This window comes from Leuciscus leuciscus (assembly GCF_965113295.1).
Source record: "Leuciscus leuciscus genome assembly, chromosome: 5".
Lineage (NCBI taxonomy): Eukaryota > Metazoa > Chordata > Actinopteri > Cypriniformes > Leuciscidae > Leuciscus > Leuciscus leuciscus.
This window is the reverse complement of record NC_138729.1, coordinates 29,154,638-29,442,995: the sequence shown is the minus strand read 5'-3', so window position 1 is coordinate 29,442,995 and position 288,358 is coordinate 29,154,638. Positions and strand designations below refer to the sequence as shown.

The 288,358-nt window shown below is 38.7% G+C and overlaps 10 protein-coding genes across 18 annotated transcripts; 6 read left to right on the top strand and 4 right to left on the bottom strand.

Moving 5' to 3' along the window:
* Positions 1 to 58,953: 58,953 nt before the first annotated feature.
* On the bottom strand, positions 58,954 to 93,711 carry efnb1 (ephrin-B1). Its single transcript, XM_082170762.1, has 5 exons — positions 92,655 to 93,711; positions 77,382 to 77,659; positions 64,769 to 64,861; positions 64,300 to 64,449; positions 58,954 to 62,731 (listed from the first exon to the last, which is right to left on the bottom strand). The coding sequence occupies exons 1-5, from the start codon at positions 92,771 to 92,773 to the stop codon at positions 62,346 to 62,348; spliced, it is 1,026 nt and encodes a 341-aa protein (XP_082026888.1). The 5' UTR covers positions 92,774 to 93,711; the 3' UTR covers positions 58,954 to 62,345.
* Positions 93,712 to 112,003: 18,292 nt separating this feature from the next.
* On the bottom strand, positions 112,004 to 231,506 carry taf1 (TAF1 RNA polymerase II, TATA box binding protein (TBP)-associated factor). Of its 6 annotated transcripts, XM_082170760.1 has the most exons (41): positions 231,211 to 231,505; positions 230,676 to 230,790; positions 230,010 to 230,133; positions 229,766 to 229,882; positions 229,562 to 229,684; positions 229,209 to 229,450; positions 228,100 to 228,321; positions 227,707 to 227,988; positions 226,909 to 227,095; positions 226,680 to 226,787; positions 226,433 to 226,600; positions 225,711 to 225,838; positions 225,500 to 225,607; positions 225,056 to 225,229; positions 224,742 to 224,915; positions 224,455 to 224,559; positions 224,092 to 224,292; positions 223,750 to 223,891; positions 222,165 to 222,295; positions 222,001 to 222,081; positions 221,754 to 221,903; positions 221,523 to 221,642; positions 221,138 to 221,313; positions 220,058 to 220,284; positions 215,994 to 216,201; positions 215,661 to 215,826; positions 215,304 to 215,515; positions 214,651 to 214,759; positions 214,412 to 214,510; positions 214,152 to 214,329; positions 213,991 to 214,058; positions 213,790 to 213,912; positions 213,102 to 213,194; positions 212,925 to 213,009; positions 212,747 to 212,814; positions 212,541 to 212,657; positions 211,876 to 211,980; positions 211,187 to 211,285; positions 210,500 to 210,713; positions 210,144 to 210,294; positions 204,597 to 205,041 (listed from the first exon to the last, which is right to left on the bottom strand). In XM_082170760.1, the coding sequence occupies exons 2-41, from the start codon at positions 230,787 to 230,789 to the stop codon at positions 204,804 to 204,806; spliced, it is 5,937 nt and encodes a 1,978-aa protein (XP_082026886.1). In that variant the 5' UTR covers position 230,790; positions 231,211 to 231,505; the 3' UTR covers positions 204,597 to 204,803. The 6 variants fall into 6 exon arrangements, with proteins under 6 accessions (XP_082026885.1, XP_082026886.1, XP_082026881.1 ...); XM_082170755.1 differs by lacking the exon at positions 211,876 to 211,980 and having other exon boundaries at positions 214,645 to 214,759; positions 226,909 to 227,098; XM_082170756.1 differs by lacking the exon at positions 211,876 to 211,980 and having other exon boundaries at positions 214,645 to 214,759.
* On the top strand, positions 130,790 to 137,865 carry nalf2 (NALCN channel auxiliary factor 2). Its single transcript, XM_082170761.1, has 3 exons — positions 130,790 to 133,300; positions 133,465 to 133,636; positions 137,143 to 137,865. The coding sequence occupies exons 1-3, from the start codon at positions 132,575 to 132,577 to the stop codon at positions 137,448 to 137,450; spliced, it is 1,206 nt and encodes a 401-aa protein (XP_082026887.1). The 5' UTR covers positions 130,790 to 132,574; the 3' UTR covers positions 137,451 to 137,865.
* eda (ectodysplasin A) lies at positions 143,203 to 185,031 on the top strand. Its single transcript, XM_082171618.1, is given in 10 exon segments — positions 143,203 to 143,271; positions 143,274 to 143,294; positions 143,300 to 143,623; positions 168,498 to 168,561; positions 174,642 to 174,677; positions 174,830 to 175,015; positions 175,424 to 175,458; positions 175,626 to 175,677; positions 182,358 to 182,488; positions 182,657 to 185,031. Coding segments are annotated over 10 exon segments (1,164 nt in total). The 5' UTR covers positions 143,203 to 143,217; the 3' UTR covers positions 182,918 to 185,031.
* On the top strand, positions 187,865 to 190,701 carry wnt11f2 (wnt 11, family member 2). Its single transcript, XM_082169661.1, has 5 exons — positions 187,865 to 188,037; positions 188,464 to 188,699; positions 188,862 to 189,139; positions 189,231 to 189,523; positions 189,822 to 190,701. The coding sequence occupies exons 1-5, from the start codon at positions 187,958 to 187,960 to the stop codon at positions 189,994 to 189,996; spliced, it is 1,062 nt and encodes a 353-aa protein (XP_082025787.1). The 5' UTR covers positions 187,865 to 187,957; the 3' UTR covers positions 189,997 to 190,701.
* igbp1 (immunoglobulin (CD79A) binding protein 1) lies at positions 194,801 to 198,136 on the top strand. 2 transcript variants are annotated; one of them, XM_082169948.1, is made up of 6 exons: positions 194,801 to 195,057; positions 195,590 to 195,904; positions 196,377 to 196,572; positions 196,696 to 196,772; positions 196,851 to 196,960; positions 197,217 to 198,136. In XM_082169948.1, exons 1-6 carry the CDS (start codon positions 194,843 to 194,845, stop codon positions 197,360 to 197,362), a joined length of 1,059 nt encoding a protein of 352 aa, XP_082026074.1. In that variant the 5' UTR covers positions 194,801 to 194,842; the 3' UTR covers positions 197,363 to 198,136. The 2 variants fall into 2 exon arrangements, with proteins under 2 accessions (XP_082026074.1, XP_082026073.1); XM_082169947.1 differs by having other exon boundaries at positions 194,802 to 195,057; positions 197,214 to 198,136.
* Positions 197,560 to 202,159, bottom strand: LOC309498960 (uncharacterized protein). 2 transcript variants are annotated; one of them, XM_082169950.1, is made up of 9 exons: positions 202,020 to 202,159; positions 201,787 to 201,895; positions 201,540 to 201,707; positions 201,214 to 201,292; positions 200,898 to 200,974; positions 200,342 to 200,407; positions 200,031 to 200,084; positions 199,730 to 199,871; positions 197,560 to 199,506 (listed from the first exon to the last, which is right to left on the bottom strand). In XM_082169950.1, exons 1-9 carry the CDS (start codon positions 202,087 to 202,089, stop codon positions 199,405 to 199,407), a joined length of 867 nt encoding a protein of 288 aa, XP_082026076.1. In that variant the 5' UTR covers positions 202,090 to 202,159; the 3' UTR covers positions 197,560 to 199,404. The 2 variants fall into 2 exon arrangements, with proteins under 2 accessions (XP_082026076.1, XP_082026075.1); XM_082169949.1 differs by having other exon boundaries at positions 202,014 to 202,146.
* A 3,787-nt stretch (positions 231,507 to 235,293) lies between the features above and the next one.
* rhogc (ras homolog gene family, member Gc) lies at positions 235,294 to 237,823 on the bottom strand. The gene is made up of 2 exons (XM_082170763.1): positions 237,511 to 237,823; positions 235,294 to 237,186 (listed from the first exon to the last, which is right to left on the bottom strand). The coding sequence occupies exon 2, from the start codon at positions 237,161 to 237,163 to the stop codon at positions 236,588 to 236,590; it is 576 nt and encodes a 191-aa protein (XP_082026889.1). The 5' UTR covers positions 237,164 to 237,186; positions 237,511 to 237,823; the 3' UTR covers positions 235,294 to 236,587.
* Positions 237,824 to 239,400: 1,577 nt separating this feature from the next.
* On the top strand, positions 239,401 to 251,250 carry micu2 (mitochondrial calcium uptake 2). Its single transcript, XM_082169842.1, has 12 exons — positions 239,401 to 239,644; positions 242,705 to 242,840; positions 243,356 to 243,387; positions 243,541 to 243,616; positions 243,761 to 243,808; positions 246,698 to 246,780; positions 247,323 to 247,376; positions 247,565 to 247,656; positions 249,095 to 249,266; positions 250,170 to 250,278; positions 250,422 to 250,579; positions 250,887 to 251,250. Exons 1-12 carry the CDS (start codon positions 239,447 to 239,449, stop codon positions 250,986 to 250,988), a joined length of 1,260 nt encoding a protein of 419 aa, XP_082025968.1. The 5' UTR covers positions 239,401 to 239,446; the 3' UTR covers positions 250,989 to 251,250.
* An 839-nt stretch (positions 251,251 to 252,089) lies between these two features.
* nova1 (NOVA alternative splicing regulator 1) lies at positions 252,090 to 275,883 on the top strand. Of its 2 annotated transcripts, none has more exons than XM_082169840.1 (4): positions 252,090 to 253,029; positions 261,069 to 261,212; positions 268,331 to 268,497; positions 269,364 to 275,883. In XM_082169840.1, exons 1-4 carry the CDS (start codon positions 252,873 to 252,875, stop codon positions 270,381 to 270,383), a joined length of 1,488 nt encoding a protein of 495 aa, XP_082025966.1. In that variant the 5' UTR covers positions 252,090 to 252,872; the 3' UTR covers positions 270,384 to 275,883. The 2 variants fall into 2 exon arrangements, with proteins under 2 accessions (XP_082025966.1, XP_082025967.1); XM_082169841.1 differs by lacking the exon at positions 252,090 to 253,029 and adding an exon at positions 253,050 to 256,429.
* The last annotated feature ends 12,475 nt before the right edge of the window (positions 275,884 to 288,358 follow it).

Sequence of the window (288,358 nt, the reverse complement as noted above, 5' to 3'; positions counted from 1 at the left end):
ACACACACACACACACACACACACACACACACACACATTAGACTCCATTATTCAAGCTGAGTGTCTGGACAAAAAGATCAATCAGGTTCAATGGATCAACATGATGAACCTCATCACTCCATACTTTCATCTCTCTCCTCCTTTTATCCTCCAACTCTGCATTTTCTCATGCTGTTCATCTTTATTTTGTTCTCTCTTAATGCTCTTTATTGTCTACATCCTCCTCTATTCTTTCCAGCCATCTCTCCTTCTAGCTTGACCTTTTCTCTTATGTTTTGATGGCGGCACAGAATATGGCTGGAGAACACACACACACACACACACACCGATATAATCTTTGCTCATGATTACTCCTGAAGAGACTTTTGTTGTGACAGATAAACTAATCCAGATTGAATCACAAAAGAGCATGTATTATGATTCCTGAGCTTTCACTGGATTATTTTCAGGCATTTTAGTCCAGCTCATAGATGATAATTGTATGTGTGTGAATGTGTGTAATGGTGTGATTCTTTACCCCTACCCTGGCCCTTTCTCAGCATGAGTGTTTCAATATGGCTGGCCCTCAGTGGTGTGTGTGTGTGTGTGTGTGTGTGTGTGTGTGTGTGTGTGTGTGTGTGTGTGTGTGTGTGTGTGTGTGTGTGTGTGTGTGTGTGTGTGTGTGTGTGTGTGTGTGTGTGTGTGTGTGTGTGTGTGTGAGAGAGAGAGAGAGAGAGAGAGAGAATGTGTGTTTGTCAGTGTTTGTGTGTATAATTGGGGTAATTTCTTTATTACACTAATAAATCACTCAGTAAACTGCATGTCCAAAATGTCACTGTTTAGTGTCTGTTTGTCCAGCACTTCCCCCCTCTCTTTCACTCTGTCTTTCTTCACTCCTCCTCTCTCCACCTGTGAACAGCACTGACATCTATTCCTCAAATACTAAACTTAAAGTCAGTGGTTCTCAAACAGGGGTAGGTGTTCCACCAGGGACATTTTGGAAAGATTTTTCTTTTTCTTTGTTAAACATATACAACAGAAACTTCCTTTTTATTTCAAGGTCAGTAAAGTTAGTAATATTTGTTGTAACTTTTGATTTATACAAATTATGTGGTTGACACTCCTAAAGTAAATGTGCATATATAATTTCAATATAATTTTCAGTTAAATATTGTAGCTGTTTCAAATCACTTATAAATGCATTTATGAGATAAAGATTAGCAATAATGGGGGGAAAATACATTAACTTAACTCAATTATTATTGACTTTATCTTATATATGGTATGTACAGTAAAAGGTGTTTTTGGCACCGACCTGATAAAGCAGTCCTCATTTAACCATATACAAAATATATTATCCATATTTTATCTGTATGTCATATTTCATACTTGTTGAGCTTATTAGATTCCGCCAAAGAAATACTGCAAATGTCTTTGTTAAACATTCATCTGTGTCTGATTTATAAACAAACTTACTTTTTTCTCTGAGAAAGTTTTGAACGGTTAAAAACTTGCAAAGACAAACAAGCTTAGGTGTCTCATTAAAGAGAAAAGCCACATATCAAGTCTATTTTTTTACTGACAGTAATAATTATTTTTAGTATAAAAGTTTGGTGTGTCTCATCATTATAAGTTTAATAATTACTAATGATAAAGCTAAATGATATTAAGTATAATATGAGTTAAAAGGAACACATTTCTGGTTTGATTTTATGAAAGTGTACGTGAGCCCTACTGATGGGCCTAGAAAAAGAGGGTTAAATCATTAGTAAGCCTCAGATAAACAATGAATGGATTTTGCAAATATGTGTCTTATGTGTCTGTTCTCGTTCTTGATTAAAGATAAGAGGTCAAAGATAAAAAGTTTGAATACTTCACTCACTTTCTTGGGCAGCTGCTCTTGAGGTAATCATCTACATCAGCTCCTTCACTGAGATAAAGTTTGTGAGATTAACCCGTCAAGGGCTGAAGGAGGAGATAAACTGGAGTATCTGTATTTGGCCACTTTCTGCTATATCTTGGAACTGATTTATCTGATTTACAGCTCAAAATAACTCATTGTTGAACATACTTCGCTGTCACCTAGTGTTCTGGATGTTTTGGGAATTATACTCTGAAATCTTCCTGCAATAGAGGCATCTCAAATATCCAAATCTCAATTCTAAAAATATCTAAAAAGAAGATGTACAGAGTTTTATTATTATTATTATTATTTCTCTTCATAGTGTCTGTGTAGGAATGGCAGTGTAAAGAGAAAACAAGACAGAACAAGACAAAGACCGTTTGCACATGTGTGACTGAATGGCAACACGAACTGTGTGACCAAACTGAATTTCATGTTGTATTCTGCCTGCAAGAAAAGAACATTCCTAAGATACTCTCTGTCTCTCTCTTTCAAGCAGTGTCTATTTTATGAGGTGAGACCTCATAGATGGGGTGAGCAGGCAAATGCCAAATCAGAAGAAGAGAATATGGAGGGGGGAAAAACTCCTTCATTTATATTCAAGGAGGAAGAGAGAAGCAGATAATTCTAGGCAGACATCCTTGGCAAAGGAAACAGACAGAAACAGAAAGAAGAGCATCATATCTTGATGTCTTCTCTCCTGTTATAGAAGGTGGAACATAATGATGAAGACTTTTAGCTTTTTTCATCCGCTGCATGTGGAGCTGTTCTGTGCCTCAGTAACTGAACTTTGTTGCAGTAGATATTCTACTGAACTTTTAGCATTCAGCACTGCAAAAAAAGTTTAGAAGATCAGAACAATTCTGCAAATGAAACAAAGTACACTAACAACTTGTTATATTTTATATGCATATCAATATTACAATATAAATATTGTGTACACTGTTTTGTTTTTAAAAATGTTAATCATTTACTAGAAAAAAACAAAAAAGTAGACATACTAGGAAAATACTCTTGTGCTCACCAAGGCTGCATTTGGTTGATCAAAAATACAGTAAAAACAGTAATATTGTGAATATTATTACAATTTAAAATAAATGTTTTCTATTTTAATGTATTTTAAAATGTGATTTATTCCTGTGATGGCAAAGCTGGATTTCCAGCATCATTACTCCAGTCTTCAGTGTCACATGATCCTTCAGAAATCATTCTAATGTGATGATTTGGTGATCAAGAAATATTTGCTATTATTATCATCAATGTTGAAAACATTTGTGCTGCTTTTGTGGAATCCATGATACTTTTTCTCGGGATTCTCTGATGAATAGAAAAGCTCAAAAGAACAGTTTTTATTTTAAATAGAAGTATGTTGTAACATAAATGTCTTTACTGTCAATTTAATGTGTCCTTGCTGAATAACACGTAGCCTATTCATTTATCAAAAAATAAATAAAAATCTTAGTTACCCACAACTTTTGAAGGATAGTGTATGTAGGCTATATAATTTTTTTATAATAATAATATGTTGTATTTTATATAATACTTTTATGTAACATGAATATTTATATGTAATGTTTTATGTATTTTAAGTAACATAGTAATGATAATAATATTTTATAAAATTATTTTGTCACAATATTTGACTATTTTTGCAGTGTGCTGATTCAAGACTTATTCTTCTAGAATCTAGTCGATTATTTTTTTGCATTTGCAAAGAAATGTGAGACTAAAATGTGCTCTCACAAATGCATTCAAGCAACTTTAGTGCTTTACATTACATTGAGTTTCAAGAATGTCCCATTGCTCCTGTGACCAGTGATGTGAATGCTCAGCCCACCCTCTCTGTAAAATCTCTAAAAAGGGCAAAGCTGTGTGCATATGTGTGTGTTGTGGTGATAATAGCGCTCAAATAATAAGTGTTTTGCTTGTGATTTGAGTCTATCTTGTTGTCAGGAAGGGCTGATTAAAAGCCCTATTACATTCATTTAGCCATTACCTCACTCTGACCTGTAGATCAACACACACACACACACACACACACACACACACACACACACACACACACACACACACACACACACACACACACACACACACACACACACACACACACACACACAGCTAAATGGTTAGCTAAATATTTCATGGTGAACACTACACAGGAACATTTAATTGACCTAATTGGTCCTTTCCCTTCATGTTTAAAAATTGTCAGCCATGAGACAAATGACAAGGCCTCTCTCTTTCTTTCGTTCCACTCTCCGCCTCGCTCTCTCTCTCTTCTTTTTTTTTTCCAATCTACCTCCGTGTCTCACCTCTCCATATTTCCATCTGTATCTTTCATTGTTTTCTTTTCTTTCATTATTTTCTGCTTTTTTGCCCTCTGTTTTAATTTGTTTTATTGAATATTTCTGGCATACATTATTTTTGCACAAACTACTGAGAGCACAAATGCTCACACACACACACACACACACACACACACACACACACACACACACACACACACACACACACACACACACACACACACACACACACACACACACACACACACACACACACACACACACACACACACACACACACACACACACACACACACACACACACACACACAAAAAAACGGGTCACTTGGAATTAACACAACTTAGATCATTTCAGATCTACTCAGCATCTCCTTGCAGCAAAACACAAATGTTGCCTCCTGCACTCTTGTGTTCCATTTTTGGAAGATGGCTTAAAAACATTTGGTCAACACACACAGACACACATGCACACACACAAGCACTCTCTCTCTCTCTCTCACACACACACACATAGTCTCTCTCCCTGGGGCACTGGAATACCAGGTTGCCCTGGTTACTGATTCTATTGGATGCCAGCCTGATCTGATGGAACAGAATTAAAGTGGCTTTTGTCTGAACCATCAGCAGAGGCCAACACACACATATACAAAGAACACAAAAGCACACATATACATAAAACACGAGCACACAAACACACTTGAAATATAATTATAAAGGCCACATGTCATCCACATGACTCACGCATGAGGTTAAAGAAAGATTGTGTGTGGACTGAAATAGAAAAGTGAATCAAATTGGCCTGTGTGAGTCAGTATTATGTCCTGTCCCTTCACACTGGATAATATTCTCACACTCAAAGTCAGAAGAAGCTTTTATAGTTGCTTTGGTTTTTAGACCCATAGACTCTCCATTTCCAAAACAGCTGACATATCTGCCTGCAAAGAAACTTAAAACCTCCACAATTCAGATCCTGTCAGAAACATTTGATCTGCAAGCGCAGTTATTGTATATTCATACTGCTAATAGTGCAGTGTGCAGCTGCTGGCTAGCTGATGACAAGCTCTCCAGTTAAACCTCCAGAGTTCTATCTAGTTAAGCATAGCCATTAATATCCTGTTTCATATGGCATAATGGGATATCTGCATTACAGGATTCAAGGAACTCTACTCCTCAAATCGTACACAGTGCTTTTCATCATCGTACCGTCTAAAAAATATGCATTTCTCTTCCTCTCGAGATGTGAGAAAGCAGGTTCATTTGTTTAAAAAAAATAAAAAAATTCCATCCATTTGCAATATAACATGTTTTACTTCAGGTCATTGTGAGATAAAGTACAAATTTGAATAGAAAGTCATGAGATATGAGATAGATGCAAAATTACCTTTAAACATTTATATATACCTTTATAATACCTTTATTGTGTGTGTATATATATGTGTGTGTGTGTGTGTGTGTGTGTGTGTGTGTGTGTGTGTGTGTGTGTGTGTGTGTGTGTATATATATATATATATATATATATATATATATATATATATATATATATATATATATATATATATATATATATATATGATATGTGATAAGATGTCAATATCCGAAATCCTTGTCCTTGTGTGGATATTTTTTTGGTCCCCATCAGGGAAACAGCTTATAAATCTTACAGATATTTTTTTTTAAATGTAAAAATGCAGAAAGTTTTCTGTGATGGGAAGGTTTAGGGGTAGGGTTAGTGTAAGGGGATAGAATATAGTTTGTACAGTATAAAATCATTATGTCTTTGGAAAGTCCCCATAAAACATGAAAACACAACATGTGTATAAGTCTTAAAGTCTTGGATATTAATTAGCCAAGTAAGCTTTAAACCAGAGAGGCAGTTTAAAGATGTCTATTGTGAATCCATGGAGAAAATTACTAAAAAGAAAATGGCAAGAGAAAGAATCGATTTGTCTGACTGCAGGAAATCTGTCTAAACAAACAGGTGGAAATAGTAAATTACCAGAGGACCTCAGACAACCAGACAAGCAGACAATAGGGCCATCTTGGGTAAACGAAGAGCCAGCCAGTGCCATGGTAATATCTGAGCATGTGTGAGTGGAGGAGTGTGAATGCTAGTGTGAGTGATATTCAGGCCTCGCAAACAAATTCTCTTTTATCTTTATATGTTCCAGCCTCATCAGTGATCAATCTGTGTGTAAGAGAGGGTTTTAATGACATCTTCCAGATGAGGAATGGTGTGAGTGTGTGAATGCATCTGTGTGCTTCTGTTTGATTGTGTGTGTGTAATGGAGAGAGAGAAATGTGATTATGATGCTGGATGAGGATCAGGCTTAATATGGCTGCATCAACAAGAGACAATAAAGAGCTACAGAGGTTGGAGAGGAAGGGACGGGGGGGTGTCTGAATAAACTGCAATACTCGGCGAGAAGATGATTAACTTGCCTTTGGAAATGCCCTAGTAAACAAGTGTTCTTTGAGATGCTTTTTAAAAGTTTGGAATAACTGCTCGTAGGTCTCTCGTGTCTACAACTTGGAATCGTGGTAAATAAAGGCTCATTAGCCACTTTTTACTTGTGTTGGAGTGATCTACAGCAGTGGTTCTCAAACTTTTTACACCAAGTACCACATCAGAAAATATTTGGCACTCCAAGTGCCACTATTCAGCTATAGCTGCACAGCTCAAAAACGAGGTAGTTTTATTTCTAATAAGAATATTTATTATTGTCAGCCCCTTTTTATACAGTGTAAATTTATACAGTCTGTATTTTTTTACAGTCTATGGTAAAAACCCAGTTTGAACATTAACACTGCACTGTGCTGCTTACATAGGCTACAGGTAAATAAAAAACTTAAATTATGAATCAATGAAAATGTATTGCACCTAAAAGTAAAAAAAATAAAAATAATTTAATGAAAAATGTTTTGTAGGCTACTTAAAAGTTCAATAAAAACTGTACTGTACCTAATGGCGCGTTTCCACTGAGCAGTACAGTACGGTACGGTACAGTACGGTACGGTTCGGGTCTGTTAACCATGATCTGGCTAGCGTTTCCACTGCCAACAGTACCCTTACTTGATGGGCGTGGTGTTTCGATCGACGTCATTTTCGCGCGAAGAAGAACATAGTAAACTACAATGGATGACATATACAGCAGATCTTGTTCTTGCTCCTCGACATGTTTGTCACAAGAAGACAAGCGCCGACATTAGGCTTTTCTCAATATTAAGTACGCAAAGTTTGTACTTGCCATGTGCGACTCCTACATGCAAATGGTACAGCGCGTTCTTAAAAGGTCACTCGATCAGCTCGCTCTGCTACTCCGGTTATCTCTGTTACTCTGTATGTACATTTTAAGCAACAATAAAACGAAATATGTTATAAAACACTACTCTGCCTCTTTTCGTTTTCATTTAAATAAATTAAACATTATAGGGACACAAATGTGGTTCATGCACAACGCATATTGATTATTCACTGCACGTTATACGTTATTCTATTTAACGTTATAACAAAACGAAATTTAAAACACAACCCTAACGTTACCTCTTTTCGTTTAAATAATACAAATAATTACACATATTACAGGCAATATATGCATTTGTACAAATGTTGCAATAAACATCAGTGTTAATCTTGTAATAAGAAAATGACAAGAAACCATATTTCTTTTTGTAAAATTTCAGTTTTATCAATAATAGCCAATATAAAAGTTTAAGTAAAAGGTACAAGAAGCTATACAATAAGAAATAAAGCAAACAATTCAGTCAAATGTCCAAATGCTGCGCTCTAATCTAACATTACAACAGTAAAGTTAAATACAAATAGCCTATAATATGAAACTAAACTTAGCCCTCGGCCAAAACGATTGACAGGGAACGAATTATATATTCACGAGACCAAAGATCGCCCGTTAGGTCTGCACAAGACGAATTATTATATCTCATGTTTAACCACTACCGTCGGAGTCATCGGCGAACGTCAGAAGAACTTAGCCGAGGAAAGGCTCATCCAGCCGGGAAACATGAGCGCCGAGCGCCCGCTGATCGCATGGATCTCACAACCGGGGAAAAACAAATAATCTTTATAAATAAACCACAGATTTGAGCTTTAAACAACTACATTCTCGCCTGAAAAACTCTTAAAATTACATTTCGTGACACAGTAACAGTAGTATTATATTAAACTGTATATTAAAAAATGGCGCTTCTTATGTTGTCATTCCCCTCGTCGTAGCACGCGCAAGTGACGATTCTCTGTCAACCAATCAACGTCCTGCAGTGAGTCTAGCTCCACCTTTTAGTACCGTACCACTGTGCTAGGTACCCCAACGGAAGGGTACCCAAAAAGTGGTACGGTACGGTTCGGCTTTTTGGTACCATTCTCAACTTTTGGCAGTGGAAACGCAAATAAAAGGGTACCGACCCGTACCGTACCGTACTGTACCGCTCGGTGGAAACGCGCCATAAATGTTAAGTAAAAAAAAAAAACAAAAAAAAAAAAACACAGGCTGTGCAGCTGCAAGAGAAAACCAAGACAGACAGTAGAAAATATGATCGCGTTAAGGCCTCATTATACTCATTATATATTATACTCATTATACTTCTGCGTCGGACCTACGCCGGAGCCTATACGCCGTAGGCAACGTGTTGGTTTTAATTTATACTTCTGCGTTGTTGTCCGCGTTGACGCGCACCTAGGGAGCATGTGAAACCCCGAGGGAGGGGTTCTGGCAGACCAATCACAGCGCTTGCGTCCGCTTAGAATTGACGCGTTGTTACATTTTTGGAGAGGTGCACGTCAGGGTACAGGCCAATTTATACTTCTGCGTCGGGTGCGCGTAGAAGGTACGGCGTAGCATACGCATTGACGTGTACCATACGTCGTACCCTTCGCCGTACCCTGACGCGCACCTCCTCAAAAATGTAACTACGCGTCGCGGCAACGCGGACCGCAAGATCTGTGATTGGTCGGCTGGATAGCATCGCGTTTCCTCCTACGCATTTCCGGAATGATCCATGAGCCAACTAGCGTTTCGGCGGTGTAACTGCAGAGCAACACAGACATTCACAGAAGTATAAATCCTCACGACGGCGTCGCCTACGTGCGTAGCCTACGACGTACACTACGGCGTACACTCGACGCAGAAGTATAAATTGGCCTTACGCCGAAGGGTACGCGCGCTACACACAGCCTACGACGTAGCTACGGCGGCAGTTCGACGCAGGAGTATAAATAGGCCGTGAGCTGTATGCGCGATGGGTGCCGCCTTGTTAGTTTGTGCCGCTGTTCAGAGAATCGGATCTGTTGGATTTACAACACATGAATTCATCCACTTCTCCCGAAATATATGACAGTAAGTGGCTGGTGAACTGTGAGAAGAATAGAGTAGCCTAAACTTTAAAGTTACTTACACAATGTGTATCTGATATGAATAAAACATGTCGTCATTATAATGGAAAGGATTATTATTGCCGCTTCCATAGACATCAGTGTGTAACTCTAAATGTATTGTTTTTTTATTATTATTACTTATGTGAATTTAAATGTCTGAAACCTAAAATAAACATTATGTGGTTAAAAACACTGAATAGCCTATTTAATATAAATATTATGATGACAAGCGCTGAGCGCTTCTCTGGCTCAGCGCTTGCCAACATGCGAAAGCACATTTAGCAGTTGATCACGTGATGCACTGACCGTTGTAATCACACCGGTGTGATCGTGCGAAATTCAGTGATTCATCTGCGTACCACTAGAGGGAGCCTGCGTACCACACTTTGAGAATCAGTGATCTACTACAGGATCTACTTATAAGGTGTCTTCATTACCTTGAAGACATTCAAAAATGAAGGAAGATTAGGCTTTTAGTTGGATTCAGAACAGTGCTTGGGTTATGGGCAGAGATAAGTTTGGCTTTGGGATAAATCACAACCTTAACATTTTTAAGATTTTCTGAAGAATATCTTGGCCAATCTTTCCAGTATAAAGAAAGTGAATGCATGACAAAGTGCACCATAAAAGTATTATAAATGTGATCCATATGTGCTATATGCAAAGTCTTCTGAAGTCATACTGTACAGTCCTTTGGTCATGACAGATGTTTGATTCATGAACAAATTGTATTTGGGGTCAAATCTTTTCAATGAATCAGTTGATTCCAGTTCACAAAATTGGTCTAAATGATTCAGTCCCCAATCAAACGGATTCAGTTCTCATCTTGAACACACTGAATCAGTGATTCAGGTTCAGTGGGAAGGGCGGATTAACATTATAATAACTTAGCCTAAATTTCAGTTTCTCACACAAAGCTTACTCTATAACTTTACAAGACTTGAAACATAAAGTACTATGTGTGTCGTATGGACTAATTTAATTATATTTTTATGTTGCTTCTGTGATTTTTTTTAAAACTAACTAAACTGCCCAATTCTCGTCCGTCCACTTTAAATATTTTCAAAGAGAACTAACCTTTTAGATTACAGTGAACAAAGAAAGTGACAGAACAGACTTGGAACAACATGAGGGGATGCGTAAATGTTGATAAAAGTTTCATTCATGAATGAACTATTCCTTTAGGTTAGGGTTAGGATGAATTGTACAAGGCCTTTCCTTATGATAATCCTTGGAACTTTATGCATTGTACATTTATATTTTATAAGAGTCTAATGTATTCGGTAGCAGACTGACTCTTGTAACTCTACATCATTTTTTTCAGTGGTATGTATAATTCACACACATGCATGTATATGAGTTCCTGTCAGCGAACTTTCTCAGGTGTGAAATGACTTTCTCAACATCAAATGAGAGGAAAATATGGAGAGAAACACCTTTCACTCAGTGGATAAGCACCAGTGCACCTCATTACGAATGTGTGTGTGTGCGTGCGTGCGTGCGCGCGCGCGCGTGTGTGTGTGTGTGTGTGTGTGTGTGTGTGTGTGTGTGTGTGTGTGTGTAAAAGTGGGTCAGTAGTCAGTTAAAGAGGAAGCGGGTCAGGAGCATACGTCAGCTCTGGATGAGATTATATGAAATCTGTTGGACAACTGTAAGCCTTTTACACAGAGAGCTGGAACATGAGGAACTCTGGGTAAATTTGAGTTGATCCATAATTAATTTGGTAATGTTGCATTTACCGGATAAAAAAAGAAGTGGTTTTTCACTTTGATGTGAATTAATATTCATATCTCACCTCTCCGTAGCCACCAATGAGATGAAAACACATAAAAGAGTTCTGTTTGGTTCACTTTTTCAGAGAGAAACGTCCTTTCATTTGGCCTGTTTCATCTGCCTCTAGTGTTCTGTGTGCGTGACACATGAATTAGAAAAAATGTGATGACTTCATAGTTGAATATTTTTGCATATTTGCTTGTGATTCGCACTGAGTCATTTAATGACATGATTTAAAAAACGCATTAAATTCTCTTTAAACGCTTCTTCATTCCTTCTCTCAAGCACTGAATTTAAAATGTAAAACAAGATCACACATTCTCTGAACATGGAACATGAGAATCTAGCCGTTCATAATTAATTGAGGTAAAAACAAAACCAATTGGCAAGACATTTGAATTGTTTTTGCCAGGCCCTGAGTGGTTCGACAGGAACAGTCGCTGTATTAGATTAGACAGGCCGAAAGCATAAACGCATCAAACGTAATTGCATTATTTGTATTGTTTTCAAGGGCCAGAGTGAAGTACTGAAGATGTGCTGAACACTTGCCAGCGGGTGTGGAAAAAAAATGCTCTGCCTACTACTTGTTCGTTTATTTGGGGTATTAATCATTCATCTCATCTGGAGAGATATTATCAGCCGCGGAGTTGTAATACTGCTGTGCTGCTGTGTGTTTGTCAGCCTCTGGCCAGTAAAAAGCAATATCAAAGCATCTGTGAATTAAAGTACATTTATCATTGCTTATAATTTTACTGTAGGTGAATGGAACGGCGAGAGAGAGAGAGAGAGAGATGAGCTAAGAGACATTAAAGGTACACAAAGGTGCTCTGCTTACGCGGAGGGAACATAGAGGCAGATGTGTTTATGTGGTGATGAATGTTATGTGAGCCTGTTTTTATTTGCCTTCATCAGTGCACTAGTTTGTGTGTGACATACTTTCCTCTATGAGTTCCTATAATGACTCGCAGACTTTATTCCATCGCATAGAACACGGCTATAAAAATCAATGTGCACTTATTTAGAATAAATTAATCTTTCCCTCTGAGTCCGAGAGATGATTTTTGGCAAATGCCAACCATAACCACAGTTCTGGGCCCCGTTCCTTCTCTCCCAGTGCAGAACAGGAGCGACAGTGAACGAGGGAGTGCGGTGGTCTGGCAATACTCATTTATCTTCATTATATGCTCAGAATCATTGAGATACACAGAGAGAGAACAGAGCCTAACTCTACAGTAGCCACACGGTATGTGTGTTTGTGTGATGGATATTGGGTGCCTGAAACAGAGGCATATCTGGGTTACATAAAGACCTTGATTAGGCTGAATGTGCTTTTAGGCCTACAGTACAGGGATTGTGTGTGTGTGTGTGTGTGTGTGTGTGTGTGTGTGTGTGTGTGTGTGTGTGTGTGTGTGTGTGTGTGTGTGTGTGTGTGTGTGTGTGTGTGTGTGTGTGTTCAAGGGCTTTGATTAGCTGATTACAGTGTTTTTATAGTTACCCACAATGCCCACCATTATAACTTCCTGTAGCTCTAACACATGTACCTCTGTACATGTGTGTTCATGCTTAACTTGTTCTTGCTGACACTCTTAAGTCAATCAGCCATCTGCTTTCCTCCCTTCTCGTATAACAAATATTCATATTTCTCTCGGTTGCTCTGCGGTGCTAGTGGTGCTCCAGGATGCCAGGATTTTGCAAACACCAGAAAGAAATGGAGCATAGTGGGAGGCTTTGTGTGTTTGTAAGTGTGTATTTTTTATTTGGGACAGCATAGATGAAATATATTCCCAGCAGTAAGCTAAATGACAAATAAAGAAATGTTCGCATTATGTATAACATACAATTGTGAGATATAAAATTTTAATTATGAGATATAAAGTGACTATTGTGAGTATTGTTATACAGTATAATGTTGCAGTTATGAGAAATAAAGTAACAATTGTGAGATATTTTCTGAATAAAAATTAATGAAAAGTATTTTATTTTAAATTAATTAAAAAAGCTGCAAATTTGAAAAGGCACAATTACAATAAATAAGCAATTACCTTTTTAACCCTGTGGCAGTTAAAATATAGAAAAGAACTCTTAATTATTTCGTTCGTTTTCTTCTTTTCACACATTTATTCCTATTAATTTATAAATATGTTAACAGAGTAAATAAACAGGAAAAATAGAATGAGAATAGAGAATGTTTTAGGGGTATCTTCAAAAAAATTAAATAAATTAAATATAGTGGGAGTCTTTAAGTGTTTGTAAGTGTATATTTATGGTAATTAAAAAAAAATACTTTTTTTATAGGGTTAGGTTTAGGGTTTAATTAGTTCAATTTAATTCGCTTTATTTAAACGGTTATTTATTTTCATTTTAACAGTTGAAATCTGAGGAATGTCCTCATTTATTGTACATAGCTCGGTTAGCATATGTGTGTGGGAGTCACGTTCGCCTACAATGTGTGGACCAGCCAACAAGGAAAACAGATTAATAAACATACTAAAAATGTAAAAAAGAAAAATGTTTTTTTGTTAGGGGTATGTGGAAGGTATACAAACATTAGAAGTCAATGGAAAGTCTGTCTCATGATAGACTCACTGGAATGCTGATATCAAATAAAACATTTATATATGTACATTTCTATGGCAAACAGAAAGAGTATGTTCTCTCTCTCTCTCTCTCTCTCTCTCTCTCTCTCTCTCTCTCTCTCTCTCTCTCTCTCTCTCTCCTCTCTCTCTCCTCTCTCTCTCTCTCTCTCTCTCTCTCTCTCTGTGTGTGTGTGTATTGGTAATTTGATTCTGTCTGTCTCATTAATTATCAAATATTAGTCAGAAAAGAAAATGACAATACCATATGCTGATTTCCTGGAGATAAACACAGCGAGAAGTAGAGAAGAGTTGTGTTGTGCGTATGGTTTAGAAGCATATCTCCTCTTGGCTGGCATTAGCAGCTCAGAGAGCCATAAAATATTCACACTGAGAATTAAGTCTCCGTCCAGCTTTGCTGAAAGCGGAAAACATTGCTTGAGTGTGTTGTATCTGTGTTTGGGCCTGTTCCATGCAGGGTCACTGTCTCTAATGCTAAAAGGACATATCTGATATTTATGCAGAGTGAGAGAGAAAGACGTAAGGAGCTCAGAGGATTTTAGAGATGCTGCTCTGATGTAACTTTGCACTCACAGTTGTTATCAAAATGGCTTTCATGGGAAAACGACTGAGGAGGAATATCTGAGCAGCTCTCGTGGAGTTTTATACATTAACTCAGCACAAATGTTGCAATGACAAAGTGCTTCCAAACTAAATGGACTATACACTGTATGATCCCGACACTACATAGAGACATAATCGCATCCTCCCTTGTGTTTATAGTGCCACAAACCCCTGATATATGTCTCTTATAACTATATAGTACTGAATTTGATTGGCTGATCAAAGTTTCAAGCATGCTGATGTAACAGGCCAACAGCACTGGTAGGTTTCACTCTTTGAATCACTGCGAATTGTGCGTTCCCGACAGACTGTCATCTAGGAGCCTCATTCAGTGTTATTTTAGTATTATATATACTATATACTAATATAGTGTTTATTCATATTTTAAATATAGCTTATATTTTTATAATTTCATTTTTTATTTTTCTATTTTCTATTTAGCTATATTTTGGTTTTAGTTTTGGTTTGAGATAAAAAATAAATAATTTGGCAGTTTTTGTGCAAATGTATGTTTTTGAAAAAAAGAAAATCAACTTTTAATTTAATTTCTAAAAAGAAATGAGTATTGTGGTAATTAAATATGTGCGTAGTAATCACCAAACTGCACTGTAAAAAAAAATTACATCCCCAAGTCAAAAATTTCAAGTGACACACTTTTTACAGTGTGTCTATTTTGTTGTAGATTATTAAACGGTTGTGCTGCCTCAGAATTAGGGCTGTAAAAGCAATTAATTGCATCTAACATAAAAGTCTGTGTTTACATAATATGTGTGTATGTATATTATTATATTTATATATATTGTTTATATTTCTCTGTGTGTGTGTGTGCGTGTGTGTGTGTGTGTGTGTGTGTGTGTGTGTGTGTGTGTGTGTGTGTGTGTGTGTGTGTGTGTGTGTGTGTGTGTGTGTGTGTGTGTGTGTGTGTTTACTGTGTATACTGTAATAGTTTTAGTAGAATTCATGGCTTCTCAGCCCATAGTTCCACAGAATCACAATAACATGGCAGATGCTCTTTTCTTCATTCCATTATACATATACAGTGCCAATCTCCATGCATACTGTGAATCACAAACATGTGACACATCAATACAAAAATCTCCAACAAGAGTGAGATCGCACAAATATTTCTTACGCAGATCCACATACAAAGAACATTCATACAAGAAATGCTTCTCATCTTCTATCACAGAAGTATTCAAAGTTATCTTACAATGGTTACAGATTAACTCTGCCACTGGTGTACTGTTATACTGTATATACGCACATATATACTGTATATATATATAAATATATATACTGTATGTGTGTGTGTATATGCCTGTTCGAAATTAGTTTTGAGTGGTAGCAAGAGTTTTGAGATTGGGTAGCAAGGCAACAAGCTTAAACTTTCGGACACAGCTTGTATTTTTGAGCAAGTCAATAAATAATTTACTCTGTCGATTTATTCAATAACACAGATTCATTCAGGAACAAAACATCCCTGCTGCGTGTTGCTGGTGATGCGCAACGGCTGATTCTGCTTTGACTTTAAAACTATTTTCTTTTGATTAATATAAACAGACAAGTCATCTGGACACATTGTGTCTTAAATGTAAGTTAATCAGTGTAAACTTCTTGTTTTCTGAACTGTTGTATGAATATTACACAGTTGTGCTGTTGGCCTGAATGTCAACACATCTGATACAGGACCATGCTACTGATTTTCCTAACAACAGTTCTCTGGTTCGTGTAATAATATTGCTTCGATATATGCGTGTCATTGCAATGTGTCTGTGTGAAAAAAACGCAACTCGTTCTTCCCAGCATAATCAATGTATAATGCATGATTGTGTTCTCAGCCAGATTTGTATACAGTGAGGAAAACAAACATCCCTCAAAAAAACATCCTCCAATTTTTATGTCAAAAACAAACCCTGCATCAACTAATCCACTATGATGAATCAGTTCATGTTTGTATACGTAACAGCCAGATGACCTTGACAAGCCAGTGCTGCCTCTTTCTAGAGCACAGTTCACTTTCAGGAATGCAGCTGACATGATGCCTAATCCAGATCAAAATTCAGATTGGCATGCCTCTAGGTTACAGCTCCGTAGTGGGACAGAGCCAAGCCGATTACCAAGGGTATGAAATATATGCTGGGAATGAAGGCTTTTAGATACCACACAGGCACCTTTACAGTTCAGTGCACTTGTTGTAGAGGTTGTCATGACGCATAACAATTCTGTAGCCAAATTCTGTTGGATTCTGTTCATATCACCCATGAAGGAGTCCATAAAGACGCAGTCAAATGAAATGAAATCCTTCACGTTCATAATGCTGATACTTTAAAGCAGGTAGTGATTATTTTAATCAGTCTACAAACAGCAGTTACTGGCCTTATTTGATAAGTGCGAAGAGCTGATTTGTTTCACTCGCTGTGTGTGTTTGTGTCACAACAAGGTTCACCTTGTAGAGGAATACAGCAGAAGACATGAGATTAGGGGCTTGACTGTCGGTAGGAGGGTTTTGGAGAATGCGCTTGTTTCTCTGCGAGAGCATTAAGGAATGTTTTAGCGGGTAAACACGCTGTCAGTATCCGTTTGAGTGTTTAGAGCTGACATCCCTCTCTAGGGCACTTAGGAACAGTGATTATGCACCCTCACACACACCGACCTTGAGACAAAGCCCAGAATGCTTAAGCTCGACAAAACATCTGATGACTCCGGAGATGTTTTGATGGACAATATTCTGAGCGGTGCGAGATTAATGATATTTCTCATTGAAGATGATGCCTAAAATAATGTGCCGTCAAAGCTAGATCGCATGACGAGTTACAGGATTCTGTCGTTAATGGATGTGTCTGGATTTGAAACATTTTGAAAGCTTTTCGGAAGAAATGCCCCCATCTCCGCCTCTCTACGCAGCTGGGCTTTCATAAGGGTTCATTCACAGATGGGCATGCTGGGTGTTTGTATACACACATTTGCTCTGTGTAATGATGATTAGGATGATGAATATGCAGCATCTGTATAGAAATATCTGTGTAGAGTTGATTAGATATTAAAACAATGAAATTCAATCAGCTGTGTGTGTGGTTTGGGATTTTCGAAGTGCCCTGCAGTGGATCCTCAGCTGTTTATGCGCTGTGACAAGCGAAACCAATTTAACCTTCATTTAGCATAACCTCTACAGATGTGAGCTCTTTTTCAATCACCCTTTCTCTCTTTCTGTCTTTTATGGATGTTTTGTTCTAACATTCATCTCATCAAAACTGATGCAAATGAGAAGCGAAACCATTTTCTTGGAAAAAGTCAAAGCGGGTGAGGGCAGGGTGGGGAGTTTTCTGATCTCTGTAGACATTTTCCCTGCAAGCCACTACAGATCTCTGACCTTCTCATCCTAGTAGAAGTCTTCAGCACCATTTCTGTCTGTCAGATGGTTTAAGCAGAAACACCCGAGGCGGTGTAGAGTGCACATAATTCTAACATAAAAATATTATATTTATTTACTAAATAAAGGCCTCATTAGAGAATGAGGACACTGATACAGTGGATCAAAAGTGAGTGTTATGGTTATACATAAGCAAATATGAGGGTTTAATAATTGATCACTTTATTGCAGTCACATCAGTGTGTGTGTGTCTATGTGTGTGAGTTTGTGTCTCTGAGCAGGTTATTGCTGATTCAACAGAGCATGCTTTTGGCAACATTAAAATTGCAGTCTGTTCATGTTCGTTTGAGCAGGACTCTGCTTGTTGTTCCTTTTGGCAAAGAACTGTAATATTTCCAAGAGTTGTTTAGTATATTTAGTTAATATTTAGTGTTTTGTTTAGTTGTGCCACAACTTTTACCCTCAATATTTTCAGCACACACAAAAAAAGAAAATCCAGTTAAACCAGACTTTAAATCCTTGTAGTTATTTTCAATTTCATTATTTTCAATTACTATTATGCTATTAAGAAAAGCGGTTTAGCAGAATGACAATGAAAGCAGCCTGCAAATAATAGATATTTATATAAACTTTATTACAAAAAAAATATGTATCAACTTTTACATTGTTACAAAAATTTATATTTCAAATAAGTGCTGTTCTTTTGAACTTTCTATTCATCAAAGCTGAAAACAATACATAACTCTTATCACAAAAAAAGTGCTAAATTAAGCTGCTATTAACTATTAAACTGTTTTCAACATTGATAAATGTTTCTTGATCACCAAATCAGCATATTGTAATGATTTCTGAAAGATCATGTGACACTAAAGACTAGAGTAATGATGCTGAAAATTATTTTGTGCCATCACAGTAATAAATTACATTTTAAAATATATTCACATTAAAAAAGTCATTTGAAATTGTAATAATACTCACAGTATTATTTTCACTGTATTTTTAACCTTTGTGAGCATAAGAGACTTCTTTCAAAAACATAAAAAAATCCTACCAACCCTAAATATTATAACAGTCGAATACGCTCCAAACAGTCGTAGCGTATCCTCATTTAAGTGTTCAGAGAGTCTGTGTGAGTGTGTGTGATCATGGCAGTTTGGCCTGGAGGCATTAATGAACTGAAAGTGAGCACTGAAGGGTTAATATTAGAGAGGATGGGGTCTGATAAGGGTTAATGCAATATGGCTCTGGCATGTGTGTCTATGTGTCCTTGTGTCCGGAGGCTGTACTGGTATAATTGAGTAGGGATTTCATTGCTCGTGTCCAACAGCAGGACAGTCCCAGTGGCTCTGCATGAACACACACGCACACACACACACACACACACACACACACAGGCCCTTCACACAATGTTCCTTAAGAGCACACCAAGCATACCCTCTCAATGTCAGGCTTTTAGCCAGCAGCATTAAGCTTGAAAGAATTCATATCAGATTTGGGAATAGACCCACCTAGAATGCAGAAGGGAATGTAGGAAGTTCACAAAACCAATTGAAAGCCTTTATATGTGATATGTCACTGGTAAACAATAGATTTGTGTGTTCAATGGCACAGGAACAAAAAACAAGTTCATCATCAAGTATTAAGGTGACAGGCTCCCGTGAAAATCAATAGGAGACACTTGTGCTTCAAGACAAGTGAAGAAAGGGAATGTAATGACCGTGATTAGCACTGACTATAGATCATGCAGTGATGCTGTATTCACTAGCCAATGAAAATGCACCTTCCAGAGACTCAAACATGGCTGAGAAAGGAACATGCAGGATCATTGTACAGATGTCTTTCTCCAAATCTCCCGTTTCTTTATTTCTGCCATTCTCTGTTCTCTCTCTCTCTCTCTCTTGAGGTTAATTATGGTAATTACACTGTCATTAGTTCTCAAAATAGATTAATTGATTGACAGGTGAAGTGTTTAAATGCTGGCAGGAAGTGAGGGGTTAGGGGGCCAATCAGCACCGAGATTAAACACGCATAATTACCCAGCTAATGAGCAACTACATTAAACAAATTCCATCTTGATGGCTTAAAATAACAATAATGAAAATAGACAAAGAAATGAGTCCATACTACACAGAACTAATCAAAAACATCCAAAAGTCTAGTCATGCCATCTACCAACGGGAACGAGGATGATCCGGCCTTTGCGGTTAATCTGAAAGATTTGGTTTATCAAAAATGTGAGTGCTCTCAGATTAATTTCTCTCATCTTGTTTTAGCTTCTTTATGTCAATTTTACTCTTTTCATTTCTTGCTTGCTTTTCTCCCTCCTTTGCTCTTCATCTGATAGAAAAAAAAACAAGATTAAAAACATGAAATACAAAACAAGAACAAGGGGGAAAGGTCAGTTTCCACAAGGCAGAAAGTAATCACAACATATTAGAGACTGAATCATCTCTGTCGACTCGATTCTTAAGAAGGTGTGTGTTTGTCTGTGTGTGTGTGTGTCTGTGTGTGTGTGAGAGAGAGCAGGGTAAGGGTGTCGCTGAGTTGGTGTCAGAAAGCATTTCTAAAGCTTTCATAGTAAATAAAATTAAAAAATGATGTTTGTGTAGGGCATCATCTGGGTTTGTTTCTGTTTTGGGTGGGTTTTGTCATGTGTTTTAGTTCTGTGTTCTAGTTTTCAGTTCATTGCTATGGTTTTTCATTGTTTGATTAATTTTCACACGTTGCTCATTTTGTTAATTAGTTTGGTCAGTGTATTTAAGCTCTGTTTCTTTCAGTTCATTGTCCGTTATCTTTGCGTTTATGTTTTTATGTTGTTCCGTTGTTGTTTTCTGTATCCTGAGTTCTTAGTTAAATCTAAACTGCTGCCTGCGATTAGATCCTGCACTCATCTTTATTTGCAACCAACTGTTACAGTTTCAGTGCTGGCTAGTCTCCTGTTAAAGTTAAAATAAAGGTAATTTGTCTGTGTCACAAAAATGTTTCTAAATTATGTTTTCTGGATTTCTAAATGTACATCTAATTTAAGTATTAGAGAAGTGTTTATTGAGATCTGAATACATATTTGATTGTTAATTATATATGATAGGCTTGTTATCAATAAACTTTGCCTTGTAACAAACAGGAAGGATGATGATCAATGTGCACATAACACAGAGAGATTACTGTAAGTCTAAGGTACTGGAATACTTAACTGGAATAGTTCAATTAAGAATGAACATTTTTGGACCCCACTGACTTTAATTGTATGGGCAAAAACAGCTGAAGCATTCAAACATCATCTTTTGTGTTCTGCTTAAGGGGCAGGGGGATTATACAAGTCTGGAACGACTTGAAGGTGAATAAATGATGACTACATTTTTAGGTTTTGGGTGAAAAATGAACCCTGAAATCAAAGAAATAGCGAGCTCAAAAAAGAATAATAACATCTGGCCTAATTTTATGATGTACTGCACTTTTTGGGGAGTTTATCAGAATCTTGTATGGAAAAGAGCTGCATAAAGATTCGTTGAATCCTCTCTGAATGTGTACTTCACTGAGAAAATAACAGCATAAAGGTTTGGAACAACATGAAGTTGAGAAAAAAATGTGACAGAATTTTGGGATTTAAATCAAAATCAAACTTCCTACAACCAGAAAAGGTGCTAAACCAAAATCACTGGGAAAATATGGTGACAATGGGCATCAGCATGACCGACAATCCAAAACCCTTCATGTAATATATGCCAGTCATGAAGTTTCCACTGTGCAAAAGCACATGTAAGGCTAGTTTGATGGCTGGAGTCTGGGGACTTAATCAATACTGAGCGATCGTAGATGTAGTTATGATAGCACAATGTTCTCTATAAAATCCAATGTTCTTTCCTCATGGGGACGAGGATGCAATCCTGAATCTAATTAGGGTTCAGAGAGTGCATAAAATACCTAAGAATGGCTTACTGAATAAGCCTGCACATGTGCTTGAGCATGGAGAGCATTCCTGAACAACAGGTAATAAATGTTTTCCATCAGCTTAGGAAGTGCATGAGAGGGAGCGAGAGAACAAAGTACCATAGCAGTGCCTCCACAGCACACCTCCTAGCCAATTGAAGACCATCATTTTCACACCAATAACGCTGCAATCAGCAAGGAACAAAGAGGATAACATCTCACAAGCACGCACACACACTCAGGGTTGTTACTTGGGCAGTTAATCAGCATTCTCGCACACCCTGGTATTAAAGCTCATGGGGGGAGTAATTATCTGCTGCTTTGCTTTAATTGGCTTCAGAGAACGATACAGCAGCAGAAGCAGCGCAAGCCTAAGTGTTAAAACTCTCCGATCATCATTTAATCAGCCCGAACACAGAGCCAAGAGCCCACGGCATGACTCTTGGAAGAGTTACACAGACATTCTCTCGGCATATGCAAGTTTTGGGGATCACATCAAAGTAAGCGAACTCAGTCTGGACTACCCCAGCCTGACAGAACGCTCGTTGTTTTGCCAGAATCCCGACTGGGATGTTTGAAGTTCAGGAATTGGTCCAGGACCAACGAATCAAACAGCGAGATATTTTCTTGTTCGTGTCACCTCCATGACTCAAACTGGCTGGCGAGAGTCTTAAATGAATAACATCCCTCTTTTAATATTTTACAGAAATCTGTCACTTTAATTAAACACCCTCGTGAGTGATTACTCAAAAGAATCTGTCTCTGTCTTGTTCTCTGTCACCATGGCAACTCCAGTATGTCAATCTGCCAGTCACATTTCAAACCGTCATTTCAAGCTCTAATAAGAGTTTGATATTCCATTGACTCACGCAGTCCCTTTCACTCTCGCTCTCGCTCTCTCATCTCGTCCTTTTGGTTTGTACTGTTCGGGCAGATCAACTCATTGACAGAAATTGGAGAATTTATCTCAGTGGCCTGAATTAAGAGATAAACATCTCAGTGGCATCTGTTGGCTTCCAAATCCTTGTGCTTTGGAATGACATACTCATGAATATGCAAAAACTCCAATTAATTATTAAATGGGTGATGCCATATTGGGTCCCACTCAGGCACGCAAATGAGTGTATTAATATTAATAGAATATGCATTCACCTAGAACTGAGTGAACAGAAATACTCCTGATGAAAGCGAGTTAACGTTCACACTCGCACCTGTATACATTATTTGCCAGGATGCCCAGTTATCAAGGTCTAATGAGATCTTCCCCACTCACACAGGCAAACAGACCGGGGGAAAAAGAGGTCTGTGTGTGTGCGAGATGTCCCAGTGTCCCTCTAGAGAAAACCATCAGACTTCGCAAAAGTGTGTCAACTATTCTTACCTCCTCATCATTGCTGCAGGCACAGTATAACATTCCTGCAACACTTTCCTAATAATGGGGGAGAAACGTTTCAGTGCTGTCAGATATTTCCAGAGTTTTCAAAAAACCATAGTAAGTTCAGATTTTTCATTTAATGGGCATTACAATGTGATTTAAAAAAAAATAATTGAGTGGTAGCATATATCCCTAAATTAATCATTTTTGCTGATTTCATAGATCATGGTATTGACAGAGTTAACACAGTATTGTACATGTTAGACAGCTTTTTAGAGAGCTTACACAGCATGGGGAATAGCATGACAGCGGGTCTTTTGTAACAGTCTCCTTGTCCTTCTGTTCTTTTCTTGGCTTGTTTGTCTTGTGCGCATTTTATATTTTTGGACTAGCTGGTTTGAAGTCAATTGAAGCAAACAGTGGCTGTGAGGGAGCAGACAGAAGTCTGACACACTCTGCTGACAACCCAGTAAGGAATATCAAAGCAAACTGCTCCCAGATCAGTAAGAGCGGCCCTTATGAGTTCACTTCAGCCCTGACAGGTTCACATAAAAGAGAACATGGTTTAATGTTCTGATGATTTCATTGGGTGGCACTGGCAAAGCAAGTTAAGGAAGTAAAACTCAAATAAAATATTCACACGACTTCACGAGGATAATCACCTGGGCACATGGTCACACCTACAGTGTGAGATATTATAATGTGTTTCATCATGCTTACATGGCTAAACTCAACAAATCACTAAATATATGGAGATTACATTTTTGAGTGGTAACACTTTACAATAAGGTTCATTAGTTAACATTAGTAATTAACTAACATGAACTAACCATAAGCAATCCATTGGGTTTCACTTTATTTTAAGGTGTCATTGTTACAGTGTAATTATATATTTAAGTTCTGAGTAATAATAATTAACAACATGTACTTGCTATAGGGTTAGGGTAGGATTAGGTTTTGGTTTAGGGTTAATTGCATGTCATTATGCATAATTTACTGTTAATACTATGGTAAGTACATGTAACATATCAAGGACACTGTCAAATAAAGTGTATACCTACATTTGTTCCTGTATTTGTTCATCTTTGTTAATGTTAGTTAATAAAAATCCAGCTGTTCATTGTTTGTTCATGTTAGTTCACAGTGCATTAACTAATGTTAACAAAATTTCAATAAAGTATTAGTAAATGTTGAAATTACCATGCTAACTAATGTAGTTAACTAATGAACCTTATTGTAAATTGTTACCTTTTGAGTTTATATTTTAGAATCTATATATTATCTTAAAAATATGTGGACATGATATGTTTGAGTTTACTATTTTATAATCTTACCTATATTATCTTAAAGATTCTGGTAAGATAGAATCTTTACATTGTACTAGGGCTGTCACAATATATAGATTTTCACTACACAATTATCGTGGCCTAAAGATTTCACAATAACAACATTATCAGGGCATCTATAGAAAAACATAATGTTATAAGTCAAATTCATCTTTAACTTTGTTTATTTGAATCACACTCAAAATAGTAGGGAAGCGGAAAAGAGTTCGTACACATAACTGTACAAAAGTGTTCAAAAATAACTTAATGCTAATCTGCACTTCCTACAGAGTGGGGTGTCTAACCAAAATCCAAAAAACTCCCACACTGGCGAGCTAACTTTTTTTCCCCGTTGCGGAAAGTCTCACTTTTCCAATTATTCCTCCAATTATTGGCAGCAACATTAGCTACACACTAGTTACTATTTTACTGTTTTGTGATGGGTGGCAACCAGCGTTAAGCTTCAATATCACTGCCTACTATTTTGGAGTACCAACCAGATAGTAACTGGTGCTGGATTATTGATGATCGCTCTTCTATGTTTGCTATCTTCTATTTTTGAACAACGTAATATTACAGCGACCAAAGACTTATGTTCGACAATTTTAACCAAACCACTGTCGACAGAGGCATCATGTTTTGTATTTGCTGCTTCGCAGAGCATTCTCTTGCAGTGTTGTCATGTCCATATATTATAAGCGTCTTTGGGTAATCGATAACTGAGATGGTGACAGTTGCTTTTGTATGAAACAATAGAGCAAGTACGAAAAGTAATACAAGAGACAAGAAAGAAGCACTGTCTGATATTTCAGTGTATAATATGAAATATCTGACCACGGAATACAGCAATTAACCAATCAGAATCGATCATTACAGAGAGCAATGCAGTAATATAAAACTATCACACCGCCAAAGATTGACAGAAAGCCAGTGAGTCTGTTAACACAACAGCGTGTTTAGGAATGTCCGTACATGTGTTGGTCCTCTCTGCTTCTGATTAGGAGATGATTTTTCAGAAGCGCTCTGTTCATAAACACCTCTCTGGGCACAGACTCTGATTAGCTCAGTTGGTGACGTGCTAAAACTGAGCAATTGCAGGCTGAACTGAAGCAGGTGTTTCAAAAGGCTTTGAATTCTTTATCTCTCTCAGTGGGATATGATGTTTTTGAGCCATCTGCTTGCAGGATACTGTGGTTCTCATTACCTACCGTGGCCTTTCATGTGAATTTATTACTTTAATGGCTGTCTGTGTAAAGTCGCTGTGTCACACAGAATCTACTTTTTATTTTAGCCCATTTTGAGAGAATTAAGACAGGAAATAATCGGGGGAAAGAGGGGAAATGGAAACAATACATTCTGAAAACCCGTCCTCTAGCTCATAAATGCCAGAGGAGAACTGGCCCCCGACTGAGCCTGGGTTCTCCCAAGGTTTTTTTTCTCCATTAGGTCACCTGATGGAGTTTTAGGACACCATTAGGTCACTTGATGGAGTTTTTCGGTTCCTTGCCACTGTTGCCTTTGGCTTGCTCAGTTGGGGATATTTTGGGGATATTTAATCTAATTTTATCAATCAATAAATTCCTCTTGAAACAAACTTTGTAATATTATTTTAATTTAATACTGTGAAGCTGCTTTGATACAATCTGTATTGTGAAAAGCGCTATACAAATAAACTTGACTTGACTTGACTTGACTTGAAAACCAGATTCAAACCAATGCTGCTTGAATGCGCACCACAGCTTAAAAACATGGGTGATGTCGGTAACACTCTATTTTGATGGTCCCTTTTGAACATTCTGTTGACATTAAGTACCTTTGTAACTGCATATCAACTAACTCTCATTAGAGTATTAGTAGACTGTCTTCTCAATATCTGCTAACTCTTTATTGTGATGCTCCTCCAACTACTGAACATAAGTAACTTTGCAACTACATGTCAGCTTATTCTAACCCTAACCCTACCAGTCTACTAATACTCTACTAACACTCTAATGAAAGTTAGTAGACATGTATGTGCAACATTACTTATAGTCAACGGAATGTGTTAAAGGTGAACTAAGTAACTTTTTTTACCTTAACTGAACAGCTTCAGAGTCATTGGAATGGTTATATTACTTATTTCGGGTTGAATGGTGGTCGTTTCGCACCCCCCTGGTGCCCGTGAGCGGAAAATACGCACTTGCAACTTTGAGCCGGCGGGTCACCGGCCGCTGCATCAGGAAGTCTCGCGTGATATCAGGTCTCGCGATGTAAACAATTGCTTTACGGCCAAAAGAAATCTGCTAAAATGCTGTCATTATTGCGCTCCCTCACGCTGTCCGAACCCGAATGAAGAAGACGTTTTAAAGAATGTCCCATCTGCTTTGATGTCGTTGATCTATAGCCTCTGGTGTCTGAGAATCACCAACGAGTTTTTACAACAGTGTTGTCAAATATCTATTCCGAAGCTGTGGGGGGAGATCTAGAGAGAAACCTGCGAGCAAAAAGCGAGAATACAGCGAAGAAATCCCGAAGCTACTGAGTGCTGCTTTAAAGGGACCATCAAAATAAAGTGAAACCATGATGTCCAGAAGGATATATACAAAAACCTTAGTTTTCGACATTGGTATGTGTTATGTTGATACTCTAAAACTGTGTTCTAGAATTACAAACTTCTTCTCTTTATAGCAGGAAGATGATGTTCATTCATCACACCACGCATCAAAACACGTTTCTACAGTGATGTAAGCAAAGTGAAATTTGCAGCGGGCTGAAGCGATGTAAACAAAGTTTCGATGAAATCAAAACTTTTGATGAAATCCGTAGCAGGCCGTACTATAAACAAAGTTTACATCACTGCAGCCTGCTACATATTTCATCAAAAGATCATCAGAAAGTAGATATTGGTATCTGTTGTGAGTATGCAAGTGCCACTGTTTCATTGACATGAAGGAAGTTGTGCTGGTTAGATCTTCATGCCACAGATGTTTCTAACTTAGCCGCTCTGATTTACACAGACAATTCATCAAGACAGACTCCTGAGTGTGCCGTAAAGTGAGAACCCTCCCGTGCAATGGGCATATCACATACAGGCACACCACAGGTGTTCCACAGCCATCACTGCAGTTCTTTTATTTGGCTCACAACTGTAACTAAAAGGAAACAGACAATTTGGATAGGATTCATGTTCCGCTTTCACAGAATTTAAATGTGCATAAACAAAAAGGGACCCTGTTTCAGTTTTATTTATGTATCTGTTTGTTTGTTTGTTTGTTTGTTTGTTTGTTCATTTATTTATTTGTAAAATTCAAGCAAAGAGCTTTCAGAAGTTGTTTCTGAAGTTTGGTGATACATTTGAGCATATTTTATATAACAGTTATTTCTGATTTTCAAATTTGGTTGGTTTTGCAGACCTTCCGGACACATCATTACATTGGTAAGTGGCAATGAGTGACTTTCTAAAAGAGACATTGAATCATAAATTCAACCGATTTGGTCAAAAACACTGATTCATTCAGGAACAAAGCAAGTGACTGGCTTTATGAGTGAGTCATTGAATCATGCACTCAAGTGATTCAATCAAATTACTGTTTCGTTCAGGAATGGAAAGCCTGTGTGTTGCCAAAAGACGCTCAATGGTTATTTTGGCTGTGGATAGGTTTAGAAATACTTTCATTGGCAGAGCAAAACATTTTCAAAGTAACTCCCATATTAAGCATCAAATGTAAGTTACTTGGTATTAACTTCTTGTTTATTATACTGTTGTGTCAAGACAATATCAAACTCGCAATCATGTCCAATTTTGTTCTCTATTGCAAACTAATTACAAAATTGCAGGTTCAGCACTCTTGCTTGCTTGTAATATTGCTTAAATAAGTTTCCTTAGTTTTTAATAAATAGATAAATTCCTTAGTTTTTGTTTTGTGTGTGAAATATTAACTTTTACTTTTTTTGCCATGAGGGTGGGTAGATAATGACAAAAATTTCGTTTAATGCAAATGACCTGGATGAGCAGATTTAGACTTGTGAATGCTGATTTCCACAGTTTTTTGGGGTTTTTTTTACTTTAAAGCTGCAGTCCGCAGTTTTTCCTCTTTGTCGCCATCTCTGTTCAAAATCTGCAATTGCAGTTATTCGCGGAATTATCAACTTCACATCGGTTGTGCCTCGGCACGGCACAGTGCGGATTAATCCAATGTTTTGAGGAGAATGTGCGGCTGTCAGTCACCGCGCCGGTGTGGATACTGTCATTCGGAATCACAGATTCTACTTTTTGGAAGTATGACCAACATAAGAATTTTCACCAGAAAATGTCGTCTGAACAAATAACATCCACTTTTGTTCTGACCAACTAAGGGGAAAAAAGCATTGCAGTAAATCACGCCGATTTAATCTATGATTGCTTATCATATCACGTCACCGTGCAAATTATACTTTGTTCTCAAATTGTTCATGTTAACAACATCAGCATTGATTGACTACATTTAATGCCCTTTCGATATTATCCTTGTTTTCGCATGGGCCGGTTGCAGTCTCTTTTTTTCTCCGAAGTCTTTTGCGTTTTACAACGGGTGAATCTCCATTTGTCACTGGTGATTGTCGTTTGAACCTTTCTGGATCCGCCATCAAATTGATCAATTTAATTATATCAAGTGCTGTGAGAAAAGGCTATAAATCTCCACCTCCAACATCCTAACACGCAATATAGCCTACTAGCCGAGACACCTTCTTTATGTGTACAGATGTGACGTAATGATGCAAAGACATGCTCGAATTTCCCGCGGATATCCACCAGTACCACTGGAATTAAAAACATTATTACAAGCTTACCGTTTTGAATCGAGCTAAGGCAAGCAGATAGTTTTGAACTCTGGCTGGTTATGTACTTTCTAAACAAATTATTTTGGATCATTTTTAACCCCAAAAAGCTACGGACTGCAGCTTTAAGTTAATTTTCCATATGTTTTGTCAAGTTGCATTGAAAATCCACTTGGCTGAAAAATCATAGGAGGTATGTGAATAGGCATGACACATCTAAATGTTGTTGACAGGTGTTTAGTCCTTGGCAGCCATACACAGTTTATGATATTGATGTTTCTCTATAGACATCATTAACTAAAACAACAAAGCAAATGTGTTGTGCAGGTTCTGAATTTTAAACAAGTTATTACAAAGCAGAGTGTAACCTTTACTTTTTTAGTTCTCAATTGCAAACTAATTACAAATTGCAGGTTCAGTTAAGACATGTCTGATTTACAGTGACGAGCAGCAGAGGAATGAGCAGAACATGAGTAATCCGGTCATGTTCTCACACACACACACACACACACACACACACACCACAGACGTCCAGTAATTTCACTTAAAAAATGCAGAAGTGCTGACTCAACATGCATACACATACTGTAGTCTCTCTCTCTCTCTGTCGCTCTGTTTAAATAACCTCTCCCACTCTCCCTCCTCTCTCTCTTTGATATCTCAGAAGATGCAAACTGTTGAAGATAAAACACAAGCACACACTCTGAGCCCACCAGGCGGGTCACGGCTGATTGATGTAGTCCTAAGAGAGAGCATAACATCCCTGAACTCCCATCACACTCAGAGGAAGAGAGAGAGAGAGCTGATATATTTGATGATGGAGAATGATGAGGGGCATTTATTTTCATTTAGTCTTAAGTTATTTCTGCTGTGGGTTCTGTGTAATGTCTGGCAAGCAGATGGGTTAAAGTGTGTTACGCTTGCTCGTACACACACACGCACACACACACACACACCTATGTGACAGTGAAAAGAGCTTCCAGACTTTTTATATGCGTTTAGAAGCGAAGACTGATACTTCTCACTGCTGTTGAAGTCTCTGTCGACTGCAGCCAAGGCCTTGGCTATTTTCTCTGTGTGTGTTTCTGTGTATGTGTGTGAGAGGGACTTTCAAACTAGGTAAGAGCTCATTATTCTGCCATTTCTGCTGCTTTCGACTTGGAAGAGATTAAGATCGAAAGGGAAGGAGGGAAAGAAAGAATCATGATGATTTTGTGCAATGGAACTCATTTTCCCTTTTATTACCTCTGAGAGTTTCCTCAAATATCATCACTCTGTCATACTTGTCGCTTTGTGTGTGTGTGTGTGTGTGTGTGTGTGGGTGGGGTGGGGAACCAAATGTACCAACAAGCATATTAAAACCTGAAATCACAAATGTTGTGAGGACCAAAAGAAAACAACTTAAACATATTGATAATATTTTAATGAGGATGTAAAATGCAAAATGATGTCTGTGCTGGTCAGGTTTATGATAGACAATATTATTAGCTTAGTATATAACAGAAGGCAATGGAAAGGCGCAACTTGACAGAAAATCAATAATATGTCTGACTGTGACAGTTGTTCCAGTAAATATATTTATCCATTTCTAGTGAAACACCTTTCTATGTATCGTTACATAAGCATATGTTAGTAATCTTATCCGTTTTTAGTTGTATTTTTTAGTTAATTTTATAATAGTTCATAGTTTTAGTTACTTTTATAATAACTTTCATTAAGTCATTAATAAACTTATATAATGCAAACATTATATAATAATGGCAGTTATATAACTGTATTTATCTAATGAGCTGTTAAAGCATTACATAATGTAGAGCTGTTTGCTAATGTCATCAATTCACTTTTTTATGAAGTGCTATGCTAATCAACATTTACAAATAAAAATAATAGGCTAAACAGACAAACAGATGGATTCTTTTTTTAATTGTACTGAGCCCATACTTTTGAACGGTAGTGTGTATACTGTATATACATTTTAACTGTAAACATCCATTACCACAAGATGATAAGCATTTGAAAAATGCGTAGTTTATATAGTAAAAGCTCCAGTAATCCAGCAGGCAGCACAGTCATACAGTCATTTGTGGTGATCTGAGCGTTTAAGGGCAATCATGAACTTTTCTTTTATTGATTCTTGCTGTTTTACCATAGCAGCTCAGTTAGCAGTTTCGGATGGCTGACATATGCTCTAATTGGCACGTTGGCTTTAATGACAGGATTTCTGCATGTTGATGGCCTGCTTCGTATAATTAGAGTGTTTTTGAATGAAACATCCTTAAGATTTTATGTATGGTCTTTGCTTGGCCCATAAACGTTGCATACAGTAATATTATTGCCTTTTGAATGCATATCGTGAACTCGTTTTTCATCCTCCCCCCTTTTTCTAAAATGAACAATGGCTCACTTGAGAGATGAATGATGAGTCACTCGAGACATCTTTGTCTTCTTTCCACTTAGCACAGGTTTGTAGAAGCGTTTTTATTCTGATATCGGAGCACACACTCATGCACATCACAAACAGTTCAGAGATATTTTGCAATGCTCGCCAGGACTCTTTGTCATTGTAGGTGGAGGCCACTGAAGAGCACTGGTGTGGCTGATGGATGGCGCTCAGCGTGGGGTAAACACAACGTTTGGCATCCGTGTCAGACACACAATCACTGGGTGCAACCCGGAGTTCTGCCAATCCTCTGTTGGTTATCCGCTCCTTTGATATCAGCCGAGGGCTTCTTTTCCACGTGGGCGTAGTCTCATTATGTCAGCCTTTTGTTTTCCCAATGAATCCATTAAACAAACCAATCACAAGCTGTTGTATTTTTACACTGCCGGTTGCGTCAAGCAACAGGCTCACATCAGCCTCTTCGATCTTCATATAATCCCCCACAGCTGCATATTTTGAAGGGAGGGTGTGAAATCTTTGGAAGATTTAACGGCAGAGGTCTTATAATATCAAGGCTCTGAATCACTGACCCATCTGGAGAAATCGTACAACATAAATAAGCAGTATGCGCATTACAACACCAAATCAACTGGTGACTGTAAAACAACTAAAGACGCCCCACATGAAAATCTCTGTTAGTGCTGGACAGAGTAGATCATAAGACTGAAACCACAGTGGAATAATAACTAATAATTCCCCAGACTGTGAGTTGTGATTCATGGGCTGAGGGATTATGTTCATTGTCTGTTGCTTTAAGGTGTTACGACACCTAAGGGCTGGATCACATGATTGAACATGTTTTATGAGCATCTCCTTTTACATTAAAATTATTAAGCCTGAACTCGCAGGCACGGTTGTGTCTTGCCAAGCTAGTTGAAGTAACAGATGTCTACCTGATTCTCCTGTTTCATTACATTTATATTTTGCTGATGTAACATAATGCATTTACATTGATTGGTTGAGTGGTGTTAAATGATTTTGTTTTGAATTCAATCAATTAATTTAGATGTTACCTCTGTCAGGGTTGGCGGTTGTAGAAATCACACAACGAAGGAGAATTCAACAAGAACTATATTTAATAGCAAATACTCAGGAATATATAGAAATGAGAAAATCACAACCACGTCAACATAAACGCAAACGAGAGAACTGAGGAAACTAAGGACTTAAATTCACAGAGAGACGTAATGATTGACTGGTGAACATAATTAGTAATCAAGGGAACAAAGTAGGGACTAATCAGGGCTAAACTGAGCCTCAAGAAATAAACATAACTCTGACAGCCACATAAAGCACATTATTTTCCAGTGAGTGCAGTAATTGATTTTTGTTTAAACTTTAATACTTTACACTGTTAAATGATAAATATATAAAATAAATATATACATTAGAATATGACCAGATAGATAGATCAGGGCTTGTATTCATCAAGCCTCTGAGAATTACTCACAAGAACACTGCTAAGAATGGACTTGAGAGTAAAAAAAAAATATTTACAATTTAGTTATCAAGCATCTCAGTCGTAATTTAAGTGAAGTGTGGGACTAAACCTTAAGTGTCAGTCTTAGAGATGATTCACGACACTTTGCTGTGCCACAAACGAGATTTTGGATGACGACATAGGCATGGACCAATCACTGAATAGATTTCCTTATTTAAGAATATTCTCAGATAAATTCACATTGAGTTTATATTCAACACACATTTGACAATAAATAATTTTCAAGAGAATACATTATGATTTACACACTGGAAATTAAAGATAAACACATTTCCCACTATGTCTTAATTACACATTTTAAACAGGTGTGCTGTTAACGGACCTATAGTTATATTTATATATATATATAGCCTTGATTTTATGATATGATCAGCCACCATGGATTCCAAAAGAAAACCAAACTGGCGGGAGGAAGAAGTGCTAGGCTACTGCTTGCTGAATTACTTGAACAGGAAACATATTATTAAAGGCAAGTTCAGCCCAACATTAACAAGCACTGACAAAGATGATGCTCTGCTCTGTCCAAATGATACCGTTTGATTAACTGCTCGTCGTCAAACATTTCAAAAACATTCTTCCTCTCCTGAAAGATTTGCGCACGTCTCTGTCTCCTCAGTGCCATCACAAGCCCCTACTGGCAACTCCTAACCACTTGAGAGACCTCTCGAGCTGTCTTACAGTGTTTTTTCTAATTGCTAACACACTAAAATGACATGCACAGCACAATTATTTAAACTGACACACAGAGAGCAAAACCTCTTCTCAAGTCTCCAAAAGTCTAACACATTTTCTGCTTTACACACATTTTGCAATTTAAAATGGCACTTTAAATGCACTGAACACGGTTCTCTGCAGACACAACAATCTGACAAAGTCACATGTTTGCCATTTCAAAACACTGCCATTCAAAATGATAAAACCAGCCTAGTTTGCAAAATTGTGTGGTAGCAATTGGAAAAAACTGTAAATAACTGGGAGAGTAAGAGTGATTCTTAGCTTTCAGAAATTTGATAACTTGCTTTTATACTTAAGTTTGAAAGTAGGAGTAAATTTCATGAATTCTCAGCACTTAAGACTAAAATGGCACTTTGAGAAGCTTGATAAATACCGGCCCTGATTAAATTTCTAAAATTTCTAAAATTAAGCTTATACAGTTTAAAAACAGTTTTTCAAGTAACTAAAAAAAATCGCTTTACATGCATGTTTTGTTCAATATTAAAGATTTGATATATAGTATTAAATAATATTTAATACATTTGAATTAAATATTAAATTCTACCAACATTAGTCATTTTGAGCTTCACCTTTTCTCAACATTAAAAACCCTCTTTAAAAGGTTTTAGTATATTTGTAATGACATTTCCATAAATCTGGCATTTTTTGTAGCGAAACACTCTCTTTCACGCACACACACAAAAAAACATATCCTGTGGATCCACTCAGATTCAAATTCCATCTTTATCTTTATGACTGCACCTCATCACACTGACACAGGTCAGCATGAGGCACTGTACCTCCTAGCTCTCCTCCTGCTCTGTGTGTGTGTGTGTGTGTGTGTGTGTGTGTGTGTGTGTGTGTGTGTGTGTGTGTGTGTGTGTGTGTGTGTGTGTGTGTGTGTGTGTGTGTGTGTGTGTGTGTGTGTGTGTGTGTGTGTGTGTGTGTGTGTGTGTGTGTGTGTGTGTGTGTGTGTGTGTGTGTGTAAATGTGTTTTGTGTCAGCATACGTGTGTTGGTGGCCATTATTTCCATTACCCTGTTGAAATAACCTCTCTGCTTTCAGTAACAGGCTACAGATGTGAGTGCGTCTGTGTCCAGCATTAAACTCGCACCGAATTCCTGTAGTTTCATGACCGTGTGAGTCCGGATTAGAATTGCGTCGGTCTGCAGTCGAGCATGAAAGAGGGGAAAAATGGCTGTGTTTGTTTTTTCATTGGTATGACACACACACAGACACACAGATGTGAACACTATTAAATGCACTTCTACTACTTAGTTTGGTCAGAATTGATGTAAAAGAGTTTCTAAATGATTTCTAGAGGCCAGCAATTGTTCCGCTTGCCTGGGCTTTGGCCCTGAGTGTGTGTTTGCCCGTGTGTGTGTGTGTGTGTGTGTGTGTGTGTGTATGTGTGTGTGTGTGTGTGTGTGTGTGTGTGTGTGTGTGTGTGTGTGTGTGTGTGTGTGTGTGTGTGTGTGTGTGTGTGTGTGTGTGTGTGTGTGTGTGTGTGTGTGTGTGTGTGTGTGTGTGTGTGTGTGTGTGTGTGTGTGTGTGTGTGTGTGTGTGTGTGTGCGTGTGTGTGTGTGTATCCCTGGGTTTGACCAGCAGGGGTTGGTCATGCCTCTGCGTTTGATTTAGGACTGACACATACAAATATAGTCACATATGAATATAGGAAGGCAGAAGAGACATGTTCTTGGAAGACATCTTAATCTTTAAAAGAAAGTGTTCAGAATTGCTCCAACTTAAACCGTATAATGAAAAATGGGCAAAGAGTGCAAAACCGAGAAAGGGAGAGGATATAAGAAAAAGACAGAAAAATATCCTTAATTGTTCTTCAATATAACTGAATAAACTGTTAAGTTATAACAATTAAATTAATGTCTTATCTAAAGTGTTAGATAAAGTATAAAACACTCCAGTAACACTTTACTTAAATCCTTTATGTATAATGCCTTATAATGCATTGCATGGCCTCATGAATAGTTGTAACCATAATTATAATACATAATACACCTTTAGAAAGTAAAATGCATTAAAACACAATCAATTTCAGATGTAATAAGGAATCTGTGAATATTATATTACATTTTAACTTTGGTTACAGTTATTTATGAAAAGATATAATGCATTATAACATACATTATGAACACCTTTATAATACATTATACATAAAGGCTTTAAGTAAAGTGTTACCAAAACTCCTTAAAGGGGTAGTTCACCCAAAAATGCACCCTTTACAAATATGTTTTTGCATTTTTTTAGTTTTTGATAAAAAAAAAAATTTAATAAAAAAAAAAAAAAAATCATCCTTACAAGTTGTTGTTTTTTTAGGTTTTAGAATATTTGTGTTGACATTTTCAGAAAGTTGCCCTTCTCAAGCGTAGCGAAAAAGAGAGCGAGGGAGAGAGATGGTGCTTTGGATGACTAGGGAATTCATAAAAGGTTTGTCCTCTAGAAGAGATGAGACTGACTGTATCAGAGTATCTGTATTGACGTGACTGGCTACGGATCCTCCAAGCCACTTTAACAACAGGTGCAAAGACTCAGTCAATTACCTTCTCCATGTGTGTGTGATGGTAATCTTTGGATTTGGAAGCAGGATTTCTGTCATTTTTCCGTACAGCTGAAATCATTAAATCTGTCTCTGTCCTTTTTCATTTGGCAAAAAAAGTTTTTAGATTTAAAACAAATCTGATCCGAACATTTTCTTCATTATTTATTTAGTTGGCGAAATTGATTCAGAATTCGTACAAACAGATCCGCAGACAGAATGACAGCACAGCTACACTTGTTCCTCTGAACAGAGAGAACAAAAGATGAATAAAAATAAATAAAAATTGGGCAAAGTTAAAAGAAAAATATGAAAAAGAAAGATTCTTTCAGAGAACAAAGTTCCTGTTATAAAAGCCTGCAACACATATTCCGAAAGAGAGAGAGTGTGTGTGTGTGTGTGTGTGTGTGTGTGTGTGTGTGTGTGTGTGTGTGTGTGTGTGTGTGTGTGTGTGTGTGTGTGTGTGTGTGTGTGTGTGTGTGTGTGTGTGTGTGTGTGTGTGTGTGTGTGTATTTGACTGCCACATTCGCTAATGCAATGGTTCGTGAATAGCTCTCTGCACACAGGTTTTCCATTCGGGAGGTGTCTCCATGTCATTAATGCTGCTTAAACATGAAACCCCATTAGCAAAATAAAGCATTAAAATAAAAGGTAAAATTACAGCTGAACCATAATCTTTGAGAGCTAAATTTCATCCACCTACGTGCACACACACACACACACACACACACACACACACACACACACACACACACACACACACACACCTCTATTCACTTCCAGCAGTTTATGAGGTGCCAACCTGACCTGGCACTATGCCACTCTAACAGTTTAAACTTGCCTCGCCACAGACCTGAAAGGCGTTCTGCGATCCTGATCTGCGTTCACCGAATCCTGTGTAAAAAACAAATAGAGATAAACAGCATGTGTGTGTTCTCTTATCTAAGTGCAGGATGTGTTTTTGTATATAAATAGGGTAACAATACTCTTAGTGATGTGCTGCCCTCTGGATCCATTTAACTGTTAATCAGACCAATCATCCCACACTTCCCCCTTCGGTCTCCTGTAGCCGAGCCCAGAATTTACCCTGCAGAGGTGTATGTGTGAGTGTTCATTTTTTTAAGTTGGATTACGGCCCGTGAGAAAGACACGGTGACTGCGTGTTCCCTTTAGATATGATCCAGATTTTCTCCCCCAAAGCACAGCGAACTAAAGCAGTTCAACAGTTTTAACAGTAGAGTAACAATAACCTCAACACACAGTGCACGACCCAAAGCAATATTGCCTGTACATCTGCATATTTGTCGGAAATTGCAAACGTCTGTGAGATGACATATGTTATCACCTTTTTTCATTCTGCTTTGAGAAAGTGTGTAATGAGATTTTTGCAAGTTGTGTGTGTGTGTGTGTGTGTGTGTGTGTGTGTGAGGCAAGGGGAAGCCAAAGGAGGGCCGTTGTGGTGTTGCGGCAGGAGGTCAGTGTAATGGGAATGATCTGTTTCTGAGCTTAAAGTATTTTCCGAGCGGAATGTCCTCTACCGTCTATATGCTGTGAACGCGTATGGCAGAGCGATCTACCATAAAGCACGCACACCATCTCTGCTTCTGCTGCCGCTGAGACGTTGTGCTGTCTCAAGCGTTTTTCCCTCCCTCGCCTCGTCCCCATGCAGGCCGTAGATAGAGATGTACGAGAACAAACTCCAGTAGGCTCCTCTCCATCATAAAGCCCCACTTCCGTCTAACCATCACATCTCTGTGATCATTTCCATATGCACTCTTTCTTTCTCTTGCTCTGTTGTGAATTGCTTTTTTTGTGATAACTATACAAGAGAAAACCTAAATCCATGACATTCAGCATATAGTTAGCGTGATTGATTAATAAAAAACTGATAGCGTTAAAAAAGCATTAAACTGATAGCATTTAAACATAAAACTACTTATTTGACTCAAGTAAAGTGGACTAGGAATTGCATGACTTTCTCCATGGAAGTATATATTTTTTTTTTTCAATCTATTTCAGCTTGTTTAGCCTTCTTAAAGAGTTAACTTAAACATTTAAGTAAAGTTAACTAGTTTCTAGACTGGAAACTGTGATTAAATATCATTGTTTTAACATAATTATTAAATTAAATGGGATAATTATTAAAATCAAAATTATAATGTAATATCATATTGTTATACTGTATATGGTATATAAGGAAAATGTATTATTCTCAGTAAAAAAAAAAAAAAGTAAACTATTTGGTGCACATAAAACGGCACTTTTGTAAAATATTTTAATTCATATGGAAAGAACATATTTTGACCAAACACATAATTTAATAATTTGACCACAAGGACATTTGTATTTGATCATTTTGAGTTATTAATATTTAAAATTAGGGAGGCACCAATATTATAATTATGTTCAATACGAATATATGCCGGTATTTATTTTTATGTTATGGTCAATAACTAAATGACCAACATTAAAATTTTTGGTACTATTTTGTTTAAAAATAAAAAAAATTATTGAATCAGGGCCACCTAATGTCATTATTTTCATTAATGACAATTGTGTAGTTACAGTATCACTGAAAAAAAAAGGGTAGGAAAAGGAAAAAAGAAAGTTTAAATAAAAAAATGTGTGAGCTGTTAATTTATAGTTCACACTTAATGACTGTATTACGTCGCTTGATGTGGCTTCACAGTTATAGTTGCTCAAAATTTTGAAATAAATATTTACATATCTGACTTAAAACTCGTTTGTAAATTGTGGTCACAAAGCAGACAGTTTTTTCATTTTTTTGTTGATGATTTATCATCCATGTTGGCAGCTGTTCTACTCAGTTTAAAGGATTGTGAAAGATACACTCCTCAGATTACAGGTTAGAACAGGAACAACCAGAGAAATGTTTCACACACGCACAAAGTTCTTCAGTTTTAAGTTAAAGGTGTTTGCCGTTTTTAATTACTGAGACTAGACTTTGCTCCGGGGCTTTATGTGTGTGTGTGGGGGGGGGGGGGGGGGGGGGGGGGGGGGGGGGGTGGTATGTGTGTGTTAGTTACAGAAGTAAGATAAAATGTCCTCTGGGCTGAAATACTGATGAGAACTTAAGATTTTTTTGTAAGCGCACAGAAGCAAAACTTTAAAGCACACTTTGGTTATGATCAGCTAAGCATTTGACTCTTTAGAGGTTTCGAAAATCACCCTTGAATGTCCTACTGTAAACTGAGCTCAGGACTGATGCTCTCAGCTGCTCTGAGTTCTGAGTTTTTCCATTTGTATACAAGATGGTGACCTAAAACTGTACGTTTGAATTAATGTAATATCTGGGTGGCTCACATGAGTGTCTTTGTCATGCACAGTCGATCTGGTCCAACTGGAAAACTCTTTTCACAAGTGTGTCAGCTTAAAAATAACATTAATTCTGACACTGGACTGCTTTAAAAATGAATTGAAAATGGCCAGTTAACAAATTGTTTTCAATTATTTAGATCTTCATGAAATTGTTCTGTTTTTGTTTGTTTGATTGTTTGTTTGTTTTTCAGAGAAAATCATTTGTGCAGATCCTTCAGGCTCTAATCTTTTTTGATGTTTATTTTTTTCATGTTTTGTCTTTGTGTCTTTTTTCTGTGAACCATGTCGATGACCTGCTCTTATTTACATGGTCTCTCTTTAGTGGTGTTTAGTCGAGCGTTAACAAGGTTTCTGACATATTGTTTGTGAGTGTGTGTGGGGGTGGCACGCACATGGGCAGGTTTTGCTTTTCTTGTGGGGATGAAATTTCTGCAAATGTCCCCAGAAGAATAGAAAAACCTGTGTGTGTGTGCGTGCGTGCGTGTGTGTGCAGCAGTTGTTTATGTGTGCACACGCATAGGCAGTTTTTTTTTTTGTTTTGTCCATGTGGGGACAAAATATCGGAAAACAGACCCTGAAGAATAGCTCAACCTGACCAAACCACCTCGTGGGGCCAGTCCCAAGAGGGAAAAGAGTAAATATTGTCTTAATTAAGAATTAAAAATGCAAAAAAATAAATAAAAATAGTGCTAGGGTTAGTTTGTAATGACTATAATTAGGTTATAATTAACGACAGTAGATGCCACACATGGATTTACAGATGAGGGATGTGTTTGCTTTTTGTGTGTGTACGTGCGTGCGTGCGTGCGTGCGTGCGTGTGTGTGTGTGTGTGTGTGTGTACAAAAAAATATGTTATGTGTTATGTTAGCCATGTGTACTGTAGCTGTTGCATGTGTTGCAAATATACATAGACCTTCAATTAAACATACGTATGTACGCAGGCATTCATACACACAGAAACAGACGCACTTCTCCACACATAATTACAAACATTTTTTGAAGTTAATTAAATTGAAAAATGGATAGCATGAGTATCTTTCTACATTGATTGGCTGGGAAAATCCCTGTTCTGTGTTCCAGTGTGTGTGTATGTGATATCTGTAGTGTCATGCCTGCTACTAATATGAGTTCTGGTAAAGTCATCACTGCTGATACATGATATCACTTAATCTCAGCCACATGTGTGTGTGTCACCCTCCATAAACTCGAGTCTAACGTGTGTACGTGTGTGTGTGTTTGAATGGACCGCAGAGATTTATTAAAGTGTTCTTCCTTCTGTCTGAGTCTTAAATGCTCTTCTCTGGCGTTTGTGCTTTAGATTCTCCTGCAGAGAGAAACTTTGTCTAATGAGGACACTGTGCCAGTGGGAGCCAAATATGGGATGGATCTGTTGTGCACATCCAAGACTATTCAAGGTCAAGGTTATATAAGAAAGAAAAAAAATAAATATATATATATATATATATATATATATATATATATATATACATACACATACATTTTAACAAAGTAATTTGAACAACTACCAAAAATAATGAGTGCTGACTGAACATAAAATGTCATGTTGGGATGACTTAATGTCACATGCTGTCACCATGTAAAGTCACCATGAAAGCAAAATTGACAATTCTATTAAATGATTTATCTGTGTTTATCATTATTATTTTTTTCTATATTATATTATATATTTATATTTGTGTGCTCGTAATCTTTAATCAAAATAACTTAACCCCAATCTTGCAGTGACATCTCTTCTCTGATGATGTGTTTACTGGCGCAAGGGCGGGACAACCTGTCACTCACATCAGATCACAGCAAATAGCAAACCACAACGGTCCAACAAAATCAAGTCCCGGCCTACATTTTTTTTCTTGTTCGAGAAGCCGTTTGGCATTAATATACGTCACAATAGGGGAGAAAAGACTCTCCGTTTTTTCATGAATATGTCACAGTAGGTAGAAAAGACTTCTGTTTCATGCTGACTTTTAAGTTATATTTAAGTTATATATTTAAGTTATATAAAAGAGTTGAAATTTGTATGGTTTTAAATGGTTCAACTCGTATATTATAAGAGAGATTTATTTTTCATGGAGAGCCACACTCTTATTGTCTTGAACTATTGCAACACCACATGAATCATCACATGAACTCATGAGACAAACAAGCACGAGTACATTATAATGTAACAACCTCAGCGCTTGATGTGACCTATTGGGGTGACCTATTCACCCCAATGACTTTCAGTGAATTGACAAAAACAGTTGAAAACATAATACTTCAAAATATAATTTTTGTGTGTTCTGTAGTAGAAAGTCAGTCATGCAGGTTTGGAACAATATGAGCCTGAGTAAATGATGACAAATAAGAAGTAAATGTTTCCACTATTTAGAAATATTCTATATTCTATTTTTTTTTTTTTTTTTGTCCAAAATTTAAATTAATTAATGAATCTAAATAAATAGATTTTATTTGATTTAAAATATTACTAAATCTGTCAGAGCAACAGCCTTGTGTTCAGTGCTCCAATTTATAGCACAGCTGTGCCTCCGGCGACCTGAGTTTGAGTCCCACCTTGAGATATATATATATGTATATAATAGCTCCATGAACTGAGTATAACATAAGGGATTCATACAAAATGTGTAGAGTGGTGGGTCCCCTGGACTGGAGTTGAGAACCTTTGGGTTACTCTAACAAAACTCAATTAAAGGGATTGATCAGGTAGACATATCTCCTTGAGGTAACAATTACAGGTTATCACTTTTTTTCAGTGCAGAAATAGATTGTGTTTGTACAGCTATTTTTGTAGTATTAAGTCAATTCTAAACGAGTGATAAAGTCCGTAAAAATGAATATGTGGATGGAAAAATAGGAAAAAGTTAAGTGGGTTAAGCTATAAAGCAAACCTTATACTTTTCATATATCCACGTCTCTCTGTCTTCCTTTCCATTCACAAACTTAATCTTGTTCTTTCTCTTTTGAAGCCTGTGAAGTCTGGACATCATCCATGCACCCATTCCCTCACGCTGCCTACACATGTTCCCTTTTGGTTCTGATCTCTCGTATGTGTGGGTGTTTGTGTGTGCATGTGTTTGTAATTCATAAGGTCAGAGGGTAGCCCATAAATTCGCAGTGTGACTTTGAAAGTGGATTAAGGCAGACTAGTTAAACCACTGTGAACTTTAAAACAGGACGACTGATTCATTTTAAAATTCCACACATTCGGCTGCTGCAGATAAAGTCATAATGATCAACTTCTGACAATCTGAACACTTATAAAACTATTGCTGTGTATAAATAACACCTGTTCATTACTGTACTTAGTTCTGTTGATGGATTCGTCTGCTGCGATGATTGTATATATAAAATATTCATCAGCTTTTATATGTCATTGCATGTTCCCAGACATTTTATATTCTTTAATTAAAGTTTAACATCAAGCTTTGAGTTGAAGTGTTCACAGGTTTCTAGCTCGTTTGGAATAAAAAAATTGATCCAGTGAGTTAACTCAAGAACCGCTCTGACTGATTCAGTCTGATTCACACTACACTCAAAAAAATAACTCTTTGAATGAACATAAAAAAATCATGGAAAGGATTTCCACATGATTAACTTGCTTTATTTCAGCATTATGCAATTATGTTATTCCAATTGAATGTACTTACGTTGGCTCAACTTAATTTATTAAGGTTGACTCAACTTATTTACTATGGTTGGGCACAGCTTAATTTAATAGTGTCAGCACAACTATTTTGCAAATATTTTGGATCAACTCATTTACATCCAACTTATTTAATATTCCATTCATTTTAGTGACACATAATTAAATTGATAGACTATAAATAGCTATCAGCTAGCAGAAACACATATTTGCATCTTAAATGGTAAGATTTACATGTTCCTTCAACCAAAGCATTTGAGAGTAATTGAATCAGTCCACAGCCAAACAAAATGCTCTCTTCTCCACAATGGTAACCCAGTGTAATTTAAATGGTTCTAATTATTCCAATGTAATTGATCATTAAACACAATTACACACAATCAAGTCTTCCCCTTTTCTAATTTTCTCAAAAAAACATAAAATAACACTTAATTTTAACATTTGTTCTCTCTTAATTCAACCATATGCAAAGCATGCTGGGAACTAACAAGCACCGCCAAGTTTCAGTTAATGCAACACAAATCATTCAAGTAATCCAACACAAACGGATTAAGTAAACTTAAATTTTACATATAAGCAGATTGAACACAATCAAATTAAGTTAGGGCAAAATGGCAGTTGGCGTCGCACTATACTGCCACCATCTGAATGTAAGAATTTTTTACTTAACATAAACGGTTTGTGTTTAGACAACGCGTTAGGATTTTGTACTGTTAAGTTGAGACATAATTACGTGGACCTTAATAGAAAAAAACATTTCAAGTCAACAAACACAATAATTATAAGGAAACTAAATCTAAATATATTATGTAAGTGCACAACCTTCCTCGTTCATTTTTTTGAGTGTAGTTTAAAAGAACAGACTCAAAAAGACTCAATTAACTTGAACTAATTGTCATCAAATTTACAAAATGGAGCCACATGGATGCTTTGATTTGATAGACCTTAATATGAACATTTGATAGATGCTTAAATGGAAAGTTTAAAGGAAAGTACTTGTCTTAAGTGCGTGTAGCAGTGATACTCAACTTTAGCCAGTTCAGTAACTGGTTAATTGACAAACATCTTATGTTTGCAATTTTCAAAACGCCTTCTGAAAATGCACGAGTTTTGGGTTCTTGGTTTAATGGTGTTGCTATAGAATTTGATATGTTCAGTTGTGACAGAGCAGAAAGCAGACAGAGATATCTTCCCACACAAGTTACTAATCCTGTCTGAATGTTCGGTATTCATACTCAAATCTTCGCTTCATTTCATCTCCTGCATGTTGACAACCATTACCTAAGTTATGTAAAGTTAGTGGATTGGTATGTAAAAGCGACATGATTTGCACTGAAAGTTGATATTAAAGATAAGAAAAAACAAACAATTGTAGTGAAGAAGTGAAACTCTGAGCCACATATTGACTACTTCTGACAGTTTCATATTTTACACAGAAATAAATAACTGAATTACTGAATCAAACTAATTAATCATAATATCCACAAGAGATGTGCAAACACCTCAAGGTTTGAGAGATAATATCAAAGCTCATGAACGGTTTGTACAGTCATTTTAAATCAGTTGAAATACAATTATTTTTAGGAACATAAAATGTTCAGGCAAACACGCACACAAACACACTCTGAGGCAGCAGTGGTTTTCTCTCCCATGGACATTTTTAATTAAAGATGTCATTGTGATAAAATGCTCTGATGTCACATTTTCATGCCTTTATGTCAACAAAATATTTACGCCACTCTGCTCTCAGCAGTATTTTAGTTCCTCAAAGACTCTTTAAACTGTTTATCTTACTAGTCTTCCAGACTTTATAATCTGCAATATTCTTGCTCACTGACTCGTTTTTTAAGTTAGCCATTTCCAGATTTTGTTGTTGGTGTAGTTGTTGATGTTGAAGAAAAAAAGGGAAAAAAAAGAAAAAAAAACCTTAGATGAGACCGACCAGAAAGATGTTTATTTACACAAGCAGTAGTTTAGGGTCAGTGATTTTAGGACATGTATAAACCTCGACTGTCTCAGCTACACAGAAAATAAACCCTGCTCTTTAGACAGCAGCTGCCTATAGGAAAGGACAGATGGAGGGGAAATAGAAGGTGTTTGTGATTGATGCAAAAGGATGAGACACAAGTGACATTTCAGTCTCACAGCCATTCGTGTGTGTGTGTGTGTAGCCTGGTAAACCCTTCATTATGGGGACGAAATGTCCCAACAAAGATGGCAATATCTGAAATCCTTGTCCTTGAGGAGAATTTTTTTTGTCCCCATTAGGAAAACAGCTTATAAATCATACTATATGATGTTTTTTGAAAGTTTTAGGTGTAGGGTTAAGTGATTGAATTTCAGGTCTACCGTATAATAATCATTATGTCTATGGAATGTCCCCATAAAACATGAAACCCAACATTGAAGGTCCACACTGAAAATGTGTGATTCAAAATCGAATTAAAACTGTAAAACAAATACGAATTTGAAACAATTATAAAACATGAAAACATTATCATGTATGCATAAAAAACATTTTGCTATTCTATTCTATTCCTAGATCACAAATCAAATGCAAACATTTGTGACATGAACCATGTGACTAGAGAGCACTGATGCACAATATGTTTTTGGATCATTCTCAAGTCATGCTGGAGATTGTGATCATCAGGTTTGAGTTTATGCCTTAAAGCAAAAGAAGAACAGATAAATTCAGAAATGTTCATTTTTAAATTAAATTAAACCTGCAACAATAAAATAAAAAGCATTTTCATGAGTGGACGTTTTTATAAACCTCACTGTAGAAAAGTCTGCTTTCATCTGTCTTGCTCTTTTTGTATTTTTCTGTGTTTGTTTTGAGGGCAAATGTGTCCTTTGTCGAGGCTATTTGGTTCTTATCAACAGCTTTAGTAGCACCAGAACTGACAATTCTAAATTTAACACAATATTCATGAACAGTTATGTATATTTGTAAGTGTGAGGGGTGAGAAAGAGATGTCTGTAGCTGTCATTGATATTATGTGACTGAGAGTGCTAGAAAAAAGGCTTTATCAGAGGACAGACCTCTCTGTGACCGCTTTAGCTTAATAAAAGGCACAGCATCCGTTCCAGTTCATGTCATGTGTCTTGGAAAGAAAAGAGGCAGAATCAAGTAACTGTAAATCATATAAGCACAATATTTCCTATTAGCTATCATCTTTCCACTAAACTAGGGAGATCTATAATACAAGCTATCAGTTAGCATTCCCATTCATCATTGATGAAATCTGTCATCTTTGCTCATAGACACTGGACACAATTGTTGAGCTAATCACCTCAGCCATAATAAATGCCATGTGACTGATCACTCTGAAAACACAGGGAAATTACATAAGCAAAAAGTCCACCTCAGTGCAACTACTTTAACTCTCTCTTTCTCCTTCTGTTCCCAGCAATCTCTCTCTCAGGCGCTGTTTACACCTGGTATCAAAACGAGTTTTGGTCGATCCGATCACGAGTGGACGACACACAATTATGGAATGTTGTTTCCACCACAGAATGAACAAAAGGTAATTGCGACTTTTTATCTCAGAATTCTGACTTAATTTTTATCAGAATTGCGGGGTTACATCTCTCAATTCTGACTTTATAACATGCAATTGTGAGTTATAATGTCAGAATTGTGTGATATAAACGAACAATCTCGAGAAAAAAAGTCAGAATTGACTTTTGACCGGATTGCTTTCGTAGTGTAAATGCTCATGTGGTCGAATGCATTCGTATTTAGCGTCGTTCACATGTGATCCGATTGACCAAAATCCATCTTAATTCCAGGTGCAAACAAGGCCTTAGATCTGAAAAACCCAACGGTAAAATCCCGTATTTACCCGGCCATAAACCCATAAACAGTATGTTTACAGTATGTTTGTTAAAAAAAATGGATGTTTGTTAAAAGTATCAGTAGGCCTATTTCCATCTTCTTTTTACTTCTAAGCAAAGAACGAAAAAGTAAATGAGTAAATCCCGGTCTTGAAATACGTTCAGTCTCTTGCAATTGCGAGAAAAAAGTCAGAATTGCTATATATTTATAACACGCAATTGTGAGTTTATATCTCGCAATTCTGACGTTTAGATGAATATGTAAATATGTGCTGCCAGCTTCAAAAACAAGCTATAATAACAGTGTAATTTTAATTCACCTCATCTGTCGACATTATGAATCGCAGAGCTGGTTAAAGTTGTGTTTATGTTGTTTATTTGGTTAAAGAAATATCCACATCGCTATGATCAATCTAAAAACAGTTGTTGATCATTTTATGATCAGTGCTTTCTGAACTGCTGATTTCTCACCGCACACATTTTTGTTGTTTATAGATGATATAAAGTCAGAATTGCTATAATTCTGTATGTTTACCCGCCCATAAACCCTTCCCTCAAAGAAATCAGGACAGAAGTGGTTTAAGCGGACAAAAGAGACCGATTAAAACACCAGGTGTAAACGGAAATGTGCCTCTCTCGTGTACTTGTAATCCAAAACAAATTTTAATACCAGGTGTAAACAGGGCCTAATTGGATGAAAATATGCTCATGCAATTTACATACGAACGCGAAAGGAGACAATGGAAAAACACATGGAGAGCGTAAGGCTTATGGCTGTTTCTAGATGCAGCTTCATAATTAAAACGTCTGTGTTCCTCACAGACACATTTATGGCTTTAAAGGCTTTATTTGTGATGCTCAGATTATACCATGACATATAACAGACTTATTCTACGCCCTCTCTCTCGCAGTCTTGTGTGATTTTAGCTCCGCGGGTCATCAGGTCGCTGTTGGTTGCTAGAAGGCGTCATTAGTGAGCTGCACAACTGGCCACAATGTAAAAAAAAAACTGATCATTAATAAGAAGTGCTTCTAGTAAAAAATAATATGTCCTACTAATTAGACAAGAAATCAGTTTCTCTTGCTTCTAAAATATAAATTACTGCAGTGGATAATATATCATGAACAACATGAATCAAATATTCAAATATTTAAGACGTAAATGTTATCTCAAAAGTCAGTTCTCTAATGTTTGTGATGTTTAAATGTTATCATCAGATTATGTAAGTGTTATTTTAGTATAATTGATATACTATTATAGTTTTTGTATTTTCCTTTTTCATTTTAATGAATTTTGTTGTGTTTTGTCATTTTTGTTGTTGTTGTTGTTGTTTAGTTTAATTAGATTTTAGTTGTAGTTATTTTAGTATTTCAATTTAAATGTTGCTTTGGCTGAAATAAAATAATCTTAAGTTATTTATATATTTTTTATATATTTGTTTATTTTAGTTCAAGTAATTAAAGTTATTTGATTGTTTTAATGCTAATAATGCTTTAATAAAATAACCCTGGATTATGTTAAGAAAATTCCTTATAGTATTGCGTGTTGGGTTGAAATGCCATGTGTTTCCTGTAGCGTAACCGTAGGGTTGAGCAGCGTGAGTACTCTGTGCTGTCTGAGGACATGGTAAAGATTAAATGTTAACAGTCAGATCAAAGAGGGCAAGCTGTGGTGGAACATGTACCGAGTCTAAATTACATGAAACAAAAGGATAAAAGGCTCATTTCAGGATTTCTAAATAGATTCTCATAACATGATGTGAGCAGCATTACAAGACAGACGGCGTCATCACCTTTCCCATGAGCAGGGGTTGTTTTGGAATGTAGTTCATCAGAGCTCATGCATGAGAGCTGCCAAACAGAGACCATTGTGAGCCCGAATTTCCATCAAACCCATCAGGGAGAGTCTCATCACGTTCAATTATTATTATTATTATTATTATTATTATTATTTTCAGTCTTTGGTTAGATATCTCAATTATTGTTGGGGGTAATGTTTTTAAAATATGTTGACTTTTTCAATCAACAAGTAAACTAATACTGTACTTGTTAAATTTACAATATAATATCAGAGTTTGAAGTTGGTTACTTTTTTCTTTATACATTTCTTTATTGGTTTTTACAAATGTTTTTTTTAAAGTATTATTAGTGCACCCTGAGATTTGTTTTGATTTTATTGTTATTATATTATAAATTATTATATTATATGGTTAGTATATTATTGCATTATGTCGTTAAAGCTACAATATGTACGATTTTTGTAATAAAATATCCAAAAATCACTTGCACAGTGTGATATATTTCCTGCAGTTTTGTATTTACAATATCCCAAAAGTTCCCAAAGATTTTTCATTTCAGAGAAATTCCAATTTTAAATAATGGCTTGTCCCTGTTCACTTGTCGCCTGTCAATGACGTAATATCCGCGTTAACCCTGGTTTCCGCTTGTACTGCCATAGTAACCATGGCGACAGGTGTGGACAACTGCGTTACGCCTAGCGGCACGCTATTGTTGTTTCATTCAAACATTATGGACCATGGCAAGCAGACTTTGGGGCAAAAGGGAGAACTAAAACGAGGATCAATATCGGCGTGGCGTTTTCGAGACGCCGAGAGCTCCACGTCCGTGACAAACTTCAACTTGACAAAGACACCTCTCTTGCATGTACTTTAATAGACAGGTGAGCAAATGTACATCAAACTAATCAATGTTATACAGCTCAACATGATGAAATGTTAGAAAATGATCAGTATGTTATTCTAATGTTGATCTAGCTCACTGCTAGTCTCATACAGACAAACTAATACATAGAATAACATTATAACTTTCAACTCACTCAAATGCAGTTTAGTGTGATAGTGTAGACCAAGTGAAACAGTGCTGCGTTACCTCACAAGTTGCATTCGTCTAATAAACTGACCTGTGTGAGTATTAATTCAGAACTTGCGGGTAGTTCGGTAGAATGAAATGTCGTTATTCCTTTATATCCGCGGGACTTGCGTGTGGTGCTGATATCTGTCTCTCATTAGCAATCGCGACCTGCTTCATACCACAGTCATGTTAAAAACATCAATGTATTCACTCATTTATAAACGTTATTAAATCCTTCGGCATGACGACAAGTTCCATAATTTCACTTATACGTCATCAACCGACGCCTTTGTTATTGTAAGAGGTTAGAGACCCCTAGTGGTGAAAAAAAATTACATATTGTAGCTTTGATACATTATGCTGCATTCAAAAGATTTGAACATTAAAAATGCCCAAAATAGCAGTTTTAATAAAACAATTTTTTTTTAAAGGGTCAAGCATGGGTTATTTAATTTTTTACCTTGAAATTTATTCAGAACATCAAAATGTAATCTTCTGGTGTAGCCAAGTATGGTGTCCCATACTTGAGATTTGTGCTCGGCATTTCAGCCATCCAAGTGCACACACACACACACACACACACACAGCAGTGAGTCTTGAGCACAAACCAATGAACACGCACTCGGAGCAGTGGGCAACCATTTATTCGTATTTTTTTGCTGCGGTGCCCGGGGAGCGATTGGGGGTTAGGTGCCTTGCTCAAGAGCACCTCAGTTGTGGGTAATGAGTAACCCGCACTCTTCGGGTTACAAGTCCGACTCTCTAACCATTAGGCCACAACTGCCCCATCATGACTTTAATATAATAACAAACATAACTCTTACTTTGCTTGTTTGTTAACGCTAGGGATTTTAACATATTTGATCATATTTTCAGCTCAATGTCCTTTTTGTATAATGGCTTCAGGCACTGAGTCATAACCCAAAACGCAATATTCTGTTGATTGGAGTTTTTTTTTTAAATGATGTATGCTCAAAAAAAGTATCGGAACAGAAAAATTGTCAGAACATTTGTAATTTCATCTCATTTGCTCCAGCAGTTTCCGTGGTTGTAAAGCATGTGTTAACAGCTGCCTTATATGAGGAACATAACATGCACCTCCTCACCCAATATATTCTGTTGGTGATACCTAAAAGTTACAGGCCAAAAAGCCGGTGGAGTTAATGTTCCTAGCGCCTTGACCTCTTATTACTGTTTTAAAGTTTATTGGCCGCCACTCCACCGCTACAACCTCGTACGACCTCCCATAACGTTCATGAATGTTGTGGATTGATCTCAAACATCATCTGCAGGACAGATGATTTGTACCTGAGTCGGACACTACAGCAACACATCAGCCAAGTTAACATTAGCAGCTCTCTGGCTAATTTGCCTTATCCTGAAACACAACTTTAATATGCTTGCCACATGCTTAATGCTATTTATCTCCACAGATAGGGCTAGCACACATGTACCATTCATCATCTTAATTGTGATTAATATTCAAATATCCTGGAGTGGTAAATGAGCTCCTTGGTGCAGAGTTTTCTCTTTAAATAAATTTCACTAGTTTGCCAATTAATATAATGCATATGAGGAGAATAGGGATAGAGGAAATGAATGAGGTTCATAGTCCGCAAGGGACTAAAGTAGAACCTAGTTTGACACAGAAGCAAAAGTAGAATTCATATCACATACAGCAAAAAATATCCAAAGCCAAGAGAGTTTGACTTTTTGTTGTTGTTGTTGTTGTTTTTTTGCTTTGTTTTGTGTTGTTCGATTTTGTTTCATTCCATTCCGTTGAATTCATATCACATACAGCAAACTTCACCACAGCCAAGAGAGTTTGACATTATTTTATGCAATTTAATTTAATTTTATGCATATTCTTATGTATTAAACAGATGTGTGATGGTTAAAACATGTAACTTTCAATTATGTCTTGTATTTATAGGGGAAAATTTATTGACGGTGGTTGTTTTGGCAGAGTTACCAACAAATTGAATTTCATACATCATCATTACTTGTGCATATTCTTGGCAGATGCTTTCTAGGCAAAACAACATCAAGAATTTCATCAGCTGGTAGGAACAGATGAAAATGGAAAGACTAAACCATGATGTGCTGATGAAAACCAATATGATTATTGTGCTGCCTGTGCATTAAGTGTGTGTTTTTTGTTTTTTTGAGTATTTTCCATCCCTAAGTGACTTTTATCTGCATTCATGTGCTAAAGAGCCTTTGCTGTTTTTCGAGTTCAACAATGAAGGAATGACGTACTTAACTGTATATTTCTTGTTGTATATATCAAGTAAATAGTCAAAAATGTGTTACTTTGGCTGATGAGTTGTGTTCTGACATCAGTTTGTTGTTTTCGCTTTCCTTTTATCTTTTGATGGGTGAATGGAAAGAGAGAACACAAGAGTTTGTTTTAGTCAGAGCAGATCTGTGTGACAGTCTTAAGCTATTCCAGGAAAACAAGAAATGCGATCATCTCGTACACAAACGCACAGAAATCAGGCAATGGCAAGCGATGCATATTTTAAGAATATAATATCAGGTTTTTATAAACAAGATTAGCCATTGTCCAAATGAAATCTGCTGAAACAGTGATTTCACTTTGCTGGGTTCACTTTGACACGCCTAGCCTGGCAGTCTGATTGTATCCAAAGAGATCTGTTGTGTGTGTGTGTGTGTGTGTGTGTGTGTGTGTGTGTGTGTGTGTGTGTGTGTGTGTGTAACACATTGACATAACGGCGAGTTGGTTTATACAGTCATATAAATAACCTTATCTAACTTCATACACACACCTCATCAAAACTCTAAACACTCATGGTCTCCCAAGATGATACCACGATGAGCTTATAAGTCTGGCTGTCAGCAATGCCGCCTGGGTCTCATATACAGCGAATAACAGCATTAACATAAATGGACTGATGATTGGTGAATTTCAGGGTGTTCTGCTGAGAATTTGGTCCTTTGGTGCAGATTTGTCAGAAGGTTTCCACAGAAAACAGGATGCAGTGGCGGTTCATGAACTCATCTGTTTAAGGGCACTATTTCAGAAATGAAATCTAAATGACTGCAGTTCATCGGCCTTTAAAAATGTGTAGAAGTCCACTTCACAACATGGCAATCATAATAAAAGGCCTGACCCGTAGAGCACCTCTCTTAGAGAGAGGGAGAGAGAGAGAGAGAGAGAGATGATTCATATGGGATAAGATTAATTTGGAACAGGGTTTGGTCGTGTTTCACATCCAGAATAAATCGTTGGTTTTTCCCTATAAGTTGCACAAATCTTGTTGATTTATAAGAACCGTTTTTTCCTTGCTTGTTTTCAGGCCTCTCGGAATCTTTCCATTTGCCTAAAACCTAGAAATAAAAAAAAAGACAACAACTGAATATTTAGAGCACATAAAACCTTAATTTATATATGCTTGATGTTTTGTGTAATCCTGCTGCAGTGCATTTGGAAAGTCATTCCTGAATTAGAGTTTCAAGTTTGTTCACCACCATTATGAAATGCAGTGAGCAGAACGTCAGAGTCCGGCCAAGACTTCAGTCAGCCAGACTCCAAGAAAATTATAAGTCATTCTGTTTCAGTCTTTTATTTTTGGATTATAAATGATCATATTTATGTATATTTATGCATTTGTGCTTTTTAATTTCGTAACAAGTATAAATGCTCTAATTATCAGGCACACCTTATTTTAACCTCAACAAATCCTTTTTGGAAGACACTCAAAATATGAATGCAGTGCAGTCGGTTGCTGTTTAACTCATAAACTCTCTCATTAGAGAGATGCTCTGGACAGTTCATGATCTCTCATCTGTTGTATATGCTGTTGGATATGCTGTATGTGCCGGTTTAGGGGCGAGCAGGCAGTGTGTGTGTGTGAGAGAGAGAGAGAGAGAGAGAGAGAGAGTGAGCATGTGGTGTGGTATTTAGGTCACATTTCCAGCAGGCTGGTTTTCCAGCGTCAGACAGAATTTAAGAGTGAGGTTCTGCAAGTTCTGGACGAGTGTTTCAGCCTCAGAGTGAGGAAGTAAAGCAGGTTCCTCATTTTTGCTATCATGTCCGTGCGGCTTCATCATAAATACATTAAGATTTAATAGGCAGTGGAGCAAGCTACTCCCAGATGAACCTCTGCGACTACGGCCTCACTTTTCATACAGTCACCCTCCTTTAAAACTAAGGAAAGATGTTTCACACAGACACACACAAAAATATAACAGCCTTCTCAGATACACACCCTTTAAACAATTAAAATGATTTACAGTTTAGAAATGACTTTTGGCGTGATACCAATAACATTTAAGAGACATGTTTGTGCACTTAATTATAATTACAAATACATAAAATATATGTAAAAAAAATTTGTGCACTGGATTATAAGTTGCTAAACCAGGTATTCGGGGGAAAAAAATAGAAAGACAGATAAGAGAGACTGAGAGCGGCTACTCTACTGACATAGACAAATGAGAGGACATGAATGAAACCACCCTGAAACTTCCCCCCTACAGATCACTGGGAATTAGAGTGAGTTAGGGGGCAGAAAGAGCAGAGAGACAGTGAGAGAAAGAGAATGCTCCTGCTGCTCCCGCTAAAAGTGTCCTACACACAGGGAGAGTGGAGGAAACAGTGATTTAGAGAAGGAAAGACTTGTTTCTACAGAGCTCGTTAAAAAATAATTAACAATTAAACCAAGTAAAATAGAGGAAGAGAATGAAATAACTGTATAATCCCTCGACCTCCAACTCTGTCTGTCTCTTACTCTCCAGGCATCAATCTCTCCTTCTTGGCTTTGCAAGGTAGCAGACGCTATAGTTCAATATTTATGTTATTCCCCGACTCCGGCTCTAATTCACATATAAACCTTTCACAGGGAGACCAACGAACAGCAGAGTGGGGGAAATCGTCCCATTTGTATGTGTGTGTGTGTGTGTGTGTGTGTGTATTGTATATATACGTATGTGTATGTATGTATATGTGTGTGTGCGTAATATTTCACATTATTACAGTTTTTTACTGTATTTTTGATCTCTCTATATGTGGTATTGATCAACTACAACAATTCAGGATTTATTGATGAATAGAAAGTTCAAAAGAACATTTATTTAAATTAGAAATCATTATAAAAGTCTGTCTCTTTTGATAAGTTTAATGCATCTTTCTGAATAAAAGTGTTGTACACTAAATAAAAACTTTTGAACGATACTGTATAATATATTCGATGTATTTCATATAGATTTTTTTAAACAGACTTTGTAGGATATATATAATAAATATAATGAATGTGCGTAAAAAAATAAATAAAGAGGCCTTATTATGCAATCACATTTGGCTTAAAATGGTTTAAACATTTCAATGGTCAACCAACCAAAATAAGCACTTTTTTGAAAAGCCACTGAGTATTTTGAAATGTGAAATGATGAGGATGCGGGAACTTGTCTGGAAACAGGAGGATGCCATTTCTCAGGATAATAATCAAGTGTGTTCTGATGGCAGCTGTAGGGAGCAGTTCAGTGTTCAAGTCTGATTGGATTACTGACGAGACGAGAGATCTCAGGCTTGATTGTTCTCTTCCATCTAACGCTGCATCATCAAACAGATGATAAAATAAAATCAATCTTTCACAGATTTACGTATATCTTCCCTTCTCTTTCTTTCACTGTTTTCAAGTCTTTCCACTGATGTCTAACTTCACCCGTTGAACTCCCTCCTCCGGTTCTCTCGGTAGATTCTCTCTCTCCCTCCCTCTGGGGTCTGTAATAGTAGCAGATAGAAGCTTGCAGAGCCCACGGCATTTACCCAGAATGCACTTGGGGTGAGTGGGCAGTAAATCTAATATCAGTCTTGTGCAGATTGATCACCTGTCACATGACTACCCTAATACTCTCTAAGTCTCTCCTTGTGTCTCTGTCTCGCACACACAAAACTTTAGTGATATATTAGTGAATATAGTAAATTGTTTTGTCCTTCCTAAATACAATTATACAGTATCGCTGTTGCTTACCTATAGTTTGTCATGTTTATCATTACATCTGTAAGAACTACTTCACCCCAATAGTCAAAATAGCTGTATGGCGCGTTTTGTATTGCAGTTAGCATTAGCATAGTATTTAGCTCTGTAGTTCTCATAGGCTCATTGGAAATTGAGTGCTGGAGGAATGATGTATTTTTGTAGGCCAAAACCCAGAAATAAGTTTTAGCATTTCCAGTTCCATCATCCTGAAGCCAATATTTTTTGGTTAAATGGCTGAAATAAGGTCTGTGGTTAACACAATCTTGAGATATTTTCACGTTTTATTCTAAGACTTGAAACACACCAGTAATACCCCACTTGTGATTTTTTTAAAAGATTTTACGTGTCGAAAAAGGTTGCTAACAGGTGGCTAAATGGGACTACAGACGTTGTAGGAGACATTAAAGGAGAACTCTGTAACTCTAGCGAACTCTAGTCACTTCTTCGCTGATTTTCCCTTTTGTTGTCGCATGTTTTCCCCACGAGCTCCCCCTACAGCTGTGGGGGGGCGTATATTTCACAACACAGTCGTAAAAAACTCACTTGCGGCGGCCTCCTCCCCCTCTCTACCGCTGCTCATGTGCGTTTGTTTTGATCGGAGCAAGCCAACTGTATCGCGTGGAGCTATGTCTACCGAGGTGAGTAATCTGGTAATACATCATACATGCGTGTGTGTTTATGTCGAATTGCCGTAAAGCAATTTGTGTTTCGCGCTCGTTCTCGTTCTAGTTCTCGCTTCTCACGAGACTTCCAATTTCACTTTGCCGGGACGGCAGTGCGCAAGTTGCAAGGTTGGTTTTCCGCCTGGGAACGCTGGGGGGAGCGGGGAAAGTCACCAATATCACCAGAACAGGTTGTTTAACCATCCAAATGATTTCTAGACAGTTTTATTAAGTTAAAAAAGTTACCAAGTTCTCCTTTAAACGTCATCACACTCATCAAACTCATGGCAACAACTTTTATTCCTTTTCAAACAAATTATGATTACGGAGGCAGATTATAAATCAATTAAGACCTATTTTCATGTATTTCTACTTGTGCAATTATGGCCCTGTCCCAAATGGCACCCTAAGCACTCGCGGTCTTCCTACGAGTCCTACGGCTTGGCATAAGTGCGCATCGAGGGTGCATATTGACCGCAAAGGGGGTGCTCATGGACTTAACGGACACGCGCTCGTGGCAGCCATTGTAAGTCCACAAGACCGAAAGTGCATATGATGTGTGCCATTTGGGACACAGGGCCTTATCACCTCAAAACGCTTTTACCACAGTGCATGATTTGTAAACGGATTTATTTTGACATTTGTATCACATAACCAGCTCCATATATATGGGTTGTGTATACGTTTTTTTGCTAGCTCAACTGGTACAGTATTGCGCTTCTGATGCAGAGACATGATAAAAGAGCTCAAAAACATGTAAAAGCAAGTTAAAATGTAATGGTTACTTTAGAAACTGTGTTTTATCTCACATTTGCTTTTGTTAATACAATCTGTTAAGTTAAGACTTGAGTTTAGGGTAGGCAGTACAAGATAAATGTTGAAAAGTTGTCATAAAACGGAAGTTGCGATAGTCTTTTCTTCCATATTGTGATATCCCAGTGAAACGACTTCTCAAACAAGAAGTTTTGGGACTTGATTTTGTCCATCAGAAATTGATTGGATCGTTGGATTGGTGAGTGACAGGTTGTCCCGTCCTCGCGCCAGTAAACACTTCATCAGAGAAGAGATGTTGCAAAAGGGAGGGGAAGTTAGTTTTAATTAAAGATAATGGCACATGATTAAAAAAAAAAAAAAAGAATGATGTGCACGGTTAAATCATTTATAATAAATACTGTAATATATAAAAAAAATATATAAAAAAAAATAATTGTCCATTTTTGATTTCATGGGGACTTTGACCTTTTAGCACCACTCGCCGGACATTATTTTCACACTGCCGCGATTTGTACAACAACCAACATAATAAAACAAAGGCCAGATTCACGTTCATCTGTTCCAGGTAAAACTGAATGTGCTTTTAGAGCGACCAATTGGACATTTCAATCAGCAATGTAATATCAAATAATATGTAATATGTAATATCAGCTTGCAGAAATGTCACCACATGCATGTATTTCCAATGAGCCTGGGTTGGTATTTCTGCGCTTTAAATAAGTTCACCTTTGGCAAAAGTCTTCTGATGATCTCATAATCTTAAAATCCCTTTCAAAAGTCAACATTTTATGGCCAAACAAAAATAAATTTGCATGAGAAATCTGTCAAAGGTTTTAATATAGCATAATGCTAACCTGGATCAAGATAGCAGACAACAGAAGACTTCCACAAATACCGTTAGACATGAGACAGAATGCTTTGGCAGTCCAGTCACTCACTGAAACTTTAATGCGCTGAAGTCAAACAAGAGTGTTTGTGTGCGAGTCTTGAGTGGCCGGGGACAGATACCCAGCGGCATTATGAAATATTTGTGACACAGAGAACGTCACTCGCTGAGACAGCTTGTTATGTTTGAAATAGCAGCACAGTTTGTGTTTGTGTGTATTCAAGATAGAAAAACCGATATATAGCATAAGTACATCGGACAGAAAACCACTGCTGCAAAAACACATGCAAATTCATTCATTCTCTCTCATTGTGTCTCTCACATAGACAAGAGGTCACAAACACAAGAGACAAGCAGCTTCCATAGGAAAAAACTTTATTTATCCTTTTAAAATGCTTTCTGAGGGCTGAGACTTGGCTTTAGTGTCATATATCGGGGGAACTCTGAGGACACTGTGAATTCTACAAAAAAAAAAAAAAAAAAAACACTGTCGCCACGGGGGCGTCAGCACTGCCAACACATACATCAAAACTTAAATCAATAATACTGAAATCTGCAACAAAATCTTAGTAAAAGAAAATTATAACAATAATAATGTAGTTCACTGAATAATAATAAAAAAAATCAGCAACAGCAGGAGGAAACATTGTGCAGCACAAGCTTTTTTCTGAACATTTTTTGTGGGATTCGCGGTTGGCCTAAGGCCTCAGCACTGCACTGACCCGCTCTATGAACAAGTAAATTTAGTGAAAGAGTGGATGAACTGTGTGATGGGGATGAATCTAGGCCAGGGAAAAGGTTTTCTCATTAGATTTGTCTCTCTCATAATATTGTGTTAATCCTCACAGGGTCAAGAGTCACCACCAATCTGTCTCTTTGCTGGGGGAGGGGGGGCGATGAGAGTGTGCGCGTATGTTTGCGTGAATGCTTGAGTTTTGAACAAGTTCTCCTCAAATAAGTCAACTTCACTTGGAGAAATGCTATTAACAGATGTCTGAAAGATCCACACAACATCACAGGTGTCTAACCGCAGCATTAGGGAGGAATCAAAGCCTCAAGTCTATTCCGGTAAACAAGATGGCTGATTTTTTTTCACTCTATTGTTGTGGTACAGACAAACGTCAAAGAAGTGTATTCCTTACAGCTGCTAAGAGTGCCGGCGAACCAAATGTGTAAGCTAAGCTGCAAAAAGCCTGCAGCAAAAGACAGTCAGTCACTGAATAAGTTCCCACTACAGCAGCGCTGATCCATAAACTACACAAACTATTCATAGCTTTTGCTGTTAAATAATGTACAGAGATGCCAAAATTGGGGTAACTGTTTTTAATGCACTGCAAAAAAAACAAAAATCCATACCTTTTTTGGGGCTTTTTTCCAGTAAAATATTTTTTTTTGCAGTGCAATACTTCGACTTGTTCGCTTTCACAAGCTGACTGGTGCAGTCAGTGCACACCTGCATTTCAATGGTAAAAACAAAGCCATGAATTTCAAAAAGTGCTCTTCTAATGTCAATTGTAAAGACCTGATCTGCCATAAACACTCAGACAAACATACATAAATATTCAGTTTAGTTGCACAAGCTGTTGCTGGTTTAGTTTAGTTTTTTTTTTTTTAAATGTAGTTTGCTGGTGCTTGCCCTGTATCTAATGGTGTTTATATATACTGTATGTATATTGTGTGCTATAAGAATGAATGGTAAGTGTGTGTGTGTGTGTGTGTGTGTGTGTGTGTGTGTGTGTGTGTGTGTGTGTGTGTGTGTGTGTGTGTGTGTGTGTGTGTGAGTGTGTAATAATATTTCTTGAGTAATAACTGTCTCTCTCCTCCTTGAACCATGTCATGGAATATTTGACCTGGTTCCATCACAGCATTTGTAAAAATGAAACAAAAAAACAACAAAAAATACCATAATTCCCTTGTGTAATAGGGAGGATAAAGTGTGTGTATGTGCGTGTGTGTGTGTGTATGTGAAGGGACTTGCATGTCTTTATGCTTCTTTTCGTTGACCTTTTAAAACCCGTTCTACAGGGACCTCTAAGTCTCCTTAATCAAAAACCAACCGAAACGAAAAAACAATTTTGAAATAAAAGAGAAAACCATGAGACAGGAAACTTTTACTTACAAAATGTCTTTCTTCCAAAAAAGACTATTTACAAAAGCTTTTGCATTTTCAAAAATCCTAATTATATTTTAATTAACAGGGTCTATAATAAAATGGAACTTTATATTCAACATTTCTTCCCAACATACATTATTTACATAATCTCGGGCTTTAGAAACTAAATTAAGAGGAATTGACAACAAAAAAACAATAGCAATAAACCCTAATCGAAATATAATTTCAAAAATCTATTTTACGAGAAAGCTACAGAGAAATATCGGGCTTCCTCTGATTGGCTGCGCTGGAGGCCAGATGCAGATGCTGCTAATTTTAAATTAGCATAGGCGTAAACACACCTGCCGCCACTGTTTACTATTTATCATTTCACGTGCAGTCCATATAAAAATAGATCTAGCACTAGATTTTCCAGGATTCGTAAATGATTATGGTTTTTTTTTCTGCGTGTGTTTGTATGCAAACAGGGATAATTGATGTGCATATCTGAGAGGATGGAGAGGTGAAGGCATAATTTCACGTGTATGTCGATGGATTTTTGGCTTCTGCATGGTACTCTACATACACACGGTCATACTGGTAAGAGTCCATGTCTACATCCAAACAGCGAGACATGAATTATACACATACAAAAAAGACGTTAGTGAACTAAATTATGCAAAGATATGCATTAGCATGTTTTGTGATTGAAAAGAGGTCATAGGCTCATGGTGTAGAGGCAAATCCCTTAAGATTTTTTTGACCTACAAACCTTTGGGAGATAAAAAAAATAATGGCAAAATACAAATATTAGCACTTCACGCATCACTGACAACGGATATCTACTTGTCTTCGGCTGAGAGGAGAGAGGATTTCAACTGAACTGTTTCTTAAATGAACAAAAAGCAGACTGGGAGTTCTGGAAGGTCTGACACTGGTGTTTACATATTAAATTCCCTATTTCACTCACTCACTTTTCCACCGAGAGGCTATTTGTTACTGACCCATGAACACCAAAGTGTGTGTATGAGTGTCAGTGTGTTTTTGTTCAATTGCCTCTACAGCATGTCAAATGAATGAGTGTCTGGAGAGACGCTAGGAAATGAGATGAGAGGACATACTGAGTGTGTGAAAAAGAGATCGGCATTAGTAACAGTGCTTAAGACATTTCTTTGAGCGAGACTGTGAAAGCTGCAAGAATTGGGTTGATACTGATAAAAACAAAACACTGATGGAGCGAGAGATGAAAAAGAGACAAAAAACTAAGCAAAGAGTTGTAAAGGTACAAAAACCACACACGAATGAGAGCTTCCTGCTTTGTGATGTCACTCTAGTGTCCTTCTGTGATTGGTTGTCGGCTGTTCTTCAGCAGTGAAGTCCGTGCCTGAGTGCCACGCAACTTGGGGAGGTTTTCTACCATTTCACGCACATCGAGAGCGACCGGCACACACACATACACACAGTGTAGTGTTCGGAAAAGGGATGGAGGGAAGGAAATCTGAGAGGAATATCATCCATGTAGTCTTTTTCATTCCTCCTTTCCACTTCTCCCTCTCCATCCTCTTGCACGCGGAGCAGACGGGGTTAGGTAATGAAAAAAAGAGTCAGAATACCTTACAAAAACAAGTTCTTATTGCGGTTGCTTCGCTCTCGTTCTCTCAGACTTTGTAGTAGATATTGGCAGGGCTCTGGGGTGGCATTTCCTGCACTATGTAGACGGGGTGCCCATAGTCACCACTCACTTTTTCATAGTGTGGACAGTAGTTATTCTCTGATGTCCGCAGGGGGATGATGATGTCACTGGGTTCTGAGCCAGCCTGGGCGGCTCCTTTGGGTGTGGCCAGAGTGCTGAGTGACAGGGCAGTCCCGCCCCTGGGTTGCGAGTGCTTGCGGGTTCTCTTGCGAAGCTTGAGGAGCAAGACGATGAGGATGATGATTATGAGGAGGAAGATGACACAGCCGGCTCCAATGGCAGCAAAGAGAGCTGGTTTAGAGCCAAAAATCCCTTCCACTGAACCAGGACTGTTATCCTGGTTTCTCGTGTCTGAGAGGGAAAAAGAAAGACGTTATGAATGGCGCACACTCGTTTTCCTTTTTCATTGTAATTTATCGTTAAAGATTATGTTAGCAACACACACTCCGATTATCAGTGTTTAGAGTCGCTCTCTGTTGTCTGAGGCAAAGATAACAGACAATGGCTGTAGAAACAAAACTTTGTGTTTGTTAGCATTGGCACTGAGCAACTATTAAAGTAAATAAAACTGTTGCTGTGTTTATTGTTGCTCTGCCAGCTGAAACGATGACTCCTGAAGCTAAATAGGCGTTATGAATACACACTTTTGCTTGACAATAGAATCCACTTTGTCAAGTATATTTAACAGCAGTATGAAGCTAAACAGTATAATAATCCTTCCAAACGGTAGTCCAGCATGTACAAAACTGTTAGCACTGCAAACTAGCCTTGCATTTCAATGTCTTACAAACAAAATTTAAGAAGAATTCATGGTTTATTAGTAGGGATGGTTCACGATGGTCAACTTGTCATCCTTAGTAAGGTTAAATCTCTACACTACCGTTCAAATGTTTGGGGTCAGTATGATTTTTTTAATGTTTTTAAAATAAGTATTTTAAGCCTTACCACAGCTGCATGTATTTGATTGAAAATACTAAGTCAAAAAAGCAATATTGTGAAATATTATTACAAATGACAATTATTTTAAAATGTAATTTATTCCTGTGATGTCAAAGCTGATTTTTCAGCATCATTACTCCAGTCTTCAGTGTCACATGATCCTTCAGAAATCATTCTAATATGCGGATTTGCTGCTCAAGAAACATTTCTTATTATTATCAATGTTGAAAACAGTTGTGCTGCTTAATATTTTTGTGGAAATAAAAAAAGCTTTTAAAAAAAATGAAATAGCTGAATCTTTCACAATAATATCAATAACATGCAAATAGAAAACAGATGCAGTGAATTTACATTTTATGCCGACTTTAACTGTTAAAAATGTGGCATAAAACCCTTGCATTCTGGTTTATTTTGTTTGTCTAGCTATTTTTGAAAATCTTATGTAAGCATGTCCAAATGGAATCATTTGATCCTGAACCTCGCTTAATTATACCAATTAGTCGACTAGTTGTTCAGATAACCCGCCGACTAGCAGATTTTGAGATGTAATAGCAGTTAATGTCTTAGTGTCCTCTCGGAGCAGAAGAACCTGACCTCAAGAATCTGTCTGGTGTGATCACTGCAGAGATGCAGCATGAGTCCCTCTGTTCTTTCTTAATGATTCTGTCTCTGTTTCTCTCTTTCTTTCTCTCCTAATGAAGTTTAGACCTCCTGTGGGTTAATGGCTGCTAGGACGTGATAAAGACATGCTACATTAACTCCTGTCTCTCTCTTGCACACACACACCTGCCTGAGGGAGGCAGTAGCTCTGCATTGCTGTATTTCATCTGCTGGTTTTCTTGGTGATATTTACTGTGGTAGACCTTCACTGCTGAACTTAGATCAGTTTGTCCTCTGAATACCCAATGTCATGTGTAGGAAAACCCCCATCATGTTCCCAAACCAAGTGGCGTAAACACAGATGATTTGTGTTTCCTCACCTCTGTCAGGAATATTGGATCCGTTCCCATCTTGGTCTTTCTCTCGGCCTCGGTCTATCTTGCGGGAAGGGCTGGTTGTGGGCTCCTTGATCTCATTGTCCTGGTCCCGGTCTGGGAGGTCCGTTAAATCTGGATCTGGTGCATTTGGATCTGAAACATAAAATCACATACATAACAAATTAAGAACAAAAAAACATTCAAGGAAATCAATTTCAGTACAGCATATGTTTGAATGTTTTCCTTCAGATTTTAAAATGTCCAGTTTCTGTTTACGAGACGGGCGCCTTAAGAGTAGAGTACAAATCCTAGAGATTTGTAACTAACTTGCAAACTTGGATCACGTTCAACTACAATTTAATTGGTGGATAATGAGTCAGCTGACTTAATCATTCACCAAATGGGGCTTAAATAACTTTACCCTTGGACATGCTGAAGATAAAGAAGGTGTGTGTGTGTTTGTGTAACTCACCTTGGCCCACTTTCATGATGATCTTCATGGATCTCGTGCTACAAACTCCACCTTCTCTGTTTTCCAACCCTTCCTGTGTTCCATTAGAAGTTGCTGGAGAGAGAGAGAGAGAGAGACAGAGAGGGGTTTAGTGATTGTTGGGGTGAATTAGGTTTAGATTTATAGGACGTTTGATTGGAGTTCTTGCTGCAAACCAAAGCAGGAAAAGGAAACCCTAATTTACCTCTATAAATCACACGCAAAACACAAGCACATGCAAACACATATACACACACAGTCTTTGGCTAAGGAAATGCTCATTCTGCCCTTAAATCAGACATTGCAACCTAATATTACCTTAGAAACATCCAAAAACAAACTAACGTTTGTGTGTGCGTCTCAGAATATGGACAAGATGAAAAAAGCTCAGTGTATTCTCCTGTTACTAGTCCCTATGATAGTAATCTGATCCCATGGGAATGCACAAAAACACACAGAAACACACACACACACACACACACACAGAGAGAGAGAGAGCAATGCAGTAAGAAAAGCCATGTGTATGAATTTTCTCTTTTTCTTTCGTATGCCCAAAAGCCTCAACAATTTCTACAGAATGATCCTTGTGAGTTTGACAAATATGCCACGATACAATACAAAAGAGACACACGCATATATACAAAATGCACAAACACACACTCCCATTATGTAGTTAAATAAACCGATATTGTCACAGCGGGTGATCCACCATCATTCAATTTAACCCCCAATTACACTCGCACAAGTTCACGCGCACACACATACACATTATTAGCTTCCATTAGTTTGTGCTCATTAAGAGGTGTGAGTGAAAAGTGCTGAGTGTGTGCTTGTGTAAGTGTAAGCACTAATGAAGAACTACAGAACAGGTAAGATAAGAAAATATGCTTATTCACTAAAATGCGCACTCATTCACAGCTATCACACAGACTATGAAGAGTTCCTCACAGGCTTTGTCACTGGAATGTTTTTTCCTGAACTGTCAAAAAAGTTTTACACTTCAAACAAACAAGAAGATCATTTTAATTTAGGAGCGTTTCCTCTTTTATTGCTAAAGTAAATCAAGGAATAATATAAAGATAAAAGGTGTGTCCCATTTCGCACACTCGTGCATTTTGTAGTAGCAGTGACAGTGTACATACGGTGTTCGCACCGGATAACGGAGTAAGGCGTAGTTCACTACGAGTATCTGTTTTAAAACATTCTAAAGCTAACAGTAATATATCATGTGCATTTTAAAACATTATTTCCTCCAAATGGAACAGCAAATAAGTTCCTCAGACTACAACTAAAAGAGTCGAAAATGCAAAAAAGAAAAAAGCTGTGACTATAATTTAAAATTATAGCCACTTATGAGAGTCAAAAATGACAAATTACATCTGAGCGAACCATAATATCCATTTTGCAAACTAATGACTCTTATGAACCAGTTTGCTTGTGAGTAAGCAGATTGAATCAGAATCACTAGTTCTGCGTGAATCGTTGAGAGTCATTATGGATATTGCAATGAGCTCCCTCACTGAACTGTAAATTATTTTTCAGTAATGGCTAATTTGAAATGAACCATGAACCATTACTAGTAATTAAACATACATTTTCACAAAAGAGTTTTGTAGATGTAGACATAAATATTCTTTCAAAACAGAGTGATATTTATAATGGAATGCATATAATCAGGTGACTGCATTAATGACAGATTCTGTGATTTGTCAGCTAATAAAATCATCAGTCAATTGAGTCTTTAAATATTTAATTCCCTAAAAATGCTTGGCTCCCTCGTTGTTGTTGTTGTTGTTGTTTTTTGGATCCCACGAATACTGACTTTCTTGCTTTCAATTTCAACATTGCCATCACTTAAAGAGCAAGTTATTTTTTCTAGTTATCATTCTTTGGACCAGTATTGGCTCTATGAAACTTTAGAGCAGAAGTATGTGTCCTTGTTAGGGAGGAGTTGCGAGAGACTCCAGTGAGGGAGAAAGGCCAGGGCACAGTGATTGTGAATGGTCCTTTGTGGGCGTGTATGGGGGAGGGGTGATGTGTGTGGTTGCTAGGAGCTGCTATGATGTCATGCAGATTGAGATGTATGGCAGTAGGCAGAGTGCCAGTCTCCTTACGGTAGCGCCATGCCAACCTGTCACCGTGCCAACCACGGAATAGCATCACACGGTGCTGCTCAACACACACACACACACACACACACACACACACACACACGCACACACTCACACACACAACCCTGACTCCAGCACACTCTCACTTCAGGCTAAAACACAACAGACATTCCAGACAGGCAGGGTAATCCCACCCTGTGTACTGTTAGCAATGGGATGGATTGGCTATGAAGCATTTTTGCGGCCACATTCTGTTGTCACTACATCACTGCTGGATTTTAACTGGTCAGAACATTTTGGTCTTAATAGTTTCCTGCCTCTGTGCACTAAAAAAAAGAAAGACATTTCTGCACGGATTGAATTAGACTTTTCATTTCTAGACAGACTCATGTCGAACTGAATTCCAAGAAGTGCAAAATCATTACTGAGAACACAGCAGGTATTTCTAAAAAGAATATACCGTAAACGCAACACACAAACATGTAAATCCCAGATGACCATGCTGGGAGATTAACGTGATTTAGATTTAAAACAAGGTGTAAACACACATTAAAAAATGTGAAGGGGTTGGGGATTTACCATCTGCCTCTCTGTTTGTGTGTGTGCGTGTTTGTGTGTGTGTGTGAGTGAGTGAGAGAGAGAGAGACAAAGAATGAAATATTCAGTCTTGTCACAATAAATATAGTGTTGCCCCAGTTAGCATCTCTTATTGACTGACATATAGTGTGGGTGTGCTTTATGTGTGTATGTGTGTGTGTGTGTGTGTGTGTGTGTGTGTGTGTATCAGTGTTTGTTTGTAGCTGTACGCTCATTCTTCTGCCATCATGGAGCCATCTCATGCCTGCCTCATCTTTTCTCATACATGCACACAATCCCTGAAGTAGAAAAACAGTATTATTAGCATTTGTGGCATGAGTTATTAAAAATAGTGATAGTCCAATATATCCACCAGGCTGATTAAATGGCTGATACATTATAAAATATAATATGTGTGTGTGTGTGTGTGTGTGTGTGTGTGTGTGTGTGTGTGTGTGTGTGTGTGTGTGTGTGTGTGTATATATATATATATATATATATACACACACACACACACACACACACACACTGTCAAATATTGTAATATGTTTATATAAAATGTGTATATGTGTGTGTATATATATATATACACACACACACACATATATATGTGTATGTATGTGTGTGTGTGTGTGTGTGTGTGTGTGTGTGTGTGTGTGTGTGTGTGTGTGTGTGTGTGTGTGTGTGTGTGTGCGCGCATGTCTGTGTGTGTATATATATATATGTGAAGTTTCCACACACACACGATGATCGATTTGACAACTGTAATGTATATATATTAGTATAATAGGCTATATATTATATAAAGCGAAAATTAAAACGGTAAGAGGAAATGAGAAGGAAATAATAGTAATAGATTTTGTAATAATGTTATTATTATTTTATTATCATTATCCAAGTCTCTTTGTATGGAATTTTCTTATTATGATTATCATTCATAATATTACTAATAATAAATAATTCAAAACAGTAGCTTAAGATACTCAGTCAATCTCTCTATTTCCAAAATATTAAAGAATCTAACATTCAGTACTGAAGAATAGTTCAGTTTCAAAGGAAGCGTTGAATATTCAGCAGCATGTCTCGGGTTTTTGCACCATATTTTCGAATATGATCATCCAGCTGTTAAATCAACACGACAGGCCCTGATTGAGCTGAAGTTCTCCCATCACGTCTCACAGAATAAGAGAATCCAGACCTCAATGAACACACTTCAAATGCTCACAACCACAGCTGAGTCAGGCTTTCAAAACGAATATTTTTAAGCAGTAACATTTTACGTTTCAGTCGGCAGAGCCCAAGTGCTGTTTCCCTCGAGTCTCTGATTGATGAGTAACTGAAACAAAGAGCAGAAGGAAAAGACGCCTCGCTGAGTGAGTTAGCCACAGTAGCCAACAGCTCCGGGCTGAACCTTCAGGGAAAAGACCACTGCGCTCACAGAAAGATCTGAAAAACAGCTTTGTGCGAGACAGACAATGTATAATGTAGCTGCTAAAGGTTCAATCTTTTGGTGGGTGAGCATGTGTGTTTGTCTGTGAGATTTGGGTCAGTGTTCATTCTAATGCAGTCGACATAACACAGAGAGCCAGTGACAGATCACTCCGAGACACACACACACACACACACACACACACACACACACACACACACACACACACACACACACACACACACACACACACACACACACACACACACACACACACACACACACACACACACACACACACACACACACACACACACACACACAACTCATCAGATCAGACACAGCTAGATTAGATCTTCTTTTGATTCCAAAAGCTCATCCAATTAGATCGCTGCACTGCTCCAGCAGTCGCATAACGGCCGACCTTTAAATCCGCAGGACGAGCAGCTCATTGGGAGAGTGTGTGTGTGTGTGTGTGTGTGTTGTGGACGAAAATTAAAATGCAATACTCATCCAGTCTCACCGACTTCCATGTGCTTCTACATCCACATACAAACAGAAGTACTCAATCCGATAAAAAAAAAAAAAATCATACATTTGTCATCTCTGCCAACAGGTTCAGAGTGTTTGTTTGAGTGGGCACATCATAAAGGTGTGTGTGTGTGTGTGTGTGTTTTAGGGGCCTAAAAATCCTATATTGTTCCAGTACAAAATCCTTCAAAATGAACCAACACACTCATGAGGTTTTAGGAAGGGAGGAATGAAACAAGAGGAGGCTCGGCCTGCTGTTCCCCCCTCTCTCCCTCTCTCTCTCTCTCTCTCTCTCTCTGCATGGATCACTGGACTGATGGAATTCAACACTTCTATCATGTAACCACTCGCTCCTTTCTTTTGTTTCAGCTTGTTTCTTTTTTCTTTCTTCCTGCTTGTTTTTTGTTTATTTGATCCCTTCTTTCTGTTTATTTTTTCCTTTCTTTCCTTTTTTTACATTTCTGTTTCCTCCTTCTCTTCCATCATTCTTTCCTCTCATGTCTTTCTGCATTTCTTGAGTTTTCTTTCTTTATATTTCTTTGTTTCCATCCCACCTGTTTCTTTCTCTTCATTTCATTCCTCCTTTCTTTCTTTCTTTGTTTATATCTTCCTTCCTCCCTTCCTTCCTCATGTTTCTTTCTTTCTTTCCTCCCTTACTTCGTTTCTTTCTATATATTTCTTTGTTTCCATCCCTCTGTTTCTTTCTCTTTCTATTTCCTTCCAGTTTCTTTCTTTCATTCTTTCATTTCTTTCCTCTTTCGCTCTTTCTTTCTTTAGTAAACACTGCCACCCATTCACTCAAATTACCTGTAAGTGAAGAAAATGACCAGCACATTCTGTTACTGATCGAAGATGGCAATCTGTGTTCTCGCAAATTAGACCATTTCAAAACACCAGCACAAACCATTATGCCTATTATATTCGGACTATATTAAAAGCATTTCTGTGTAAAGCGTTTTGTGATTAATGAAGCAGAGGGGAAAGCAGAGTGTGTGTGTGTTCTCGACGGCAGTAATCCAGATCTCCCAGAATTCAACATGTACAGGAGCACGTTTCATTCAGATCCTGGCCTTGAAGACCTGCTTGCCCTCGTCATATTTGAACCTGTGTGTGTTAGAGAGAGAACAGAGACTGTGCACAATGGCAATGTAATTAAACGTCAATTAGTCTCTGTTCTAATGTGGCTCACACACTCGCTCCCTGTCTCAAACACACACCCAAACAAACACTCATTATGTGCGTTAACTCCATGGGTAGTGTGTGACCCATCATGCATCACTGACCTTCATCGCCCACTGGGACATCCGCATGGGCATCACTACAGCGACAGTGGCCATTACTACAGCAACCACATCCATACACACACTGATCGTAAGACAGAGTGACATTACACACACACACAGCAGAAATTCTGCTCGGTTTGGTGCACCTGGTGCTCGATGTCCCATAAGACAAAGAAAGATGAACTCCCTGTCTTATATTGCTTTCTTTCTCAGTCTCTTTCCTTTTCGCTCTCATTCGCTTCTGCCTCAAAGGGGAGAAAAAGTTGTTTAGCTGACTATGTCTTTTTGTACTAGTACTTACTTGCCAAAGAGGTCAGATATACCACAAGCATAGAACTGAATATTCAGCCAGTGTTTGTCTGCAAGGCACCACAGATTTAGAGAGTGTGTTTGTGTGTTACTCTTGTGTATAAAGTATTCAAAATGAATGCTTACAATAAGAGCTCACTATAATTTAAAAAGCAGTTTATTATTCAGTTGACCTCACATTTGCACGTCAACAATGCCTATTCAGAGTTCTGAAACGTGGCCCTCTCAGTCACGGTGAAGTAACACAGAGGAAGCTGGATAGATACTATTATTCCAAACACCAGAATACCTAATGATAAGAGTAAAATGTGGGAAAGTCTGCCAAACCGTGTGCTATTTCTGGCTGTGTATAGCACCCGCCACTCTGAAGAACAGAAGATCTTTGATACAGAAGATCTCAACGTTAGAAACGGGCACCTGGAGTTAAGTTTTAGCAAGATCCCTGTTCAAAATTGTAAGCTAAAAAATCTATTGGACTACAAAGCAACCCACACGAGTCTTAAGGACACAGCAGCAAAAACAGACCCAATTGTAAAAGTCAAAGAGAGAGTGAGAAAAAAAGAAAGAAAAAAAAGATGAATACAAGTTACATTTTATTATATATATATATATATATAAAGAGTTCAGATGCAAAAGCCTCTAAGTGCCATCTGAAATTTTCTTCTAGAATGATCATTTTTATCAAGCTCGTATATTTAAGTTCAGTAATTTCACTTAAATGACAATTAATAGGTCATTTTCATTGCCATTTAAGTGAAATTACTGAATTTAAATATACAAGCTTGATAAAAATGATCATTTTAGAAGAAAATTTCAGATGGCACTTAGAGGCTTTTGCATCTGAACTCATATATATATGAAAATTAAAATAAAGAAATAAATGTATGATGTGGCCCCAACCATCCAAGATTTTTGAGGCAACACTGCAAAAATGAAAAGAAACAAATTAAATAGCTTATGTTTTTTTATATTAAAATATACTTGTTAAATTAGTTTATTTGTGAAATTGAGTGAATATCCAATTTGTGCATGTCAGAATACTAAAATAACTAAAAACACAGCAAAGATCAATCCCATTAAACAATTTTACTACAATAAACGTTAGTGTAACATAACTTTACATTTTACAAAAGGTAAAATTTATAACATACTTTAGACGTCTGCTTGCAATAGCGGGTTAAACATTTCAGAGAGCAGAATATATCAGGCTGGGTGGATATTGGATTGTTATCCAATAGCCCTTTGCAATAGGAGCCATTTTCTTCTCACGTTACAAAGCGGCTAAAACCAACCGTTTGCTCTTCGTTTTTGTGCATGTTAAAGGGGTAGTTTAAATTAGGCATCTAACACACACATACACATACAGCTCGATGTGATATTTGACCTCTCTCACCCCAGAGCGACCACAGCGAAATGAAGCCACTCATTTTCATACTTCAGCTGTGGCCTGAGAGACAGTTATGGTGAGAGGTTACACAAAGACCCACATACACAACACACACACACACTCATCATTCTGGTGCAGCGGTTTGGTCAGAATTACTTCAAAGCTGGACTGTCTGAAATCAGAATCATATGTTGCTGACACAGCCTTAATACAAAAATACACACAGAACCGAACGCATACTTGCTCTCTCGCACACACACTCGACACAGTCACACGGAAGAGAAGCTCACCCTAAACAACCCTTAATTTAGCCCTTTTTAACGCTCTTAATCCTGAAAACATTGCATAAACCATTAGAGCCTTTCTAGCAGCCACACACTCCTCCTCATTTGGTCATTACGTGCATTTCATCCAGTTATAATCGCAAAATCTTGTGACTGCACACCATTTTTTCTCTTTCCATCCTTTGCTTTTTTCTCTTTCTCTTTCCATCATCTTTAGCGCTCCCTTGACTGTATGACGGAACTGTTTCCATTGTCATGCTTTTCAAATCAACTTCTCAAACACACATACATACTGTACACAGCTTTTTTGAAAATTTGATATCTTTCAGCAAGATATGTTTATAGAGGTTAAAATTTTGATGAATGAGTAAATGGTGTGGTTTGGTTTCTAAATCAATTTTTTTTTGAAACGTAGGGTCAGAGCTGATCTCTGTCAAAGTAAATGTCATGATCAGGTCACTAAAATGCAGAAATTGTTTAGAAACGCTACTAAATCACGAGAAACACGAGAGCTCAAATCACTCTCATCCAAATGGTTCTGAATTGGATTCAGGTTCTGAAGCCGCCCTCAAACAATGAACCAGGATCCATTTCAAACCTGTATTGCTTCATGAATCCACACAAGAGTGACATGATCAGCACAGTGTCTTTCTGGAAGACACACTGGAATTAAACCAGGCCATAAAAGACAGTGAATTCTCAGAATCTCTCTTCACAATTAGAAACAGACACAGAATCTGACCAAGCACAGACTTACTGACCCCAGTCCAGACATAGAAAAATACCCAAACAATAAAAACACACATAACTTAACGCATGAATGAAAGCGATGTCAAAAGGACTGCATATTTCTGTACTTTTTTGATTTTGATTACAAAAGAACCTATGAAATAAGAAATATATTTTATTTCATTGGTTAAACTTGTATTACCCGAATGAGGACCACACTACAAAACTTTTTTCATCTGTATTTTTATCTTGTTTTCCAATAAAACTCGAAACATCCTGAAACCAAGTATTTCAATTATATCGGGTTGTTAATATTAGTTTTGTCCAACTTGTTCATGTGTCCTAAACTAATATAAAAAATAAATTTATTTTGCTAAAAAACAGTTTTATTTACTACAGCAAACATTATTGTAACAAACATTACATGACAGAGTCTGAAAACCAAAATACTTGAGAATACTAGAGATTTGAGATGCAATTTAATCTTGAAGTTTATTTTTCTCACCCCAATGGCTAATTGTTTTGAGCATAAACCTCACTTTTCACCCTTAAGCATAGACAAATTTTGTTAGATTTATGTTTATGTGAGATTTATTTAAATAATGCCAATGTGGTAAGGGAAATAAAAATGAATGCAAAATATATTCTCTGAAAACAAGTCTTATAACTTTACACCCTTTTGCAAATTTTATATTTTTTTAAAGCATATTTTTACTGATTAGAAAAAAGAAAAGAAATTTAGGGGACAGGATAAGGTGACTGGAGCACTTGAGCTAAATGTTGCGGCACAGCTTGAGAGGATAAAGTTAACATGTATGACTCGGAGGCTGAGACAAAGATGCGTGAGCGCAGACCCGGCCTGCTTCAAAGAACCTCAGCAGACAGACTGGAGACGACATGACAAATAGTTACATGGATAAAGGAAAGGAGCGAGGAGATTTCAAGACGCTGACTTGGCCTCTGGAGCCAATGCACTGAACCTCTGCAGGGACTACATTGTCTACATGTCGACTTGAGAAGCCTTCTATATATGAGTCGATCATTCAAATAAATGAAATCTCTAAATTTAGATTTATACTATAACATGTCCTGAAAGATTTAAATTAAAATTACAGACGAAATGGAGGGTGCAGCTGAACTATAAAGAGAGAATCAAAGCGCTCGACAGTTCTTCCTAAAATGGATTAAAGGGGCCGTTTTAGGGTACGGCGCGGGTGGCATGACAATATGGTGAGTGTTGAGCTCTGCTGGAATAGGAAACATAGTCAGCATCATAGAAATCAACATACTGAGGGTACAGGAGAGGCACAGAGGTTGAGAGAAAGAAACTCGACACCAAGCCGAAAGAGTCTAATATAGTGACAGGAGAAACAGCAGATTCTCGTGGATGGATAAAAAGCACCTGGAGTGACGCTGAAGCAACTAAAAAAGCCTGACAGACACCCTCAAGGCGGGTGGACAGAGCGACCCCTAATGATTTTTCAGTATTAATGAGGTCTGCAGCTCCATCTATTTGCTCAGGCACTATTCACAACAGGCTAAATGCTAATAACTATTCATTCTCAAACCACACGACAACATGGTGCTAACAAAATATCATTAATGTAATAATTAAAACACACCATAAACCTTAACCACAAGTAGTGCGAGTAAGACAGACAAACCCGGGCAGAAATCTACACAGTAAATGCTTTTTTACTTAGGAATTTTGAGAGCATAATTAGTTCAATATGCTTTTCTTGAGTTTGTGTGTGTTTTAAAAAGGGATTTTAGTTTGAGTGGTCAGTTTAGATGTCTGGAAACATCTTGCTTACATTTAACACACAAACGGGGAGTTTTATATTAAACTGCATCTATACTTATGCCAAAGTACAATCAGTTCAGGGACTCGCTGTATGTAAACAAAGTAAATGCGACATACCAATAGCACACATTGCAGAAAAACAACTCAAGAGGCTTTTGCTGAGGAGCGAATGGATGCGTGTGAAACTGTCACGCTCTAAAGTCTCTCGCTGAGTTATTAACTTGAATGACCAGTGAAAACAAGATGACCAGACAGCAAAAAGCACTGAACCCAGAACACAAACACATTTCAGCAAAATTATTTTAACCAGACTCATCCTGTTTACCAGAGCAAGATAAAGGAGCTGGTTGCTAGGGAGTGTGTGTGTGTGTGTGTGTGTGTGTGTGTGTGTGTGTGTGTGTGTGTGTGTGTGTGTGTGTGTGTGTGTGTGTGTGTGTGTGTGTGTAAGAGAGAGATTGAGAGTGTGTGTTTTACTGGATCTAATAGCAGCCCTGCTGCTTTCTGGGGGTGTAGTTGTGGTGATGGGTCAGTGGAGGTGAAGTGGATTATGGGACATGTCTGGGCATCATGGCCAAGAGACCAAAAACTCAGTGAGGCAAGACAACCAATGAGACATGCCTGACTGAAAGTGTCTCCACCTCCCACCATCCTTGGGGAAAGAGTTAAAAAAAGAAAGCGGGGTAAAGAGAAAAGGAGCGCGTTACATTTACCATGCTGTTCCCTGCTGTTTTCATCTCGTATGCTAAGGGTTTAGCATGCATTTATGCTGAATGCGTTAGAAATCTTTAACTCAGAATGAATCATTAATCAGCGCTTCAGTTCAACTGTTGCATGCTGTTTGTGACTGGAAAATCATCCCTCACTGAAAACCTTTCACAAAAGCTTGACTGTGGCATTTGCAGATTTACACAAACATACTACCATTACTGTGAAAGCCTGTTCCTGCCTTCCTAACTCTATTTGTGACTTAATTACCCACACTTTGCATCACAATGTGAGTTTATTTCTTAAGGGATAAGGGATTCAGTTTAAAATATTTCAAATACCCATTTAATTTTTTTTATTCTAAGGCAGAAACTGGCTTCCATATATTACACACACACACACACACACACACACACACACACACACACACACACACACACACTTTCCATTGACTTCTACTGTTTCTATATTAAGCTAATGACATTTTCTATTCCTTAACCATACCCTAAACCATCACATAGTCTGAGGGCCTTTGGCTGGTCCACACAATGTGATTTCCAGTTTTACTAATATTCTGGGGACATCTGGACCCCCTAAGGTAGAATAGAACCTGACCCAAACACACGTTTAGCAAGCTATCTAAAATGGGACTCATTAACTACTATTATATTTAAAATAACCTCTTTGCAGTTATAATAGATTAATGCTGGTAAACTTGTGAAATACAACTTTACAGAATTTTAAGAAGTAAATCAATACTTTTCTATTTGTATGTGAAGCAATACCTTCAGGGGTACAACAGCTTGTCCACGGGGCAGTAGCCTTAGGGCCAAATTGACTAAACAGGGCACATTAGCGTGAGAGCGTAATTCCAAAAATGTGTGTGAAGTGTAAAGTTCTGCGCATGATCTACTGACGACGTGCAAATTAAAGAACACAGACGCAGCCGGATCATTTCCATAATGACCAACGCAATCTACCGAGAGCAGCGCAAATTAGTGTCTAGTTTAAGACGTGCTTTTTTGGGGCGGTAAAAAATGGCACAAATACCAGTAAATTGACAAGCACAAACCTTAGTAAATCCCCTTGCATGATTCATTTAAATACTCTCCTCCCATACATTTTGCACATGAAAGGAAAACTCCTATAAAAGCATATGCAATAAGGTCATCCGCAAAAATAACCCTGTTTTTTCACTGTGTGTCTTTAGTAAATCCTGACAGTAGTTGACGCCAAAACAGGGTTTGCGCTGGTGCAAGCTGTTAGTAAATCTGGCCCTAAGGCTTCTAATATGTAACTTTTAGGGGTAAAGTCCATTTAAGGATACTGCCCCAGCAACAATCTGTTGCACCCCTAAAGGTAAAAAAAATTCAAATATTTCTGCATGAATGCAAATTTGTTCCCAAAAGTATAGGTAGACAAATACAGAAACGCTGGAGTTACTTACAGGTGATGTAATAGTTTGTGAAGCGTTTGAATTCAAGTCCCATGTAGTTTGGACTGAACTCCTGGAACTTGATGGTGAATTTGATGTCTTTCTCTGGTTTGTTGCAGGTCACCAGAACATTGGGGTCCAGTATGGTGCTGCAGGACTCAGCCTGCTCTTTCTTCACCAGGTAGAGTTTATAAAACTCATACGGTCTCCCAATGTCCCCTTTGGGGCAGATAATGTCCAGTTTGTCACCAATTTCCGGGTAGATCGCCAAGCCCTTCCCAGACACAAACCTGCAATACAAAGCATACAAAGTTACAATAAATCCCAAACACATTTAAACAATCCTCTGAGACTGAATCTCAGTAGAATCTGCATCTGTGGACTTCACAATCATGAGAGGAAAAACTTGGGTTCAAATAGCCCTCCGAGTCCAGACTGCCAAGAACTTCCACAAAACGCTCCAGAGGGACTATCGCCGTTTCTTTTTTCCTTTTAATAACATATTTCAAAATATTAAACAATTCCAAATATGAAAGAAAGAGAGCAACAGAACAGCAGAGTCAGAAATGAGCTGGATGGAGATGGAGCTGGATCTGCTGACTAGGATTTATTGGACAGGGAAAGAGAAGTATCTCACTTAATTTATTAGAGTTTATAATTTATTGTTCATGTGCTGATCAACCCTGCTCGCACATTCAGGGAATATATTATTCATTCTTAGTAACACTGACTAGCGTGTGTGTGTGTGTGTGTGTGTGTGTGTGTGTGTGTGTGTGTGTGTGTGTGTGTGTGTGTGTGTGTGCACCCCCATCAATATGTGTCTGTAAAGAGAGACGATTGCAACACAGTCCTTTACACATTTTACTGCTAACCACACACAAACACACACAAGAACAAAAGCAAACACACACAGACATGCCCTAAAACTACATACACATATGCACGGACAAAAACAGAATCCCCCTAAAACTACAACAGCGTATGCAAAACACACACACACAAACATATCTAATGAAAAAGACATGCACACATACAAAAACACATCAGGAGAACGCATGTTTCCCTGATATATGGCCCTGATCAAACTCAAATATTGTCTCATAATGTAATTCTGCTGGTTATTTCTGCTCTCGTGCGCACACTCTTCGCTTCAGGCTGTTCGCTGGTTTAACACACATAAGAGCGCACAAAACATCTTCACAGACGGATTAACAACAAAAACCTTTTACTTGGGCACAGACTTCCGTCTATTTCACAAAACATGCTGTATGTGCGTTCACATGCTTGTGTCTGTGTCTGAGGTGTGTGCAGGATTGTGAAATCCAATTATGACTGAGTGATTACGGCCATTGAGAAGCACAATTATGTTCTCAGTGAGAAGAAAGGAAACAATGGGAAAAGATAGACTTATATAAACAAGAATACACACAGTTATGATAGCTTACAGTGCTCCCATTGAAAAGAGTAGAGGAAATGCTAAAAAAATTTCACTTGAAAACAAACCACAGCAAACAGTGTGTGGCATGTAAATTCAGGGATTTCAGAAAAAGCGATTAAAATGTCAATAGTGTGCAAAATATATGAGTGCCATATCAGTTATCAACCAATATAATATTAGAGATTTTTTAATGCAACGGTAAAGGTTGATATTGGATATATAAACACTACTGCTGAGTCAGTAAAAAATTTTTTTTTAAGAAATTTATATTTATATTCAGCAAGAATGCATTATATTGATCAAATGTGACATATTTATACTGTAAAAAAAAAAGATTTCTATTTCAAATAATGCTATTTTGAATTATCTATTCATCAAAGAATCCTGAAAGAAATAACTGTTTCCACAAAAATATTACATTTAACATGGATAATTATAAGAAATGTTTCTTGAGCAGAAAATCTGCATATTAGAATGATTTATGAAAGATCATGTGACACTGAAGACTGGAGTTGATGCTGAAAATTCAGCTTTGCCATCACATGAATAAATTATATTTTAAGAAATATTCAAAAATAAAACAGTTGTTTTAAATAGTAATGTTTCACAAATGTACAGTTTTTACTGTATTTTTGATCAAATATATGCCGCCTTGGCGAGTATAAGAGACTTCTTTCAAAAACATTTGAAATCTTCAAAAACATCAAAAATCTACTAACCCCCAGCTTTTGAAGAGTAGTTTATTGAAAATAAAACACCAAATACCAATAAACATATATCATAGGTTTATTATACTAAATAACTAATGATTATCTCTGACTTATTAAATAGTGATATACATGTGCAAAATGTATCATATTATGAGGTAGAAGGCGATCAGCCACAGAGATGAACGATTTTAGTCCAATGTTGTAGCAGTTCATAAAAGCAGATATCTGAGGCGTTGACATGTAGAACTAGAGAATATCTGTGTGTACGCGTGAGAGAATAAGAGATTTGCATGACTTAAGAAGTTTTGCAGGGTTAAACTCTTTGTGTGACATTTGCCTCCTCTGTCTGCGGCCTCTTCTCTGTTCCTGTCTATCCCTTTCTTTTATCCCTCTGTTTCTAGATTCTCTTTTCATCCCTCTCTTTTTTCCCCATCAATGAAGATGTCAAACTCGTGCCCTTCCTCTGACGGCCAGCTATGACTGAACAAATCAGAAACAGAAAAAGAAAGCGAGCGAGGAGGAGGAAGAATCTGACCTCCTCAACTTTGAAGAAAAGACTTCATCACTTCCTGTCAAATCAGCAGCTGCTGCAGACTGAGAATTTCAGAAGCAGGACCTGAGAGGGATTGTTTGCGAATGTGTGTGTGTGTGTGTGTGTGTGTGTGTGTGTGTTGGAAGCTCAGAGGAAACACACAGCGCTGATTCTGAGAAGATCTCAGCAGCAAATTTATAATAATTTAGGTAACCCTTCCTGTTCCCAGAGGAAGTTAAGAAGTTTGTGTCTCTGTGTGTGTGAATGCGCCATGCGTTTGTGTTGTGTGCGTCAGATAGGTCAGACATAGTGTTATTTTATTTTTATTGTTTACTCCAATCCAAAGTTGAATTACTATTAAACTTTTTAATCAAAATTTTATACATAATTAATTATAGTTATTAATAATTATAGAACTTTCAAATTATTCCGAAACTCAGTAACAACCATTATATAATGCATAATATATTTCTTACAGTTTGAATGTGCATTGATGATCTGTTCAGGTTTATATAATGTAACAATGCTCAGTAACTATTATACATGAAAGATACTCTTATGTGTTTTACACTCTAATTAAAATAAATGTAAAAAAATGTATATATATATGAAAAAATATTTAAGGAATCAGACAGAATAACAAAATTCTAGACAGACTTGAATAATAAACAAACGCAATTTCCTGCTTAAAATTAAATTAAATCAGTAGCACATTAGAGAGTGGGGGAGATGTCTTAATTCAAATTGTAAATGTAATTATCCACACACTCACACATACACACTTCAGATTCTGTGCACTGTGTGAAACAGAGTTAGACCCACAAGCTTACACACACACACACACAAACACACACACACACACACACACACACACACACACACACACACTCAATAAGAGGCCTCCTCGCTTTTTAAACAAGTGAACACGGGATTAGACCAGGACTGAATGGCACCAATTAAATACTGAATACAGCAGCCATGCAAATCAGCCTCATTCAAGAGGGAGAGAGAGAGAGAGAGACATAGACACAGACACCTCTTAACACACAAGCGCCTACATTCTGAGAAGGGGCTGTAATCACATGTCTTGGCATTAAGTCTAACCTCCACAATGGACCAACAACAGCTACTTCTATATACACAACACCCAGACCTTATTTTACAATTTAAAGACTGGAAAGTTCAGTTTTATTTTTGGTGTGTAACATATCCAACAGGAAAATGTAGTCACCTATCTCTCATTAAACAGACACACACACACACACACTCAATTTGGAGACGTCGGGTGTATGTATAGAGTGCGGTGGTCATGTGATTGTCCACTCTCAAGGCAGAGCTCCTACAAGTGGCTCTTTGTCTGCGAGAGAGAGAGAGAGAGAGAGAGAGAAAGAGAGAGAGAGAGAGACAGCTTACACATATCCCACTCACAATAACAACTGCACACAAACTCACACACTCAAAAAACACACAGAGCCTTGGGCATCTTGTTGAGAATGAGAGAAATGAGTGAATGGAGTCTAAGAGAAATGAGGAATCTCCATAGAAGAGCCCCCCATCCTCATTAATTCTCTCTCTCTCTCTCTCTCTCTCACACACACATGCAGACACTGCATTTTTTTGAGTACATTTTTTTCACTTTATTTAAATATTGTTTTTACAAATAAACACAATTCCCAAATTGAGGTTATGTCAGATTTAGCTGACTTCTGAACTGAAGTATAGCTATGTACACACACACACACACACACACACACACACACACACACACACACCCACACCCACTCTCACTCACACATGCGTATCATTGAGGCCTATTGTTTTTAAACATGGCTAAATATAATTACTACAGATTAAGCCAAAACCTACCACCCAAAAAAAACAAAAAAAAAAGTTTAATTTTAGTTTCTGATTTAATTGAAAACGGTATTTATTTAATTTATGATTCGTTTCTTACTTTAACACAGCTAAAAGTTTAATGAAAGGTTCATATCCTGCATGAAATCCTAATCTAAATAGATTTCCTTTCATATCCTATCTGATTGAAACACAGAATGCAAGCAAAGGGGATTTCTGGGACTTTTAGTCAACGGGCAACAGTGCACTTGGATTTTATCAGTCGGCCTTGGAGGGAAATGATGACTCCCCATCACACAATCAGACAGAAGTACATTCTTTCACTTGATTCGTTTCCTGCTCTCCTCCTCAATGTCTTTAGCTGCTGTTTTTCACCCATATTACTTTCACCAGTTCAAAGAGGCTAGAGGCTAGGGGTCAAGCTAACGTTCCCTACTGAACTATCAAGATCTGCAAATACATCATGCGAACAAACAGAATTCACAAGAACTTTTCCACTTTACTGTTTACCAGTGTCATAACACTTCCATTCGCCCCGCTCACCCAGGACTGGTGCTGACGGTACGAGTGGAAATCACCAGGGATCCCACAAAAGAATAACAAAACTATTTTTAGTTTGCAATGCAGTACATTCTGCATTTTTGTAGCTGTGATGACAATACACTTGAAAAATTGTGACCGTTCACATTTTATATCGGACTGCTGTACGAGTTTCTTGTGACATTTGATAGTTTCACATCAAGCTTACAGGAAGACATCTGACAGGTCTTCCCGTAGTGCAAGAAGATATCTTGCATCTGTTCAGCCCTGAAACAATGACTTTAGCCACTGTAGGATTTTCTTACCTCCAAGTTAACACAAGAGGGGGAAAAATATACAATTTAAGTAACCAACTTTATAGAACCTCTTCATTTTGTTACAAATGCCTAATGATGATGACAATATTAATAATAGCAATATTGAGAGACTATACTGCATTACTCAATGGGTAAATAACTACAAGTAATGGCACTACACATTTTACAATAACATTTTTACAATTTATATTATTATAAATATTATCACCATCTTTCACGAAGCATCATATAAATCTGGGTGTTTTGTGAACATTAAAGAAAAATCAATTTTAAGCTATCCTCCTGATTTTCTAAAGAAATTATCTAGTCTGACATTTAATTTTAATATTTGTTCCTTCTTTTTTTCTCCTTCAAATAACCAGCAAGCTCGCTACTGTTTAGTAGCTAACTTTTTTGAGCTTGACTGCAGTCTAACTAAACCTTAGTCTACAGTTTCAAAGAATCTTCCAACACTGCGATTGCTGTATCTCTAAACTCTAAAATTTCTCAGTTTCTCAAAATAATAACTGAATAACACAATGTAATTAATAACAGCATTCATAACCAAATTGAAAAGTCTTTGTCTGAGCTCAAACTGCAACGGCACGGTGGTAACAGTTGCTATGGCAGACAGTATATATATTTAGTGTGCAAATGGAAAAACACAGCCAGAAATGCTCATATTTACTCTGTCTCTCCTCTCTCTGTCAAAGTCTGTCTCCCTCTCGTCTCGTCTTCTCTCACACACACACACACACACACACACACTCTCCCACTCACTGTCAGGAGTATTGTGTTTGTCTGAGTGTGAGATGAAAGGTATGAATTCCTCCAGAGCTCCTCCAGGATACCACCGTTAAACACACAGAGAGAGAGAGAGAGAGAGAGAGAGAGAGAGAGAGAGAGAGAGAGAGAGAATAATATATGCACTCTTAATGTGTGTAGGGGTGTGTGTGTACAAGTTACAGGTCACAGTGATGCATAAACAGTTTTAGCGTGTAAGTGTGTTTTTTTCTCACAGAATCTCACATTTCAGAGCAATTAAAGCAACTGCAAACACACACACACAGGTTATACTTGTTCGACAACTCACTCTGAAATGCCTGGGAGAAACAGCAAAAGAAATCAAACACACACACACAAGGAATTTTTTTTACAAATAGCGATGTCAACGCATTTGTAGTTATTTATGACCGCATCACTGATTGATATCTACACCTATGAGAAATATAATAGGAGAGATAGAGAGACTCTTGGGAACCACAACCAACACGATAACAATGACAAGTTGTCACTGTTGTCATTAAACTAAACAACTCCATCATCACACTTCTGTGTTTCAGCATGTCTGTCATGGTAATGTGGACCAGAATGAGTGTATGTAGTAGCCCCTGTCCTCATCTTCATGTTGGTTTCACTATATTTAACGTTCATCTAATATTTACCTTTAAGAACAAAACAATTTCATGGAATATTTCCATAACTTTTTTTAAACATTTTCCCAGTGGTTGTTAGTGTTTTATTTTCATTCAAAATTTTGGGTTCGGTAAGATTTTTTTAATGCTTTTAGAAGAAGTCTGTTATGTTTACCATGCCTGCATTTATTTGATCAGAAATACAGTAAAAACTGTAATATTGTACAATATTATTTTATTATTTTAATATAATTTAAAATGTACTTTATTCATGTGATGGCAAAGCTGAATTTTCAGCATCATTACTCCAGTCTTCAGTGTCACATGATCCTTCAGAAATCATTCTAATATGATTTGGTGCTCAAGAAACATTATTATCATGTTGAAAACAGTTCATATTTTTGTGGAACTTTGATGAATAGAAAGTTTAAAAGAACAGATTTTTTCTTTCACTGTCACTTTTGATCAAATTAATGCATCCTTGCTGAATAAAAGTTCTTAAAAAAAAAAAAAAAGAAACAAATTACAGACTCCAAACTTTTAACTATATTTAGACAAAGCACTATAGAATTTTGATATTGTCCATTTCTCAATTATCGATCATAACATGAAAATATGTATCAGTCTAACGTGCATCCCCAGTCATCACACAAACTTTTCGATATTAGCAGATTTATGAGCCTTTCATACAGTGAAGTCCACTTTTCAACAGGTTTCACTGCATTTGTGAGGACATTTCCAAAATGTGCAGAGCCAAACACACGCAGATGAACAAACTCCCTTTCTTTCTCTCTCTCACACTCATGTTTTATGAATTGTGTATTTGTGTCAAGTGTGTTTTCAACATTGTTTTATAATTAGATTTTCCATTTGTTCTGTCCAGCTGCAGGCAGAGATCACTGTCTCACCAATAATGGCTCTAAACTCCTTCTACCCTCCATTTTAAATAATAATGAGCCTTTAAAATGGCTGATTCAGACGTATCCCTAAAAGCAGCTTTCCACAGCTCCTGGACCAGTAAACAGCTTTCAGTCAGATCTATCTGTGGGCGTCCTGAGCCTGATATTTGGGTGTTTTCAACCAAACCTAAGATCAGTGAGGAGAGTTTAATCTCCCGTGTGCGTTCAGAAGTAAGTCTTCTAATGGCAGGTAACCCTAAGAAGCTTAAAACCGCTGTGTGAGAGATCTGTTCTCAGGTCAGCTGGAGCTAATAAAGGTTATTGTGATTTGAACCTGCATGCAGAGAGCGCTGAGCTCAGATCAGCTGGAGATGAAAGCAGGCTGGAGACTTCAGCTTCTCTGATGCTTTATAGCGGCATTTAGCTGACTGAAAGCGTGACCATTTCTCCGGACACACACGCACACACGCCGGCAAGGAATGATGGGTTTAGTGAGTGTGATGGTCTGAGCTGTCGACTGGAAAGTGGATAAAAAGGATGGAGGAGCTTTGAACTGTAAAAGGGTGTGACTGATGGCCCGCTGTGTGTTAGAGAGTGTGTGTTAGAGAGTGTGTGTGTGTGTGTGTGTGTGTGTGTGTGTGTGTGTGTGTGTGTGTGTGTGTGTGTGTGTGTGTGTGTGTGTGTGTGTGTGTGTGTGTGTGTGTGTGTGTGTGACTACGAAGCAGAATTTAAGCAGGTTTTGAGTTGCTAGACTTGCAATGCCTCTCTTTGTTTACACTACGAGTATAAATGTGTTAAGGGTAGATATATACCCATAATCCACCAGTGCGTACTGTCTCACATAGTCAAAAGAGAAAGCAAACATGAGAGTGTGAATGTGCACACGGAGAACAGAAGGAACAAACAGATCGCAAACCTCTCCTTACAGAACACTAATCGTTTTCCACCTCACACACTTGTGTTTGTTGTGTGTGTGTGTGACAGGCTATCCGAGTATCCAAAGTCACTTCGCAGGAAAGGTTGCAGCTGTTGTACAAAGGGAAGTCTGAGTGTGTTGTTACGGAGAGACACATTATGGTCAGATCTTTCATGAGATGGTTGAATCGTGATGATACAGTGCTCTATTCCCTCCCTTTTTAAAAAGAATGACAGAGAAACTGGTGTTTAACGTCTCGGGTTTGTTTGACGTTTATGAGTCTAGGTATTTGCATAATGGGAGATCAGAAGAAGGAGAGAGGAAACAGTTCACTACAGAGGGACAGGAATCCGGCGCAAATGTAATGATCTATTCGAGCACCCGCCCCAAATCACAGCACTGTATTGACTTATCCAGCAGCCTAAATGAACTCTTGTCACGTTCTCATGGCAGTTTGGAGGTGAGAGTCAAAGCAAACTTTAGGTATAACATAGAAGTGGGTTTAACTACAATTTAAAATTAAATGAAAATATTTGTATTATGCTTTACAAAAAAATCTTAAGAGATTAATAAATGTACAGCTACAGTAATTTAATCCAAAAATGACAAATCACCATAAAGTGCATTTGACTCGCACTATATTCCACGCGACAGCTTTGCGTCAGGAACAAAGACAAATTATTGGCTCTCAAATCTCATTCAAAAAGATACATTCAAACTTGGTGTGTCTTGAGGCTGGGAATTCTGAATGGTTAAACGTGTAAAAGATATTTGAGTACTTAGGAGGAGGGGATGTTTTTCAGGGAATGCCGACTTAAATTTCGGCCCGTTCCTCACACAAAGCGATCACGTTGCTTCAGAAGACTTGGAATACAGCACATGAGTAAAAATTACGTATTTTTTATACTTTTATTGTTCTTTTGCCATTACTGGAGCCCGACAGTAAAAATCAATCTCTACTTTCATAGCAGCTTGGTCATTCTGGGATTTAAAAAAACTGATGATTACATTTACTTACCCCTAGGGTTAGGGTTAATTCTCATTGTAACCCTAGAAGTTAAGGCCTTGGGTAAAGTAATGAAATCCTCTAAAATGAGTTGAAATACACAATAGTGTCATTTTGGTGGCACAGGAAAAAAGACAGGACAAAGGAGGAAGTATAGTGGGACTGTTTACAAAACGTTTTAGCTGTTTACAAAAAAAAGAAATGAGGCGGTACAATGATATGGCTGTTATCAGATTTGAAACTATATACCATATATATCTCGATATACATCAAGACACTGAATGATTAGCATTTTTATGAACCACAGAAACCACCTTAAAGGGATAGTTCACCCAAAACTGAAAATTCTGTCATTATTTACTCAACCTCATGTTGTTACAGTTTTGCTTACCATTTGGTTGCTGACTTCTACTGTATGGATAAAAATAAAAATAAAAACACGGAGACAGTTCTCAAAATATATTTTATGTTCCAAAGAAGACATTAAGTCATAGGTTTAGAGTAGAACGACATGAGGGTGAGTAAATGATGAAAAAAATTTCCTTTTGGGGTGAACTATCCTTTTAAAAAATTAGCAGACGTCACTGAAATCCCCCCAAAAACTGCTTACACATTTACCTAGCTATCTACACATGGGCATTCCGACAAAAAAAAACTGCTACTGTTTATAAATAAAGCTAATTATGATTACAACAGACTAACCATAACCCAAACCCTATTAGAAACCTTTTAGCCTTTTTACAGTAAAAAAAAAACGATTTACTTTTGCTTTATTTATAAATGATTTTGACCTCTGAGGATGTCCTGGACCTCCCCAATGGGAGGCTTTGTCAAATTTAGCTAACTTCTGGGACAATTTTGTCCCTAAAGTATAACTAAGTAAACCCACCACCCCCCCCCCCAGCAGCTGCCACTGCTCCTCTTCCGTCGTGTGCTCCAACAGACCCTACAACTACAAACATTACAGTCCTTAAAACAACACGGGCGCTGGGCTCGGAGCGCGTCTGTGCGTGTGAGAGCCGTTTGAGGAGGCTGTGAGAGCCCAGCGGTCATGCTTGGTCAGGGACAGACAATGTGCGTTTGTTACTTAAGCACTGTTGTTAATGAAGCTCTCCATGCGCACACACACATGGATGTACAATAAAAATTAGGTTTCACGCCAACCCCTCTCGCTTTCAATCTCTGTGTTATATAACGACTACAGAAATACGGTTTTAAGTTGCAAACTGAATCCCCGTTAAAATGTACATGCGTTATAGTTAGACTCTCAGGAGATGGCATTAACAGAACACAACTCGCTCACACACACACATACACTGACAAACATCCACAACACCGTGAAATGCTATCACGGTGGAACAAAAGCCACTTCACACACACTTCAGAGAGGAACAGGTCTGTTGTGGAAATGCCGGCTAAGACAGAGGGAAGTGTGTGTGTGCGAGTCTGCGTGAGTCCTCTCTTGCTGTTCAACATATTGAAACTCTGACAGAGTTAATCTCCTCACTGTCAACTCCTATTATAACACCACTGATCATGACATACACACACACACTAACTCACGCATACACAAACACACGCACACATGATTCACGCCTACACGCTCATAAATGCACACAGACAAATGATTGAAAGTAACACGACTCGGAGAATAATTATTACTGCAGTGGATGACTGAATATATGCCCAAACATGTCCTAAATGATCCTGAACAGTCACACATGAATCTGTTACTTTGATCGCAGTTGAGACCAACATAATCCCTGAGCAGGTCAAAGGTCATTTATGTCTTTTCATGTCGTAATAATCAAACTCAAAAAACTTGCGTTCAGAAATTTCTGCATTTTAAATGCGGCGGAGCAGTAGCGTGTGTGTTCACAACAGGTTGGAATCGCTCACAGGGATGCAGGTTCGAGTCTTGCGTCCATCATATGCTTTCTTGTCATTATCTTTTATTGTGTAATCATTTATTAAAAAATCCGAGATCAACTGTTAGAAAACGGTTTCGTCATTTACTAACACTCGTGTCATCACTCGTGGAACTTAAAGATATTTTCAAGACTGTCTCAACTGTTTTTGTCCATACAATTTAAGTCAATGGGGTCCAGAACAACATTGTTTTGTTGTGGAAAAGAAAGTCCCAATTTTCAGGCAGTTGATCTTTACATTTTTAAAGAGTGTTCATGAGCTAAACGGGATGTTTAACTGCTGCTTTAGACGGTTATATGTGCACATAGAAGTTGCTGATTAAGACTAATTGTGCACCACAGAGTGTTGGGTAAATGAGCGAACTTGTACGCTTGAATACACACTCACACACACATAAGTAAAGTACTTCAGTAGCATTTTTGAGCTAATGAGAGACAGATTTCCAATTAGCTCCTCATCTCCTCCCTTAGCACTGGAATATGGCCAAAACACACAGTCACATTCATACATATATCATGGATTCCCTCTTACTTTGTTCTTAAAAAATCCAAAAGCCGAAAGGAATTTAGGTAATTTGCAGTCGTTCATCAGAAAATTGTTCCTAAACAGCAAGAGTGTTTTCTTGACAAGCGAGTGGCTGCCAAGAACTTGAATGAAGTAAAATTATATTAATTTGTAACTAAGAACTTGATGATGTAGCCTACTTGGGAAGTAAAGAGAGTTTTCATTTTGTTGTTTATGTGTGTGTATAGCGTGTGACACATTAAGAGAATAAGACATAACCTGAAATCTGTGCCTCAATGTGATAATTGTCCCAATGATTAGCTACTTTATTCTCTCTCTCTATTCCCAGCAGAATCCACTTCTCTTTTCTTCCCTCAAGGCAGAGGAAGGGAGGGGAGGGGTGTCGCTTTTACATTTTTCTCAGTCCAAATTATAGCTGTGAACCATGCAGATAGGAACAGAATTATACATCTGAAACCAGCAGTAAGTCTGTGCGTGAGCGCGTATATGTGTAGTTGTGTCTAGAAGTAATTAAATTTACATAATTGTGTCAACAGAATAAATCAGTAAAGCTCTTGTTCCACCAAATGTTTCTTCCAGAGAAAACGCAGCGGTAGCTTCAGCATTCAGTAAACTTTGCGTTTTGCTGATATAAATATCAGAGTGCTGAGGGGTGGAGAACGCAGCCAGAGTTTTTCTAATTTTACAGTCCTTCAATTATATTTCGCATTCAGTCTGAGAGAGGTCTGACCTAAAACACAAATGGCACATTATTATGGGTAAGAGAGCTGTGTGTGTGTATGATGGCCTTACAGCTGAGAGTCTGGTAAGAGGTTTAAAGGGTGACTTGGACTTAGTGGTGGTGGTGGACGCTCCCATATGTCCGCTGCAGAGATAGAGCGCGGAGAGTGTGTTTGCCCCGAGGCCCATATGCCTTTATGAGAGTGCTTAGGATAATCTTTGTGTATTGAGTTATTGTGCTGTGTTTTAATGAGATGTGGGATTGAGATATGCAGACATGTCTCTCGTAAATCTCAAAAACAGTCACTAACAAACGGTTCTGATATTTTTTTCTCGACTTCACACACTCTTTCAAAGCCGATCCCTCTCAATGCACTGTGAGGGCCTCTGAACTTGTAGCTAACAACACACACATGCTCATGCACAGGTGCAAACACACACATTCTGTAAGTAAATAAACATTAAGTACTTAAAACAACATGCAGCAACTGTGATAAAACAGACCAGGCCAGTTTGAGCATCTGCTGTGCCATGGAGCTCAAAGCTGCTTCAACGAGAAACACAGAGAGGCTCCAGCAATTGATCTGAAATTTTCTCTCGCAGGACAAAGATCAAATGTGGCTGATTTTTTTTTTTTTTGATCTCTGTAATGGGTTTAGCTCCTGCATAAAATAATAAAATTAAAGTAAAAAAATTACAAAACTCAACATTCATTTTCTATAGGCCTAATCAGACTTGAGGACCCAAGTGCTTTTGCATGTAGCAAGATGTATTGTTTTTTTATTTAAAAAGAAAAAGAAAAAAAGAATTACTAAAATGTAAAAGTAATATATATATATATATATATATATATATATATATATATATATGTTCTGTCTGGATGAATGAACTCGGTAAAACTTTATGAAGTATAACTTTAAAAAGTATTTAAAAACTGTATGCAGTGCTTAACATATAGCCTATAGTTGTAGCTGATTCATAAATGGTCCATAACATTTCTAACAGTTTGGATGTTAATTAACTAAAGATTTGCTACGCATTATATAATGTAGTAATGTTTAACTATGAGTTTAAAGTTTTATAAAGTGTTGCCAGCTTCAAAGCAGTTAACTGTTTAGTTTTCCCCATTTTCCTTCCTTACTCAATTTTCGCATGAGAACAGTAAATATGAAAAAACAAAAACAACATAAATTTAAGTTAATTCGTAATTTATGGTGCGGTTTTAATTTTAAAAGCACAATTTATGTTTTCGCGTCGACCCTCGGGTTCTCACATGCTAAAGTTTTCAAGTTTTTTGCTCATCTTTTACAAGCCCAACCGAGAGACTCCTTAATTAAAATATTCCCCACGAGATGAAAAACACATGTGCACTATTCCTGTCCCCCTGTTTACGCTCATAACTCAGCGGCTGTGTCTCAAACCCTTTTGAGCTGCCTACCACGACGAGCCCATGGTGCTCAAAATGCTGTCTAGATGCCCAAAAACTGCTGACAGTGTAGGCAGACCATTAGGTTTTGAGACACAACCAGTATTTCACACTGCACACAAAGACTCAAAACAAAGACAAACCATCATGTTAGTCAACTAAAAAGTCTAAATAAAAAGAAACTTTTTAGTTACGATATAGATTTGACAAAAATAACTACATCATAAGTTGTTTTGCAAATGCAAAACTCAAACAACAAGCTGTTGTTCTGTCAAGCTTCAGTGGCGCCTTAAGCCATTATTCAGGTTAAGTAAACACGTTGGACGCTCCCTAGAACGTTTTATGAGCAGCAATCAGAGAGATTTTATGAGCGTCTAGGAAACCCCTGCTTAAAAACCTATTAACTCTCTCGACACAACTCTGATTTGATCAATATGACAGGCGCAGAGAGCCACTGGGCCGCCGGGATTTGGGCAGGCCGGTGGCGGAGAGTCAGCTCGCCTCTCCTGGGATTCTGGGAAAAAAATTAAAGATGGACACGCCGATAGAGATAAAGAATTTCGTGCTAAAAACTACGAGGAACAGTAGCTGATCTATTTAGAATTTTTAAAAGTAGGCTATTGTCTGGAGAAATAAGGCCCGCGTCAAGGCCACACGTTACATTTGTGTATCCGAATTCGTAGTTAAGAAAGCCAAGCGATTTAAAAAAAAAACTACGATATTTCGCATAAACATTTAACGAAGTTGTACTAGCATGAAATTGTTGTCGAATCCCCGCTCAACAAGGGATTTTGTGAGTTGATGAGATGCGGCGGTGGAGTATGACAGCTGTGTGTTATATCCCGGGAGAGCGCGCGCTTGATCGGTCACTTCAGGCTCGAGCTCAGCGCGAGCTTCATGTCATCATGCCGGAGAGCGAGCCGTGACAAGAGTAACGGAGCTTTTCACATCGGATTACTCAAACAGTATATCTATTTCATGATCAATACAAGTCGAACTGGTAATATCATCAACCTGAGACCGTGGTAAACACTTCATACGCTCTTTAAGGGGTTTTAAACACGCGCTCGTGCACTTACTTTTGATTTTGTGAATTCCACACGACAGACTCCAGTGATTTGGCTGCGGGTAACGCGTATCTGCACATGGCTGTCAGAATCCAGAGGTAATATTTCCACGAGCCGCCACTTCCAGCCATCTTACAGGGTTCTCGGAGAGACACGAGCCAGCAAGAAGATAAGATCCTTTCGATCGACTGTACTCCGGGTTACCGAACCACATGCAAAGGAGTAAGTTAGGTTAGGCGTCCAGGCGGAGGGGCTCCATGGCTCAACTTCCAAATCCAATTTTTCAATCGTTGCCTGAAGGAAAAAAGGTGTCGCACAACGTTGTACAGGCGGCTTCTGGGCCAACCTTTCTCTATTACCAAAATCGCTGCTACCTTGTACTTAGGTAGACTGCAGCGCGTGACTGTTTTATTGTAGTCATCTATTAGTGAGCTAGTAGCCTTACAAAAGGTCAAATCACGCCAGATTGGGGGTGAGTGACGTGAACACAGGTATAAGGACCATCAATCCCGTGTTGGGGGTTCGGGTTTGTGAAGAAATCCGGTCCTGGTCGTGTGTCAGATTTAAAACTAGACTCCTTTCGTTTTTGATCCCAGATCATAGAGATGAGCTTTAGATATGCAACAGTTCTGTCCGAAATTTACCGACCTAAATCCATGTTCAAAGTGTCCAGGAACAAAGCTTAACTGTCAGTCGCAGGACTGCCCAAAATATCTGTCCAATTCCATTTGGATTTTCTTTCAAAAAAGGCACGAGAAGTAAACTCCCGAGTTTTGCGGCTGCTTATACTGAATGATCTGGCGTTTCAGTGCATGCTGATAGACGGGGTATCAGCTACTGTCCGCTGCTGGCTCCTGTGCCAAAAGGAGCACACTGGTTCGTCTCAAGGATATAAAAAAAGATGGGGAAACTCCAGCAGTTCGGCGCTGTGCTCGCTTCCTCGGCGAGTTAATGACGCGACTTTTAGCCTTGGATCTTGTTTGGATTTGTTCGGCGCTCGACCGTGGATCCGGTGCGTCCGTAGTCAGTCCCGCACACCGTTCACAGCGCAGTGACTCGCGATCCATCAGCTCCACTCCCACCGAGCTGCTAAACCCCGCCCCGTTCATAAACGGACCAATCGAAGCGCACGTTTAGGGCGACGTCACAACATGGTGTCCCTCTGTGTACAGCGAGTTTCGGAGAAGTTCATCTGCAACTGCAAGACTGATGTATTTACAAAAATCTATAGTTAGTCTAGTCATTCTTTTAAAGATAAGATGTTTTTGAAAAGTAACGTTAGTTGAGTTTAAGATACCCACTGTCATCAGTTGTTTTTTTTTTGTGCAGATTTACTATGGCGCAAATTAATGTTTTCTTTAGACGTCGATTAGCGAGATTGTTTGTTACTATGGTTACTCCTAGGTACGTTTATCTCTTAGGTTGCATTTTCGTTTTCCCTCTCAGTTTATAATTTTCGCCAAGATATGCACTTCTGGAGTCATATGAATACGTAAGTCAGTTTTACATGCACAACGCATAACGGCTTACAGCTGAAAACACGGGTCTTCACCGTACAAGTGTTTAATAACAGATTTAGGATCATTATCCCAAAGACATCCAAGAGAGTGACACTAATGATATTTGATGGTCAAACAAAGATAACGCAAATCCTTTCAGTAGTCAATACCGCCCCCTATCGGCCATAAAAATCATTTTAATATTTCAAACTGTAAAATATTTCGTTTTTTGGACTTGCATTTAACGTAGTTTTTATTTTGTTGTTGGTTTAGTAGAATACTGGCAGATAGTTACAATATATACTGTACAACAAACGGTGACATGTTACAATATGAAGTACAATCTTAATCATTTCATTTGTCCATGTCTGCTAACAAAATTATCTGTAAATAAGGTCTATGGCTAATTTGTGTGTCCTCCTCCCTCAGTAAGATGTGATTCTGAGTGACATATGGTGTCCTGTCCTGTCAGTCTACTATACAACTGGTCTCTCTCTCTGTGTGTGTGTGTGTGTGTGTGTGTGTGTGTGTGTGTGTGTGTGTGTGTGTGTGTGTGTGTGTGTGTGTGTGTGTGTGTGTGTGTGTGTGTGGTTCTTCAGAGAGCCATATGTCTTGAGATGGGTTAGTCCTCTGGCTTGTGTTTAGATAACATGAGTGTGATGTAGCTTTTACTCTTTGAGCTCTTGTGTGTGTTAAATGTCAGTTTATTCATTACCCACATTTAGATCAGGTCTGAAAGACCAGGCACACATTTAGAAATGATAAATGTGCAGTCATGTGATCTGTTTAAGGCAGAAAGAGGAGTTTGTGTTCTGAGATAGATGACTTTAAAAGTAGTTAGCAACGGCACGTTTTTATGTGTTTTCCATGTGATTCTTTCTGGAGTTTTGTGTGTTATAATGTTTGCATGTCCTTTTGCATAAGTACAAATATCTGACCTTTTCTTATTTCACCAGTACTCAGAGCTAATTATAGCCCCCCACCTTAACCTGACTATTATTGAGACCTTTCAGCCAGTCATACGCCCTATTTTTCCTCTCATTTTTCTTTAATGTGCTCTTTGTGTATCTGAGATGATCTGACGTTTAGTACTGCTAGCCTGAATTGAAGTATTGCATCAAGCTCAGAGAGAGCAAAACCACACACACACCCAAGGAGAAATTACTGCCATGCATTTGTCAGCAGCTATTCACTAATATGTCCACACTGCTGTCTGAACGCAGTTACTAATAAACCTAAAGCACACATGGACACACAGACCCACACATACTCACATAAGCACTTTGAACTTTGCTTACAAAGATGGTAACTAAGCACATACATGCATATATATGTATATATTTATTTGTAGGGTGTGTGTGTGTGTGTGTGTGTGTGTGTGTGTGTGTGTGTGTGTGTGTGTGTGTGTGTGTGTGTGTGTGTGTGTGTGTGTTTGTGTTTGAAATAAGTATTTTATAGCTTACTTGTCAAGGCTTTTTTATATTGATCAAAAATATTATTATAATTGAATAGCTGTTTTTTTTATTTTAATATATATTAAAATGTAATTTATTCCTGTGATGCTAATCTGAATTTTCAGCGTTCATTACTTCAGTTTCACATGATCCTTCAGAAATCATTCTAATATTCCAATTTGGCACTCAAGAAACATTCTGTGTTACAGTTAAACATTAATTACAGTTAAATGTTATTCAATTATATTCTGAAAACCAGGTTTAATTTTTTCAGGATTCTTTAATGAATATAAAATTCAAAAGAAATAGCAATCTTTTGTAACATTATAAAATACTGTCTTTTCATTCAAATGCTTCCTTGCTAGGTATTAATTTCTTTAAAAAAAAATCGTTCATCTTTCAGACACTAAACGGACATTTTATATATATATAAATATATGTTGTTGTTTTTTTATCAGTATAATGTTTATTTCGATGTTTACTTCTAGATTCATTTTTCAAACTAAAAGTCACTCCAGCATAATGCATCACAGTGTGAAGTAGTACATACTGTACATAGTCAATCTATGTAATCTCTGTTTTCCTGTGTACATGCTTGTGTTAAAGTCTGAGCACTTGTTACCAGGCAGCAAAAAAGTTCAGATAAAGTCGATTGGGTGGTAAGTTTGGCTTAACGTGACTCTGCCCTTATGAACTTTATTATATTACTAATTGACATCATTGTTAGTTAAGCTAAGTTAGCATTCATGTCTGCATGTGTATAAAGGTGCATATGTTTGTGCATGTTTGTGTGGGCGAAGGCCTTACATTGTGTAATGTTGAATTTGGTCCAAAATACAGTAGATTAACTAAACAATGTTTTGGAATAGTCTCACTGGGGAAGGTGTGTGTGTGTGTGTGTGTGTGTGTGTGTGTGTGTGTGTGTGTGTGTGTGTGTGTGTGTGTGTGTGTGTGTGTGTGTGTGTGTGTGTGTGTGTGTGTGTGTGTGTGTGTGTGTGTGTGTGTGTGTGTGTGTGTGTGTGTGTGTGTGTGTGTGTGTGTGTGTGTGTGTGTGTGTGTGTGTGTGTGTGTGTGTGTGTGTGTGAGACGAGGAGGTGGAATGACTGTAATGGAGGAACTCAGGAGGGTGTTGATGGAATATTCAAGCAGATAATAGACCAATTTCACACACATCCCCCGCTCCAGCACACACACTTCTCTCTCTTATTCTCTCTCTCCTACACTAGCCAGTAGGGAATCATGAATGACAATCCAACACTGCCCCACCCAGAAAGCCCCCGATAGGCCCAGCTCAACACACTGAGAACACAGCATTACAACAAAAACATTTGCTCGGACTAAAAAGAGACACATGCATATACAGGCTAGTTAAAAAAGCACATGCAAAACCAGACACCTACACATGCACATGGACCCGCATGCAGTGTACCAGTCCTCTATGAGTATGTGTATCTGGGAACACAGCCATAGGCAGATGATCTGGTTGTCAAAGTGAGCAATGGGCTCAAAAACTTCTGTGTCTTTTATGCGTGAATAAGTGTGTGTGTGTGCGTTTCTGAACCGGTAAACTTGGCGTGAAATTGTGGTGGCGACTGTGACGGATCTTCATTTCCACTCTGACAGTGGTGCTCACACACACACACATTACTATACCTTTGTTCTTAGACAACAGGTTGGAGAAAGAGAAAAATGTGTGTGTGTGTGTGTGTGTGTGTGTGCGCTGCTTGCATGTATCAAGTAGTACTAAATAAAAGTCATGTTAAGTGCCCTTAATGATTGTTTAAAAAACCCATTATGTTCGGCAAATGGATCCTATATTGATTTCATGTCATTGTACGAGTGTCCGTGTTTCAGGTTTGATCGTCTTTCCTTACTCTTAAATAATGTATTTCTAATGGACTCTACGATGCACTTACATACTCCATTTAAAACGTGACAGGATTCCGATCAATCACCGATCAATAACCTTTAACCTCGGCATGCAGGTTGCTCTTAACCACAGAACTGCATTCAGTTCAGACACAGAGTCGGCTGGTGATTGTTTTACGTCTCAACAGGGAGATTTTTGTTGCATTGTGTAATGGCTAAACCTAGACGCAGACCTTCCAGTCTTTCACTCCTCAGTTTTAGCATAATTAGCTTTATTTGTGGATTCTTTTGAAATGTTGTCGGCAAAGAAATCTGTCAAGATCAGGTTTTGGTCATGTGAGGTCATATTTATGCCATTAAAAATATTTACATAGAGAAAAAAAATTATCATAAGGTGAATTAGAGAAAGGTTAATGGATTGAATCTGGTTATAATAAGTTCAATTAACAGTCACTGTATAGTTTTAGTATGAGTGGCATAAAAACAGTGCCAATTTAATATTAAAGTTAAAAATACAGCAAAAAATAGTCTAGGTCCTGAGTAAATTGCAAACTGCAATGAAATATAAGTTTTTAATTACTGTTCTATAATTTTTGTTTAGAATTGTTAACATTAATCTGAACCCGAAAACAAACGTTTTTATGATTTAAAATCGTTTCATACTCAAGTATAATAAACTCAGTCAGGTTCAATAGACTTAAACATTCATAATCAATCAAGAATGCAGTGTATGAGGAGAAAAAGGCTATTATTAGTATTAGTATTATTTTAATTTCGGTTGTATTCTGTTGGTCTACTGCATGTATGCATGTTACATTGTTTGCTAAATCTATTTCCACAGATATCTACTTTTGTGTCCAGAGAAATACAAGAATAAGATGGATGAACATGCATTTCATGCTTAATGAGAGTGCATGATGAAATGCTCTTCAATGGTCATTATAAATCTATTAGTTTTATAGCTTCTCAAACCACGGCGGACTGACTACGCAGTTCGTGAATAAACAAATGAATACACACGCGCACACACACACACACACACACACACACACACACACACACACACACACACACACACACACACACACACACACACACTCACAGGACAGAAAGCGGAACACTGCTCTCAACACACAATTATCCAGAATTCCATTGTAATTTAATCTCTCTCTCTCTCTCTCTCTCTCTCTCTCTCTCTCTCTCTCTCTCTCTCTCTCTCTCTCTCTCTCTCTCTCTCTCTCTCTCTCTCTCTCTCTCTCTAGCTTTCTGTATCTCTCTCTCTCCCTCTGTCTCTCTCTCTGTCTCTCTCTCTCTCTCTCTCTCTCTCTCTCTCTCTCTCTCTCTCTCTAGCTTTCTGTATCTCTAGAAGAATTTCGGAAAATCTAGTGTGTCTCATTTTGTTCCAGTTTGAAAGATGGTCATACATCAGACAGCTGGTATTAGCTTCTGATGTAATTATGTTGTAACTGTGTTTTTGAGTGTATCTGGTTGTATAGAGCCCAATACTTTGACACTGAGATGTCTGGTTACAGATATCAGTCAGAATTGTCTCCTCTTTTCTCTCTCTGTTCTGTTTCTGTGGTGTTGCCTGCAGCTATAGTCTGTGATAGATAAGATATTATCATGAAAGAAGTTGATGTGATTGCGAATGGCTGTTGTGAGGGAGCCATGTGAATTACATCACCCTCTCTTTTCACATTACAGATAGCCTAACTGTAATGTTTTATGTACAACGCGATGGTTTCACGCTAGAGATGATTTCACAGCATGTGTCAAAGAATTTACACATAATTCATTTTTCAGTGTGCACATGTGCGTTTGTGTATATATTTTTAATGAGTGTGTGTCTGTACAAATGAGCATGTGTGTGTCTTCTGTAACTTGAGCTCTAACGACTGTCCTGTTTCTTTAGCACCTGTCAGTCATTTCTAACCCCACCATACCGGCCGTGAACTCCTCAAATGGTTTTTGTGTGTGTGTGTGCGCACATAACAAAACAAGATGACAGTGAACAAAACTCCCATATCCGCAAGAACCGACTAACATCCCTCACTCAACGTTTACACAAACATTTGAGTTTTGAAATTCCACCACTTACTGAAAGATTTGGTGGGGTTAAAAATAAACCCTGCATCTCCCTTTCAGCAAAACCATATTTTCTAATGTCTGTAATAATATTGAGAATTTAAACATTACGAAAAGTACAAAAATACCTTATTTAGAACTGTCTAGACTTTCTGACTACAGAGATATGGACACAGACACGTAAACAGTGTCCGAGGATTGCGTCACGTGAAATGAAATTTCTGTAAAACACAACTCCTATAAGAACCTGATCTGAATTTTTTAAGTGCTCTAAAATCTTATTGTGTCTGAGGTTTCTGTTCTAACGAGACTGAAATACAATACAAGCCAATTATGTTCACAAGCTTAAAGGTGCCAAGCAAGCAAAGGACCCTGTCGTTCATTAACCCCACTCTGTTCGTGGTGTGTGTGTGTGAGCCTGTATGTGTTCATTAGTGGGTGCAGTAAAGCGTGTCTAAGTGGCACAGTGTGTAAGTAAATGGAGCTGAACTGCCTCTCAGCTGTGGATTTTGGTGCGTGTGTGTGTGAGAGAGTATGTTTTTTGTAAGAAAGGGGGGAAAAGTAGTTCGCCTTTTCAAAGTGAGCTGCTTTGTCGGTGTAGTTTTGCCAGTGAGATGTGCGTGTACCCAGAAAAGAAGCTCCCAAACCACATTCACACATTTTTTTACACAAGCTACTATCCTGACAACAGTTTTAGGAAGCAAAAAAAGGCAGAATGTGTATATTTCGGACTTTGCATGTGTGTTTTTCTCTTGTTCCTCAGAAGTGAGGGGACAGATGTCACAGATTGAGCCGGCCCCCCTCCCACTGCCCCGCCTCTTCCCCTCCCTATCAAAGGCCTGGGAGTGCCGGAGTACACATCAATCATTCTGAGTGACAGGTAGGAGTGTGTGTGACATTGTGGGAACATGTATAATGTGTGTTAGTGTGTGTTCAAACACAAGAATTCCTCTGTCCAGATAAAGGCACTTTATCTGCTGCTGTCTGCCTGGTCAGACATTATTTACTACTGCCCATCCCCGCACACACTCCCTCTTTTAAAAGAGGACAAGATTGCCCTTCTCTCTCCCTCATTCTTTTTTAAAGTTCCATCACTTTCTCTTTCTTACTCACCTGAGTATCTGCCAATCTTGTTCTTTTTAAGTCTACATTAAAATGTGCATTTTTCATCAGAGTACCATGAACGCATGTATATTGCTTTGTTTTGACTTCATCAAGGCATCATGAATTAGCAAATGATGAAATTATTAATTGGACTCACATGGACATGGACACATGGACAATTTTATGAAGTTTTTTTTCATGAATGCTTTTATCTGAAAAGCCATGTATTTGCCACTTGCTTATAGCTTAACTGACTAAATTAAGCCATTTTTACATTTTTCAGTGTACTATACAGTTTTACAGCCTTATACAGATTAAAAATTATTACATATGAATGTCATGTACACATATGAGCGAGAGTCACTTTTTAATTTTTAAAGGTATAGTTCACCCAAAAATGAAAATTCTGTCAAACAGTTGATGGACCTCATTGACTTCCATAGTATGGAAAAAAAAAAATATGGAAGTCAGTGAGGCCCATCAACTGTTTGGTTACCGACAATCTTCAGAATATCTTCTTTTGTGTTCATCAGAAGAATGAAGTTTAGAACAACTTGAGGGTGAGTAAATGATGACAGAATTTTAATTTATGGGTGAACTAGCCTATACCTTGAAATAAATTACCCAGTAACTGCTGGGCAAGGTTAAAATTGCTTCAGGCAACTATGTTAACAATATATTTTAAGTTATGCCAGATAGCAAAGATACAATATGAAAACTCATTTCTCATAGATGTCATAAAATGTATTTTTTTTCCCGGCATTCTAGCTGCCTATTTCAGATATACTTGATTGTGTGTTTGACCTGAAAAGGGCGAATCTGAGGTCATATGGGTATTTATATCCATCCAATCAATGGTAGCGGAAAGTTAAGGAAAGCAGCGATCTGACTGGTTTCCTTCCTGTGAAGGAGCCATTATGGTAGCATTATAAAATGGACAGATTTATTATAATGATTTCATTATGTTTAGCTAAGTATTTATTTTGATAGTTGTTGCACAGATATATTTTATATTTTATGTAGAGTTAAAATAGCGTGCAAGATTTTGGGGTCATCTTTTCTTTTTTTTTTTGCTTTTGAAAGAAGTCTCTTATGCTCACCTAGGTTGAATTTATTTGATAAAAACAGTATTGTCAAATCTGAATTTTCGGCATCATTACTCCAGTCTTCAGTGTCACATGATCCTTCAGAAATCATTCTAATATGATGATTTGGTGCTCAAGAAACATTACTTATTATTATGAATGTTGAAAATAGTACAACAAAAAGGATAATATATATGTTTTGGGTTTTTTTTTGGGTTTTTTTGCAATATTATCTCTTTACAGTCACTTTGGATCAATGTAAGGCTTCCTTCCTGGATAAAAGTGTTAATTTCTTTCAGAAAGATAAAAATTACTGACCCCAAACTTTTGAGCAGTTAGTGTAGATTTATCTGAGATGTAATGTTGGGTGTCTACAATGTTGCAGTTGATCATTTAATGTAGAGTCAAGTTTGTAATGTACAGTTAATAGTTAATTTAGTCGTACTCATGGTTAATGGTTAATGTATTTTGTTAAAACGTGACCGCCTGAGTTTCATTTACCTCCTCCCTCTAAATGCGAGTTTATCATCTTTTACTCTTTGATTTTGTAATGTAATTATTAAATCAGAATAATAAATGTTGGGCGGTGCATGTAGGAGGATAGATTGAGGTTTGAATTATTATACTTAGAATATACTTCTGTTGAGGTCAAACACACAGTGTCACGCCTCGGTGCTCACCAAGGACACAGAGAGGGAGAGAGGGAGGGAGGGAGGGAGGGTGGGAGGAGGAGGAGGATGTGGAAAGGTGGATCACTGAAATAGGAGGAGGACACCAGAGAAAAGGGAGTGAGAGGGTATGATATGGACCCGATCATGACCTGTGGTATCTCACTGAACATCACTGACAACTACAGTTGAATTAATCACCGGCCCTCTTCTCGTTCTGTCTCTGTCTGGACAGATGTATTACTGATGTGGACAGTAACTCATATTAAAGGCTTTGTTTTTGGCCCGCTAAAGACCTTTAGCTAGTAGGTTTAGTTACTCATTGGGCTGAGATGTTGTAATTGCAAATCATACTCTCACTGATGAACAATTTGCACACTATTCTATAATTGAACAAAATTACGATTATCCCTGATCACAGTACAGTTGCACCTTCTTTTTATTTACCCTGAAATATGCCAGGGAATGAGAATGAGAGGCAAAATAAACCTAAAAGTTAAATAAATTAACCTAAATGTTAAGTAATAATTGATTTTAAGGTAGCAAATTTTGCTACATTCTAACATGGACATGTAAACACACGCAGTAGGCGACAAAGGGGTCCATTTTATAACGCCCTGTTTTACCACTTACTTAAACTATGGACATTCATGTATCTTTCCTAGTGAAGAATGTACCTTTAGTGTAAAGTAGAATACTGTGAATTGACATTCACATCTGAATGGCTCCTCTACACTGGTGTGTGTGTGTGTGTGTGTGTGTGTGTGTGTGTGTGTGTGTGTGTGTGTGTGTGTGTGTGTGTGTGTGTGTGTGTGTGTGTGTGTGTGTGTGTGTGTGTGTGTGTGTGTGTGTGTGTGTGTGTGTGTGTGTGTGTGTGTGTGTGTGTGTGTGTGTGTTCTTGTTTAACCTACACTAAGGACCAAATGTCCCCACAAATATAGTAAAATGGAAAAATTTTGACATTGTGGGGTCATTCGTTTCATCACGGTGAAAACAGCCTATAAATCAAACCAAGATTTGATGTTTTTTAAAAATGTAAAAATGCAGTTTTCTGTGATGGGAAGGTTTAGGGGTAGGGTTAGGGTTAGTGTGATAGAATATACAGTTTGAACAGTATAAAAACCATTACGTCTATGTAAAGTCTACGTAAAGATATAAAAAAACAAGTTTGTGTGTGTGGGAGAGAGAGAGAGAGAATGAAGTGAATAGTTAGTAAGCCTAATGATGTCGCAGTGCTAAGCTGTTTCTCTCATTACTCTGATGGACATTTGAATGCTAATCCTGAATTAGCTGGTAAACTATCTAAGTGTTTGAGTGATGACTTCATCAAACTTCACTCCATCTGTGTGTGCCTGACAGTGATAGATAAGAACTGTGGTTGCATTGTTGTGCTTTCTTAATTGAGAAAACATCTGTGTTTTTTTCCTGTTGTATAGGCATCAAAGTACTGGTGGGATGTGGGCTGGTGTTATTTTTTATTTTATTTTTCAGCTTAGTTTTTATGTGTGCGTGTATGTGTGTGCATATATATGTATATATATATATATATATGGCTGCTTTCAACACAACACTGAACAGAAATGTTTCTTTAGCAGCAAATCAGCATATTATAATGATTTTTGAAAGATCATGTGACACTGAAGACTAGAGTAATAATGATGAAAATTCAGCTTTGAAATCACAGGAATAAATTACATTTTAAAATGTTAAAATAAAAAACGGTTATTTTAAATCGTAATAATATTTCACAATATCACTGTTTTACTCTATTTCTGATCAGCCATGGCGAGCATAAGAATCTTGTTTGACCCCAAACTTTTGAACGGTAGTGTGTATATATTCCCGTACAAAACCAGATGAAAATTACAATATTACATTTAAGGATCAGTTTAGCTCTGGATAAGGATTTGTAGCAGATTTATTTTAGAGCTGGGTATAACTAGAACAATGTATTTTCTTTTCCTGGTCTTGAAATCACGACTTAAAAGTTGTCCATGACCATGGGAACCATGAGGTTAATGAAAATGGACACATTTGTGCATGCTGGCACAAAAAGCACAGTATAGCTAATGTCAAGCAGCCAAAACAGAGAAAAATAAAACATCCTGAGGTCTGTATCCTTCCTTTTTGAATGTGTGTGTGTGTGTGTGTGTGTGTGTGTGTGTGTGTGTGTGTGTGTGTGTGTGTGTGTGTGTGTGTGTGTGTGTTTATAATTGTGTCTGCGTAGGTGAGTGTGTGTTTGAAAGAGCCATTAGGCTTTCTTTTATTAAACTCTTGTAGAGGAAGGACAATATCCAGACTTCCAAATTTAGCCTTGAGGGTCAGGGAAAAGGTTAGCATGCCTGAAAAAGACCCCAAAATTCTTTTGTGTATGTGTGTGTTTGCAGGTGTGGATATTTGTGTGTTTGTTCAGGTGTGGGAGTGTGTGGATGAGCATAGATGCATTTAAGTAGACGTATACAGTAGTCTAAAGTTTAAATCTCATACGATACGGTTTAATCGTGCTCACTCTTAAGTGTTTACCGCTTATTGAGTGCAGCGAATTCTGGCATGGCTGTTGTCACTTGGCTGTTCAGTGGAAACGTATGACCTCCATTATGTCATTATGCCATTATGTCATTATAAACTGATTTAAAATCAGAACACAAATGCACATTGGAAAAAAACATACCAAGGTCATCTCACAGCTGCAACACGATAAACCTCAAAAATATCCTGTAACTTCAGTCTGTCTATCGCTCCCAGCAGGGCAAGTGTGTGTATTGCATGTGCTGCAAGAGATGTGGGAATAATTACGTTAATGTCAAGCTTCTTGCCGAATGTGTAATTTTAAGTTTGCCTTGTAATGTAATTTACATGGTTAACTGCAAACATTCCAGATGTGTATGTGTGTGTGCGTAGACAGGCAAGTGACAGGTTATCACTGTTTACAGCTATCTTTATCAAAACACATTCCTCTGTTTCACGCACACACACACACACACACACACACCCTGCTGTGTCAAAGACAACAGCTCTATACAAACTGCACCTGTCTGACCCGTCTTACTCTGAGTAGGGTCTCACCTGTCCGTGACCTGACTACTAAATCATACAGACATGCACACATGTACACATTCTCAGCACAATAAATCAGCACAACTTTATAAATATGCAGCCGTTACTCACACACAAGATTACACACAAAGTGAAACATGAGTTTAAACCCTTACAACCTTCTTCTAGCCCCACAATCCCCCACTGACACTGGCATGCACGGGCACTTTGGACAGGGTGATTCTGACAGGTGACCATAAACAATGACTATTTGTGGCTTTGTAGCATAACAGACATATCTCTTCCCTGCTCTCAGGGAGTTTTTTCTTGCCACTGTCACTCTTTCTGAACTGAGGACTCTTGGTATTGTAAAAATGGCAAACAAGTAAATCGGAATTGAGCTGAAGCAACTGAATAATACAAATCTGCATTTTTATAAACAAATGGTTAGTTTCATAAGGGTAACATCACTCTGGCGACTTATGTTGTTACACCAAAACAACATTCATATGGAAATTCTTACTTCAGTTCTCACCTCCAGATTATCTGGTGTTTTAATGATGCAAAGTGCAGAAATGTGTTTAACTGTCAATTTTGTAAATATTTGTCCTATAAATTGACTAATTTATTTTTGCCATTTTTTTTCTTAAGACATGAATATTCCCACCGCAGTATCATTCTCAGTTTTCAAAGGATCATCTTCACTGACACTGCTGTCTTTTTTGTAAACAAGAACACTATTTTGGGAACACTACTTTATTAATTGCAAAATTGTTTGTTGTAGTGGAAATCACACAACTGTGGGACAGCTGAAATTATTAAAATCAAACGCATACACTTCAGTTTAAGAGTTTAGGATTGGTAGAGAAACAAGTCTCATGCTCAATAAGGCTAAAGTAAACAGTTGTGAAATATTACAATTTAAAAATAACAGTTTTCTATTTTAATATATTTAAAAATGTAATTTATTCCTCTGATGGTCAAGCTGAATTTTCAGCATCATTATTCCAGTCCTCAGTGTCACATGATCCTTCAGAAATCATTCTAATATGATGATTTGCTGCTTAAGAAACATTTCTTATTATCAGTGTTGAAAATATTAAGTAAATTGTGATAAAAACAAAAACAATTCCGGATTCTTTGATTAATAAAAAGTTGTAATAATACAAATGTTTTTACTGTTACTTTTGATCAATTTAATGCATCATTGCTGAGTGTAGTGAACAGGAGTGTAGAAATCCTATACAATAAATATTAAAATGGTTTATTATTATTTTAGTCTTTGTTCAGATCATAGCATTATTGTTTTAAACTGGATTTTGCAGTAGATTTTCATGAGTAAAAAAACAAACAATAAAATCTATGCCTACTTTAAATTTGAAAATGAACTCCTTTTGTGTCCAATGGCCAATGTTGCCAGACCTCACTAGAAAAAGCTAGTGAACTAGTCTAACAAAACAAGCCCAAAATATACTGGCCACACTAAAAGAAGACCAAATAAGCAGCTTCTGGACCCAGCAAAAATGCTGAAACACACACACACACACACACACACACACACACACACACACACACACACACAGAGAGAGAGAGAGAGAGAATGTGTGGCCACCTCACTCACAGTGCTCATTCAAATACAGGCAAACACCAGTTACATTCGATATATGGAACAAGAGTGATGTTTTGGTGCAGGATAAGAGATAAGATTATTGTTTGCTAATGAAAGTGTGTTGAATTTGCACAGTTCTAGTTGTAAATAGAATCAGTAATAAGTTTCCAACTTTTCCGTAAAAATCCTGTTTAATAAAGGCCTCAACATGACATGGTCTCTGAAAACTGACTTCATTATCATGCACACAGCCCCTGACAAAGCATCCATCAATTAAACAAGCCCTTCCCCCACCCCTCCGCTGGCCCCACACCCCCACTGAGAGCTCCCAGCATGCTCTCTGAGAAGCATTCTTCCTTTTCTTTCCTTATGTTATCAATGTTCTCTTCTTCTATTTGTTTCCTTAGCTTTTGCAATTGCCCGGTTCCATTTTTCAGTGGGAGCAGCGCGCTCTGATGTTTCATATTTTATGAGAGGTTTCAGATTCAGTTAAATCCCAGCAGACCCTCTCTCTCTGTCTGTCTTCAGTTTATTAAGACATTGAGGAGGGAGTGACAGTGATTAGAGCTTGTGTTCTATAGACAGAGACGCTGTAATGGGACAGTATTTCATAGCCCCCACACTGAATAGAGACAGTTTGTTTCTCATTTCCTGTACCACTTCATCTCTCAAGCCCAATCTCAGCTGTCATTTAGAAGAGGTACTTTCTCATCTCCTTATTTATCTGCATATTATATAGTCCATCATAGCTGTGTCACATTTGTCTTATGATTTATGAATGTTGTATTTAATAATGCACTAAAAGTTCCTCTCCTGAATCTGTGACAATCTTATCTTAGTCTTATTCCTCAGGAGAGTTAATTTAATGTTGCAGAGCCACACGTAACTGCACGTACACACAAACGAAGACACACAGATTCTATTCCAAAAATTTGAATAGCAGGATTATTACAAAAACCTGGCAGGAGATGAGAGAGCAACCTGGCCGTGTGTGTTTAGGGGTGATGATGGGGGTGGGGGAGTGATATCAGCGAGGAGGAGACCCAAAATCACGCCGCATGATTCTTCTCTCCAGAGGGGAAGAGAAACAGAGTGATATACTCTTCGTCGGTCTGGGGTCATTGTGTGAGTTTAGGTTAGCTTTCATCGCTGGAATGATAAACTGTCTGCAATATTCCATTTGTTCTGGAGGAGAAAGAGAGAGAGGAAAGAGGAGAGCAGAACTTTGATCTCTCTGCAGTAGATCAGTTGGGGAAGCATTTAATTATTCTGCATTTAATCTAATGCACACACCTTTCTTTTCTTTTTCTTTCTTTCTTCAATGGAGAGCTGCCGACTTCCTTCTATTTACTTATTTACTTGCTTAAATATACTTGCTTATTTTAATTTTCACAATTTATTTATTTATTATTGGTTCTACTGTTTTATATGTATTTATTTTTATACAATTATTTGTTTTTGTTTTTCAATGTAATAATTTTTATTATTTTAATAAATTTTGTCTTATTTCTGTATTTTTCTTCCTTCCTTCCTTCCTTCCTTCCTTCCTTCCTTCCTTCCTTCCTTCCTTCCTTCCTTCCTTCCTTCCTTCCTTCCTTCCTTTCTTCAATAGAGAGCTGCTTACTTCCAGCAACACGAGCGACAGCGATCGTAGGTGTTTCCATGCAGCGACTTGAGAAAGTTGAGAATTGTTTAGCTTTATGCAAATTAAGAGTGACTTGCGGGGGCCACAACTAATTGTATTGAAGACTGTGTCAGTGGAGTTCAAATGTCACCCGTCTCGAGTGAAGGCATAAAAGGATAGATAATTTCTCTAGCAATTTCACTGTTCTATATGATGTCTGTAAACACATACATCGATATAATAAAATGATCAATTTAGCATTGACGCAGTTCATATTAGTTTATCTGCATAATGTTCGTTATGAGGGATAAGAAAATATTTGTCAAATTTTAATGACATTTTGGAAATTTTGCCAGTATGAGTAAGTTTTAGTGTATTTATAGAATGTTCATCTGATTAATGATTTAATGAATTAGCACTGCTGTAGTTTATATTAACAGCACTCTCCAAAAACAAAATGTTACATTTAAAAACCCAAGGTTTTTTTACTCAATTTTACATTTACATTTTACATTAGGCAGACGCTTTTGTCCAAAGCGACTTACATTGCGTTATCCTATACATTTATACATAGGTATATGCAATCCCCTGGGATCGAACCCACAACCTTGCGTTGTTAACGCAATGCTCTTACCACTGAGCTACAGGAAAGCTTTTAAATTTTAAAGAACCCTTTATGCCAAAAAGGTTCAATATAAGGGGAAAATTCATGATTAGCGGGTTATTTAAATTTGTCTAGTAATAAAGTGTGTTTACGAGCTGTTTAATTCATATAATTTAATAAAAATAAAAATCAATCCAAACAAAATTAATTAAAACTAAATCCATAAAATGATCCCATGATGGGAACCCCATTTATAAAACTCCTAACAGAACCCTTTAATGTTCTATGTAAGGTTCCTTTTTCTTCTCAAAAACTCTGCCAGAGTTCAAAGGCCAGAGATTGCTTGATATCTGCTTTATCAGTGTATAAAGAAATACCACATAACCAACTGCATGTGATTATGCTTAATCTGTGTAATGTAATGTAATGTAATCTGCTCTGTTAAATTTATTTTGAACCGCTATCAGAACAAATGAGCTTTGATTTATAACTGAACATTAGAGAGATAGATAAAGAGAGGGAGGGAGACAGGAGAGAGAGATAAAAAGATCTCTTTTACTGCCAAATTTTTCTTGTCTTTAATCATGTTTTCAAAAATCAACAGTCCTTTTCACATAGACAGTAACATTTGCTTTTGGACAAGCTCATTATGTACAAAAACAGTAAATACCGCAAGTTCTGTGGCTCACACACATCTGTCTGGCTCTGTGTTGTTTAAGTTGGACGTTTTCTGCATTTTAGAATCTCTGACGTAATGTAAAGATTTAAATAACACAGTGGGATGGCAGATGTGATTGGGGGGAGAATGTTGAGAGATTTCCCTGTGTGAACGGTGCAGAGGTAGATTAAGATCCCGAGGGTGGAAGCTTATCTGTTTATGAAGCGTTACTGATTAACTAACCTCACGCATACATAAAAACACATGACGCACATATATAAACCTTCCTTGCTCAGCTTCTGTCTGCTGTTATCCACTTGATTTGGGCTGATGAGAGAGTTTTATGTCTGAAATAAATACATATATTTGAAAACCAGCAGTGGAGTAAATGTCTCATAAAAGTAAGGCAAAAGTTGTAAACTTGAATAAACAACTTGATTTATCCAAAGCCTTGAATAAATCAGTGCTCTTCAATGGCAGGACTTCTGGGAAATGCATGCAGCAGTGGCAAACGGTGGCATGTTTGTGACACGTGGCGCTCTCGTTGGGGACACAAGTTTGAGTGTGGCCTGTGCCATTTCCTGATCCCATTTCCTCCACTCTTTCCCTCTATACTTTCCTGTCTGTATCCTGCTTTGTGTATTAAAGACAAAAATGTCTGTAAATCAAAAATTAAAAGCACAGATTCCGTAGCCGTCCAGCTGCTGTACATCCCATTAGGCATCAGTGATGAGCCACTCAAGGGTTTCCATGTTTTTAATAAATAATACATCACAATTAGTAAAGATGAATTCAAAGTGTTATATTTTTCCACAACACTACAAAATTGCAGCTTTTTCGTGTGTGTGTGTGTGTGTGTGTGTGTGTGTGTGTGTGTGTGTGTGTGTGTGTGTGTGTGTGTGTGTGTGTGTGTGTGTGTGTGTGTGTGTGTGTGTGTGTGTGTGTGTGTGTGTGTGTGTGTGTGTGTGTGTGTGTGTGTGTGTGTGTGTGTGTGTGTGTGTGTGTGTGTGTGTGTGTGTGTGTGTGTGTGTGTGTGTGTGTGTGTGTGTGTGTGTGTGTGGTGTGTGTGTGTGTGTAAAAGAGGTTGCATAGAGTTCACATTAGCATTTATCTATTCTTTGTATTAATAGTCTGCTTAGTATATTTCATACACATTATACTCTAACTAAATTATGAGGGCAACTCTCCAAACACTACAGTTCAAAGCCAGATATCATGAGACAGGCTAATTCGTCTGACACTAACTACTAAGAAAATTTCCCAAGGAGCCTATTGGATGCACTGGCATGTGAAGTGGAACTTGCACACATCTGGAATCAAAATCCGTTTTTAATCAAAATAGATCATATTTAGCCGAAAAACAGACATGTTTTTCCGTCTGAAATATGACTGGTGTTGGCGCACTGATTCAATTCTCATGCAGTTCAGGTTCCTCTGCTGTTTACTTTTAAAACATATTTATACATACATAATTCAAGGAACTCCAGATCTGTTGGCTGAAGAGAGGTTTTAATATATACAATATATGCCTAAATGAATTTGATCAGTGATAACTTCTCATTCGCTCTCCAGGACCCTTTTCATTTCAGTATATGTGATGATATCAGTCAGCTAGAAAAGCTATGAATGTTATTAAGAAGGATAAAGTAACACAAAACTTTTCATTGTTTCTGTGAAACCGCTAAACCTTCATTTTCTCTTTGGGGTTTGAAAGATCCCGATGGGGCCTTTTAATAGCTCAAAACTTGACTTACCATTGAAGTATCAAGTTGAGACTAAATGGTTCTTTCTAACCTTATGAGAACTGATTATACACAACATTTCAACTTGCTAACATGCTTTAAACATCCTCCAAAAAAAAAATGTCTTTGGAGTCTAAAAGACCACATAAAAAGACAGATGAACTGTATACTGTCAGTATATCTATAGAGAGTCCCCACAAAGGTAGCGAACCAGATTTAGTAGCAATAATAAAAGTAACCCTTATTGTAGACTGGAGATGACTTACAACAAGTTTGTAGCCCTGTTAAACATGTACAATTAGCCAACTGCATACTCGTGTGATTGCAGATATTAACTTGTTTGACATCTCCTCCATGTGTGTCTGCCATGATTTGTTCAGGCAAATAAGAGAGAACATCAAGCCATATCCAAACAGGCAGACTGAGGTTTGTGTCTAGAGAGGAAAGGCAGTTAGGCTGAGTTAATTTCATGTGATCGTAAATTTCCATTGTAGTCTTGCACACCTCAAATCGGTTGTGACTTGACTGTCTTGAGACATAACATAGTCTTATGATCTCTTTCAGATAAGTCTTTCAATGGAATTTGCTGCATTACTAAACGCTGTCTATCAGATATCCGCTGTAATTTACTCACTCAAACGAGCGATGAGCCACTGATAAGTTTGATGAGGTAATGGAGAAGCAGCTGTAGGATCACATTCTAGAAAAATAAGTCATGGAGTTTAAATTTGCCATTTGGTGTACCTTTAAATGGATAGTTGTGTTTTATTTTAGTATATTTTCAGCATTAATTATTAATAAGTCTACCAACATACCATATGAAAACTTCAGAGACAATTTGAATATAAAATTATAAATTATAAAAATGTGCTTTAAAATAGAATGGAAGTGAAATAATAAATTCAGTCTGGAATTTAAATGAACTAATATTCGACAAATATAAATTATTGTTTTAGTAGCTCTCATCCCATGGTTGAATAATTTGACCTGTGAGTCTGATGAAATCATCCCACAGGCCATATGGTGTGTAATGGCAGTAAGGACACTGATACTGATGACAAAGATGGACACAAATGAAATCTCAGTGGCTGGAAAGCAACAGCAGAGCACTTTTCTTTCTGCTATAAAATGTGGTTCTTCATTGGATTCATTTTTAAGACCATTTTGTTAGTATAACTGTACATTTTGTGAACATTGAACTGTTTCCACTTGCTTTTGTGGCTGTTAATAGTTCTGAAGTGATTCTTTGTAAATGAAATGGTGCTTCAGGGTCATGGGCTTTAACAGTGTTGTTGCATTCAGCATGTGTCTTGTTTTGTGTTGGCCTGCAGACACATTAGCTGATAAGGTGCGTCCCGTGGCTGGGATTCCTGCAAATGCAGATGCTGCTTCTTTTCTTCCAAGTTCTTAATTATATTAGGGGTAAATCTCAGTTTCAATTTCTTAACTTCTTAAAATGTCTTCATTTCGTAAAAATATATTTAAAAAAATGCTCTGAAACATCTTTTCTTTTCAGATGCTGTCACATGGACCGCGCCGTCCATAATCAACTGCAAACTTCAGTGAATCACATTCAGGTCTTTCTACATCACGGTATGTAACGTTATATCCCATTTCATGATCCAATCTATTCCCAATGGATCAAATCTGGGTCTGGGTCGGAATGTTTAGTTTCACCTGGGAATACACTACCATTCAAAAGTTTGGGGAGAGTAAAATTATTATTATTTTTGAAAGAAATGAATGCTATCTGAAAAGTTAAAGTGACAGTAAAGACATTTATAATGTTACTAAAAGATTTCTGTTTCAGAAAAATGCTGAATAATGCGAGTAATAATGCAAGACTCATCTTTGCATCACAGGGATAAATTACATTTCAAAATATATTAAAATAGAACACAGTTATTTTACACTGTAGTAATATTTCACAATATTACTGTTTTACTGTATTTTTGATCAAATAACTGCATACTTTGTGAGCTTAAGAGACTTATTACAAAAAATCTTGACTCCACACTTTTGAACAGTAGTGTATACTGCTGTGTTAAAATATGTTGTGAATGTGTTGACTTTAATACTTTATATTCAGTATCTGAAAACTGTTTATCACACATTCTTATGGCTTTAGTATTATACAAAAAGAAGCATATCATATATTGAGAATTTTACTCAGAAAATAAATCAGCCGCTCAACTTATTTGTCTGATTATAAGAACTGACCACTCTGTCATTGCCTTTCAGTATCTCTGAAACCTCAGAGTTAGAGTTTGTGACCAAATGTCTGTTTGCATATAGTGTATCAACGTGATATATGTTTTATGTTGACACTTTCAGCATTTGCATGAACAGTATCCCATGTTTTTCTATGACTTGTGTAGTGAGGGTAACCAAGCAAATAAATGCAAATTTCTCATTGCACAAAAGATTGATTTCAGGGTTGGAGGGGGAAAAGGGGTGGATAGATTTTCTTCTCCGTTTTCAGAGCTAAGTGGCTCTGAGACAAGAGCAGCGTACACTCCGAGCATCTCATATAACCACAAACACACACACATTGCACTCATTTCTAAATGCTCTCTCTTTATCATGGCTGATGAAATCATATTTCAGACCTTCATTAAGAGAGCTGGGATGAAATAGATCATTTAGAAAGAAAACACATCGCTGGACATTTCCTTCATCTGGTGGTTTTTCTTCATTCTTTCATCAGAGCAACATACACATTTTCATTCTTCACGTCTCTCATATTCATTACCCAGAAAGCATTTGTGTGTGTGTGTGTGTGCACCTTTATTCCTCTGTTCATATTGAGAGGATACAGCTGCTCCTTTAGATTTCCCAAACATCCCAAAACCAACCTTCTTATTTATCCAAGAGTGTGAATTACAAACAGCTGCATGCAGTACTGCATGACGTGTGTGTGTGTGTGTGTGTGTGTGTGTGTGTGTGTGTGTGTGTGTGTGTGTGTGTGTGTGTGTGTGTGTGTGTGTGTGTGTGTGTGTGCGTGTGCGTGTGCGTGCGTGCGTGCGTGCGTGTTTGTGTGTGTGTGTGTGTGTGTGTGTGTGTGTGTATTAGCGTTGCCTGACCCCTTCATTTCCTGTGTCTGTGTAAAAGTTCCCGCTGATTGTTCCTTGGGGTTGGAATCAGAGACAACCCAGCAGCCAACCACTTCCGGGAAAGACTCACACACCCTTCTCCTGTCTCTTTAGCTGGAGCTTCACACAAGAGGAGGGAAGCAGAGAGAGAGATTAGCAGTTTGTTTGTGTGAATCTAAATAACCGCTAAATGAATTGCTTTCTATTTATTTCAAATCATTTTACAGTTCAGTGAACAGTGAAAAGACACAAAAAACCCTTCAATCAGCTAACCACATTATATACCGGACGATATTGTTTTTGTGGCCGCAGATAGTTCTCCATCTTAGTGTTTTGTGTATGTGTGTGTGTGGGTGTTGCCTGGTTCTAACCGTACATGAACTTGATGACTGTTTGCTTTGGAAACTAAATGATATTTCTCACAGCATACCCATTCTCACTTGCGTACATGTGCTGCTGTCTCGCTGTCCCTGGGTCTCTTTCTCCCCCATCCAACAGGGACTTGACAGCGTAGGGAATTGTAAGCCAGCTCTTTGAGTGTGGGTTTAACAGGGCTCGGCCTGGTCTCGCTTTGGCTCCCAACCCTGTTGGCATTGGTCACTGGCTTCATGTCTGGCTTTAGTCTGCTGAAATAGTTGGCTATTGCATTAGCACTGGATTAATCTAAGACATCTCACGCTAGTCTATTAGTATACCTACTTCTGTTGAAACCTTGTTTGGAGTGAATATGTTTACATAGACATTGAAATGTACACTACTGTTCAAAAGTTTGTGATTTATTGTTCAAAAGATTCTTGGGGGAAGGAAGTTTTGAAAGAAGTATCTTATGCTCACCACGGCTGAATTTATTGGATCAAAATTACAGTAAAAACTGTAATATTGTTACAATTTTAAAAACCTTTTTTCTATCAGAATATTTTTTTTTAAATGTCTTTTATCCTGTGATGTCAAAGCTGAATTTTCAGCATCATAACTCCAGTCTTCAGTGTCACATGATCCTTCAGAAATCATTCTAATATGCTGATTTGGTGCTCAAGAAACATTTCTTATCATTATCAATGTTGAAAACAGTTGTGCTGGCTAATTTTTTTGTGGAAAATCATGATGCATTTTTTTTTTTTTTTTTTTGATTCTTTGATGAATAGAAAGTTCAAAAGAACAGCATTTATTTGAAATAGAAATCTTTTGTAACATAATACAATTATTTACTGTCACTTTTGATCAATTTAATGTGTCCTTGCATAAAAGCATTATTTTTTTTTATTTTTTTTTATCTTACTGACCCAAAACTTTTGAACGGTAGAGTACAGTGTTAACATTTTGAAATCCATAAACAATGCTTTTAGGTTATTTATTTCATGGAATTAGTAGGTTGATTTATTGTTTTTTAACAATGACATTAAATATACATACATATATATATATATATATGGACCATGTTCTCCACCTCCATTGTCGAAGCGGCCGCTCGGAGCTGTGGCCGTAAGGTCTCCGGTGCCTGTTGAGGCGGGAATCCCCGAACCCGGTGGTGGACACCAGAAGTAAGGGATGCCGTCAAGCTGAAGAAGGAGTCCTACCGGGCCTGGTTGGCTTGTGGGACTCCTGAGGCAGCTGACAGGTACCGGCAGGCCAAGCGAACTGCAGCCCGGGTGGTTGTGGAGGCAAAAACTCGGGCCTGGGAGGAGTTCGGTGAGGCCATGGAGAAGGACTATCGGCTGGCCTCGAAGAGATTCTGGCAAACCGTCCGGCGCCTCAGGAGAGGGAAGCAGTGCCCTACCAACGCTGTCTACAGTAGAGGTGGGGAGCTGTTGACCTCAACTGGGGATGTCGTTGGACGGTGGAAGGAATACTTTGAGGATCTCCTCAATCTCGCCGTCACGTCTTCCATTGAGGAAGCAGAGGCTGAGGGCTCAGAGGTGGACTCGTCCATCACCCGGGCTGAAGTCACAGAGGTAGTCAAGAAACTCCTCAGTGGCAAGGCACCGGGGGTGGATGAGATCCGCCCTGAGTACCTCAAGTCTCTGGATGCTGTAGGGCTGTCTTGGCTGACACGCCTCTGCAGCATCGCGTGGCTGTCGGGGACAGTGCCTCTGGGATGGCAGACCGGGGTGGTGGTCCCTCTTTTTAAGAAGGGGGACCGGAGGGTGTGTTCCAACTACAGGGGGATCACACTTCTCAGCCTCCCTGGGAAAGTCTATGCCAGGGTACTGGAGAGGAGAATACGGCCGATAGTAGAACCTCGGATTCAGGAGGAACAGTGTGGTTTTCGTCCGGGCCGTGGAACACTCTATACCCTCTACAGGTTGCTGGAGGGTTCATGGGAGTTTGCACAACCAATCCACTTGTGCTTTGTGGATTTGGAGAAGGCATTCGACTGTGTCCCTCGCGGCGACCTGTGGAGGGTGCTCCGGGAGTATGGGGTCCGGGGTCCTTTGCCAAGGGCTGTCCGGTCCCTGTACGACCGAAGCAGGAGCTTGGTTCGCATTGCCGGCAGTAAGTCAGACTTGTTCCCGGTGCATGTTGGACTCCGGCAGGGCTGCCCTTTGTCGCCGGTTCTGTTCATAATTTTTATGGACAGAATTTCTAGGTGCAGCCAGGGGCCGGAGGGTGTCAGGTTTGGTGACGACACGATTTCATCTCTGCTCTTTGCGGATGATGTTGTCGTGTTGGCATCATCAGACCAGGACCTTCAGCATGCACTGGGACGGTTTGCAGCCGAGTGTGAAGCGGCTGGGATGAGAATCAGCACCTCCAAATCCGAGGCCATGGTCCTCAGTCGGAAAAGGGTGGCTTGCCCACTTCAGGTTGGTGGAGAGTTCCTGCCTCAAGTGGAGGAGTTTAAGTATCTTGGGGTTTTGTTCACGAGTGAGGGAAGGATGGAACGGGAGATTGACAGACGGATCGGTGCAGCTTCTGCAGTAATGCGGTCGATGTACCGGTCTGTCGTGGTGAAGAAAGAGCTGAGCCGCAAGGCGAAGCTCTCGATTTACCGGTCAATCTACGTTCCTACTCTCACCTATGGTCATGAGCTTTGGGTCATGACCGAAAGGACAAGATCCCGGATACAGGCGGCCGAAATGAGCTTTCTCCGCAGGGTGGCTGGGCGATCCCTTAGAGATAGGGTGAGAAGCTCGGTCACTCGGGAAGAGCTCAGAGTAGAGCCGCTGCTCCTCCACATCGAGAGGGGTCAGCTGAGGTGGCTCGGGCATCTGTTCCGGGCGCGTCCCACTGGGAGGAGACCCCGGGGAAGACCTAGGACACGCTGGAGAGACTATGTCTCCCGGCTGGCCTGGGAACGCCTCGGTGTCCCCCCGGAAGAGCTGGAGAAAGTGTCTAGGGAGAGGGAAGTCTGGGCATCTCTGCTTAGACTGCTGCCCCCGCGACCCGGCCCCGGATAAGCGGAAGAAGATGGATGGATGGATGGATGGATGGATGGACATTAAATATATTTAATACCATCACATTTATGTAACGCATTTTCGTAATTTGACATTATAATAGTTTCTTTCTGTTTTGTCATATTCTACTAATTTCTGAGGATTTTATCACTCTACACAAGCCTACATTTTAAAATGTTATATCGAATGGAAATTCAGTCATCATTTAATTGTCACACTGAATAATCATTTTGTTTGACAGCTGCGGCTATAAAAATGACAAAGGCACCAAAAAATGACCATAAACGTAATCCGTTTACTTGTGTGCTGTATTCCAAGTTGTCAGAAACCATAATGATAGCTTAGTGTGAGGAAAAGGCCATAATTAAAATCTTTATGCAAGTATAATGTTAAAAACATATGTATAATAGTGTATTTTAATTCAATTCACTGTCACTTTATCTGCTTATTACATTTTTTTTATATTGTTTTAAAAGTGGTAAGGGTTTGGGGCTCAAAATTATTTGTGTCTGAAGCTGTGCATAATGTGAATACTTTTATGTTTTAGATGCTCTCAGTATTGTAAGTTTGTACATGTAAAATGATACATATGAATAATAATGATATCAGGCTGATCAGACATCTACGCGAAACTATGCTGATTGGATGATTTTGAACAGGAACAATGCGTTCAAACAAGCCTACATTGGTTTAAACATTAATGAAGTCGCCTTTAGTGTTTAACGAATACTTCAATTCCTCAAAGTAGGCTGCATTACTAAACCCCAGTATGGAGGCCCAGAGTAGAGCTTCCCCCTTTCCTAATACGTTTTGTTATGCAAAATAAACAGTTAAGTAAAAAAGAGGGGCTTTCTGAGGCCTTTTATGTCAGTAGGGGTTGCTACTGGTAATGCTCCACCCTCTAATGCTACATTATAGACTGAACCTTTAATGGCACAGTAAGGGCTGAATCTGCACATGCTGAGAACAAGAGCTGAAAAACAGCATCGCTTCCACTGTCTCAGGACAAATAAATACTGACAGAGATAAAGAGAAATAGGAAGATATGAGGGACGGAGGAATGTGCGTCCTCCATAGACAGGATGTTTGTTTTTGCAGTGCTCAGCGTGTACTATTATTTGCGGCCTGTTGTCTGTGGTTGATTAAGAGAAGAGATTTCACGGCAGAACGCGTTTGCCTGTGCAGGGAGAGGCTTCATTTCACAAACCACAGAGAGACCACTGCAGTTCACTTCTATAAACATGCCTAAAACCAGCCGAGGATTAAGATCATTGTTTGTGCTGGACCGCAAATACACGCCGCCAGCTATGAGAAAGAGAGACTGCGAGTTTGCTTTTAATCTGAATTTGCTTTCTGTAAGTATGGGTTATGTTCAGTGGTGATTTAGTAGGAAAACACCCTCTGCATGTGTCAACAACTTAAAACTGTATGGAAATATAATGAATATGAAAGTATAATCCATCAACCATTGCACTTGCTTTGCACTGTATCATTTAGATGTTTTTCGTCGCTTTAAAACAAGCCTCATTTGGAGGATGTATGCCCCAATTAACTGGTTACATTAAGTGTTTATTTACATAATGTATTTTCTTTATTTAGGCATGATGTGGCACCATTGCACTGAGCATTCTGGTTTAGTCACATCACATCACGCCACTCGCTTGCGGTGTCAACAGTGTGTGTTGCCATTATTAGAGATCTGCTGTGTTATGCATAAAGCCTCAGCCTTCACTGTAGAAGTCAAAGCACAACGCTGTCATCTTCCTCTCTGGCCTTGTCACAGCCATCCGCAGCAGTAGCGGCAGCCTAAACACTTTGATGAGTAAATTGGATGTTTTGACCAGAATGGGGGGTTTTGGCTTCACTGCGTTTATGCATCCCAAGTAAGCGGCTGCTTCCTGAAGTCTCCTCTAATTCCGTCTTTGACTTTTCCGTGGGTCAGAGCTTCACGATTCTTCGCTTTTTATGTGTGTGAATGTGAGAGAAAAGGAGAAAGTTAACAAAGCAAGACAGACAAAGAAACACAAAAAGAGACTCTGTCTCTCACATTCATACACAGAAGAGCCGAGTGAGACAGACAGAGAGAGAGACTGAGACATGCAAAGGAATGTGTGTCAGACAGAAACCGAGAAAAACAGGGAAACCGAGAGAAAGAGACGGAAAGGTTTCCTTAGCTTGCGCTTCATCTCATGAGAAATACTTTGATATTAGATCTGTCAGTGTTTATTTTACATAGCCTGTGTGTGTGTGTGTGTGTGTGCGTGCGTGCGTGCATGCGTGCGTGTGTGTGTGTTGATTTAGACATACAGTACTTTTCACATGAAGAGCTCACATGATATTACACTTATGTGCAGTTGTTAGTAGTTATTTCTACATGATTTGCCTCTTAAAATTACTTTTGATCATGTAACTAAATACACCCAGGTTTATTCAATTATATTTAAAAAAATGTTTTATAGATTACATTTATTTATATATATATATATATATAATATTTTAATGCATTTTATAAACAAAAAAATGAAGTTATAAAATAAATATTATGTATTAAATAAATACTTCACATTTTGCCTTTTTAAATAATATTTCAAATACTTTCTTGATATTTTAAAATTGCCCTATGTTGTACTTTTGATAATCGTCTCTACTTTAATATTTTTGATATTGCAAAATAGAGTACTTATCAAAATATATGTTATAATTTTAATAATATTTTGACTTTATTTAAAAAAAAATGTTAATAGAAATGTCACCTCACAAAACCACATGAAACATCATTACCATGACAGCTATATATATATTTCTCTGTTCCAGGATAAGAACAGATGAGCTTTTATGTCTTTCTAATACGTTCAGCTGCAGGAGTTTTTCCATGTTGGACCAGTTGATCATCTCTCTCCTTTGTTATTTCAGTGGAGTATCATGGGATTTGAAGTCCTTCAGATTTTCAGTATGTAAAGCCTCTGAGGTTGATCCTTTCATAAGATTTCTGGAGAGAAGACTATGATGATACAGACGTACTCAATCTTGCATCGTGTCTTTTATCACCATGTTTCACATAACAATGTCTTTTTGTCCTCCCACATCTTTTCTCTCCAGTTTCATGGACACGTTGCGAAAGAATATGGTCAGAACTGCAACCCCAAATTACAAAAACAGCCCGATTTCCCATCAAAATAAGACTGATCACACTGGATCATTTTTGGATAAAGCAGAGCTTAAATCTGGGTGTTGTCCAGATCATATGATTCAGTATTAAATGTCTTAAATATTTAGATGTGGTTCATTTAGGTATCTTGGGTTACATATATCTCTGTGCTGTGAAAGCCACAGCACTTCTACAGAAGACGATTAGGGTGAGCATTGCATGCCTACATCTGTGCAAATAGAAGGTGTTAAAAGTTTTCTTAGCAGGAAGGCAACCGCTTACGATGAATCTGTCAGCACCGAGGGGTCAAAGGGAAAGACAAGTGGGAAAGGATACAGCGATATGTGTTCTCTGAGATGGTTCTCTGTTGCGTGTCTCTAGAATACACACACACACACACACACACACACACACACACACACACACACACACACACATTTATTCACTTATTCAAACCAGGGTTTTTTTTCATGGTTTTCCATTAAAATGTTGTTTTGGTTTGTGTGTCAACCTCAAGAAACATAGATGAAAATAAGACTGTAGTGTCTGTGCTGTGTATCTTTCTGTAAAAGTAAGTTTACTCAACCAGCACAGCTCTCTGTCTCTCTCTTTTTTCATCTTGAGCAAATTGCCAGTTCTGTGATATATAGTATGTGACAGTTCAGGATCAAGTAAGACGACGATAAAATCAAACACATGGTGTCATTTCATTTCCGAGTCTAAATTCAAACACCATCTAGTTCAAAACAAAACACACACACAGTTAATTGAAAGTGTCATTGAATGTAATTTCTTCGCATGTGTGCACCATTCTAAATACACTACTTGCTTTGTCTGAGATGTGTGTGTAGTATGTGTGTGTGTGTGTGTGTGTGTGTGTGTGTGTGTGTGTGTGTGTGTGTGTGTGTGTGTGTGTGTGTGTGTGTGTGTGTGTGTGTGGTCCTGGTAAATATTACGTTATGGGGACCAAATGTCCTGAAAACGATAGTAATACTTTTATTTTATAGACATTTAATTTTAAATATATGTATTTACTTAAGAAATTAATCATTCATTGTATTTTTAAATCATTCATAAATATTCAGCAAGAGCCCGTTAAATTGTGTAAAAAATGTTTCTTGAGCAGCAAATCAGCATATTAGAATAATTTCTGAAGGATCATGTGACACTGAAGACTGGAGTAATGATGCTGAAAAAACTTTGCCATCATAAATTACATTTTAAAATAAATTAAATAGAAAACTTTTTTTACTTACTTTTTGTTACTTAAAGGTGAACTAAGTAACTTTTTTACCTTAACCGAACAGCTCCAGAGTCATTGGAATAGTTATATGACTTTTTTCAGGTTGAATGGTGGTCGTCTCGCACCCCCCAAGCGCCTGTGAGCAGAAAAACCACCCTTGCAACTTTCAGCCGGCGAGCCGGGGGCCGCAGCGTCAGGAAGTATTGCATGATATCAGGTCTCGCGATGTAACGAATTGCTTTATTGCATTATTGCGCTCCCTCACGCTGTTCGAACCCGAATGAAGAAGACGTTTTAAAGAATGTCCCATCTGCTTTGATGTCGTTGATTTACTAGCCTCTGGTATCTGAGAGTCGCCAACGAGTTTTTCGACAGTGTTGTCAAATATCTATTCCGAAGCTGTAGGGGGAGCTCTAGAGAGAAACCTGCGAGCAAAAAGCGAGAATACAGCGAAGAAATTCCCGAAACTGCATAGCCCTGCTTTAAAAGCATGAAATTGACAAATGCCTGTCTGTTGCCTTTGACAGCTCAGTGAAGGTTTTTGGACATTGCATGTTTTTGTGCTGCCATCAGCCAATTAACTCAAGAATGATTGGTCACATGGCATTTACAGCTCAGGTGATTGACCTGGGGAAAAAAGAAGCTTAAGATGGCACCTTGCTGATTGCTTACTTCGTCCTATGTCAACCATCGACTGCCACTGAGATCAATGGGAATGTTAACGGATTTCTCCTGATATTACAGACCTCATTTAATTTAGAGAGACAGGATGTGGTGGTAATTTTCCTGATGCTGTATTGTAAAGTACTTTATCTTTCTCCATCACACTCCTACACACACACACACACACACTGAATCTGATCTACCATGTGATTGCACATGGTTTACCTCACCTCCTCTTTGCACTGACACTAATGTAACTTGGCAAAGAGGACAATTTTTCTGTCATTGGGGGAAGGTGTACGGGGCCGTGGACCACACATTCGGATACACTCATACGCACAGCCTGTAATATAATTGTGAGTCAGTATTTGTATAGCTGAGCGGATACGGGCTCTCCAAACATCAGCTCAGAACAGCGGTTCTCCAGAGAAGCACACACACTGTTGTCATTCATTCATACAAACACACACACACAACATGTTGGGTCTTACAGGTCTGGGGTCTGACACATTAACAGGTGTCACTTGTGTTTGTGTGAGTTTGCATATTCAAAAGTAGCAATTATAGCCTGTTCTTTTTGAATTTTTGAAAACAAATATATATATTTTTCTAAACAAACAATGAATATTCCACCGAACGGCCACACAACTGACCCAGGAACACCTTTTTAGTGCATGTATCATGTACATGATTAATTCAAGTCTAAAAGACTAATGCAATGAATATGGCTGGTACTGAGAGAGTCTGGGGAAAAACTGTGACAGCCCATCACTCAACTCCATCTCTGAATCACAGTGTGGGGTCTCATGGCTTGGACATGGGGGGCTTCTACTGGCCCTGCTCAATTGTCTTTGTGGATAATATAGATGGATGAAGTTTTTTTTCCTATCAAAAAATCTTGGCCACTCAGATACAACCAACATCTAAATGTGGCATCACAATATTGTTTTTATTAGGCCAGTCATATTTACATATTATATATTATCTTTTAAAATGTAATTTATTTTTGTAATGGCAAAGCTTCATTTTCGGCAGTCATGTGGTCCTTTTAAATGTAAAAATTCTGTTTTGCTGCAAAAAAAAAAAATTGTATCAATGCTTAAATAATTTGTGCTGCAAATGAAACCTTATGGTAAAGTGTCAAGTCAAGTTAAACTTTATTTAAAGACAACATTTAACAATCACAGTTTATCTAAAGTGCTTTACAATAAGAAGTAAGAATTAAAAAGCAAAACAATATATAAATAAAACAGAAAAAATTAGACTGTACCACATTGTAAAGTGTTACCAATAAAAGAATAATTTTTTTCAGAAAAAAATATTTCTGACCTGACCCACATATTGTTGAATTACACAAATACAGGCATTTAAAGACCCACACACACTTCCTGAAAATATGAGCAGCTCAAACATTAGGAAAGCTATTTATAATTCACATACTGAGTTTGATTTATCTCATTTCACAACAGATATTCAAGCAGACTTTTCTTAGTTAGTGTTTCTTAGTTTATTAGTGTTTAACAAAGAAACAAACAAATGTATCTGTGCCTGTCGAATGACAAACCTGAAGAGATTACAAGAAGAAAGAGAAGGTCACAGAGAGTTTCACCTTTAGCTTTTCATCTTTATTAATCCAAGGTTAATAAATCTCTACAACTAATTTAATACTGTTAATATCTGTAAATAAACTGTTAAAACAGTCTTCACTTCTTCACATTATATGCTAGACAAAAATGGTAACAGTCAAGTTTGAGTATTTTTAATATGAGAAAGCAAAACAAAACAACAGAATAGAATCAGTTTAAAATATATTTCCTGGATGTGCTGTAAGTGTTAACAGACCAGACTGAGATCAGTTCTGACTGAAGGGAACCCGAATACTGTTATAAGAAACAGTTTAACTGAAGGGCTTTGACTTATGTGTGTTTTTGGTGCAGATTTGCGGTTTCTATGGCTCCTTATGAAGCAGTTGGATGTATTTCTGAGAATTCCGAAGCACAAAATCAATCAGCACATTTCATTACGCGCACACACACACATTCCACACAGAGGTATGTAATGAAGATTCTGCTGCCCTCTTCTGTCACTCTGACAAACTGCAGCCTTTCACCACTCTATTTACAACACACGTGCACCACGTACAGTACACATTACACTGATTTATATGCAGAAAAACTTACTTCACTTAATTCTTTTAGTTTTTGAGAATGACATACATGAACACAGATTGAGCTGTGTCTTTCTGATAAGTGGTGTTCTGTAAACCTCAGCACATTCCCAACTTGACCTTTATCTTTCAAGGGTCAGGTGTCAAGGATCATGATGAGTAACCCAGTAGCGTGGGAGAGGGGGGCACTTACATTCAGTTCAACCCCTAATCAAAGGCACAACAACAGTGTAGAAGTGTCAGCCAATTAATATCCTCCTCCAAATTCAGGGTACTAGAATAAGATTTGTATTGCCATGTTTGATTGATTCAGTTGAACTCTCTCATCTTCTAAAACTTTGTATATCATGTGAAACTAAGGGTTTCTGCATCCGTTTGTAAGTAAATGCCAGCAAGTGTTCTTAGTTGGTGTGCGTTTCAATTGATCTTTATCTCATCTTTGAAGTTTGACTTATGCCCTCTCAACTGTGACCCCATGTTGGATAAAGCTGCGGAGGGGCCGGGTAATTCATTCACAAAACGAACACACAAAAGTTCTCTCAGGCCTCTCAACAGCACAGCACAAAACTAAAGAGTATGCATATCAAGAGAGAAACAGAGGAAAAGATTGATATAAATAGTGCAGAGACAAAAAGAACTAGCTAGAGTGTGTTTTGTGTCTTTTTCCTTCTTTCAAATTTCTGCAAAATGGATATATACATAGTCAAATGTGTGAAATAAAGCTAAGATTATTCATAGTTTTCATGATATGTCACACTCTTAGAACAGCACCTGGAGGGCAAAACAAGGCTTTTATTCACTACCCACCATTTATTTTTTAAATGGACTGCATTTATATAGCGCTTTCACAGAGCTATGGCCACCAAAGCGCTTTACATAGCCTCACATTCACCCATTCACTCACACATTCATACACCGACGACGGTGTCAGCCATGCAGGGTGCCATCCAGCTCGTTGGGAGCAGCTGGGGTTAGGTGTCTTGCTCATGGACACCTCGACACTTGGTCAGGTGGAACCGGGGATTGAACCACCAACCTTTCGGTTTGTAGACAACCTACATGAACCACTGAGGCACTGCCGCCCCAAAGGTACATTATGAAACTTTTGTCCCTCTGGTGGTTAAAAAAAACTGCATGAATTTTGTGGAAGAACATTGTTTTGATTTTGCTTCAGATGAATATGGTTCCCTATCTGTCAGTCACCACAACGTTATGTTGACTGACAAATGGGGTCTCACTTGGAGCCCCAATAACCTCTGAGTTTTCGAAAAACGGCCAATGCACCTCCCGCTCCTCCAGTGTGTTGTGTGCCATCGAGCTGCCGGATGATGGGGCAGGCCCTTCTCAGGGATACCCAGCGTGTCATTGTGTCATTCAGTACTCCGGGTGAGGACCAGATATCGATTGCTGCATCGGAGTGTGGGCTATTGTCCACTGGAGAGGAAGCTGAAGCTGAGCTTCCCCCTTCTGGGGTGGTCACTCATGCTGAATCGGATTCAGAGTTGACACCCATGCTTGCCCGAGCCGCCATGGGCATGGACCTTGAGTGGAACCCTCAACCTTGTCCCGAGCAATCGCAGTTAGATGATTGGTTCTTAGGGTACGTAGTGCCCTTAGAACAAGTGTCCAGGCACATTATTGTTGGACACGACCTTGACTGCAGTGGCATATCAATTACCTAGAGTTGCTGGAAGTGCCACTCGCCCTACGCTCTCGCCCTTGCTTTAGGGCAAGGATGTGTTGGTCCGCACGGACAACACTGCAATAGTTGCATACATCAACCACAAAGGTGGTGTACACTCACGTCGAATGTCACAACTTGTGTGGCCGACACACTGTCATGACAGCTTGCACTTCTCGTTAGAATTGAGACTCAGCTGATCTGGACTCAATTCAGGGACGCACAGGTAGACCTGTTTGCCTCCCAGGAGTTTTCCCACTGCCTGCTCTTTTACTCCCTGACCGAGGCACCCCTCGGCACAGACACAATGCCACAGAGCTGGCCCCCAGGGCTTGCGTAATTACGCATTTGAGCCTGCTTACACAGGCACTTTGCAAAGTCAGGGAAGAAGAGGAACATGTCTTGATGGTTGCGCTTTACTGGCCCACCCGGACCTGGTTCTTGGACCTGATGTTCCTCGTGAGAGGCCATCCCTGGCGGATTCCCCTGAGGAAGGACCTTCTTTCTCAGGTAGGGGCACCACATGGCACCCGCGTTCAGATCTCTTGGACTTCCACGTGGCTTCTGGATGGGACACGGAGGACTTGAGTAGCCGGCGGTGGTAGACACTAACCCTCAAGACAGAGCTCTCTCTACTGGGTGAGCTAATGCTTTGAAGTGGAGTCTGTTTGCTGAGTGGTACTCTTCCTGCCAAGAAGACCCCCGGAGATGCCCGATCAGCTCTGTGCTTTCCTTCCTTCCGTTGGAGCGGAGGCTGTCCTCCCCCACCTTGAAGGTGTATGTTGCCACCATCGTGGCACATCAAGTTACAGTTGATGGTAGGTCACTGGGAAAGTACGACCTGGTCATCAGGTTCCTGACAGGTGCCAGGAGGTTAAATCCTCCCAGAACGCGCCTCATCCCCTCCTGGGATCTCTCTCTCTGGACTGCAGAGAGCTCCCTTTGAGCTACTGGAGTCAGTTGAGCTTAAGATCCTGTCTCTAAAAACAGTGCTCCTGACCATGCTCACTTCCATTAAGAGGGTAGGGGACCTGCAGGCATTTTCGGTCACCGAATCGTGCCATGAGTGGGACCAGGTGGTTAAGTTGCAAGCATTGCCCCTGGAGGAGGCAGACCCAGCCCTTGCGTCGGTGTCCCATACATGCCCTCTATTTATGTGGACTGCACGCAGAGCTTTAGAACAACTTGTCAACTTTGCATAAGCTCGCCCAGCATTAGCTCCTTGTCAGCAGAAGGGAAAGGCTGCCTCCAAGCAGAGGTTGGCCCACTGAGTAGTGGATGACATCGCCTTGGCGTACCAATCCCAAGGTGTGCTGTGCCCCTCAGAGTGAGGGCTCACTCCACTAAGACACACTCTTATACGCACACAAATGTGCGCGAGGCCGGTGGTGTGATTGATGATGAGCTATACGTGCGCTACGCACTGGTCTTGTATCTCTCACAGAGGAGCGGGCGCACAAAAGGAGGAGCGACGACAATGAAGGACGAGAGAGGAGAGGCCTGGACTTTATGTTGTATTTTGTTTCTGTTTTATTATATGTGGCAGCAGACGTCCGTGAGTGGCTGCTGCCTTTACTTTCGTTTTGTATTTGTTTATTTATTTATTAAAAGTCTTTAAATGTTCGTAGGTTCCCGCCATCTTCCCATAAAAACGAACTGCGTTACATTGGTACCGAAACCCGGGAGGAAGGAGGGACATGCTGTCGGATAGCCCTCGCTGCTGAGGGTGATCGCGGTGCTGAGGTGGGACGGAGAGCTCGCTGCCGTGCTCCTGGGTCGAGGAGAGGTGGCTGCCATCCGAGAGGGAGCGGAGGAGTCGCTCCCGTTCGCTCCCGAACCTGCTGCCGTCCACCATGATGGGGGCGGAGCAGGGAATGGGGGACTCGCTACCGGCTGCCCTCGACCGGAGGAGCCATCGCCGTCCACCAGGGGGCGGAGGAGCGTCGAGCCATCCCCCAACAGATGTCCAGTACCATCGCATTGCACCGCGAGTGAGTCTCAGCTGGTTGCTTGACACAACGGTCTTGTATCTCTCACGGAGGAGCGGAAGCATAAAAGGAGGAGCGACGATAGTGAAGGACGAGGGAGGACAGGCCAGGACTTAATGTTGTATTTTGTTTCTGTTTTACTATATTTGCCTTTACTTTTGTTTTGTATTTGTTTATTTTACGTTATTAAAGTCTGTAAATGTAAGCTGGTTCCCGCCTCCTTCTTCCCATAACAACGAACTGCATTACATTCTGATAAAGAATTCCTGTAAAATTTCTTACAGAATTTTGATGTTAAATGTAATAAAATGTATTTCTCTGTATTCAGGCTTGACTGCAGTACAATGAATGGAGAAACGGACACTTCAAATCAACATGTCAAACAAAAACAAAAAAAATCTTGACAAAAAGCAGTCTTTGAGAATTTCGAAACATATATCTGTAACGATGTTCAGGGCTTAGGGAAGGAGGTGGGAACTGGCAAACGATCAACGTAACATCTTTAATAATAATAATAAACATAAATAACTAAACGAAAGTAAAGCAGCAGCCCCTTACGGATGACTGCTGCTTAAACTAAAACAAAACAACAACATAAAGTCCAGACCTGGTCCTCTCTTGACTTGCACTGTCGGCATTCCTTCTTTTATCCTTCCGGAGCTCCTCTGTGGGACTCAAGACCTTTTGACCGTGAACAACACAAGTGTGACTCCCAAATGAACAATGGCAATATATCTGTTCAATAAAAATACCTTATTGAGCTGTTGAGTAATAAAAACGCCATCTCAGCATCGCTTTTACATTTCAAATCCCTCAGTTCTCACCATCTCCGAAAAGCTAAGCCAATCTTGATTAAAATTGATAGACTTGATTAAAAGTCCAAATTCAATATACACCTTATTGATGATCCATCCATCCATCCATCCGTTCATTCATTCTCCGTACTACTTTTCCTCTCTAGGGTTCGTGGGAGGCTGGAGCCTATCCCAGCATATGAGGATGAAAGCGGGGAAACATCCTGGACAGGGGGCCAATCCATCGCCTTATTGATGATGCATACTATATACAGGCAAACAGAATATGAAAGCAATGTGCTAAATTGCACATTATGTGTTTTTCCATAGAAAACCATTCAAATGAAAATGCTAAATATTGCTTAGTGCTTATATTGGGTTCATCTGTTTTCTTGTATGGATCATGAATAAGGTGTCTAACTGAATTTGGACTTTCTATATCACTGTCTTATACATTAAGCGTTTTATGTGTAAAGCGTTTTAGTTTGTTCACATGTGTTTGTTTTTCTTCTTTTGAGAGGTGTTAAATAACTGTGGAAAATTGACAGGCCTGTGCTTGCAGTTTTATGGATTTTTTTGCCGCGCCAGTCACATGATTGAAAACTATAAATTGGAAGCTGAAAACAATATAAAATTAATACAAAATATTTGATAAATTAAAAAAAGGGATGTGTAAAACTTTTTGAATGGCCAGCATTCTGATGCCATTCAAGCAAAACAACATGAAATATGGCCACAATGAAGGTTCCATAGATGTCAGTGCACACAGATTTAATGTGGGCTTGATTGTGAAATTTACAATAGAGCAGGATTTCCCAGATGTCTGCTGAGTCTTGATGTACCATTACAAAATGCCTAGAACATAGTTAAGATCAGACAAGTTAATCACAATGGAGAGGGACATCAAGGCATGAAAACTGCTTGTCTGTGAAAAGACAAAGTTTGAGGGCCACTGCACCAAGATAACATGATCTGAAAGACCTAAAAAGTTGCTCCAAGTGGATTCTCCCTGTAATTAGTGTTTTGTATTTTGCTTTGGATAAAGTCTATTTAGCATCTGCTACTAACTAACATGACCTCAAACTTCAACACTGATTTCCGGTTTAAAAGAAGTCAGAGGAGCCCCCGTCTTTTACAAAAGCACTCAAAACACATGCTGTTTGAGGAGAATACTAACTCTTTTATAAGCCCTGCAGGGCTTGCAAATGCTCTAGAGTTTATTTAAAACCAGTAAAAGATCTGGAAAGAGCTCTGCCCCAGAAACACACCTAGCCCCTCAAGGCTTATTATAGCACAGTATCAAAAGTCCAGATGATAAATCCCACCCTCTCCTCTCAACACTTTCCAGAGGCCCTCAGTCCACTTGTTTCTCTTCTACTGAAGCCAAATTTCGCACTGCAGTCTCTTATTTGAGTTTAGCGCCATCTAGTGTGAAAAGTGTGCAAGCTTATCTATCTGTCTATCTATCTATCTCTCTCTCTCTATATATATATACATCTATCTAGACCACCTTACAGTAATGATGATAGAAAAAAAATAATTGAATATTGATGGAATATTGAACACAATATCAGTATAAAGAATAGGTAAAGAATTTTGACAAAAGGTGTCCCTTTTCCAGGTTAAATGTAATCAACTTTCAGAATATTTAACATCTACTGTATTGTTATGCTTTCATTAAGTAAACTGTAAATCTTAGAGCAACCATTTGAGTTCATGCTTATTTCACTTTGCACATCCTTTAAAAGAAATCCATTAATCCACACTTCTCCAAAACATTTTTTTACAGTAGGCCTATCTACCGGGGTTGAGGAAAGTGTTGTAGTTGTTTTATTGCCATGTTGAAAAATTGCTACCCTAGTTTCTAGTATTTTACCCCAGTTTTATTTCCTTTATCAGAACAGTGTGTGTGGGTGGGTGGGTGGGTGGGCTAATATTAAACGGATTAATAGATTTACCAGTCCAAATGAAAACAAAACAAAAAATGATAATACAATATTCAATAATTATAAATTATAATAAAACTATTATAAAATAAGAATGAAAAAAAATTGTGTCGGTTAACATGTCACAATGCATGGTTCCAATGCTAACACCAAGTGGTATTCACAATCACAGCGTAAAATGACCGGAAGACAAAAGAAGGCACATTCCCTCAGTGATTTGACGATGCTCTGCGCTCATAACCGTGCCTGTCCGCCCGAGGAAGGCGAGAGGGGTGATTCCTCGAGGGGTGGGCAACGATGCGCGCTATTGAATGGTGAGCGCATAGTGAATGAAGTTTCAATGGAGGAGGCAAGGATGCGCGCGACAGCGCACGCGCCACACCCCCGCGTTTAATTAAAACATCTCAGGGTTCGGCTGAGTGCGAGCGAAGATGGCGACAGAGTGAAGGAGACCACGGAAAGATGACAAGCCCCCTACAGACAGACAAACGCGCACAAGCTCTTCACCCCGCCGCCTCAGACATGCCCGTGAATAAGTAAGACACGGCTGCGTACGATGTGTTGTCAAGGAGATGCGGGGTAGGTGATGGAGTCTAGCGGCATGTGCTTTATCATGCACTGTCTCGGTAATTCAGACGCAGGTGTTTGCAGTGCAGATTCATTTTGAGCAGCAGGTGAAAGGGATGCTTCGAGCCATCATGTAAACGCCGCGGTGGGGAATATTGCGGAGGAGACCCGCCCGTGTGAGCTCGCGCTTTGTCTCCCCCTCTAAAATATGATCACGGGCGCCTGGCGGTGTGGAAGGAAACTTGACGCTGAGTTAGAAATCTGCCGCGTGACCGAACCCATCGACAAACCGTGCTGTGAGCCGGAGAAGGTGCAGAGATGGCGCATGAGCCTCGCATCGCTGCTCTTTTTCACGGCGCTCCTGTCCGATCACCTCTGGCTCTGCGCGGGAGGCAAGCTCCGCTCGAGAGACCGGACTCACCGGAGGACGTGGAGTAACGCGAGTCACGACGCCCAGACGGGCCTTCGCGATGAGGACTGCGGGGTCCTCTTGAGCAATCTGACAAAAACCGGGCCAGAGTGCGTGGAGGCTGATGCGCGCCGCCGCACGCCTCTGGAGTCCGCGTGCTCTACGCTTTACCGACAGAAGAGCGGCTCGGTGAGCTCCTCCTATTCTGTACCGGTGCCCACGGTGTCGCCACACGCGTTTTTGGAGTACTTCCGGAATTTCAGCTTGTCGTTTTGCGACGCGCTCACAATAGCGGACCTGCTGGAGAGCATGACTAGTCCGGACGGGCTCAACTGCAGCCTGGCGCGTGTCATTCATGACCTGTTCAGCGGCGGACCGGAGGACGGGGACGTGTGCAGCGCTTGTGTTCACGCGTACATCCGACTCGACCAACACGCTCAGGAAAAATATGAGGAGTTTGACGTAATAACGCGCAAATACATGGCGGATGACTACTCAGTGCGCTCGCAAACACACCTGTGTCAGGTGAGAGGCGCTTTTAGTTTCTACCATCAACACTTTGGATGAGGTTGTGTAGATGGATGTACTGTAAATGCTCTTCAGAAACCACATAGTAATACCAACCACCCACAAGCTTGAGTGAAACATTTAGCATAAATAATGTGAGCATGGTAATATTTGTGTTTCAGGCAGTGTATAAAGCCTGGCTTTGTGCGGAATATTTTCCGGTTCCCCAACGGCAGTGTGCAAGGTGGCTTCCGTGCAGGCGCTACTGTGGCGAGGTCACTGCTAGCTGCCCCTTCATCCTACCTGACAACGACCGTCTGCTGTATGCCGGCCTGCCCAGCTTTCTCTGTGCAGGTAAACGTCAGTCAACGCAGGTAACACTGTACATGCACTATAAGGCTCAAAACTGTATGGACAACCCCTTCTATTGCAGTAAATGTACAGAATTTTGTGCTTCCAACTTGCAACAGTCTGGTCCTGGTTGCATGAAAGCCCTTAAGTGATACATTTATAAGGTTAAGGGTACCCTTAGACATGGGTTGCAAGAAAAAACTTAAGCATCCACTTAAGGAACATTAAGTCTGTCTTTAAGTATTTTCCCTTAATTTAAAGGGTTAGTTAACCCAAAAATGATCCCATGATTTACTCACCCTCAAGCCATCCTAGATGTATATGACTTTCTTCTTTCAGCCGAACACAATTGGAGTTACATTTAAAAAATATCCTGGCTCTCCCAAGCTTCATAATGTGAGTGAATGGTAATGTGAATGGATTTTGAAACCCCAAAAAGTGCATCCATCCATCATAAAAGTAATCCATACGGCTCCAGGGGGTTAATAAAGGCCTTCTGAAGCGAAGCGATCCGTTTTGTAAGAAAAATATCCATATTTATAACTGTATAAACTGTAATTACTGGCTTTGGTAACAGCCGCAAACAAGTCTAGTTCTGGCGGAAGAGTGCAACAGCGTGTATTGTCAAAAATCCAATCAAATGAACAACAATGTTTTCATATTTTTCATCACTTCCACTGTGCGCTTGAATTAATAATCTCATGCCAGGCTTTCATCTTGTGGACAAGAGTGACTGATTATAACGGCAGGCTTGGGTCTTTTCTCTCGTCTTCTAAATGAATAGCTTTTTTTGTCCTTGGTCCAGTTTGGTTTAGATTTATTATTTCAAGTACTGTAAAGCCGGTTAGCACACAGGACTAAACACCGAGCCGCGTCTAGTAATCAGACACAATATAACATAATATGCTTTTTTTGTTCTTTTGTTTTCCAGTTAGAAAAATGTATATGAATGCTTCTTGTTTGCTGATTGGCTGCAGTTTGTAATAATCTACATAATCAAAGTTTCAATGACAAAATTCTAAAGCTTTAACACTCATAAATATTTCTATTCACATGCTTTTTGTGCTCCTTGGGAAACTAATGATAATTATGTTTTAACTATCCAGTCAAATCAAATTCGTTATGTGGCGTTCATTGACATCCTTTTAAATGATATATTGGGGAAAAATAGTACTAGTAGTAATAATAATATTAATGATAACAATATACACCAAAATATATGTTATAAATATATAATGTATATTGTCTTATTTGTGTAATGATTCCCTGTATCTCTGTTTCATAGACTTTTATTTTGATATTCTTTTGTCTTGTTGTGCCTATGTTCAGTTCCTGTTTCTCTTGTTTACATTGCTGTCTTGTTAGTTTCCATAGCAACCCTTGTTTACTATGACAACATATCACCTACACCTGTCCTTCATTTAGCCACTTTTCATCTTGTGTATATAAGGAGCTGTTTACCGACACCATTTTCAACTAAAAACGGAAAACTTTTTATGCGTTTTAGCCGTTCATTTACACGGCAACAGCGTTTTGATGGCCTGAAACAAGAAGCTTTTAAAATAAGATTTCAAAGTGCACGTTTTTGAAAATGATACTCTTATCATCAATTTAAACAACAAAAACAGGAATTTGTAAAAAACGGTTACGTCATGTACATGCGTTAGGGATGGGCAAATGAAGCCTCTTGAAGCACTGAGGCTTTCACTGAATGTTCGGAAAAGATTCTAAGCATCAAGAGTGTCGAAAACAGCGCCATATTGTGGCAGGTCAAATTTATAGCAGCCATGTTTATGAGCAGCTGAGTGTGCAGCGCCGTTGTTTTATCCATTAAGCACAAATAAAAGCCCGACAACGCTAAATGTTCAGTTTTCTGATAATATAATTCACATATTAAAGTGTGGCAATAAATTAAATGTAACAATTATATTAATACTAATTATAAAAATTCCAACAGAGTTGCTTGATGCAAGTAAATGTTGGTCTAATTATTTTATGGTTTCTATGCTGTTTATGTGTCAGAATATATGATCATGTAACATAGGCTATAGGCTTATGTATATTAAAAAAATGTTAGTAAATGGAATTAAATTTCCAAAAACCTGTAGAGTAGCGGTCTGGGTTCAAACATTCCGACACGCAGAGTGAAGGATTCACGTGACTGGAAAAAAAGTGAGGCTTCGTTTTTCATTGATCACTTGTTTCTCTGAAAACAATACGCGCTCTGGCACAGAGCTTCATGAGAAATTGCGCTGCATACTCGATACACGCTTTGAAGCTTCAGTGTCAAATGTGACATCACTAACGTGCGTATTACATGTTGCATATAGGCTCGTGACATCACAAACTACTGGCATGGCAGCATAACAGCGTTTTTAATCAATTTCGCGGATCAGTGTGAACGGGGATCGTTTTGAGAACATTGTCATCTGTACACAAAAAAGCAAAGGAAAAACTTCCCTAAAACCTTTATTCAATGTGATTTCTTCATTCGTCTGCGTCAAGCCAGCACGTGACAATTGGCTGAAAATTGTTGTGCCACTTATAGAAATGTGGAATGTGTGGAGGTGTTTTTTATCGGGATTTTTTGATGAACAGAAAGATTGAAATAGAAAATGGAAAATAGAAATGTGAATTCTTTTAAATTATTTTAAATGTTTGGCATTTTAAATGTCTTAATTGTCTTTTTCAAATTTGTATTGCACGTTTTGCACATTTACAAAGCGGGACAGAGAGCATACTTTTATCACAAGTCACACCACACTTACTAACATCCAAAAAAGCAAGATTTTAAATGAAATGGGCTTAAATATCTAAATCAGGACATCATTAAACTGGGGATTCAATATATTCTTCAAAAACAAGATATTTTTTTTAAACTAAGGAATAAATGTGTTTATTTTTCACTGAAAGCCAATTAAAAGAAAAGTTGAGAACCAGTGTTTTATATGGACCTCACTGTATGCACAGGCTCCTTGCTATGCTCGAATAGTTGAATTCTTATGGAAAATACAAACTCTGTTGCCAAATGAAATTGAATAATAAATGTAAAACAAAGAACAATTCTTTTATTTTTATAAAATACCACTGATAAAACTCATAATGTGTGTCTTTTGACTAAACATTGTCTTATGATCAAATTTGTTAACTATTGTAAAACTATTATTGTTAACTAAACTATTGAAAATCATATATATATATATATATAAATATAAAATATACAGTAGTATTATTTATATATAGTAAATAAATAATACTAAAATAACATTGGGTTGATGGAGCTGGACATGACGAAATGAATGACGCGCTGCTCAGTGAGTGAGTCGGGAAAACTGCTCCAGCTGATTCGCAAGTGTTTGTGATTTATGAAGAAGAACCAGCTTATTGGAGATATTGGTTCAGAAATGTTTGTTTTTGATTCACAAAAATGAGTCAACTCCTAAGCGCCATTTGCTCTGTGTACAGTGTTCTGTCCGATTCTAAGCCAGCGTTTCTCTCTTTCTCATCAGGGCTTGAAGAGGAGTATTTGAGCAGTCAGGGACCAGACTGCTGTGATGTCAGATGGAGTGGGTGTGACTCCGCTGTAGGCGCCGCATGTGCTCTGACACGCCTCCCGGGCTCATTTTCTTTGCATAGGAGGCTTTCATCAGGAGCGGTGTCATGTACAAATCGTCTTCATGGCAGTAAATTGAAACTGTGTGTGCTTGTTCTCTTCTTACTGCACACTGTCATCTCCATAACAACATTGCAGCATTGCAGCACTGGCTCCTTGGAGGCAATAGTACCTCTAGAAGAAGTTCCCTTGAGGGAGGAGTAAGAGACTGGAACATCTCCCCCTATTGAAAGACGCACATACTGTGAGAGTGTTTTTGTCCGCTGTGCATGAGACGAACCTTACCAAATGCCTGGAAAACACAGGAAGTCTCAGCACTGCTGAAGCGTCTGTGCCTGTCTTTTTGAGGGTTGGAACATCTGGCTTGATCTAAGCGTGTGTTTGTTTGAGCAAGTGAATGTTTTTAACTGTTTTTCAGTGTTCCCTTTGTTTTATCAGGACTAACTGCACATGCTACAAAACAGTTCATGAATGTTGTCTAAAACAAAAGAAGATTGTCAATCTTATTTTGTTTTAGACAACATTCATGGAAACAAAAATGAATGGATGAAGAATGGATGGATGACGTTGTTACATTTCTCCCCTAATAAAACCAACTCTACTGGAGACATTTTTCATATTTACGATTCTCTTATATATTACAGGAGCATGGTTGCATCTGAATTTACGGTGGTTTCTGCTGGCATTTTCTATGACATGTTCTTTTGTAGGTCTTTTAACGGTATTATTTTATCCTACATGCTCTGTTCATTGCTATTCTCTCTCTCTTTCTCTTTAAAGGCTTCCACACACTGCTGTAGCCAACACCTATTAACGCCTCTCACATTTACTCATGGGTTTTATGTTGGTCTTGATGTTTCGGGCTGTTAAGGGGCTTTGGTAGTTACCATTTAGCAGATGCTTTTCTTCCAAAACAACTCAAAGTGCGCTAATTGAAAAAAATACTGTGGGAAAAACTTCAGAAACTTTACAAATTTACTCCATGTGGTCTGTCACAGTTCTACAAACTCCTCAGTAACAACATGAAAACAAGTTTAAAATTATTACATCAATCAAACGGGGTGGTTTTGGGAACTTACAACTTTGAAATAATGGTTAGTGAAATGTTTTTTATTTATTGGTAAAGGAATATATTTCATTCTGCTCTCGCTGTCAGACTGAGAAGCAGTTGTGGGAGAAAAATCAGCTGTCCCAGAAGGACTGACTGCATTAGTGGTGAGGATTAAGACTGTCGGCAGGTTACATCGTTACGTCAATAGGTGGCGTCAAGTGACTGTCTTTTTGAGTGAGTCGGTGGTTTGTTCGTTCAAACGATTCATTAAAAAACTGATTAATTCAGGAATGAAACAGGTGATTGGCCGTGTCCAAAATCGCATAATCTCTTTAGTAGACACTTATTTTGGATAGGTCATTTCTTTACGACCACAAAAAAAGTAATCTGGACATACTACATTCGCCATGTTGTCATTATCATGTGACCTACCAGTGCCAGTTACGTCGCTTCATTGCCATTCATAACTCCTCTCCTGTGGCCTCATGGGATAGTAAAGTGTCCATCATGTGCACACTTCAGAATCTCGCCTGAAGTAGTAGGTCATCCGGGTACTTTTTGCTTACTCTTTTATGAGTACTGTGAATTCGGACATCTTTTGACACATGCTGTTTTTCGCTACTATATAGTAGGGAAGTATGCGTTTTGTATGTGAAGTATGGCGTGATTCACCAAATTATTAATTTGAAAAAACAATTCAATTAATTTGAAAAAACGAACATGCAGTGCAAGATTGGATGTCTCTTTATCATAGCAAAATAATGCTTTGTGAAAAATAAAGTGAAGATGACAAACGAAGAACAAAAAATGAACATACAGTACACAAGAGTAGGCTATACAAGCAAGAGTTCATTGTTAGTCGCCAGCAGCACACCAGCTCCAGGCAAACACTGACACTCAAAACTGTCCTGTTACTATAGCTTACATTACAACAGCATATCTTGGTTCTGTGAAACATAGCAAAACCAGTGTTATTCATGTATGGAGCAGAAACAATGCAACCTTGGAGTCTGTTTCCAGGTCTTCCCGCTCTCTAACGTCACTCCAGTGCTGGAAAGCTTTTCTAATATTAACGTGGGTACTAAAGCTCTTGCCTGATCATAACCCTTCTTTTTCCAGTGATATTCTCTTGATGATTGAGTTTTTCTCTTTTGTAATGTCTCTCAGCTATCTCTCTTTCTACAGTCTTTCTTCAAATCTCTCTCTTGCTCACTCACTCTCTCTCCTCCCCCATCATGAGTGTATACGCCCCCTACTGCTGATTGGCTAAGTGCATTGTGGTGCTCGGTCTGATCCACGTTCAATAGCGTTTCTCAGAAATCGCTTACTACACCTTCAAATTCTTAATGTAATCGGTGTAGTTGCAGTGCCATTTTTTTGTTGGGCTTTTTTTCTAAATACTTTTCTCAGTATTTGCATGCATGTTGTAATACAGGGACATTTCAAGGGGCAGCTCTAGTCAGGGACAACACAAGACACCAAAAAACGGGTAAACAGGGAAGTCTGGTTACTCTAATAGATTAGCTGATCAAACATATTTAAAACATATTAAACTTTTTTTTTTTTTATCCTGGTCGTTATTAATCGTCAGGTAGAATTTGCTAAAAAGCAGCTGGGCTTGTTTATCCATTTGTTGTAGATGTAGCCCTTTATCTCAGTGAAATCATCCGTTTTCTTTGAGTGTGGAAGTCTTAGAGATAAAGTCTGTGAGCTGAGTCACTAGATCTGTTCTCATGTGTCCGCTTCTTTGGGCCTTTTTTCCACTTAAATTATCTTCTCCACGATCTACACTCCTAAAGAGAGATGTTCTGCATGAGCACAGACTTGAATCTTTCAGATCCTGATGCCAGTTCTCCATGTATGGACTTCGAGACTGCACTGTGGCAAACCAATAAGCCGTGTATATCATTTTCTCTCATTCACCCGTTATGTTAGTGCATATCCTTCATAGGCCTGTGTGTGGTGATAGTTTTGGCCAGTAGGAGGTAGTGTTTTCTTATTGTGTGTTGGGTTTGAATGTATGTAGGCTATCTTGTATCTTGCAGATTAATCAACATCAGTTTACCCACTTCACTGTATATCTCTACTTCATAATGTAAATACCTCTTCCTTTTTGTAGTGAAAAGAGTAGCTATTTGTAAAAGGTCAAGCGATTAATCGAAACATTTTATTGGTTGATCATTAGTTAATCTTCAATATTAAAGAAGATTATATGCAAAAAAAATAGTTTAGGGACGTTCTCTCACTAAAATAAAGCAATCATATTTTAACATTCAGCTAATCTAATGTTTTTATGGCCATTGTTATATAGTTTGCTTAATTTTGTAAGCTACTAGCCTAATAGCCTATAGTAATCGTTCCTCAAAAATCTAGAACATTTTGTTTCCAGTACTGTCTCTCTCTCTCTCTCTCTCTCTCTCTCTCTCTCTCTCTCTCTCTCTCTCTCTCTCTCTCTCTCCAGTTATCCAGGCCGTTATTAATCGTCAGGTAGAATTTACTAAAAAGCAGCTGTGCTTGTTTATCCATTTGTTGTAGATGTAGCCCTTTATCTCAGTGAATTCATCAGTTTTCTTTGAGTGTGTAAGTCTTAGAGATAAAGTCACTAGATCTGTTCTCATGCCGCTTCTTTGGGCCTTTTTTCCACTGAAATTATCTTATCCACAATCTAAACTCCTAAGAGAGATGTTCTGCATGAGCACAGACTTGCATCTCTCTCTCTCTCTCTTTCTCTCTCTCTCTCTCTCTCTGTGTGTGTGTGTGTGTGTGTGTGTGTGTGTGTGTGTGTGTGTGTGTGTGTGTGTGTGTGTGTGTGTGTGTGTGTGTGTGTGTGTGTGTGTGTGTGTGTGTGATTGCTGTTTTCTTAAACTCTTAGCACCCTGATTCCAGCCTCTCTGGGCTCCGTATGGGCTGGATTCTCTGTTAAGTTAATTTGTATAATTTAATTTCAACTGCCCAAGGGCCTCAGACCCATACTTGAATATTCACTGCTAGTGTTTTTTTAATGCATTTGTGTGTTTGTGTGCGCCTGCTAATGTTTTGTTGCGCGTGCGCGTAAATGCGTGCCTGTTTTTAGAACTTGTTCCAGACTTTGTGGGTGGGTTCGCTATTGTAATGATGCTTTTATTACATTATTTAGTAATGTCTGCGTTTAGAGATACATCATGGATTGTTAGAGGACATTGCCTGAGTGTGAGACAGCTAAAGACCGTGTGCATGTGTGTGTGGCGCTGAATCGATTCAGCAGCAGTGTAGCTGTGAATATTTAAGTGATTTAAGATTAAAGAGTCTGGAGTCGAATAAAAGCGGCCCAGATTTAATATAAAACCATATTAAAGAGATTCAGCTTTATGAGGTCACAGAGGATCTGCAGTACACAGAGCACAGCTGTGAGTGGAGCGAGAACAGAGGAAGAGAAAGAGAGAAAGCAATGAAGTGCTTTCAGAGTCAGATAGCATCCACAAACCTTCTTGGACTGGATTTTTCTTCTGAATTACATTGTTGAGCTCCATAGACTTTCCCTCTGAGCATGCATGCAGTAATGCTGACTCAGATTATGATACTGCACCATGTTTACTCAAATCAAATAAATAAAAAAACTAAAGAAAGCAAGAAATTTGCGGCCTTGCTAATCTCTTCGTAAACCATCCATCCCACCACTTTCATCCTCATTTTTACTGCCACTTTCATTGTTTTCCAAATTATTGGATGAGAGTGACAAGTCTGAAAAAAGCAAGAGAAAGATTAAAGAGGTTTCCATAGAAAACTATTACTCAAACAACACACAGCAGAAGAGTTATGCCATTGTAATAAATAACTGTGTATTTTGGAGTTAGATTAATATGGTGTGTGTGTGTGTGTGTGTGTGTGTGTGTGTGTGTGTGTGTGTGTGTGTGTGTGTGTGTGTGTGTGTGTGTGTGTGTGTGTGTGTGTGTGTGTGTGTGTGTGTGTGTGTGTGTGTGTGTGTGTGTGTGTGTGTGTGTGTGTGCGCGCGCGCGTGTGCACGCGTGTGCTTTGGTGCTTGACAGTATGATAAATGTGTGTAAGCTAGAGTGCATGTATGTGTATAATTTTGTTGTTTGAAAAGCATGTGTGTGCTCATGTGTTTCTGTGCATGTGTGTGTCATTTGATGTTTTTGTTTGATTGGCAGTCCTGTCCTGCTTTTAACACTCAGTCTGCTCTGATTCTCAACATATGCACAATTACACTACCAGTCCTCAGTTCTAACACATTAAAGATGTGGACTTCACAAACTTGCACGCTCACACATGCACACACACACTCTCACTGAGTAAGCCTCATATACAAGCATGTGGTTAGGGAAAGTTTGACAAGAAGGATAAAGATTGTTTAAGAGTAAAAAATAAATAGCCTAAATAAATCATGATCGTATAGGGTTTTCCAAGGGTCCTTGGAAGTTGGGAGTCCCTTATGGGAATATAGGGGTCAGTGAAAGATTTTCATGACACCAATTTAACTAATGTCTAACTTTCTAATTAATGATTTATTAAGCATAGCTATATAATTTAATATTGCTAGTTAGTTATTTAAAATGTAAGAGTAGGCCTATACTGGGAGTAGTTCTTGAAAACCCCGGATCTAGAGACACAAACAAACGTAAACTCTCTTGACTTCATCAGTTATCTTATTTACAGATTGTTCCTTCCAGGAGTTACGAAATGGGAAACATTGTGTAATCGACCGCGAACGTGTGACACTATTGTTAGCGCCTCAATGATTTGTGTTTGTCTGCGTCCTCTAATGAATGTTGTAGTTGTAGTGCCTCGCGCTCTTTTCCGCGGGAGGATTTTCAATGAGTTGACGTCACGCCGGCAGCCAATCAGCTGCTAGGGGTCGGTCTCTGGAACTGGCCGCAGTAGGTTATCAGCCTGAATCCTCGCAGTCCGAGGTCAGGAAGCCAGATGAGCCCGCAGAGACGCAATTGCTCACCGCGACCAGCCCAAGCCAACAGTCGCTGAGAGAGGACGAGGAAGTTCGGTATGAGAGGCAATGCTGACTGACCTGCACGCAGCCATGGTACCGAAGCGCGAGCCGGCGAAGTTGGAAGAGCGCGAGCGCACGCAGGCGGCGTGTGAGTGCCAAAGCCAATGCAACAACTGCAAAATCTTCCTGAGTTTATTCATCCTCTCGCTCTCTCTGCACCTCGTCACGCTCTTCTGCTACCTGGACCTGCGCTCTGAGTTCAAACGCGAAATATCACAGAAAAACAAAGATGAGGTGCCACCAACGGGGCCAATCCCGCACTATGAAGCCACAGCGCCAGTGCTCCGGTTACCGGACACCGACCACCCAACAATAGACGATCAGGTAAACTGAGTTATCTGTTGTTCTACACAAAGAGCAGGCAGGGAGACAACAAAACTTGCTTCCTGCTCTCTTGTCACTTTTGCTTCAGCTTCTGTTATTGGGAAGAGAATTTCTTAATGTCTTGCCCCCCAGACTATTGTGTGTGTGTGTGTGTGTGTGTGTGTGTGTGTGTTTGGAGACCTTTTGTTAGAGTTCACTTCCTTTAGGTCAGAGCTTCTAAATCCTGGTTCTGAAGTGTCGCAGGCAGCACTGTTCATTTTAGAGGTCTCCCTTTATTTGACACACCCAGTTGAGGTCTTTGAGCATCTACTGAGCTGATGGAAAATCAGGTGTAAAAACATCTAGAATTTACAGTGCTTTGGACTTCTATAGGACCAGGATTGAAAAACAAGTAATTGTGTGAGACAGAAAGTCTCTCATTGAGTGAGTGCTGTAAAATGATATATTTGTCGATTTAAAGTCAGTGTCATGAGCCATATCACTTTTACATTTACACACAAAAAATCACTCCACTATAATACAACTTAAAAGCAGCAATTAAGCTTTAAGCTAAATCAAACTAATGCCTGCAGCTATTATAGGTCATTGGAATTATTTTTAATTTTTTTACATAACACTTTGTTACTGATGAAGATAATCGAGCTGAAAATTTCATAAAATTTACTATAAATGACAAAAGTGTGATAATGTAAAAACAAATGTTTAAAACAAAAATGATTTTTACACTGTATTTGTTGTAATCAGTTGTTGTGTACAACTATTAGTATTATATTAATATAATGTTACTATTAGAATATGCATATTCAGGCACAAAATGCAATCAGTATTTACCAGATTTGCTATTTGTATATTATTTAATTTATATTACCTTATCACATACTACAAGGACAGACCCCAATTTAAGTTTAGGGGTTTTGCTCAAAGGCACATGAATTGCACTTTGCATGACTTCAGTTCCCTGCGAGGGTCTTTAACCCTTTAACCTCTAGGTATGACAACCACCTAGTTTGTGAGCTGAGCTTCAGTCACTGATTTACATGAGCATTTGCCTCTCGCCCCACTCACATTGTGCGTCAAAAGCCCGCGAGTGACGCGCTTCTCGTAACTGTGAATCGTTCACCTGCAGGGGACATTTGTTCTGTTTAAACAACATCTGTCCTTTTTACGAGTTCTCTTCATCAGACGCACTTTTACTGTCAGGCGGCACAGGTCGCTGTTTATTTAGCCTTCGCTGCGGTTTGGCCCGGACTCGTGTTTGATTCCTTTGGCAAAAGGCCAGGCTCGTCGCAGCATTTCCTGATGTTCACCCCGCGGGCAGTGCGTTAGTGCTGAATCCAGAGCGCCTGGCTCAGGGATGCGTTTTATTAGACATAACTGGAGGTAGAATTACACACACAGACCAATTCCTGCAGTGAATGAATGAATTAATCTAACGTACGTCTATGGCCTTTCTGAAGTGAATATCAGAGTGCAGAGACATCTCGTACTTGGTGCACACAAACAATACAGTAAAAGTTAGTGTTAAGGGCTGCAGGAATTGTCTTGTTTGCTTACTGTGTTATTTATATAGATGTTGGCGTCCTAATTGTCCATTACTTGTTTGTAAGCCTGTACATGTTTACATTCACAATGTTCCTATGTGATTTTAGAGTGTATGGAGCAGCCCCACATAGGCGCACACGGCATCAGTGTGGGATGGACACTCATGTTGGAAGTATTGTTACTAGGCAGGCATGGTGTTATTGTGTGCATGTGCGTGCAAATATGTGTCTGTGAGTATTGTGCTGATGCATGTCAGAAGAAGGCGTGTAACCATGACGACTCTGATTGATGGAGGGAGGCGTGAGCGTGGTTAGTCTGTCAGAGTAAAGATGACATGCATAGAAACCACAGAGCGAGAGAAAGTGTGTGTGCAACATGACCACTGCTATAATTAATATAGTTTCCTTAGGAAAACAAAATCAGTTTTAAATTTGTTTTGGTATGGTTGATGTTGTTTTTATGACAAAATAGTATTACTCAATACCAGTGCAATGGTGTAAGTTTCATAACGTTACTGTCAATATTGTATATATATCGGTCGAAATTGAATATTTAATTGTGCATGCACATTTCCCCTATTTTTATGTTTAGTTTACTTTTTTTTGCTTTCTAATGCACACTTAAAGTCAATATTTTGTGTTCCAGTGATGGTCATACCTTTTACAGTGGATCAGACCTGCTTTTCTATTACAGTAGATCGGACCTTTCCTTTGTTAGAGTTTATGTGTGTGAGAGAGAGCATGGGAAAATGAAGGGAATATTTTCCCCTTTCTCTCTCAGGCATTATGGCATGTGGCCAGATCGCAGTGTGAGCTCTCTAATGCACACACACACTATTCCTTATTAAGCTTTGTAGGTATGGGATTCCTCCTCGACAGGATATTACATTAACGGATGGAGTCAGCCACACTCTAATTACTCTCCATTCAACTATTTACCGCTGTAACTAATACACAGACAAGTTTCTCACATGCTCTCGGTGTGTTAGCCCGAGTCCTTTGTCCTTCGAGTCAGCAGTGAGGAGTTAGCAGTAAGGAATGCGCTTGTTGATCAGCATCTTAGATCTGATATGGCTAACACTATATATCCCAGAGCGCTGCTCTGTCTGACTGATTGCAAAAGTGTGTGTATGTGTGTGCTAATGAGGGATCTAAGAGCGAGTTCACCTCAGCCAAACAGGTGTTAGAGAGCTGTGCTCTGAAGAAACAGAATGTTTGCACGACTTTAATGGCTTTACTTTAAACAGCTGGATCTATTTAAGGAGTCCCAGACAACAGCCAACACACAGATGTGTGCGTAAGTTTGGGAACCAAAGCTTTAAAATTACACATTAGAGCGGCATGATGATTGGATGGATGGATGAATGTAGATAGATCAAGATCACTGAATCAACCTGACTACAATAGGTCACACCAATGAAAGTATTTTTTAAGGGTCAGTCAGATCTAAATGAATGGAATTCTATGGTATCAGAGTAGCTCAACTCTTTTCATAACTTTTTCAGTGACAAGCTAATTTTTTTTTAACAAGTTGCAATGTATCGATGTCACGTGACATTGCCTTTTTCTGTGATTTTTTTAAAGTCGGGCTTTTTAGCTAAATTAACTGATTAATGCTTGTCTAAAATGTTCTTTCTCTCATAAAATATTGAAAAATCTAAATCACTTTAGGTAATCAGTTCATTTTAGATTCTTTTAAATAAACCAGTTCAAAACCTTTTTTTTTTCATTTAAGCACAGCCCTTGTTTAGATTACAGCATGACAACATTAATCACTTTTTTTGTTTCTAAAGTAATATTATAGTATTTATTAAAATAATTATCTCTTTCTCTCTCTTTTGTAGCAGATAAATACTGTTCTGAAAATACTATTTTCAGATTAATAAACGGATAAATATTCACTGTAGGGCTGGGCATTGACACAAATTTCATGATTCGATTACGATTTACAAGCTTGCGATTCGATTACGATTCAATATTGATTAATTTGGATATGTATCAGATACAGTACATGGCATATTTTCTCAAGGAAAAAAATCTAAACTAATGCAGGGAGTCAGTTGGTACTACATTACTATTTTGAAGGTTAAAATTAACTGATTTTTATACAAACGCTTAATTGAGGAAGTTTTTATAATAACAAAATTATAGTTTATTATTTACTTTAATTTAGCTTATTATTTACAGTTCTTAGTAATTACATAATTATGTTTCTATTATTATTATTAAATATAAACATTTCAATTGTGGTCACTGAATGGCTTTTCTGAGGTAAATGTAAATGTGACATTGTTTACAAGCTTATTTATTGATGTCTTCATGTGGTTGAAACACTGATTGACAATTACATTAAACATGATCCCTTCATATGCACATCACGTGCTACCTCAGGGCTCCAGACTAACATTTGAGAGCAGTTCTACAGATGGTGGCGCCAGCACATGATTTGGTAGCGCTGGGGGCATTTTTAATCTTAAAGGCAATTTAATCATATTACTATTGTTTTGCATTAATAAGTGCATTTACTAATAATATAATAATTTTTACATTTATTGGAAATTTGATAGTAAAGCACTGAGCTTGAATTGAGATGCAGATAAAATTAACTTTTGTTAACAACAGTAACGTCCAAAAAACTCATTTTAATGAATCTTAATAAATGTACCATTGTTCTTCTATAGTATCGTACTGAAATGGCAGACAGCTTTAGTGATTATAAAAAGAGTGCTCTTTACTTGCTTTCAGTCGCAATTTGAAGAAATGTTTTGGTAACACTTTTTTTACAGTGTCCTTGTTACATATGTTACATGTTCTTACCATAGTAATAACAGTAAATTATGCATGACAACCTGCAACTAACCTTCAACCAAATCCTAATCCTTCCCTATCCCTATAGTAGTACATGTTGTTCATTAATATTACTCAGTACTTAAATGTATAATTACACTGTAACAATGACACCTTAAAATAAAGTGTAATAAAGATTTTGTTTTTCATGAGACTGACTTTTTCTACTTTTCCATATATTAGGGACTTGAAATGGCTATTAAGTCAATAAGTGCTCCTCTGCCGCCATCTACTGGTTATAGTGGTAGTTTAATGTATTTTTTTTAAACTAAAGTGTTTGTTTTCCTACATATTTAAACGTTTGGTTTTACAAATCATCACATTAAAAATAACATTAAAATGTAATAGTATTTAGATAAAATATGTGAGTCTTCAAGTCCTTTTTAAAATGTCCATGCTTGAGATTACTCAGCCCGATCATGCAATGCTTTGAAGACAAACATTAATACCTTGTATTGTATTCTATATTTTACAGATAGCCAGTGAAGAGATATCAATACAGGTGTTAAATGAACCCGTTTTCTGGTGTTTAAGATTCTCGCTGCAGCATTTTGGAAGTACCGAAAACGAGTAACCAGAGATTTACTTATGCCTAGATATAGAGCATTACAATAACCCAACAGTGTGGAAATAAAAGCATGCAAAACAGTCTCCAAATCCTTGTTTGAAAAACTTAACTGCCCTTAACTGGAAAAAAAAAAAATTTCACAACCCTATTAACTTGATGATCAAATCGGATTTCAGATTCAAAAATGACTCCTAGATTCTTCACATAACCATACATATTGTTGGCCAATAGTCCATAACTTTCAACCAGGCCTTTCCCATGCTGTTTGTTCCCAAACATAATAAACTCAGTCTTATCCTCATTTAATTGTAAAAAAATTATTTGCTAGCTTTTATTTTAATGATTTGCTAGCAAAAGATGTACAGCTGTCACATTCCAAAGGAAAATACAGTTGTTAATCATAAATACAGTTGTAAATAAAGGTCGTAAAATGTGACCATTTGGTCGCAGTCTGGAGCCCTGTACCTACTAAACCATGACCTCTGACCCCTCTGGCACTGCCACCTCAAAAACAACTGGAAACACCTCAATGGCTTCTCTGTCAATAAACAAAGCTTTTTAAATTTAAAATGTTTTTTTTTTGTGTGATTAATGTGAGCTTAAATTGGTTGTGACTGGAGTCTGAACAGACTGCCCCATTTTCAGCATGACTGTCCCCAAGTAACCCAGCATGTGTTTCTGCTGGCCTGTGTGTGTTTCTATTTGTATTTGTTTGGGTGTGCAATGTGCATATCAGTCTGTCTATAAGAGCCTGTGTGTGTTTGACGTTGTACGTATAATAACACCCATTATTCTGGTCCTGCTTGGCATTTGTGAGGAATGCTCTGTCTTTCTGTTGTGGTGTGTGTATGTGTGTATGCGTCTGTATCTGTTAATATTGTATTTTGTCTCTGTTGTGGTGATTTAAACTTTTCGCAGCGGTTTGTGTTTCCTGGTGGTTTCCATCCTTGTTGACATCAGTGTGTGTGTGTCTTTACACTGGAATGTAATTCCCTCTGTTGAATCATAAGCGAGTTTGGTTCGCCCTGGGGTTTACAGACTGAGAGAGTTCCAGACAAACATCATTGTCTGTGACCAGGATATGATCTGTCATTAAGCTTAGAGATCAAGAGGTCATGTGTGAGTGTGTGTATATTTTGACAAGTCCTCCTGTTATCACTCCGTTGAAATGACTCCTCCATAAAATCAGTTTAGATGTTGTATGTTAAATTAATTTGAGCACAGCTGGGTGGGTGTATTTGATCATTTGTTGCCTTTAAGGAAACCCCCATCCATTTGGAGAGGTAGAGGACAAAAAGAAGGGAAGATGAGTGAAAGCTTGACTAAACTGCACAATCTATCTCGGTGTATGACTGTGATATGTGAACCTCCCTGTGGTTTGAGATGAGAGCAGAGGCTTGTGTTGTTTTTGGAGTCATTACCAGCATATTCTTGATGGTCCTCTGAGAATCGTATGAAATGTTGTTCTCAATAATGTAATCCATATGTGATAACATGCTCATAATCTAAACCTGCTCTAATCTGTATGTGTGGACGTGCACATCTGTATGGGGTGTGTTTGAAAATACTCTGATCCAGATGAGGCTGGAGTAAGAGTGATGAAGGTGGCATTCATAATCATAGATATATTCTTTTATTACTACGTTCTTGTGCCCTTAATTCTGATTTCTTGCTCACGATGCTCAGTGTTGTGTCCCCTTGATATGCATATCATTAATGATTAGAGATGCACCAATGTATCGGCTAATAATCGGTATTGGCCAGTAAAAGCAATTATTTTACTCAGCTTTTAAATTCGTTCTATTTTATCCCAAAATTCAAACAATAAAACACTCTTAAATGTGATGTGACAGATCGCTGTAGCTCCTCAGTCATTGAGGGTCATTTCTTCCATTTCAATACAACTTATAGCACGAGAAAACCGAAATGAATCATGTTGTTAATCATCTCAAACAATGTTTCAACTGCGGAAAGATGTCAATAAAACAGCTTGTGAACAATATGTCAATAAATATGAACAATAAATTTCCCCGCCAGCAGTTTTTAAAAAAAGTTGCCAGCCACCGGCAGCATTTTTGATAATTTTCACAAAAATGTAATGGCCCCAAGAATATTTTGTTCTATGAATATCTGAACAGGCAATATATCAAAAGAAAAAACAGCCGTTGCTTTTAAAACAACAACAACAACAACATTTTATTCTAGATTCAGGCATTATTTTTTCATCAACACTTGAATGTGGGCAAGTTTCATAAAAAAAGCAACATTTTGAACAAAAAGGGGGGTTAGACTTAAATGTGCATAAGCAAAGCTTTTTTCACTTGTTTCTGCTCCTTTTTTGCTTGTGTTTGGATCTGGGGATTCTGTAATATTTCAGAAGATGCATAAGAGCGCTCCCTATTGTATAAACACAGTGAAAACACAGAAAGCCAGAAAATTATGTCAATGGTAGGGAAAGAGTTAAGAAAATCAAACTATCAGTATCAGCAGATAGTCTATTCTAAATAATTGGTTATCGCTATCTGCAGAGAAATTTAGTATCTGTACATCTCTATTAATAATCAGTCAAAGGTGAATTTGATTGATTCAGAGATGCAGATTAATTGTATTTTAATCCAGATTTCTGTTTCTCTCGATTAATTTAAGATAATCATTGCAATATTGGCCTGCTGTTTATTTGTCCTGAGAACTTTTTTTTTGACATTTCATTTATGTGATTTAGCATTGGTAACAAGCCACCACTATGGCTGCGTTCCACTCCAAATTTGTATGCTCTTCACTTTGCTAACTTCCCTCCGTCTCATGGACTCGGGTGTGCGTCATTGCTTACCTTGCACAACTGCCCACTACTGGTGGAACTCGTGCGTAAGGTTTAAATGGAACGCACTTGATTTTCGAATTTAAAAAAATCTCTTGGAATTGACTATGGAGCTGATTTATTATTTAAACCCCCTTTTTACTTATGAATTTGTTTTTATACCATTTTATATGCATATAAGTTGTTTTAGAAAATATATATAAAAGGTATATGAGCTGTTGGAGAAAAAAAAAAATTACACAAAAGAAAAAATTATCAATAGTATGAACTTTGACTGTGAACATAAGGTAGCTACAAGTAATTTGCAATTAAAGGTGGGGTAAGCGATATTTGGTCTGATCGACACAACCAGACACAACAACAAACGTGTAGCCAATCAGCATTAGGGGGCATATGATGGTGGAGAAGAGGGAGATATGAAGAAAGACTGTAGAAAGAGAGATAGCTGAGAGACATTACAAAAGAGAAAAGCTCATAAGAATATCACTGGAAAATGAAGGGTAATGATCAGGAAAGAGCTTTAGGACCCACGTTAATTTTAGAAAAGCGGGAAGGCCTGAAAATACGTGAGCAACACTGGTTTTGAGTGTCACTGTTTATCTGGAGCTGCTGTGCTGTTGGCAACTAACAACAAACTCTTGTTTGTATTTACTCTTGTTTATGTATGTACATTTTTTGTGCTTCCTTGTCGTTTGTTCATCATCTACGCTTTATTTTTCGTGAAGCATTATTTTGTTGTGCCTCTGCTACGATAAATATCCACTCTTGCATTGCGTGTGTAACCGAGGCCACCTAGTGAGAGTTGTACAGAGAATGTGGTGTTTACTGTTTAGTGTCCTTGTTAAGTTGTTAGTGCACCCGCCTCGCCTGTAGCAGGGTAGTTAGGATTGGAGGGTGAGCTTTGGGGTGTGTTTGTTTGGGTTGATTTCAAGTATCGACAATGTTCAGCAACGATTTTGAGAAATAACATACTGCACCTTTAAATCTCAACATAATTAATATATTATACATTATTATGCGATTAATTCTCAAAATAATTAATATATCATACACTACAGTTAAGTGCGATCTGCTGTGACGTCACAATCAAGTTGAATTGTGGGAGCTGCTTGAAGTGTACATCGGAGTAGACTCGCTCATTCTGTATCTGAAGTAAGGTGAGTGATCAGCACGAATACAAATCCTCTTATCTCGCTGAAATCTTGACGGATTTACAAACGGTTTGGTTTCTTACAAACGTTATTAACGTGGCTATAATTATTTCATATGGAAGTCCATTGTTATAATTATTCATATGTATGCAGTGTCTTAACTACATCTCTGACGTTTATAACAAACCAAACCGTTTGAAAATCGGTAGAAAATTGAGCAAGTTATGGTTATTTAAAAGTACATGCACCATTAAAACACAATGTTACAAGTGAGCGAGCTCCCTGTGGCAAGATGGCCGCCGTGTGCGGACGTCGACCTCCATTGGCCAGCAGCGCGGACGAGACATCTAGCCTTTATTATATGATATCTATGGGCCTATCCACATAAACTTCCCTTTCCCACTTGACAAAGTGGAACTCACTTCAAAATGGTGGCTGGGATTCCCCCGAGGGGAAGTGCTTAGGGAAGTTCATGAGTGTCAGTCTAAAAGCAAAATGGAACGCTCCCTGCTTGAGGTTGCCAGATGTCAAAAGCTTTAAATCCCCAAACTGAGATTTTTTTCTTAAAAAGATACATTTTCTGCCGATTGGTTTACTCTTGCCAATCTGACCATACGCACATGCTCTCTCTGGGCTGCAAAAACCTTCTCTGTGACAAACTGTAATACATTTAAACATGATTCTCTAACATATTGTTCGTGGTTGTGGTTTCTGAATAAATGCACTTACAAATGCACTCTGCTACAATACAAAGTATAAATGTATGTAACATTATTAGGAATTATTGCAATTAATATTAAGAATTTCACTGTTTCAGCTTTTAGAGAAGCTTCTTAAAACTACACCGTCTGTTTGCAGTGTTTAGCCAAGATGAAAATAGCTAAAAGAAAAAATGACGATGGGTATCTTTTTTTTTTTTCCTGCAGTCTGTCTGTTGGAATTTTCATTTGTGGAGCAATCTGAATCTGTTCAGCAGTAAATCTGAAATTGCTTCACTTAAAATATCTAATGGGAAGACAAATCACAAAGCACTCTTTTCAAATCATGCATTACTAGAAGTCATATTAATGGTAAGTAGTGTTCAATTTATTCTTATCAGTACAATTGTAATCAATAACAATTTTTTTTATTGATTTTCCATTTAATGAAGCTAACATAGTTGGTTAAATGAAGTCCATGTGCCACCTATAGACATATTGACAGCACCAGAGTTCCCATTCTCCATCTTCATTACTTTACTGTCTTTGTTTAGCATTTGTCATTGTATTATTAGACAGAACTGTTATAGTACTAAATGATATATATAAATGTTAGATCTTCTGAAGTGTGCATTGTATCCTGTGTAAACCGTGTGTGCATGATCGGTTGATATATATCGATGGTCAACCCCTACACTTTACTTAGGGCCTTAGTAAACTTTCCGTTCATATAGTTGGACCACCTCCTGAGATGGTCATTTTGGCATATAAGGAAATTAGCGTAAATGTAATGGTTAACCTTTTGTTACAAACGCACTGTGTACTTTGCAAGGGGCCTCACTTACATTATCATGAAGTTGTTTTACATATGGTGACATTTGAGTGAGGCTGACGGTAATGATATGAACCTGAATATGGATGGCGTGCCCTTTAAGATTATATCACTGATTTATGACGGCTTAGATGATTGTTCATGTTTTTCTGGCGAGATCAATGCCCTACATCGTATATCTAGCAAGACTCCAGAAATTTATATAAATTGGGTATATAAGGAAGTTTCTCTGCTGTATAAATATGTAGGCCATATGAAATGATTCTGATATTAAAAGAGAGGCTGGTATTAAAGTAAAAGTTAGTTGACAGAAGTATTGTCGTCTTTTGATAAAGGAATCATGACGTTTTTTCGGTGGTTTGGATATGGTGAAATCAAAAACTGATGCACTAACTGTGATTTTATAAACTCATTCATACATGGACAAAAAACATTGTCTGCCTTTCCTCTTCATTCTTTTTCTCACCTTCTTTCTTTCTCTCTTTCCCTTCTATCCAAAAGCTGTATGTTCACTTGAGTGCTCGTCAAGCTGTTGAGCAGATGTATTCTCTCTTTTTCTCTCTCACTCACTTACTAGCCTCTCTATCTCTTGCTCTCTCTGTTTCATGTGGTTTGTGGTTTGTCCCAAATTGGAATTGTTTAAAAGCCACAACACAAAGCCCTTTACACCAGGCAAAGCAGAGGAGGGGGGAACAAAGCCAGCGAGAGGGAGAATAAATCAAGAGAGCAGGTGGAGAAGAGTATGTGCCAAATTGCAGACAGGTGCGGCCCAGCCTCGACATAATCACCATACACTCGCTGTCCTCGCACGTAAAATACTACTAACCACTTGATCAGCGCCGCACTTTCTGACCGCTTGACAAGCCTGCAATAGCATAATCCACCCGTTCAAGTCAGGGGTCAGGGCAGCCACTGTCTGATTAGAGGACGAACAAGGAAACTTCTGTTATTTGTTGATTTTGGGGGTTTTCTCTTCCTATAATTGGTTGACATGATGCCTTTTGGCACTTTTCTTTCAAGTTGGATGTCTTGGAAAAATTATATCATATGAAGCTTTAAAGAGTTATCCCCGAGGTCTCCCGTCCCCCACTATGTCTCAAGAGGAAAGAATGTTTCTTTTTTTAAGGTGTTTTAATGAAGCCATTAAAGTCTGGCATTAACAACACTATTGAAACAAATCTATTGAAAGGTGGAGCAGCAACTCCAGTACTGAACAATATGCAGAACACATTCCATGCACATGTGCGTGCGTATGTGTGTGAACATATGCACACATTTCTCTTGAAAGGCACTAGATCTCATGTTAATTTAATGATTGTTCTAAAAAGCCAGACTGATGATGATGGTGTGAATCTGTGAGTGATCACGATAGCCAAAGCGTGTGTGTATGCATGCATGTTAGTGGGTGGTTAGTGCAGAAATCGTCTGGCATGTTTAAAAAGAATCTCCAAGAACCAAATGACATCTCCAAAATGACATATTCATCAATAAAAAGTGGGTCTGCTGCTGAGGCAAACTTTTGTATGTGGTAATATCAGTCGATGTCTCTTTTTAATGGAATAATTCACCCAAAAATGAACATTCTGTCATTACTTGCATTCAGGTCCTTCCGAACACCTTCTTTTGTGTTCCACTGAAGAAAAAATAGTTGTAGAAATTCTGAGGACTGTCCAGTTGCTCTTTACGATGTCCTATGTTGTATCCCATACATAAAATCTTTATTGTTTAGATTCAAGATGAATGGCGTGCTCAATTCCTTTTGAGTTTGATTTGGGTGCTCTTTGGTCCAAGGTAGAGCATCTAAGAGGTAGTGTAGAGAAATGATTCTCTGATAACCAAGGCACTCCTTAATTAAAATATCTTTATTACAAATTTGACATGTCTAACTGGACAACTTTAAAAAGCCCACGCGTAGCGGCATGGAGCCTTCTTCAGGGCATCATAAAAGATAAAGATAAAATCTTTATTATTTCTTAATTTTTTTTACTTGTGCTGGTGCTCTGCAGCATTAAGTAATTCACTATAGGTTTACTGCCAAATTGCTTAAAGAGGACCTATTATGCTTTTTTACATTTTCAACTTTCTTAGGCGTGTAATGTTGCTGATTGAGCATGAAAAACACACATAAAAGCACAAAGTCCACACCAAAGGGAGTTGATCATTAATTGTATAATTAAGCACTGTTTCTGAACTCCCTGAATCATCTTGATTGTAGTCTTAAGTTTTCTTCCGGAACTGTACACGTCACAATATTCATCATTAAAACGATTACTGCCCAAGGCATATGCAAAACAAAGGTCTGGTTGAGTTGCATTAGTAACTATATCATATCAAGATCATCGATAAATATTATGTCGATAATGATGATTAGCTCTGGACATTTTCACTCGATAGGATTACCCTTCCAGTCTATAACACAGCAGAAATAAACACGACAACTAGCCAGCCACGGTGCCGCTGACAACACTAAAATGCCTCCGTTTTGGGGTGTGTCTGTTAATGTTTTTTTTTTTAACACGGACAATATAATCATCACAGATACAAGTGATTACAGTTGGAAAGAGGCAAGCTTTGTTTCTGAGAAACTTTTGTAAACCCAGCCATTATAATCACAATGGAAGTGTCCAAACTGCAATATTTAACATATGACAACTGCAAAGCATACAATGCATAAACAATATGATTTACCCACTAAATCCAGCATAAACTCCAGCACAACCTACATGTTTTTAAATGCTAAAGACTTCACTACCTGAACCTCACAGCGATTGGCTGCCACGATGTCAAAAAGGTACCACAACGTCAATGGAAGGGCTTTGGGTTTCTTAAAAGCGACGAAGTGCAGATTAAGAGCCGGTTCGCACAGAACACGTTTTTGCGGTGGAAAACACAAGACAAAGGTCAGTGGAACAAAAAAACAAGTTCTTGAGACTCGTTTTTAAAAGTTTAATTTGTTTTTTACTTGAGTGCCGCGTTCTTAGAACGCAGTGTCATGCACGAGATGCTACTAAAGACGCAATCGCAATGGACAAATGCGTCCGTCTAGCATGTTTACAGAGAAAAACACTTTTTAGAACTGCACTTTTTACTCAAATTTCTAGAAAAAGCCAAAACCAAATTATATATTGTGATAAATATCGATATCAATCAATCTATATGGTAAGGGCTGTGAGATTTCCGAAACACACTTGAAGCGGTTGATCAATCACACTGATCCATCCGACCAATCAGAGCACATTGCGTTTTTCAGAAGGAGGGGTTGAACAGAGCGTTACTGACAGCTGCTACAACCATGTAAAATATGTAAAAAATAAGTTATTTTGAACATTCAAGCATGTATTCATTCAAGAAAAATATGTGTTTAAAACAAAACCTGTATAGAACTTCAGGATGTAAATGGCTATGGATGGATTGTAATAAAATAACATTGTATAGAAAGTTGAACTGTTCTATACTCACAGGAGTATAATCAAAGTGATTTTCTCTGTACATTATTGTTACCATATCTGTTGGTCCTATTGTATTACAACCATTACTCATGAATTCATTATGAGACCTCATCTGTGTGTATGTATACTGGGATTTCAGTGTTACACAAAGGTTAATTTTTCTCTAGTTTAAAGCCAGCTCTAGTGACTCACGCAACAAACATGAGAATGAGAAGGATGAATATGGAGGAAAATGTCTCAGAGAAGAGAAATTATGAGAGAACAATTTAGGAAAAACAAAAATAGGAGCGAGAAAGAGGGACATTCTTTCTTCTGTGTGCTTGATGAGCCAAGCCTTTTGTTTGAAGCTGTCATGTTTTGCATTCAACACAGCACAACACACACGCTGAGACGTGTAATCCTTGAAAAATATGTGGAGGCCTCTGTGATCTCTTGCTTACATGTTTCCCGTCTTAAGTCCGGGATAAATATTTGTGATGTATGCATACGAGTCTGTGAGTGTTGTCCAAGCCGCAAGAGTTTGTTACCGATGACCAGGCCCACATGGGCTCTGAGCCTGCAGAACTCTGCAGATTTACACAGAATTTTGACAAAAGCTTGACATTCCTCACCCCTCTCATGTTTGTTAATTAAATATTTTGGCTAATATTATTATGCTTTCTGCTACCAGTATGAGTGTAGTACATTTTAAATACATTCTGCAGAATTGCGCAATTTTACGCCAAAATAGCCTTTGGGTTCAGTCTGGGCACACAGACACAGATTACACTGTCTCATGTCGTTTGTTGGGGGGAAAGTGAGTGTGACTATGGTTAATTGGTTGGTGTTAGTGTAGACTGGTGTGTGTGTGTACATTTGTAATAGTCTGTATTAGCATATGTGCATGTTTGTATACTGTGGCGTGTGTAGTTTTGTGGTGTGTTATTGATTCAGCTTGTAAAGAAACAGACCATGTACCCACTACCCAGAGAGATTTAGATGGGGCTCAGAGGTGAAGACTAACAGATGACAGAACCGACTTCTTTGAGCTGTCCTTGATTTTCTCTCTCTCTCTCTCTCCTCCTTTGCAGCTGTTCGTTTTTCTGTTGTATTCTGTTCATCAGATGGTATTAATCCTTCCAAACACTCAGGACCCTTCAGACAAACGGGAACGCCTCACTTTACAAACCACTTATGGCACCAGACACACGACCCTGAGAGTATGAGTTTGCGAGCGAGAGAGATAGAGAGGAAATGGAGCCCAGGGTCTGGTTTTAGTTAAGAGGGCAAATACTTGTATTCAAGCACATACAAACTCGTATGCACACACTTATGCTCACTTGAACAGTTGTCGCTTAGCTACAGTGATGACAGGCAGAAATAGCAAATGAGACAAAGTTATCAGGGGCGAAATGGGCATGTGACTACACACACACTCGTTTGCAGTTTTGTTGAAAGGTTGATCACTTGCCATCTCTAGATATCAAACTAATGTGTCAATGCTTAGGAGAAGGACAATTGTTAGCCATTTCCATGGCATTTATTCAGCAACGAGTGACAAACTAACCCAATTTGAGAGACTGCGTATTGCGTAAGGCTGCTATAGTTGAACCTGTCACATTTAGATTCTGTCTTCACTCTAGGATTGCTCATGATCTGATGTTTTACGGTGTTCACACATAAACCTCACTGGGATGCTTCTTTGTGAATCCAAAAAGTATTTTCTAATGTCATGGCCTGATCTGATTGCAACCTCTGGAGCACATGCTGCTCTCATTTTGGCAATATTCATGGGAGGGTGTAACAGTTTTTAGAGGTTGCTCAAGTTTAGCGGAGGTCTCAGAGGATTCCATTACGAGCTCTGTATATAGAAGCAGGAGCAGGGATGACTGCTTCTACAGTGCGTTTTGTCAAAAAGATTCCAGATCTCACATTGAACTCAATTTTAAATGTAGGTATGCACAACTTTAATTATTCGATTTTTTTAAAGATCCAGAATGCACCCAAAGAAAGGAACATTTTAAAGACTGTATTGATTCTGAACAAGCTCATGTTTGAGCTGGGCCTCAAAGCATGTATTTACAATTTTAAAATAATTATTTAAAGTAATTATTCAAATATGTGAATACAATCTGGGTCTGTCATGCTCCGTAAGATCTTACGTAAGACCAATTCACACGGCTCAGACAGACACCGACCAACGGTGACAGTCACCAGATTTACAGTACATCACTTCTCAGACATTTCAGACAACACCAACAGATGCAGGGTATCCAACCACTCCCGACAAAGTGTCTGTTGCCATTGGTCAGTGTCTGTTGGTACAGTGTGAATTAGCCTTTAGAATAAACTAGAAGTGTTTCTCACTCCACACCACAGGTTAAAAATATAATAAAGAATACAAATTTCATTTTGTTTTTGTTTGTATTGTCTCGTAAAATATATGTACAAAATTATTATATTTATATAATTATTATATAGAATTAATTTTATTATTATTATGGAAGCTATTGTATTGATGACTTGGAATATAGCTTGACACTTTTGGTTCTCATTCAACTATGTAAAAAAGATGCCAGGACATAGAGCAAAATAACGTGCATGTGAGAACACTGAAAAAAAAAAAGACTAGTTGAAATTAATAAAAAAAATTATTTTAAGTGGTTGCATTCAATTGATTGTATCTACATTTAAACAAATGCATTAAGTTGAACTTAATCAGTTTTAGTTCAACTTAATGCATTTGTTTAAATGTAGATAAAATCTATTGAATGCAACACTTACAATAAAAAAATTTATTAATTTGAACACTGAATTTTTTTCAGTGATAAAAATAACTAAATTTTCATTTTTGTGCAGGGCTGCATGCTATGCACAGACAATCTACTGCAAGTGAAATGCAATATGATACGAAGTAGAGAGCGTGTCTGATACACTGGAACCAATAGACTATTGACACACATCTGTGTTTTGTTTTGCATAAAAATGGAATGCATTAATCACGTTTTTTCACTGATGTTGCTCCGCATTTCCTGTATTTATTTGAAATTGTGTTAGGCTAGTTGATCAGATTGGATTGGGAGCAAAAGTTGTACATTTTGTAAGTCAACCCATATCCTGTGGTTTTGGCAATTTAATAACTACAGTAGGTAACGATTATGAGCCTTTGTTGCAGTTTTCAGTTCTGTGCAAAAGCCATAAATGTATTTGAATATTTCTTTCATCACTACTTAAAGCTGCTGTGTCAACACACTTTCTATCCCGACATAATATACAACTCCAAGATTGCCTTTCTGTAAACACTGTGGCTTTGTGACGCTTTCAGACAGTGTTCTGGCTCAACCAATGGAGTGGCTTTGGTGCAGGCTACCATCGAAAATGGATTTCTGGATATGGGTTGTATAATAAGGAAAATTAGGACCAAGCCATTAGTTCTCAATCAGCTCTATTTTATTTTGTAACAGTATTTGCAGAACCACAAATTTCTGCTGAGTGTTATTTTTTAAGAAGAACAGACTTCTTCAAATTGGATATTAGTCTGTTCACTATAATAGAGGGCATAATGGATGTTCCTCTCATTCCTTTCTTACTGTGTTATGAACTCTGATGTTTGGTTGGCCACAACTATGCAGCCCAGTAATAAATCTTTTGTGTGGTTTGTTTCGCTGTACTGTACAAGAATGCTCTGTGAGAGTGTGTAATGTGAGTAAATGTATATTTATTTCTAACAATATCAGTGGAACCCAAAGCATCCGTCTTCTCATGTTTGTGTGTGTGTGTGTGTGTGTGTGTGTGTGTGTGTGTGTGTGTGTGTGTGTGTGTGTGTGTGTGTGTGTGTGTGTGTGTGTGTGTGTGTGTGTGTGTGTGTGTGTGTGTGTGTGTGTGTGTGTGTGTGTGTGTGAATTTGAGTAAGATGGGTGTTTTTCAGAAACGGCAGCTATGTCAGTTTGTTGACTACATCATCAAAACAGCTCTTTACATCTTTCAGTCTCTTTCTGTCTCTTTATATCTCCACCTCTTGCATCTGTCCTCTGGATCATAAGAGTTGCTGCTGAACAAAGCTCTAATTGGGATTGTGTGTTTTCATAGCCTTTGAATAACAGAAACTGATCTTCTGCCCAGGCCAGAGATAGTGTATGTGCCTAAGTGTGAATGTGAGCTTTTAAACCGCAGCGATTCACTTCAGAAGCATACTGTTCATATCAGGAATTGTTTTGGTTACGTAGGTGTGTTGTTTAATGTTCAGGATGTTAAAGCTTGCACTGAACTGTGTGTGTGTGTGTGTGTGTGTGTGTGTGTGTGTGTGTGTGTGTGTGTGTGTGTGTGTGTGTGTGTGTGTGTGTGTGTGTGTGTGTGTGTGTGTGTGTGTGTGTGTGTGTGTGTGTGTGTGTGTGTGTGTGTGTGTGTGTGTGTGTGTGTGTGTGTGTGTGTGTTGGAGAGTGAAGCTACAGGATTTCCTCAGATCAATATTTTATTGGTAAATCTATGCCAGTATTTACCTCACCGCTTCTCAAAGGTGTCACATCTCCATGGCTGAATACAGCCCCATGGCGAAAGTCTTGCCTGATTTTCCTGATAAACGGAGCATATGCCACAAAATAATGTCAGCAAAATGCATCTTTCTTTTAAGTTGTCCTTGCAGGCCATGCATAATAATTAACAACACAAAAGTCTGTCATTCGATTGATAGACAAATTACTCTTATGAACTGATTATTTTTAGTGTATCAAAAGCATCACAACCAGTGAATTTATGAACAAATTACTCTTTTGATTCAGAATGACTCACAAACTTAGGAGTTACTGTTTTAGGCTAATTAGTCTGACGAATCCTTCTCTACTTTGGAATTGAATCTAATCGGATTGTGAATCCAAATTGATACCCAGCCATAAAATAGACTTCACCCTAAAATCAGCAGAATGTATATTTTGAATGAAAAATGGACCATATTTTTTTGTTTAATCTATTGTAACTTTTTTTTATCAGTCTATGTTCTGATGTGATATGATAGCATCTTACCAACTTTTCTTTTGTGTCAAGCTATCATCGCCATGTCCATGACACATTTATAGTGATCAGCCTGCATTGGAGATTAGGTTTTTTTTATATTTTATTTTATTATTTGCATGATGGAATGATGATATAATGCTTTTTTCTCCTGTGGGATGTAACATGAAATAGAGCAATAATAGATGAAAAGACAGATGGAAATGAATCCAACACTAACAGCAGTATCAAAGCAGGAACACATGCTTTGATCAGCTTCAACACTGAAATCTGCAGACCGAAGAGCAAGTAGGTCATCAGAAGGTTGTCTTGTGTTTCCATTTTTGTACATCTATCCAGATTTCTCCAAAGGTTTGCTCATAGTTTGGATTTCAGACCTATGAATAAAATCATATTTATAGACTATCTGGTTATTTTATCTTCATAATGATAATAAGAGCATTCCTCCTGGAGGAAGACAAGGTGACATGAGGATATAACAGGAGAGGAGAAGAGAAGGGCCTATTGATGAAGAGTTTATCACTCTTTGCATCTTTCGTGCCTGTGTGTATGTGTGTGTTTGTGAGTGTGTATGCACATCTCATCCAGTGTTGGTCCCAGATGGGCTCCAGCTGTACGAGTAAAAAGCCACATCCAGCTGTCCGTGCTGTGTGTGTGTGTGTGTGTGTGTGTGTCACACTGGCCTCTAACTGGAGAAACTCACCGCTTATGAGGTGAGAACATGTTGAGACCACTGTCACATAAGGTCTGGCACTTTTCCTTTATGTGTGTCTTTTACTAAACTGCCAGCCATTTAACCATTGTTGTAATCGTTATAATAAGCCATTGTAACCATTGTTAGCATATTGAGAAATGACATACTCGCATGTTCAAGCCTTATTATAAGATGGACGTGTGTGCTTTACTTTAAAAGTCTTCCTGTATCAAACTCAAGTCCACATTCCTATCAGGTCAAACACCGCTCTGACCTGCCAGTCAGTATCGTGTGCTCGGAAAGACACTTTGTGTTTGTGTGTGTTTGAGAAAATATAACTCTTGCCAGAGAACATTTGATTTCTGATGTGCTCTTTAGCCAAAGCAAGCAGAGCTGTAATCAGATTGCCACGGTAAAAAGATCCCTCCGCTGAGGGAGTGACATCATTAACTGTTGTGAAGGTCTCTCACTCTCATTCGCAACCTGACAAACTGTTCGACAACTTTGGCATACTTTGCTCAAACTCTAGAGCCCTTTCTTTTAAACCCTTTTAGAACTTCATCGAACTTGTTTAAAGCCATTTGCTTTACGTAAATGAACCATAACAACATATGATATAGCTCTAGGTGTAAGATAATCACAAAAAAAACAGTGCATGTTGTTATTGTGTGTCAAAAATAATAATAAATATTATGTCAACAGGGATTTGTTTCTTCATTATGGTTTTAGGATAGTTGACATTTTTGACATTGTGGCCCCCAAAAAATATTTAATAATTGAATTTAGGTTTGTCATAGTCATTGTATGGATAAATTGCTTTTTGTATGCATTTTTTAACAAATTGATAGATCCGCACAAAAAAAGAGCATCACAGTATTTTGCTTTCAGTTAAAACAGCTCAAACATGCATTTTAGTCCATGACTAGGCTTGTCTTTGAAACCGGGGGTAAATGTCCTTGAAGTGCTGGAAGCTTTTGTGCTCATATGAAAAGGAGAGAAGACAACTCAATTGTCAATATTTATGGAGGTTCTAGCTGTGTAATTTTTATTATTAAACTCTTGGCTTAAATAGCTGCAAATGATTGTCTAATGATGGTAATGACGTGTGATTTATGATTGACCGGTCGTGAGATGGTCTCCCTGGAGCAACGCAGGATTAACTGCCTCTCACAATATTGTAATTGTGATAGAGCTGGCTGTGATCTCAGAAACTCTCCATTTCCTGGAATACATCTTCCAATCTTTCAGCTTGAGGCCCAGATCCTTAACCACTAAACTACCACTGCAGTCTGTCAGATTCTCCAGTCGATTCTAGGCATATGTCTCTCTTTGTCCACGTCAATGAAACATATTCATATGTAATGTTATTTGATAACACTCTGATTCAGCTTCACACTTGCATACACATTTCATACACACACTTGAGTGTGTGTGTCTCTGGAGGATTGTATCTCTCATTAGGAGTTTAATTGTATGATGTCAAGTGAGCTTCATTGGTCCAGGAGGACTGTGGTTATTCTCAACAATGAGAACATCTGCTCAAAGTGAGTGCTGTCTTGCTCTGTGATTGGGTCGTAATGTCATACTATCAAACATGTTAATCCATCCTGACATTTCTTTCCCTTCTTCTTCTAGAACATTCAGGATTTATCACACCATTTTGTCAGCAGATCTCTGCCCATCAGTGTTTAATTTGTGTTAATGGACAATCAACAATATGTGGATGGTTTATTGAAATATTTTAATGTCGTTTATTGTACATCTGGTTTTGTGTAGTGGTTGACCATTTGATCTTTCAGGGTTTCACCACTGAAGTGATAATTGATATGATTTGCAAAAAAACTAACTCGTACTGATAAAAACACAATAATTGAGTGCTTTAATAAAAGATCTTTTGTTTGGATCCAAGTCCATTTCAGTTTGTTTGGTTGGAGTGAAAGAGGTTTTCTAAACTCAAGTGCACGTCAGTGAGCCACTCGTGGGCTTTATGTAATAACCTGTAATAACCACATATATTTTGTAATTATATGAAAGTGAAAAATGAACATGGAGGGATTTGCATTCACAAGAAGTGTTCGCATACAAGCCAACAGTTTGCAAACCACCCTGAAACTAATCAAGTCCTACAAAGACAGACAGAAGAAAAAGAAGAAGAAAAAACAGTCAAGTTTGAATCACAGTTTATGGCAATGCAAGCAGCATGAATCTGGCAACAGAGATGTGCACTTTCATTTTTTACCCATATCGTCTCGTCAGTGGCAGTGCAGTGCAAGACTGCTGAACCTGTACAACACGTGAGTCATTTACATCCGGTAAACATTGACCCACTGGACTTGTACTAGAAGACTTTGTAAGACTTTTTACCCTTTTTCATCATCAAGAGTGTCCGCGGATGTCCGCGCACCCCGTCCGCGTGTAGCCCAATTTTTGTGAGTGCGGACAGTGCGCTTATAGCAGCGCATGTGGCTTGAGCGCTTTGAAAACAAAATACTCTACAATTTTGTACTCCGGACACGTCTTTCTGCGCTCATGGCCAGAGTACTTTGAAAGGCTTGCGCACTCCACTGTGCACGAGACTGAGCTGAACATGGAAAAGTGAATTACACCCGGGCCTTTACTCGTTCATGTGGGTTTATAACTAATTTCATTTCATTATTGATTTTCAACTGAAGCTCATTTTACATCTATAGCTAACTTTCACAGTTGTTCAGTTTGTCTTCGTTATCATGGACTTTTAGTTTGTTTTCATTCACATCATGTGTTCCTTTGTTTGATTTTTCTGCCACTCCTTTGTTTTTATGGTTACTGTTATTGGTTCATTCTGTTCAGGTGCACATCATTAATTATCTTCTTCGAGTCACTACTTAAGTTCTTCCCTCACAGTCCTTCAGTGTTCGGTCTATGCTACATTTAGTGTGTGTTGCTCCTGCCTGTCTGATTATTATTTTTATTAGCGTAATATTATACTTCGTATTGGAACTTTATTCTTCATCTTCATCTGGCTTCCTGCAACCAGCTGTGACAACAACAACAATTATAGTTTTGAATTTTTGCAATTTAAAGTTCATATCTTATCATATTTTTAGTTGTTGATTAATATGTATGAATAAATGTTAATAGTAGTTTTGTAATGTACCAAATTATAAGGGTCCATGAATCATTTACAGCATTAGATGAGAGAGTATTTTTCTCCATATGTAAACAAAATTGACAATATATCCAAAATATGCCCAGTTTAAAATATTAGAATCAAATTGAAAAGAAAGCTTGGGGAATCAGAATCAAATATTTAACACTGAGATGTTGCTGTGCTTTATGATTGATGATGCAAACATATAGCATTTTTGGACCCAGTTAATAACCAAGTAATAAGTGACCCCAACTAAGACACAAAATAACAGAATAAGAAGCCCTAATTACATTGTGAGAAGTGTTTAAATGTGAAGATTGTCTGAACAGGTCAACAACAGGTTAAAACTGTTTGTGTAGAGGGAAAGTTTTTTGGTAAAAAAATTGCCCCTAGTGTTTCAGAAAAACAAGAAAAATGTAAATAAAGTGCAGTGTATTAATGTGATATACACACGCTTTCTTTTGTTGTGCTGTGTTTGTGTTGCGAGTATGTGTGTGTGGTCAGACTGATTAAAAAGGTCGTTTTTCTCTGGCTGTCAGCAGAAAGAATGGAAAATGTCAAAATAAGTATGAGTGGAATAGATGCTACCGTTAGCTCAGACCACACACATACACAACTTCTTCAACACGCTATGTCATACAATTCAAACAGAAATAAATTAGGCCTCATACAGTGTGTACCCTTACTATAAATATTGTTACAGAGCAACACATGTGTATGTGTGTGAGTCTACATGTGTGTACGTATGAGGGTGTGAGTTTATCTGTCCTCAGTGACAACTGACAAACTAATCACATGCACGTATTCATCATGCAGCAGCGTTTATCTGTTCACAATCTCATGTTTTACAAGCACAAAGAAATGTACACACATGCGGACACACGTTTGAGAGAAGCAATTTTAGCTTGATGGAGCATTTGACCAATCAGGTTTGTGGGTGGTCGAAAAGACAAATCTCTCTTTCTCGCTTTTGTGTCCTCTAGTGTGTTTTGGTAACACTTTACAATAAGGTTCAATTCATTCATATTAGTTCATGTATTTGGTACACTACCACTCAAAAGATTGTAGTCAGTAAGATTTCGTTTTTTATGTTTTTGAAAGAAGTACAGTATAAACAGTACAGTAAAAACAGTAATAGTGTGAAATTTAAAATAACTGTTTTCTATTGTAATATATTTTAAAATGTAATTGTATTCCTGTGATGGCAAAGCTGTATTGTATCATGTGTCACATGATCCTTCAGAAATCATTCTAATACGCTGATTTGCTGCTGAAGAAACATTTCTTAGAATTATCAATGTAGAAAACAGTTGTGTTGCTTAATATTTTTGTGGAAGCTGTGATCCATGTTTTGAATGTTACTGGATTAATGGATAGAAAGTTCAAAAGAACAGTATTTATTTGAAATCTTTTAAATATTATACACGTCTTTACTGTAAGGTTTGATCAATTTCTTTACATTTACTAATGTGAACAACTTTTTTGTAAAGTGTTACCATATAAATAATACCACTGTGCATCTCTCATTATAATGCAGTAAGACAAAGTTTGTAATTACGTTAAAGAGAGAAAGAGATTGGTGTGCAGTTAAAAGGGGTACGTTTCATTTAGTGTGTGCGCGTGCGTGCTGCGTGCGTGCGTGCGTGCGTGCGTGGTGGTGTGTGTGTGTGTGTGTGTGTGTGTGTGTGTGTGTGTGTGTGTGTGTGTGTGTGTGTGTGTGTGTGTGTGTGTGTGCGCGCGTGCTTTAGGCATGCAGAGCTAGTACTCTGGTCATATGTGAGATAATGATAAGAAAAGTATTTCCTTTCTAAATAATTCATTATGTTTACGTGATTTTGTGTGTGTGTTTGTGTGCTAGATCATACAAATGGAATGTCTTACTGCTGTAAATCCACAGGGTTTCTCAACACACACACATACACACACATTCTTCATTATGTGTTGTCTTTTTAGCTGAGGTGTGTGTGTATGTGTGTGTGCATGTGAAGTTTAATTTACATGGTGACATTTATTTTATGAAGAAGTGGATTAGTGTCATTGATCATGTCTTGGCTCAAACTCAAGCTGGAGTTAAAATGTAAAATGCTTTGAAATGGCTCCATGAATTAATTTTATTCTTCTGCACTGTATTAAAAAAAACGTATTCCTTCATCTTCACAGAGCAGATGGAGGGATGAGCACAGAAGAGGGCTGGAGAGAGTCATTCATCGTACCAAACGTTCAGGTAAAAAAAAAACTGTTGTTGGTATTCATGAAATTCAGAGCTTATATTGTGTGTGTGTGTGTGTGTGTGTGTGTGTGTGTGTGTGTGTGTGTGTGTGTGTGTGTGTGTGTGTGTGTGTGTGTGTGTGTGTGTGTGTGTGTGTGTGTGTGTGTGTGTGTGTGTGTGTGTGTGTAAAGTATAAAGCCTGTGAGATTGCCAGCATTTCTCTTTGATGTGGTTTAGAGTTCAGAACGAGATGCATTTCCTTCATTTGATCATGCTACCTCTCACTCTCTCTCTCCCCCTCGTTCATTCCTTCCATCTTACTCATTATTGGGCTATGCTGCGCACACCAGTAGTTTATATGTGAAATCCCTCTCCTTTTTCCATTCTAGTAGCTTCTAACAAAGCAATATTGCACCTCTCTCTCTCTCTCTTTCTCATTTGCCGACTCCAGCTTTGGTTACCTACTCCGCTTTCCACTGCCATGATTGGCTCCAGTTGGCAGCGGTTTGATTGGCAGGTGGTTTTGGCTTTGATTATGTGCTGTGCAGTGACTGGCTCTAATCGGGAGTTCTACTGTTTCAGCTTTTGCACCTGTGTGCGTCATGTGCCAAAGCAAATACCGACACAACACAGATAACATGCATGCATACTAGACACAAATACCATCGCAACCACTGCTAAAGCAGATGTCTAGAGAGCAAGGTTACTGATGAACGATACGATATACAGTATATGATATAAAGCAGTTTAATGTTAACTAACAATATGTACTTCTTTTAAATGAATGTGGAATGTGGGTCAGGAAGGGAATTATACTATAGATTATGTGGTATAGCTTTATATTTCACATTGGTAGAATGACAAGAATAATAATATTTTAAATAATAAAACAAATCTTTCTTTGGTCCACTTTTGTCTTATTCAACTTTTCATTCAAACAATTACATTAATAATTGTTATATTTATCATTAGTATTATCATACAATACTAATAATAGTACTATTTTATTATACTATAATTATATATTATACATTATTGGTATTGTTCGCTGGCTTAAAAGAGCTTGAACTATGACTAGTGTGTCTTTTTTTGCCTGAGATCTTTTCTGGGATAACAGCCTACAAATTAAAATATGGGCTCTTATATAATATTTACTTTTTTGTGGTGCGGAGGTCAGCAAGACAACACTCACTGTAATTGTCCTATTACAAAAAAGAAGTCTGAGAGGAGTTGGTATTGTTTTACCCCCATAAACTGAGACAGAAAAGGAGCCCAAGCCCATGCCTATGCCTACCTCAGACCACGCGCTACAGCCGACCACCTGGGCCATCCCGGAGTCGAGGTGTGCTGTCCAATCCATCCCAGAGCCAGGAGCGAACCACTGCATTACGGACCTGTGGTCCGCGAATCCAGTTCCCTCCCAAGTCCCCACCCTCGATTCAACGACTTCCCTGCCGGTCTCATCCGGCTGTCTGGATGCTCCGTTCCCAACCTGAGTGGTTCCGTCCAGTCCAGTCCCCTGGACCCGCCGTCTCCACTGGTGTCGTCCAGCTCCAGTGCTCTAACCCGTACAGCAGTTCAGCTTCCCCAGCTTAACCTTGGTCCTCCAGGCCCTTGACTCCACCTCGACCTGTCAGCCCGTCGGCTCTGCCCCAGCTCTGCACTCCGTCGGCTCCAGTGTGGTCCTTCTAATTATCAGCTGTGTCTTTAGTTTTTTGTTATCTCCTCCTTATACAGCACACGCCCTATTGTCTGTATGTAATGTATTGTTTATTTCCTTGTGTTCTTCTAACGATTTCCTGCGTTCATCGTTAAAGACCCCCTTCGAAAACGAGATGATGCATCTCAAGGGGTTTATCTTAATAATAAACAAATCTGAAATTAATTTGAAATTAAAGGCTGTTTAAAATATTCCTAGTTTGTACGTGTTGCTTATGACACGCTACAGTAAAATTGTATAATGTATTAGTGAATTAGACCCAGTGTATTTCAGATTATTGTTCAATATGTGTGTTGGAGTCTTGGGCACTAAATTGTACTAGTTATTTAGTTTTAATCATAAGTCTTTTGACTAAAAGGCTATTTAGTTTTAGTCATATTTTAGTCACCTGAATTGTTTTAGTCTAGTTATATTTGATTAAATATAAGATTTTAGTCGACTAAAATCTAGTCAGTAAATAAGAAACAAATATAAAAACTTAAATACAATAGAACAGAGATAGAAATTAAATAAACAGTGCTTTAAGTTACTCAGGCAAGAAATACTAACATAAATTTAATAAAGTGGTCAAATGAAAAATAACAGTGCATAGTCTTATTAAGGCTACTAAAGTTGCTCAGTCAAGAGCAGTGAGTGATTTTCTCTTTTTCTTTTGTGGTTTGAATGAACATTTAAGGACTCAGACAGCAGCTAGTTCAGGCTTCTAAAACTTTAAGAACTAATGCACGGATCCAAAGGTACACATCCGATTTTCTCCCAACTGTTTATTTTCACTACAAGACATAACCGACAGTTTAAATTAATTCTCACAGTTTGATATATTTTTTTGTGTGTGTTTGTCCTTTCAAGCACGATCTCAATTCAGCACTCGCGCACTGTCCAAGAGAGCGCTTCGTGTGAGCACACAGTAAACCGTCCCGAACTGAGTTCTCTTTCACGTCTTCTTGCACTTGAATAGCTTAAATTTGCTTTATTGGTTAAATGAGCAAAACACGTGCAGATGCATGATAAACTTTTTGTCAATTCCTTCAACTGTCCCGGGCCATGGTGCAGTCCTTATTTTCAAGCCCTTATTGTATTGTATTTTACATTTCTTTGTTTTCCCGACGCTTGTCGCTCGACACGGTTTATAAATGGTCTTTTCCTTGACGTGAAATTTATTCAAATGTCTGTTTTTCTCTTTCTCACAGACATTTTTAAACGTTTTATAAGACATGCAGCAAATGTATGCTATTAACCCGTCGGGAACTTTGCCCTTCAAATGTGCACATTTAACCTCCAAAGAGAATCTATTAATTAATTAATATTAATTAATCTGCAAAGAGATTAATTGTAGGATTTAAACTTTTTCGCAAATCTTCCATGCCTAACATTTTCATCTCATTCTTATTTATTGACGAAAAGGTCAATAGATTTTCGCTATAGTTTTTGCCATCAAAAACTGTTTTTTATTTAGTTATCATCTCATTTTCGTCAGTGACAAAATGTTGTTCACGTCAACTTTGACTTATTTGTCAACTAAATTAACACTGAATTGCACATTAAATTCTCTTACACACACTAGTAGAATGGCGCACTCAAGTGTGCCGCAGATGACCTCAGGAAACAATGCCTGTAATATGCTGAGCTGTAAATCTCTGTATATTTGACAGCAGTGTATGGATGTTAATAAATCTCTAACATACTGTTATGTAGACATATAGGATATTGCATACAGCTCAATGTGCGTGTTTGAAACTATAGACCTCACTCATCGCCGTGAGCTCATTTTGAAGAGCGTGCACACACATAACTCATGTTAAAGTTGATTTTTATGGCTTAGTTCTAATTCTGTTCCACTAAATTTCCATGAAATGTTGACAACAAATTTTAACTGGCTAGATCTTAGTGTAAAAACCAAACCATCAGACTGTTAGACAAGTATTGATGCATGAGTTTCTCCTTCTAGTGCCAAACTGTATGGAAGCGCATGATTATTTAATAAGGAAGCCATTTCTAATCCATTATTGTGATCAAAAGTCACACTAATTTCTTCCCACTTCTCAGATTCATGGGTCAAAGCACTTGCACATGGACATACACAAACTCACTCACTTTGTGGCCTCATAAACATGCACTTGGTGAATGTACAGCTGGTGTTCGGTGTGTTTGTGTGTGCAGCTGCATGTTTGGTGTGAAATATGGTTCCAATACTGTCTGTCTTTGATGCTAATTTGTTCCATTCATTAAAGACTTTTAACACTCGTTTTTTATTCTCCTATTTAAAACAAACACAGACATACCCACTGTCAAGTAACCCTCCCTTGAAATTCTTTTGACGAACGTGCAAACATGCGCGTGCACACATGCAGACCAATTCTTTTTTATGGATGTTTTTCAACAGTAAAAAGCTCTTACTACTGTGCTTATCATATGATTAAAATACTTCTAAAATATTATCTCAGTTGCATTTATATTCATGTGTAAAATTAGTCAAAAGTTGCAACTACAAAATTTTCCTGAAGCTCACCGTCACCACCAGAGGGAGTACATTCACTCTGTCAAACAAACATTACATCTGGGAGTCTTTTCATTTAAACATTTTCTGATGAAGACATTTTTTCGAGTAGTAGTAAGAATTATGTAGATAATAACAAAGGTTTTGCAAACACAAACTGAGGGTTTGTGAAGCAGACTGGAATATTTTGTGAGGGCGAAATTAAATTAAATTTATATGCATGTTTATTTTATCTTAAGCTTTTAAAACCTGGCAACTCTAATACACTTAAGTAAAAAATTATATGGTTGGCAAAAAAAACATAACTTCCTTGATCACTAAAAATGTACAAAAACATCAATTTTTAAATAAATGTGATTCTTTAACTGATTTAATTCTTTCTTGGTTTTAACTGAATTGTGGGTGTTATGTGAATAAGATGCAAGGTTTGCGCATGAAATAACTATTTGCTGAGTTCACTCCTGATTGTTTTATAAAGGACACAGGGACTTCTGCAGATCAAGTTCTTTGCATGCTTATTACGTGTCATTTTATTTTAATTTAAATGTTATATATGTGACCCCGGATGACAAAACCAGTCACATGTGTACATGTTTTTTTTTTTTTGATTTAGCTTTTCATTGATGTATGGTTTGTTAGGATAGGACAATATTTGGGAGATACAACTATTTGAAAATCTGGAATCTGAGGGTGCAAAAAAATGTAAACATTGAGAAAATCGCCTTTAAAGTTGTCCATTTATGTTTGCGATTGTGCTGCATTCACTCACAAAAATAAATGGTTATTATATACTTACGGTAGGAAATTTACAAAATATCTTCATGGAACATGATCTTTACTTAATATCCTAATGATTTTTGGCATAAAAGAAAAATCGATCATTTTTACCCATACAATGTTGGCTATTGCCACACATATACCCGTGCGACTTGTGACTGGTTTTGTGATCCAGGGTCACATGTGTGCTTGTTGGTCTTCATTCAAATTTAAGCTCCCCCTCCCCTTCTGTTGTTTTTCATATAATGAGAAAAAAGGAAGATTACAGGAAAAGATTAAAGCCAGCAAGTTGTTTCTCTTCACTTTTGATATTCTGTGTTTTGAGAAAAAGAGATATCGCGTGCGAAGCTCACCAGACAACACACTTAAAGCAGCAGTCATTTACAAATGAGTTGAAGTAGTTTTATTGCGAAAAAAGACCCCTGAATACTAGCCAACACAAACACAGGAGTGACCTCAGGCCTTAGGAACACAGATCTGTCTCCTGAGTGTGTGAGTGTGTGTGTGTGTGTGTGTGTGTGTGTGTGTGTGTGTGTGTGTGTGTGTGTGTGTGTGTGTGTGTGTGTGTGTGTGTGTGTGTGTGTGTGTGTGTGTGTGTGTGTGTGTGTGTGTGTGTGTGTGTGTGTGTGTGTGTGTGTGTGTGTGTGTGTGTAGGCAAGACTGCGTATGAAACACTGGATTTTGTCAGACTTGTTTATTATGGATGTGCTCGATTTGTTACACATTCACACACGCACAAACACACTTACTAGATATGGTTTGACTGTTGGGTCTACATACGTTGCTTCAATTGTATTATAGTTTGTTGTTCAGTGAAAAATGTTATTAAGCAAAAAATGCATGCATACACATACTTACATGTGGCCAAACAAACAGAGAGAGTACAGGCCCATGCACATTTTAAAAATGAAAGTGTGTGTGTGTGTGTGTGTGCGTGCGTGCGTGCGTGCGCGCGCGTGTGTGTGTGAAGCAAATAAACAGTCTCTTTGAATAAATCATCTTTTCTGGAATCTGAAGCAGACGTTATGGAGGGGGGAAAAAATGCAATTGTGAATGTAAAATGATACATTTCCAACTGATCATCACTTATCCCTTTTGCAGAAAATAGCGGAAAAAGGAAAGGAGACCGGAAAAAGGGTAATTTCATTTTCACTGTTATTTGAAAATTGAGTGGCAGTTTTGAGGTGGTTTGTTTTGCTTCTCTTTTCTTTTCTTTTTTTGAGTGCTTTAACTGTTTCACTTTATGTCAGACTGATATTGCATTCCTCTCTCTCTTTCTCTCTATTTAGGCAAGAAAGGGCCCCCTGGCGCTCCTGGACCTCCAGGCCCACCTGGTCCACAAGGTCCACCTGGAATTCCCGGCATCCCGGGGATCCCAGGCAATAACGCAATGGGTCCATCTGGCCCACCTGGCCCTCCTGGACCCGCAGGGCCACCTGGACCACAAGGTCCACCTGGACCACAGGGACCTTCAGGTTAACACAGACACTTGCCTCTACAAGCAGTCACAGCAAGCTGCTTGTTTAAAGGGCTGTTCACATCAAGAGCGATGCAACAGAGCAACACAACATTTCAAAGTCAACCTAAATGTTGCTTTATTGCTGCACAATCCATAGGAATTCAGTGTTTAAATGGAAAGGCTTGTTGCTGCAAAGATTCATTCATTCTTGGTGTGAACAGATCATAGCGCAAGACTGGTGACATAAGCAGTGCCCACAATTACAGTTAATTCAAGATTGTTTAGCATATTACGATTACACGATTCAAACTTAGAGTATTGTAAATCATTTGTCATGTAGTAGATGCTTTTTATCCAAAAGCAACAAATTGTAGATGCTTTTTATCCAAAAGCAACACATTTCTTTTCCCCTTTGTGTCAACAGGTGGCGCCGATAAAGCCAAGCACAGAGAGACCCAGGTATGTGCGATGTCCTGACCTCCACCACCACACTGCTCATCTCTCAATGCTACTTTCTCTCAGTAAAAAAGAGGATGTTTGGATGTATAGATCATGATAATGAGCATGTGTAAGACTGTACATAAAACGTGCTTTTGAATTTGTGAATGTTTGTGATGTTTCTGTAGCCAGCTGTGGTGCATCTTCAAGGTCAGGAAACCACTATCCAAGTGAAAGAAGGTAAGAGTTAAATAATGATCCCTTGCATACACACACCTACATCCATATTCTTGAAAATGCTTATTGATATTGTGTGTTGGCTTGACGTGTTATAGGCTGTACGAAGGGTTCAACTATAAGGATGGCCGACTGGCCATCATATAAAAAAAAAAAGCAACATTTGATGGGACAAAATAATGCACTACTGTTTTTTGTTGTTGTTGTTGAAAGAAATTAATATATTTATTCGGCAAGGACACATTCAATTTACCAAAAGTGTCAGTAAAGACATTTATAATGTTTCAGGTAAATACTGTTCCCTTTCAAGGGAACTCCCGTTGCGTCGAAAGCTGACGCTATGGGAACGCTTTGCGTGATGACGTCTTGAAGCACATGTAAAATCAGTCCAATGGTGTGGCGGAACGTCAGAGGCGGGTGACGTCACGTACCAGGAAGCTATAAAAGCCGGCCCGAAACAGAAAACGAAAGCTTTCTGAGTCTTCAGTTGCGCTCTGTGTTGAATCTGTCCTTGTTATTTGGTGTTGTCTGTCTATATTATATATATATATTCAGTATGGCGAGCAAGCAGCAGTTTAGAGTGTGTGTCCATCCCTGCCCGCGTTATTTAACGGGAGGTGATACTCACACTCTTTGTGTTGTTTGTTTGGGAGAGGAGCATGCCCAGTCAGCACTCGAGGGTGGTGACTGTGTGCATTGCGACGCGCTTCCATTGCGCACGCTCCGATCCCGCTTGGCTCGGTTCAATCCCGATCGCGTTCCCCAGGGCTCGGGTCCCGCGATCTCAGACCTGGGGTTCGCAAATGGATCTGTCAGTGGATGTTGAGACGGGCTCTGCCTTATCTCAGCATCAATCTGACAGATCCAGTGCCTCTCATCAGGGTGTGGAAGCACGCATTGCGGTTTCTTCCCCCCCGATAGAGGCACCAATACTGCAACTGTCCAGCTCTGAGGAGTTGGATGTTGTGAGTATTGAAGCTGAGTCTGAGGATTCGCCACCTCAGTCTCATGCGTTTGAGGAACTGCTCGATGTTATTACTAGAGCAGTTGACAGACTATCTATTGAGTGGCCAGAGGATAGGCAGGACGTTCGTTCGAAAAGTAAGCTCGACGAACGCTTCCTGCCATCTCGTACACAGCCTCAGCGAAGAAGCCTTCCGTTTTTCCCCGATCTCCACACCGAGGTGTCGAAATCGTGGGGAAAACCGGTTTCATACAGAGTGTATGCACCACAAACATCCCACTATTCTTACATTCACAAATATAAAGAATATGGTTATGGGGAGATGCCGAAGGTGGAGGAGACGCTTGCGAGCTATCTCTCTCCAGCAACGGCATCTTCCCTGAAAGCTCCTTCACTTCCCTCTAAGCCAGTAAAATTCACATCATCTCTGGTTCATAAATCGTATGCAGCCGCTGGTCAAGCTGCAGCGTGTCTGCATACGATGTCTATTATGCAAGATTATCAGGCAGAATTATTGGGAGATTTAGAGGAGGGCGGGGGAATTGGTCCTGACACAGTGGCTGAACTACGCAGAGCCACAGATCTGTCTCTCAGGGCCACCAAGGAGACCGCTAAATCAATCGGGCGGTCTATGGCAGCCCTGGTGGCCACTGAGAGGCATCTGTGGCTCAATTTGAGCGATATAAAAGAGAAAGAAAAGCACGTTCTCTTAGATGCTCCGGTTTCCACTGTTGGTTTATTTGGTGATGCAGTAAACAGTGCGGTAGCTAAATCTCAGGAAGCTGCTAAACAGGCAGCTGCATTACAAAAACTTCTCCCCCGCCGTTCTTTCATTGAGGCTGCTGAGCGGGAGCAGCCTCACTCCTCTAAAAAGAGCGCTGAACATCGTGCCACTCAAAAACAGAGTGTGTCCTCTCGTGCTCCCCCACAAAAATCTCGGGGACACGGAGGGCGCTCTCAAACCCAGCAGTCTTCGAGGGGTAAAACGGATCTGCGGACCGTTATTACCGCCAAGAAGGCTGCGGGGAAAAAGTCCTGATGTCTGAGGGCTCAGGACAAATGAGGGTAGTCCCCCCGAAGCAGAGCGGTTAACACCTCTTTTCACGGTGCCCGTCTCTCTTCTGTGCCCTCAGGGGACCGTTCTGCCAACCCTGCCACCTCTGGTGTTACAGGGCGCAGCGGTCTCCGGCGAGCACATATGTCAAGGTCCACCCGGAAACGTAGTGGCCTCGGGATGCCCGCCCCCTCTGAGGAGGGTGCTAGAGCAGTCTGTTTGGTCGTTCCCTGCCGGTGCGCCGTTACAGGGCGACGAACCGACTACTCAACAGCAGGAGAAAAATACGGTGCCGTCTCTCTTCGGTGCCCTCAGGGGACCGTTCTGCCAACCCTGCCGCCTCCGGTGTTACAGGGCGCAGCGGTCTCCGGCGAGCACATATCTCAAGGTCCACCCGGAAACGTAGTGGCCTCGGGATGCCCGCCCCCTCTGAGGAGGGTGCTGGAGCAGTCTGTTTGGTCGTTCCCTGCCGGTGCGCCGTTACAGGGCGACGAACCGACTACTCAACAGCAACAAAATCCAGAAACCTCTCGAGAGACTGGTACCTCTAGTAGAATCTTTGACAGCGTGGAAGCTACTGTCAAATGTTTCTCGTTGGGTCCTGCAGACCGTGGAAAAAGGGTATTAGATACAATTCTATTAACGCCCACCGCGGTTTATGGGGGTCCTGCCCACAGTGGTGGGCCCCGAGCAGGTTCTGGTTATGGAACAGGAAGTAAACACTCTGTTAGAGAAAGGGGCCATAGATTATGTACCCCCCTCCAACAGGGAAACCGGGTTTTACAACCGGTACTTCATAGTTCCAAAAAAGGACGGGGGATTGCGTCCCATTTTAGATCTTCGAGTTCTGTACGAGTACATGCAGCTCATTCAAAATGTTAACCTTGAGACAAATCGTGCCACAGATCAGGTCCGAGGACTGGTTTGTCACGATAGACCTCAAGGACGCATATTTCCATCCGTCCGTGTCATTGGAAGTTCCTGAGGTTTGCTTTCGGGGGCAAAGCATACCAATATCGAGTTCTTCCATTCGGCCTGGCTTTATCACCCCGCACTTTCACCAAATGCGTGGATGCAGCTCTGGCGCCTCTGCGCCTCCGGGGTATTCGCATCACGAACTACATCGACGATTGGTTGATTTTAGCTCAGTCGCATTAGATGGCGGTTCAACATCGAGATGTTGTTCTCGCCCATATGAAAGAGTTGGGGTTACGGCTGAACGCCAAGAAGAGTGTGCTTTCTCCATTTTTGAGGACCACTTTTTTAGGCGTGGTTTGGGATTCAGTGTCGATGCAGGCGCGCCTGTCATCGCCACGCTTCGATTCCATCCTGGCAGCTGTGAGAAGTGTAAGCTAGGCCAGCTACTCACTGTCAAACAGTTCCAGAGACTGTTGGGTCTCATGGCAGCAGCTTCCAACGGGATACCTTTTGGACTGCTGCACATGAGGCCCCTGCAGTGGTGGCTCAGGACCAGAGGGTTTTTCCCCGAGGGGCAACCCATTTTCGCACAATCAAGGTCACGCGGTGATGCCTACGTGCCTTGGTTATGTGGAAGAAACCTTGGTTCCTGTCCCAGGGCCCAGTGCTGGGAGCTCCTTGTCGTCGCAAACTGCTAGCGACGGATGCTTCCCTCACGGGTTGGGGAGCGATCCTGAGGGTCGCTCATCTCAAGGTCTGTGGGAAGACCATCATCGTTCCTGGCATTCTATAGCCTAGAGATGTTAGCTGTCTTCCGGGCTCTGAGGAGCTTTATCACAGGTCTCAGGGGACACCATGTGTACTACATACGGACAACACGTCGGTAGTCGCCTATATCAAGGGGGTTTGCGCTGGCATGCCATATCCTCTTGTGGTCCCAGGGGAAGTTGCTGTTACTCAAGGCAGCCTACATCCCCGGGGTCCAGAATATAGGAGCAGACACTCTGTCGAGACAGGGGCCGAGGCCCGGGGAATGGTGGCTCCACCCCCGAGGTGGTGGAGTTGATATGGAAATTATAAGTGGATCTGTTTGCGTCTCGAGAGACGTCTCACTGTCCACTTTGGTTCTCCTTCACGCATCCAGCTCCTCTGGGACTGGATGCTATGGTACAGACGTGGCCGAGGCTACGTCTGTACGCCTTTCCCCCAGTTGCTCTGCTCCCGGGAGTTCTGGAAAGAGTTCGCAGGGACCGGGTTTGCCTGCTTATTATAGCCCCGCGCTGGCCGGGCAGAGTATGGTTTCCCGATATTGTGTCCCTCCTCGACGGGCATCCTCTGGAGTTACCCGTCAGGAGGGACCTTCTGTCCCAGGCAGAGGGCTCGATATTTCACCCTCGGCCAGAACTATGGAACCTGTGGGCTTGGCCTCTGAGGGGGCCCAGCTCATAGAGTCAGGTCTCTCAACCGAGGTTGTTGAGACCATTCTACAGTCCAGAGCTCCCTCCACGAGGAAACTTTATGCCCTGAAGTGGAGAGTATTCACTTCTTGGTGTAGTGACCGTCGGTTGGACCCAGTCCACTGCCCAATTGGTACAGTGCTGGAGTTCCTGCAGGAACGGTTCACTGCAGGTCTGACCCCGTCCACTTGAAAGGTCTATGTGGCGGCCATAGGTGCTTACCACAGTCCTTTGGGTGGAATGTCTGTGGGGAAAGACCCCTTGGTATCTCGTTTCCTTCGTGGCACTTGGAGGTCCTCCTCCCTTTCGAAATCGGACCAGGAGGCGAATAATTTGCTTTGCCCTGTTCGGGCGTTAGACGCGTATGTCCACAGAGCTGCCCTGTGGCGTAAAAGTGACTTTTGCTCCCCTAACAAGGGAGGTCCAGTGTCTAAGCAAAGGATGAGCAAGTGGGTGGTTGAGACTATCTCACTGGCTTATGAGGCGGCTGGACAGCCTTCTCCTTTGGCTGTCCGGTCGCTCTCTACTAGGAGTATGGCGGCCTCTAAGGCCCTTATATCAGGAGTATCGTTACAGGACGTCTGTGATGCGGCAGGCTGGTCCTCACCGCACACCTTCGTCAGGTTCTACTCTCTGGATTTAGACTCTACTCTAGGGTCTCATGTTTTGTCTTCTTAGTGCTGCTCACATGATTACACACAGGACAGACATTTGTAGCTATGGAGGCGTTGGTATAGACGTTCCCATAGCGTCAGCTTTCGACGCAACGGGAGTTCCCTTGAAAGGGAACGCCTCGGTTACGACTGTAACCTCGGTTCCCTGAAGAGGGAACGAGCGTTGCGTCGCCTTGCCATATCTCCTTCATGCCTGTCAGCGCGACTTCAGACTTTACGAAGCTTTCGTTTTCTGTTTCGGGCCGGCTTTTATAGCTTCCTGGTACGTGACGTCACCCGCCTCTGACGTTCCGCCACACCATTGGACTGATTTTACATGTGCTTCAAGACGTCATCACGCAAAGCGTTCCCATAGCGTCAGCTTTCGACGCAACGCTCGTTCCCTCTTCAGGGAACCGAGGTTACAGTCGTAACCGAGGCGTTTTTTAACTTTCTATTCGTTATATTATCCAGAAAAATATTAACCAGCACAACGGTTTTCAACCTTTATACTAAATTTTTTTTTTATATAAGAAAACAGTTATTTTAAATTGTAATAATATTATGCATTGTGTGTGTGTGTGTGTGTGTGTGTGTGTGTGTGTGTGTGTGTGTGTGTGTGTGTGTGTGTGTGTGTAAGTGTGTGTAACATTATTAAATTATAATTAAATTATTCAGAATAATCAGTGTTGGAAAGGTTCATTTGGAAATGTAACAGTTTACAGATTATGAGTTACCCTATTTAAAATCTAATATTTATTGTAACTATTTCAATTACTTTATTAAAGTAATGTAACTGATTACATTTGATTACTTGTCTAAATTTCTAACAAATGCTTTCAACTGTTTAAAACATTTAAACCAGGCAGGGTTAACCTTACCGTAGTACTCAACACTGATGAAGGATTTTGAAAGTCTGGCAGTAATCACTTTAATTAAGATTATACTTTCTTTAGCACCTCATTTTTCTTTTGAGATTTTTCTGAGGTTAAATACAGATTTCTGAATGAAATGATTTTTACATTTCCAGCACTGGAAAGCATTTTTATCACTCGCCATGGTGGCAACTCTCAGACAGGTTGTAGCCGAAACCTTTCAGTGGCAATCTGGATTGATGTAATAGGCAGACGAGCTGCAAATTCAATCAAGAAAATCAATCAAAAGCATCAGAATAGCATCGCTTTACTAAACAGCCTTAAAATGAAAGGAAGTATAGTGCACATCAAAAACAGTCAAATCAACAAATTAATATTATTCAGCATATCCTAGCTTTTTACAGAAAATATTCAGATGTAGCCCTCTTTGTAATGGTTAACATTTTCAAAAGTAACTGTGATTTAATTAGACTTTTTTTTTCTCAGTGTCTAACAGATTACAGTTACATTTATTTTGTAATTAAATTACGTAACTCCGTTAAATGTAACTATTTACTCCCAAACACTGAGAAATGAATAATAATTAAGAATTCGATTATTAATGTGAAATGTATAGTTTTTTTTTTGGGTGTAAGGGTCAGTGAAAATGTTAACAAGGCAAGTAGAAATCTGTAAAAACTCCTTAGAGTGGGTATGTGTGTTAATTATGTGTCGCTGCTGTCATAACAGATGATTGAGTATTTACTGGTGTCTGTTTGTGAGATTTGTCAGAAGGTGTGCTGAAGAATTGGAGAATGATCTCAATCCATCAGAGAGTGTTTAAAATGCACTCGCGCTCTGGAGAGCTGGAAGTCCTGCTTGACGGAACATACTTTATATATAGTCAGGTAGAAGTGAGTACAGTCCCTGGACTAACTCTGCTGCTTATACACAAACATATACAGTATCCATTTCATACAAATACAATTAAAAACAATATTAACATTAGAAATCAATTACCATTATCCCAATTTGCTTTCTGTGTGTGTGTGTGTGTGTGTGTGTGTGTGTGTGTGCAACAGGTATACTACCTGAATTTCACGGACATAGCAAGTTATGAAGTGATGGTAGATAAGACTCCATTCTTGCGCTGCACGCGAAGCATCGAGACCGGCCAGCGCAAGTTCAACACCTGCTACACCGCGGGTGTGTGTTTGTTGCGAGCACGCCAGAGGATCTCCATTCGCATGGTGTACGAGGACACCTCCATCTCCATGAGCAACCACACCACCTTCCTCGGCAGCATCCGTCTAGGGGACGCCCCGGCCGCCGGACACACCTGAGGTCCACCTAATCAGACACGCAGATCACGCTCTTTAGATGTGCATGAGCTGATGAGCTCACAGACCACACCCACTGAACTCAACTGAGCCATCCCCACCCCATTGACACCACCAATCTACAGCCAGCAATTTATGAACATATCTGTCGAGCATCAGGCAAACGTGACTTATGTAGCATCACCAACACTGACAAAAAGATCCAAGTCTCTCTGAGCACTGAAACACCCTCCGTTAGTCCTCAAACATTAGCACCACAAGTAATCAAACAGTCTATTTACGAATGAGATGGATACACTGGTTTCCTGAATGAACAGTGTGACCGGATGAGCTCAGCGCCGTCACAGCTGCCGTGTGTGTGTGTAGATTCAGGCACACACACTGCCCATCCAGCGTTAACACAGGGAGAAAGTGCACCTACAGTGATTTCAGTGACTGGAACTGACACCGGTAGCAATACTCAGTCGTAACAGACACACACTTCATTTGATTCAACACCACATAAATAGTGAACCTGTGTACTATTCTATTAAAATAAGCACTGATTTTGGCAATGTATGTAAAACAGAATATCTATGTTCAGTTACATCTGATCTTTCGCACACACACAGTCAAGAAACCCATTTTGAAAATGAAGTCGTGAAATCCTGACAGTTTTATTTTATTTTTATTTTTTTGGCATGGGTCTTTGTTCTTTAACTGTCATTACCTGTATGAAAAACTGAGTGTGTGCATATGATGGCAGTGGTTCAGGTACTGAAATTAATGATACTTCATAATGTTTTCTTCCATCAACATCCTGAATATGCAATACCATATGCCTCCTGTAGAGGGCAGAAGTGCTCCTCTATTGTTAATGCAGCACTGAGAGTTTGACTAGGAGAGTTTGGCTTGTGTTTGGAATAGAATATTGTTGTACTAGGCTACTCTTACTTTTGCTGAAATATATAGTGTGCATGCAGTATAACTAACATACATACTACTGTTCAAAAGTTTGGGGTCGATCATTTCTTTTATTCAGTTTTATCCGAAAGGACACCTGAAATTTATCAAAAGTGGCAGTAAAGACATATATACTGTTACAAAAGATTTCGATTTCAAATAAATGCTGTTCTTTTGAACTTCCTATTCATCAAATATCCTGGAAAAAGTATCAGGGTTTCCACAAAAATATCAAGCGGCACAACTGTCTTTAACATTTGTAATAAGACATGTTTCTTGAGCAGCAAACTTTCTGAATACTGTATCCCACAATGCAAAATACTATCAATATCCTCATGATTTGATGATAAATATAATATTGTATACAAAATATGATTAAAAAAAAAATAACATTAGATAATAACTTGCCAAATTGAGCATGCAACAAGATGAGGTACAATGTGGCATACTACTGAAACATTTAGCGTTTCATAATCCGTTGTTATACTGTTTTTAATAGGTTGCAGAATTCAGAATATACTGCACAGTATACAGTAAGCAGTAACCTATTGTTCCATTCCGAACATTTGAGCCTCTGTCTTTGACTCTAACACATACTGATAAAAATCATGAATCATAAAGTCATGAATCAGCCCTTTTTGATTTCTCCAGCGCCTGACTGACGGCTCAGGATTGTGGATCTGATGGATTTTAGAGAAAGACTGAATCATGAGAGTAGTTTAGTTAATAGGAATCAGATCCAAGATCCTCAGAGTGAGAACAAACTGCTTTATTGTGTGTTCAAAGGTCTCGGAATAAAAAGAACCGTGGGAATTATCTGGAACTTTCTAAAGGGAGCTGGTAATCTGCCCTCAGGTTTCCTCTGCATGTTCCCTCTGTCTCCACATGGAAATGTAAAAAAAAAAAAAAAAGCAGGAGAGTCTGAATGTGATTGTTCTGACAGATTTGTTTATAACTCTCTCTTTCTTCCCTTACACATCACATCCAACCAACAGCTTGTTATAGTTTTTGTTTCTGCTGTGTGTTTGTGTTTTAGATACAAGTGTCTTTATTTTACTGAAGATAATGTATATTTGTAAACTATACAGGGACTGTATATATGTACATAAGATATTTTGCTCTCTTGTGTTTTTTTTTATGTCCTATTAAATTGTTTTTGAAAGATTGTTTTTAAACAGTGGTTTCATTTTCTATGTTCCAAGAGAAAGAGTGGCGCAGTTGGTGTGCAGTGACCCCTAGTGTCAAAAAAAAAAACTTTTTCACTCTCATAATTCAATAATCATCAGTATCTGCCTGTATGATTCTGATATGCACAGATATTTGTGGCCTAATTTAGTTCAAGTTATGGTGTTCTTTCATCAGATCCGTGTAAGTTTGTGTTAATTAAAAGTTTTAGTGGAGGAACCAAACCCATCTTACTAAACGCATGTCGGCTTCATTGCTATTCCATATGTGTATAGAACAGAAACATCTTTTCTACCTGTGTGTATTCAGTGTTAAGTGGTCTGCGGGGTGACGTAATGGCTAATAACACCTTAAAATGTCATTCTTTCACAAACATGAAGGTTTCGTCACCTCTGCTTCCACATTCCTCTGTCTTACTGTCTACATTGTACACACACAGATACAAAAGACAGGATACACTCTTGATGCTAAGCTTTTGTCTAAAATCTCAGGACAATTAAGTCAAAGAGCATGAGACAGAAAGCAAGGACTCGTCCTCACAAGCCCCCTGACTGCTTCAAACAGGTGAACAGAACGATCCATCCTGCATCTCACACCTCACTGTCATTCATGATGCTGTTATTGCTCAGTACTGTATGATGTGCCTTCTTTCATGTCCACTAAGAACTGATTTTCTAAACCATGGAGGTAGATAAGATGCATCATAACATTTCTCAGTAAAAATTTAGAAATCTTTTAGGTTTCTGTGCAATTACTTCATTGGTATATTTTGGAGAGAATAGCCTACCTTCCAGACACACCATGTTGCATGATTCCTCATTCATTACACTTCTTGATGTTGCTCTTGTTTACAGATCCATAATCAATTATCTCTCCATTGATCTCTTCAATATGATTATCAACAATTAAAACCTTTTCGGTCCAATATGTCATAATGTGAAGTTTGTGCATGTAAATGTATTGTGCTGAGATTTTAAGATCTCAACAGGTCAACTAAAGGTCAAATTAAATGGAAAGATTCCATGTCTCAGCCTCTCTTGAAAAAGCACATTGCATGAACACTGCACTACATCAAATAAATATACATAGTGTGTTAGATCATTCCACTTCTATATGGATTAATATAAGACCTGTTTTAACCTAAGAGCATCTCATTGGTTTATTTACAGTGAGGGCGCCTATTTACAGCACACAACGCTCATAAAACCTGTTGATTGGGCCTCCGATTATGGCAGGATTTGTTGATCGGATTAGGAGCCCCGTGAGGCATTTGTATTATTCTAGCTCCATTAAAGATTCAAAGAAAGGAGAACTGGTTTGTTTGATCCTAATCCCGACTAATTCATGCACTCGCATACACATCAATTAAAATTCCAGTTTGCAGTTTCGGGCACTGATGGCCCATTGCGAGATCAATAAGCAGTCTATTCTTGATGCAGTTTTGTCCCGACACATTTCAGAAGATTGTATGCAAGGCCAAGTCGAATCAAAGATAAGCTTTTCTCGCCTTTCCATGAAGTGGCCGAGCTGCCTGCTCGCATATGAGGGATATGTTATTTCAGATTGTCTCGGTGAGATATGACCGTTCTGGGACCTGTGAATATTCACACCTATGTGATGATCAGACTAGAGTGATTAGCACCGGCAGGACTGTCTCAGCGCCACCATTCTCATGCGCCAGGCTGCATTCCGCACGTGAGGCACATTCAGCTCTGAATAAGCATCGGCTGACCGTACGATTAAAATAGATTTGTGTTTACGCTATATAGCGATTGTATATGTGTTTACTTAATAGTACACAATCAAATTAGTCTACGTTTAAAAAAAAAATTAAAACTAGGGCTCGTCCGGGATTTGAACCCGGGACCTCTCGCACCCTAAGCGAGAATCATACCCCTAGACCAACGAGCCGCACCGCGCAAGCAAGATTGGGAAGCACGTACTTTATAGTTATTGTATACGATATGATTTTCTTTCAGTTTTTTAAAAATAACTATTTAAGGCAGAACTTGTGCATTTCTTAGCCCCCGAAGAACCTATGAATTTACTGTAGGACTGGGGAAATGTGATGTTTAGAATAAAATTATGGATCATTGACATTTAATGCTCTCAGCAGCTTTTGCCTGGTTACAGTGACCCACTGCTGTTTTAAGCTGTTTGCGCTTGTAAGGCTTGAGGAACAAGAAATCCGGCTTATCTTCAGGGAAAAGCCGAATCAAACATATTTTAATGTAAATGAACGGGTTGTTGATCCCGTTCGGACAGAACTCTTCAAAAGACTAAAGGCCAATTGTTTCCTTTGGGAAGGCGCACACCCTGGAAAGCTGAGCTTTACAGATGAGGCTGTTGCTAATGGCTTTTTTTTTACCCGTAACCTCGACAAATCGATTAAAACGTTGTTTGCTCACAAGGCTATATGCGCAAAGGAAATAACAACAAACAAACCATTAAGTCTTAATGTAAAAAACATAATTAATATAAAAACTGTGTTTCTGTTTGTAGGCTACTGTTGACTTGCAAGGGTAAGAAAGACACATACAACTTTGCCAATTGGGTTTGATCTGCGTGATAGCCAACACTTTAGTGAGCTTTGATAAACTCTAATTGCGTGACTAGACAATCTGGTTAATTTTGTTCTTTTCCAGTATGTTGTTTTCCCTCCATTATAAATGAACTGTAGTAGCTAATCCCTCTGCGCGCTTCTTGCATATGAATCTTGAGACCGCCCACGCGCCGTGGGTGGGAGGGAGGGAGGGGGCGGGTCGAGTCCCATAGCTGACCTATGAAAGAGAGAGAGCTTCACTTGCACTCGGACACATTTCAGCGGTGCCATCAGGTAGTTCGGTGAGCATCTTGACTACTGTGAAAGACAACAATTCGGACTTCATTAGGATTTATAAACGACGGAAGAACGATATGACAGAATACAGGAATTGTCTTCTATTTTTCGTTATGTATTTGAGCGCAATTTATCCATGCACAGGAATATCATGGCTGTAAGTATTTATTTTTATTTTGGCAAGTGACATGGGGATGAATTAAATATTTTATGATATCTGACATTTCACCAAAAAGTAGATTTTCAGATATTTTATTCCAGCTGTAGGCGTCGCAGGGTATTTAAATATGTCTTAATGTCTTAAATGTCACATTGATTCGAGAACAGAATAAGTTATATTCAAGAATGAATCGGAATAATGAATAATGAATTTTGTTTATGAAACAAAAGTTCATTAAAAGTTAACCAAGTAGTTATTGCAATTGGATAACGTGATTTTCAGTGTTTTTGTTAACTGTCTTGCTAACTTTGTTGAAAACATGTCCAGTAATGTACAAGATGGCATTATTCAGTCAAATAAAGTTAGTATGTTTAGCTAACCAAACTATCCGTCAGACTGGCTCAAATATATGTGTATTTGCAGTGGCTTAACGGCAAACGGGAGCTCTGTCGGGTGGAATCAGACGCATCACTGTAAACTCCTGGACGGGCTCGTGCCAGATCAGCTTCAGCTCTGCAAACGGAACCTCGAGCTCATGCACAGCATCGTGCACGCGGCCAAACTCACCAAGAGCGCGTGCCAGGGCGCCTTCAGCGACATGCGCTGGAACTGCTCGTCCATCGAGAGCGCCCCTCACTTCACCCCGGACCTGGCGAAAGGTGATTACATCTGGATTTGTCTATCAGCAGCATTGTATTGACCAGCAGCCACCCTGCTTTTTAAATATAAGTTTCAGCTATTTAAAAATAAAAACCACTAACTTGCAGAGTCCACACCTTGGTTGCTAGTGCAGGTGTTCTAACAGTGATGTCTCTGTGCAGGGACCCGTGAGGCAGCGTTTGTGTTCTCTCTGGCCGCTGCAGTGGTCAGTCATGCTATCGCCCGTGCCTGTGCTTCTGGAGACCTCCCCAGCTGTTCATGTGCGGCGGCACCAGCGGAGCAGGCGGCCCCAGACTTCCGCTGGGGTGGATGTGGGGATAATGTGCGCTACGGCCTGCAGATGGGCTCTGCTTTCTCAGACGCGCCTATGAGGAACCGCCGCTCGGGACCACAGGCCTTCAGACTCATGCAGCTTCACAACAATGCAGTGGGAAGACAGGTAACTTCAATTACGTGCTTACCGGCGTCACTGGCATCATTTAGCAATTTCATTTCATTAATTGTCTGTCTGTTTTGTTGTTTTTGTATAGGCACTCATGGATGCTCTAGAGATGAAGTGCAAATGTCACGGCGTTTCTGGCTCTTGCTCTGTGAAGACCTGCTGGAAGGGCCTTCAAGACATCAACAGCATCTCCGCCGACCTCAAGTCTAAATACCTGTCGGCCACTAAGGTCATTCCGCGTCAGATTGGCACCCGCCGACAGCTGGTCCCCCGGGAGATGGAGGTGAGGCCGGTCGGAGAGAATGAACTTGTCTACCTGGTCAGCTCGCCGGATTACTGCTCACAGAACGCCAAGCAGGGGTCACTCGGAACCACTGACAGGTGAGATATCCATCATCAATCATTATCAAGGATTATTGATTACTGATGAGTTAAGAGAGAGAGAGAGAACAATCAGTTCTCAGTCACTGTAATGAATGAGGGATTATCACTGATCTGACAGATGGGACAGAGCACAACGGAAAGAAAAGAGGCACATGAATAGAATCGGTTAAACATTATCACACACTCAGACATGAATACTGATTCTCACAACACAAATACGCTCAAATGCTGCCGTTTGAGTTATTTGGTTAAAGTAAATTATGTGTGAATAATTTGCTCTACATCATCTCTGCAGGCAGTGTAACAAGACTGCAACTGGCAGTGAGAGCTGTGGACTCATGTGTTGTGGACGGGGTTATAATGCCTACACGGAGGTGCTGGTGGAACGCTGCCAGTGTAAATATCACTGGTGCTGTTACGTGTCCTGCAAAACCTGCCACCGCACCGTTGAGAGATACGTCTGCAAGTGACAAGCCACCTCACGGACTGTCTTCATCGACAGAGACTAGGAGGCATGGTGCAGTGCTGGGCGAATGTGTATGATCATGTTAGAGCCATAAGTGGGTGGATAATCCTCTAAGTGCTGTGAGGATGGCATGAAAGTGAAGAAAGAAGAGCCGGAGTTGAGGAATATGGGGTGGTGAAAGAGTTAATGAATGGCTGTAAACAAAGAACCCTGCGGTGAGGCCCTCAAGGCACCCTGTGGAAAACCAGAGTGATAAGCAGTGGCCACTCGCAGAAAACTCATCAACTCCAGCTCAGAGAAAGAGACTGGGGGGAGGGGACGACTGTGCTGGTAAAGAGTGACTTTACTGCGGTAATACTTCACACATTGCTGATCTGTTCCGATCTGTTTTGGTCACATACATTTCATGACACGAGTTACAAAGCAGCAAGAGATGGAAATCAAACTGTTTAGTTTGGTTGACCTCAGAAATTCTCTGCACTCAGTATTGATTATGAAGGTTAATGACACTATTTTTATAGCAAAGTAAGTGTCCTTTATTTTTGTGAATTTTTCCATTGTATTCATGAAAAGAAAGATGAAGTCCACGCTTTTCACCCTGGGAAAACTTGTACATTTTCTGTAAAAACGAAAATTTGTATTTATTTTATTAAAAATATTTAATGTGGAAGAGACTAATTTGGAATTTTTCATCATACATTTAAAATCCTGTTGTCGTAGGTTTCATTTGTTAACATTAGTTCAAATGAAATTACAATGAGCAATATATTTTCTGAACATTTATTCACTGTTCATGTTAGTTCACAGTGTGTTAAATACGTATTTAAAAACAGTACATGTTGATATTAACATAAGCTAAGATTAATAATTGCTGTAGATGTATTGTTCATTATTAGTTCATCAACTAACGTAGTTAACTAATGTTAACAAATGAAACCTAATTGTAAATGACCATATTTTCATTTTTTTTGTGCATTTTAAAATCTTGCTGAAGCACTTTTTTGGGGGGAGTAGATTTATGTTGCTCAGAATTGTATAGCAGTTCTGTATATGATCTTGAGCATGTTTTCTCTGATCTCTCATCAACATTCTTTCACATCAAAGACATTTTCAGGATATCAGTGCTATAGAGAGATTAAGAACCCAGATAGTAAGTATTCAACAGCAGCTACAGGAGAAAGAGACAGAGGGCTAACCTGTTCTGCGGTTCCTTTTGTCCTTTGATTTGCCTGATTTTTATCTCTGCATTGTTACAGAAAGACAAAGGCACACACAGATTTCTGGGCCCTTTGCAGGACAGGTCTGAGCCTCAGAGGGGGTTTAGCTTTTGCTCAGCGTTTTACAGTTAAGTCTTTGCATTTTATATCAAAGATGCTTGTTGAAAAATAAAATACACTGGCAGAGAAGAATCAGTGATGTTGCTAAACTGGCAGCAGTTATTTTTACTTTATAAACTTTATCCAAGCCTTCATCAGCCACGGGAAGTGTGAGATGCTTTCGAGATCTCAGGGATGAAGGAGTGTTTCTTTTTCTGTCTAAAAGATATTGATCTCTTCTGAAATAAGATGATTCTCTCTTTTCCTCTGTTGACTGTGCACCTGGTGTGAATCTCTGTGGAATGCAGCTCTCCATTTAACCGGGTCCCATGTATTGTTTACTAAGAGCACAACACCACACTCCCACAGAAAGAGTATTTACACACACAGTCTGAGGAAGACTATTAGTGCTTAGCTGTTTGCCGAGTGACTGTTTGTGAAAACAGATGCAGGACAATCCCACCGATCTCTGCTGACAAACACGCATTTGTTTTTCCTTCACCGTGGGAGTTTACATTGACTTCTGTTGTTTTATGCGGAGATTATATTTTCTATCCCCTAACGCTGAACCGTTTTCCTCGTGGTGACCTTGGGATGGTCGGTCTTTCCACAGTGTAGGTGGCTTCAGGTTTTACCATCAACCTGAGTGGCACACACAGACAAAATCTTTTTATATCATCTTCCATTAATTTATACTATTTTAATATTGACTAGACCATAAACCTTCCCCTTTCAAAAACCCTTTGGCTTTTTTGATTTTGATTAAACATTATTTAGTCCCTTTCTTAAGCCATCCTCCTTATGGAAGGGACATTTGGTCCATTTGCTTTCTAACATGTTCATGTGAGTTCTGTGAAAGCAGTTTTTGGACTGCGTATTTGAGTGTGTGTGTGTGTGTGTGTGTGTGTGTGTGTGTGTGTGTGTGTGTGTGTGTGTGTGTGTGTGTGTGTGTGTGTGTGTGTGTGTGTGTGTGTGTGTGTGTGTGTGTGTGTGTGTGTGTGTGTGTGTGTGTGTGTGTGTGTGTGTGTGTGTGTGTGTGTGTGTGTGTGTGTGTGTGTGGCACCTGTCAGTTCTGCCCCCCATATTGCTGGTGCTGCAATGACAAAGCAAAGGGCACAAAAGGTTGTAAATCTCACAACATAGCCGGACACACACACACACACATACTGAGAATAGATCTGCAAGCGACTCCAAATATGTGAAGAATCAACAGCCTGGCGTGACTAAATTAGAACTTAAATTCCGTTTGATCGATGCGGCCAGAAAAAGCAGCGAGTTGGAAATCACATTCACACGTATGCTGTTATTTCATCTCTCTGCAGCTCATTTGGGGTTTTCTGGGGTTTATTTGAATGCGGTTTGTCTGTTATTCTATTGGGTGACAGTTGATGTATGTTGCATTTTCCAAGGGTAGAGATCAGGGTTAAAGGTCATGACTGGGTTAGAGTTAGTCCTCCACTATGAGGGGAATTTGCTTTTCGTGGCCAGAAAGACAAAATAACCTCAGAGCCCATTAAAGTGATTAAAAAATATACACATTAGAGAGTGCACAGGATCTCACACCTGCTCAAAGGCCTTTAGCTGCATTCAGCAAGTTTAAATGTGTGGTTAAGCAGTAGATTAAGAAAAGACGGGATCAGGATCAGTGAACTGAATAAACACTTTTGCCTCAGCCTAGAGAGAGTTCTCGTCAATCACGATAATGGCTCTAAAGGTGATGATACACAGGGCAACTTTTTGAGCAATGTTGCCATCAATTGGCAAGCAGGTGAGACACTAAAGTATCCAGATAGAAATGTGTTGCCCATTCTCAATTCTCAACATCGCTCGGCTACATTGCTCGAAAAAAGTTGTCCCGTGTATCATCACATTAATGTGTCTTGGTTTCCTAACAACTGATCATGCCAGAGGTTCAGCGATACAACACCATGGGAAAATGAGTCGAGTTTCCGCTTTGTCCTAACAAAGGCTCAGTATTCTGAGTTAAAGCAGCCCTGGACTATGTTACTTTATGAAGTTTATTTGTACTACATGGTATGAATGATTCCGTTAACTGCAGGCAAAATCATTAATATCAGCCATTTGTGCTAAGTTGCCCTCATACTAACACAAACAAATAATCCAGCACACGGTAATGCATACAGTGACCGAGACCACAGAGACAAATGGTTTCTTAATGCTAATGTTGTCACAGATCTGTGTTTATACTGGGTGTAAAGCTTTCTAAAATGAAAACTGAGTGGCCCTGTGGGAGATCTTTTGCTACTTAGATTTTTTAAAGATATAGTTCAGAATGGTCATGTTGACAGAAAAAGACCAGGAGTTTTACATGCAAAACATTTTTACACGCAAACTAAGAAGCAACAGTTTTTCTGAATATTTTCACTGTGCAAAGTAAGCCTTTTAATAAATTAAAGAGGAAAAAATATGTGTGGGAACTCATACCCTATTAATATACTTTCCAGAGGAGAACAAGAGAGAAATTCAGGTCGGGAATGTAGTTTTTGCATTGTGAAAAAGCAAATTTTGTAAAGTTTTTTTTTTTTTTTTTTGTAAATTATTGGGACTTGTTTTGCCTAAATGGCAAATTGTTTTTTTTTCTTGTTTATGCATAAAAACGATAGGATGTTACAAATATAATCTCCTGGTAAACTCGTATTTAAAATAATTGTAAACACATTCAGATGAGGGATGGGTTCAACTCTTTTTCTAATCTGTTCATTGACAATTCATCATGGCAAATGTAAAAACAATGTTTTTTTGAGGTCACTATAATTACAAAAGAATATTTTCCGTTTCCTGTTAAAATAAATGTTTTAGAAGGTTTTCAAAAGCTGACTCTATCAAAATTAGAGTTAAATATTTTTCATTTCCTTTGTAACCTAAAGTTAAGGAAGTTACTTCAAAACCTTTAATGTAGTGAACCTTTAAGAGTAAGTTTGTAAATTTTTTCAAAAAGATTTCAGGATCATCTTTTTAGTAATTGATTTTCTTATGTGCTTTTGGGACAGAATGAAGTGTTTTTATATATATATATAAATAATGTAATAGCTGTTTTTTTATATCACATTGTAAAGTTTGGTCTTTTTATGCAAAAAAAATTTAATAAAATAAAAATAAATAAAAAGAGGCTGAATTCTTTTGTAATAATATTTTCATTATAGGTAAGTTTTATTTACACAAATGTATATTTGTATATTTGTAAGTTGCTCCAAGCACTTCTTATTTTAAACCTAAAGCAGCTAAAAACGAATGCTTTAAAACTGTAAATTATTTGCAATTAATAGGCTGTTAAGTTAAGTTGAATTATATTTTATATTACTGTGTTTTTATATATTTCGCTATTTATTTATTTATTTATTTATTGCAATGCTAATAGCTGTTTGTTATCTAAAGAGAGGTATAATAAGCACTGATCTCTGCTGACATCCACAGTCAGTCGTCAGAACTGCAACATCTAGAAACCGACCGGATACAAACTATAGGAACAGGAAAAGACGGAAGCCGAGTTGGGTCTTAAAAACGCTTTGAGAAATGGCGGCTGCTGAAGACACAAACAGTACACAAAACCCCAGTGGTTCAGATGCTCCGAAGCTGTCGGATTTACTGGATCGGGGCTGGAAGCTGTATGATGAGGTGGACACCACGCATGAGTCGAGCAGCTCCACCGCGGTGCAGGTGAAAGTGAAGCGCGCCATCGTGCAACTGGAGGAGGCGACGAGGATGGTCAATCAGCTGAACCTGTTCAGGTTAGATAGAACAACACACACTTACACGCACTCTCGCACACTTCAAATGCTCATTTTATAATCAGTGTTGCTGTCAAAGCACTACAAGCGAGCGACGCGCTGGTTATGATGGGAACTATTTTTCGTCTAGTCATCCGTTGCAAATTAAAAGAGTTAATGTGCTTTTTAGTTTTACAGTACAGTAGTAAACAGAAAAGGGCATTAATCTGCAAAACTAGTTGTAATGTTACCCAATTCATACATTATTACTCGGCTGTGTACTCCGTTTTACTCTGAATTGAAGACGTCATGGTGATGTAACGTTAATATCATTGATTTTTTTTTTTTTTTTTTGGTTTGTTTACTTACTCATGAGATATTACAAGCATTATGGATTTTTATGGGGTTTTTTTTTACCTAAACCATATAATCTAGGCAAGTAATGTTAGTGTATTGCACTAATGCACAAATAAATAACGTGGTCCTTATGAAACATCAGCCAATGTAAAACTTACTGATGTGCTGTATTAATTGTCTTTTATTTTTCGGGTAGTCATAATGAGGCCCTGGAGGAGATCTCCACAACCGACCTGAAGTACCTGCTGTTGCCAGCTTTGCTGGGAGCGCTCACCATGAAACAAGTGAACCCCAGCAAGCGGCTGGAGCATGTGCAGGCGGCCCACGTCTACTTCAGGGACTTTCTCCAGAGGTGCAAGGACTATGACATATGTAGCTTTCAGCTGCCAAGAGCCAGTGAGAACACAACAGATACTCCTACTGAGGAGCGCATGAATCCATCAGTCCCCATGCCAATGTCACAGCCAGACCTTATCGCCATGGCAACACAAAGACAAGCCAAAATCGAGAGGTGGGTTAGGATTGAAGATTTGGTTACATGCATGTATCTCTCCGTCATCTGATGTCCAGGGTACACCAATAACATTTTTATTATTATTATTATTATTATTATTATATACACTACTGTTCAAAAGCTTGGGGTCGGTAAGATTCTCTTATGCTCACCAAGGCTGCATTTATAAAAAAAAAAAAAAAAAAAACAGTAATATTGTGAAATATTCTTCTATTTTAATTATGTAATTTTAAATGTAACTTATGTCATTTTATATTCTTTAAAATATAATTTATTCCTGTGATGGCAAAGCAGATTTTTCAGCATCATTACTCCAGTCTTCAGTGTCACATGATCCTTCAGAAATCATTCTAATATGCAGATTTGATGCGCAAGAAACATTTCTTATTATTATCAATGTCGAAAACTAGTTGTGCTGCTGAATATTTTTGTGGATCCGTGTGGCATATTTACACTAAGTTGTTTCCAGGTTTAATCAGCGTAAGGAGACAGAAGCCAAGCTGAGTGAGATCAGGGGACTAGTTGAATCGGGTTCAGCCGATGAAGAGGTGGTGAGAGATTTTTACCTGCTGCACGTGCGCAGGTGGGTGACACTAGCCCTTGAGGAGATCGACTCCATCAACCAGGAGATCGAGATACTGAAACGGATGGAGCTTTTCAAGCAGGTATTTCATTGCCGCGTACTCTGAATTACAACTGTGCTTTTATTTTGTGTTTACGTACATCTACCACACTTTAAAAAATTTGAATTGATTGACAGCCTTACTAATAATTGTTTGTCTCTGTAGAGCAACCCCCAGCCATCCCCACCCAAAAGACCGCCCATGAAGCCTTTTATCCTGACTAAGGATGCCATGCAGGCGAAGTACGTGTGTGTTTGGAGTGTGCCTGTGGAGTTCAGTGCTGCAGTACTAGTGTGTGTGTTTTTCTGAATGTATTGCAGAGTGTTTGGTGAGGGATATCCCAGCCTTCCCACCATGACAGTGGACGAATGGTATGACCAACACCGACGGCAAGGATGTTTACCTGACCAGGGCATACCACGCAGCGCAGGTGCTTACACACGCATTGAGTGCTTTTGCAGGACATAATCTTTTATTAAAAGATATAAATAGAATCAATGTCTTTCATTTACTTTCAGTTAGAAGTCTTCAGTAGGCCTGTCAAAATCATGAAATTAGCATTTTTCTCAAATAATTGCTATTAGATCAATAATCCGTAACCCTGACAGGCCTAGTGTTCAGTTTATAGTACTAAAACTGAGGAGAGATTTGCCTTTTTACTCAATTCAGTCTTTCCTCCACAGCAGATTGTGATGCAGAGGAGGATGAGAGAGCTGAAAGAGAGAGGAAGGAGGAGAACGATGATGAAGAGGCGCTGCAGAAGGCACGTGACTGGGACAACTGGAAGGACACACACCGGAGAGGATATGGCAACCGCAAGAACATGGGCTGATCTAATCTCATGCACGCACACACGCACGCACACAGGCACACACACACACACACACACGCATCTTTTCAGTTCCCACAAATAAACATCCCAATGCTGCCAATGTGACATGGACACAACAGAGAGCGGCGCTTTAGTGGTTAGTTAATTTGGTTACCTTTTTTCTAAACAGATTTAGCATAGTTGACATTTTTTAAAAAAAATGTCTTTAAATAAATCTTAAATGAGACCTTAAGCCCCTGGGCATCTGTAGAGATGGATGTTTGGGCGTCCTTGCATCGCTCCACATCACTCTTTCCCACATGATTAAATGTTTGCCTTTTCATGGATGTTGTTCTGAGTGCAAGATTTCTACAGAAGTGTTCCCTGTACTGTTAGCTTTTAAAGTCAAAATCAGTCGACTCAGAAAGATGTCGTCACCCACATAATTACACCTTATGTGCTGTTTGATTTGGAGCCGGTTAAGACTGCATGTTCTTTAACCATTAGCAGATATTGCTAGACCTCGTCGTCGGGTCAGATGAGCGACTTCAGCGAAGACGGTTCAGCAAGAGCAATTACAACCAGTATCAGCACTTGCATGGACCTGTGACACTGTTTAATGTGGATCAGAATTGCTGAAGAAACTGTGGGACATTGGAACAAATTGTTTAGACTGCCTTTTTATTCTGACATTTATTTATTGCTTTATCAGGCAATTTAGCTTTTCTTTAGGAAAAATCTTTGTACGGTCAACCTCCTGTTCTTGAGTAAACATAAAGAAAAATCACCTGTAAACAGTCTTTTCTTCTCATTCCTGTCACATTATATGTAATCTGCGATGTCTACGATGCATATGTTTTGTAGTTTAATACAAAACATTTCAGTACAAGTTTAGTATCAGCATAACAATTTGAGAAATGCATTGAATTGAAAAATTAACATGAGTTTTTGAGTATTTGGTATGTCCTCTGGGTTTGATGAGCAAAACCTAATGTCCATATTGTAGCATGATTTCATAAAATGACAACCAAAAATCTGCACTTTTCTCTATGTGCCATTCATGCTTTTTAAATTTCACTTTAATTCCTGAATTTTAAATGAGGTAGCAAACAGGATGCAGAATTTTGTATTTGAATGCAGGAAAGTATAATAAAACTTACCATAAACTTGGAATTAACCATAAACATCACGATCAATGTTTTAAAGCTAAACATCTTAAAAAAAAATGTTCAGGTGGTGAACGTCTGTGGGTGTGATTTATACTTTTTATTATCATTTAACTGGAATGAAATTCCATTCCACTCATAAAAATATAAGAAAGAAATGCTACAATGTGCATTAAAATATAACACTATATATAAGTAATGATATTATTGCACATGGTAATTGGCAGCATTTGCACTTGTAACTAACTGGTGGCCTATAAATACAGTAATTCCACATCATAAATAAATACTGTTATTGCAATAACTCAGTCCAGGTCACTGCAGAAGTTCAGGAGTCTGATAGCTTGACCCTGAATTGCAGTTCAATAAATTCCTCATGCTCTCCTTCCCGTACAGTATCTTGTGTGCCACATAGTATAATTGTATAACTTTTTTATTGTTCATGTTCAAATTCCTAAAACTTTATTTGCAGGTTCAATTGAAAGTCAAGGGTTTTCTTTTTTTAAAGTAATTTTAAACTTTTGCACCCCGCTGTAAATCTAAAACTTGTATTACAGGACATGTAAACATAAATACTATTCATACTAAACAGAGTATAGAGCACACGTTGGCAACACTTGTAAGCTTTTTATTTTTTTTATTTGATTAGACAATAAATACACTCTGCTATACTTTCACTGTTTCTTAACCTGTTCCAGCATGTTCTACTCTGAATGATGCTTGAGATGAATCGCTTGTTGTATTCCTCATTTGTTAGTCACTTTGGATAAAAGCTTATGCTAAATGAATAAATGTAAATTATTAATATAAAAATAGCCACAAATTACATTTTAACTCAACAAATAATTACAAAATTGATCAGATCCAATAATGATTAGATGTATACAAAAAATAGTTCTAAAATTGTAGGTTTAATGTGGGTCGTGGAAATCCATTGCGCAGGTTTCCATGCTCAGAGGAACTGTAGAGTGGAGCAGGAGCATAGGGCTGATTCTGTGGCTGTTGGAGGAATAAAGAGCAGGAGAATTATTTATTTGAAGAGAAGACCTTTGATCATCCACAGTGAGCTCATATTCTCAGTCTTATCAGAACACAGCTTCTAAATTGCTCATGTGCTGTATAGTGCATCATAATATGCTGTCTGATGCCGGGAAAAAAAGATTATAAACGTTTACCTATCTATTCCTGAAACTGAAATATTTGGTACATTTGTGAACCATACCAGGTCTTCATATGCGTGTGAAGGGGCGTGTGGTCTGTAATGGCTGTGCTCTGCAGAAGGGTTGTGGTGTTCATAGGGATTTCGACTGGATGAATCTCTTGCATATGGGTTGCTAACAATCTGACCCCGACCTGCTCCATTGCTACAATCACACAAATATCACTGAATTGAACACATGAAATACAAAACATGGAATACCAGGATTTTCACTTTTGGTCCTTATATATATATATATATATATATATGTGTGTGTGTGTGTACATACTGTATGAGCTATTATTATAAATTGATGTATAATTACCTGTAGGGCTGTACAGGACCTCCCATTGGAGGATCACGCATACCATTGTACATGCTGTGGAGGCAATGTAAATGTAAGTGTCAAATTTTTCATGATCCAACAAACATTTGAATTCTTCAGTCTCATAAGCATTTACTGTTTACATGCAGCACTGTTATTTGATTCTAATTATATGCTAAATGTGCCAAATTATCTGAAAGTTAGTGTTGTGTCAATGGAGAACAACGACACTTAAAAATGCTTTGAATTGCATTGTTTCATTCCTCTAGCACAGGGCACCAAGCATCCTTCACATGTTGTACTGCCCATACCTGTTTGTCTCACGGGGTCTTGCATCAGTCATGCTGCCAGCAGATGGACGCACACTTCTAGATGGACTGAAGAGCGATGCAGATTAAAGAAACATTTAAATACATGAGGATACGGCAGATAAAATAAAAATAATTACATTCCAACCATTGCAGTGATCTATAATATATAGAGGTCAGTGCCAATGCCACAGGATACATTTCAAAAGAATTATTAGTATTTCCCGCTGGAATAAAATGTAATTTAAATCATGTGAATGATATATGAACAAATTCCTCGGTAAAAAAATGTGATCTATGTAAGTGCTACTGAAGTGGAGATTTCTGGCTCAGTGCATGAGGGAAAAAATTCTCATTTTGAGAAAACGGCTTTAAAGATATGTACTGTAACTGAAATCTACAGATGCAAATAGATATAGTGTAATAAAATAATCACTTAAATGTGTATTTTGGATGTTTTCTTTTCACTGAAAAGGATTGTTATGGAAGAAAAGTGCATTAACAGTGGCTTAGTGTCTTGCCTTGAAATAATAATCATCAGAAGAGAGATAAAATTCACCTATAGGGCCGGTTGGACATGGCTGCCATGGGAATGGGATTTTGTTGTACAGGTCTCATGCTAGGGGGAGGTTGACCCTTTGAAAGCAAGACAAAAGGCAGAAAAAAAGTAAATGTGCATTTTTAATAGTTGGCAGACCATTCAGGAAGTTGATATACCTGTCGTATGCTCTGTTTATGATTTATTGTGCTGACTTTATGACTTTCAAAGATATATCCAGATGGTTTCACATTTCTGATTAGGATTATGGCAGCCTAGTGCTACTGATATGAATCCTTAACTATTTTTAACCACAAGACACATTAAGTTGACTCACATTCATATCAGAAGCAAAATTTATTCCAGGGAACAAGTCCTGCTCTCTAAAAGCTGCCTTGGGTGTCTTCATTTCTTCACTGGGCACACACACACACACACACACACACACACACACACATGCACAAAATGAAAGAATGAATTGCTTGTTAGGCATAACACACAATAATTACTTTAGAACATCATGGGCTGTAAGTCATATTTTTTAATTACCCTCATAAAGTCAGACTATATGTAAGAGAGACACAACATTTACCGGATGCTTTTCAAAATCAATAAAGCAACTATTAGCTCCCTTAAAGCTAGAGTTGTGTTTTTCTTTCTCACCCTGTGTGGCTCTTCTTTGATTGAAGCATCATCATCACATAAACAATCACCCCCACCAACACCGCAAGTGTGAGGCCAGGCAGAGATGCCACCAGGGCAAAGGTCACTACTGTCCATCTCTGAGAACAGTTTTCATCAATGTAAAACTCGCCTTCTTTACTGTTGCACCTACACAGAAAACAGAAGGGGTGAATCTCAAAACAAGCTAAAGTTTAAACTACAGTGTAGAGCGGTAAAGGTAGATTACCGACAGAATGACTGTTCCTCGAAACAGCTACATCTGCTAGTTTTCTGATCACACGGTGACGGCTCATTGTTCAAACATGGATCAAAGTCAGCAACATTCACACAGAAAGCTGAAGAACACACATACAGAAACTATGGTAATTACAGTATTAGCTTACAACTAATATATCATGATTATATTTAAAACAGATACTACAAAAACATATTTGAGCCTTCTTTTGAACACACACTTACGGTCTTCCGTCTGTCCAGTTGCCTCTTCAGTAAAAAATAAGATGAAACACACGTACAGTAAGACCTTCATCTTTTAGTTCCCACACACATCTGAATTCCACCAGTGCCACTTGCATAATAGGCTCTTTGCACTTGACTCGGTTATTTATTTATTTACACACACACACACCCAACACAGTGAGAGCTGGAGTATGCGCAAACACTCACATACACATATTGGATATGAAACTCTTGCAGATATTTGCAGGTGTGGACGTGAACTTTGGTCCTTTGGTGTAACTATTTGATTTTTTTTTTTTAATTATTATTATTAAATAGCCTATTCAAGTTTATGAATTAACATGAGGTGAACTGGTGAACAAATATAGTACTTAGTAGTTTTAGATTGTGTTTATCATGCCACAATGCAGGACATTAACAACTATTTTTTTTAATTTTTTTTTAAAGAAATTACTATTCTTGTGCCTGGTTTTCCCCAAGGTTTTTTTTTTTTTTTTTTCTCTCTCCATTCTGTCACCTGATGGAGTTTTAGATTCCTTGCCACTCACTTCTGGCTTGCTTAGTTGGGGACACTTAATATTCAACAATATTGTTGATTTGACTGCACTGACACTATTGGATGGGGAAAACCCTGTTTTCTGCAGAACTGCTTTATAGATTAAATTAACTCATTTAATAATTGATCTTTATGAAGGAACTGAATCAACACTGAACTGACTTCAGCTAAACAATGACAGCCAAAATGAACTCTGTTTGCATCAGTTAATCATTTTCCTGTATTCTGTGTAAAGCTTCTTTGAAACAACTTGTGAGGTATAAAGAGCTACATAAATAAAGGTGATATGACTTGACCATTCAATTGATTGAACCCCTTGTACAATATGCATTAACTACTTTTTATAGAGTATAATCAGGGTAAATTGCATTTATTTTGTCTTCAGGGAAATGTAACTATCTCATGTAGCTTCTAAAGGGCAGTGCTAAATGGAAGAAAAAAAGATCTTAAAACAAAATAAACATTTACAACCTTAATGCTCTTAATGCATTGTGTTGCCATCTTGAGCATCAGTGAATGTTTTCACCTTGGACTAACAATTGTCTATGAGTCCCTCAATTGTCCTCAAAATCACACAGTCACTGTTGAAAAGGGTTCAAATATGCAGAAGAGGCAAGAAAACCAAAGAATGTGAGGAACCCGGAAGATTTTTCTGAAGAGCAATGCGCAGTTTAACTGCTCAGGACAAACAAGGGACTCATGAACAACTATAACAAGCATGTCAGCAAGCAATGTGCCTGACCGCATTGTGCCAACTGTAAAGTTTGGTGGAGGAGGGATAATGATATTACGGGGTTGTTTTTCAGGGGTTGGACTAGGCCCCACATGTGAAGGGAAATCTTAATACCTTAGCATACCAAGACATTTTTGACAGTCCTATGCTTCCAACTTTGTGGGAACAGTTTGGGGAAGGCCCTTTTCTATTCCAGCGTGACTGGGCCCTGGCCTAGTGCACAAAGCAAGGTCCATAAAGACATGATTGGATGAGCTGGGTGTGGAAGAACTTGACTGAACTGGAACAGAGATTCTGAGTCAAGCCTTCTTCAAAAACAGTGCCTAACCTCACAAATGCTCTGCTGGATGAATTGACAAAAACTCCCCCAGAAACACTTCAAAATCTTGTTGAAAGTCTTCCCAGAGGAGTGGAAGCTGTTATAGCTCTATAATAACGTCTATGTATTTAGAACGGGATTACATTACAGTCCCTGTTGGTATAAGGTTCGTACAGATACTGTAAAAATAAATTCCAGGACTTTTCAAGCACTACTTTTTTGGTTTTCAAGGACTACAATCAAGAGGATTTAGATACAATTTAGGATTTTTTTAACTCAAATGACAGACATAAGGTATCCAAAATACAACATTCCATGTATTTAATAATATATATTAAATAGAAAGTTTATAATGGCTATTATTGATAAATAATATTTTATATTTTAATTTTGGCGTACTTCGTATCGAGAAAAGGTCTGATGCGGGTTTAATAGATGGGCTGCAGTGTTAATTTTGCCTGAAAAGATTGTATTTGTGTTTTTTTCTAAAAACATTTTTATTTCATATATATTGGATTTAAATAAGTCAAGCACTTTTAAAGTACCTCTTCATAAATATGGCTGTTTTCAAGGGGTTTTCCAGGACTTCAATTTCAAAGCACCTTGAATGAACTCTGTATAATGGTCAGGTATCCCCATCATTTTGTCCATATAGTGTTTCTGAATTGCACTTTCACTTTGACAGTCACATTGCAGGACAGATTTTACTTGAAACTGATAAAAAAAAAATCCATTATTTTTTGTTTACTGATCAAATCTGCACGCTTTAATTCCAGTTAAGTAATAAAAATAGGAGGATTTTTTTTTTAGGGGGGCTTTTAATATAAAAAAAAAAAGTCAACTGTCCGTATGAACCGAATGAAGTCTGAGTTCAGTGTTTTAAAATTAATTTTAGAATGATGGATCATAGTTAAAAGAGTAGTTTGGCAGAGTGAATTGAGGTTTAGGATGGACAAAACTCAGAATGTGTCCATTTCAGATACATAAAAATTTATTTCTCACATTCTTCATCACAAACATTGTCTGAGTCACTTAAACAAGCTCAATAAGCCATATAAAAATAACATGTAAACACAACCATTAGAATAGTACGAAATATACAGAGTTATGTGCAACACCATCATCACCACCAGGACAGTTACACAGCACATATGACAGAAGAGGAAGAAGCATGTGTTAGTTGTCAGAATCCATGTCACTGTCTCCTCCAACAGATCTGAATTCTTCACTGTCCTCCTCCTCATCACTGAGCTGTGCCTGTGTGAGAACACTAGGCCCTCGCCTCCGCTCATCCTCCTCCTCGTCTTCTTCCTCTTCACTTATCCCGTACACCTCCTCTACGTCCTGTTCTCCTGTCCTGGGGCTGGACACCTGCCTTTGCATCTGACTGTCTCCATCATAGTAGCTGCCATAACTATAACACACAGGAAGTGTAAGTGAAAGAGTGTATTCAGAAAGGTATGAGGAGAAGACAGGCCATTTGTTAAAAAATACAAGAGAACACAAAACTCAATATGGTGACTGTAGGAAAAGAAGGTGATTCCTTTCAAATAAAAGTGCCACATCACCTTGTTAGCAACGGCAATATCTGATCTCTAAAACAGCCATTAGAACCAGGGATGGGCAAAAACTGATACTGATATTTGTCCAAAAAATCCAATATTGATTCTTAAAATCCTAAGAAAATCCTGTAGATGTTGCAGGTTAAGTGGGCTGATCCTCCAGTAACTGCCACGCAGACAACTCTCATACAATGCAAAGTGTGTTAATGACAAACACAGGTTGCTGCTGCCTTTCATTGTGTTTTTATAGAAGTTATCCTGTAGAGAGATGCTATCTTCGGTTTAATATTGATAACTTTGTGTGATATTAATAGGTTGAAAAGGTAGATAAGGGTAGACTAAAACTGGGAAAATTAGTAAGGTTCTGTAAGATTTAATGTCTTTAAAAGTCTCTTATTCTCACCAAGACTGCATTTAATTAATAAAAAAATACAGTAAAAACAGCTCCTTGAAGGGGTGATGACATGAGAAATCAAATTTCACTGACGTGGTCTGCACTGGATGCGGTATACAGATGCCTGTCCAATTTTTGACATTCTCCACATGCTTGAGTCTTGACAACAGGACAAATGGAAAAGCAAAAGAACGTTCGCTTTGACGTGTCCAGTTTAAACAGCTAATTTGTGTATCTGTGTAGACTTCAGAATGATCCTAACGTCAGGAAAAAATGGATGGTTTATTTTAATAGTCTCGAATCACGTGGAATGATTATAGGTTTGTTCGGAGCATTAGACTGCAGATTGTTTTAGACGAGGAACAGTGTAATGAAGAATTAGCAAAAGAGAACTTTTGTTGAAATAGGGGTGGGTGATTATAATACTGGTAGACATGATAAACCGCTAGAAATTTGTAAACTGGCAGAGATTTTGGACTATCATCTCTATTGCGTCACGAAAGCTTATCATTTTAATGAGTTTTTAAAGGGGACCTATTATGCGCCTTTTTACAAGATGTAATATAAGTCTCAGGTGTCCCCAGAATGTGTCTGAAGTTTCAGCTCAAAATACTCTACAGATAATTTATTATACCATGTTGTAAATGCCCTTTTTGAGAGGAAGGAAAAACATGCTGTTTTCATGCATGTATCTTTAAATGCAAATGAGCTGCTGCTCCCCACCCCGCTCTCCAGAAGAGGGCGGAGCCTGTACAGCTCGTGCCTCCGATACTCTGCCAAAAACGAACAAAACATCTGTTTGGTTTTGATTATCATTTCTATCGCGGTCACGAGATCATTACATTTTATTATCTGCATTCGTTTTAAAGCCATATCAGTCTAAACTTCTAATATATGGTTTTCTGAGCGCATACATCCTAAACACGCGCACATAAAGCTGGATGTCAGACGGTGCGTCCCGTGAGTATTAAACTAAGTTCTCTTTCATGTCTTATTGCACTTAAACTGTCAAATAAACACAAGGTTATGTCAAATACACAAATTTCACATAAACAGCAAGTAAAGAAATCGCCTGTGTATATTAGATGAAAGCAGCGTAATATACAGTACCTGCTGCTATAAATGCTGATAATATGAATCAAACAACAAAGGAAAAACAGAAAATCACTCACTGCTCTTCTTGACTGAATAACTTTAGTAGCTTTAATTATACATTTTTTTACTTGAATGCTGCTGTTAAATCCTCTGGCGAGGAGGTAACATGGTGGACTGTGTAAAGCTCACTCAGGGCGGGATCTATGCTAACACGAAAGAGTCCGTTAGCAGTCGTTGGGTGGGGTCTGTGCAATGTGACATCACATCAGCCCTTCAAGCGCAATAAGCAGGGAAAGAGGAATCATTCAGAGATATGCTGAAGAGATCGTCTCTGAGCGCACACCTGAAATGCACGCACATAAAACTGCTGCTTATAGAGCGCTTGAGTATTGAAAGGAATTCTTTTTGGTGCCTAATTAGGCTTGAACGGTCAAATATACACACTTATGTGTCAAAATGCCAGTCTTTGTGAGTATCCTTGTAAACACAGTCCTTTATGTGAACAAACAGTTGAGAAAGAAAACCGTTGTGTATCGTTATATTTGATCCACGCATTCTGTCTTAAAAGTCTTAAGAAAAGATTTGAAAATATATTTTGAGCATACATTTTTTTTGTAATATTATTAGTGAATCTCAAGGAATATTTTTAAATAAATAAAAATATTAAAAATAATCCATCCTGTGAGCCCTTTAATATTTTTGTGGAAACTGTGATACTTTTTTAGAATTATTTGATAACAGTAAGTTCAAAAGAACACCATTAATTGAAAATAGAAATCTTTTGTAACAATTGAATTGCTTGTTTTTTCTTTTTTAAATTTGTCAAAAAAAATATTTCCTCCCCACACTTTTGCATTGTGCATTAAAAAAAATACAGCTGTATGGAGCATGACTAGAGAAAAAAAGTTGATTGAGGGCATTACCAAGATGCACTAGGTGGATTGACTACAGAGTTTCTGCAGGTATCTTCAAATTCAATTTAATGCTTTTTCATGCCTTTTTTAATGCCATTTAAAAAAAAAATGTAATACTATAAATGACACTAACCACAGATAATATATGTATATAATATATATATATATATATCATTAATCACAATTAAAAACACTTTTGTACAATACAATTTTTGTAGGTTTATATCTAGTTTATATATTTTATATTACTGCAATAATTTCACAATTAATCTCCAAATTAATGTAAAAACAACATAAAGACAGTGGCCCTCATTTATCATTCTTGCGTAGAAACGGGCGTATATGTTGACGTAAGATTATGCTTGCACTCCTCTCACCGCCTGATTTATGAAGCTGTGCGTACCTTTGAAATCCAGGTGTACGCAATACCTGCCTTTGATAAATGCCGCGGCTGAAAACGATCGTCATTAGAATAACACGCCCCCCTATATATTCAAGTCTCCGCTTCCCCCACGCCCTCAATTTTACGCCATGGACACACGGAAGACGGCAAAGAAGAGAAACTTGGATGAGCAAATGACCTATCACAATGCATTATTTTACAGCACGTGTTTTGAAACAATTAAGCATTTAATTTCGTTTCACCTCACATGTATTGGGGTGTACAATAGTGATGATGATGTGATGTGGAGTAGCCTACCATTCATTCACATTAATAATTGCATGACAATTTGTAATATTCTTATTATTCTTATTATGATTTATTGTTATTTAGAAGAAGAATGTCGTTATTATTATTATTTGTATTATTATTATTATTATTTAAAAGAAGAAGAATGTCATTTTTATTATTTTGTCAGTCTGAATAATTTTTTGGTCATTGAAAGCCTTTCATTACTGAACCCAGTCCGTGCGCACCTGCCGGGCCTAACCCTGGCCTAACCATCGTTTCAAAGAATAGTACGACGGCGAGCGCGTCGAGTATAGAGTATAACCGTTTATATACTGTCTATGAGTATAACTCGTCCGTTTGGGGAGGTGCGCGCGCAGTCTGCGGAGACTCGCGCTGCGGAGCCAGGCGAAGTATAAACAAGGCTTGAAACGTCATGGGTAAGTTAAGCGCACAGGCTCGCAACTGAAGGAATGCCTACAAATCAAATGCTTTGGTAAAGTCACACAAATTAAACATTGAAGTCCATGTTGACCAAAAATAAACACTGAAGTTTATAATTACTATATTGTTTTAGTTTTTTTACAGTGGGTCATAATATATCATATCTTTTAGTTTGTCAGTGCGTTTTGTGGTGTTAGGAATTGTTTTTCTGCGCATTTCCGCACTAACTCAAAACGTGCGTACACCACCTCCTGAGCTGGCGTAGGATTTGAGCGTGCCGTACGCCAACGTCCATATTGATAAATCTCAAAGTCACCGTGATTTTGGGTGTACGCTGGAAATTTGGTGTACGCACTTTTGATAAATGAGGGCCAGTATGTTTCAAATACTGGTTTAATGGCATCTTTGTATGAATGAAGGCCAGTCTCACTGGTACTATTACAGCTATTGATGTCTGGATAAAAATTATACCCCCCCTTTTTAACCATTAATTATAGCCACTCAACATTACAGTGTAATATAAAAAATATAACAACTTCAAATTTAAGTGAACTTCAAACAATCCTCACATAAATCCATAATAAAAGTCACATTTACCCGTGTCCTTATTGTGTGTGTTACTGTTTGTTCAAGCCAAGTTCAGGTTTCAAAGTATTAGCATGAATAAGAGCGGGATCATAATGTAAAGCTTGCCAAAGGATGACAAAAATTAACGGATGCTGCGTTAATTGCGTTAAATATCCACTTCTAATGGAATTTGCACTTTCCCATTTTTCTGGTCTAGTTTTATTCCTGTCCACCACTGTACAAAATGTCTGCATCACCTCCGCATCAAGGCAATTTTGCTCCGGCCGGAAGCAATTACCAAACCGGTTCCGCGTGTTTATCACACTTACGTACATATTTTGCGACAGCAAATAAAAAATATTAATTATGAAGGCTATATTCAAATAAATTGATAGTATAAAATTTTCTTCAAAACTATATCTAAATTTTTAACGCCTGTAGGATTAAAATGTAATGCTTTTTAATGCTATTTAAGGCCTTCATTTTTGCAAAATCTATTTAATGACTTTTAATGCTTTTTAATGCCCCTCGGAAACCCTGTGACTAACATAAATTAGCCTTTAGTGAATGTGTGTAAGAATGACAGGACTAGGAATTAGGAAGCACATTTCAAACTTCCTACGAGACAATATAAGATTCAAAAATGATATATAATAAATAAATAAATAAATAAAAATCACAACACCCACTGAAGTACAAGACAAACATTATTAGTAATAACTTGGTTACTATGCTACCAAACAATAAGGATTCTAGCATCCTGCAGCTATTGAAGAACAGTAGCATATGTATGATACAAAATCATGATTATACATGGAAAAACATCAGCTTTACTCAAACAAGAATATGTTTGTGTTCATGTATTCTGACCTGACGTTGCTGTCCTCCATGTGCGTTACCCCATCATGCCCCTCCCCCTCATAAGACATCATACTCTCGTCCTGCTCTATTCCAATCCGGGTGCTCTCCTGATGCCCCAGTTCAGCATCACTGTCACTGCCACTCTCTGACAGTTGGATAGCTTCAAATTTAGAGCAGAGAGAATCAATGTTACATACACAGCAAAATTCACACACACACACACACACACACACACACACACACACACACACACACACACACACACACACACACACACACACACACACACACACACACACACACACACACACACACACACACACACACACACACACACACACACACACACACACGTATTCACTTACAGGAGAATGGATTATCGCCTTCCTCCTCACTGGCATCGTCTTCTGCGTCTGACATCAACAGATCCTGGTAAAGTACACTGGCCTGTGCTGGCCGCCTGGAGCCTTCATCATCCTCGTATTCCTCTTCATCTCCATGCATACGCCTCTGTGGCCGCATGAGGAGATCATCTTCATCATCCTCCTCGTCCTCATCATCCAGATCTCCCTCTTCAGCCTGAAAGTACAAACAACATTCAAGTCTCTGACACTGAAAAATTCTGTTAAACCATTGCATTTGCTTTGATTTAAGTTAAATTAAGCAACGCTTTACAATTAGGTTTAATTTGTTAACATTAGTCAATTACATTAGTTAACATGAACTAAAAATGTACAATACATCTACAGCACTAATTAATCTTAATTAAATGTTAATCTCAACATTTATTTTATAAACTAACATTAACAAATAATAAATGCTAATGAATGCTGTAAAAATATATTGCTCACAGTTAAGTTCATGCATTAACTAATGTTAACAAACGAGACCTTATTGAAAACGGTTACCTATAACGTGCATATTTGAATGCATATTTTTATTTTGTTCACAATAATTATTTAATTAAATCAAACAGTAAGGGGTAAAAAAGGGACTGTGAATCCCCTGTGGAAGACCCCTGGTTTGAAAGGTTTTGTGTGCAGGTTTATTACCGGAGCAGGTGTTTTAGGTTTGCCATCATCATCTTCCTCAAATCCTTCAATGTCCACATCAGACTCCTCCTCGCCCATTCTGCCTCTGCCGTGACGACCCTAAGGAACGTACACACAACAATGTACTTAAGGACAGTGTAGAGGCACACAGAAGGAGAGGACCAATCAGAAAATGCATGCAGCAGAGGATGGACAGATGGACAGATGGAGAGATAGATCGATGGAATCAAGTTTTTTTTTTAAGGCTTTACATTTTTTGTACATTAAAACCTTAGAGCGGTTTTAAAACTAAAGCAGTTAATGGCTGATACTCTGGAGAAAATGCAACAGATTTACCACTGTAAGCAGGATTTCAGCTACATTCATTGTTTTTGGCTGGTAAAAACTCTCAAAAATGAGAGTCTCATTTATATAAAAGAAATAATAAATAAATAAAAATAATAATAATTAGGTTTTAGCTCACTAACGACCAGTTCTAAAATCCATCCTAAACATACTTAGTTGAAGATAGATAAAGCAAATCAAGCAGCGAACAGAAACCATCACAGTAAAGGGGTGGGTGACCACAAAATGGATGGATGAGGGGGTGGAAGGACATATCCAAAGGGTAAAGCAAGCTAACCAATAAAATGGATGAAGAGATGGATGGACAGAGGAATGGATGGATGCAGAGAGGGAGTGAGGAATACCTGCCCCCCTCTTTTCTCAGGGGTGGGAGGGATTAGCGTAGCCTCGGCTAACAGACTAGAATCTCCCTGCAAACTCACAGACACACTGTTCTCACACACATCAGGCTGAAAGAAAGAAAGAAAGAAAGAAAGAAAGAAAGAAAGAAAGGTAGAAAGAAAGAAAGAAAGAAAGAAAGAAAGAAAGAAAGAAAGAAAGAAAGAAAGAAAGAAAGAAAGAAAGAAAGAAAGAAAGAAAGAAAGAAAGAAAGAAAGAAAGAAAGAAAGAAAAGAAAGAAAAAGAAAAAAAGCAAGAAAGAAAAAATTTAAATATAAAAAAAGAAAATATTATAAAAAGAAAAAGCCCCAGACACAGAAAGACAAACAAGTTGTAAGGGAGGAGGAAAAGACAAGAACAGTGAGGAAATGTGAATCAAACAGCTGTGCAGTACAGAATGTTCAGACTATGAACGAGAGAGAGAGAGAGAGAGAGAGAGAGAGAGAGAGAGAGAGAGAGAGAGAGAGAGAGAGAGACAGACAGAGAGAGACAGAGAATACAAGCCTTCTGTTCTGTTTCTGGCAGAGTCTCTTATGATGACATGCTTCATTTCACCTGCTATCAAATACACTTGCACACAGAGCACTTGAGACACCTGAGATCATGCCCTCAGTGTGATGTGTGCATGTACCTGCGGTGTGTACGGTCCAGGAGTCAATGGGTCTAAGCTCTCAAGGTCTGCAGCGTCCAGAGCAGCTTCTTTAGCAGTAGAGATGTCCTTCTCCAGTTGAGTCAGGTGTTCGTCATACTAACAGATACACATTAAACATCTCAAACACAAAGTCAAACAGAGTATACGAAACAGCAAAGAACTCCTTCATTCTCACACAGAAGTACCTCTGCTAAAGTCTGCTTGCAGACATTCACAATTTCCAGAGCTGTTTTGGTATAAGGACTATCAGGACCTGAGAAGCAAAAAATGTGTAAATAAAAGAATGCATACATATGTGAAATCATGATTTTATTCAAGATGAAACAGCATTTTCATGACTAAAAATATTAATTTGGTTCTCACCATTGTACTTAACACTGTTGGTGTGAATGAGACCAACATCAGAAAGAAACACCTCCCGGTTCTGATACTTGTGTTTGGAGATGTTCTACACACAGACACACACACAGTTCAGAGATTCTGAAATAAACCACATTCCTACTGAAGATTCTTGTGTCCACACACACAGATCTTCCTGACCTTACGGAGACTTTCCAGATCCATGGGGCAGATGATGACTTTAAAATAATCAGGAACAAATTTCTTGTTAACAGGATGATGGAAGGGCCAGGACTACAGAGAGAAAAAGAGACATTAACTAATTAAGAAAGAGCAATTCACTTAATTTTTGCTAACTGAACATGCTATATGGAACCATCAAATACGACTGTTTCAGTGTTAAAGCTGCTGAGCAAGTGTTTTTTTATGTCAAAATACTTTCAGAATTTAATGTAAAAATCAAAATAGCCCTAACTTTGATATGTGGATTAAAGAGGGGTTTACTCTAAGCTAAAAAAAAATGGATTCTAACTCACTGGCTTTTTGATAAGGTATGGAGTCCCATAATGCACTGGCTGACACTATAGACATTTAAGCTTTAATTGTATTTTAATGCTTCAGTTTGTTTATTGGTTTTGGTTATTGAGGTATTAAAATTGCTTAATTTTAACTTGTGGGTTTATTATCTGTGCACTTGTAATGCAATGTAGGAAAATCCAATAAAGAAAAAAAAATCCAAATAGGTTAATAATGCCTTTAAGAGGACCTTGACTTGCAGTTACTAACACTGGACAGATATTAAATAAGAATGATTAAAATACACGTTAAGTCCTTAAGTACAAGTATAAATATAAAACATATAAGGGTAGAACAGTAAGTGGTCGCTCACATCGGGAACAGCCATCATCTTCTGTGTGACAATGTTGTCGAGGATGAAGGAGAAAGCGACCTGATCATCATCGTCCAGAAGAGGATTAATGGCTTTTTCCAAACGAACCAAACGCTCCTCTTTCTGCAAAGAGAGCCACAATAATTACTCCTCAATCTCTCTGCAAGTGTTTTTGAGTCCTAGTGAAATATTTGTATCTACCTCTTTCAGTTTCTCATCACACAGACTCAGCATCGCTTGACCAACAAGGGTTAAAGGATGCTTTGCACCTGAAAAATAGATATATTATACATAAAAATAGATTATGTGTACGTCTAGTCTGAGTAAATACCTTAAGTTCCTGTATGCGCGTGTGAAAGTACCATTGTACGTAGCACTATTTTTGAAGATGAGTTCGACACTCTCTCTGAACTCTTCTCGTGAAGGGTACATGCGCTTGCGAACATTTTCACGTAACGTCTGCAGGTCCATCGGTCGTGTGATGATCTTGTAATAATCCTTTACTACTTTGCCATTCACAGGAGTGTGAAAGGGGTACGTCTGAGAGACAAACAACATATTCAATCTGTGTGTCAGAGAATGTGTTTATGTCTAGTATATAACAGAGGTGAATGCGTCTTACATTAGGAAGGTCCCTTATGTCATTAATGACGCTCTCCAGGACTGAAGAGAGTGTGACCATGGGGTCTGTCCTTCTGCGATGGATGGACTTATGAGGACGCTGAGAGAAAGACAGAGAGATAGTATAACGAATGATGATGGCACAGAGATGCTGCCATGTGCTGATTACTCATTCAGGGTCTACAAGAATCTGTTAACAACTACTGCACAAAGAAACTTAAACTTAAAACATACTCTTACATTGAGGTAGTCACAGTGTACTGTTGTCCCCACGCGTCTCTTCTTTTTAGGAGGAAGCTGCTGCTTAGGGAACTTCAGAACCAGAGATTTCCTCCGCACTTCATCAGCACTATAAACATATGAATCAAGTATCATAACAATACAAACACTAATACAGCTGAGCATACAAATTATGTAAGTAGCTGACAATATGTTTGGGAAGTTGGCTTGCCAGAAATACATCTAAAACTATTTTGAACAGTATTTGGTAAATATTTTTAATGTGATTATACATACAGCATATTAATTAGTAGACTAGACAGAACATTTTAAAATGCATGTCAAGTGAACATTTCAAAATTCTTTAATGTTTTAGTTAATGTTTAGTTTCTAATTTCCACTAAGTTTGTGCTTGTCATCTAATTTAAATTTTATTTCAATTAACAAAAATAATTTTCAATGGTTTTAGTTAACAATAACTACTCTGACCACAGGCCCATTTTAAAAGTGAAGGTAAAAGGTGGTTAATAGAAACTTAATATGGAATTTAAATGGCAAGCCATTCAATGATTTACACTTTCTCTTATACTTTATCAATTTTAACCTCTTGAAAAGGTTTGTCATTGATTAAAAAAGTTCACATACATGTTATGCAACTACCATGTCTGCAATACCTCTCAATGAGCTGCTTTCCAAGAACAATCTTGGTTCCTTCTACTTTAATAAGTTCTTCATTGTCATTGTGGATGACAGTCTTCTCAAGCTCCTCTTCCTGCTCCTCTGTCATGGCCACTGGATTAGAAGGTGGGGCATTGGTTTGGTAGTACAACGGGCAAAACTTATTGGTTCTCATGTGTCCAATTGCCCCACAAGCACCACATTTTAGCTGTAGACAAAACCAAAAACATTACCAAAAACTTCAGTCTGTGCAAACAAATATCATGTGCTCATTTCATTCACAGCAAAACACTTTCAGAAGGATTGATAAGCGCACATCAGTGGCGAGCAGGAGTATATTTCTAATTTTGTACCTTCAGGTCTGGTCGTTCTTTGGCCTTTTTGGCCTTTTTCTCAGGTGGACCTTTAAATTTGTCTTTCTCCTGGTTTCGTTTAAGGCGCCGCAGCTGCTCCTGAATTCGTCGCCGTTCCTTTCTCATCTCCTCCCTGTGCTGTTCATCGAACAATGCAAACTTGCGACTGCAGACACATGAAGAACACAAAGGCATTTTCATTAATGATAATAATAAAGAATTTTACATTTGTTAATAATTATTTTCAACGTTTTAAATAAAAGTGTGTTCAATACTATATTAGTTTTTGCTGTGTACTAGTACTGACTACTAAGTACACAAACAGATACTTACATGAAGTCATCATCCTTTGTGGTGCGTATACGCAAATAGGCGTCGATAACAGCTGGTTTGCGTACAGTCTCACAGCGCACATACTCTTTGCCATCCTCGTCACAGAATGTGCGATAAATTTTCAGCCTTCTCCCTGTTGCTGAAGAGTTCAGGCTAGTGACAGAGGAAGCGTCATCATCTTTGTGAGAGCTGGTGGAGAGGGCGCTCGCTAAAACGCACAAACAGATGCTGTTATTAGATACAGAGAAAGACAAAGATCTGGATATAGACGAGGGCTGGGTAAAAATACTCGTTTTGATGAAATGATATCGATTCTTAAATGCCAAAAATTAAACTTATATGGTGTTTTCAGTTGATGAATGAACAACTTTGTTGCATGCCTCCCATCCAAAAATAAAATAAAAGAAAAAACACAATAAGCTTTGTAACTTTTGATATGAAAAAAAAAAATGAAAAAAAGACTTAGCTTTCAAATTCTAGCAATTTATGAAATTACGTTTTGGTGCTGTGACATATCGCTGTAGCGCCTCAGTGCAAGTGAAGGGCCAGCGCAGAGCATGGTGAACTGATAATCTTTTCCACTTTACTACTAGTTACAGCATGAAATAAACATGAATGAACATCAGAAGGTATATTGAAAGACTTATTGTCCAGCACTTTCCATTACTTAATGAAATCCGTATCATGTCTCATGTAATCGCTCAATCAGTATTTCAAACTCGCAAAGACATAAATAAAACAGCCTGTTAACAAAATGTCATGCATGTTATTTTTACCTCACAAAAGTCCATAAACTTAATAGCTAGTCAGAAAACTTAACACTAGAGAGGAGCATTTTGACAAATATATGCACTATATTGGAAATTTCTTCTTTTTTTTTTACGCAATCTGTTTGTCAGTATGTATTGCAGGGCTCTAGAGTGCGACCAATTTGGGCGCACATGCGACCAAATTTTGTAAGGGTGCGACTAAAATTGTTCCTAGGTCGCACCGGTGCACCTAACGTCCTCGCATCCGCTGCCTCTCCACGAACTAAGTGTTTGTTCTCCTTTGACGGAACTCACACTCTTCTCTCACGCTTAATGAGTGATGACGGAGGACAGAATTAAACATTCAAACGTAGCCTGGTTACACTTAAGGTCTGTGATATTAGTCTGATTTTATTTTAGATTTCGGCTTCCAAAGATTATAAAAAATAATATATTGAGGTAAAACCATTAAAAACTATAGCCGCATTCTATCTAGTGCAACTTCTTCTCTTCGCAGCATTACACTGTCATTTCTCCCTAAAACTCAAACCTAACGACAGAATCAGCACGATCGGTGATTGTTGTAAAATGCAGTCTAGCTACTGTTGCTAACTTGCGAGACGCGTTAAATAATTAAAAGAGCTATTAAAAGCACAAAATCTGCGCAAGAGATGTTGTTCGCAAGGCGGCACGCGCTCCGAAACCGAAACCAAGACAAGCAAATTATAGCCTACTTTGGGTTTAATGTGCGTGTCTAAACGATCAAATGTACACAAAAGTATGTCAAAATGACCGGCTTGGAGATTCACTAAAAACAGTTTATGTCTTAAATGGACGTAGTTATGGAAATAGTTGGGAGAATATGGTGCATCAGATCAATAGCAGATCTGCACTCGGTCTTAAAGGGGCCGCAGTCTATTAAACATGCGGACGATTGCGCCATTACTGCGAATCAAACAACAAGAGAAAAATCACTACAAAGCTCTTGAAAGAATAACTTCAGCTTTATTAAGCATTAATCTATTTATGAAAAATTATGCAGTGTTATTTTACATTTGATTACTTTATTAGATTTCTTTTTAGACTAATATATATATATATATATAAAAACAAAAAGAACCGATAAGAATACAGTTAAAGTACCGGATCGATAAGCAGTATCGGTAAGAGTAGGAATACCGTTAAAACCCTTTACTCCCCGGTCAATGCTCCGACAACAGCCCAGACATGAAGCTACTTCAGCCACCATTCTCCCCAGTCCCTGGTAAGATGCCAAGCCCTGGTCTTTCGTCGGAGATGGCATCCGACTCAGAGACGGAGGTAGAGCCTATACCGCGCCTGAGCTAGAGACTCAAAATAGTTAGTTTGGCAGCTCAGTGAAGCACTTTAAAAAATTTATTTATTTATTTTTATTTATTTACCTACACCTTATTCTTGTTTAAAATCATTTACATAATATGAATGTATATAGAGCGTGATAAAAAGGTGACCTTGGAATTGTGGCGTTAAAGGTGACGCGAGCCGAGAAACATTTTCAGTGCACCCAAATTTTGTGCTGGTGCACCTAAATAAAAAAGTTAGGCGCACCAGTGCAACCAAGGCAAAAAGTTAGTCTGGAGCCCTGTATTGTATGTCTGAATTAGGGCTGTCCCCGACTATGGATTTTCATAGTCGAATCAGAATCGTCATGTCTTGCCTATAGTCGACTAATAGTCGAATCATGTGTATGGGGGTGGGGCTGGGGGCGGGGCTTTAACGTTTCAAAGCCGCGATGTACAGAAAATCACACAAAGATATAGAAGAAAATGTATAAAAACATTTTTGATCAATAAAACTAAGAAATAACATAAATAACTCCAGAAAGGCCACACTGTAGATTTGCATTTCACATGCAAATCAAATTAAATCGGCTAAATACCTGTGCGAGCAGGCCAGCCTACAGCACAACATCGATGCACCGAAATAATAAACAATTAATTTACTAAATTAAATTAGAACAGAATATACCTTTCTAATAAATAAAAATACAAAACGAAATAAATCAGAATCAAGTCACAGGATGAGGAGCAAATGTGTGCAAAATGCCTAAAGTGCAGGGGAACATATATTCAAAACACAAGCCACAAATAGTTAGATTAGATAACCCTGACAGATTAATAAATAAAATAAAAATAAAGAAATTATTAAAATAACGATTGTAGCCAGAATGTTCAACTTTGTCTTTTTAACTGCAGAAACAACAATAAATGCTTAACTGGAGTGGCAGTCTTTTTAGCTAAAAATGTTCACAGCATCCAAAAATCAAATTAGAACCGGCTGAAAAGTTTTGAAATCACTTGTACCTGATCGAGAGAACAAATCCTGAACGTCTTTCACTCTGTCTGTCCGTTGGAGTCTTTTCAAATTGTGCGCGCGGATAAAATACATTCTAACGTGAAACCCAGTCTATGCGTGAAACATGTTAACGTTGGCCGGCAGAAGTGCGATCATGGTTTTCCTGATGCTAAATCCAGCCTTGGAGAATATCCTTTCTGATGGTGTACATCCACACTTTAGATTTTCTTATCCCAGACATTGTTAAAGATTTAAATCCTTGCCGCGAAGACGCTCCTCTGTCGGTCACGGATTGAAAGTGAAACTTAAATCTGTCTCGGGGTGTTTGGATTTATTCACGCACGTTAAAAATTATTTATTAAAAGCTTCTTTCTTTGCACATTTTTATATAGGCCTACAGCATTATCATAATAGGCTGAATATTAATGTATTGACATAAAAGCTAGTTCTATGTGAAATCAGACATTGAGCGCCCTCATATGGCCAAAGTGGCATGATCCTCGTTTCATAACACCTCTGCGAAGATTCGACCGTGAGATCGGTAGTCGAATCAGGCTCCTCCTATCGAAGCATCGAATCTTCGACTATTCGGGGTCACCCCTAGTCTGAATAAATCTGTCATGTTTTTATGACAGCCACCATTTAAATATTTATAATGCAAAAAATGAGTAGAAACATAATCATGTTATTAAAAAGCTATTATTATAATGATATTATTATAATAACGTCCTTATGTATAATTTAAATGTAAGTATCCCATAAAAATCTGTTAATTTAACCTTTAATATTATAGTAATGTACCAACTGTTGTTCCAGATTTTTTCCCCCTTATGTACTGTACCTGATACATACCCCAATAAATCAATTTTGAATCAAAATTGGAATTGAATCGAGCAGTAAGCTTGTGAATCAAATCAAATTGTGAGATGTTTGTCAATACCCAACCCTAGCATAGACAATCTCAATTTCATACACACGTACAGCCTTTGCGTCGTTCCTTGCGGCCCCTCTCTCTCTCATTGTCCTCTCCCATCAGCATCCGTTGCAGTTCTTTTCTCTCCTGTTCTTCTCTCTCTCTGCTCAGCTGAGAGCTGGTCTTCTTATTCTGCAACATATTTTCTATGTTCTTTCCCATCTCCTCAAAATCACTGTCCTCTGCTGAGCTGCTGTCTGTGTCCGTCGATAACACCTCTGTGGACTCCAGTACTCTAAAAAACAAAAACACATATTTCTATTCTGTCACAACCTTGTTAGGGTGAGCATTAACAGTGCTACGGCCAGAGATGCAAACTCATAAGGGTTAAAAAGTTGACAAAGATGCTACCCACCCTCCCCAAAACCAATTTTGATTGTAACACACTCCCTTTAACCTTTAAGTGCTTAATTTGACATCAGCCGGTTTAATTATCATCAATCATAGCAATTTCAGGAGTGACTCACGGAACAATTTAGCGCTTCACTCGCATAATTAAATGGGTTTGTCACTCCTGATACTTTGCAGTATACATGGACGATGGTCCTCTTGGAACCATGACAAACAAAACATTTCTTCAAATTTGTAATGGATTATATACTGAAAGTGAGCAAAGAGCGCTCCCTCTATAGCATGACTGACTGAGTTCACTCACTCGAGCGAAAACTCACGTTATAATCAATGAATCTAACTACACACTGCACAATGAATCTCTTATTTACATCGTGTCTAAGCTTTGGTGCTATAATGAGAGGATTTGCGAGTTTGTAGAACGCAGTGGCGTTAAACAAAAACTCATTCAGAGTGGATTCTGACTTACCTACAGTAAACACCTCTGATTGGCCATTGCTTTCAACAGAGATGCCTGTGATTGTCTACAAAAGCTAAACTCTTCCATTTGTGCCACACACACAAATAAAGAAAACTCAGCGGATCTACACAAATCATACAAATGACCTAATTTTGGATTCAAAACAGCAAATTTTGCCAAAAGGTGACATGTCTGCATCCCTGTACTGGAAAACATTTTTAGTGTGAGATATTGCAGAATGAAATGCAGAAGAGCCCTGCTACTTTCAGGTTCTCACTTGTTCTGCAAGTCAAAGATCCTCTGGCATTCCTCTTTGTAACGTTCCTGATGTTCCGCTACAGAGAATCGAGACCCACGAGCAAATTTACTCATAGGCCCCTCCCCTGAACGAGCCTGTTCAGTAGACATGGTCCTCACAACATCGATCACCTCCCAACGGGAAAGTTTCTTTATCTAAATACACACATACATACATACACATATTAGGGAATTTAAAGGCAAGAGACTACCAAATGACCACCAATAAATATTATCACTAGGGAGATGAAATAACATTGAGAAAAAAAATACACACAGCATTCTCTGATAACTATTTAGTGATTAGCTTAATCTGGGGTTATTCAGAGACTGTATCTTTGATTAGTTGATTAGTTCAGTGTCACCTCTTCCTCAGGAACTCCAAACTTGCGGAGCAACTGTTTGGCATTTTTGAGCGACAAGCGTCTCAGATCCGCATCAGTCCCTGTCACAGTCTTTTTCACTGGCTGGGGCTCTCGATCATCCTGAGCAAAAACAGGAAACAGTGTTTGATAATGAGGGTGTGTGGACATTCTCATGCATATGAAACATTCTTAATTGCCAGGAGCTGTGCTAAATGGTCGGAAAGCATGTACCTTCTGCTGTGTCGGTTTGTTAGGGACTTTAACATATGAAAAACCTTCTCCACAGCCGGTGGGGTCAGCGACCCCTGTGACCTCCAGGAGACACTTCCCCTTCATGGCTGCGATGAACGCCCGAGTTGTGTTCCATGGCGCAGTACGTACCTAACCATATCACCATATTAATATAATCAAACCATGAAAAAGACAAACACCATCCAGCATAAAAATAATATTCAAATGTACTCATTAAACCTCTGACCTCATCATCAATCTTCATCTGGAATTCCTCCTCATTCTCTTCCTCAGGTGCAAAAAATGACTTTTCACCATAACCAGCATCCTGGTAGACAGAAGTGTACATTAGCTGGTGTGGCTCTCTAAGAAAATGGTGCACATCGGGATAGGATGCGTTCATGTGTTAACCTTTAGTCTCTGCTCCGCCACCAGCATGCTGTAGTACGAACAACACTGCTCTGGGGAAACCATTGCTCTGATCTCCTCTTCGGTTGGAAGCCGGAAATCAGGTTTCAGCACCCACCAGTTAGAATCCATACCTGATATAGTAGGTATGAAAGAGCTTCAGTACAAAACACAAACTGTATCTGCTACGCAAGAACTGATGACTCGCATGGTGCTTTCATTCTGACAGCATTTCTGCTGCATAACAGACCAGCAACTTTAAAAGAAAATACATTGACATCTGGGTTACTGAATGAATACAACTGAAATTAATACAAACTGGCTCGTCTTGAGATCTGATTTACGCCACATTTACATTTTACAAAATGTAACCCAAATTCCAGCTATAACCTGCTAAAATCATGGATTTATACAGATTTACAGCATACAGGGCTCAACGCTAAGATTTTGCTCGCCCTGCCAAAATACAATAGAACAAACATACAAATAAAATAAAGACTGCTTTTCATGTTTTTCAGGTAGAGAAAATGAATAATGAAATGGAAAATAGCACTGCATACTTCACTGTATAAATTAAATATAGATTAGTGCTTATTTAAAGTTATTTAGTCAAGAGCAGTGAGTGATTTATTTCCTTTGTTGTTTGATTAATATTAAAACAAAGACAGCAGCAAGTTTATCAGGCTGCTGTCACTTTAAAGGTGATGATACATAGGGCAACTTTTTGGGCAATGTTGCTGGGCAATGTTGCCGTCAACGGGCAACCAGATGAGACACAGGGCCCACGACCAATCTAAATCATTCAAATATATATTTATTGCCCATTTTCAATGGGAAAGTGGCCAAGCAACAATCGCTCGGCAAGATTGCTCTGCAACATTTCTCAAAAAGTTGCCCTGTGTATCATCACCTTAAGAGCTGCACGGATCCAATATAGTGTTACACATGCGTTTTAATACTCAACTGTTTATGTTCACTTAAGATGTAACAGACTATGTTTACTAAGATACTTGCTGAGACTGTGTGAATGTAATTGTGTGTTAATATGTTCGCAAGAAGACTTGAAAGAGCTCAATTCAGCATTCACAAGCTGTCTGAGAAGGGCGTGCGCTTAGGATGCGTCCCAAGCTACGCTTACACTGGCCCCGGGCCATCGGGCAGTCTTTATTGTCAAGCCCTGGCATAGAAATTTTGTATGGATCCCTGTTACCTGCAAGATTCACAGGGATCTTGCAGATAACAGGGATCCATACAAAATCGTCTTTTTTGTAGAATGCTGTAACCAATTAACATGGGCGCAGTATGTGTAAAACGAGGCAGAATTCTGTGATCTGGTGTATTTCCTTAGCTTTCTGTTCCTGTCCTACCTTCCCAGTACCAGGAAAAATACTTGCTGCATCTGTCAATTCTCCTGTCTGACAAAACACACACACAGTGACTGAAAATGTTCTTTCTCTGAGTTCCTCCTGTTTTCTATTTCCTGTGCACTTCAAACATTTCTTAATGAAAATGACAGAAGGTAAACTTGTGCTAAAGGTTGATTTTAGAATTTAATTTAAGATGAACGTGTGCATGAGAGTAAGTGCACCTGTGCGTTTGAAGTCAGCACAGAGTTTGAGGCGTTTGCGGATGCTGCTTTCTGAGTGAGAGGGAAAAGCTTTCTTTATGTCCTCCATACGTATACGGCGAGGGCGATCTTTACTCTTCCAGAACAGACGATAGATGAACACCTACAGAGAGAGAAACTATTTAAACACAATCCATGAAACTGAAGATGTTAAATACACCAAGTAGTCAGCTCATATTAGTACTGTCCTATGTAATCAGCCATTAGATATTCAAAACTTCACTCATCCATACATCACTTCTCATCACTTGTTAACATGCAACCAGAATAAAAAGGGAAGGGAGAGATGGGTGCTGGTGCTACCTGTAGGAAATCTCGAATGTGTGTGTTAGCTCGTTTAGAGTTAGGCCCTGGCACCTCATAGAGAGGGCACTCCTGACCCACAACAAATATGTCCACAAGCTCTCGGATGAAGTAGCCCTGCCTTGTCCGAATAATCAGGAAATCAGTCTCAGGCATCTTATGTAGATAGATGGGAGCTCTGAACAAGTTATTTTCAAAGGCCTGTGACACACACACAAACAAAAGAGCAACATAATTCATAAGAATGACAATTTAATCACAATGTACAATGTGATAAAAAATAAATAAAAAAAAACATGAACTTGAACTTGAAGAAGGTGGAAGAGGGTGACAGGATTGTGTAAGTGGTGTCCATGATGTTACCTGCAGTAGTTGTCCAGGATGCAATGATCCCAGGAACGGAGAAGTGTGACAGTAAACTGTCTCTCCGTATTTACAGTCAGGTGCTCCTGGGTCTTTACCTGGTTTCTACAGATATAAACATTGACAATGCCATTATCAGCAGTGACCAGACTTGGAGAACCAGATCCACAACAAGACCTCACATTATTGAGACTCAGATCTCAGACTTGTCCCACTAGAGTCCCAGAACTACATTAAGATCACATTTATGTCTTAAGTAATGTGGCCTGTGTGAAGTTGTGACTTACTCTTTTGTAGTAGTTCTTGATCTTGGTCGCCATGCCAACTTGCATGAGAAGAGGAGGATACTCCTCACTATATTCAGCCAAAATCAGGTCTCCATCTTTGCCCGTTAGATCTTGAGCTGTGCGCATAAAGAACATGTCCCCTCCGCCCGATGCTTGACGCTCCTGCTCTCGCATCTGAGAGCGATTTTAAATATGAAAAGGACAAATGAAGGACTGAAGTATAAACTTTACCATGTCAATGTACATTACACACAAACACACTCACTGTCACATTCACAAACACACAAATGAATTCTCAGGCTGTGTCAGTCTACCTTAGCCTTCTTCTTGATGTGTTTGAGGAGAGACTGGGTTGGGTGCGGGCCGGGCTGGGACAGTGCTCCAAATGAGTACTTCTTCAGGGAGGGTCGATGAAACTGCCGTAGTTTCATGGGTCCCATGTGAGTTGGGAAGAATGGCTGCCTCAACTCAACAGCAGGAATGGAGTGCTGAGGAAAGAAACATTCACAGAAGAACTAAACAAAGAGAACTGGCAAAGCAAAACCAGGAAGTCAAATCGAATGATTAAATTCAATCATTGTATTATTCTGTTCTAGTGTTTTGGACAATGGCACTAAATAAATATTACACTATTTTTAGATGGTCATTTTACAGAAAGCCTGTGCACATGCTCAGAAAATACAAGGGGCTGCTGGCTCACAGAGACCAGATTATTCAGATTTGACTCTGGGTCCCTATTCACATCCCTAATCCCCCACCTGGATGATGTTTCCTCCAAAGCTGCCCCTGAGCCCCTGCTGTTTAGGGTAGTAGAACTCATCGTTCGACAGATTCCAGGGATCTTTAATCTCCGGTTGGGACATATTCTAGATCAGAGTAAAACAAAGTGTCACACATTATACACATCATCTACTTTTCACATCCCAGCCTTCTTTTCCTCACTCCACATTTTGTTTTTCTTCATCTCACCTGTTGAGGTTCATCTTTGATGACGCCCGTCTTTCCCAGCAGAATGCGACTTTTTTTCAGTGCTGTCTCTTTTTTGTTTTCTTTGGAAGGAGAATGAGAGGCTCTCTCCTCTTTTTCATCTGGGATCTCTGAAAATATAGATCAAGGTTCCATGTACACTTGCAAAGAATTTTGTAAAGAAATGGTTCTCAACCAGGGGACCAGGGCCCAATAAGGGGGCCCAAGATGACTTCAAATTAAGATAAGATATTTCTTGTTTTAATTCACCTTGTTAACTTTTTTTTTTTTTTTTTTGAAGGTTCAGGACCTTAGGAACCCTAAGGTCTTGGAAAACCTGAATGTGCATATTTGTTATTTCTAGACCTTGAGAAGTCATGTAAATCAACACATGATTATTTTTTATAATGGATATAGATTATTCTAGTTATGCAAAGCTCTAAAATATTTTATCAGGTAGAAATTTTGAGATATTATCAAATATTTGTATCCTTAATTCTATTTCACTACATCATGAAAAACAGGGAAAGTCATGGGGCCTTTGAATATTGTTGTAAACAATAGGAGACCTTGGAGTTAAAAAGGTTTAGAAACACTTTTGTAAAGACAGATCACTAGCACAAAGTAATTATTAAGTACATTTGATTAAAATAACAACTATCAATGACTGACTATAAGTGAACTTTCTCAAGGTTTAAAATTAAGTATAAAATGTTAAAAAATACCGAGTATGATGTTTTCATCATTGGGGTTGAGGGTGAGAATGGGCGGAGAAGGGAGGCAGTCCATGCTCTGGTCATCCCAGATTATGTGGTCTTCCCAACGTCCATACACAAGGTCCTCATTATCAATCGGAAATATGGAGAACCAAGGGATGTCATCCTCATGAGCAACTGTAAGAAAATAAAAATGCAGTTTCTTATATTCTAAGCCCAAAAGAGTAGATATGCATCATTAAACTCAGGACAGTACCTTGATGATCATGATTATGTTTGTCTCTTTTGGAACCTGTTATGGATGGAGTTTTGACCAAAGGAGGAGGGGTCGGGGGCACCAACTGCGAATTACTGCGACTTAGACCTGGAAAACATTAATTCCACAGACCAATACTCCATCAGGACATAAACATACTGTCAGTGTTGTGAATGTGTATGAGTGACCTTCTCTGTTTATTTGTTGCATTATGGCTGTGTTCTCTCACCCTGCTGAGCATTATAAGCATTGGCGTTACGGGTCATGCTAGTAGGAAGCCACCCGGCCAGACTGGCACGCTGAGTTTTAGTGCCCTTGTGTTTCACATCATCTCCATTCCAGATGATGTCTTCCTCCCACTGCAGCTGGGTCACCATTAAAAACAACTCATCCTGCATCGGAGACACCTCATCCCCCTGCTAACACACACAGAAAGTACAGATACAAGTAATTGAGCTGTCTGTAACTATTACTAACGACTGTTCCTACTGCACGTGTCATTTTATTGTGAATGAAAAACAACCCCTGATTTACCCAATATTTCCATATCCCTTTTTTGCAACACGGAAGTGAGGTATTTTCTATAAATGTGCAAGACTTCTTTATCCGGTTTATTTAAATAACTTTAACAAAGTGCAGTAAACGGTAAAACTATTTGTAACAAACCACTGTCTTTATGATAAAAAAAACTTAAAATAATAGGATTACAAAAACAGTTTGCAACATCAACCATAATGGACTGCTTATCAGTTTTTTTTAAGTGTATGACACTGGAAGCCATGCACATTCAAGTTACAAATGGCCGCAACCAGTGTTATTTTTATATTTACTTCTTTATATACTATTATAGTATTTATTAATATTTTGAATTAGTTATTTTAGTTTAAAATTTAGTAATTTTGTGTGTTTTTTCCTATTTATTTTTTTTTATTTCTATTTAGCTTTCATTTATTATTAGTTTAATTTATTTTGGAATTATCTGCGAAAGCAACATTTCTCATTTTTATTTAGGTTAAAAAACACTGACCTCAGCTTGTGCTTCTTGGGGTGGTTCCTGCTCACTGACTGGTTCAGAAGCTGGTGGATTAGCAGATTTTTCTGCTGCATCAGTACTGTCTTGCTGTTGGTCATCTCTGAGTTTAAATCCATAATGAAAGCCGCTGCCATCCTCCGGGACGCCAAGCATGTCATACCAAAGCTGTGCTGGACCATAACGCCACTCTGCCACCTTTGGCCTCACCTCAGACACCTTATCACCTTCACCAGACACTTGCAGGAACTTGGACTCCACCGGAGCCATCATGGTGATCTACAAAGAGACAGACACAAAGACAGAGTTTTTTCTTCTTGATCCCATCATAATATGAGTCCTTTTTCTGAAGCGGTCAAAGTGGACATGAAATGTTGTCTGTCTGGTTACCTCATCATCAGACAAACACTGCTCCGGTGGTGGAGGTGGTGCATACTCATAGTCCCATCCTGATTTTTTCTTAGCCCCTGGCTCAGGTGGTTGCGATTCGTTGTCACCTGTAGCAGTGTCTGACTGTGGCTCTCTCTGCTTTCGTTTCCGTTTCCTGCGGGCACTTCGCCAGACAGATGGCATGTTCTTACCAGGACCAAACAACCGCAAAAAACGCAACACCTGGTAGATAAAAAATTAACACACTATGAAACGGCAAACTACTATTGGAGTGCAAATGAGTTAGCAATCTGATGAAGTGTGTAATCTAATTTTTTTATTATTTCTAAGACATATTCCCCCAGTTTCACAGACAAGGCTTAAAGGAGAACTCCGGTCAATATGAATAAAAATGAAGTTAATTCAGCTAGTGCACATACCTGTATTTTCTTCCTGTTTTCGGTCGAAGTCCACAGTAGTCGATTGTCGAGTTCACGCGTATAGGTTTAGTATCTATGATCACGCGCGTGAACTCGACATTCGACTACTGTGGACTTCGACCGAAAACAGGAAGAAAATACAGGTATGTGCGCTGGCTGAATTAACTTCATTTTTATTCATATCTTTCACATCTACTGCAGTCAGATTCACCACGTTCACTCTGAAGGAATCACTCACAATGGCTGGGCACTTGTAATGACACATCAAGGATGTTAAGAGGCTAAAAGCAGGTTTAAAACTTGCCCCATTGAAGTCAACAGGGTGCAAATTTTAAAAAGAGGATAACACGGTGTAGGCAACACCGATTTTTGTCGTTGTTCTCTGTACTGACAGCGCTCCAAATTTACAAAAAAATTAGCTCAATGTTAAAATTGACCGGTGTTCTCCTTTAAGCCTAGTCCCAGACTAAAATGTATGTTTGAGCTGTTTTAAATGAAATAAACTTCTTGTTTTGTTTCGTTCTGTTTGCTTAAACAAAACCATTGTTTTGTTTCAGGATGCACATCAGTAATGTTATTGTCTAAGGTATGTTTATAAAAGCTACTTAAATGTCCCAATTGAACTAAGGCCTAATCTTGGCTTAATCTAAGCCCTGTCTATAAAACCAGGTCATTGTGTGCTACAGTCACCTTTCCAGGTCTGAACTCAGGGAAGAGTTCTGTGACTCCAGGCAGGGCTTTAGCAGCATCTTTCTGCATAATGCCTGCAAGAGGGAGGGTGAGACATCCTGCCTGTCCTCCTGTCCCTGAACCCTGAGAAGGTCGATCGCTCTCACTCTCACTGTCTGATGAACTGCTGAAATCAACTTTATCACCCACAGATGATGGAGCGATAATGGAAGGTAGGATGATACCATCAGCCTCATCGGTCACTACAAAGAATAAAGAGTGAAAAAGGAAAGAACCAAAAAGAGGTGATACAAAAATAAGAACATCCACACAATATTGACTGATTCATCTATCAATCACGCTGTCTCATTTACCACTGCTGTTCTGAGTGGGTGTGTCTTCTTTCTTGGTAGGGATTGACAGACTAGGGGGAGGGGGAGGAGGCATGAGTTTAGCATCAACATCCTCACAGTCAGCATCGTAATCATCCTCTTCATCTGCACACCAAAATACACACGTCAGAAATACATTTGTGCATATACGTCAGTGTTTTCTGCACCAGTTGTGCCTGTGTGTACCCATTTTCCGTGATGGCTGCAGGTTGCCCATGGCTTGTCTGTATTTGCGGGTTTCATCTTCTGCAACTTCACTGATATCCGAGTAATCAACTGCATCGTCTGTGCTCCTTACCCATCCTAGATCAACAAACACAAATATTGCACAAAGTTAGGTTATTTTATCACATTTCTCCTCTAAATGTACAACTGCACATATCCGACTGCTTGGAGTGACATTTTTTCTAATAATTAGACAGAAACAGACCCTCTGCATCAGTGTTGCTCTGATCTTGCTCTTGCTCAGCGGTTTCCTCCTCGCTGGCTGTGATCTCTGTAATGAGCGAACCCAAACCCAGAGAGCCCAGACCAGCCAGGTGCTTCTTTGACTCCTGATAAAGAGAAACGGACAATTGACAGGCATATATACAATATGAAGGTCATCATTCCTTTTTAGCCTCACTCCACTAAGGGCATTCACACTGACAATGACTTGCAACAACAAAAAGACCTTAAAGTTGCTATGTAATGGAAGTAGCGACAGATCTTTTCTTCCATATTGTGACGTGCATTTGAGTGATATGGATTATTAAAGAGAAAAAATGAGGGAAATTGGTTCTATTCATTCGTTGTTGATTAGATGGAGGCAGATCTGAATGTGAGCTTGTATGAAAGGAGTGGGGACTAAATGATTGAAGAAGTCTGGCATACATCACCAGAGAGAAGTCTGTCATTTCACAGGAAGACTTAATTGTAAATTTTTTATTATAAACTACACACAAAAACTAAAACATGTGAAATATATGCATGCATAAATCTCAATAAGATCAATAACAAGCATTCAGAAAATAGAAAGGTGGAAAAAATGGGATGGTGAATATCCAACTCATGCCGACATCAAGAGACACTCAAGAGCAGGGATTTAGTTTCTTACTGTATCCAGCACACTGTCATCTTCCAGCTGTCCATTCTCATTGATGTTGCCAAACAGAAACCCTGTCAAGTGGAAGGGCCGGTCCTGGTCCTCATCGCTGTCTGAGTCTGACATTCTACACATACAAAAACAAGATATCCTAGCATTCATCAGCCCACCAAATCAAATGCATCCATGAAGCAACTTAATGGATATTATTACTAGCAAAGTAAGGTAAGTTAAGCCAGCAACCAGTTACTATCTCCCTTTTGTGGGACTCGAACTTTGCAACTTTTGCCACCACCCTCTGACTATAACACTACTACTTAAATAAAACAAATACATTTACACAAATACACCGCTAAACAGTTTCTACCAGAATGAATAGAGTATAACAGACAATTCAAGAGGATGGAGATAGGATAGGAGAAAGGAGATGTTGACACGTTTAATTCTTCATACGCCTCCCTCTATGTTCCACCTCGGTATTATTTTACTTTTATCCTACTTTTTAGACACTGTTATGGCTTCAGCATACTAATCTTTGAGAGCGTACCTTCTCCTCTGTTGCTGTTATCCGGCTCGAAGGCCTCTGGATCCTCGGGCTCGAGTAAAAATCTGACCGAAGGAGGAGCTCCCTGTCCCCGGTCGATTAGCTGTTAGCAGCCAGCCAGAGGGAACGCGTAAAAGCATACGCGCGCGCGCAAAAAAAAATTATTGCATTATTATATGCAAGCTTAGTTTATTTAATATGTAGATATAAATCCCTCAAACATCTTTGGCAATGAATGAGCTGCTGCATGCGCGGTTAGTAGTAGCAGCTGTGAGTGCTTCTGTTTGTTGTGTTCGGAGCTGATCCAGTTTATCTGACTCCCCCTGCAGGCCGAAAGATGCAGCTCCGCACCGGAGAGTAGAGCACACGCCATTGTTTTCTGTTCAGTTTAATTTGATAAGAAGAGGAGAATTTGCTTAATTAACTGAAATGAAATTGAACAAAGCAAAAGAAAAACTCCTGGAGACCTTCATTTATAGCACTTTTAACAATATAGATTGTTTCAAAGCAGCTTTACAGAGATAATAGAAAATTACAGTAACAGAGATTGTTTGGGCTTTACAGCAGCTCTAGAATAAAGTTATTGTCATGCTAAAGTTAGTTTTGAGTGATTAATTCACTTCCGTTGCAAAGATCATTAGTTATTAACTTAGGGGCCGCTAACACGACACCATTCTAACAGAAAACACTTAACACGCTCCGGCCAAAACAGTGCCTGATGGCTCGAGAACGCAAACCCTGAAATAGATTCCAAGGTGCAAGCCTTGAAAAATGTAGAAAAAAAGGTTATCTCTGCACAAACCTCAAAAATGCAAACCCGCGAAAACGCAGACAGCGTGCACATGCGCATCACGTGTTTAGTCTACAGGTATGCACGTTTGAATATGTGCGCAGCGCAGGCGTGTATAGTCCTTCTTTACAAACCAACCCTCAACAAACTACTTGTCTGGCCTTGAAAATGTATAATAAAGAATTATTTATCGCTTCCGCGTAGCCACATGTACCGGAATTATCCCGACTAAGTTTTATCTGTACAGAGGTAAAGGGAAGGGAAGAAGGCCTTCACAGGGGAGAGACTAGTTGACACTTCAGAACTGCGTTGTCGTCGTGTCCAGGCGCAGGTCCTTCATCAGATCTGGATACGGCCTGGATCCGGCGGACTGCTGTAAACCTCGGGATAAACAGAGAGACTAATATTAGCATAGACGCCATCCTTCTTATGATGTAACAAGTACATCAGGATTTATGGGAAGTGTTCCCGGTTCCGGCTGACTTATGCAGCCTAACATTGAATTATGGAAGTCTAAAATGTGTTAGGCCTATGTGTTTGCTAGGTCAAAGAGATGGGGTTTTAGTCTAGATTTGAACTGACAGAGTGTGTCTGCTTCCCGGACAATGTTAGGAAGACTGTTCCTAAGTTTTGGTGCTAAATAGGAAAAGGATCTACCGTCAGCAGTCGGTTTTGATATTCTAGGTATTATCAACTGGCCGGAATTTTGAGATCGCACGTGAATGACTATAATGCGTTAAGAGCTCGCTCAAGTACTGGGGAGCTAAACCATTTAGTGCTTTGTAAGTAATCAGCAATATTTAAAAATGTATACGATGTTTAATGGGGAGCCAATGCCGTGTTGACAGAACCGGGCTAATATGGTCATACTTCCTGGTAAGAACTCTAGCTGCTGCGTTTTGGACCAGCTGTAGTTTGTTTATTAAGCGTGCAGGGCAACCACCCATAATAGCATTACAATAATCTAACCTTGATGTCATGAATGCATGAACTAATTGTTCCGCATTTGTCATTGAGAGCATATGACGTAATTTAGATATATTTTTAAGATGGAAAAATGCGGTTTTACAGATACTAGACATGTGACTTTCAAATGAAAGATTGGTATCAAAGAGCACACCCAGGTTCCGACGAAGACTACGCAGCCATCGAGTGTTAGACAGTATTCTAGGTTATTACGTGAGGACGTCTTTTTGTCCAATAATTAGAATCTCTGTTTTTTCAGAATTAAGTAGTAGGAAATTACTAGTCATCCAGTTTTTTTTATATCAGATATGCATTCCGTTAATTTTGTGATTTGGTAAGTTTCGTCAGGGCATGAAGAAATATAGAGCTGAGTATCATCAGCATAACAGTGAAAACTAATGCCATGCTTCCTAATGATATCTCCTAAGGGTTGCACGTACAGAATGAACAGCAAAGGTCCTAGCACTGAGCCTTGTGGTACACCATACTGAACTTTTGATCGATAAGAAACCTCTTCATTTACTGCTACAAAAGAAAAAAAGAAAGAAAAAAAATTATATTTTGAAAATTGTTGTAAATAAATTTTAAAAAATGAGACAAAGTGTGAAAATGTCTTATTTTATGTTTTAAGTCACACAGGTTTGCATAAGGGTAAGTAAATGATAACATATTTTTTATTTTTGAGTAAATTATCCCTTTAGTGACTATAAAGTTATATGTTTTGCAATTGTCCCAACACTGATTGTGACATTTGTACAGTAAAAGCTATAGTGTTTAAAAATAAAAGCAATAAACCAAACTAACTACTAACTAACCACTTAACTAACACACATTAGTCTGATATTTAAAATGTTGAATGTTTAATTTACTTGAGATAATTTATATGTACTAAACATTTATATGTTTAGAGGTGGACTGTAACAAAGTACATTTACATGTTTTACTTGTAACGGAGTAATATTTGACCAGTAGTATCTGTACTTTCACTCAAGTAAGGAAGTTGTGTACTTGTCCACCTCTGAAGCCTCATAGCATAATTGCCTAAGTCCTTTTTTGGCCAAATTGTGATAGGCAATTATGCTATGAGGCTATAAATTATTGGTTTATAACACTGGTCTACAGCCAAAATGCTTTTGAAATAAATAGTCAAACTTTAATAATTCTTCTGGGTCACTGAGAACAAAAATTATGCTTAAAATTGTTGATTGGCTCTAGTTTTCAAGATATGCTATCGGATCAGATATATGACATTTACAATGTCTTAAAGCTGTTTTTCTGCATAATGGCAATGTTCATCTCATTGATTTTTTTCCACCGAACTACAGATCAGTGAGCAACGAGCACAGCGAGCGATTTCACCAGCACACCATCATTGCTTCTTGACTGGACAGTGACAAGAGATGCTCCATTTAATTAATGGAAGAGACAAGCCAAGAAGCACCGAAAAGACACCGAATAGGACTAAAATATGTACATAATAGTTTTTTGCCCTTTGTTTCATAATACATTTTATTTATAAAACCCTTTTGCTGATTTTTAAAGTGTAACATAAACAGGGCAGGTGAAAGGTACTACACACAATATAAAATGTAAAAATTTGAAACAACAGCCAATTAGTTGTTTTAATAATCATTTGTGAATTCAGCACATAAAAATACATAATAGCACATTTTATCTCTAAAGCAAATGACCTCTAAAAAATTGTAGACCAGTGTAATCCAAATATGAATATAATTTTACAATATTTGCTTTTCACTTTCTACCTCAGTCTTTTAATGACATTATCCACATATTAGGATTTATTAATTATTCTTATATTACACATGTACTACTAACCAACCAAACTTTTTTAACTTTTTCAAATAAATATCAAAATATAACAAAAAATAACCTCTACTAACATAAAAAAAAATCAAATATCTCTTAATTAATTTCACAGCATTTTCCTGAGAAGTTAAATGTTTTGATGTTTTGTTTCAATCTTGTATTGTCTTGTTGGAATAAATTGTGGGTTAAGATAGCAAACACTGAAATGTTACATCATCCATGTATGAGAAATTAACCGTGTGTGCCAACCAACCCCGGTCTCTCCTACTTTTTTGTAAAGCACAACCTGTCTCAAAATAAATTAAGCATTCAGGCCTAAACATTAGATCATTACTCTAAGAACAATGCCTCAACACAAATTACACATCCACAGCTGACGGTTTTGTTCATCTGTAAAAGCATTGTGATGAACGTCAGAGAGATGCAGCTGTTCTTTCTTTCTCCCACTTGTTCTCTCTGCGTTTATACAGAGCGTCATGAACAAATCTGAGGTCAAAGAACCATTCTGTTTTACTTTAAAACTGGTTTATTTTCTCATGCAAGTGGAGGTATATTCTTAAACAATAATGACAGTTTCAAGAAATAAAAACAGCTTTAATACAAAAAAAAAGAAAAAAGAAATTAGTGTGGTATTGATGTCCTAAAAACAAAATCGTTGACAAAGCAGCGTTTGGCTAAAAAAAGAAACAGCTGATGTTTATTATACAAAAGGTAGACATTCAATATATAAAATGTAAATGTTGACCCAAATAGAAGCCTAAACCTGAATGTTTGGAGTGTTTGTGTACATTAACCACAGTCTGGATGTTCCTTGTATAACAGAGATGTAAGACAAAGAGTATCTCCTCCAATATTTCTTATTAGGGCACTTCATTGGAGTGTCAACATTCATGATAAAATACAAAATAATACAAATATTAGTGGCACTTCAGATTCAATAATTGGTTGTAAATTTGAGGATTCAGGCACAACAAGCCAAATACAAAGATCTTCATTTCTACCCCGAGGGTTTTATAAAACAGCACTATATCCCTTCATTTACAGCTCTTGTAGGAGGCAGGTGAGCTACAACAGCTCTCAGTAAATTTCCAGCAGCCCTTTCCAGCAATAAATGTCAACTGGCACCCAAAGTAGCACCCTAAATGAAATGAGCAGAGGAAGGAGTTTGTGAGATGTACGGGCTGAACCGCTAAAGGCACGATGGGATTACACAGCACTTCCTGAGCTGTCAATCGACCCTACAAAGGTCAGAGATCATTAATAGGCAACAATACAGGAAAAATGGCATGTTGTGGTAAGCATAGGCCATCAAACCTATAGTCCTTTGGGTCTCACATTAACATAGCACGCAAATTAGGGGGATTGCAAGCCCTCATAATTGTGTTAGCCTACTCATGCGGTAAGGGAAAGACAGCACCTTCATAAGACCTTCGGTCACATTAGACTGAATTTACACTTTGGTGCATGAAATATCCTCTGAGTGATTAAAATATGCTGGGGTTTTAAGGCATTATAGGAAGGCAGAAGTTGCCGATGCCTGTAGTCCTTTAGACAAATCCACTCCGTCTGCCTGATTTTAGATTAAAAAAACGTATTTATGTCTTAGGTGATATGCATGTAAAGTTGAAACACAAACACACAAGCACGGACAGTCTCAATCTTCCTCATTATCAGCCTGTGCACCTATTGCTAACTGTAGTGTAGAGATACGAACAAAAAATGGTAGCAACACACGATCACATGACTAACTTACATTCCACCCTTCATAAAATCTTTCACACACACATCCTCATGTAGTTATAACAGCACACATTTCTTGGTGTGCTTCTTGGCGTTGGGGTAGAGAACGGCCCTGACTGCTTCGTTGAAGACCTCTCTCACTCCCTCCTGCAGAAGGGCTGAGCACTCCAGATATCGCACAGCACCTATGCTTCGGGCCAAAGCGCTGCCCTGCTGCGGAGTGGTGGGACTCATGCCCTGCTCCTTCAGCTTCTCCAGGGTCTCCTTGTCCCCCCGCAGGTCTCTCTTAGTGCCCACCAACAGCACGGGCACGCCGGGACAATGGTGGCACACCTCCGGGTGCCATTTATGCCTGACGTTGGCATGAGAGGAAGGACTTGCCACAGAGAAACAGATGATGAACACGTGTGTTTGTGGGTAAGAGAGGGTTCGCAGGCGGTCATACTCCTCCTGACCGGCCGTGTCCCACAGGTTAAGACTGACGGCACGGCCATCCACACAGGTCTGAGTGCTGTAGTTGTCGAACACCGTAGGAATGTACTCGTCTGGGAAGGCATTGGTGGTGTACGAGATCAACAGGCAGGTCTTTCCCACTGCACCATCACCAACGACAACACACTTTATGGTCTGCATCTTGTTGCCTGGCACAGGGGTCCCTGTAAGAGAGAGAGATTTCATACCTCACTATACATGTACAAGACTTGGCAGATAAAAGCTCAGATGGTAAAACAGCAGATAATGTTAAGATAACTACACAGCAGGGGATACTAAATAGCAGTTTGTCTGTATAAGTCGACTTCATATTAGTTATTTTTCCAGGTTACACCTCTGTCAGCAACAAAGACCCAAAACAAAGTAAAAAATCTGCTCAGCTAGTACGTTAGCAGCTGATCTGTTAAATAAAACCGGCCATTATGGGATTCAGTAAAGCAGCATCACATACTCGTTGTTAAAAGTATATTTTTTAAAGTAAAACTCACTGTGTTTGGGTGGTCTGGAGAGCTGGATGAGTGTTTGCTTTGAGCTGCTCAAGTTTCCATCATCGCAGCGGCAAAGGCGCTTTGCTAACCGACTAGCGGATGAGCTTCACATTAATCAGTTATTAAACATTAGCAAACAATTCCTGAAGGTGTGTAACTACGCGTAACAACCGCTTAAAACCTGAAACACATCGAAAGTCTCGAAATGCTTTCATATGAACACCATTTATTGTAATTAAGGCAAATTGTTCTGTGTGTATCGCAGTCCTTTTCTCTCACTGGCTCATTCTTCAACTAAACGGAGACGACATAGAGGAACACGCCCATGTCGCAAAGCCTATGGGAAATGTAGTTTCAGAGTAAAAACTACAAATTTTTGTATTTACATTTATGTAGTCATAAATTCTTATGATTAATAATAAAAATGTGAATACAATTAATTTTAACACAAGTATTGTTTATGGTATTACTTTACTAAATTGGACTAACTTGTATAATGGTTTCAACACATTCTACCTTCTAGGTGTCTTTTTATGACATTATCCACTTGTAGGTCATATAATTAAATCAAATCTCAATATGAATGCAGTCCTTTTCTTTCACTAGCTCATTAACTTACGGCATATGTTGCAAAGGCTAATGGGAAATGCATTGTAGTTTCAGAGTAATAACTACACAACATTACGTGTAGGTTTTGTCTTTCATTTTGATAAATGCTTTGAATCAACTAAACTTAAATGTACTGTATAAACGTATTACATCAAGAGCAATGTATATTTTGCCGTTCACCACTAATTAGCTAAATCTCACTTTGTTACAATTTATTTAAGGTTTCCTTGTTACAGTGTAATTATACATTTAAATACACAAATTAATCAACTAGCCTAGGGTTAGGGTTAGGATTAGGGTTTGGTTTATGGTTAGTTGCGTGTAATTATGCATAATTTACTGTTATAAGTATAACAAGTAGGCTAGGCTACATGTAGCATGTGTTAACATACATGTAACATCTAACATGTGTTATAAGGACACTAAATAAAACACTTTATAATAAAAAAGTGTTACCGCTAACTTAAAGGCTATTCAAAGAGTGAGCAGAATAGGGCTAAACGTCAGAGTTATGAATTTTGACCTATAGCCTACTGTATAGCCTAGTTCTTAATTGCTTTACTTAATAATAAAAATAAAAGCTAAAAAGTATATTTTTACAGATTGATGTACTTTATTTTAAGGACCCCAAATGATCAACTAATAATTAATGATGCAAAAATAAATAAATAAATAAGAATTAGGATGTAGCATGAGGTGATTAAAAGGTTGCCTATTCGGTAAGGATGGGGAGGGGTGATGTCCACATTCTTGTGTTTCAGAATGTGGACTTCACCCCTCCCTCCCCATCCTTTCCTCCCCATCCTTTCCTCCTTTTCATCTCCCATCATGGCTATCAATATAGCTATATAGTCATACATTTCTATTTATAGAACAGCAGGCCTCTTTTATTGTCCCATAAGCCGCACAAAATATTTTAAATATTTGTTTTCATTAAAGCTGAGCAATTACCATGTTATCATGTTTTATAAATTCAGCGTGCCTTGCCTGAAACTTCTAAGGAAGCTGATCGTCTGAAGAATACTGTTTAAGATCACTTCTCCTAAATTAACCGGAGATTAGGCTATGTCCCGTTTCGTAAAAATGTACACAGGGTAGCTAAAATGACTATGAGTAAAAATGACTAAAGCATCATCAATGTTTAATTTACCTGTACAACTCGTTTGCACTGCAAGGTGCGTCTCCCATTATAATCAACTTTCCACGAGCTCGCGAGCAAAATGTAGTTATGATGTGCGCCTGATAGGGGCGACAAATCACCGACTCTTATCACTCTAACACTTTTGACCAAAGAAGACTGATAAAACAAACTTCCCGTAGTAGAATAATGGCGACTTGGGCCAGGTTAGGCGCTAGTTGGCGGAACGCAGTGAGAGGTTTGTGGCCTCTCAGAAGTGTATGGTATAGTCGTGCTGTTGGAGCGGGTCTACTAGGCTCTGTTGTAGCTGGCGGATTTATTCACCATAACAATGAACCCAGACGGACACTTTGGCCACACATCGTGTACGCGGAGGAGGTCACGAAGGTAAACAAACTTCTCTAATCAGAGACAACTTTTAAAATAACCTCTTAACTTTTTAAAACGTCGTGTTGTCCAAGAAGTTAAAAACATAACAGACTCACTGTCATGCCGTCTTTTTGTTCGTAGAGTCACAAAAATTATACTGTCATCTTTTTGATGTTTAAGTAGCTTAGATTAAAATGGGACCAACCGATAATTAGCCTACTACTATTATTATTATTTTATTGCAGTATGGTTGAACATGGAGAGTCATTAAAAGCCTAATATGTCTTATGTTGCAAATGTTCGTTTATGTACACATTTTTTGAATAGTTTGGATAGTTACACAGTTGCCATCACGTTCTGTCTGTATGCTGTCACAGCAAACTGTAGCTTACAGTCATGGTCAACATTATTGGCACTCTTGGTAAATATGAACATAGTAGCCTGTAAAAAATTTATTTGCATTGTTAATCCTTTTGATCTTTAATTTTAAAAAAAACTCACAAAAATCTAACCTTTCATTGAAGTAAAATAATTGAAAATGTGAGGAAAATCTCTTTATGAAAAAAAATGTTTTTCAACAATAGACTTTGGCCACAATTAATGGCACCCTTTTATTCAATACTTTTTGCAACCTCCTTTTGGCAAGATAACAGCTCTGAGTTTTCTCCTATAATGCCTGATGAGTTTGGAGAACACCTGACAAGAGATCATTCCGTCATACAGAATCTCTCCAGATCCTTCAGATTCCCAGATCCATGTTGGTGCTTCTCTTCAGTTCACCCCACTCATTTTCTATAGGGTTCAGGTCAGGGGACTGGAATGGCCATGGCAGAAGCTTCATTTTGTGCTCAGTTACCCAGTTTTGTGTTGATTTTAATGTTTGTTTTGGATCATTGTCCTGATGGGAGATCCAAACAAGGCCCGTTATAAGATTTCTAGCAGAGGTGGTCAGGTTTAGATTTTTTATCTGTTGGTATTGGATAGAATCTATGATGCCATGTATCTGAACCACCAGCAGAAAAATAGGCCCAACATTTCACAGATCCTTTGTATGTTTAACCGTTGGCATGGGGTACTTTTTATCCCTATGTGCACCCAAAACCTATCTGGTTGGTTTGTTGGCAAAAAGCTCTATTTTAGTTTCATCTGACCACAAAAACTTGTCCCACTTGAAGTTCCAGTAGTGTCTGACAATTGAATATGCTGGAGTTTGTTCTTGGATGAGAGAGGAGGGTTTTTCAATAAGTGGTGATGTAGGTGCTTCTTTTTTTTTTTAAATTTTTTTTTTTTAGGCACTCTGCCTAAAAAATTAAACAAATTTCTGCAATTGAATAAATGAATGAGGCATTTATATAGTGCTTTACTATGTACTACTGTACACCCAAAGCGCTTTATACAGTCATATCAGGGGTCTCTCCTCGACCACCACCAGTGTGCAGCATCCACTTGGACGATGCGACGGCAGCCACAAAAGAACGGCGTCAGTGCGCTCACCACACACCAGCTAAAGTGGAGAGAAGAGAGAGTGATAGAGCCAATTGCAAGTATGGGGATTATTATTATGATGCCATGATTGATAAAGGCCAATAAATGAAATTTGGCCAGGACACCCCTGTTACACCCCTAATCTTTCACGAGAGACCCACATAGACCACATGATGAGTACCCCCTGCTGGCCTCACTAACATTTCTTCCAGCAGAAACCTGGTTTTCTCAGGAGGTCTCTCATCTTGGCTCAACCTTGCTTAGCTTCAGTGGGCAACCAGTCTTGGGCTACAGGGTGATATGGCTGTGGATTCTCTAGCTGTGATCCTTGGAGAGTCTTTGGCCACTCAAACTTTCCTCATCGCCGTACATTAAGACAATATATAGACACACGTCCTTTTCCAGGCAGATTTAGTTTTAGTTTTGCCTAAACTCTGCTAAAACTCTGCTAAAACTTATTTCGTTTTTAGTTGATTGGAACTGTATTGCCCTGATGGTGGAAATGGGGATTTTCAGTGTTTTAGCTATTTTCTTATAGCCACTTTCTATTTTGTGAAGCTCAATAATCTTTTGCTGTACATCAGAACTATATTCTTTGGTTGTTCTCATTGTAATGGATGATTAAGGGAATTTGAACTTTGCGTTTCCTGATATTTATACTCATATGAAACAAGAAGTCATGGCTAGACAATTTCATGTTCCTAGTCACCCTGGTATGCTAAAAAAAGGCAAATAGGAATATACTTCAAATATATTTTCCTCATATGGATTTAATGGGGGTACCAATAATTGTGGCCAACGTGTTTTGGAGAAAAACATTTATTTCATAACATGATGATTCATGTTATCATTTCATCATGATTCATTTTAAACCGGTTTAAGGTAATCTTACAATCACAGTGTTTACATTGGTTAAAGATAAATAATAAATCTTGAGTTCACATTTAAAGATCATCAAATCATATTTGCTGCAATCTTTTTTACCACTGTGCAAATTTGTCCCCCCTGCTGTTATTTTAGTATTATTTGTATACTATAATATAGTATTTATTAATATTTTAAATTAGCTTTTATTTTTTTTACATTTTCATATGGTTTTCATTTTATATTATGTTTCAGTATTATTTGCATGTATATTTTTTCTATTAGTTTTCTATTTCCATTTAACTTTAATTTATTTTTATTTCAGTTTGTTTTAGTAATTTTAGTACTTCAACTTATTTCAGTTAGCTGACAAGGCAACTTTGTTTCCATTTTATAAGGTTAAGATTTTCATCTTATTTTTATATTTAATTTCAGCTTTATTTCTATAAACAAAACTATTTTAATAGTTTTAGTTTTAATTAACAATCACAACACTGCTCCCCTGTTGTCCCTTAAAAAGTCATAGAATTGCCTCTTGCTCTTTGTGTAAAATGATACTGAACTTTCCAGTTAGACATTATTTAAACACTATTCAAGTTATTCAAGTAAAGATAAGGGGTCATAATTCTAATGTCTCAAAATATTCTAGAGGCCAGGTTAAGCTCTTGACACAATGCAAGTGCACAGTTCATGAATGCAATTTCTTTTCATTTTGGTATGTCTGTAAAGAAAGAGGAGATCAGAGTACCACAAGTGTCAATGAGACGACTGCGGTTTAACCAGTTTGCCTCCATGATCTATGAAGAGGAGCCATACATGACACCCAGAGACTTCCTCCATTCAGTCTTGATGGAGAAAGTGGATTGTAAGTGGCATACCATCATATGAATGTGCAAACACTCAAAAATAGACATGCACTAGGGAGGCACTATTATGTATAAATTAGAATGTGATATTGTGCATTCCTATTCTATTGGACTAAATAGAATATAGCTTTTATTTTTACTTTAGGATGACAGTTTTTACCTTTAAGAAAAGTGCATACTTTAATATTTCTCTGTTTAAATGTATCTCTTTATGTGGACTACTATCAAAATACACCAAGACCCCAAATTGCTGACACATGCAGCCTTCCCCTCTCTTTCACTTACACTCTCATTTATATTAACATGTTTCTGGTTTGAGTGTACATCCCAGTGAAAACGCTGTTTATCTGGAAGTAATCACCTCTGCGTGTTAGGCCTTGTATTCATAAAGTAAGCATAATGTACTCCAGGATCTCTCCAAACACCACTATAGACCTCAAAGCTATTATTTTTCTGTTAATTTTCAGTATGCTGCAAAATATTGTTACAACAACTTTTGATCTTCCTCTTATAGGCAAACTTCAGAAAAAGAACCTGACCAAAGCAGTAAGTTCATATTTTTAGTTCACATGAATGTTGCTCCGAAGAAAAATAGACTAGCTCTAAACGAATACCATTAATATATGATCATATGTGATATGTGAAGTCTTACAGATACAATTAAAGCTTTGCCTTATTATCTGATTGGTCAACTCACAGGATGTGGACGATATGATATGGGTGGCTTCCAGGGCTGAGGCAGGAAATCTCCTGTTAAGAGGAATTGGAGACAAAGGTATATGTTGAGTGAACACATGCCTCATTGAGGAAATGTCACAACTAAAATGTAATTTTGAATATGCTGTTTCTGTTTACATAATTGAATGTTTTAATTAACAAAATTAACATTGAATATCCTTGTCTGAACAATTATTTTCAGGGCTGATCTCTTACACAGAGTACCTGTTTCTCCTCACTATTCTTACAAGTAAGTATTCCTGGCCTTTTTTTACATAATTTCAGAAAGAGTTTTCTATCAGCTACATCAGTTTCCCGTCCTTGGAACCAATTATTTGTGTGATGTTCTTGAAGTCTGATTCTTTGACCCTGTATCAAAATTCGTCTGCACCATCCTGCATTGCTGATGAATTCACAGCATCATGGCAAAATTTATTTTAGCTGAGTTTGCAGTATTATTTGAATGCAATAAGAAAGAGAGACTGGCCTTTGTGAAATAATACATGCACAATAATTAGACAATGCATCATTGTCCTTGCTGGTTGCATGCCACATTAAACATACAGTATGACAATATAGTCCAACTTGGGAACGAAAATAATTTGAGAGATTTGATGACTTGCTTTCTCACAAGTAAAAAAAAATAAAAAAATGAGGGAGACAAAATCATTAAGTGGACTCAAAGCCAAAATATTTCCTTATGATTCTCATTCATAGTTTCAAAAGTCACAGAAGATGGGTAGAAAGACAATTTAATCACTGTTTAATCACTTTCTGGTTCGGCACCAAAATTTACTGGATCTCATTCACTAACTTGTGCGTGAAATCAACATATGAATGTTTTCATGAACAAATCATGATTCATCAATAACTTTCATTCTAAAATGTATTCCAAATTTACGAACAAATGTAGGAACAGCTGAAACCACTCGTTTGCAAAAATCACATATGCCTGGTGGCCTTATAAATGTTAAGATTACATTTTATACATGGATATAGGCCTTAAAGTGCCCCTATTATGCTATTTTAAAGGTTCCTAATTGTTTTGGAGGTCTCCTACAACAGGTTTACATGCATCAAAGGTCAAAAAACACAAATTTTCTCATAATATATATTGCACATCACCACATTTTTCAATGATTCTCAAACAACTTGTCCGATGATTCAGTTTCTCTAAATCCCTCCTCTCCGCAAGCTACTCTACTCTGATTGGCCAGATGGCCCAGTCTGTTGTTATTGGTCGACCGCTTACAGCGCCTGTCGGAAACGAAACGGCCATTACCATAACTGAACTTCAGCTTTTCCTAAAGCTCAGCGATTGCACACTGTAAACTAAAGACAGTTACGATGGCGTCGATTTTACCATATCAATCCGAGCGCGAGTCCGATGATGAAACATTGGAAGAACTAATTATTCACCCCGAACCTCCATCGCATGGACGACTGAGCAGGACGTTTCTCAGTGATACACTACTCAGTTTGACGTATGTTATGAGATGATGTCATTGTAATTCCTCACCATCAGCATTAACAAGTGTATTTCCATCAAACCGATGTGTATATTTCAAATTTATTGTGGTGTACATATGGGGAAACGTGTAGCTGAGCTGAGCACTAACGTCGTGAATGACTGATGTAACATTAAAGTTTGTAAAACAAATCTTGCTCCATCATTTGTCATTACTTAAAGTAGTAAGAACAACAGACATTAAATCTGCATAATCTACATTAAATCTGCATAATCTGCATTAAAATGAATTTTAGCTAATTGTGGGTCCACAGCTGATAAGCAGAAATATTTCAGTAAGACGTGAGTTGCCGGTTAACCAGAGACCATAATAATATAAAAACACAAAACTACATATTTTTAACACCTGGTAGAAAATATATAAATCAATAATTAATCATACTTGCATTATTTACAGGTTGTGACTCTGAGGGTCAAGCTGGTCCAAATAATGTGGGTACTGTCCCCTCTTTAATGGATAAGAGTTTTGTAAATCCCATTTAGACCTCACAGAGATTTGAGAAGCAATTAAAAGCAAACATTCACATCCTCATCCTTTGGAAGGGTTTAAAAAGAGAATTTGCTTTTGCAGGGCAGAAAAAACAGCGTCTTCTTTACATGTACACGACACGAACAAGCTACAGTGTTTGAGACGGGGTCAGGTCAAAGTAGACGTTGCTCGCAGGCAGCCAATGAAGACCATAGTCGGGCATTATGCAAATGTGTTACTACGTTACGTATGCAGGTCACGGAAGTGAGGCTGGAATTCCTGATGACTCGACATATATATATATATATATTATTAAAAGCGTAAGAAAATTATAGCTTGAGCTACAAGGTTCCTTTGCATAAAGATGCAGATTCGCATATGTACAACTGGCTAATCAGAGGTCTGTGATCTGGGTTTGTATAAAAGTTGTTTATTGCATTTGAACTTGTTTTGAGGGTGCCACACTTGGCATTGCTCGAGGATCTTGCTGTGCGTGCTCTCAGGCGAGAGCGTGAGCGTGAGCGTCATGTTTGCTAAGCGCGACGGAAGCATGTCCTTATATGGACATGATTTGGGTGTTTTATGCAAATTTGTAGGGCACATGGTCGCTGATTTAGAATGCTCTGAATTTATTAATGTTAGAATAAGGTTAAGAACAAAATCTTGTGCGTACACGCAATGAATTAGGTGAAATTTTCCTGTGCGTATAAAAACGAATAATTCACGCAGCTATTAGTGATTGAGACCCATTGTTCTTAAACTGCTTGAGTACAATCAGAATATTGCATGAAAATCTAACAATCCTATTTTTGGTGAGTTGACTTGAATAGATGCACATTTGGTGTACAAAAAGTCTGTTAAGTACCAGCAGTTTTAGTCCAGTTCTACAAGTTTAGAGCCCTATGTTTGTTTTTGATATAAAGTTTTGCTAATTTGCCGGCAAAGCCAAAAATACTGCATCTTCACTCAGTGCTTGCTGTGAAACTATACTGGAATATACTGTATTTACCATAACATCACAATTATATCATAGTTGTATTTGTGATATTTACTGACAGTGGGGCAGCTTATACCCGTTAGTCTTTTCCTCCTTGTAGCCCGTATCCATTGCTTTACTCCATTTAACTGCATTGTGATTCCAGAACCTCAAACAGGATTTCATATTGCTTTCAAAATGCTTGACATTGATGGCAATGAGCATGTGGACAAGAAGGAATTTCAGAAGGTATGACATGTCTTGTCACACATTTTCTCATACTCAAATTGATAATAAGTGCAAATGTGAAAAAACAAACAAAAAAACACACCTTTTTTTCTTGTAAATTTATATGAATTTAACTAAGAAAGTTCTCCTGACTGGATTTATTCATTATGGAATGTAAGTAGTGTGGTCATTAGGGTCTGTCTGCTTTGTGTTTCTGTTAATGCTGGCATGAGATGAGACCAGTGTGCACCAGGTATGTGGGAATGGTTGATGCATGATTGGTGCATGATTGGAGCATCAGACATTTTTTTTTTTTTATTGAATTTAGTTTGATTTAAATGTTTGGTCTATTCACAAACATGTATCAGTGTGCCATGTGGTGCAGAAGATTCACATAAGCTCAAAAAGCTATTTGAATAGACTCATCATTTTTCTTCAGAGCATATCTACATCCCACTGCCCCTTAACACACAAACACATGCATAAACACTAGAGAATATCTAAGTATATCAGTTATTTGAATGTGCATGACTTCTTTTACTAACTTTACTCTCTTTTTGAAGCTGAAGAAAGTTATTCGACCGAGGAAAGAGCTGCTAAGGCAGGGTGGGACAGAGGTGGGTACATGTTTAAGTTCAGCAACTTTGCATGTTATATGGGAGATTTAGAATTTGTTATTCTTATATTCTGTATAGAAACACTTCTTAGTTGTGTTCAATATCAAAGTTCAGTTGTTGAATATCTTTATAAACACATTTGTTACATTTAGATGTTTAGGCAAACAGCATTGTCTGTTTCTCTACAGATTTCAGACAGTGATGAGGTCAACACTACACTACAGGTTTTCTTCTTTGGGAAAAATGGCAAGAAAAAACTCCATTACAAAGATTTTTGCAGGTAAAGCAGCATTACCCAAAATGCAGACTACCTCTGGTTACTTTAGCATGTTTAAGTGACTGTGTGATTATTAAAAATTATAATTGTGTGGTATCTGTAATATTAAATTTGCATTATAAATAAACTTCTCACTAGTGATGATCAGTTATAATCAGAAGTTATTTGTTGCCTTTACTATGATGTTTCCACTCACTTATTTCCTTTGTATTGCTACAAATATAACATAATTGATTCTGAATAGTGTTGTGTAGACACAAGATTAGCAGAATACAGCAACATAAGATCGATGAGTCTATAAGATTGTTTTTATGTTTTGAAAGAAGTCTCTTATATTCACCAAGGCTGCATTTATTTGATAAAAAAAAAAACAGTAAACACAGTAATATTTGAAATTTAAATTGTAATCATAACAACTTTTTCCTATTTTACTATATTTTTAAATATAATTTACTCCTGTGATGGAAGGGCTGAATTTTCAGCATTATTACTCCAGTCTTCAGTGTCACATGTTCCTTCAGAAATCAGTCTAAAATGCTGATTTGGTGATCAGTAAGCATTTACTGATGCTTAATTATTATCAATGTTAAAGGGATACTTCACTTTAAAATGAAAATTCTGTAATCATTTACTCACCCTCAAGTTGTTTCAAACCTGTATGAATTTCTTTTTTCTGCTGAACACAAAGGAACATATTTTGAAGAACGTCAGTAGCCAAACAGTTAACTGGAACCATTGACTTCCATAGTACTTTTTTTTCCTACTATGGAAGTCAATGGTTCCAGTCAACTGTTTGGCTACTGACGTTCTTCAAAATATGTTCCTTTGTGTTCAGCAGAAGAAAGAAATTCATACAGGTTTGAAACAACTTGAGGGTGAGTAAATTATGACAGAATTTTCATTTTAAATATTAAATGAATTACGCAACATGATTTGCTAAAGTATGTGCTAGTCAATGCCCCAAAAAAGCATGACTTAAACCAGACGCTAATTTGCGCTGCTCTCTAGATTGCGTTGGTCATTATGGAAATGATCCGGCTGTGTCTGTGTTCTTTAATTTACACGTTGTTAGTAGATCACTCCCATCTGAGCTTTTATGGGATTGTGCTCTCACGCTAATTTTACCTGTTTGGTAAATCTGGCCCATAATAGTTTTGAGGAAACTATTTAAATATAAAAAAAAATGTTCAGGATTATTTATTTAATAGAAAGTTCAAAAGAACATCATTTATTTAAAATAGAAATCAATTTAATGCATCCTTGATGAATAAAAGTATTAATTTTCTTAAAAAAAAAATCTTCTGAACAGTAGAGTAAATTTAAAACAAACATTGTTCAAAGTAAACTGGGTAACTCATCTCCTGTCTACCAACTATCCTGTGTTTTAACTTTTGTTTAGCCTTGAGAGATATTTCAAGGATTTTGTTTTGGTTTTGTGTAGTTTTATGGAAGATCTGCAGGCGGAGGTTCAAGAAGTTGAGTTCCTGCGGTTTTCTAAAGGGATGAAGACCATGAGGCGGGAGGACTTTGCTGAATGGCTGCTTCACTACACAAATGAAGAGGACAATGAGGCATACTGGGACAACATGAGGAAGAGGATCCCCACTGGACAGGTAACATGTTTTAAACTCTAATACTAATAGTCCTGAATATTATTAAAATACAGCCTTGGCCAAAATAATTGGCAGTGACATTAATTTGGTGTTTCGTAAAGTTTGCTGCTTTAGTTGTTGTGGTGTTGATTCACTTTGTTTGTACATTATTGTGCATAATAGTCAGATGCATTTTAAATTATTGCAAAAAGCTTCATTGGCCAAAAAAAAAGAACTTTATCACAACCTAAACCCTGGCACAAAATGACCAGCTAACATCATTTCATCAGCACATGGGAAAGTGTGAACAAGTACTAGTCAGGTGTAAATTCGATATCATTCTGATTGGATTAAAAGAGCAGACTGATTGCTATAGACCTTATGTAGCCCCGCCCCTTTATAGCGTTTCGCTCGTTGTGTTCTGTCTTCTAGTTTTTATTTCCACAGCATGAATGTAAGATCTTACGAATTAATTAATGAACCACTCATTTTAAAATCTTCTAGCTCTACTGACATTTGTTATGACATCAGCTTCAAACATTACAATGCGCATGATAACTTTCGTAAAAAACGATTGTCCTAAGAAGAAAAGGTAAATTCTGTGTCATGCAAACAGTAAAGCATCCTGAGACAAGCCATGAAGTCGAGTCAAAAAAGTTGAACTACTGATTTAGAGAGCTCTGGAACCTGTTCACCTGAATGCCAACTCCCATTTATAATAAAACCATCAACTGGCTGAAATATCTTGTGAAAAACACGGTGATTACATTACATTATACATTTCATTTAAATTGTAATATCAAACATAAGGAGCGTTATTTGACATAAAATAAAGATATTGTGCATTTGTATCATCCTGTAACGTAATTCCATTAGTTTATTTTAAAATATCTTCTGAAAGTGTCTGTTTTTTGTCTTTGTCAGAGCATCACCTTTGATGAATTTAAAGCATTCTGTCTCTTTACCAATAATCTGGAAGACTTCGCCTTTTCAGTAAAAATGATTAATGATGCCAACAAGCCAATAGGAATGGGTAAGACTGATCTGGATCACAATAGTTTTAACTTCTAATAAGACATAACTGATTGTCATTAATACATTTCTTGACATTTTCCAAGTTGTGTTGATTGAGTCATTAAAATGCATAGCAATCTCCCTCACTATGTCGCTCTATAGCTCAGTTTAAGCGAGCGGTGAAGATAGCGACAGGCCACGACCTTTCAGAGAACGTTTTGGACACCGTTTTTAAGATCTTTGACCTGGACGGGGACAACTGTCTGAGTGATAAAGAGTTCCTCGCTGTGATGAAAGACAGAGTACTTCGTGGTCTCAGGGTGAGAAACCATTTAGCCCTTTAATTGTAAATGAAATAAATACAATTCTGCAAATTAATAATAATTATCAATGTTGTGCTAAAATTAATCATTTCATAAAAATCATTAGAGTTAAAAGAATTATTGGTAGTAAATTCTGACATAAATTCTAATATCGATGCTGATAATAATACTCATGATGGACATTAATCTGAAGAGCAGTTATAGCCCAATCTTGTGACAGTAGTTGTTCATCTATGTGAATGTGTGTAAGTGGCTCAAAGCAGCAACCGGTAGACTTACTGTAGATTGCACCTGTGTTGCATAGGTTCAGCCCCAGCTGGGTATTTCTGGTTATTGGAAATGTGTAAAAAGAGAGACACTGCAAGGAGCTCAAGAGGCCATCCGTGAAACCGGCAGTCCTGTCTGACACAGGAAGAGGTCTGGCTCCGAGTATGTGGTTAGCCGTATGTGCTAATACTTGCAATTCCATATACTTCTGGGGAGGAAAATGGTACATAATTAATTCCTTACAAGCACCAGGGCTTGTTAGTTGTACTGTCAGTTAAACCATAATCGTGTCCTTTAAAACGTTTACATGGGTCCAGAGAATATTGCTTTTAAAGTGACCTTTGATCCAAAACATATCAAATACTTACAATTAAGATTATAAACAATCTTTTATATAAAAATTGGTTTCATGATTGGTTTGTTTTCTGTTTTATTGAAAATCTGTGATGTGTTCTTCGGCCTTGAATTTGTGAAATGGCCTGTGTACACTCCAACAAGATTACACTGTCTTTTTGTGATTTTTCTTATGTGGATTGGTAACTATTTAATAGTTAACATGTTTAATTATATTTAGCCTTTGGTATTGGGATGTGGTATTGTTTACATATAACCTCTATGTAAATCTTTTCTGTTATATAAGATTGTAATCTAATCTAATAATCTAATACAGAGTTTGAATTATGCAATTATTACCCCAAAACTCTAATCTAGAACACTTTTGTACTGGAATTAGTTGCTTTTGGGGCTGTTTTGTGACTGAACATATGAGCAATTCCATCTTAAGTAAGCACATTGTAAAACTTTTTTAACAGATTGTTGTCCTTTTTGAGTTTCATTTGTGAAATTGAAATTAGACTATAAATACAGTTCTCTTCTTTTAAATGTAAAGACTCCATGTAAGAGCCCATGTGGTATCTGTGATGACACTCTGTTTAATCTGTGTTTTTTTCCAGTTATTGTTGGTTGTTGTACCATATACTTGCTATTTTTATTTCTAAAATGTTCAATCTTGAAAAAAAAAAAAAAAGCTAACATTTTCCATTAATAATCATGTGGTAACTGTCAATTACTTGAAATATCATTAAATGCTCTGAAAAGTACATATAATTTGCATATTTATGTTCACGTTTTCACCATACCTTTGTTGTCTTTGTAAACGTAAATAAGCTTGCCTTTTAATCGACGTCTGCAAAATGCAATTTATTCCACAATGAAGCACTTTGAAAATAACGTATTTAATAATCCCTATATGTAACATTCTGCTATTATGTTCACAGTTAGCTATACATGGACAGTTTTAGTTCAAGTTCAAGTTGTTAAACTAGTGAGTGAGTCTGGACTCTGAAACTTGCTGCCGTTGAAAACTCTTTTGGAAGATGCGGCTCGTGACGTCAGGAACGCTCTCGCGCTCTGGCTCACAATTGGTCCAGGGATGCTGCGCGAGAGCTCTTGTCACCCGAGCAGCCGCCGCGCACTGGCCAAGAGTCTCGCATCTCTTAAACAAAATATTCTCTTTTACACTCCCAAAACAAACGGACTGACAGCGTCGACAGCAATACACTACTTCCAAAACCAAGCGTCGCTGCGCGGAGAACGGAAAAATAAGAGCGACAGTGACGTTTTTGTCTTTTGTTCTGAGCTTGAATTTTGATTTGTTTATCTTTTAGTAGTTTGTCAGCGCGAGGCAATGGTCGCGAGAATCTTTTTGGAGAGGGCGCTGCGCGTGTGTGTGAGGGCTCGTTAAACACAGACGTCTCAAGTGTCGGGTGCGCGCTAATGAATAGACTACACTGAATTGATTTTTATATTTAGAGCTTTAATGCGCCTCTTCTCCCAACGGAAACCAGTGGACAGCGCGGCAGAAAAGGACGCACGCAGCGACCCTGCAGCATGGCATTTTTATGACATTTGAAGCTCCAATAAACATACGGACAGGTCGGAGAGCAGACGCTGACTGGTTTGTATGAGCTTCCTAGCGATTTTTCGGTGTGCTAACGCGGTGTGAACTCCTGCCGGTGACAAAATGATGGCTGGCGGAGCAGTTCAGCAGAACGGGGTCTTCTCCAGTCCTCAGCACCTTTCTCAGTCGCCACACATGGACCAGGATCTCTCCGATTCCCGAAAGAGACCCCTGGAAACACCGACCGAGGCGAGCAATACCAAGCGCTCCAACACCGGAGGTAAGATCCGATCGACAGTTCGCGGGTGTTCAGGCAGCACTCAGGCCTGCTGCTCTAAATAAAGTCATGTCAAACGAGCCGCTCGAGTCGCGTGCCTAGTCCACTTTTACGTTTGTTTGTTTGTTTTTATAAATGCTCTTTAAGCCTACTCTACGGGAGTTCAGATGGTAAGATTTGAGAGAATTGCCCTATATATATATATATATATATATTTTTTTTTTTTAGTTCGTAAGAGCTGTTTTAAGCACGTGAAATTAAATACTACAGTTGCGCTACAAATAATTAATAGGCTACTACAATTAAAAGGGGCCTGACCCTGCATGACCCCGTGGTGATGATGTGTGGTGGTGGTCGCCCCTCTGGATCTGAAGCTAAATTGAGCAGAAAATGAATGAAAGGGGGAGAGAACACATGCTGCTGTAGTTTAATCTCTATTCATATGCAGTAACAGACTCCAATGGAAACAAAAGATTGAATTCCCCTCTACAGCTTCTTTTGGAGCTCTACATTTCCAAAAGAGCAATAGGGTTCATTTTGATTTAGTTTCCTTCAGGTGTTGCTGATAATGTAAATCATTTGTGCGCATAACACAATAATTCTTCTTCTTTTTTTAAAGCATCTTAGACAATTTACTAGTATGCTAAGTTTCTAGGTTGGGTTTTGCTAGTAGATTTAGACACTGATCCATAGGCTATTTCTTGAGACGCTGATCTGAGTCATTGCTCTTTAAATAATAGCTGTGAAGGTCACGTGATACAAACAATTACGCTCTAGAGTGTTTGGGCATGTTAGATTGGGAGGAAGCGAAAAGAAAATCAAGTTGTGTGTGAACATTAGTTTTGCGCACGGGACGGCAGTTCCCGCTGTGGAGACCCGGTGCAGCTGTCCAGCGAGTGTTTTAACTAACATCACCCCCGCACACACACACACACACACTCTGCCGCGCGCGTTTTTTAGATTATGCACAACTGATGTTTTTTTTTCAGTGTTCAGAGCTAATGAGATGAGGATGTTATGAAGGGTTTATAAGTTGAATTCGTTGAGACCGCAACTTCTGAATCTTGTATAGGCTACTGGCTACACACAACTAAACTATTGACATTAGACAAACGTTATTACCTAACGAATTTGATCATTAGTGCTCATTATTTGTGTGAATAATTCACACTGATTTTGATTCTGACTTTGCTTAGTGACAATATGCTTCATGGTAATGCAATGGCACAATTAACATTGTATTTCTTTTCAGATTAACACAAATTGTTATTATCATTATGTTAAATAATTAGATACTTTAATATACAAATGATTCAAAACTGTTTCTATAATTTAAATACGGACTGTACAGGATAATGTGTTATAATCTTCTAAGAGTTCTGTGAATTATACAATAATAATAAATTGAAGGCTAGCAAGCTGAAAGCCTATTATGCACTGTAAAACACACAAATTAAAAACTTTAATAAAATTGAAATCAAAGTTACAACCTGCAGTGAGAGGTTCATTGATTTAAAAAAAATAATAATTAACTTAAATGATTTTTAAAATTTAACTACAACTAATGATGAAAATCTAGCTACAATTCAGAAAACTTTGAGTTTGAAATTGAGTAGAAATGACAGAAAAGGCTGTGACAAATTATACAAAGAAAGAGGCTTTTATAATGATGAACACTTTTGACTAGTGTGTTTGACAGCTTTTGTAAACGCATCTCGTTAAGCACAGTTTAATGATCCGTCTTTTATTTAGTCAGTAAGTTAGTTAGCCTATCTCTTTGTTCACTGGCAGTTCAGACTATCTTTAATTCTGTCCACCTATCTGGCTTTGTTAATTAAAACAAAATCCTATCAATGACGCGCCCTTCCCCCTTACATGACCTTTGACCTGAAGAGGGTGACGAAGAGGATGGTCAGTGATTGAGATCTTCTTTATGCCCTCCCTTTTGTAAACAGCCATTGCTTGCTGATGCTAATTTCACCAGTGCACACACAGTTAGAGTGTGTGTGGCCTCTTACCAGTTGTAATTGAAATGGCATGTTAATGCTGCTAATGGAGGTTTTGGCAGAGCTATTTATGTTGGTGGGTTTTTGTGCAGTTCAGTATTAGATCAAAAGGTGCGAGTGAGAGAGAGTGAGCCGAGAGAAGGACACAGGTGCCCTTGCAGTGTGTGGTGACGTGAGTTGACTGTGAATTGGGCAGGTGGTGGGGAAAGGAGGGGCTAGAGAGAGAGAGAGAGAGAGGGCTCATGTATTCTAGAATGTCCAGTGGATGTGTTGAACGTGATCGGTTTGCCTGAACAGAAGCATCTATACTTCTGCATGCTGCATCCGTGATACCCAGCAGAGCACATCGATATACCTAATATGGATATGTAGGGAATTTATCAAGCTCAGCTGAAAAAAGCTACTATGCAAATTAAGTATGACCCTGGGACTGAGCTCAGACACCTCCCCCCCCCAGGCGCCGTATTTGCGCGCACCTGCACGCTTGCGCTGGTTGGGTATAGCGTCGCTGGATTTATAGGCAGTAATTTACTTGGCCGGCCCCTTGGCGCTCTGCGGCAGATCCTTTCTGCCATTTTCAAAAATCTCTCTCTCTCTCTTTCTCGCTGTGTTTCCAACATGGCCGTCCAAGGAGCCCACTGCCTCCCCGCTTTCGCTCTATACCTCCTCTCCGCTCATGCAAGGTCACTCCCTCGCACTTTCTTTTTGTCTTTCTTTTTCGTTTCTTTCTCTCCCTCCGCAACCTCCCTCCATCGTACCTTTTCATATTTCACCCAAACGTGAGCGAGGCGCTACGTCTTTTATAGTGCTGCGTCAAAGTGGTGGTGGGGGGGCGATGGGAAAGAAAGCCTTGGTGTGTGTGTATGTGTGTGTATGTGTGACGCTGGGGAGGGGTGCGGGGTGATTGGACACGCTAGGTGCCTCTCTGTAGAATGCAGCACAGGGCTGGAGCTCTCGCTGAATATGGATGAGAAGGAAAGCAGAGGGTGATGCAGTAGGAAGATTCCCCCCGTCAGTCCGCCTCTGTCTGAACAATACCAAACCTCTCTGCTTCAAACACTCACTCACACACACATACACACACAGCACACACATACACACACAGCACACAGCAATTGCATTGGCATCACACACAATCAGAGAAAGAGAGAGAGAGGGAAATTGAGGGAAAGAGAGCAAGAGAGAGAGACGGGGGCTGACTGCGGGTATGGAGGGGAGGATGCGCTGACGTTGTCCCCCTCTCGGATACGAACCTGGGGAAAAAGGTTGACTGGCCACATTCCTTGACGGCGGCAGAGCTTCTATGATCAGCCTGCAATCGGGCATCGCTCACAGGTCCAGCCTCTCGGCGTCCATGGCTATCTGAACCCCACCTCCAGCACGCTACAGCAGAATGGGTAAGAAATTCGGTCCCCTTTTGTTGACTTGTTGAATGCGAGTGTGCGGATGAGTTGACCGTTTCGCTTCGCGTCTTTTGTTCTTTCGCCCTTTCTTCTCCCGTCCTTCGTTGGCGTCTCTTCATTCATTCTGTGGGAAGGAGAGGCTTGCTTGTCCTTGCAGTGTGCCTAGGACAGGCCCTCCTTTTCACATGCAGAGTGTGTGTGTGTTGCTTGGGGGTGGGGGGTTTTTAACAATGCAATCCCTCTTAACCCACTCCCTCTGTGTGTTTGCATGACACTCTGTTCACACTCTATGTGCTGTGTGTAATCATAGGTTTGAGCCCGTAACCGTCTGCCTGTGTTAGCGGCTGTGTAAGTATGGCTCACTGGCAAACAGCAGCAACAGATTGTATTATTTACTCAGACACTCACTGCTGAAAACCTGTTACACCAGCTTTCCTTACATCATCACCGCAAGCAGGAGCGCATGGGTGAGGAGCGCTCCCAAAGCGCTCGTCATTCTCAAATCACTGCTGCATGAGAATGTGCTCTAGGTTTTCCTTTTAACAACAGGTAAGCGACAGCAGACCTTCCCATTGGCTCTTTGTGCCTTCAGAATGTCACCTCCAAGTCATCTTGGAAAGGATTGTGAGGCGGTCGCGATGGAGAGAGCGAAGTTTCGTTCCTCGCTGGCCAAGGTCAAACGCTCCACACGCCGACACTGCCGCTCTGTAAAAAACGGCTGCCGGAGGTTCGCTTTTCTGCGATGCTGTGGCGTGCTGGTGCGACATACTTCAATGATTGCGAGAGCTCTGATTGCCCTTTCTATATCCTTTCCGTTCATATGAACGCACTCACTCTTTTCTTATCTCTCCTCTGGCTGCACTCTTCAAAAACCTCCATCATTGATTCCTGAGCGTGTGTCCACTGTGTCCTGTCCTCTTCCTCCGTTCACTGCAAAGTGCCCTCATTAAACAGTCCCTCTAACAGTGTCTGCATTCATTCCATTCACACTTGCACCCTCCCGTTCAACAGACCGGTCATTGATAAGATCGGGATCTGCCTAGCTATGTGTGTGTGTTTGCTCGGCTGCAGCGAGCATCATGGACTGGAATCCTATCATTACCTGTCAGTCATGTGTGTGTGTTTGAGTGTGTGTGTGTGGCAGAGAGCATTGAGTCGGGTGAGGCAATGATGTAATGCATATCCCACTGCGCACCTGGAGCGCTGCAGAGGACAGGTACAGATTGAACCACTCTGCACTGCTCTATCCAGATCTCAATCGTGTCTACTATCCCCTACGAAGGGAGCTAGTGTCCTTGTGTGAGCATTTGTGTATGGCGTCGTCACAAGATGAAGTATTTGTCGGACGCTGCATGTGTTTTATAGAGAAACCCTGATGTCAGTCCAGTGCAGAGAATTAAAATAAAAAAATCTCTCACCCTCTGACATTTGCACACATTCATTTAACAAATTATTTTCTCTGGAGTGACTGAGCTCAGAGCAAAGCCAGTCAGTCAGGGAGAGATAGAGAAAAAGAGAGGGATGAACAAAAGAATAGCAATGCTGCAGATAACCGCTTTTAGATCTGTATAAGTGAGATGGGAATGCAGTTTTTATTTTCCCTTTTCCAGAGTTTCATGCGTTTCTATAGGAATGTGTGGATATGTGAGTGATTGGGTCGCTCTGTGTTTTTCTCGAATTGTCTTTTCAATTTAAATTCTGCTCGGGTATCTTTCTAACTGTGCATTGCACGTTCAACTGCGCTTAAGCGACTTATACTGCATGTGAGCTTTCTTTCTTTCTTTTTCTTTCTTTCTTCTTTCTGTCTGTCTGTTAGACTATAATGTATTACAACTGAAGCTAATATTTGCTTTGATCCTGGTGCCATCTACTAACTGGCCCTCCCACTCGTGGCTTGATTATATATGCCTGGGCTGACAATTACATTTCATTGGATTTCCCAGATTCCTAGATTTACTGGTATTAATGGGATTGTCTGGATAGGACGATTGATCACATATCGACCAGACTGGCCTTCCAGTTGTGAGAGTGTGTGCTGCATTTCTGGAAGAACTGCACAAATGCTTCACGCCAGCGTTAGTGTACAGGTGACGTTTGGTGTGATTTGGAATGTATCAAGCCTTCCCATAGGAGAGTCAATCAGAGTTGCTTAGAGACCATAATATTTTCACCTTCTCCTTGCTGCCCCTCCCCTCTCCTCTTCCCCTTATCTGTCCTTTCCCTTCCTAGTTGCTGTTTTCCTTTACCATTCCCTGTCTTTTCCTTTCTGTAGAATATTCCTTTCTTTATTCCTAACAAATCTTTTGCATCTGAGCTGATGCTTTCAAATCTTTTTTTCATTCTTTGCATGTTTTTTTTATTTATTATTAGTGTGTTTGCACTTATTCTGCAGTCTCTCTCTCCCCTTGTATCTCTGACTCTCTCTCTCCTCCTCTCTGCAGTGGTAAAGGGTCAGCTGCTAGAGATTGGGGGCATTTGAGTCTGCGAAATCCATCTTATCTTTCGTATTTACAGTCTCTGAAAGACACTGATATAGTACACAAACACAATACTTTTGTACCTGCTTCCATTTTGTCACACAATACATTAATAAAATTACCTTAAATCCCATTTCTGCTACAAATCAAAATTGTTTTTAAATTGTTTTAGCTGCTGTGCCAACAATAACATTTGGAAGGGTATATCAAGTATTCAGCATTACTTGAGCTAATTCAACATTACTTGAGCTATATAATGTCACTGTGATGTCACCTTCTGGTACTTTCCTTGCTTTAGCAATGGACTCTGGTCCATATGTTTTGTTTAGGATGTGTAATTTTGTGGTGGGAGAGGGAAGCCTTGTCCCCCTGGGAACCTCTGAGTGACTTATGCGCTGTTGGCTGGGTTCTTCTGGACAAATCTGAGGATTTAGCATCCATATGCTCCTGTCTGAACAGCCTTCCAGGCAATTACCCACAAGCCCACAGCCTCAGTATAGTGAAGTGCTACTGCCTACACACCACCCGCCACATATTCTCACTTAAACCTCAACTTCTGACTGTGACACAGAACCTCCATGCTGAGGACCTGAGCTGTTTGTTGGCTGGCCGACCCTTTGTGTGTGTGTGTGTGTGTGTAAGAGAGAGAGATGGCAAAAAAAAAAAAAAAAAATTGTGAAGGACAGAAAACACAGAGATAGTTTGGTTAAATTTAGACCTCTACCAACCCAAAGCAGGTCACTTTATCTCTGCATGGGGAAAAAGTGGGACAGAGGCAGAATCAGTAGGAACTCATCAGGGAGAGAAAGAGAGTGAGGAAAAAGTGAAGAAAGAAATATTAATGGAAAAGGAGGGGAAGTGAAGAAAAGAACCAGACGCGTCTTTCTTCAAGTTTTGTTTGTATATTGTTTGAAAAGGTTGTCGCCGTAGTGAGATGCACTCATGTGGTCTCTGGTTGGTTTCATGAGGTTTTCAAACTGTTATATAATCTTACTACAGTTTTAAAGAAATGTGCAACGCATCCCAAAAATACTCTGCATTAAACATGACTACAGATTGCACATAACTAACAACAAAAAGACATATTATGATATTTTAAAAGTCCCATTCACTTTATATTTTAAAGGTCCCATTCACCCCCAGTGGCAAGAAATGGCGATAGGTGTAAACCAAGCCCTGGGTATCCTGCTCCGCCTTTGAGAAAATGAAAGCTCAGATGGGCCAATCTGGAATCTTCCCTATATGTCGTCATACGGGGAAAGGTTACCTCCCCTTTCTCCGCTTTGCCCGCCCAGAGAATTTGGCCGGCCCATGAGAAAAAGAGCTACGACTGTGCGAGCGCGATATTGGTTTTTCCTCGAGAGACATCATGGCTTGCAAATGAGTGAAGTATGGCAGTTGCTCAGTGTTTGGATGTACAAATGAACACAAAAGTATTTTTTTTGTTCCTTCATCCGAGCCTCTGAAGAACCAGTGGGTTCATTTTTATTTTCTCTGGAAAACATGACTTCAATATACGTGGACATGGAGAACTTTGTCATTAAAAAAATGAGCCAGAGTACAGTCTTCTCTAAACTAAAAAGATTACTGATATAGATGCTAATACAGCTTTAAAACGATAGCAAATCAGAGCAACATGAAAAGCCAACAACGTAGCTACATGATAATAACTGTAACAGCATACATAAACAAACCAACTAAAGTACCGTATCCAGACACAATATTTCAAACTAACCATTCGGAGACGTCCTGCTGTATCCGCTGAGTTGCAACTTGCAGGTACTTCTCCATCCGGATCAGATTCTGGGTCAAACTGGAAAGCTTGAACGACTGCGTGTCTACGAGCCATTGCTATACATCCACTGTAAACATTAGCGCTTGGTACTGTGGCCGCAAGCCGGTCAAGGCCACACCCCCACACACCTCACCTCTCTCCTCCTCATTAGCATTTAAAGTTACAGACACAGAAATGGCACGTCCTAAGGAAAGCTTATTGTGGGACTGGCTTGTAGTGGCTGTAATTCTGCACCAAGGCTAAATTTCGGGAAAGAGACTTCAGAGACTTATTTTACTAGTACATATACAGTGATGCTGTTAATTTACTTTTTTCCCCCCTTTTATCTCTAACTTTGTGTTTGTTTTTTGTGTGTGTGCAGAGGAGGGTGAATATTTCTTGAAGGTGTTGATTCCCAGCTATGCTGCTGGTTCAATCATCGGTAAAGGGGGTCAAACCATCGTCCAGCTTCAGAAAGAGACTGGAGCCACCATCAAACTGTCCAAATCTAAAGACTTCTACCCAGGTATGCATCACATCTTCCGTCTGGCTTTAATGATAATGAACATTACTTATTTCAGTGCTAAGCACATATATTTTATTTTATTTTAAATAAAAAAAATGATCTGTCTATTATTAGATCTGTGTTATAAATCCTCACAGTTAAATCATTTGATTTACTGTGTAACAAATGGTGGAGTTAATAGTGCCATGCATAACTCTCTTTCAGACTAAACACTCTTGAAAATAAAGATCCTTCAGTGTCTTTTTCTTCTCCTTATCAGTAACTATTTTTCACTTTATAGGATTCTTAGAGACAGTTATTTTTTTTGATTTTTTTTGTTTGATGATGATGGGTTCCTCAGTTCAGTATTTTGGTTTCTGGGTTCTTTTAAGCACATGGGTGTTTTTTAATGAATAAACGGTTCTAAGGTACTTAAAGTTCTTCTATGCCATCAAGCTGTAAAACCATTTTTATTTTTAGGAATGAAGGATAAAAGTTGTGCATTTTTTTTAGAATAAACAATCTTTACCCTCACTGAGAGCTTAAATTTCTAGAATTGTAGAAAACAGCAATCTTGGAAGTGTTCTCAATGTTATGCAGAAGGTCTCATGGAGGTAGATTAATGTGTACGAGGACGTTTACAGATGTTGGCTGGTTTGTGTCAATGACTATAGTGTCTTTTCCACCATGTGTCATTAAGAAGCTGCTTTATATTGTAGCGTGAAAAATAAAAATGGCTGAGAATGACAGTGGAAAATGTGCCCATAGGGAGAGGAAATATGTGAGAAAGTGTGTGTGTGTGTGTGTGTGTGTGTGTGTGTGTGTGTGTGTGTGTGTGTGTGTGTGTGTGTGTGTGTGTGTGTGTGTCGCAGCTGTGAAGCGTACAGCTGAATATGTGAACATAATTTGTCTGTGAATAGCTATGTTTTCATTCATTAAACACACTCGTTACAAACTATCCTGAGACCACCTGTTCTGCCTTTCACCCTTCTACTAACACACACAAACACATATTCTCGCTCTCATTTGCCTTCTCACTTGCTTTTGCAGTTTTTTTTTTATCTTGCAAATTCACCTTTCATCATCCCACCAATTTAAAAATATTTTATAGATTTCAAATCATTTATTTTCACTGTGTTTATTCTAACTGCACAATGTCGTAGTACCGCACAATATGATACAACCACAGTTATTCACCAATTAGAAATGAAATGAAAATTACTTTGTTCAATTTCATTTCCTGAATTTGAATTGAATCCTAAATTTAAAATTGAGGTATCAAGCTGGATGCAGAAATTTGAAAATTGAATTTAATGTAAAGATGTTTTAGCAAAGATTTTTTTTTTTTTTTTTTACTTTTAAATAAATAAATAAAAATGTTTTGAAATTTGAAAGTTCATAATACACGGATGGATGGATAGATATTTGATTTCATCTAAATTAATCATTAATAAATTCCTCTTCCTGTAATTCCCATTCAAATTCAGCTTCCTGTGTGCTGTGACCAATTCAATTCAAATTCCAACTCATACATTTAAACTGAGTTAATTCATAAAATACTGAATTTTGCCAAACCCTGCGTATAACAAGTAGTGCTGCTCTGGCACAAACACCAGCACATCCTCAATCATTCTGGTCTCTGATATAATAGCAGCTTCTCTTCCAAACCTCATTTATCTTATGAGACGTTGAAAGGGAAACATTTAAACTCTCTCTGGCTCGCAAGAGAGCTATAAAAAGAATTCACCTACAGCTGAGCGGTTTCACTCCAGCCAGCAGTGCTTTAACACACACCGTAGTCTGTCACAAGTAAATTACAATTCAGTCTTTTCTTAAAAGTCTTTTAAACACAGATTCTTACCACAGACCACACCTCCTCAAAGAGGGCAGGACTGAAATGAACACAAGTGTGTGCTTTATTCAAGGATGATTTATTTGTAAGCCTTCAACATCTTGAAGCGCGAATGTTGTTGTTTGTGTGTGCTGTGCTGTGCTGTGCTGTGCTGTGCTGTGCTGTGCTGTGCTGTGCTGTGCTTCAGATACGAATAAGTTGATACTCAATCTAGTGGTAAAAAAAAACACAGCCGAGGAACAAACACTCAGTGTTGGATCTCTCTCTCTCTCTCTCTCTCTCTCTCTCTCTCTCTCTCTCTCTCTCTCTCTCTCTCTCTCTCTCTCTCTCTCTCTCTCTCTCTCTCACACACACACACACACACACACACACACACACACACACACACACACACACACACACACACACACACACACACACACACACACACACACACACACACACACACACACACACACACACACACACACACATCCAAGGCAATATCACTGCACTGTTGCCCAGAAACAAACACACACTACCAACAACCTACATGCCCCCGCTTCCCACATCTCTCTCCCTCCAAAAAAATAGAAGATGATCATGACAGTATATTTAGGACATTGAATTATACTTTCCACCACAAGACTGAACAAATCCAAACTTGAATTCAGGTTGACACAATACGTAGATGATTGTGTAACAATAACTCATTGTAGACTTCATCTCTCTGGTCATAGTGAACAGGGTCCAGTCCAATGTGAGCTCTTTGGTTTCTCACAGTTACAACAGTATTTCAGACAGTCCATGCACTTCAGGGCAGTGAGATGCCAGAGATTAGGAGATTGTATGTGTGTCCTAGACATTTGTGTGGGGTGTCCCACAGGAGTGATGTGGTTAGAGAGGACAGGTTCAGAATTTAATGCATTCTGAATGAATTACATCATGCAGCCATAAGTTCATCTGTCTTTTCCCCCTGTGTTACAACAGCCCTTTTCATACTTTCTGATAGATGCACTTGTAAGGGTGGATTTCCTGCAGGGGTTCAGGCTGCAAGACTACCGAATGACTAAAGAAACGTTGTCAGCAAGATGGTAGAAAGCTGTACATTTCTTGTCTATTACCACCCACTGCTACTTATACCAACGACGGAAATAAGCGCAGTTACAATAGCTAAATATGTGGGAGAGTGTTGCTATAGAGAGTGACAATATTGTATTGCAATAGATTGCAATTTAAAGTCAATAACAAATCAAAACTAGTTAGCACATCCTTTGTAATTGAAAAGGTTTAATGACAAAATATGGTTATGGTTACACTTAAAATAGTTACAAAAAAAGCTGTGTTTCCACCACAGGAACTTTCCCCAGAAACTAGGAACTTTGGGGTGGCACTCGGTGTGTTTACACCGCAGGAACCAGGGTCTAAATGAAGTTCCGGGTAAATATTTATTTATAAATACTTTTTCAAAGTTCAGGAACTTTCAGGGGTGGGACTTGGGCACTGAACATTCTGATTGGTCGAGTTCATGCCGCGCAGCATTTCATTAAACTACCATCTGTTGCGGTGCGTGCAGTAACAGTCGTCTGCTATTCGAATCAACAATGGAGTTTAAAAAATACGACCGATGGACCGACGACGAGGTTTAGGCTTTATTAAGCTTAAATTCAGAGGATGAAATCCAGCGGGAACTGTACAGTCGCGCGCAGTCCTACGTCACCGGACTATTTGCCTAATCTTCACGGTACTTTAGACCGCGGTGGAAGCGTGGCTAGCAACAGGTCTGGGTGAAAAAAAATTTCCTGGTAATTTCGGTGGAAACGCGGCTTTAGATGTATGAGATGATGACAACTTATACCATTAATCAGTGCCGGCCCGAGCCTTTTGGGGGCCCTAAGCAGAATTTTATTTGGGGGCCCCCTCCCACCACGCAGAGTCACCTGTGCTTGACGATTATTGACACAATGTCACGCTATAATGTTACATTATAAATGAATACAATTAGGTTATGTATTAATACAAAATAAATACTTAATAAAAAATAGATAGGCTACTTAAAGTTTTAACTTTTTCTTTACTCTTTTAAAAACTCTTGGAAACTTCTGAAAACAAACTGTCACAAAACATATTAAAAAAATTATTTGCAAAATATCCTCCAACGTTTTGCAACACTTTGCAGTTTGAATGATGTCTTGTATGAAACATGACGGAGTATGTTTTTATGTTTCCACTGTACGATCGCGCCCGCGACACACACACACACACACACACATATTCCAGCTTTGTAATCTTCCACTGTGATGTTTCCAAGCACATTTTTGCGCGTGTGAAGAGGATGATTTTTTCCGTCGATATTGGAACGTGAGTGAAGTACAAAGCCTATGATAAAGAATAGTTTACCATCCAAATCCATCGCGAATGTTGAAACATTTTGAGTCTAATGAGAGAGATACGTGAGCCCAACGCCGCTTACTTTCACTTTCGCTTTAAATTATTTCGTTTTGGCTTGTTTATAGTTTTTTTTTTTATTCTTGTTCTGTTCTGAATATCATTACATTTAAAGAATAAATAATTGATCAAATCAAATTTTTGTGACTTTGCGCACAAATTGTCTATGCACGCGAGGTTATGCGCATGACTCAAACACTGGCAGACACAGCAGCAGTTGTAGGCAGGTATATTGATCATGAAATCAGAATTTTCTTGTCTTGAATTATTAATCCTTTCATTCATATATGTCACTTGTTTAAGTTAATTAATATGTAAAAAAAACAACAAAAAAACTCGATTGGGGGCCCCCTGGTGGCGAGGGGGCCCCAAGCAGCCGCTTAGTTCGCTTATGCCTCGGGCCGGCCCTGCCATTAATTGTACCGAGCATATATGTAAAATGTTACCAGAGAGAGAGAGAGAGAGAGAGACAAAGAAAAGAGGAGGTAAAGAGAGAGAGACCCAAGAAATGGACCCAGAGAATAAAAGAGACAGAGCAACAGTTACACCATCTTGTTTTATCCTTTCCCTGACCATGTGACTTTGACCCAAATGTGAGACGTTCAAACTGACCAATCAGATAATTACACTTTCCCCCATTGTACTAAAGGTGTGACAATTCATAGACCCCTGAAGTACACACATCTTGACCTACAGGCCTTGATCACTATCAGCCCCCCTGTGCCTTTGGGAACTCCAAATGGTCCTTGTGGTAGAAAGAGGGGGTGGAAAACAGTAAAGCAAATGTCTTTGTTCATTTCAAATATCTTGGATTATTTTCAATCTACATTTATACTGAAAGGAGAAATTGCTTCTTTGAAAATGTAATGTGTGTTTGGTGAGTATGGTGGTGCTTGCAACTCCAGGGTCATTGGTTAAGCTCCCAGGAAATGTATGAACTGATCAAAGGTACACCTTGGCTCAAATGCAGTTCAAGTTGCTTTGGATAAAAGTTTCTGCCAAATGCATACATTTAATTTAAACACATGAATGTACAGTATCTACTGTATTTGTATTTACTTGATTGATATTAAGCTTTACTAACAAATCTTTGTACTGAATTGATATATGTCCAGATTTTATACATATACACTATCGTTAAAAAATTTGGTGTCAGTAAGTTTAAAAATAAATAAATAATAATACTTAAATAGATCAAAAGTGAGAGTAAAGACATTTATAAAGTTACAAAAGATTTGTTTCAAACAAATGCTTTTCTTTTGAAGTTTTATTCATCAGAGAATCCATCCAAAAATCACAACTGTTTTCAACATTGATAATAATTGGAAATGTTTCTTGAGCAGCAAATCAGCATATTAGAATGATTTCTGAAGGATCATGTGGCACTGAAGACTGGAGTAATGATGCTGAAAAAGCTTTGCCATCACATGAATAAATTACATTTTAAAATATATTAGAATAGAAAACAGTTATTTAAATTGTAACAGTATTTCACAATGTTATTTCTCAATACAGTTTTACTCTATTTCTGATCAAATAAATGCAGCCTTGGTGAGCAAAACATTAGAAAATCTTACCAACCCCAATTTTTTATGGGTAGTATACTATGCATACATAATTTCTAGGGCTGGATAAAAATATGTATTTCTCAATTTTAATTGATTCTCATTTTTATGAACCGATATCAATTCTTAAATCCCAAGAATAAATCTTTTAGTCTATGCTGTTTTCAGTTGATGAAGAACAGAACTTTGTAACGTTACCTCCGATCCAATAAATCGAAAAAGCTTTGTGCTTTGTTACTTTTGATATATAAGTTTCAGATTTCAAAATCTGTCCATTTTATTGTGAAATTCAAACAATAAATACCGTTTTGGTGCTCTTTAATGTGGCGTGACAGATTGCTGTTGCCGCCTCAGATCAAGCGGCACAAGAACTGATAATCTCTCCCTCTTTACTAGTAGTTACTACAGCAAATAAACATTGATTGAACATCAAAAGTTAATTTGGAAATATAAAGTACAACTTACGTATCATGTCTAAGGTAATCGCTCAATCAGTGTTTTAGCCGTGGAAAGACATCAATGGAATGAATATGTAATATAGTGCATATATTAAGCAAAATGCTCATCTCTAGAGTTAATTTTTCTAGCTGACCAATAAGTTTATACAAAAAATGGCTTTTTTGAGGTAAATGTGACATTATGTGACATTCTAATGTCACATTAATGTCTAAATTCTAATGTCACAATTATTATTTTTTTATTAGTAACACAAGTTACTTTGTTTTCCCATTTATTGACTGACACCTCTCTTGTCCCCATGTTGAGAGTGCAGAGGCATATACTGGAATATACTGACATATAGCCTGACAACATCTCATCTGACAGCAGATACTGAATCAGGACAACGCGTTTTTCTTTGGCACTCTTTACTTAAACTGCGTCTGACAGAAAAGTCAACAGCTTTCAAGCACGTCTTTCAAAATAAAAGTCTTGCTTCAGAAAAACATTTAGAATTGTTTATTTTAATTTTATTTTTTTGGTTGTTGTTGTTTCTTTCTCTACACACTCCACGACCCACCGAAAACAGGGTCGCAAGACTGTCTTTTGGTTTGCGACCGACCAGTTGAGAAACACTGGTTTATAGCATTAGATAAGATTTATTTCCCTTGGGAAAATTTGCCATGTACCGTATCTGATATGAATCGAAATCAAATTGAACTGCAAGCTTGTGAATCGAAATCAAATCGTGAAATTTAGATCAATACCCAGCCCTAATACTTTTAATTTTACATGTGCATTTTGTCTATATGCTAACATTGTGTTGTTGTTTTTTTTGTGTGTGTGTGCGTGATCAGGTACAACAGAGCGTGTTTGTTTGATTCAGGGTACAGTGGAAGCTCTGAATGGAGTACATAACTTCATCGCTGAAAAAGTTCGTGAGATGCCTCAGAGCAGTCAGAAGACCGAACCTGTCAGCATTCTCCAGCCACAGACTACTGTTAACCCTGACCGTGTTAAACAGGTTAGTTTGGGAGGTTCCTTTACTACTACACCACACCAAATCCACACCAAAGTTCCTTATTATTAAATGGGTGATGAAGAGTTGAACGTATCAGACTTTGCAGTTTAGGAATTAAACATGCAAATCAGTTATTCCCCTGAACCATAACTTAGTTCATAATATTTGTAATATTGTGATTATTTTGCTAATAGAATGGCAGCAAAGACAGTGAGTACTTTTTACATGTAGAGTTATAATTAGTCAAGGAGTTTGGATGTGTACAAGAGCATTTACATGACATTTCAAAAAGGTGAATTATTTTAGTCTAACTGAAATCAATTTCTAAGGTGCATGCAAATGTACTTACTGTCAGCTATCTGACATGTGATAAGCAACAATGAAGACAGGAAAATATACTAGCCCAGAGGAGGCAGAGGGCAGGGCAGGCTGGTGGTTGTTCCCCAGGGAAAGAGTGGCTGAGAGGGGTAGCAAAGTGTGAGAGCAGTGGGTTATTTTTACCTGCTTGATCTTTGCAGAATGAGAAACAGAGAGGGAGTGAGAGCGAGCAGCTGCAATGTAAGACCGGGGATCAACAAATGGCTGAAATAAGCACTGACTTATAAGCCAGACCTTACACAGTCACACACACACACACTATTATACACTCTTAAGCATATACGAGCATGCAGGGTTAGATATTGTAAATTCAACTCTCTTTAATATATTGCGAAAAAAAATTACTGTGTAAGTGAGGACCGAAAACAAACATCTATAAAACCAGCAAAGATGCATTTGAGCTTATTGCAGCATCTATTTTTGGGGCTGTATGCAGTCTCATGCATGTAATTCTGTTCCTCAATCAAAGTGACACTTCCCCTCCTCCACAGGCTAAACTGATCGTGCCCAACAGCACAGCAGGCCTCATCATCGGTAAGGGTGGGGCAACAGTTAAGGCTGTGATGGAGCAGTCAGGAGCCTGGGTACAGCTTTCTCAGAAGCCTGAGGGCATCAATCTGCAGGAGCGTGTTGTGACAGTGAGCGGGGAGCCAGAGCAGAACCGCAAAGCAGTGGAGATCATTGTCCAGAAGATCCAGGAGGACCCACAGAGCAGCAGTTGTCTGAATATCAGTTACTCTAACATCACCGGCCCTGTGGCCAACTCCAACCCGACAGGATCCCCCTTTGCCAACTCTACAGAGGTGTTACCCAACGCCGCCGCAGCAGCTACAGCCTCCACACTCCTTGGCCAGGCGGGTCTTGCAGGCATGGGTGGGTTCCCTACGGCTATGTCAAGTCTTTCCGGTAATGATCTGCTTGCCATTACGTCTGCCCTGAACACTCTGGCCAGTTACGGCTACAATACCAATACACTGGGGCTTGGCCTTAACCCGGCTGCCGCATCTGGGGTGCTCGCTGCCGTTGCGGCTAGCGCCAATCCAGCGGCTGCAGCTGCCGCCAATCTGCTTGCTACATATGCCAGCGAGGCCTCTGGAGGGGGCGGTCACCCTGTCGGACCTAGTTTAGGAGGCTTCACGCTGGGGTCTCTAGCGGCCGCCACAGGGGCTTCTAATGGGTACCTGAATCCCTCATCACCGCTGGTGGCATCATCTCTGCTGGGCACAGAGAAGCTGGCAGAAGGTGGAAAAGAGGTGGTGGAGATCGCTGTGCCCGAGAACTTGGTCGGTGCCATCTTGGGAAAAGGCGGCAAGACTTTGGTGGAGTATCAGGAGCTGACGGGGGCACGAATTCAGATCTCCAAAAAGGGAGAGTTCATTCCAGGCACACGAAATCGCAAGGTGACCATTACGGGGTCGCCGGCAGCGACACAGGCCGCCCAGTATCTCATCAGCCAGCGAATCACATACGAGCAAGGCGTCCGTGCCACCAACCCTCAGAAGGTGGGCTAGGGATGGACAGGAGTGGGGAGGGGAACGACGAAAGCGAAGGAAACCAGAGAGAATTGATAGATGACTGAATGAATGAAATCGATGGCGAACAGGATGAGTTGGAGCAAGAAACGTGTCCAAATATTTAAACACAAAATAAGGACAATTATAAAACAAATGAAAAAAAGATCTGATGGAACTGTGGATAGATAATCTGAGTGGGAAGAGATATTTTGTGATTGAAATTCTGCTGTATTTTTAAAGTTGTTACGTTGTGTAGGTCAGAGTAATGTGCCCTGGGGCACTCAGAGGAGGAGGAGCTCAAACCTCACTTCCTCTCTCTTAGCCAGGGTCTTTTGAATTCTATGTTCTGCTTTTGGCTTCCATTGCTAAACCCTCACAGTTTAGTTCATACCTGATCCCCACCCTGAGCAAGGAGAATTGGAGTTTGAAGCGGTCCCCCTTTTGATATCAGTAAATTCAGTCTCCACAAGTGTAGGCCTGAAATGAAAACAAAGATACCTGTGAACCATTTCCATAGGTACTCTTGGTTCCCCCCTTATTGTTTTCAACTGAGACTTAATCCAAAACACTTGCTGAAAGCTTTTGATCTGCATTACATTACTAATATCTCTGTGATTATTCTCCATTATGGTCAGTTCACACTCAGTCTCTTTTAGATTTACTCAAACCTGTGATTCCAGGTTGACCTGAATGTATAGACTTCCTGATATTGTTGGCGTTTTTTATATGTAAATAGAGTATCAAATTGAGATGCTGTCAAAAGTAGATAGCTAATCTTCAGCCACAGACAGACAGAGACAGACATCATACGTCAAAGTTCAGATACTCTGCATTAGAGAACTGGAATGTAACACATACAAGTGCAGTTTAGTCACAGGATCCCATTTTGGTGCTATAAGAAAACACATTTGAAGAGATTTTGTTGTCATATATACTGATTTTAGTATTTATGGGAGAGTTTCTCGGGAGCCCTTGTGAATTATTAGGGGGCATTTTGCAATTTACTCACGAGACAGAGTGCATATTCAAAAGATCCTGCTAGAGAAGAGACAGTAGGATCTTAAAAGCTTGTTTTGTCTCACTGACTTTTAACTCTTACTACAGAAAAACTTTGGACACACTACCAAGGAATTGAAGTCCTTAGAATCCTGAACTTGAAAAATAATTGGACCTGTTTAGACAGATGTACCTCTTAACTCCTCCTCTTCCCCTGATTGGAGGAGCCAGGCAATGTCCGTGCCTGTTTCGGTTGAAAGGAGCTCAGGTTGTCATACCTCATGTTTGTGAAGAAGGAGAAAGATTTCCAGTTTGTATGCAGTGCAGCAAAGTCTTGGGTGCATTACAGATTCCACCTCGTTCACATCGCAGTTTGGCAGGATGGCAGCAGAGGTGCGGTTGAGGTAGTGAACGAGAGAATAAAATGACACACAGTTTTTGTAACCTGTCTGAACTTATTTGAAGGCCGGAGGATACTACTGTCGACCTTCAGCCTTCTTCTGTAAAGTGGCATCACTGCGAGGCAAACTCTTGCAGGCTAACTGATCGTAATTCTGCTTCCTTTGAGAAACCAAACTGCAGGCCGTAGCGTCAGACGCACAGCTCCGTTTGCCCAACATTTCTAAACCATTGCTGGAGAGTTTCACGAGCCCTCCACCTTTTTCACTGATCAACAGGTCATCAGTTGCACAGAACGTGGTGATAGTTACTCATTAGTTAATTCCACAGTTGTACACTGCATCAAAACGTTTGCTGCTAACAGCATTTTCGGTCTTGCCAGCAATTGGCTCTTGCATGGAGAGTGAGCAGGAGCTCCCGTACAGGGCGAGCAATCGTCTCTGAACCACACTGTGAATCCAGCGGCCTGACGCCATCGCAACTATGGAATGTACTGTACATATTTCACACCATCGAGAGTGTGTCCACTGAGACACGGCATGACGGAATTAAGCAATGAAACCAAGCGAGCACAAGAACACGGGCCACGAGGCTCCGCTGTAGGAACGTCTACCTGTAGTTTACCTTGCTCTTTCGCCAAACCAGAGGTCATCGAGGGTCCGATTCCCCCCGCGGCGCCCAGACCTGTCATTAATTAGCAGATCTCCATTTGAACCCTGGACTTCTATATATAACATCACTGCACAGCCCAATCTACTGCTGACCTACATGCACACTCTAAAAGTCATTCATCATCTCCCTCCAACTACCAGGCCTCTAATCTACTCGCTAGAGGCGAAGCGGAAACGTAGAAAAAGAAGGAAAGAGAGAGAGAGGGAGAGAGAGGGGGTGAGAGAGTAACCTATTTATATCCATTGCATAATTGTGAGGAATATTAACATTTCCACATCTCTCATGATTGCTGTTTAAATGCCATTCAAAGTTTAACATGCCATACACTCAGTTAATCTACTTCCAAACTAGTTACTGTATTTCAGTACCAGCCGTGAGATTTCAAGTTCTCAAAGTATAAATTGTTCAATACTGTTTGGAGCTCAAACTGTACCTGATTTCAGAAGCACAAGCACTTGGTGCAGCAATATGAGGGTAATATGATTATAGTCAAAGATGTCATTTATATTTGTAGTAAAACAGTTCAAATTTGTTGATGCTCATGACATTAGGGTTAATTCTGTCTCTCGCTCTCTCCGTGTCCTCCCTCTGTCTTTGCACTACCTCTTTTTCTTCCTTTTTCTGTGCTCTGACTTAGACCCCCACATGTCTTGCTCTGTCACCACTTTTCCCACTTTCTGTTGTCTCTCCTTTCCCCTTTCGCTTTCTTCCCCTCCAGGCTGCCGGTCGCCACGGATGTGTTGTGTGTGTGTGTTTATCACAGAGGGTGTTGTGTGTCTCCACAGCGGCTGATGGGTATTCTGCCGTGTCGCGAACACCGTACCTCTGGACTAATACACGACATAGTCTAACATTAATACATGTGATCAGATTCTCGTGCTCTCTGCCTGATTGATTCAGTATTCTACCTTAAACTAGCTAGAACAGGGAATCTGTGCTCTGTGAGAACATAGAGGTGTAACCCCAGAGAAAAGAACTCTGGTTAAAAAAACAAACAAACAAAAAAACAATAACCTAAGGGAGATGGATGTGATAGCCACCTCAAACTCAAACGATGGCATCACCATCGTTTGTGCTCTGTGTTCTCTTTCCTCTCTCTGAGAACTATCGAAGATCATTTCTGCATTTTTCCTTCATTTAAAAAAAAAAAATGAAACTGTGGAATCCGTCGCGTCTCATGTTCTTTGTGTATTTTGGTGTAGTTCCTCTAGTTTGTGGTCTAAATGCAGTCTTGCGCTGTTGGTTTCAGTGTGTGATTATCCGTTATACTCGTGTGGATGATGAAAGTGCCAATCAAGCCTGGTTAAGATTAGCTTTGCAATTTGTTTGTGCATTAGAGTTGCTCTCTTTGGAGTGCTGGTGTCCATATCTACGTCATTGATAATTTTAGATCGACTTAAAATGTAAAGAACTATTGGAAGCAATATTGTAGCATGTTGTCAAGTTTTGTGTTTTGTTATGTCTGTTGTATGAGCCTTTGGATTTACTACAAATTTTGAATTAATAGGTTTACATGTACTTTTTTGTAATACCGTAAGTTTAAAAAAAAGAAGTAAAAAATGCTGCTATTTGATAAGTGAAATATACAGAAATATTTTAGTTGAGAAAAAAACGTCTGGTCTGTTGATTAGGATTGTGCTCGTTTTTTCGACAGGGGTATAAACGAGGTGTATCAATATTAATTACATAGACGCAGTAATAATAGTCAACCTGTGCCAAACTAGACCTTCACAGCTTCTCGACATGTAGGTGTGTGATGAAACATTAGATATCGATAACTTATTTAGAAGCATTGAACAAGTGCCAATTAATCAATATCTTTTAGTTCCAATGAAAAGATAATCAGCGAAGGAACAAAAAAAGACATAGCGCAACGTTAGCATTGTTTTGACCCCATAGCTGCATAGACTAAGAGAAAAAATTGTTTTATGCATCCATATGGTTTTAATGCACTCAGTAGAGGCATCCTGTGCATTCGTTTGACCTGTGGCTTCCGCACTGCTTTTACGTCATATTGTCTCTGTAGGTCGGCATGGAGTAGGCATACACATGTTATACGCATTCATAACACAGCCATTTATGAAAGTGTGTTTTGTGGATTTAGGTGTTATCTTTTTGCACGTCTCTATTGCATGATATCCAAGTGAATTATTGAGGGGTGGGAAATCAAAACAGACAAACATTTTAAAAAATAAACGTCTTGTGTCGCTCCGAGACACACTTCTGCATGTGTCACAAACGGAGCGCTCTTTCTTTCTACCACTTCATTTGTTTTTCTCTGGTTTGTACCGCTACTGTTTTTCTCGGTCAGATGGGTGTGGTCTTCTAAAGGCCAGTACATATAGGCCTAAGAACTGCAGCATAACCATGGGAACTGGAGTCATTCAGGAATTCATAAAAGCGAGAGGATTCCAGTTTACGACGGCGGAATGTGTTCGTACTTACGTGTGAGACTCCATCTCCCTGCCTCTAATTTCAGGGGAACATACCCATGCATGGAAACGTCATATGAGTTCAGTTTTTTGGCTACGGTCGTGTTTATTCATACGAGGAGTTGCGTTCATCGCTTTCAGACTTCTCTAGTTTCTCAGCTTGATTCTCCTAACCCCACATGTAATTTATGAATGTATTTACATTTGCATAAACTGAAACAAAATGTTATTTCAATGTTAAATGTCTTTTAGGTGTGATGTTTACGGCGGAGGTTGTAAAGTTCATGTAGCTCGATCATATCTGTCAGTGTTAGGAAGGCCCAGAGCCACATTAGCACCCAAATTCATTTCTCTCTCTTCCTGTCTGCTGATGCATCAAATGCACTTTACTGAGCATTAGGTCCCATCACAAACACACACAGTGTAACCTTCTACTGGATGCAAACCTGAACCAAGCAACCTGTTTTTAACATGGAAAACTTTGACAGATATATTGTTGTTTTTCCTGTTGTTGTGTTTTTATTATTTTCCTCCTTTGGTGTTTGTAAATGAGTTGTAATTTTTTAAAGTGTGTTTATTTTTGTATTTCTGTTCATTTTGGGGAGGAGAGGTCAGAAGGAGAGAGAGTGTGTGTGTGTGTGTGTGTGTATATGATATCTGTCCTGCATTCCTACTACATTCCCTTCAGTGTGTGTGTGTGTGTGTGTGTGTGTGTGTGTGTGTGTGTGTGCGCGTGTGCGTGCGTGCGTGTGTGTGTGTGTGTGTGTGTGTGTGTGTGTGTGTGTGTGTGTGTGTGTGTGTGAGAGAGCCTTTTGCATGGGTGTTTGTTTGTGAGTGTCTAGATAATGACACACAGACACTCTTGTTACCATTGTAATTGCCAACTGTGTGTGAAGCTGAAGTGCTTTGAAAGTGAAAGGTGTTATTTTTGATTTTCAAAACTGTACGTTCTGTTCAGTTTAGAGGAATGGAAAATAAATTGCAGAAACCTCTGAAAAGTTTGTGTTCTCAATTAATTGAAACAGTGTTTTCCAACAGTTTCTGTCTTAGGTACTCCACAGATTCAAGTATCCCTACATCGATTTCATTTAGTATTATCATTAAAGGGATAGTTAAGAAAAATTTAAATTCTGTCATAATGTTCTCTCCCTCATGTCAGTCCAAACCTGTAGGACTTTAGTTTCTTCACAAAATAAGATTGCATTGTCAACATTCATTAAAACATTCTTCAAAATATATTTTGTGTGTGTGCGTTCCGCAGAGAAGGGAATACAGGTTTGGAATGACACAAGGGTGAATAAACGATGACAGAATTTCCTTTTTTTCGGTGAACTATCCTTTTAATATTACTATGGTCACTAATTTATTTAAAAAAGGAACATTTAATGGCTAAAAATAGCCACACCAAGCAGCAAATTCTGTCATCTAAATGTATAAAACTTACATTTCACACATAGTTTTCTCTCGGGAAAATAGGGTTATTTTATACTTGTTTTGAACGGACTTCTTAAAAAAAATTTATATAAAAAAATAATATATATTATTTTATAATGCTTTTAGTTGTCTTTTAACAGTTGTCTGTTCTATAGGTTCTAACAAAGCAATTGCACCTGGTTTGGAATTACTGAATTATGTTGTCCATTTAAATACAAATTTAAATTTTAAATTATATATAATTTTATAGCAGTAATATTCATCTATGGAGTTGAGGATGGTTGTATATTTAAAGGGATACTTCACCTCTGGAAAGATGAATGTGTATTTAAAATAGGTCATTTATGTAGAAGAAATGTGAAATTATTTTTGAATTTGGAGCTTTCTAGACTGAGAAAAGCCAGAAAATGTATTTTTGGCTTATGTGGATGAAAGACAACAACTCCCAGAATGCACTTGCTTCGCTGCCTTAGGAGGCCACTCCCAAGCCGCGCCTACCAGTTAGAGAGCGCAGTTGAAAACAACAAGGCTACTAGTGAGACTCTGACGCATATGAATCACTCATCCGTCCATAAGGCTAGCTACCACCGGAGCTTGAAATTCATTTCACACAAAATGTCTAACGTTAGTTAGTTGGCGAACTCATTAATGAATTACTCCTCATTTGTATTTCTTTCGAAGTGGTGAATTATTGCATGGTTACGTTACCGGGATGTTCAGTCAGATGCGGTGCGAAACTAGGATGGTTCACAACACAAACGTCCGTGTCCTCGTGTGATTCAGAGATTTCGTCCAGGAGAAATTGGCATCGTTTAAATGCTTTGCAGCAGACGGACTCTATCTCTGTGTTCGTAGCGGTTCGTAGTTGCATAGTGAGATCACCGGCGCCACCAGTCCGCCCCCAGCTCGAGCCAGTCTGGGCTTCTCGTCCGCGACAGGCAGGTCTTCTGCCTCGGCTGCTCTTCGCTATGCGGCTTGTAAAGGTAGCCACAAACACCTGATTCGAGCATCAGACTTCCGAAATCCTCTTCTTCTACATCATATTGAGTAACGTTACCCTCCGCTATTGTCATATCTTCACAGCTTGCTCCACAGTGCCTGTTAGCTTAGCTTCCAAACAAGATGGAGGATATTGCTTTTAGTTTCAGAAAGTGAAGTCCCACCCACTGATCTGTAATAGGCCTGTAGCGTGAGCGGGTCCCGCCCCCTGGAATAATGAGGAGCTAGTGTTTGTAGTCTCTACACTTTTCAATGAAATGTGACTTCCTGCTTATTATGACGCAAAATGATGATTTTTACGTCATAATAAGCAGGAAGTAAAACACTTAAATCCTTATTTCTCCCATCTCAGGGAAAAATTAATGAAAAATCCACGTTTATTATAATATATGACTGGGTTTCTAACAATACAAAGCTTAATGCAAATGGGTGAAGTGTCCCTTTAACCAATATATTGCACGCAAACAAATAATTTATCCATTTAACCATCCAAATCTCACATAGCATTCTGCATTCGCTGCAAAGCCAAAACCTACTGCTTTTAAAGCTCTCTCTTTCTCTCTCACTCACTCACTCTCTCTCTCACACACACACACACACACACACACACACACACACACACACACACACACACACACACAGTTGTTTGTGGTGATGCTGTGTGGAAGCAGTGCAGTCCTGCAGTGCAGCAGTTTGACGGCATGGTTGAAGTGTCATTATGATGAATAGCAAGATCAGTGTGAATCATAACGCCTGCCTGTGACGCTGTTAGGTCGCTAAAAGCCAAAACTAAAAGCTAAAAGTGTGTGTGCTTGAGACTCATAAAGAATAAGAAATGCATGAACAACATGTATGTAATGAACTAACAAACAAATCATAGCCCAGAAAACAACTGTATGGCTGTTAAAGACTGAGTTTAATCAATTTAGGCAATACGCAGTAACAGGAGGGACTATGTGAATGATGTAAGATTTATATAGGTACTGCTGAGCTGAAGTGGCTACCTGGTTGCCTTGGATACCTCTTACAGCCAAACCTCAAATGTCCTGTTTCCTGCTCTAACACTCCTCTTCAACACACACATATCTACTCAATGCCAAACTATTCCTAGAGCTTCTCTCTTGTTATTAGAAATTACACATTTCTAACACTAAATAGTAAATATGTAGTAAGATATTGAAAATAAAAAAGATATTGAAAATAAATATTAAGATTTTGTAAAGGGATTTTCTATTTTATACCTAATATAATATGATAATAAAAGAAACCAGTTAAAAGTGTCCCTCAATTTCACAATTATTATTATTTATAAAATGTTCTCGTCTATTTGAGCTTAACCAAATCTGTAATATAATAATGAAGAGATATCCGTGAGGTAAGAATTTAAGGTGATCACTTGTTCTCGACCGCCCCAGCAGTTGCCATGGCAGTGAGTCCGCTGTAAATTGCTGTGGATCCTCATACGTGGTATGTTTCCTTGATTATGCCTGTAAATAACGAATCAAAAGAATGTTTCCCAGAATGCCATTAATTCTAGACCTCAGTGGTTATAGATTGTAAAGTGGATTGCAGTGTGCCAGCCTGCTATATAAGCCTATGATGAACACACATCTCAGATACCGATTGTGTATATTCTGCAGTGTTGGGGAGGGAGGGAGGCTACATTGAAACTGTAGACTATCTTGCCAAACTTATCATTTGTATTACGCTACAGTTCAGTCAAGCTACTGTTTAACAAATACAGTTAGAGACGCAAGCTACAAACAAAAAGTAGCTATAGCTGAATTTAAGCTTACTTTATAAATAAAATTGATATAGACCTAATTAATGGTGCAATGGTGCAACAAAAAATTGTTATGCTGGTTGAACGTCTCCTTGTATATCCTGATAGCAATCTGTTTAGACTGTTAACCAGTCTAAAATTATTTTTATAAATATATATTGTCTGTGGAAGGCATGGGACCATAAAATGTTCGTTCAATCATTGCATTCGGTCCGAAAGAAATGATACCATGTGTTCCCTGTCAATCAACGTGTATTTGCATACCACTGTGGCCTGTTCACTCAGACATCATACGTCATCAGCACATTAAACGTACACTGTGCAGACAAAGATGGCAGGCAATCAGCGACAACCTAACAACCTTTCCATCTGAACCGACAAGTGGCAATTACCTACATTTCAGGTCAGACAGTAGTTCTATGTACCGCTGACGTTGCCCTATGCAGATAGTTCAGTGAGATTCGAGTGTGTTGCCGCTATATGTCCTGAAATCGCATATTAAATAAAGCTGAAATACAGTGCATTCTTCCCTTTATGTCAACAGGTCAACTTCTGAACTGGAGTCATTTCACAGTCACATACTTATGTATGCAAGCAAGCTCTTTGCTTCTCCCCTCACTGTACTGTAAAGTTTTCTCACAGGGGAATGACACATGATGTAATCTGAATCGCTATGGATGTAATCTGTACATTGCTTCTGGTCTGTGTGCGTTCATGTGTGTTTTGGAGGAGGCGTGGCTTTGGACGGCGATTTGCAGGGATCATATGCTTTCAATGCTAGCAGGCTAAAGTTAGCATTTTCCAGATCACTCACCTACTGCACCTTTAATAATAATAATCTAATTTAACAGTAGCTATTCAATCAATGTATGAAAAATCTTAATAAGGGCAAGACTATCACACTTGCACTAAATAGCCTAAAACAAAAACAGCCTAATTTACATAATTGAGGTGAAAACGGTAGACACACAGGCTATGGAGTGACTCTGATGATTGAATCGCATTTCATAGAATGCATCTGGCTTTTTCCAACGTGCGACTGTGTGAAGAATTCACTATCAGAATTTACAAACCAACATAGAATAAAGCTGCCCGTTTAGGGTAAATCGATTCACTATAATAAACCTGACTTCCCAACAATATCTACGAGAAAGACGGTCGTTTAGGATGAACCAATCAACTGACTTTCTAGCGCTTCAAATAAGAAAGAGAAAAGGACCGTCAAGGTGAGCTGATTTGACTCTTCCTTGAGCTCAGACAAAGGCCTATTAAAACACGCCTTTAAAATTGTAGACTAGACTTCTTATGTTGGTGGCGCTAGTTTTAGTTAATTACCAGTCGCAGAGCCAGGATTTTTTCATAGGGGTGGCCAGGCAAGGGCCAGCAACCGGTCTGGGGTGGCACAGAAATCTTAATTATTTTATCATAAAAAATGATTAGATAATGTATTGGACTGTTTTAGTGCCTACACAACTGAATAAAGTTAATTTGTACTTAATTGTAATTGAGATAGTAGTGAATTAGGAATCATGAAATACTGAGTGAATTTTATATTTTTTTATTATTACCCACCACCTCATATTAAAATTAATTAAATAGTAAAAAAAGGGCACACACTATAGCTAAAGTTCAACTTGCTCAGTTAGCTTGGTTCTGGTTCTCAAAATATCCAATAGCTTGTTCTACATTGTTGCATCTTCATGGATGAGATAACATGCAGATAACTACTGTAGTCCAAAGATTATTCAACCTTCAATGCGTTTTATATAATCAATGAACTCTTCAACCAATTCTGAGTTTGTCAAAAAAAAGTTTAACTTTCTATATTAGGTGTCAAAATAAATAATTGCAACAGTTCTATGATACCTAAATTAAAAAGGAAAACAAAAGTTCTCTTTTGAATCCCCATGTGCAAGAATGTGAACAAGGCGGAAGTCAACAGCACATAATGTAAAATCAAAATGTTATGTTTTTCATAATATAATTTTGCCAGAATGTAAAATGAGTTATTTTATGGATTTAAAAATTATCCATTTTTGTTTGTCCTTTACAAATTAACGCAAAATGAATGCCTATCGTCTAGTACAAATGCACAGTGCTCACATTTCTTTGGACATTAAAATATTACATATCAGTTTGTGCCTTTTATTGTGATCTCACATAGCAGAATATTTTAATCCAGACACATGTGATGCATATAACAAATACATGCATGCAGTTTTGACAGCTTTAATCGCCTTTTTGATTCTTACATGCACTGTAAAAAATGTCTAACCTCTCCAAGTCAAAATTTTCTAGTGACCATGGTCACATCTAAATTTTTAAATTGGCCCAAGTGCAATTCTTGTTGCAATAGTCTGTTAACATTGGCTCAATGAGAAATAATACGTCAGACTATTGAAAAATTTTGATGTTATCAGTCACTAGAAATGTTTGACTTAGAAATGTAAAAAAAAAATTACAGTGTGAGTTAATTGACGACAACTACGGCTACAGCACGCCGCATTTGCAAGCACAGGTATGACAGGAAAGTTAGTTCGTTTTACTGACATTTGGCCTGACAACATCTCATCTTAACAAAGACAGCCAACTGAATAAGGACAACGCCCTTTTCTCAGCATCTGACAGAAGTGTCACAAGCTTTCACACACATCTTCTAAAATAAAAGTAGCATCAGAAAAAAAGAGAATTACTTTTGTTGTTGACTGCACACTATTCGACTTAGGCCTACTCAAAACGGTCTTGCAACCCACCAGTTGAGAAAGGGTTAGGGTTGACTCTATATTTACTATGTGCATATCACTGTCTGATGTTCTGCTGAAGCTCATTCGGCACTTGCCCATTTCCGCACTCGTTTGACTTTTCGCCTGGCGCTGAGGTGAAGTTGGAGTGTGCGTCTGAAAAGTCTCATGTTTTTTGTGGTCTTAAAGAGACGGTTCAGCGTTTTAAAAAACGCAATTTTTGTCAATAAAAAAAGAGACAGAAACAGCAGTTGTGAGAGGGGTGGCCAAGCTTAGACCAAGGGTGGCCACGGCCACCCCTGGCCACCCCTTAGCTCCGCCAGTGTCCATTACTCCCTAACACTGTATACGGTATTGCTAAAAACCGTGATGACGCGTTTTAACAGTCACCAGCATCGTAAATCCATCCAGGTTTTTTTTGTGTGTATGTACATTTATAACACTATAATTTGCATTCAATTACCTTGCATCAAAATACAATAAACTAATGCGGCTGGATGTTTCTAATACAGCGGCTGTGGAAGTGACGGTAACATTTACATATTTCTCTCTTCTGACTGGTGTAATCTCTCTCTATTTTTTCTTCTTTTTGAAAGTTGTGAAAACATTATTTTGGAGTTTTTCCTTTGTTATTTGAGCAAACGGGAACACGAAAAATATATTAAAGTAGTCTCTCATTCACCGCTTTAGAAATTTACCCAACTATGACGAAATGTGAAAAGGGTCCATTCAAAGCACTAGAAGACAAGCCTGCACCCTTTAGCCAAAAAAGTGTAACGGCTAATGCTAACGCTGCGGCTGTGGTGGTGGTACGCAGGGAAGGAGATCAGATGCCATTTTTTTTATGGATGTGAATGGAGAAGAGGCTTCACTACGCTGAACAAACTGCTTTTGTGAGGAAATAGCTTATCATTGAATGAATCGATTGCCTGTCAACTAATCTTCAACATGTTTTACCCTAACCAATACTTTTATTGGGACAGATAGGACTCATTTACGGCATTACCATAGTACTTAATATTGAGTGAAATTGCGCATTGTCTAAAGAAAGTAAAAATACTGATGTTTTCTTTCTTTTTCTTTAAGGTTTTACCAGTTATTATAAGACTTGGATTGTAATGACTATTATAGCTGCATGTATGCTGCATTTTTTATAATTATTATTATTCCTAGTTAGGCTAACTTACTAACCAAATAAGCCTGGGTGTCATCTAGTGGGACATCACCGGACAAATAAAATTAATTTAGAGGCCCAGAGGTACTAACTCTGTGGGTCATAAAATCAATTGTTTTTTTGTTGGTGTTTAGTAGAGGCACATTTCATTACAACAGACCCAAGGGCTCATTTTCTCTGCACAAGGCTCATGACAACTTATTAAATCCAATGTATGATGAAAATAAAAGATCATAGGGGGTTCTTTATCATGATGAAATTTAGTTAAGGATCCCAGTGTTTCTAGTCCTTCAGAACTTCAGGAATTTAGACTTCAGTCATTAATACTTTTGGATAGGCTACATTTGGTCTCACAGCAGCATGTATTTTGTGATAAGACATTGCACTGTTAAGTCAATCTTTTTCTACATGCAGAAATGTCATGATGCAGACAAAATGAATGTAAAAGGTTGGTGGCCTAATGCCAAAGTGTGAGGGCTCAAACTCACATATGCCGATGTGTTATTTTACTATGTCTTGTACAATGACTTCATAGGTCCCACAGGAGACAAGTACATCTTTTCTCTGCACACAATCCCTCATTAAAAGCATGTCTTATTCACCCGATAAATCAGGCATCTGCTATCTGTGACAGAAAAGTGGCCTACTAGAGAGTGTAATGTTTCGCAGACATGAATTTTTAAACTTGTTGATATTTCAACACCTGTTGTATTGGAAGACAGTTAATTGGTTAGGTGTCAAGGTGGTGATGTTTTTTTGTTTTTTTTTAAGAAGATGAATTCTTCTCATTCTGCATATCTGTGTAAAGAATTTTGTATTGAATTTTTTGTAAAGATGATTTTTGATTATGTTGATTCCACAACCATCTGTCAGTCTTTATGTCTCTCTTAATCGGTCTCTCTTGCAGCCATTCCAAACGGCATAAATGATGCATTAAAAGTGTTGAACCCTCCAAAGCTCTAATGGGTAAAGCCTGAGTAAAGCCTTTGAAGGTATATGGGATGATTACTTTTCCATGCATTCCACGTTTTATGCTTACACAGACACAAATACAGAGGGCCCAGAATATTGGCAGCATTGCAGATAAGACATGATTTTTGAAAGTACAAAACATTTACATTTTTTCTTACACATCTCAGTCTGAACATGTCACATACTATTTGATATCAGTACTTCATTAGACACATTGGGATATCAAGTGTGTACATTGTAGCAGCAACCCAGGAAAGCTCAGTGCAGCATTAGGGCTCTTTCAGAGAACGCGTTTTGCTTTGAAAAAAAAGTTGAAATGATTTTAACATGAGAGCCACGTTTTTACAAAGAAAAACGATGAAAAAGTAGCGCACTGGAATGGAGAAATGCGTTCTGTGTAACCGGAGTTATAAGTTATACCAGATTCAACTCAATTTTAAGTCAGTTTATTGTAGCCCATATTAAGTTGAAATAATTAAACATCCAAGTTGATTGTACTTAAAAAATTAATTTTACAGCAACTTTGTTTTTACAGTGTAGGCTACAGCATCTTCAAATCTCAAAGACATCATTATTAAATATTTGTGAATAATAAAATATTGTTTACGCAACATCGATTATAACATCTAAAGCGCAGAGTATGAGACCACAATAATAATAGAAAATAAATGATTTAGTGCCATTAGCAGTCCAGTTTCATCTGGAGTGCTCAGCTGTAAATGCAACTTATTTAAACAAATGTAATTGTAACCCAGGTCACTAAAGAGATTCTGTTGATGTAAGGAGAGAGAAAAAAAAAAAGACTAACACTTGTGAATATATATAAAACAGTTATTTTATTAATGTCTGTGGGGAAAGAAAAAAAATAGAAAGTTTAAGATTCTAAGAGAAAATAAGAAAATGCATAAACTAAAATCATAAAACTCATTTAGAAAATGTATCCAATTTAGCAAGACAAAGATTGGTTCAATTCAACGAGTGGGAGTTAGCCCCGCCTTAATAGGTGGACTCAGGGCAAGGGTGATGCAACACTTTTTGCGAGACACTGAAGCGGCTAGTTCAAGTTACAGAAGCTGCTGGTGCGATCCTAAAGAAAGAAACGAGAATTAGAACAAACAAACCAAGATTTAAATCAGAGAAACAATAGAGAAACTTTTAGATTAAAGTGCGGATTGAGATTCATCAGTCAAACGTTACGAGTGAACGTGATATTGACTGCTACGAAGAGAATACATTTTCCAAAGTTGGAAGTTTTGCCCTTCATAGCCGATGAATTGAGTTCTCTTGGTTGGGTCTTTTTCTTTCTTTCCTTTTCCCCTTTTTTCTTGTTTTTTTTCTTCTTTTCTACTTTTTGTCTTTTCTGAGTCGGATGCTGCACATTTCCTGGACACCGGACGATTTTGGAGAATTGTATGTGAATTGTCCCTGCTTGCTTCACATCGGAAAAAAACCACGTTGCGAGCGGGAACTGGCGAGCCATTTGCCCATATAAGGAAGGACCGAGTTTATGAATCAAGAAACGAACGGAGTGGTATGATTGTGCACACATCTGAATTGAACTGTGTTGATCCGAGATACATTGCGGAAGAAGGATCTCGTGAGAGCGGCATTCGAACTGGAACTGAGAATTAGTGTGTATATAAATTATATACATATAAAAAGAGGAATCTGAATTGTATTGAATTTGAGACTGCTAATTAAGCAGTACATTTTGACCTGTATTTTATTTTCTCTACTGTTATTTTTTTTTCAAATTCCATTGTATTTCATTTCAATTCATTTTGATTTTATATTTTATTTTTATTTATTTTTCTTGGAGAACGAGAGTAAAAAGGGTATTCTTATAGGGTTATCATTTGGAAGGATTGCATTTGAATTTAAAACGTTTACTTAACCTTAAATAAGCCAATTAGAAACAAATTGAATAAATAGGTAAACAAATAAATTATATACATACATTAATAGAATAAGGGTCAATTAAATTTATTAGCTTGAAACTAAATAGGTAATAAAAAAAAAAGAGAGAAACAATAATAATTATAAACTAAATAGGAAATATAAATTAGGGTTATATTAAGGTTACATTTATTTGTTCCACGGCAAATCTTTGCTGTTCTCCTGGTCATTATATATATTTTTTTTTCTTTCTTTCCCTCCTGTGTGATGTGATGTTTTAAATTTCACTGCTTTATCATTTAATTCCTTAATACATCATTCCAAATTTTCTAACGCAACGAGTGCTTGTCATAAATTCTTTCTCCCCTTGCTGTTAACGCAGTCTCTTGAGCGATTCTGGTCTTCTGGTCACTGGTCCAAATTTTGAAGCGGTGCACTTAACGCTCATTTGCATATTTCGCTATTTGTAAGTGAGGGTTGCATTGTCGCCGCGACGCAGGTTACAGAAAGTTGGCGAGCCAGCCAGGAGACTGTTGCTTAGCAACAAGGACAGTAATAGGAAAGGTAGGAAGCGAGCAAATTTGTGAAAAAAAAAAAAAATCCCCAGAGTGTTGACCCTACATTGTGATAATGGAAATCATTGAGAGAGAAAGTGTGAACATTGAAAATGCGCTTATAGTCAAAGGCCTCACGTTGACCGAGGCGGATGATGAGCTAGTAACTTTCTTGCAAAAGTTTGGCTCAGTTAAACGTAACTTGATAATTGATGATCAAACTTCTGAGTTCCATCAGCATGCTATTGTGGAATATGTTCACAGCTCTGCGATGCTGAATTTAACGCCAATGTTACCCTTAACCCTGGGAAGCCTCTTGAACCCAAGTGTCACATTCCAAGTACGAGCTCTGGCTAGCGTCTGTAACCGGACAGCTAGTGATGAAGTCACTGAGGGGTATATTGAAAAATTGAAGGCCCTTGCTAAAGAGAGTGAGAGGCCCCTCTCAGATGTGCTTCAGGAGGAGTTGGAAAAACTCCAAGCTCACTCTGCTAACTGTACTCCAGAAAGAGCACAAAAAGCTTGCGTTGATGATTCCCTTAGTTCAGAGGCGTCTTGTTCTCCGATACTCTTATCGACCAATGCAGAAACTGTAGGAATGCGAATCCCAGAATCCAAAGACCCAATCAAGAGACGGATGGCCCCAATGGCCTTCCCAAATCCAGAAACCACTGTTGATGGTGTCACAGTGACTACCAGCCCTGGTTTCCCTGTGAACATTGCAGACCCACCGGGTATTCAAAGAATGGTAGTAGAGCACATAGTAAAGACAGCTGATGCTGCAATGGTGCAACAAACCTCAGTTCGCCTTAGGATTTTCTCAGGGAGGTGCCCACGCCCTCCAAATGAACCTGATTTTGATACTTGGCGAGCAAGTGTAGACCTTCTGCTAAGTGACCCGTCTGTTTCAGATTTACATAGAGCACGTAGGATCTTAGACAGCTTGCTGCCTCCCGCTACAGACGTAGTGAAGCATGTGCGACCTCCAGCCTTGCCTGTGGTATACCTAGAGTTACTAGAGTCAGTGTACGGTTCTGTAGAGGATGGTGATGAACTGTTGGCCAAATTCATGGGCACCTTACAGAACCAGGGTGAAAGGTCATCTGATTTCTTGCATCGGTTGCAAGTTCTTCTGAGTTCAACGATCAGGAGGGGAGGTATTGCGGAGAAAGATCATGATCGTTACCTCTTGAAACAGTTTATGAGAGGGTGTTGGAACAATGGCCTCATTGACAGCCTTCAGTTAGGAAAGAGCGAGTCTCACCCACCCACTTTTGCTGAATTGGTTGTGTTAATTCGAACAGAGGAGGGTAAGCGTGCCTCCAAAGAGGAGCGAATGAAAATACACCTTGGGTTGTCAAAAACTCCTGTTGCTTCCCCAAGGCCACGGTCTGCCACTCAGCAAGTGTCTGTCTATTCACATGAGACATCAAATTCTAGCAATTCGGAAACTGACTTCCTAAAGAAACAACTTGCAGAAGTACAGGCCCAAGTTGCTACTCTAGGTCAAACTCCAAGCCAGAAGCGCCTGAGTGGGTGTTCTGAGAAGGCAGAGTTGAACACTTTGAGGAAAGTAGTGGAAGAGTTGTGCACTCAGGTAGCCTCTATGAAAGCATCCATGGCTCAAGAAGTGAAGTGTGGAAATTCCGATGACTCAGAAGTCGCTAACCTGCGACGACAAGTTGCTGAACTGCAAGCTCAGAGTGCTGCTCAAAAGAGTTATAGAGACCACTCCCGAGAGACTGCTAGTCCCCGAGTTTTTCCGCCACAGAATTCGTTTGAGACCGACACAGTTAGAGGTGCTAGAAGGGCCCAACCAATGGCCAATCGGCCTCGCCCTGGGTATTGTTTCCGTTGCGGAGAGGATGGCCATTTGGCTGTTGCTTGCGATAATCCTGCAAATCCCCCGAAAGTTGAGGA

Bases quoted from the DNA above. Each gene is read 5' to 3' on its own strand.
- nalf2 (XM_082170761.1), top strand. From the start codon at position 132,575: ATGATCACGGGCGCCTGGCGGTGTGGAAGGAAACTTGACGCTGAGTTA. The intron at 133,301-133,464 runs GTGAGAGGCGCT...TTTGTGTTTCAG, and splicing joins CGCAAACACACCTGTGTCAG to GCAGTGTATAAAGCCTGGCT. The intron at 133,637-137,142 runs GTAAACGTCAGT...CTTTCTCATCAG, and splicing joins GCCCAGCTTTCTCTGTGCAG to GGCTTGAAGAGGAGTATTTG.
- taf1 (XM_082170760.1), bottom strand. From the start codon at position 230,789: ATGTCAGACTCAGACAGCGATGAGGACCAGGACCGGCCCTTCCACTTG. The intron at 225,230-225,499 runs GTGGGGGATTAG...TTCTTTCCTCAG, and splicing joins TTGGAGGAAACATCATCCAG to CACTCCATTCCTGCTGTTGA. The intron at 211,981-212,540 runs GTACATGCACAC...TCTTTCTTTCAG, and splicing joins CTGGACCGTACACACCGCAG to CCTGATGTGTGTGAGAACAG.
- LOC309498960 (XM_082169949.1), bottom strand. From the start codon at position 202,089: ATGAAGGTCTTACTGTACGTGTGTTTCATCTTATTTTTTACTGAAGAG. The intron at 201,896-202,013 runs GTGTGTTCAAAA...TGTGTTCTTCAG, and splicing joins ACAGACGGAAGACCGTAAGT to CTTTCTGTGTGAATGTTGCT. The intron at 200,975-201,213 runs GTGAGTCAACTT...TTGCTTTCAAAG, and splicing joins ATTTTGCTTCTGATATGAAT to GGTCAACCTCCCCCTAGCAT.
- rhogc (XM_082170763.1), bottom strand. From the start codon at position 237,163: ATGCAGACCATAAAGTGTGTTGTCGTTGGTGATGGTGCAGTGGGAAAG.
- micu2 (XM_082169842.1), top strand. From the start codon at position 239,447: ATGGCGACTTGGGCCAGGTTAGGCGCTAGTTGGCGGAACGCAGTGAGA. The intron at 239,645-242,704 runs GTAAACAAACTT...ATGTCTGTAAAG, and splicing joins ACGCGGAGGAGGTCACGAAG to AAAGAGGAGATCAGAGTACC. The intron at 250,279-250,421 runs GTAAGACTGATC...GTCGCTCTATAG, and splicing joins CAACAAGCCAATAGGAATGG to CTCAGTTTAAGCGAGCGGTG.
- wnt11f2 (XM_082169661.1), top strand. From the start codon at position 187,958: ATGACAGAATACAGGAATTGTCTTCTATTTTTCGTTATGTATTTGAGC. The intron at 189,140-189,230 runs GTAACTTCAATT...GTTTTTGTATAG, and splicing joins ACAATGCAGTGGGAAGACAG to GCACTCATGGATGCTCTAGA. The intron at 189,524-189,821 runs GTGAGATATCCA...TCATCTCTGCAG, and splicing joins TCACTCGGAACCACTGACAG to GCAGTGTAACAAGACTGCAA.
- nova1 (XM_082169840.1), top strand. From the start codon at position 252,873: ATGATGGCTGGCGGAGCAGTTCAGCAGAACGGGGTCTTCTCCAGTCCT. The intron at 261,213-268,330 runs GTATGCATCACA...GTGCGTGATCAG, and splicing joins ATCTAAAGACTTCTACCCAG to GTACAACAGAGCGTGTTTGT. The intron at 268,498-269,363 runs GTTAGTTTGGGA...CCTCCTCCACAG, and splicing joins ACCCTGACCGTGTTAAACAG to GCTAAACTGATCGTGCCCAA.
- efnb1 (XM_082170762.1), bottom strand. From the start codon at position 92,773: ATGGCTGGAAGTGGCGGCTCGTGGAAATATTACCTCTGGATTCTGACA. The intron at 77,660-92,654 runs GTAAGTGCACGA...TTTGTATTGCAG, and splicing joins TGGAATTCACAAAATCAAAA to GTTTGTGTCTGGGAAGGGCT. The intron at 64,450-64,768 runs GTGAGTTACACA...TTTATGTTTCAG, and splicing joins CATCATGAAAGTGGGCCAAG to ATCCAAATGCACCAGATCCA.
- igbp1 (XM_082169947.1), top strand. From the start codon at position 194,843: ATGGCGGCTGCTGAAGACACAAACAGTACACAAAACCCCAGTGGTTCA. The intron at 195,058-195,589 runs GTTAGATAGAAC...TTTTTCGGGTAG, and splicing joins AATCAGCTGAACCTGTTCAG to TCATAATGAGGCCCTGGAGG. The intron at 196,773-196,850 runs GTACGTGTGTGT...AATGTATTGCAG, and splicing joins AAGGATGCCATGCAGGCGAA to AGTGTTTGGTGAGGGATATC.